This window comes from Narcine bancroftii, chromosome 1, assembly GCF_036971445.1.
Source record: "Narcine bancroftii isolate sNarBan1 chromosome 1, sNarBan1.hap1, whole genome shotgun sequence".
Taxonomy (NCBI): domain Eukaryota; kingdom Metazoa; phylum Chordata; class Chondrichthyes; order Torpediniformes; family Narcinidae; genus Narcine; species Narcine bancroftii.
The window spans coordinates 483,372,046-483,660,403 of NC_091469.1; the positions used below are offsets into that span (position 1 = coordinate 483,372,046).

The following is a 288,358-nucleotide window of genomic DNA, read 5'->3' on the forward strand; positions in this document are numbered from 1 at the left end:
TCCCTTGTTTGATAAAAATCTGATAGGTACCTTAATTGTGCGGCTCTATAATAATTTTTGAAGTTTGGCAATTGTAAGCCTCCTTGTTTATACCATTCTGTTAATTTGTCTAGTGCTATCCTCGGTTTCCCCCCCTCTCCATAAAAATCTCCTTATTATTTTCTTTAACTCTTTGAAGAATTTTTCTGTCAGTTGTATTGGCAATGCCTGAAATAAGTATAGTATCCTTGGAAAAATGTTCATTTTAATACAGTTTATCCTTCCTATCAGTGTTAGTGGTAGCTCTTTCCAATGCTCTAAATCGTCCTGTAATTTTTTCATTAGTGGATTGTAATTGAGTTTATATAATTGGCCTAGATTTTTGTTTATTTGCACACCTAGGTATCTTATTGCCTGCGTTTGCCATCTGAATGGGGATTCCTCCTTAAATTTTGAGAAATCCGCGTTATTCATAGGCATTGCTTCACTTTTATTTACGTTTATCTTGTATCCCGACACTTCTCCATATTCCTTCAATTTCTTATATAGTTCTTTTATTGATAGTTCTGGTTCTGTTAAGTACACTATCACATCATCCGCAAACAGACTGATTTTATATTCCCTGTCTTTTATTTTTATTCCTTTTATATTATTATCTCTTCTTATCGATTCTGCTAGTGGTTCTATAGCTAGCGCAAACAATAATGGTGATAGTGGGCATCCCTGCCGCGTTGACCTGCTTAAGTTAAATTGCTTTGATACATGTCCATTTACTGTCACTTTCGCTAACGGTCCCTTATATAATGCTTTAATCCAATTAATATACTTCTCCGGTAAACTGAATTTTTGCAATACTTTGAACAAGTAATTCCATTCTACTCTGTCGAAGGCCTTCTCTGCGTCTAAAGCAACTGCTACTGCTGGTGCTTTATTTCCTTCTACTGCATGAATTAAGTTAATAAATTTACAAATATTGTCTGTTGTGCGTCTTTTTTTGATAAATCCAGTTTGGTCTAAATTTACCATTTTCGGTACCTGTTCTGCTAATCTGTTCGCTAATAGTTTAGCTATTATCTTATAATCTGTGTTTAGCAGAGATATTGGTCTATATGACGCTGGTGAGAGTGGATCTTTCCCTTGTTTTAGTATCACTGTAATTATTGCTGTTTTACATGAATCTGGTAAGTTTTGTGTCTCATCAATCTGGTTGATTACATCCAGGAGGGGCGGTATTATTAGGTCTTTAAATGTTTTGTAGAATTCTATTGGGAGTCCATCCTCTCCTGGTGTCTTATTATTTGGTAAATTTTTTATTATCTCTTGTATTTCTACTGTTCCAAATGGTTCTGTTAATTTATTTTGTTCCTCTATTTGTAGTTTTGGTAGTTCAATTTTAGTCAAAAATTCATCTATTTTCCCTTCTTTCCCTTCGTTTTCGGTTCGGTATAATAGTTCATAGAATTCTCTGAAGTTTTCCTTAATTTCTTTTGGATTATATGTAATTTGTTTGTCTTTTTTCCTTGTTGCCAATACCATTTTCTTAGTTTGCTCTGTCTTAAGCTGCCATGCTAGGATTTTGTGTGTTTTTTCCCCTAGTTCATAATATTTCTGTTTTGTCTTCATTATATTCTTCTCCACCTTATATGTTTGTAATGTTTCATATTTTATTTTTTTATCCGCCAATTCTCTTCTTTTGGTTGTATCTTCCTTTATTGCTAATTTTTTTTCTATGTTTATTATTTCCCTTTCCAACTGCTCTGTTTCCTGATTATAGTCCTTCTTCATCTTGGTTGCATAACTTATTATTTGCCCTCTAATGAATGCTTTCATTGCGTCCCATAGTATAAACTTATCTTCCACTGATTCCGTATTTACTTCAAAGTACATTTTTAATTGTTTTTCAATAAATTCTCTAAAATCCTGTCTTTTAAGTAGCATGGGGTTTAATCTCCATCTATACATTCTTGGAGGGATGTCTTCTAGCTCTATTGCCAATAACAGGGGTGAGTGGTCCGATAATAGTCTAGCTTTATATTCCGTTTTCCTAACTCTCCCTTGTATGTGGGCTGATAACAGGAATAGGTCTATCCTTGAGTATGTTTTATGTCTAGTCGAGTAATATGAGTATTCCTTTTCTTTTGGGTTTTGTTTCCTCCATATGTTCACAAGTTTCATTTCTTGCATTGATTTAATTATAAATTTGGTTACTTTGTTCTTCCTGTTAATTTTTTTCCCCGTTTTATCCATATTTGGATCTAAATTCAGATTGAAATCCCCTCCTATTAGTATGTTCCCTTGCGTATTAGCTACCTTCAAAAAGATATCTTGCATAAACTTTTGATCTTCTTCGTTAGGTGAATATATATTAAGTAGATTCCAAAGCTCTGAATATATCTGACATTTTATCATAACATATCTCCCTGCTGGATCTATTATTTCCTCTTCTATTTTAAATGGCACATTTTTGCTAATTAATATAGCCACTCCTCTTGCTTTTGAATTATACGATGCTGCTGTTACATGTCCTACCCAATCTCTCTTTAATTTCTTGTGCTCCAATTCAGTTAAATGTGTTTCTTGGACAAATGCTATATCTATTTTTTCCTTTTTCAGTAAATTTAGTAGTTTCTTCCTTTTAATTTGGTTATGTATTCCATTAATATTTAGAGTCATATAGTTCAGCGTAGCCATTTTATATTTTGTTTATCTTCTCTTTCCGTTTTTCCATCATTACCTTTCCTCCTTTTCCATTTCTGTTTTCTTATTTTCAACTCTTTACCAGACAACATTCCTGCAACATCCAACATTTTCCTTATTCTCCTATTTCTATCTTCTTTATCCCCAATCTCCCCTTCCCCTCCTGAGTTGCCCTTTATCCCTTGTCGGACAACCACATCTCCCCTCTCCATTTGGATTTGCGAATCCACTCGCAAGCGTCAACTGATTTTGCAGTGACCGCTCTTTTCCCCCACCCAGCCCCCCCCAGAAAAGATTTCGTTTTTTATATGTCACAAAGGTCACTCTTTTAGTTCCCTCCTTATTCTCTCTATTCCATTACCTTCCCTTATTAATTCTTGTCTATACTCTCTATGTTTTCCTCTAATTACAGATACTTTCACATATGCCCATTGTCTCTATTCACTCTTATACCTCTTTACCCGCATACATATCAATCGTGGTCATTTTTACCCTCCTTACCCGTCTTCATCCCTCAGTCTATTTTTGTCTTTACCCACATACATATCAATCGTGATAATTTTTGCTCTCATTACCCGTCTTCATCCCTCAGTCTATTTTTGTAATTGTTCTGCAAATTTTCGTGCTTCTTCTGGATCCGAGAATAGTCTGTTTTGTTGTCCTGGAATAAATATTTTCAATACCGCAGGATGCTTCAGTGTAAATTTATATCCTTTCTTCCATAAAATCGCTTTTGCTGCATTGAACTCTTTTCTCTTCTTTAGGAGTTCAAAGCTTATATCTGGATAAATGAAGATTTTTTGCCCTTTATACTCCAGTGGTTTGTTGCCCTCTCTTACTTTTTCCATTGTCTTCTCCAGTACCTTTTCTCTTGTAGTATATCTTAGGAATTTTACTACAATAGATCTTGGTTTTTGTTGTGGTTGTGGTTTAGGGGCCAATGTTCTATGTGCCCTTTCTATTTCCATTTCTTGCTGTAGTTCTGGACATCCTAGGGCCTTAGGGATCCATTCTTTTATAAACTCCCTCATATTCTTGCCTTCTTCATCTTCCTTAAGGCCCACTATCTTTATGTTATTTCTTCTGTTATAATTTTCCATTATATCTATTTTTTGGGCTAGTAATTCTTGTGTCTCTTTAGTTTTTTTATTAGATTCCTCCAATTTCTTTTTTAAGTCTTCTACCTCCATTTCTGCTGCTACTGCCCGTTCTTCCATCTTGTCCATTTTTTTCCCCATTTCTGTTAAGGTTATATCCATTTTATTTATTTTCTTTTCTGTGTTGTTTATTCTTCTTCTTAAATCATTGAATTCCTGTGTTTGCCATTCTTTAAATGACTCCATGTATCCTCTAACAAGAGCAAGTACCTCCTTTACCTTGCCTTTCTTTTCTTCTTCTATTTCCCTGTACTCTTCCTCTTCCTCTTCTTCTTCCTCTGGGTTGGCCATCTGTTGTTTCTTTGTTGCCCTTTCCTCCTCTTCTTTCTTGTTTCCATTGTCTTCTGTGGTCTCTTCTTGCTGCAGGTGTTCTGCAGCTGTCGTTGCCGGCTGTGGAGATTGACTCCCCAGCTGGTCCCCCCTCCCGTCGGTGTGTTTTTTTTCATGCGCATCGCGCATGCGCGACTCCTCGCGCATGCGCGGTTGCGCACTTTTACTCGGCTCTGTGAGCCATTGTTGTAGTTCTCTTTCTACCGACCTGAGGTAGTGGGGTCTTCTCTCCACAGCGGGCCTCTTCGGACAGGTAAGGCCTTCACCATTTTCCTCCGTTGTCTTCTCTTCCTCTCTTCTTTCCGTTGATTTTGATTTTTCTCCTTTTGTCTCCATCTTCTTTCCACCTTTATACTCACTTTTCTTTAACTTGTATTTCTGTGCCTTTGTATTTTCTCTTGTTTTTCCCGACTTTTCTGGAGAGGGCTGGAGTTCACCGTCCGGCCACTACTCCATCACGTGACTCCTCCGGGATGTTACCATGCTTTATGTTGAAAACGTGACCCTCTATGCCCGAAAGTCTGCAGACGCTGTGATTGTAGTAAAAATACTACATCCATAGGATATATCCCCAATATTTCAGGGCTGTACCCTTCTTCAAGGTATAAGCAAAAAATAAGAAGGTGTCTGAATAAAGACTGACGAGCTGGGAGCGGGAAGAACCCAGACCAACAGCGAAAAGGTATGAACTAGATATGAGAAGAGGAGACGTGAGAATTAATGTAGGCTCCGTGACAGGAGACAGAAGGAAAAGGGGAAAAAGAAAGAGAGAGATGGGGAAAGGTGAGAGGGGGAGAAATATGGGGCGGGTGGGGGGGGGGGGAAGGATTTAGCAGACACCAGAGAAGTCCGTGTTAATGCCATCTGGTTGGAGGGTGACCGGAGGGAAAATGAGGTGTTGTTCCTCCAAATGTTGTTCCATGGAAATGGGCGGGGAATTGAAAATGGGCTGCCATTGGGAAACGCATGCTATTGCGCCGGACAGAGCCGAGATATCTTCCCATCTGGGCCAGTCTCTCAGATGTGGAGGAGACCACAATGGGAGCACTAGATGCAGGAGATGACCCTTGCAGATTTGCAAGTGAAATGTGTCCATCTAGAAGCCTCTTAAACTCTATTATTGTGTTTGCTTCCACCATTAACCCAGCAGCCCATTCCAGGAACCCACCCCATTCTCTTTGGCAAGAACAATGGCCCATACATCTTCTTTAAACTCCCCACAACCCCCCCCCCCCCCCCCGACTTTAGCACGTGTCCTCTACTATTTGATATTTTTACCTTGGGGAGAAAAGATTCTGAGTGTCCTTCCAATCAGTGCCTCTCATTTTATTAACCTCTATTGGGTCTCCCCTCAGCATCCGACTCTTAGAGAAGGTAGGGAAGTGGAATGGCCTGTGGATGGGGGAAGCAGCCTCTGCTCAGGTGGAGTGGCCTGTGGTCAGGTAAAGTGGCCTATGGACAGGTGGAGTGGGCTTTTGGTGAGTGGAGTGGGCTGTGTGCAGGTGGAGTGGCCTGTGGTTAGGTGGAGTGGGCTGTGGTCAGGTGGAATGACCTGTGGTCAGGTGGAGTGGCCTGTGGACAGGTGGAGTGGGCTGTGGACAGGTGAAGTGGGCTGGGGACAGGTGGAGTGGCCTGTGGACAGGTGGAGTGGGCTGTGGTCAGGTGGAGCAGCCTGTGGACAAGTGGGAGTGTCCTGTGGATAGGTGGAGTGGGTGTGGACAGGTGGAGCAGCCTGTGGACAGTGGAGTGGGCTGTGGACTGGTGTAGTGTCCTGTGGACTGGTGAAGTGTCCTGTGGATGGGGGAAGCAGCCTCTGCTCAGGTGGAGTGGCCTGTGGTCAGGTAAAGTGGCTTATGGACAGGTGGAGTAGGCTGTCGGTGGGTGGAGTGGGCTGTCTGCAAGTGGAGTGGCCTGTGGTCAGGTGGAATGACCTGTGGTCAGGTGGAGCGGCCTGTGGACAGGTGGTGTGGGCTCTGGAAAGGTAGAGTGTGCTGTGGACAGGTGGAGTGTGCTGTGGGCAGGTGCAGTGGGCTGCGGACAGGTGGAGTAGGTGTTGGACAGGTGGAGTAGGCTGTCGGTGGGTGGAGTGGGCTGTCTGCAAGTGGAGTGGCCTGTGGTCAGGTGGAATGACCTGTGGTCAGGTGGAGCGGCCTGTGGACAGGTGGAGTGGGCTCTGGAAAGGTAGAGTGTGCTGTGGACAGGTGGAGTGGGTTGTGGACAGGTGGAGTAGCCTGTGGACAGGTGGAGTGGGCTGTGGACTGGTGTAGTGTCCTGTGGACTGGTGAAGTGTTCTGTGGATAGGTGGAGCATCGAGTCTCCTGGCTGGGTAGGGGGCACCGAGAAGGGGGGGCGAGGTTTGCAGTGCATGGAATAGGAAATATGTGATTATGGGTGACGATAGCAGGGGATACGGGAATGGCGTTTACACACTCATGCACACAGACTAACCCGGAGAGAGTGAGTTTCCTTTCTTCATAGGATGATTGACCCGTGGATGATGGAGGCAGTGTGGTGGCATGAACACTACTGAAGGACCTACCGCAAACACTGATCCCTGCCGACACTGAAAACAGAGACTATGGGGAACTATCCAGCTCCATGGGGTTTGACATTCCTGTGTTGGGAAGGTTAGGATCGCCAACCAACTTCACCCCACCCCAGTAACAGCACACATCCAACTTCCCAATGCGGTGACTGGCCCGGGGTGGGGGGTGGGGTGGGGGGGTTGGGGAGAGCAGGTCCTTGCTGTGCACAATCTGGCCAATACAATGTCCTGACTCTCAGAGTGAGTCCATGAACTGTTAGCAGCTAGTGGGAATGTTTGTGCAGACGGTAAAGCCAACGCTGCTCTGAGTAATCACAGGGTGGGGGGGGGAACGTGCGAGCAGGAACAGTATCCATGCACGAGAGGGTCCGCAGCTCACAGCCCAGTGAAGGTGGATGCTCGCTGGGGGCTCAACAGTGCGTCCTGGATGCACGGCTGTCAGGTCGCCCCCCGGGATGGTACTGCGACTGCTATCTGGAACGTGAACCACCATAGGCCTCGTATATCTGAAGGAGCTCCCGGACGATGACCACCATGGTGGAGACGCTGTGGGTGGTGGGTGCTGAACAAGTTAAACCCTCGTTTCTGGGTATTCTGTGCCTGTGGGTGGTGGGTGCTGAACAAGTTAAACCCTCGTTTCTGGGTATACCGTGCCTGTGGGTGGTGGGTGCTGAACAAGTTAAACCCTCGTTTCTGGGTATACCGTGCCTGTGGGTGGTGGGTGCTGAACAAGTTAAACCCTCGTTTCTGGGTATACCGTGCCTGCGGGTGGTGAGTGCTGAACAAGTTAAACCCTCGTTTCTGGGTATACCGTGCCTGTGGGTGGTGGGTACTGTACAAGTTAAACCCTCGTTTCTGGGTATTCTGTGCCTGTGGGTGGTGGGTGCTGAACAAGTTAAACCCTCGTTTCTGGGTATTCTGTGCCTGTGGGTGGTGGGTGCTGAACAAGTTAAACCCTCGTTTCTGGGTATACCGTGCTTGCGGGTGGTGGGTGCTGAACAAGTTAAACCCTCGTTTCTGGGTATACCGTGCCTGTGGGTGGTGGGTGCTGAACAAGTTAAACCCTCGTTTCTGGGTATACCGTGCCTGTGGGTGGTGGGTGCTGAACAAGTTAAACCCTCGTTTCTGGGTATACCGTGCCTGTGGGTGGTGGGTGCTGAACAAGTTAAACCCTCGTTTCTGGGTATACCGTGCCTGTGGGTGGTGGGTGCTGAACAAGTTAAACCCTCGTTTCTGGGTATACCGTGCCTGTGGGTGGTGGGTGCTGAACAAGTTAAACCCTCGTTTCTGGGTATACCGTGCCTGTGGGTGGTGGGTGCTGAACAAGTTAAACCCTCGTTTCTGGGTATACCGTGCCTGTGGGTGGTGGGTGCTGAACAAGTTAAACCCTCGTTTCTGGGTATACCGTGCCTGTGGGTGGTGGGTGCTGAACAAGTTAAACCCTCGTTTCTGGGTATACCGTGCCTGTGGGTGGTGGGTGCTGAACAAGTTAAACCCTCGTTTCTGGGTATACCGTGCCTGCGGGTGGTGGGTGCTGAACAAGTTAAACCCTCGTTTCTGGGTATACCGTGCCTGTGGGTGGTGGGTGCTGAACAAGTTAAACCCTTGTTAAGGGAGGTCAGGGAGGAAATAACGGAGGCTCTGAAGGTGATTTTTCAATGGTCACTGGAGGAAGGTGAGTTGCCTTGGGATTGTCGGGTTGCAGTGTGGTTCTGTGAATTAAAAAGGGCGCAAGGTGTAAGCCAAGCAATTATTGACCAGTAAGTTTGACATCAGTGATGGGGAAACTAATGGAAGGAATTCTTAGGGATAATATGTATAAATATCTGGAAAGGCAGGGATTGATCAGTGACACCCAATATAGGTTTGTGAGGGGAAAGTTGTGTTTGACGAATCTTGTTGAATTTTGTGAAGAGGTGATCAGAAAGGTTGATGAAGGTAGAGCAGATGATGTGGTCTATTTGGATTTTAGTAAGGCTTTCGACAAGGTTCCACATGGAAGATTAGTGAAGAATTTCAATCTCTAGGGATTGGTTCAGAGGTGGCTGGAAGATAGGCACCAGAGAGTCATGGTGGACAACTGTCTGTCAGGATGGAGGCCAGTGACGAGCGGTGTGCCTCATGGATCGGTGTTGGGTTCTTTGTTGTTCGTCATTTATATTAATGATTTGGATGATGGGGTGGTAATTTGGGTGAGTAAATATGCGGACGATACACGATAGTGAAGAGGGTTTCCATGGACTACAGAAGGATTTGGACTGTTTGGAAAAGTGGGCTGAAAAGTATCAGCTGGAGTTTAATGTAGATGAGTGGAAGGAATAACCAAAATAGGATGTATGCAGTGAAGGGGAGGGCATTGAGGAATGCAAAGGAACAGAGGGATCTTGGAATAATGGTTCAGCATTCCTTGAAGATAGATTCCCATGTAGTGAAGAAGGCTTTTGATATGCTGGCCTTTATAAATCATAGCATAGAATATAGGAGCTGGGAGGTGATGTTGAGACTGTTTAAGGCATTGGTGAGGCCAAGTTTGGAGTATTGTGTGAAGTTCTGGTCTCCAAATTATAGGAAGGATATAGATAAGGTAGAGAAGGCGCAGAGAAGATTTAAAAAAATGTTGCCTGGATTGCAGTATCTTGAATAGATTGAGTAGACTGGGACTTTATTCATTGGAGTGTAGAAGATTGAGAGGGGATTTGATTGAGGTAATTAAAATTATGAAGGGAATAGATAGAGTAGATGTGAATAGGCTCTTTCCCCTGAGGGTAGGGGAGATTGGAACAAGGGGTCATAAGTTAAAGGTTAGGGGGAAAAACTTTAGGAGTAACATAAGGGGAAGCTTCTTCACTCAGGGTGGTGGCTGAGTGGAATGATCTTCCGGAAGAGGTAGTTGTGCCAGGATCAGTTCTGTCATTTGAGAGGAGGTTAGATGAGTACATGGATGTGAGGGGGGTTGGAGGGTTATGGGCAAGGGAGTGGGCAGATGGAACTAGTGGGGTTTCACGTAAACAGTGCAGACTAGAAGGTCCGATATGGCCTGTTTGAGGAATGCAGAGGAATAGAGGATCTTAGAATAATGGTTCAGCGTTCCTTGAAGGTGGATTCCCATGTAGTGAAGAAGGCTTTTGGTGTGCTGGCCTTTATAAATCATAACATAGAATATAGGAGCTGGGGGGTGATGTTGAGACTGTTTAAGGCATTGTTATAAATTGTTATATGGTTATATTGATATACTTTATCTGTGGGTTGGTAGGTGTTGAACAAGTTAACCATTGTTTATGGGTATACATTGCCTGTGGATGGTGGGTGCTGAACAAGTTAAACCCTTGTTTTGTGTATACCATGCTTGTGGGTGTTGTATAGCCTGTGTGAGTGTGTGCTCTTTTGTGAACTCCTCTGTGCATAAATAAAGCCCACTGTTTGTTGATAACATATCCAGTCTTGATTCTCTTTGAACCCATTGAACCTATTCTTGAAAATAACAGATAGGTAGATAGGTAGGTAGATAAATAGATAGATGCATTTTAAAAAACAAGCAAGACATCTCCCACATCACTTGGAGGGAGTGCCTATGGTACCCATGAATAATCTTGTTGTCAACCCCCAGGAGTTCCTGGCAGTTGCTTATTGTCACTGCCCACCCTCCCTGACAAGGATGGAGCAGTCTGCCCTCACCCTCCTGATCAGGGACTCCCCGAATGGGAAGAGAGGATCTTCAGGCCCCGGAGAACAATCAGAGCCCACACCTGGAGTCCGCCCTTCCTCTGGCGGACGCCCTGACTCGGTGCCAGGGAGCTTCGAGCGGACAGAATGCTGCAGGTGTCGGTGGCCTTGAGACCAGACCTGTTGCCTCAGACCCCTCACTCGCTCTCTCTGAACAGATTCTTCAAGTGGCCTTTTGACAATATAAACACAGTAAGATGTAGTCACTGTCACGGAGCACGTGATAGACCGTCCTTTCACACCACATTCCGTCTGCAACCCCCCCCACCCCCCCCACCGACCCTTTCGCTTGCCACTTGCAGTGAGTTCACAAATCACACAAGGACAATTAGGTGGCTGCTTGGACTAGATTCACTCCGAGCTTTCAGGAAAACATGGATTTCCCCTCTGAGCATTTTTTCCAGCATTCAGGCACAGTCAGGCAGCTGAGCTGGTTCAGCGTTGAACTTCCTGTCCCAGGACCAGACTAAGTGTGTGGGGTGTGAGGTGGGGGGAAGGGGGGGTCAACAGCAGACTGAGCTAGAAGCACCTCTGGCTGCTCTTCAGACATACAATAACTCTCTGATAAATTTATCTTTTAAATATAGGAACACAGCATGGTCATAGGCCATTTTGGCCCACGAGTCCGTGCCGCCGAGTTTACACCCAATTACCCTGCACCCCCGGTCAGGACTGGTGCCAGACTCTTTTGCGCCCTAGGCTGGGATGTGCGCAGGGGTGAGGGTGTTGACCAGACTGAGCGGAGGGTGATGTTCGTGTGCGCCATACCGCTTCCTCCCCCACCTTACCAGACTAATGCGTGTGCTTGTAGCACGACGCAGACAAGCCGGAGCTGTTGGAATCTTACTTCGATGGCGCCCCTCTGAGGTCTGCAACCTGATGGTTGCCTAGTAGGCAGTGGGGTGGGGGGGATGGCTGTCAGACAGCGGGATGGGGAGGGCTCTCAGCCAGCGGGGAATTGGGTCGCGGGCTGATGGAGTCATTATCCCGCCCCCCAGGCAGCTACTTGCAGTGGCTGCACATTCAGGTGTGTTGGGGCAGCCTGTCGCTCTTCTGATTATCCCTCCTGGAGGAGGGTTGGTGTCACCGCCTCGGTGGCACTTCTGCCGCATTCAAGTAGATATGTCTCAGCTGCAAGGGGGGAGATTATACGGTTTCACACTGGGGTGTTCAGGCCACCTGAAAGGGCCTTGTGTGGCTGAGGAGGCCGCGGGAGCGTTGGAGGCACATCTACGGGCACTCAGTGGCTCTGGGGGAACTCTTTTTTACTTTTCTTTTTCCGCTTGTAAGAAGTGCTTACAGATGCCAAATCTGTCTGCCCTACCGCAGGCAAAAGAATTTTTTTTTAAACATGAAAAATAAATAGAATCTTGAGATTTCATTAGTATGTTGCCCAGATTGGGAAAATATGAGGCAAGTTTAGCAAAGCTGGGGCTTTTCTCTTTGGAATAAAGAAAGACGAGAGGTAACTGTCACATTTGTGGCCCGAAATGTGAAGTTAATAAAACATTAAACACAACTTTTATCAGGTAAACTTCTCAGTGGCTTTATTTTCCCGTTTCCTTTGTTCTCCTGCTTGTGCTCTTATCTCTCTCTCATACCACGTGACTTCCGGTACATCTCATACATATTCATTATCATGACATCCCTCCTTTAATCAGAAATAAACTTTACCTTCAATTATCAATATCCCTCGGAAACTTACAGACATCGTAACTAATGGTAATACTATAACTCAACTACATAAAGTTTACTTCCTACAGCACTCATACATGCACTTTATGATATAAGATTAAATACTGTCCCAAAGTTCTTATTAAAACTATGGCACAAAGTCTTCGTATCGTTTGGGCACTTTCCGGTTTCGTTTCGGCCTGCCTGCGATATTGTCGTCGCTTCTCGGTTGTTCACTCTCGGCGTCGGACATACTGCTCGCCACGGCTTCGGGTGTTTCTGGCGGTCTAGTCACTTCATCGGGAGTGCTGGTAACTGCCTCTGGAACATCATCAGGTCTCTCAGTTTCAGCATCTCGTATTGGCCTTTCAACCTCTTCGCTCGATGTATCTCTGGACTGGTACCTTTTTACACCTGATACATTTCTCTTATACAGGACTCCAGTCGGAGACTTGACTGTCACCATACTGCCACTTCTGGATACGACAGTATAGGGTTGATGGTAATAAGGTGTGTCTAGCTTACCACCAGTTTCATGCCTCACTAGAACATTATCTCCTGGCATGATGTCTGAGTACTTGGCTCCACGTTTCGAATCTGTGTACAGCTTTGCTGCACCTTTCTTTTCAGCATCGTGGTCCCTCATCTCCTGGTCGTCTCGGATTTCCTTTATTTCTGGCATTTTCGTGCGGATTTTTCTCCCAAAAAATGCTTCTGCAGGACTTTTTCCAGTGGTTGCATGAGGCGTTGCTCGATAGACAGCCACATAAGATAGCAATGCTTCTCGCCAATTTTGTCCTTCTGCGTGTGCAATCCTCAATCGTTTTTCAATAGATTGATTTTGTCTCTCTACTTCTCCGTTGGCTTGCGGCCATTTCAGAGTTACTTTATGATGATGGATACCTGTGGTCCTCATGTATTCCGCAAATGTCTCTGAAATGAATTGTGGACCATTGTCAGAGTATAATGTAACAGGTAATCCATATCTTGCGAATATCTCTGCTAATGCTTGTATTGTTTTTTCAGTGGTTGTGGACTTCAACACCATGTACTCATAGTATCTGCTGTAGTAATCTATCACTACCATAATTGATTCACCCGTCGGTAAAGGTCCAAGAAAATCAACAGCTACGTCGATCCATGGTCCTGTCGGGAGTTGCGTACTCCGGATCGGTTCTGGCGGATTACTCCTACTTGTGATTTGACATCCGTGACAAGTTTTAACAAATTTCTCTGCGTCTTTATCACAACTTGGCCACCATACCTTGGTCCTGAGGTTTTGCTTGGTACCAACAATACCTAGGTGTCCTTCATGCGCTAAGGATACGATCTTCGGTCTCAATCTTTGCGGTATCACCAATCTGCAACCTCTTAATACACACTGTCCGATGCAACAAAGTTCGTCTCTAATGGGAATGTAAGCCTTGTGAGTACACTTGTCCCATTGTCCACTCTGTATGCATTCTCTTACTTCCATGAGTTCTGGATCACGTTCGGATTCTCTCTCGACTTCCTTCGTAGTCACAGCTTTCGGTGTCGCCTGAATAGCTACGAAGCGTACAAAGCTCTCTGTTTCTATTCCTAATTCTGACTTGGATTGTGGACCACCAACTTTCACCAATCTAGACAGCGGATCAGCAATGTTTGCTTTCCCTGCAATGTGGATTACTTTATATTTGTAGGGTTGTAGTCTGAGTACCCATCTCTCTATTCTGGCACATGGTTTGGATCTAGGTGCATAGATCACCTCTAATGGCTTATGATCTGTGATGAGTTCAAATTCAATGCCGTATAAGTATGCATGGAACCTCTCACAGGCCCATACAAGTCCGAGTGCTTCTTTCTCTGTCTGAGAGTATCTTCTTTCCACATCTGATAATGATCTGCTGGCATAGGCAATGATTCTTGGTCCTCCACAATGCATCTGGACCAACACGGCTCCTAAACCAACTGGGCTGGCATCCGCTATGACTTTGGTTGATGCCGCCGGATCGTAATATCCAAGAGTTTTTGCATCTGTCAGGCTTTGCTTCAGCGCTGTAAACGCTTTCTTCTGCTCAGATCCAAAATGAAAAGGTACACCTTTCCTGGTTAGTTTCCTTAGTGGTTCTGCCACTGTAGCGAAATTAGGAATGAACTTTGCACAAAAATTGACCAATCCCAGGAAACTCCTCACCTCTGTTGCGTTCTGAGGTGCACGTGCCTCTTCAATAGCTTTCACCTTGGCCTCTGCAGGGTTTGGTCCTTTCCGTGTAAGTCTGTGTCCCATGAAGTCCATTTCTGACACACCGAACTGGCACTTGTTTCCATTCACGGTAAGGCCTGCCTCCTGTAGTCTAGATAGTACACGCCTCAACCGTTTGTCATGCTCTTCCTTCGTTGGTGCATGGACTATGACGTCGTCAGAAATGTTGGCAACTCCAGGAATACCTTGAATCACTCGATGGATTTCATACTGGTATATCTCCGAAGCTGCATTAATTCCAAATGATAGTCTCTTGTAACGATACAATCCACAGTGAGTCACAAATGTTGTTACAACTCGGGAACCTGGATCCAGCTCTAATTGATGATAGCCCCATTTCAGATCAATTTTTGAGAATACCTTGCTGGTAGTTAGTTCTTGAAATATTTCTTCCACTGTTGGTATAGGGTGTCGTTCTCTAATTATAGCTTCATTGGCCATTCTCATGTCAACACATAGTCTTATGTCACCCTTTGGTTTGGGCACAATTACTACGGGCCTGACCCATTGTGACGAATGTTCCACCGGTTCAATAATGTCTTGTTCGATCAATTCTTTAATTTTGGCTTTGACTTTCCCACGAAGTCCAAACGGAGTTCGGCGCATTGGTTGTGCCTTGGGTTTGACCGTTTCATCTACCGCTAGCTTCAATTGTCGACCTTTCAGCTTTCCTACTCCTTGGAAGACTGCGGGGAATTCTTGCTGCATATCCTCGTATGACTGAATTGAATTGACACAAGCTCCAATATGAAGTATTGCCAGGTCTTGCGCTTTTCTACTCAACAATGGTTCTCCCCTCTCTTCTATGACCATAAACTCTGCTTCAGTGTACTTATCTCCAGCTTCAACAGTTGCAGTAAAACATCCAATGGTCTGCAATGGCTTGGTTGCTGTGTATGGATACAGTTTCTTGGAACACTTCTTTGAGGTACAGATGATCTTTTTCCTTTTCAACTTCTCCCATAAATGTCGATCAATCACATTACTGTCACTGCCTGAGTCTACAATGACCTGAACTGTCACTCCACTAATGATCACTGGGACCTTCTCATGATGTACTTCATTCAATGTAAATTGGTAACAACTCTGTTCCTCCTGGGTATCATCATCGTCACCGTCTATCTGGCGAATGGTATCTTTCTTTCCAGGATACTTTCCTTTCCCCCAGGCTTTGCCTTTGGAAGTTGTACTCTTCCTCTTCTGGTCTGCATTGGACTTGCTTTTGCACTTCTTTGCAAAGTGGTCCTTACCTCCACACTTTCTGCAAACTTTGCCTTTGGCCGGGCAATATGGGTCTTTTCCAAAGTGACCTCGGTTTCCACATCGATAACACTCCACGTCCTGTGTCGACGTATATCTTGGCTGGTTATGGCAATGTGAGAGCCTCTTAATTTGCTGGCTTGAGTTGTCTTTCAGGGTCATGGTATGAAATTGCCCTTCAACAGCCTCTAATGCAGCAGCAATAGCTAAAGCATTGGTGAGTTCCAACTCACTCCCTCTTTCCAGTAGACGTCTTCTGAGTTTATCTGATCTACAGTGCTGTACGACTTGATCCAATAATTGGTTGTCCAAATCAGCTGGCATGTAATTGCATCCAACAGTCACTCGGGCAAAGGGGAAGTTGATGATAAGGCGATTTGAGGTCAATGGTCAAAAAGACTCTGTATTGTGTGACCTTGTTGACCAAGTCGACAATCAGGGGTAGCGGGTACATGTCCAACTGGGTGAAATGGTTGATAGTTTGACTGTAGTCAACCACCATCCAGGACTTGCCTGCCCCTCTGACCATGCGGACCTGTGCCCTCCAGGGGCTGGAGCTAGGGGGCTATGATCCCCTAGAGTCACTAAACCTTGGCCTGAATGAACGCCATATCCTCACTGCTGTAGCTCCTACTCTTGGTGGCGATCGGTTTACAGTCTGGGGTGAGTTCTGCAAATAGTGATGGAGGGGCCACCCACAGGGTGGTGAGCCTCCAGGTCAGTGCCGGAAGCTGGGTGCTCAGTTGGGGGGAGGGGGGTCCATGAGCTGCGGGTTGTAAAAGGTGAGTGGAGTTTGGGGTCCCCTGAACGCCATCATCACTCTTGAACTGACTCTGGAAGTTGAGTCCCAGGAGGATTGCTGCATGACCAAGAACAAAAAGTCATTTTAACATTCCCCCCCCACCATCGGAGACGCTACACAGTACCCCTGGATACAAGTCTGCTAGTCTTTCGCCACCATCGACATGGACTCGGTCATCGGCAAAATGGGTATCGAGAGTCTATGGGCCGCCTTGGGGTGGATAAAACTTTTGGTACTCCCACTCTTGAAGAGGCAATTTGATTTGTCCCCATTCACCTTGATCTGCATCATGGAGTTCATGATCGGGTAAGGGCTGGCTTGGTTCAAGGTGATCGGTACCAGGATGGGTACGTCGTCTTCGTTGGTAGTGGGGAGGCCCAATGTCCATGATAGCGGCCTCCATGTTGACCACGCTGCCAACGTCGATGAAGAAGGCGGAAGTGGCATCATTGGGGGCGGAAGTGACGTTGTTGGTGTGAACTGCCGCTGCGTAGAAGATGGGGGCGGCAGCGAGTAAGATGGACCCCCTTACCACGCACGCAGCCGGCACCAGAATCTTCTCGGCCATACAAGCCGCGCTGCTTTGGGATGAGGTTCTGGTCCTACAGACCCGTTGATAATGGCCCTTCTTCCTGCAGCCTGAGCAGGTAGCTCCTTTCACGGAGCAGAGATGTCGTAGGTGTCTTGCCTGCCCACAGAAGTGGCATCCCATAGATCCCGGCGCCACTGTAGCCGCGGTCAGATCATCCATCCCCGATGCTGACTCCCAGGATGGCAGCCCTTGCAGCGGCGTGCACTGGGTAGACCTGCTTCTGCCCGCGATCGACTCCGTGTGGCACTGGGCTGAGTCTAAATTCCTGGCCAGTTGGATTGCCCATTTCAGCGGTAGTTGATCTTCCTTGAGAAGACGTTGTCAGATATAGTCTGACCTCAACCCTGACACGCAAATGTCCTGGACCAGGTCTTCCACGCACTGGGCCCCTGGCACAGGGACCGTGGGGTTCCCCAAACAGACTTTTCCCAGTGTGATCAGGGCTCGGACGAACTCCTCTACTGACTCACCAGGCTGTTGATTTCGAGACACCAGGAATTAGCGGGAGTAGACCTCATTGACCTTGGGCTTATATGGCGCCTGTAGTTCAGCCATCGCCTCGGTGTAGGTCGCGCAGCTTCTGATGGCCTGGAAAGCCCTCTGGCCGACTCTTGCCTCTAAAACCTTCAGCCTCTTCTCTTCCAAGTCGACCTCTCCAGCAGCGGCCTCCAGGAAGATGTTAAAACAGCTGATCCACTGTTTGAAGAGTTCCGATGGGAGTTCTGGGACTTGGGGATCCACCTCTAGCTGATCGGGGCAGAGCAACTTCTCCATTACTGGAGACGTTAAAATTTTCTGTACAATAAATTGTTGGGCACAATCAGTTGCCCCAATAATTACAAGGACAAGGATTGAGGGGAACGATAGGCTTTATTGTACAGACGACTTGAGCTGGCCCGGATCCAAGCTAGGGAAGTGCCGGGAAGGGAGAGGTGGCCCGACCTTTATGGCCTAGGCCACAGGGGAGGAGTCCAGGGGAGAGTGTCATCAGGGGGTGGGCCAGCCCAAGCCTTTACCGACCAATGACTATATACAATCCATATCATTGGAGCAGGAAAATTATTTTCACTGGTAGGTGAGACCAGATCTAGAGGACGCAGCGTCAAGATTCAGGGGAATAGATTTAAGACAAAGGTGAGGAAAAACTGTTTTTCCCAGAGAATCGTGAATCTGTGGGATACTCTGCCCAGGGAAGTAGTTGAGGTGACTTCATTAAACATATTTAAAGTTCAATTAGATAGATTTTTACATAAGAAAGGAATTAAGGGATATGGGGAAAAGGCAGGTAAGTGGAGTTGAGTCAATAATCAGATCAGCCATGATCTTATTGAATGTAGGAGCAGGCTCGATGGGCCGAATGGCTGACTCCTGCTCTTACTTCTTACGTTCTTATGTAATGATCGGCGGACAGGAGAGGAAAGGTGAGAATTGATCAGGGGAGGGGGTGGCTCTGTGAGCTGGAGGAAAGGGGACGGAGGGGAACAGAAAGAGAGAGAGATGGAGAGAGCAGGGAGACAGACAGAGGAAAGAAAAAATAGAGATGGGGAAAGGGGATGAGGGGGCGCTACCGGAAATCTGAGGTCAATGTTACTGCCATCCAATTGGAGGGCACCCAGATGAAAGGTGTTGTTCATCCAATTTGTGGGTGGTCTCAGTCTGGCCGTGCTTGAGATCATAGACGTACATGTCAGCAAGACAATGGGGTGGGGAATTGAAATGAGCAGCAGTAGGAGATTCCTGCTATTGTGGCAGAGGGAGCCAAGGTACTCAACGAAGTGATCTCCCAGTCTGCGTCCAGTCTCTCCCACGTAGAAGAGACCACAATGTGTGGGTCATGGGGGTTATGTGGGTAAGGGCCGAGTTGATGGTGGTGGAGGGGAAGCCATATTTTTTTTGAAGAAGGAGGACATCTCCGATGATTTGACAGGGAAGACCTCATCCGAGGAGCAGTTGTGACGGAGATGGAGGAAGTGAGAGAATGGATGGAGTCCTTACAGGGGACAGGGTGGGAAGAGGTGTAGTCGAGGTAGCTGTGGGAGATGGGCTTATAGAAGATGCCTGTCGAGAGTTTGTCTCCCGAGATGGAGACAGAGAGATGGAGGAAAGGGAGAATCTTGCTCAAGGTGGAACAAGTAAATTTGAGGTCGGGGTGGAAGTTGGCAGGAACGTGGATGAAGTCGGCGAGCTCATCATGGGTACATGAGGTAGCACCAAAGCAGACATTGACGTAGCAGAGAAAGAGTTGAGGGGTCTTTCCTGTATTGGCTTGGAGGAGGGATTGCTCCATGTAGCCAACAAAAGGGCAAGTGTGACTGGGGCCCCGTGGGTATCCCTTTAACCCAGAGAGAGTGAGATGAATCAAAGGAGGTTACTGAGGGTGAGGATAAGTTTTGCCAGCTGGAGGAGGGTGCTGGTGGAGGGGAACTGATTGGATCTATTGTCGAGAAAGAAACAAAAGAGCTTTGAGGCCTTCGGTATCAAAGGTTATGGAGAGAAGGCCGGGCAGTGGCAATGGATCAGCTCATGAATAAATGGCAGGGCAGATTTAATGGGCTGAATAGCCTACTTCTGCCCCTCTGTCTTATGGTCTGTGATTACAGAGGAACAATGGAATTGAAAACAGAGAGGTTGAACGGGGCGAATGAACTAACCGCCTCCAGCAGCTATGAGGAGCTCTGCTAAGGAAGATATTGGCAATTTGTGAGCCTGGAGAAATACTCTTTTCATCCAGAGAAGATGTGCGCTGACCACCTAATATTCCATCCGACTCTCTAACGGCATTAAAATGGTCTTCTCCAGTTTCTGTTAACACCCTCCTCCCATCTCTTTCTTCCCGGTCCCTCTCTCCTCTCCTCCAGCTTCCCTCCCCTTTCCCTTCCCTATCTGAGAGTGGCTTCCTGTTCCCTCCTACCTGTATCCACCTATGACCTCTTTCCTGGCAGCCTGTACTCCTCCTCCTCTCCCCTCCCCCTACCCCCACCACATTGTTATTCAGATGCCTTCCTGGTTTTTGCTTCTACCTGATGATAGAGTTGGCGCCAGAACAAGTCTAATTGGGGTGGGGGGTGGACATTAGGGGTGGGGGCACAAACTAACATTGGAAAACTCACCGGGGAGGGGGATGGTGGGAGCGGGCACCTTAACTGCCATAAACCTCCTCCGTGCTCCGCCATCACACTTTCCCTTCCCTCCGACGTTACAAACGTGCATGTTTAGAGCGTGTAGAGAGGAATCTATGTGATGCTCGTGCTGCGGGTGGGTGGGGGGGTGGCAGAATAACTCAGAAGGCGGGTATGGTCTGTGGGATGCCGAGCCTGTCTGTCTGATGGAAGGGCCCGGATCTAAAGCGTTGGTAACCCTTTCCTTCATGCTGACTAGATCCTGTATGACCCGCAGAGACCCTCCAGCATGTTTGTGTGTGGCCATTGCCACTCTTTGGCTTCAAGGATGGGGCATAACTACCATCATAGATCCCAGCAAACCTAGGAACTGGTGAAAGGAGACTAGTCCAGTCCTCTACCCATTCAAGGAGGCTTTGGAAGGGGTACAGAATAGAAACACCAACCCTATCATCCCTATTTCTGCGTGCTTCTAGCCCACCGACCGTGATACGTTGTAGTGTGCGCACTACACAAAGTGTGGAGTAAGAATGACGCAGTCGAGTCGAGGGCGGGGACTGATTTATTGCTCTACCAGCTCTGTTTATATTCACTCCCTGCCTCTGACGATAGAAGTGACGTTATCTCAGCGCCGGCCCACAACTGGCCGGCGTTCCCACTGTTTCCTGCCATGCAGGAGGTCATGTGGGGTGATGGCTATTGGTCCCCGGTGGGGCCCTCGCGATCGCTGACCATTTTGTGAGCTGGATCGTGACCCGATTCGTGGGCCGCTACAACTTCACCTGCCCTCCATCCCTTCAACAGCTTCTAGTTCCCTGAACTTGATTGCTTCATCTTCACCATGGACATCCAATCACTATACACCATGCCATGGCGAATCAAGAACCTATCAATCTCTGCTTTAAATGCTCCCGATGATCCGGCCTCTACAACTGCCCGCAGCAACAAAATTCACAGATTCACCACCCTCTGGCTGAAGACATTCCTCCGCATCTCTGTTCTAAGCGGACGCCCTTCAATCCTAACATTGTGCCCTCTTGTCCTGGACTCTCTCATTCAGCCTCTCCATGGTTTTAATTCCATTGTTCCTCTGTTAAAGTTTCAGTTTGCTATACAGGTAAACCCTGCTATACATGACTCCAATCAACACGAAATGTGGTTACTGCGATTTGGAAAACAGCGACCGTTTCCTAAATTATAATTATTCAGTGACAACAAGATCTGAAGAAGACTTTTCACAACAGGATGGAGGAGGACCATCATTCCGAAAAGACCCTTCCTGGTTTTCTGCAAACTCCTCCAAGGCTTCTTGTCTACTGGGTTGTCTAACTGCTCGCTGGCCTTGGGAAATAACTGAGAGCAGCATTCACTGAGCCTTGCATGTAAATGGGGCCACAGCCTATTGATCACTGGCTCTATTCCTCTCTCTGTCTCTCTCTCTCTGTCTCTGTCTCTCTCTGGATGTGACTCGCTCTCTCTCTTTCTATCTGGCCGTGACATTCTCTCTCTCTCTCTCTCTCTCTCTCTCTCTCTCTCTCCCTCTCTTTCTCTCTCTCTCTCTCTCTCTCTCTCTCTCTCTCTCTCTCTCTCTCTCTCTCTCTCTCTCCTCTCTTTATCTCTCTCTCTCTCTCTCTCTCTCTCTCTCTCTCTCTCTCTCTCTCTCTCTCCCTCTCTTTATCTCTCTCTCTATCTCTCTCTCTCTCACACACACACCTTCTTCCTTGTAATTTGAATAATCTCAAGATGTCTCCACTCCCTCTGGAAAGAACCCAATTGTCTGTCAAAGATGGCGATGATTAATCGCAATGCGTTATTGACAATCATAATGAAATACTGACATGCAGACTTGCGCCTCTCCTACCACGCTGATTCCCATAATTTTGCAAGTCGGTAGTTGTGAAAAAAATGTATATGCCTCGCTGATGTATCTGTCCCCATGTCATGACGCAAGCAAGCTAACCCCCAGGTTCTCAAGTCGGATGAGGAAGGGGTGGCAATAGTTTCGCAAAATCGTTGAGTACCGTACCATCATTGTTTGGATTAACTGCATGTTGGTCAGTCAGCAAGGTAAATCGTTTGATGGTGGGATAATGTCTCCAGCGCCGTACTGCCTCGGAAATGGCCTGGGCCTCCTTCTTGGCTGAGGCCCTGAAGGGTGAAGGAGGAAAGGGGTATGGGTCTGCTTGCCTGGTTAAGGGTGGCGGCCATGGTGAAGTCAGATGCATCGTTCTCCACCTGGATCATGGCCTTGACAACATCTGTCTTGATGTGGCCCGTACGGGCCTCTGACATCAGGGGAAAAGAGGTGGATTTGATGAGGGGGCTGGTCTTGTCCGCATAATTTGGGACCCCCTGGGCATAGAAGAAAAAGCCCAGGAACTTTTCCAGAGCCTTGAAGGGGGAGTTCCAAACGAGGGCACATCTGATTGGGATCAGGGCCAATTACTCCGTTTTCTACGATGCAGCCAAGTATAGTGAGGCGAGTTGTGTGAAACACACACCAATCCTTATTGTATGTGAGGTTAAGGAGTTTGGTGGTCTGGAGAAATTTTTGGAGATTGGTATCATGATCCTGCAGGTCATGGCCGCAAATGATGACGTTGTCCAGATACAGGAATGTGGCTTGCAGTTCGTACTGGTCTACCATGCGGTCCATCTTCGCTGGAAGACCGAGACTCTGTTGGTGAATTCAAAGGGAGCCCTCAGGTTATGGTAGAGGTGGCAATTTGCCTCAAAGGCAGTGTATTACTGGTCCTCTGGGTGGATAGGGAGCTGGTGGCATGCCGACTTTAATCAATAGTGTTGAATACCTGATATTGAGTGATCTGATTTGTCATGTCAGATATGGGGGGAAGAGGGTACATGTCCAGCTGTGTATATCTAATAATCTTCTTCTTCTTTCTTTCTTTGGCTTGGCTTCGTGGATAATGGTCTGACTGTAGTTGACCATTCTGTGTTTCACTGCTGGGTTTAGACGGTGACTCAGATTTACATAATGTCCTTTCTTCCCATAGTTGGCGCAAACTGCATCTTTCGTCCGGCAGTATTTACTCGGGTGCTTGTGCAGGCTACAGAAGTAGAACTTTGGGTGCACATGGAGTACAGCGGCCGTGGTCAGGTCGCTGGTAGGACATGGCAGTTTTCTGCAAGCTTGCGGCCCTCCCACTCTCAAAATGGTGGCACCCGTGGTAACCACGAGATGGCCGCATTGTTGGCTGAGTATGCGTCCATGTTTTGGAGGGCCATCTCTAGCGTGTCTGCTAGCTCAACTGCCTTATGCCCACAACATAGGTGCTTCTGATCAGATGCTCCATGTTCACTGTGGCAGTCACAGCCTTGCAGTCGCAGGCCCGACCGAGACCTCACAGGGCCCGAAGAACTTGATGCTCGATTCCTCGGGTTGCTGTTTTTGGGTACCCAGGAGGCGCCTCGTTTACCTTCCTCCGGTACTGGGTTTTCAATATGCCCATTGCTACTGGGTATGACGTGGTGTCCCTGATCATCAAGTCCACCAGGGGGCCGACCTGGAAATAAAGAACCTATATCTTGTCGTCCTCTGATTGGAGGAGGCCGGCAGGAACGCTCCAAGCAATGCAGCCAGAGTTTGGCCAGTTGGATGTGCTCCATTATCAAAAAAAACTGTAGTGAATAAAATTGATGCACTATCAATAACTTCAAAGACTAGACGTTGTAGAGAAACTGATAGGCTTTTATTCACAACAGAATGGAGGTTCATCCATGCTGGTTGTCTGAGGACGGCACTGTGACACAGTCACCTTTATTCAGGGGTCAGTGAGAGGAGCCTCAGGCACAGTCAGCCAGGGGCATGTTCTCATACATCCCAACATAGATACAGTGGTTTACCACACTCCTGTACTCAATACTTTGATTTATGAAAGCCAATATGCCAAAAGCTCTCTTTACAACCCCCATCCACCTTTGATGCCACTTTCAGGGAATTATGTATCTGTATTCCTAGGTCCCTCTGCCCTACTGCACTCCTCAGTGCCCGACGTGTATGTCCATTCTTGGTCTGTCCTTCAAAAATGCAACTTGTCAGCATTAAATTCCATCTGCCATCTTTCAGCCCATTTTTCGAGCAGGTCCAGATCCCTCTGCAAGCTTTGAAAATCCTCCTCGCTGTCCACAACGCCTCCAATCTTTGTGTCATCTGCAAACTTGCTGATCCAATTTACCTTGAATACGCCTGAGATTCTCTGATCTTGGAAGCTAAGCAGGTTCAGGCCTGGTCAGTACTTGGAGGGGAGACGGCCCAGGAACACCAGGTGAGGAGGGCTGAACAAAGTGAAGACTTTCTGTCTGCCTTACGGTAGACAAGGTTAAAGAATTTCAGGTACATTACATTCTAAGTGTAGTATTATGTGACAATAATGGAACTTTTACCTTTACCACATTATCATCCAGATCATTGATGCAGATGATAAGCAACAAAGGGCCCAGCATCGATCCCTGAGGCAACATCACTCATCACAGGCCTCCAGTCAGAGAAGCAATCACTCACCACTACTCTCTGGCTTCTCCCATCAAGCCATTGTCGAATTCAGTTACTACTTCGCCCTGAATACCTAGCGCCTAAATCTTCCTGACTAACCTCCCATGTGGGACCTTGTCAAAGGCCTGACTAAAGCTCACATAGGCAACATCCATGGCCTTTCCTTTAATCATGAGCTGATTCATTTTGCCGTTGAGACCCTCGTCTTTCTGCTGCCTGGAATGGCTTTGTCCTTCCTTACCTTCTTCCCAGCTGTTATTCTATTGGCACCTGTGTGAAATAATTGACAGGTGAAGCACTTGTCCGTAACTGAGAACGCTGCGGGTGCAAGTCCCAGTGGAATCAAGGGTGCTCACTGTGGGAAGAATGAACCACATGATCATTATTTACTTCTCAAACCTACGTTACTGTCAACGAATGGAGTAATAAATCAAAAGTGGGAGACCATTCGGCCTGTTGTCTGTGCTGGGTCTTTGGAAATGTAATCCAATGTATCCTTATCATCTTCCAGTTCTCCCCCTTTATGGTAATTTGAATAATTACAGCACAGAACAGGCCTTTCAGCCCATGATGTTGTGCTAACATCTAACCCTTCCCTTCCTCGCTCCCATAACCCCCTATTTTACTTCTATCCATGTGCCTGTCTAAGAATATTTTAAATGCCCCTATGGTACCAACCTCCACCACCACCCCCAGCAATGCATCTCAGGCACCCATCATTCTCTCTAAAAAAAAATTACCTCTGCTGGGCTGCCCACCCTATCTAAGCCACTCATAATCTTGTAGACCTCCATTAAGTCACCTCTCATCCTTCTTCACTCCAATGAGAAAAGCCCTTGCTTCATCTGACATGTTCTCCAATCCAGGCAACATTCTGGTAAATCTCCTCTGCGCCCTCATCCACATCCTTCCTGTAATGACGAGACCAGAACTGAACACGCCCTTTACTAAATGTGCTCTGACAGGGTTTCTTGGAGCTACAACACCATTCCCTCCGCGACCCCCTCATCCACTCCTCCCTCCCCACCAATTGCCCCCTTGGGACCTACAGCTGTGACCACAGGAGATGCTCCACTTGCACCCAAACCTCCTCCCTCACCACCATTCAGGGCCCCAAACTGTCCTGTCAGGTGAAGCAGTGTTTCACTTGTGAATCTGCAGGGGTTGTCTGCTGCATTCAGTGCTTCCGCTGTGATCTCTACATTGGAGAGACTGGGAGATCGCTTCATTGAGCACCTCGACTCTGTCCGCCGCAGTAGTGCCGATCTCCCAGTGGCCGCCCATTTCAATTCCTGGCCCCTTTCCCTTGCTGACATGTCCGTCCATGGTCTCATGCACTGTCAGACTGAGACCACCCGCAAAATGGAGGATCAACACCTCATCTTCTGACTGGGCACCTTCCAACTGGGTGGTATTAACAACAGTTTTTGTTAACATCTACACCCCCCCCCCAGTATTTTCCCCATCACCTTCCCCCAGCTCTGTCTCCCCCCACACAGATTGAATTAATTCTCACCTCTCCGCTTATTACAGTGGTTCTCAACCGCTCATATCCCACCTTAAGTAATCCCAATGCCATCGGTGCTCTGTAATTAGTAAGGAATTGCTTACAGTGGGATGTGAGTGGGACGGGAAGGTCGAGAATCACTACTCTAGACCAAATTGGTATTGAAATATTTTGCTCGAGTAAAATTGTCATTGGCCCATTTCCTTTGGAGTTCTGAAACCGTGCACATAACGAGTCAATTAGGTACGATTAAAACAGTGGTTCTCAAAAAATTTTTCCACCCACATCCCACCTTAAGCAATCCCTTACTAATCACAGAGCACCACCGGCATAGGGATTACTTAAAGTGGGAGGTGAATGGGAATGAAAAGGTTGAGAACCATTGCTTTATCATACCAATCTTTTGTTGGTCTGGACTCCTCTCCCAGCCAACACTATCTCTCTTCTGAGATTTCCTGTTTCTTGCTTATTCTTTGTCTATTCCTTGTAGAAGGGCTCAGGCCTGAAGCATCAGCAATATATCTCCTATGGACACTGCAAGGCCAACCGAGTTCCTCCAGCATTTCTGTGTTTTTACTTTCGTGTTTCACTCAGCACATCACACACCTTCTTAACCATTTTATTAACTCATGCCACTACCTTGAGGGATTTCTGGCCCTGAACCCCTAGGCCTCTCTGTTCCTCCACACTATTAAGAGTCACAGATTTTAACCACACCGTATACAGGCCCTTCAGCCCAACTAGTCCATGCTGAACAAGCTGCCTACCTAACGTATCTTTAACTCAACCGTATCAATGTCTCTATCGGGTGATCCCTCAGTGTCTTATGCTTAACCAATATACTGGAGAAACTCAGCAGGTCACACCACATCAAACAGAAGCAAAAGGGAACTGATGGTTTGGGCTTGAGACCTTCGACAGGAAGCAGGTAAAACAGGTCGATGCCTGAATAAAAAGATGGGGGGGGGTGAGGAGAGGAGGGAGGGAGGAGAGGAGGGAGGAAGGGGCATGGGGAGGAGCACAGGCTAACAGGTTAAGGGTAATTCAGGTGCCTGTTTTTCCTGAGTCCTGACAAAGGGCTCTGGTCCATCATGTTGGTTACCTTGGATGTGGTGTGACCTGCTGAGTTTCTCCAGTATATTAGTTAAGCATAAGACACTGAGGGATCACCCGATAGAGACATTGATACGGTTGAGTTAAAGTCTTTTTTCTGGATGGAATTTCAAATATCTGAAGGTATTAAGGTGCAAGAGTGGATGTCTAAAGGAGTTTTAAGAGGTTTTTTTTCTTACAGAGTGTGGTGAGTGCCCAGAATGGCCTGCCAGGGGTGGATGCAGATACCATATTAGTGTTTCAGAAGCATTTAGACAGGCACATGAATAGGGAGGGGACATAGAGCAAATGCAGGCAGATTGATTAAAATTGCTATCATGGTCAGCACAGACTTTGTGGGCCAAAGGGCCTGTTCTTGCTGTGCACTCTTCCACATTCTGCTTAGCATGACCTCTCATTATTTGGCATTTTGGACATCATAGAGAGGGGGCAGAGTGGAAAGGGGGGAAGTGGCTAGTCAGGGAAAATATCACAGGTGTGTTCAGACAGGACAGACTAGAGCAGGGGTGGGCAACCTTTTTTTAAAAACTCACATCCCACCTTAAGTAATCCCTATGCCATCAGTGCTCTGTAAGGGATTGCTCAAGGTGGGATGTGAGTGGGGAGGGAAGGTTGAGAATCTCGGCTCTGGACCCAATTGTTACTGAAATATTTTGCTTGAGAAAAATTGCCATTGGCCCATTTCCTTTGGAGTTCTGAAACTGTGCACATAACGAGTCAATGAAGGACGATTAAAACAGGGGTTCTCAAACTTTTTCTTTCCACCCACATCCCACCTTACTAATTACAGAGCACTGTTGGCATAGGGTTTGCTTAAGGTGGAATGTGAGATTAAAAAAAAAACGTTGCCCATTTCTGGACCAGAGGGCTCATCCACTGAGGCTATATGGGTGGATCTGAGGAACAGGAAAGGTCTGACCACATTAACGAGGTTGTGTTATAGACCTTCCACTAGTCAATGAGAATTGGAGGAGAAAATCTGTAGAGAGAGAGCAGACAGCTGCAGGAAACCCAAGGTTGTGATAGTAGGAGATTTTAATATTCCACATATTGACTGGGACTCCCATACTGTAAAAGGGCTGGATGGGTTGGAATTTGTCATACGTGTTCAGGAAAGTTTTCTAAATCAATATATAGAGGTACCAACTAGAGGGAGTGTAATACTGGATCTCCTATTAGGGAGCGAGACAGGACAGATGATAGAGGTATGTGTAAGGGAACGTTTTGGTTCCAGTGATCATAATAGCGTTAGTTTCAAGTTTATTATGGAGAAGGATAGGTCTGGGCCTTGCGTTGAGATTCTAAATTGGAGAAAGGCCAATTCTGATGGTACCAGGAAGGCTCTGGTACGTGTGGACTGGGACTGGTTATTTTCGGGAAAAGTTGTGCCTGGTCAGTGGGAGGTCTTCAAAAATGAAATTTTGAGAGAACAGCGTTTGCACATTCCCGTCAGAATTAAAGGTGAGACTGACAGGTATAAGTAACTTTGGTTTTTGGGAAAATCTGAAAAACCCCAGAATTAAAAGGTGGGGAGGAGAGAAGAGAAGGGAGGAAGGAAAGGGACGAGGGAGGGGGAGGTCAAAGGTAAGGCAACAGGCTGACAGTTGGATACAGTTGGGGGGGGGTGGGTAGAAGAAAAAGAATTTGAGAAGTGATGGGAGAGTGCAGAGGGCTCTGATAGGAGAAGGAAGAGAAGGCCATGGGGAGCTGGAGACAGGGACTGTGAAAGGGTGCCTGGGGGAGAGGGCTATTGGAAATCAGAGAAGTCGGTGCTAAGGTCATCTGGTTGGAGAGGACGCGGGCAGAATATAAGGTGGTTTCCCTCCAATTTACATGTGTCTTTGGTTTGGCAGTGCCTGAGACCATGGACCGACACGCCGGTGTCTGGCATTGAAGTGACTGGCTACTGGGAGGCTCTTGTTGCAGAGGGCAGTATGAAGGTGCTCGGTGAAATCATCTCCCAGTTCTGTTTGCCACATACATTTCAAGTCAAGTCTATTGTCATTGAATACACAAGTATAACCCGACAAAACAACACTCTCTGGTCCTCGGTGCAAAACACGCAGACACACAACCAGACATAACACACACACAGGTAAACAATACACATGCAGAATTCATATATACAGATAAGTAAATAAATATTGTTTTGTGAATATGAGAGTCTCAGAGGGTCAGGGTGAGCAGTTCCTTTGGTCGTTCAGCATTCTCACTGCCTGTGGGAAGAAGCTGCTCCTCAGCCTGGTGGTGCTGGCTCTGATCCTCCTGTGTCTCTTCTCCCGTTGGGAGTAGCTGTAAGATGCTGTGTGCGGGGTGGAAAGGGCTCTCAATGATTTTGCGCGCCCTCTTCAGGCAACGATCCCAGTTTCTCCAGATGTGGCCTCCTCTCCAGATCATGCGGAGCTCCCAACCTTTGAGGAATCTGCCCCAGGAGCTCAATGGGTCAGGCAGCATCAGGAGAACAGGAACTCTCTGTTGTCTGGATGAAGGGATCTGGCCTGAAATGTCATCTGTTCTCCCTTCCCCCACTATCCCCCCCGGCCCCCCAACAGATGCTGGTCGACGTGCTGCGTTGCCTTTCGCTCTGGATTCCATCATCTAAAGTCCCTTTGCATCCCGTCAAACCTTCACATCCAACCCCCGACTTGATTCACCCCCGAAGGTCCCTGCTCACTTTCTGAATGAGCTTTGTTCTTGTGTCAGACCTTTCCCACAACCCCACCGACTTCTCGCTCCTCTCCCCTGGCAGCCTGCAAGCTGGGCCAGTGACACTGAGCTGTCAGTGGAGCAGTCAGTGAAGTCTCACCAGCGTGATCCTCTCCAGATGCCGTCAGGCAGGGATTCTTCTGGAATGTTTTATGAGGACAGCTTTATTATTTATCCAGATCAATTCCTCTTGAATTCACTCGACCGACACACTGAACAAGTTGCACCCATTCTGGGATAATCAGGGCACAGGAAACAGAAACAGGGGCAGGCCATTTGGCCCATCCTTCCTGTGCCATGCTTCAATAAGGTCACAGCTGATCTCCAATAAATTAATCAAGTTTACTGCCATTTGTTCGTCAGTTTACTGAGAATTCAGAATCAGAATTTATTGTCCTCAACATGGAATTTGTAGTTTTACAGCAGATTTGTGCATGCAAGTATTGCTATAAATTACATTAAAAAAATAAGAAGATAAAGCGAGTGAGTGTCTGTGGTTCATTGTCCATTCAGGGATCTGATGGCAGAGGGGAAGAAACTGTTCTGGTGCCACTGGGTTTTTGACTTCAGGCCTTTCCAATGGTAGCAGGGAAAAGAGGGCATGGCCTGGGTGGTAGGGGTCCTCGAGGATAGAGGCTGCTTTCTTAAGACAACACTTCTTTTAGATGTCCTTGACGGAGTGAGGACTGGTACCCGTGGTGGTGCTGGCCGAGTTAACGACCCTCTGTGGTCTTTTCCTGTCCTGTGCATTGGCACCTCCATACCAGACAGTGATGCAAGCAGTCAGAGTGCTCTCTCCGTGGTGCACCTGTAGAAATTTACAAGAGTCTTTGGTGACGTACCGAATCACAAATTCTTCAATGGTGAGCCTTCTTTGTGATTGTATTGGCTTCAGGACAGATCTTCAGAGATGTTGACACCCAGGAATTTGACGTTCTTAACCCTCTCCACCACTGACACCCCCGCCCCCCACAGAATGGTTGGTGTTCTCCTGAGTTCCCCCTCCTGAAGTCCACAATCATCTGCTTCATTTGGCTGACGTTGACTGCAAGGTTGTAATGGTAACATTGCTTAATATGCTGTTCTGCCTCCCTCCCATACGCTTCCTCATTGCTAACAACTGTGGTGTCATGGGCAAACTGGTAGACGGCACTGGAATTGTGTCGAGCTGCACAGCCACGGGTGTAGAGAAAGAGTAGAGCAGTGGGCTAAGCGTGCATCCTTGAAGTGCCCCTGTGTTGATTTTCAGTGAGTAGGAGACGTTCCCAATTCGTGCTGTCCCTGGTCTTCCGATGAGGAAGTCAAGGATCCAATGGCAGAGGGGAGTGCAGAGGAGATGATGGGGTTGAGGCCTGAGCTGTGGCTGATGAAAATAAGGTGTTGCTGTTGTCCAGGTGATCCAGGGCTGTGTAGAGGGCCAGTGAGATTGCATCCACTGTGCAGTAATTGTGCCAGTAGACGAATTGCAGTGGGTCCAGATCTTAACGTGTTAAATTCTAGCCAGACCAACCTCTCAAAGCATTTCATATAAACCATATAACAATTACAGTACGGAAACAGGCCATCTTGGCCCCTCTAGTCCGCACCGATTTAAGTGAACTCCACTCGTTCCACCTACCTGCTCCCTACCCATAATCCTCCAATCCCTTCACATCCATGCACTCATCCAACCTTCTCTTCAATGACAAAATTGACCCTGCTGCAACCACCTCTTTCAGAAGGTCATTCCACTCAGCCACCACTCTCTGAGTGAAGAAGCTCCCTCTCATGTTACTTCTAAACTTTTGCCCCCTAACCCTTAACCTATGACCCCCTCATTCCAATCTCACCTACCCTCAAGGGGAAGAGCCTATCTATCCCCCTCATAATTTTAAATACCTCTATCAAATCCCCCCTCAACCTTCTACGCTCCAATGAATAAAGACCAAGTCTACTCAATCTTTCTCTGTATTCTAGATACTGCAATCCAGGCAACATTTTAGTAAATCTTCTCTGCACCCTCTCTACCTTATTGATATTCCCTATAATTTGGCGACCAGAACTGCACACAATATTCCAAATTTGGCCTCATCAATGCCTTGAACAGTCTCAACATCACCTCCCGACTCCTATATTCTATGCTATGATTTATAAAGGCCAGCAAACCAAAAGCCTTCTTCACCACCCTATCTACATGAGAATCCACTTTCAAAGAACGATGAACCATTATTCCAAGATCTCTGTTCCTCTGGATTCCTCAACACCCTCCCCTTCACTGCATATGTCCTGTTTTGATTCTTCTTCCCAAAATGATGCACTTCACACTTATCGGGATTAAATTCCATTTGCCACCTTCCCACCCACTCTTCTAAGCAGTTCAAATCCTTCTGCAGTCTCCAAAAACCATTTTCTCTATCCACAACTCCCCCTATTTTTGTATTGTCCACAAACTTACTAACCCAATTTACCAATCCATCATCGAAATCATTAATGTAAATGACAAACAAGGGACCCAACACCAATCCCTGAGGCACACCTCTAATCTCTGGCCTCCATCCTGACAGACAGTTGTCCACCATGACTCTCTGGTGCCAATCTTCCAGCCACCATTGAACCCATTTGACTACCTCAACATTAATCCCTAGTGCCTGAACCCTCCTCACCAACCTTCCATGTGGTACCTTATTGAAGGCCTTACTGAAATCCACATAGACTACATCTACCCTCATCAACCTTCCTAGTCTCCTCCTCAAAAAATTCTACAAGATGTGTCAAACATGACCTTCCCCGCACAAACCCATCTTGGGTGTCCCTGATTAGTCCCAGCCTCTCTACATACTGATACATATGTCTAAGAATGCTCTCCATTAGTTTACAAACCACCGGCGTCGAACTTGTTGGCCAATAATTGCTGGGCCTGCACCTGGAGCCCCTTTCAAACAGAGAAACCACGTTTGCAACACGCCAATCCCATGGCACCACGCCCTCCTCCAGTGACTGTTGAAAAAATGTTGATGTGAGTGCCTCCAGATGATTGAAGCAGCTCCCCCTGCTCTTCTTGGTTCCGGTATGATCGATGTCCTTTTGAAGAAGGGTGGGGGGTGGAGGTGGAGTCTTCTGACTCCGGAAATGAAAAATTGAAAATGTCTGTGAATATTCCAGCTAGTTGGTTGGCAGAGATTTTGAGTAGATATGCCACTGGGGACTGACACCTTGCGAGGGTTCACTCCCTTGAAGGAGGATATGACACCAGATTCAGAGACAGATATCCCAGGGTTGTCAGCTTCTGGAGGGATTTTTATTTCCACGGTTGAATTCACCTTTATGATGCAAGGGGAAGGACAATGTTCAGGAAGAACAAAATTGCTTTATTGCCATATAATAAAAACAGGGCAATTTTAAATGGAGTTTACTTTTGTTGGCCGGCGGACAGATTTGCCAACAGCAGAAATTGCCTGGAGCCCCACTTACAGTCAGAGAACGAGAAGCAAAAGAGAGTCCCCCCAGACAGTCCGTGGATTGGCCACCAGCCCCCGCAGCAACACGGAGTCCAGACCAAAAAGTCAGCAGCCAGATCCAAACCTCCAACACAATCAGGAAATTTCCAGCACCATCACCACCCTCTCACACCTGGTTTCAATACCTGGTACTCACCAAGCCAGCCTTGAGCCAGTGTCCAGCAGTCCGCGGCCTGGTGTCCTGGAATCAGTGTCCAGCTGTCCGCAGCCTGGTGTCCTGAAGCTGGTTTCCAGCAGTCCGCAGCCTGGTGTCCTGGAGCTAGTGTCCAGCTGTCTGTGGCCTGGTGTCCTGGAATCAGTGTCCAGCTGTCCATGGCCTGGTGTCCTGGAGCCAGTGTCCAGCAGCTCATGGCCTGGAGTCCTGGAGCCAGTCTCCAGCTGTCCACGGCCTGGTGTCCTGAAGCCGGTCTCCAGCAGTCTGCGGCCTGGTGTGTACAATGCACAGGTGCTAGTAAAGTTTATTTATCACATTATACTGCACATAGTAAGAAGGGTTGTTCTCCAAGTAGACAATCAGGTTACCTCCAACATTCATACAGCTGTGTAAAGAGCAGTTTACGGAGTGTGGGGTTACAGTGAAAAGCAAGGTCCATTAGCCCAAGGTGCACACCCGAGATGGTCGCCACTGGAATATGGACAAATGCAATCTAAAGGAGGAAGTCCATGGGTCAAGCAACATCCCACTGAAGCTGCTTTACCCGCAGATCATGTCTAGCATTGATTAACATCAAGCAAGGGCAGCATGGCAATGTGGGGCTCATTCAGGAGCCTGATGGCTGTGGGCAAGAAACTGTTGGCACATGCTTTCAGACTCTTAAGCCTTTCTCCTTGATGGGAGGAGGGAGAAGAGAATGTGCCCAGGGTGTGATGAGTCCTTCAGTGCGCTGCGCAGTGGGATGTGTCGATGGAGTCAGTGGAGGGGAGGGAAGTCTATGTGATGCTCTGAGCTGCAGTCACCACCTTCTGCAGCCTCTTCCGATCTTGAGCAGAGCAGCTCCCGGCCCCATGCAGTGATGCAACCAGCAAGTCTGCTCTCGAAGGGGCCTTTGGGGAAAGTCATTGAGGGATGGGGGGATGGTGGGATGGTGGGATGTGCCAAATCTTCTTAGTCTTCTGTTGAGGTGTTAATGCTTGCCTGATTATTGAATCAATGTCGGGTCATTGGAGATGCTCATTCTTAAGAATGTGGATATATCTACATTCTCCATTTCAGTGCTATTGATGTGGGCAGGTGCATGGACTCTGCTCCATTTTAGTCATCACCTCCTTCACCTTACTGACATTAAGAGAGAGGTGCCATTCCACTAGACGTTCAACCCCTTTCCCGTACTTCACATCGTCGTAATCTGACTCCCGGCCGTGCCGTGGTTGAATTTGAAGATAGGGTTGGAACGCTAAATAGCTGAGAGACACATGAGATCTGCAGATGCTGTAATTGTAGTCAAAACACACCAAAATGCCCAGCTGGTCTCGCAGCGTCCATAGGAGACAAAGGTCCATTGCCGATGTTTTGGGCCTGAGCCCTTCTTTGAGGGATAAGCATGAATTAGTTAAAAACAGGAAATGTCCAAACAGAGAGTGCTGGCCGGGGGAGGAATCCAGACCCACACACAGTCTAAATTAGATATGATAAGGAAGAGGTGAGAATTGATTATGTCTGTTTGAAAGGAGGCAGGGAACAGAGAGAGCGTCAGAGCTGGGGGAAGGTGACAGGGAGGGGTGGGGGGGGAAGTTGTTTATGAAACCCAGAGAAGACGATGTTAATCCTATCTGGTTGGAGGGTGCCCAATCAGAAGAGGAGGTGCTATTCCTCCAATTTGTGGGTGGTCTCAGTCTGGCAGTGCATGAGACCATGGACAGACATTTTGGCAAGGGATTGGGAGGGGGAATTGAAATGGCTGGCTACTGGGAGGTTCACGCTATTGTGACAGACGGAGTCGAGGAGCTCGGCAAAGTGATCTCCCAGTCTGCACCCAGTCTCTCCGATGTTGAGGAGACCACAGCGGGAGAACCAGATGCAGTAGATGATCCCTGCAGATTCACAAGTGAAATCTTGTTTCACTTGGATGAACCGTTTGGGGCCTTGAATGGTGGTGAGAGAGAAGGTGTGGCTGCAAGTGGAGCATCTTTGGCAGTCAAAGGGGTAGGTACCAAGGGGATGATTGGTTGGGAAGGAAGAATGGACAATGGAGTCATGGAGGGAGTGGCCCCTGCAGAAGGTGGAGAAGGGAGACAATAGGTGTCCCGTGGTGGGATCACGTAGTAGGTGGTGGAAGTGGCAGAGGCTGGTGGGGTGGTAGGTGAGGACGAGGAATCCTGTCCTTGTTGCATGCGGGGGTAGAGGGGGGCCAGAACTGATGTGTGGGTAATGGAGGATATGGGGGTGAAGGCCGAGTTGAAGGTGGTAGAGGGAAAGCCACATTGTATGAAGAAGGAGGACACCTCTGATGAACTGGCATGGAAGTTCCCATCCTGGGTGCAGATGGGACGGAGACAGAGGAAGTGAGAGAATGGAATGGAATCGTTAGAGGGGACAGGGTGGGGAGAGATGGAGTCGAGGTAGCTGTGGGAGTTGGCGGTTTTATAGAAGATGCCTGTCTCCCAGAGAGAGATCGAGGAAAGGTAGAGTGTTGCTTGAGATGAACCAAGTGAATTTGAAGTCAGGGTGGAAGATGACAGCAAATGAAGTTGACCAATTCATCGCATGTACATGAGGCAGCACCAAAGTAGTCATCGATGTAGCGGAGGAAGAGTTGAGGGGCCTTGCCTGTGTAGATCAGTAGGTAGCCAACAAAGAGGAAGTCATGGCTGGGGCCCATGTGGGTGCCCATGGCTACCCTTTTAACCCAGAGAGAGTGGGATGCGTCAAAGAAAAGATTATTGAGGGTGAGGACATGTACTGCCAGCTGGATGAGGGCAGTGGTGGAGGGGGACTGGTTGAATCTATTGCACTAAAAGAAATGAAGGGCTTTGAGGCCTTCGATATGAGGATGGGGGCATACAGCGACGGCCATAGAGGGGCTCTAGTAGGGGACTGAGTTCACACTCTCGAGAGTAGCCTTCCTTGCTGCAGCTTCCAATAAAACACACCAACAATTTTATTAACACATAAGGATCCAAAAAGACAAGAAAAGATAAAAAAGGAACCCAAAATAAGTAAACAAAATGTGAACATTTATTTGTCACATGATACAGTGAGATCTTCAGGAGTAATCTAAACCGGTGGGGACCTTGAACTCTTTGGGTCTCCTGGTCCCCTTGTGAGGGAGGAGAGGCGGGCTGGGTCTCCAGCTCAACAGTGGAGGGGGGGTTGCACCGAGGCCCTGACTGGGGGTGACGAGAATGAACTCTGTGGCTCACAGGGCACATGAGGCAACGGACCCTCTGTTCTGGCGGGTCCCAGGTCCCTGATGGAGACGTATCCTCCCTGCCATCCATGTACTCCACACAGGCCTACATGGGATTGGCGTGGAGCAGTTTCACCCTTTCCACCAGGGCTTCTCCTCACGTGCTTCCTGAGAAGGACTGGACCAGGAGTGGTGAGCCAGGATGTGACTGAGCGCTGATCAGTGAGGACCGTAAATTTCCTACCAGCCAGGTAGTGTCTCCAGTGTCTCATGGCTTCTACAATGGTTTGAGCCTCTTTTTCCACCAATTTGTTCTGGAGCTTGTGGCCTTGTAATGTCCATGGAAAAAAATGCAAACGGCCTGCTCGCTGGATGAGGGTAGTGGCCAGGGCTACGTCCAAAGTGTCGCTTTCCCCTTGGAAAGGTACATTCTCGTCCACTACGTGCATGGCGACTTTCTCAATGTGGTTCCGGAGGTAGTTAAAAGCCATTTGGGCTTCAACCGAAGGGGGGAAAGTAGTGGCTTTTAAGAGAGGGTGAACCTTATCAGCGTATTGAGGGATCCACTGGGTGTAATATGAGAAAAACTGCAGGCATCTCTTCAAAGCCTTTGTGGTCCTGGGAACGGGGAGCTCTAACATGGGGTGCACCCTATCAGGATCAGGCCAATTATGTCATTCTCCACCACGTAGCCCAGGATAGCCAGACATTTAGTCCTGAACATGCACTGTTAGAATTATAAGTGAGGTTCAGGACTTTCGCCGCGTGGAGAAAACTCTGGAGGTTGGTGTCATGATCTTCCAGTAGGGGAAGGTAGCCTTCAATTCATACTCATTCACCATTGTGTCTTGTTGCCTCCGGAAGATAGAAACCCTGTTAGTGATACTGAAAGGGACCCTCCGGAATTTATAGAGATGACCATTAGCCTCAAATGCCATATATGGACAGTCCTCAGAATGGATTGGCAGCTGGTGATAAGCAGCTTTCAGGTTGATGGTGGATTAGACCTGATGCTGTGCAATATCATTCACCATGCCCAAAACTTGAGGGAGGGGGCATGCATCCAGGAGTGTGCACTGATTAATAGTTTGGCTATAGTCAATTACTAGACTGGACTTGTTTTCCCCTTTTACCACTACCATTTGTGCTCTCTACGGGCCAGGGTTAGGTTTGATGATACCTTCGTCAAGCAGACATTGTGTCTTAGACTTTATAAAATGTCGGTCTGCTGTGCTGTACCTCCTGCTCTTCGTAGCAATGGGTTTGCAGTCCAGGGACAGATTTGGGAAGAATGGGTGGGGGTGGGGGTGGGGGGGGGGTCAGTATTCAGTGTGGAGAGGGTGCATAGGGGTTCTGATTGTAGGGGCTCTCCATTCCAAACCATTACAGGGGGAGGGAACCAGAATACTCCAAGGTCACACTTTTAAGGTGACTCAGGAAGTCCAGATCCAACAACACCAGAGCGCACAATTCATCAAGCACGTACAGGTAAATCTTACAGAAATCCCCCCTTCAAACAACAGATGTACTATACAATATTGTGTAGAATGCGAATGAGATGCAAGCAATATGCGGTAACTGGAAGGATAAATCTTTAAGTTGTATTCTTGCACAGTTCGTGAGTCTATGAAGCTTTCAGTAGAGCCTGTTTCGATTAGGCATTTACCGTCACAGTCGCTATGGAGTTGCTGAACCGGTGAGGTCTGTCCTGATCTTGGATCCCAGAGACTCCATACTCCTCACTTGAGTGGCCCCCACTGACCCGGGTTGCCCTGCGTGGGTAAGATGGCGTTGACCTGTTGGTGTGACAAGATGGCCGCCCTCTCCTTCCTCCTCCGATGATGATGGTATTGAGTTTGAATTTGGGTTGTGGCAAGATGGCCGTCGAACCTTTTTTGCGCCATTTCCTCACTGCAACCTCTGTCAGTGTGAACCGTAGCAAGTAGGTTCATGTGAATTCGGAGTGGATGACTTGGAGCTGGAATCGGATTCGAGAGCGGTGCAGGCTATGGGCTTCCCCGGGCTTCCCCTCGTGCGGCAAAGCCTTGCCCAATGCCCTTTCTTGCACACCTGGAACACACTGAATCTTTAGCTGGGCAACATGATCAGGGATGCTGGCTGGTTTCTGCTGCAGAAAAAAGCTCCCCCTAGTGCCGGAGCGCTCCCTAGCATGGGAAGCAACAGCCGTTAGGGGCTGGGGTAGCAGGACCCCTTTGGAGGGGGTCACCTGGGTGAGTGAGCTCACTAGCTTCGAAGTTGTCGTTCTTGAGCTTGGCCTGTTCCAGCGATTTGGCCAGCTGGTCATGGCTAGTCAGGTCCTTCTCACCCGGCTCGAGCAGTTACTGCCTCGTACCTCGAGCGGACCCCCGCCACTAGAGTGTCCCGGATCTGTTCTTCCTCATGAACACGGCCTGTGGCCGCTTCACACCTGCACTTCTTGGCTAGCGTCCACAGATCCAGCAGGTAGTCATTGATGGTCCCTCCTGGCTGTTGGTGACAGAGCAAGTTGGTGCCTTGCTAGGACCTCGTTTTGCGACTTCAGGTAACCAGCCTTCAACGCCTCGATGGCAGTTGTAGTGGAGTCCCTGATGACTGTGTACCCTTTCGTTCCTACCCTCGAAACAAGTGCAGACCTCCTGAGTTCATCGGTGTGGAAGACGTCTCTGGTCGCATTCAGGTAGGCCTGGAAGCAGTCTAGCCAGTACGTGAACTCCTCAGCCGCGTCGTGGGACAGAGGGTCCTTCAGCAGCATGCCTGGCTTGAGTAGCGCTTTCATCTTCTAGGGAATAAGCCAATAAAATTGTAGCGCAAATAAAAGCTCTCACGACTGGAACATATGCTTTTATTAGCTTATAACTAAGGGTTGGGCTTCACTGTAGAAGGGTTCTGGGTTGAGGCGGGAAACCAGGGTTATATGTGAGCAGATGGGGGCAGAGCCAGCCATCAACACAACACCCTACCAGTGAATCCCAGCTCACTGCACTCAACGACCAACTCATACTGATACACTATCAATAATACCAAACGGCTGGAATTGCTGGAAGACAGGCTTTTAATGCCATGAGACTTGGACCATGCTCCTGTCCTGGCCTGATCCCAGGACTCGTACTGAGGGAGGGATCTGGTCTAACTGCCTTTATTAAGGGATTCCCAGGAGGTGGAGTCACCGAGGGAAGGCGGGCCAGCCATGCATATGGACCATACACAGTGCCAGTAACCAAGTAACAGTGTACAGTGGTGTATCACTACACATCCAGCTGTATAAAATAGAAAGGTGAGAGTGCACAGTGACAGAGGAAAGAGTTACAATGAGAAAAGAGTCGATTCTGGCATCGGGAAAATCTCCAGATCCGTGGAAGAATTTAAGAGAGGAATCCCAGTGGTAATAACAAGAGCAGAGATGTATGATTTTGTTTCCTGGAGAGAGAGGACCTGTTGGGAGCAGGCCTTCCAGAATTTGCTACACTTCACCAGGGACATATTTAGTTCATAAATAAAACCATAAATACATAGTCAATTGGCCATCGACTACAGCTTGCTGTTTAACACCTTCATAGCATCAAAAGTTAAACTCAGGGACTCCGTTAACCTCTCCACATCTGGATCCTCATCAGAAGACCCTACTCAGTGTAGATTAGCAACACCACTGGGCAAGTAGCTTGGAGTGCAGGTCCACGATTCCCACCAGGTGACAGGATGGTAGTGCTGCCCTTAGGCAGGGGATTGAGTTCAGGAGCATGATGTAATGTTGCAGCCCTATAAAACTCTTGGAATGCTGTGGTCAGTTCTGGTCACCTCATTGCAGGAAGGATGTACTGCTGTTCGTCCATCATTGCTGAGGAAGACCTCGACACCATGATATCGAGACTAGGGTTTGATTTGGATTGAGGTGAGGAGAGTGGCGGACCCTCCCTCTCTCTTCCCAATTCCCATCTGGATCCAGTGGTAGGACAAAAGTCGCCATGGGACTAGGCTCAGTGGATGGCCAGGACCTCTTCTCAACAGCCTTCTCGTGCTCTTCGCGTTCTGTGACCATTGGACCCTTCATTGGTCTCGTTCACTCAGTCCGCCGGAGTCGGTCTTCACACGTTAGGATAGACAGGTTAAAAGTTTTTGTTTGCAAATTAAATCGTTTTTAGAACAGATATTAAAAGTAAATTTACCTTTTGATCCAGTGTTGTTTTTATTTGGAGATATTAAGTCAACAGCTTTAAGATCGAGATTGACCAGGTACCAAATTGAATTCTTGCGTTTGTCTCTAGGCTGTTTCTAAAAAGTGTTTAGCTATTACGTGGAAATTTGACTTGGTTTTAGGTATGAAAAGATGGCATAATGAAATCAGAGCTTGCCTTCCTTTAGAAAAAATCAAATATAATTTAAGAGATAAATAATTTTTGTTTACTGAAGTTTGGAGCCCTTATTTGAAAACTATCAGTCCGCTCCGATAGGTGCCACCATTCCTGCAGCCAAAAAGTTTAAATGTGATTGTAGTAGATGATGATCTCCATTTTCTTTCTTTGTCGGTGGGAGAGGGAGGAGGGAGGGTATTAGTGGGGTGGTTGGGGTTTGTTTTATATATATATATATATATATATATATGACTAATCACATTATGTCTGTATTAATATGGAGTACTAATGTTATGTGATTTTAAATAATATTAAAAAAAACAATGTGTGAGAAAACAAAGCTCTGATATCTCTTCCCCTCACCTTAAACAGATGTCCTCTGTTATTTGCTACTGTCACCCCAGGGAAAACAACCTTGCTTCATCTGACACGTTCTCCAATCCATGTCACATCCTGGTAAATCTCCCCTCCAAAGCATCTACCTCCTTCCTGTAATGACCCAATCAGGACTGAACGCGGCTCTCCAAGAGTAGGTGAAGAAGAGTTTTATAGGGAGGCACAGAGAGAGGGGCACGGGCTTTTTCCCTAGAGTAGGGGATTCTAAAACTAGAGAGCATTGATTTAGGATGAAAGGTGGCAGGTTCAGAAGGGACCTCAGGGATGTGTTCTTCACATGGGTCTGTGGAATGAGCTGCTGGAGGAAATGGTAGAAGCGGGACAAATCATAGAATACTACAGCACAGAAACAGGCCCATTCGGCCCTTCTAGCCTGTGCTGAATCATTGTTTTGGCCTAGTCCCACTGTCCTGCACCCAGTCCATATCCTTCCATGCTCTCCCATTCATGGACCTGTCTAAATTCTTCTTAATTGTTAAAATTGAGCCCGCATTCACCACCTCAGCTGGCAGCTCATTCCACACCCCCACCACTCTCTATGTGAAGAGGTTCCCCCTAAACTTTTCCCCTTTTACCCTTAACGCATGTCCTCTGGTTTGTATCTCACCCACCCTCAGTGGAAAAAGCTCACCTACATTTACTCTGTCTGTCCCCTCATAATTTTAGATACCCTTCCCAAATCTCCCCTCATTCTTCTATGCTCCAGAGAATAAAATCCTAACCTGTTTAACCTTTCCCTGTAACTCAGTTCCTGAAGTCCAGTCAACATCCTAGTAAATCTTCTCTGCACTCTTTCCATCTTATTGATATCTTTCCTGTACTTAAGTGACCAAAACTGCACACAATTAGTCCAAATTTAGCCTCACCAATGTCTTACACAACTTTACCATACCTTCCGAACTCCTGTACTCAATACTTTGATTGTCAAAGGCTCTCTTTACAACCCTATCTGCCACTTTCAAGGAATTATGTATCTGTATTCCCAGATCTCTCTGTTCTACCGCACTCCTCAGTGCCCTCCCATTCACTGTGTACGTCCAGTCTTGGTTTGTCCTTCCAAAATGTAACTCCTCACTCTTATCTGTATTAAATTCCATCTGCCATTTTTTCCAGCTGGTCCAGATCCCTCTGCAAGGTTTTTAAACCTTCTTTGCTGTCCACAACGCCTCCAATCTTAGTGTCATCTGGAAACCTGCTGATCCAATTTGTCACATTATCATCCAGATCATTGATATCGATGACAGACAACAATGGTCCCAGCACCGATCCCTGAAGAACACCACTAGTCACAGGCCTCCAGTCTGAGAAGCAATCATCCTCTGGCTTTTCCCATCCAGTAATTGTCGAATCAAATTCACTACCTCTCCATGAATACCTAGCATCAGAACATATTTAAGATTCAAGATTCAATTTATTGCCATATAATAAAAAAGTGTCCAATTAAACAAAATAGCTTTTGTCTGCTGTAAGGCAGGCAGATTCACCATCTAGGGGGTATTGCAGAGACACTGGGTGGATGGGTTTAGAGCACATACTGGGGGTGTGGGTTAATTGGGCGGCACGGACTCATGAGCCAAAATGGCCCTGTAACAGTGCTTTAAGTCTAAATTAAAAATTAAAAGGTTGGTCACTCCTGCCTGGGCCTAATGTAGGCAAACGAGTTCGTCCAAAGGGCCTGTTTCCCTGCCGTAGACCTCCATAACGATGGCTCCACGTCTGGGCTTCTCTGTGCTTTCAGACAGATGTATGATGTCTCCAACCCACTCTCTCTCTCTGGGGCACCCAGCTGAACAAACACAGGAGATTAGAGCAACAATGTCGTGGTGTTGACTCTCGCTTACTTCAGTAACCCAGGATGTATCTAATCCGGAAAGATTTTTTTTCTTGCCTTCACTCTCACTCCCATATGAACAAGTGCACTTATCCAGAGGCGTTTCAATGCCTGTTTGGAGAGAGATCGACATAAGATGGCAATAGAAGCCGATGACAAGACTTCTTCCTCCCTCTCTGAATTTTGAGGCTTTATCTGAAGTTTCCCTTGCTTCTCCATATCTGGAGATTAGACATAAGCACCAAGGTGGATGGCAGACTGCACTGATCAGAGCAGGAGAGATAATTGGTCTAGTGATAACACAGAGTAGCAGTGTGGGTATTGATAAGGTGCGTGTTAAAGGAAGCAGAAAGCATTGCAAAAGTTAGGGAACACAAACCAGGAAAAAACTCTCCCCACCATACAGAAAATCGACAAGAAGCACTGCCGTCGGTACTGCCTGTTTCGAATTTTTGCTGTATTCTGTGAAGGTCATAGTCTATGGTGCAGTTTTGAGCATTTGAGGTGAGCAGTGGGGGAGGAGGTGGGTCAGTTTATCGCTGTGGATCAAGCAGGAAGTCTTGTTTCATGGTCGTGAGAAAATGCAGAAGTGTGGTGAAAAGTGTGCTATCCGACTGCATCACCGACTGGTATGGGGACACCAATACCCTTGAGTGTTAAGCCCTCTAAAAGGTAGTGGACACAGCCCAGGACATCACAGGCAAAACCCTCCCCACCATCGAGAATATCTACAGGGAACACTGCCGTCGGAGAGCAGCAGCGATTATCAAGGATCCACACCACCCAGCACACGCTCTGTTCTCGCTGCTGCCATCAGGAAAGAGGTATCGGTGTCACGAGACTCGCACCACCAGGTTTAGGAACAGCTGCTACCCCTCCATCATCAGACTCCTCAACGACAAACTCAATCAGGGACTCATTTTAAGACACTTACTTGCACATTATTTATTAACGAATATGCTTTCACCCCCCCCCCCACTCCGGTATTACACCACTAGTTTTTATTTCAAAATTCCAAGATTCAAGATCAAGATTCCTTCATTATCATGTAATAGTACAGAATGAGTAATATTACAGGAAATTTCCTTCTGCTTGCCATTAGGCAGACAAAGTTGTCTTTATTATCAACCAGTAGCCATTACAGAACGAGACCCGAGCTCTGGTCTGAGCCCCTGACATGATCAGGGAAGCCTCCAGCGCCCGAGGACCCTTGGGGAGCCCTTCTTGCCCTTAGCGCCCTCTCAAATCCCAGCTCCGATACCTGGTGCCTGTGAATTGAGCTCCAGCTGCCCGCAGCCTCCCCGACTGCGGGTCTGTGTGGGTCTGCAGCCATGGTCACCATCCTGAAATGTCTTCTCCTCTTCAACAGAGGGTTTCCTGTAGCCCTGGTCCCCCTGGAGTCGCCTCCTCCCCCACACGTAGCCACCGCCATCTTGGGCACAGACCTTCGCAGTTGTGGGGTGTTACTTACCAACACCGTGGCCTCCTTTATCAGGCTGGTTAGAGCTTTGGGGAGCTGCTGGGCATTACGACTGGGCGGTGGAGCCCTTCAAAGCAGCGCTTTGTCTCTGCTCTCCACTCTTCCTGTTATACACTAGAGGCAGCTCTGACATTATAGCAACTCCAGTAGCACGACAACCATTTTAAAAATTTTGGTTGCGTAAACTTCTAACTTGTGTATTTCTTGAGTCCAGTTTACCAAACTATTAGGTAGAAATTCTGCCTGGCTGGCAGGAAAATGAATCTCAGCGTTATAAGGGATACCATGTCCTCTGACGATAAATCTGATATTTGAGTTAAAGTGTGATGACAAGAGGTTATTGTCCATACCGGCTCTTTGTAAGAGCAGTCCTATCAGGGGCACACCCTTCCCTTTCAGAGACTCACCAGCTCCTGCCTGAAGTCAGATTTTGACCTGAAGCATTGGATGTCCATTTCCACCCTACGACAGGCCTTAGGACTCGACTTTGCCGCCACCTTGTCCCCCCGTGGTACCCAGATGGGGGAAGGAGGAGAGGAGAGGAGTTGGGGGGGAAGGGAAGGGGTGAGCACAGGTGGTTACAGATGGGAGGGTAGAAGAGAAAGTGATGGGGGGAGCAGGTAGCTCTCTGGTAGAAGACGGAAGTGGGTGGGGAGCTGAAGGAGACAGAGGGGTAGGAAAAGAGAGAAACTTGGGGGAAGGGGTTGACAGAAATTGATGAAGTCAATATTGATCCACGGGCCTCATGAACTGCCAGGCCAAGATGGAGGAACAACACTTAATATTCCCTCTAGGTACTATCCAACCAGGTGTCATCAGATTTCAGATTCATTCTCAGAGAACATACAGGACATCACATACAACCCTGAGATTCTTTTTCCTGTGGGCCAGGCAGAATTACCACTTATTGGTCATGCAAAAAATAAACTGTCCTCAATGTACGCATGTAAGCAAATAAAGAAATGTAATACAGAGAGGAAAAAAAATCAATGAAGTGCACAAATAAAAGTCCATGATTGAGTTTGTTGTTGAGGAGTCTGATGGTGGAGGGGGAGCAGCTGTTCCTGAACCTGATGGTGTGAGTCTTGTGGCACCTACATCTCTTTCCTGATGGCAGCAGCGAGAACAGAGCATGTGCTGGGTGGGACAGATCCTTGATGATTGCTGCTGCTCTCTGATGGCAGCGTTCCCCATAGATGGTCTCGGTTGTGGGGAAGGTTTTACCCGCAATGTCTTGGGCTGTGCCCACTACCTTCTGGAGGGCTTTCCGCTCAGGGGTATTGGTCACCCCCCCATACCAGGCTGTGTGGAGCTAGTCAGCATACTCTCCACCGCACCCCCTCGTAGAATTTTGCCAAGGCTTCCAATGCCATATCGAACCTCCGCAAACTCCTGAGCCTCTCCCTCTTCCTCTTTCCCCATCCTTCTGTCTCCTTTCCTTTCCTCCCCACTTCCCTCTCTATTCAGAGAGCTCTCCTCCTCCCCCTATCACTTGCCAGAATATTCTTTTTGTGCCCTCACACACACACACCTCTTGCCCATGGACCTGTGCTAATGCCCTTCCCTCGACCATTTTATACAGATGCCTGCCTCCTCTCGGCTCACACCTTGATGAAGGGCTCAGGCCTTTGCTACGTAAAGAATGCTGCACGACCGGCTGACTTTTGTCGATGTTTGCGCCGTCTAGCCGTAGACGGCCAAGGCGGAAGGTCAGTTGTTGCTCCTTCTCCCCTTTTAACTCTCCCAGTCTAAATGAAGGGCTGCGGCCTGAAGCGTTGATAACTACCGCCTGGCTGACCCACTGTGTTCCTCCGGCCCCTTCCCAACATCTGGCTTACTGCAGTCCTGCACCCACCCCCCCACCCCCCACTGGGTCCGATGCCAGCAAAAAATCCCTGCCAAGTAACCACTGGCTCACCATCTGGTACGTGTCGCCCTTTCTATGTGCTCACTCCCCCAACTGTAAAACCTTGCTGCCACGTTTCACTCGGCATTAAATTTCTACGTCAAGAAGTGAAGCTGCTTCTGCTCAATAAGTTGGCCAACCTGAAAGCAATCCGTCAGCGAAGGCAATCTCACAACAGTGTTTAGATGGCCTCTCAAATCAAGAGCGTGCCTTTGAAGAATTTATGACTCCTGGTTTTGCTAAGATGAGAGCTGTTAATATCTCATGTTTTATAAGCTAGTTTGAGAAAATGTTTTGATTGAAGTTTGACGCCAAACGCAGAGTCTCCTATCTTTAGAACAGCAGATTTGTTAACATAGTGAAGATAAATGCCTGCAGAGATCAGTGTGAACATGGCGCTGGAAACAAGAGAATCAAGCAAATTTACTCGATATTTATTGCCAGACATTAACCTGCTTTGGCAAATGTTCATGCCTCTAATAGATGGCCTCGAGCTGCTTGTCCAACCTGAGGAAGGGGGAAAATAGCACGACTTTATTTATGAAGAGTTCTGACCTGGACGTTCAACAATTCTCTTTTCTCCACCAATATCTGCGTTCCAGGTCAAATCTCTGGGGCAGCGCTCTTAGTGCAGCTATTGCAGCGCCAGTGGCTGGGATGCGAATCCGGCGCAGTCTGCAAGGAGTTTGCACGCTCTCTCTGCAACTGCATGAATTTCCTCTGGGTGGTCTGCCTTCCTCCCATCCTTCAAAACGTATCGGGGTTGTAAGTTAATGGGGCGGCAGGGGCTCGTGGGCTGAAGGGGCCCGTTACCGTGCTGCATGTCTACATTTAAAGGTGAAAGTTTTAGTCAAGCTTATTGCCATCTGATTGCAGAAGTACAGCCCAGAGTTCTCCAGTCCTCAGTGCAAAACATGCAGACACCCAACCAGACGTAACTCATGTCCAGATAAACAATAATACACAGGACGAGTATTCATATATAAAATAAGAAAATGTTTCATGAATATGAGAGTCTCAGAGGGTTAATGTGAGCAGTTCCTTTAGTCATTCAGTATTTTCACTGCCTGTGGGTAGAAGCTGTTCCTCAGCCTGGTGGTGCTGGCTCTGATCCTCCTGTACCCCTTCCCTGACGGGAGAAGCTGATAGATGGAAGGGGTCCTCAATGGTTTTGCACATCCTCTTCAGATAACAATCCTGGTAGATCATTTCAATGAGGGGGGGAAGGAACTGGTGATGGGGGGGGGGTGGTTGGGGTAGTGGGGAGATTCCTCCCTTGAGCAGATTGTGTTCTGGTTTTAATTTCTGGCTATCATGCCCCCAAAATGGAAGAAAACATTCAACGGGTCAGGCGGCATCTGGGTGAGAGGAACGATGTTTCTTTGCAGGCATGCAATTTCACAGGAGCAGAACTAAGAGTGCCCTGCCTAATGGGGCTTGGAATCTCTGATGTAAAGCCCGCAGGATGTTTAAACCTGCGCGGGGCCATCGGACGTGATGACTGGGCAGTAGGACCCCACAGAGGAATGCTTAAATGCGTGTCCCTGCTCCCCATCCCCAGCACCAGTGGCAGTGTTGCCGTTACCACGGCGGCAGCAGCGCCGTCATCTTCCTCTGTGTCATGTTGTTAGCCCTGTGAAGGCGTGCAGAGAGGTACCACTGCTACAGACTTTCCTGGATCCACAACACCTCCTCATTCGTCAGGAAGGGACAGCAACGTCTACACCTCCTGAGAAGGCCAAGGATGGAAAGGCTACCGGCCACCGACTGGACAACACTCTACAGGACCACCATTGAGACGGTCCTGTCCGGCTGCGTCATCGTGGCTGCAAAGCACTGGATCGGACGTCAGTATGGGGAATCATCTAAACGGCCGTGTAGATCTCTGGGGATTTCCTCTAATTGGTGACATTCGCCGGGAGTGTTGCTTAAATAGGACTGAAGGAATTATTGAGGGCCCTTTCCATCCAGCACCCAGGATTGTTGACCCGCTACCCTCAGGAAGGGGGTACAGGAGCATCAAAATCAGGGCCCCCAGGCTGGGGAATAGCTCCTTTCCACAGGCTGTGAGACTGATGAACTATGTTCTGTATCCATGGAATTCATAAATTATTCCAAAATATTTGTAGCTAATTATTTTATATCTTTATGCACTGAGAATTGTGTGTGTATGTGTGTGCACCGTGGTCTGGAGAAATACTCTTTTGTCAGGTTGCACGTGCACAGTCAGATGATAATAAAGTCGGCCTTGAACTTCTAGTCAAAGTGGACTCATTAGAATTGGGAACTGATAGAAAATCAATTTTTGTTTGTCTTTTGGGAGGCTCTGTGGAGGGGGAAGAACCTAGAGACAGCGATGGTCAGGGGTGCAGTGTTAATAATTTAAGTGCTGGAGTTGACCTAGAATATCTAGATAGAAACAAAGGAAATAGAGTGTGTGTGGGTGGGGGTCTGTGTGCGTGTGTGCGTGTGTGTGTGTGTGTGTGTGTGTGTGTGTGTGTGTGTGTGTGTGTGTGTGAGTGTGTGTGTGCAGGGGTGTGTATGCGGGTGTGTGGTTGGGAGTGTGTGTATGTGAGTTGGTGTGTGTGTGTATGGGATGTGTGTGTGTGCGTGGGTGTGGGTGTGTGTATGTGTGCAGTTGTGAGTGTGTGGGTGTGTGTGTGTACAGGTGTGTGCGCGTGTGTGTGTGTGTGTGTGTGTGTGTGTGTGTGTGAGTGCGCGTGTGTGTGCGCGGGGGTGTGTATGTGAGTGTGTGGTTGGGGGTGTGTGTTGGTGTGTGTGTATGCGTGTGTGTGTGTGTGTGTGTGTGTGTGTATGTGTGTGGGTGTGAGTGCATGCGTGTGTGTGAGTGTGGGTGTGTGGGTGTGTGTGCGTGTGTTTGTGTGTGTGTGTGTGTGTGTGTGTGTGTGTGTGTGTGTATGGGTGTGGGTGTGAGTGCGTGCGTGCATGCGTGCGTGCGTGTGTGCGGAATATGATGTAAATATGCCTCGTGTAGTTAGATACAAAGGATTTGTTCACACGTGCCAAAGTGCCCTTATTACCAAAGGATTAATTCAATTATTTTTAAAACTGTCCTTTAATCAACCATTTACATAAGCAACATGATGCAAAATGATTCAAAAGGCAAGAATGTCAAGCAAACATTGTTTTGAATGTATAGATGGCAAATAATGCACTAAATTACCTATAAATAAATGCAGTCGATGAATATATTGTGTATCTTGCTGTTTACAGTTTTGGGGAAAACTATTATCCATTGTAACACACGGAGAAATAATTAGTTTGGTAAAGATGAAATATGAAGCTTTCATAATTGATGTTTTTGGAAGTAGTGATTAGATCGTGCAATCATTGAGCTGTTTAAGTGACCTGTGCATATTTGGCAAGGTGATTACCTGTCTGAAGGTTCTGCAAAGTCGTGCTAAATTTGTGTCCCAACGCATCACTGCCATTGTCTGTACTTAAAACTCACATTTCCCTGTGTTTTCTCTTTACAGATTAAACCGTTCATCTTATTTAAACAAAGCTTCCTGTGGTTTTCATTGGTAACGCAGCTTAGCAACTAGAATTAAAAATATGAAACTTCTCGATATTGCAAAATGAATCCAGAATAATTTTCATTTCAAAAAAAATATAGATGAACTATATATCTATCAGATAGGAGCATTTTAAAACCATTATCAAGTTTTATCCTGGCCGAATTTCCTGGAAATGGTTGTGATGAAACAGAATCATCCCAAGTATGGAACGAGATTTTGTATCTTTGACATAAACGTGGCCAGAGAGTTACTTTTCTAATGTAAAAAGAATACATAAACTATATTAACATTTTGGAGATCAAAATTAAGATACACTTATTAGAACCCCAGCGTTTTGTTATTTACCTGTTGAGTACATAAATCCGGGATCTGCAAGGCCAGCCAGGCTCTGGGGAGGCTGAGTATTGCTCAACCAACACAACGTCCGCATCTCCACAAAGCTGCAAGTCTACAGAGCTGTGGTCGTCCCTTCTCTCCTATATGGATGTGTACCGACGTCACATCAAACAAATGGAGAAATTCCACATCTGAGCCCTCCGTTTCATCCTTGGCATCAGTTGGAAAGGCCGTGTCTCCAACCTGGCGGTCTTGGGTCACATGAAGTCCACCAGCATTGAGTCCCTGATCATCAGAGCCCAGCTGCGGTGGGTGGGACATGTCATCAGAATGGACGACCATCGTATGCCTCGCCAGCTGCTCTATAGTGAACTGAAGGCAGGAAGGCGACCTCAAGGTCGTCCACACAAGTGCTATAAAGGTGCAGTGAAGAAACATCTCCACTTCTGTGACATCCAGCCAAGAGAACTGGAAGCTACAGCTGCTGACGGGTCCCATTGGTGAGCCCTGTTCAATGAAGCCTTCATCAGTTTCGAAGACAGGCATTGGCAAAAATGGGTGGAAAGCCATGAACAAAGCAGCAGCCAAAGTTATTACAGCAAGAGACTTCCAGTGCCCCCATTGGGCTTCCAGACTGGGAATGCACAAAAAAGTATCTTCTTCAAACTGAAGGATGACCAATACATAAATCAAACATATTCAACAGGTATTAAGCAATGAAGAATTGAGAATACTTGCCAAAGTGTTTGTACAGAGTTGGGATCTTTAATTATTATAATCTTGCATTTGACATTTTTTTTAACTTACAATCGTTTTTATTAAGATGAAACTGCTTTTCATGGATTCTAAAAAATGCAGGAGAACAAACTTATTGGATATAGAACTGCCCGTTGCTGTAGAACCTCTGTGCCAGTGAATGTTCGTCCGTAAAGCAAAGTGTGAAAAGAGAAACAGGCTCTAAGTTCCTTTAAACCAAATGGTTCCTTTAAACCAATGGTTCTCAACTTTTTTCTCCCCATTCACATCCCACTTTAAGTCATTCCTTACTAATCACAGACCCCCAATGGCACAGGGATGACTTAAAGTGGGATGTGAGTGGGAAGAAAAAGGTTGAGAAATCCTGCTTTAAAGCAAATGAAATGCAAATGAATAAAGCAAGAAAGCCACTTGGAAATGTTGATTTTGTGTCCTTAAAAATGGAGAAGCAACAGCTTTAATGTTGTGCCTCCCGACAGATGGAATCTCGCTTGGTGTATGTGGATTGCCATAATATTTCTTAGATTTGTTTGAAATTTGTCTAAAGCTTTGTAGTTGATATCACTGATGTGGGTACATTTAGAACGCTTCCACCAGCGTTGTCTCCGCTCCATCCTCAACATCCATTGGAGCGCTCACACCCCTAACGTCGAGGTACTCGAGATGGCAGAGGTCGACAGCATCGAGTCCACGCTGCTGAAGATCCAGCTGCGCTGGATGGGTCACGTCTCCAGAATGGAGGACCATCGCCTTCCCAAGATCGTATTATATGGCGAGCTCTCCACTGGCCACCGTGACAGAGGTGCACCAAAGAAAAGGTACAAGGACTGCCTAAAGAAATCTCTTGGTGCCTGCCACATTGACCACCGCCAGTGGGCTGATAACGCCTCAAACCGTGCATCTTGGCGCCTCACAGTTTGGCGGGCAGCAGCCTCCTTTGAAGAAGACCGCAGAGCCCACCTCACTGACAAAAGGCAAAGGAGGAAAAACCCAACACCCAACCCCAACCAACCAATTTTCCCTTGCAACCGCTGCAATCGTGTCTGCCTGTCCCGCATCGGACTGGTCAGCCACAAACGAGCCTGCAGCTGACGTGGACTTTTTACCCCCTCCATAAATCTTCGTCCGCGAAGCCAAGCCAAAGAAAGAAAAACTTGTTAAATTCCACAAGTTACAGTCATGCTCAACTTAATTAGCTATTTGGGTTGGTGAAAGACAGCAGCCTACCCAGTGAAGTTACGCAGAAACTGGATTTGTTTACTTTGGACGAGGCAAGTAAACAGATTGAAACCAAATCTTTAGGAAAGAGCTTGGCTTTAAGGCAAGCAGGAGTTTCGGGTTGCGGCCGTGTACACCGGCCCATACTGAGTAAATGTAATGGACTACTTAATTGACACTAGAGAATGTGTGCTTTGAAATTAATACAAAAATAATTTGAGTGGAAGTACTGGTATTAAACAGATTAAAAGTCAGATTAATTATCAGACGAAAGCAAAGCATTTGAGGGCTTTGGAAGTCCAAGTGACCATCTGCGTCCATGCATTCATTCCTTAGTAACCTCCGTGGTATGCGCTCGGCAGGTCACTTGAAATGAAAATTAAATTAAATCGAATCGCGTTTTAGTAGCAAAGTGTTGTTTATTAAGGGCAGGACTGAAATCAAAAATAAAAACGGCTTCACGTCTTCTCTTTTGGAATTTTGCATAAAACCTGACTGACAGAAAAACTTTTGCACTTTATTGGGTATCTTGAAATGAGGTGATCTTAATTTCCACTCCCACGCTTATGCAATACAGCTGATGTTAAATTCTCCACTAGTTACAATTCCCTGCCTTTTTTTTTAAAACAGAGGGGCGGAGGTGGCGCTCCGGTGACGTCCAGCAGCACTGCACCCCTGGCGATAGTTAAATGTTTTCAAAGTGAGACTGTGGCCACTAGAGTTGCAGTGGATACGACAAAATAGCCCGACAAGGTGCTTCTGGAATGAATCAAACGGGTTTACTCTTCATCATCCACACAACCTTTGAAAAGCCCCTAATCACGTGCTCATCTCATCATGCACTGACATCAAATGGCTGGTTTGATGCCTCCTGGGAGTTGTAGTGCCACCATACCACTGCTATATGATTCCCCCCACCCCAGAACCAGATGAAAGGTTTGTCTGTCTTTTAGATGGTCAACCTCTGCGACGGACAGTTGGCTGCTGCAGTGGGGAAGACTTTGCCACATGAGCTGGTTTAAGCCTGGTTTAACCTTCCAATATCCAAAATACAGGTGTCCTAGTTTGTCTGAGTATCCTATGAGGTTCTTCATAGGGCACCTGTAAAGGTTGACCAAGTGTTCCCCTATGGACAAAGACATATTCGCAGTTTTTGAGGACTTCAGGCACAAAAGAAGTGTTCTCTATGTGACGATGTTGGTATAGAGTTCAATTTTCCTACGGTCTCCCTTAGCCTGCTCAACTGTTCCTTAGGGTCAATACTGGAGTTAGAACTCCCCGGGAACCAGCAACGGTGTGCTGTACATGAGCTACGCAGAAGAAGCTTGGAGGACCTCCTTTGGAGTTGTTCTAATGCCCAGTAATACCCAGGGAAGCTCATCAGCCCAGTTCAGGCCCTCTAACTGAGCCATCAAGTCTGACTTGAGATGTTGATGAAACCTTTCCATTGGCCTGGGGATGATAGGCATTCATATGATGAATTGTTGTACTGAGCAAGCGAGACAAGGCCATCCACAGCGAGGAAGTAAATGGTGGTCATCTATCTGAAGTAACATGCGCCGGTAAATCAAAATGAGACACCCAGGAACTGAGGAATGCCTGAGCATAAGTGTCTGTAGCATCTACCAGAGGCACGACCTTGGGCCACCGCGTAAACCTGTCTATTACTGTAAAAAGATAACGGTATCCTCTTTAAACAGGAAATGGACCAACAATGTCCACATGGACATGAACAAAACGTCGAGTAACTGCCGGGAAGGACTGCAGTGGTGCCTTAGTATGGCCACTGAACTTGTGGTTTTTAGCAGGGAATGCAGGAACTCACCATTTGTGTAATGTCTTTTTTAAGATCATGCCACTCAAACCTGTCAGAAACCATATGAACGGTCGATCTAATCGATGGATGTGAGAGACCAATACTCAATGTTTCCTTGATGCCAGAACTACGGGCGTGGGTGTCCCGTTGATATGTCACAAAGGAGTAGTTTGCCATTAACTCCAAACCAGACATCCTTTAATTGCAGGTCTGTGACTGCAGTCTGATAAGCATTCGTCTCATGTTCATGTTCCTGGGCCACAGCCAAAGCTGTGTAGTCAATACTTTGATCTACAGACGAAACCTCAAATGGAGTGCACCTCCTACGGCCATACTGGAAGCGACTGTAGAAAGGGCAGTGGCTGCATTTAAAACTGGGGAGCTGAGCCTAGTGGCAGGAGTCAGCAAACCTTCCATCTTCAAGAAGGCATTGTTTCCCTCGTCAGTCCAATGGCGTTTCCGGAAAGTAAATCGAAAAGAGGCTTCACGATCTGAGCTGGTCCCGAAAGAAAACAATGGTAAAAATGTACCATTCCCAAGAATTCCTGCAAGGCTTTAACTGTAGCAGTTCTTGAGTATTTGGTAACGGCCTCAACTTTGGATCGCAGCGGAGTCATGCCTTCCTGAGTAATCCTTTGTCTCAAGAAATCAATCATTTCTTGTCCAAAAACACATTTATCTGGATTCATGGTCAATCCAAACTTTTGAAGATTGAATAAAAAGTGCACAAAGAAGTCGCAAATGTTCTACCTTAGTCCCACTAGCCACTAAAATGCTGTTGAGGTAAATAAAGACACGGGTCATGTCACGTCCTAAAGCATCCATGACTCGTTTAACTCCAAACCAGACAGTATTCTTTAATCCGAATGACATTCGTAAAAATTCAAACCACCCAAACAGGGTCATTATTGCTGTTTTTGGAATGTCCTAGCTCTACCGGTACATGGTGGCGGCCACGTATCAAGTCTATTTTGGAGAAGATCTTCACTCTATGCAAATTAGCCGAGAAATCCTGAATATGAGATATTGGATAACAATCCGGGATGCTGGCGTCATTAAGCCGCCTGCAATCTGCATGTGGTCGCCAACCTCCATTGTGTTTCGGGACCATATGTAATGGAGATGCCCAGGGACTGTTGGACCTACGAATTATGTCTAGTTCCTCCATCTAGGCAAACTCTTCCTTAGCTAAACTCAGCTTCTATGGAGGCAAGCGGCGCGCTTTAGCATGGATAGGAGGGCCCTTAGTACAAGTGCGGTGAGTAATACTGGAGGCAGAAAATTGTAGAGTCGTTATCTCAGGGAAATCTTCCAACAGCTTGGAGAATTCATCCACTGGTTTACTCAATGTTTGGAGGTGCAGAGCAGAGGTACAGGCAACTGCCAGAGGAATGGTCTAAAAAGTAGTTCCATCTTGTTAGCCGATGCCCTTTTAAGTCAATGAGGAATGAATGAGCCCGAAGAAAATCTGCACCAAGCAAAGGTCGGGATCCTGCTGCTATAATAAATGGCCAAGTGTGGAGATAATTCTCGAACTTGACATTCATCTTCCTGGTGCCGAAGGTTGGAATGTTGGAACTGTTAACTGCTCATAGTTGCAGGTCTGGGGTAGGATGTTGTGTGTCAAAACCGGTGGGTGGAAATACACTAACTTCTGAACCCATGTCCATCAGAAATTTTCACTGGGACTGAGCATTTTCTGCAAACGGGCAGGGTGCAATACAGTTGTGGGCATTTACTCCCTAACGCCCGAGGTAATAACACCAAGACGAGGTGCCCAGAGGCTGCTTGTTTGTCTTGGGTGTTGCCTGCTTGTAGGGAATGATGTGCTAAGAGCACTATCTGAGTGTGACACGGGATCAATATCGGAGGGGTGGGTTGTGCAGACTTGTCTTTCCTTGCTGTGCTTTTTAGCCAGCCGTAGAATGTCTCCCTCTGCCACTACAGCCCTTGGATCTTCAAATGAAGACTTGGATGTCAAGCGCGTAATATCATCTGGCATTCGCTCTAAAAAGAGCTGCTCAAATAATATATTGGAGCCTTTCACCAGCTGCCAGGAACAGCATTTCATCCATTAGTTCTGAAGGGGCGCGTTCTCCCAACCCATCGAGATGTAATCGTTTGGCTGCCCTTTCCCTATGGGACAAACCATATACACGTAATAAAAGTGCTTTTAAAGCATCATATCTGACAATTTGACTTTGCAAAGGTGAAACTGTGCTTCTGCCTGTTGGAACCATAGTTCAGGCTCTGCTGTCCAGAAAGGTGGTGGCTTCACAGCAATGGCTGCAGAGTCCATGTTTGTCCAAAAATGCATTTTTGGACTTGACGGGGTCACCAATTGTCGCCACTGGAATTGCAGTGGACTCGACGAAATAACCTCACAAGGCATTTCTAGAGAGAATCAACCAGATTTACTCTTCATCACCCGCGCAACCTTTTAAAGCCCAGAATCAAATGCTCAACACGCTCTGACATCATCACGGACTGACATCACGTGGCTGGTTTGATGCCTCCTGGGAGTTGTAGCTACACGACCACACTTGGAGCATTGTGTTCAGTTCTAGTCACCTCATTATAGGAAGGACATGGAAGCTATGGAGAGGGTGCAGAGAAGATTTACCAGGATGTTACCTGGATTGGAAAACGTCTTATGAGGCAAGGTTAACAGAGCTGGGATTTTTCACTCTGGAGCGTAGAAAGATGAAAGGAGACTTGATAGTAACATAACATAACATAACATAACATAACAATTACAGCACGGAAACAGGCCATTAGGCCCTTCTAGTCCGCACCGAACCAAACACCCCTTTCTAGTCCCACCTCCCCGCACAATGCCCATAACCCTCCATTTTCTTCTCATCCATATACCTGTCCAACCTTTCCTTAAATAATACAATTGACTCCGCCGCCACTATTTCTCCCGGAAGATCATTCCACACGGCTACCACTCTCTGAGTAAAGAAGTTCCCCCTCATGTTACCTCTAAACCTCTGCCCCTTAATTCTTAACTCATGTCCTCTTGTTTTAATCTTTCCTCCTCTTAACGGAAATAGTCTATCCACATCCACTCTGTCTATCCCTTTCATAATCTTAAATACTTCTATCAAATCCCCTCTCAACCTTCTACGCTCCAAAGAATAAAGACCCAATCTGTCCAATCTCTCCCCATACTCCAGATGCTTAAACCCAGGCAACATTCTGGTAAACCTTCTCTGCACTCTCTCCACTCTGTTTATATCCTTCCTATAATTAGGCGACCAGAACTGCACACAGAACTCCAAATTAGGCCGCACCAACGTCTTATATAATCTCAACATCACCTCCCAACTCCTATATTCCATGCAATGATTGATAAAGGCCAGCATACTAAAAGCCTTCTTCACCACCCTATTCACATGAGTTTCTACCTTCAGGGAACGATGTACCGTTACTCCTAAATCTTTCTGCTCTTCTGTATTCCTCAATGCTCTCCCATTTACCACATATGTCCTATTCTGATTCTTCTTACCAAAATGAAGCACCTCACACTTATCAGCATTAAATTCCATCTGCCATTTTTCAGCCCACTTTTCTAAGCAGCCCAAATCCCTCTGCAATCCTTGAAAACCTTCTTCATTATCCACTATTCCACCTATCTTAGTATCGTCTGCATATTTACTAATCCAATTCACCACCCCATCATCTAGATCATTAATGATTAATGGTCATTAATGGTCTACAAGATTATGAGAGGCATAGATAAGGATGGACGGCCAGCACCTGTTTCCCAGGGCAGTGACAGCAAACACCAGAGGACGTGTTAGGGAAGTTTAGGGGAAATATCAGGGGTAAGTTTTTTACACAGAGAGTTGTGGGTGCCTGGAATATCTTGCTGGAGTTGGTGGTGGAGGCTGGAATATTAGGAGTATTTAAGAGATTCTTAGACAGGCACATGGATGGAAGAAAAATAGAGGGTTATGGGGTAGGGAGGGTTTAGTACTTTTTTAAGGAATATATGGGTCAGCGCCATATTGAGGGCCGAAGGGCCTGTACTGCGCTGTTGTGTTCTATGTTCGATGAATGTGTCTGAAAACAAAGTAAATTGCTTAAAGGTTTATATATTCATGCAAGTGAAGTTTTCTTAGTGTAATATTTTTGTCTTTTAAGTTGTTTATTCTTTTATGCAGGGGTATTAGTTAGGCATTGGAAGAGTGTCAAGCAACCAGAAAATTCACTGATCTGGCATCCTCCATCCCCGTAGGTGCTGGATACAAACTGTATATTGTAAGATGCATAGAAGGAGAAGGATGAGGTTTTCCTGATAGCACATCCATGGACGACTCAAACTCGAACCATAAACTACTCTGGGGCCATTACTGAAATATCAGTTCTTTCCTGCACTAATTGCAACTGTCAATATTGAGATCTATCCTCTTATATTTATTATTTCTACTAAACCTTCTCCACAACAATATAACCCTTCCCATCTTTACATAGCCCTTGTTACGAACTAACCGACCTCCCCATTAGTCCTAACACAGGGACAGCGATGGAAGATTTGTCAGACAGTGGTAAATTCCAAATAACAGTTTTTATTAAACTATTAACCACATAACAGTTCTCCCTTAACTTTAAGCTTAAACCCCACTATGCACGAATGTAATTGTATAAATCTGTGTGTGTGTTAAAGTCCAAACTACTTCAGTTTAATCTTGAGTCTGTAAAGTTAGTTATAAGGCCCAGTATTTTAAAGTCCAGTTGAACTTGAAGGTCTATTAAATTGTAGTTCAGAAATGATTACAAAACATCAAGTTCTTTTAAATTGTTGTGTTCAGTATGTTTGGTAACACTGACTTAGTCAAACTCACAAATCTTGTCGAGATTTCTTCTTTAACTCTCCTGGTGATCTTCATCTCCCTCTTAGCTTCTTAAGAGTTCTGGAGCTTCTTTCCATCTTGAGCCTGCCTTCTAATAACAGAGAGAGACAGTCAGAAGTGGCCGGGCTTAATTTAAAGCCGCTTGGAACAACACTTCCTCCTTCTCCAGAGAACACCATCAAATCTTCTTTCCCTTCTGGTTTCTGGGCTCAAGATGTTTCTGCCTTCAGATCTATATATCCTTAAACTCATATGTAATGACATCGCCAATGAGATCAGTCTTAATTTCTTTGAAATCATGTGGCCATTTACTGGCATCTTTAATAGCTGTTAGGAACAGTTTCTTGAAAGACATGTGATCTTCATACCTCTGGTTTGTAGACGTCATGGATCTGAAAGATGACATCCCTTCTGAATGTATTGTCTGGGAGTGTGTAACCCTGTTCCAAACCCACGACATTTTTAGTTACATTTATAAGAAATATAGCTTAACCTTATCCTCAACCTAGTATTAATATTAACACAGATCTATTACACCCTCTCCTTAGAGAGAGCTTTGGACTGGTGATCCCTCTTTGAATGTCTTTACTGATCAAAGACATAAATTTTGTGTATTTGAGCGTATGACAAATATAGGAATGTTGAACCTTGGAACTTTGAACCTCAGATCTCTCTCCAGTGGTTACATCCCTTCATCTCAAAAAGTGAACACAAGAAATAGGGGCAGGAGTCGGCAATCCGGCCCTTTGAGCCTGTCCCCCCATTCAATGGCTGTTTTGATGATCGGCTCATCTCCCCCTACCTGCCTTTTCCTCAGATCCCTTAATTCCCCTACTATGTAAAAATCTATCCAACCTTGTCTTAAATATACTTACTGAGGTCACCTCCACTGCTTCCATGGGCAGCAAATTCCACAGATTCACCACCCTCCGGGAATTGGTAAGAACATCTCTTCCACAATCTCCATCAGTACCGGAGCACCACAGGGCTGTGTTCATAGCCCCCTGCTCTACTCACTTTACACCTACGACTGTGAGCTCGGTACGACAATAACACCATCTACAAGTTTGCTGACAATACCACAGTAGTGGGTTGTATAATGAGAGGGGATGAGTCAGCGTACAGGAGGGAGATTGAAAACTTGGCTGAATGGTGCACCGACAACAACCTCGCACTCAATGTCACCAAAACTAAGGAGCTGAAGGTTGGCTTCAAGAAATGAAAACCAGCGCCTCTACTTTCTCCGGAGTTTGCAGACGTTTGGTCTGACACCGGAAACCCTGGCACATTTCTAGAGGTGTGGTGGAAAGTGTGCAGACTGGCTGCATCACGGTCTGGTATGGGGGACACCAAGGTCTCTAAATGCAAAGCCCTGCAAAAGGTAGTGGTAATGCAAAGAGTATTGTCAGTAAGGCAGATGAGCTTAGGATGTGGATTTGCATGTGGGATTATGACGCTTTTGCTATTAGTGAGAGTTGGCTGCAGCATGAGGGCAGGACTGGAACCTCAATGTTCCAGGGTTCCGATGTTTCAGACGTGATAGAGGGGGAGGGATGAAAGGGGGAGGAGCGGCATTGTTAGTTAGGGAAAATATCACACCTATGCTTAGAGAGGACAGCACTCTGGACTCGCCTTCAGAGGCCTTATGGGTGGAGCTAAGGAATGGGAAAGACGTATTATAGACTGCCCAATAGTCCAATAGTATTGGAGGTGCATATCTGTCGGGATATAGCAGATAATTGAAAGAAACAGAAAGTTGTGGTAGTTGGAGATTTCCACATATTGAATGGAACTCCCATACTGTAAAAAGACTGGATGGTTTGGAGTTTGTGAAATGTGCACAGGAAAGTTTTCGAAATCAATATGTAGAGGTACCAACGAGAGAGGATGCAATACTTGATCTCCTGTTAGGGAACTAGGCAGGTCAGGTGGCAGTAGGTGTGCATTTTGGGTCCAGTGACGATAATGTCATTAGTTTAAACTTACTTATGGATAAGGATAGGCCTGGTCCTCGAGTTGAGGTTCTAAATTGGAGAAAGGCCAATTTTGTGGAAATGAGAAAGGATCTCAGAAGAGTCGATTGGAATAAACTGTTTTCTGGCAAGGATGTGCCCGGCAAGTGGAAGGCATTCAAAGTCGAGATTTTGAAGGTGCAGAGAGAACCTTGGTTTTCAAGGGATCTTGGTGATATGATTAAGAAGAAGAGAGAGGTGTATAACCGGTATAGGCAGCAAGGAGCAAACAAGGTACTTGCAGAGTAGACAAGATGTGAGAGAATACTAGAGAAGGAAATCAGGAAGGCAAAAAGAAGGCATGAAGGTGCTTTGGCAGATAATGTGAAGGTAAATCCAAAGGGATTCTACAAGTATATTGAGAGTGAGAGGATAATAAGGGATAAAATTAGTCCCAAAGAGGATCAGAATGGTCAACTATTTGTGGGAGATGGGGGAGATCTTAAACAGTTTTTTGCATCAGTATTTACTCAGGAAACTGGCATAATGCATACGGATGGAAGGGAAAGTGTCGTGAAACATATGGAGATTAAGGAGGTGGAAGTGATTGCTGCCTTAGAGTGAATAAAGGTAGACAAATTCCCTGGACCAGAAATGATATTTCCTCGGACCTTGAGAGAGATAAGTGTTGAAATTGCAGGGGCCCCTGATGGATATATTCAAAATGTCCTTAGCCATGGGAGAGGTGCCGGAGGCCCTGACATTGTCCCGCTGTTTAAGAAAGGCTCCAAAAATAAACCAGATAAGTAGGCCAGTGAGTCTGACATCAGTAGTAGGTAAATTATTGGAAGGAATACTGAGAGATAGGATATTTAAGTTTTTGGACAGCCACGGGCTGATTGAGGACAGTCAGCATGGCTTTGTGCGTGGTAGGTTATGTTTAACAAATCTTGTAGAGTTTTTTGAGGGAGTTACCAAGAAGGTAGATGAAGGAAAGGCTGTGAATGTTGTCTATATTTTTTTAGGCTTTTGACAAGGTTCAGGAGTTTAAGACACTAGGTATCCATGGAGAGGTAGTAAACTGGATTCATAATTGACTGTGAGGGAGAAAACAGAGAGTGATAGTGGATGATTCCTTCCCAGACTGGAGACCTGTGACTAGTGGTGGGTCTCAGGGATCAGTGTTGTTTGTTTGAACATAGGAACATAGGAACATAGGAAGTAGGAACAGGAGTAGGCCAAAAATGGCCCATCGAGCCTGCTCCGCCATTCAATACGATCATGGCTGAGGATTATAACATAACATAACATAACAATTTACAGCACGGAAACAGGCCATTAGGCCCTTCTAGTCCGCACCGAACCAAACACCCCTCTCTAGTCCCACCTCCCTGCACAATGCCCATAACCCTCCATCTTCTTCTCATCATATACCTGTCCAACCTTTTCTTAAATAATACAATTGACTCCGCCGCCACTATTTCTCCCGGAAGCTCATTCCACACGGCTACCACTCTCTGAGTAAAGAAGTTCCCCCTCATGTTACCTCTAAACCTCTGCCCCTTAATTCTTAACTCATGTCCTCTTGTTTTAATCTTTCCTCCTCTTAACGGAAATAGTCTATCCACATCCATTCTGTCTATCCCTTTCATAATCTTAAATACTTCTATCAAATCCCCTCTCAACCTTCTACGCTCCAAAGAATAAAGACCCAATCTGTCCAATCTCTCCCCATACTCCAGATGCTTAAACCCAGGTAACATTCTGGTAAACCTTCTCTGCACTCTCTCCACTCTGTTTATATCCTTCCTATAATTAGGCGACCAGAACTGCACACAGAACTCCAAATTAGGCCGCACTAACGTCTTATACAATCTCAACATCACCTCCCAACTCCTATATTCCATGCAATGATTGATAAAGGCCAGCATACTAAAAGCCTTCTTCACCACCCTATTCACGTGAGTTTCTACCTTCAGGGAACAATGTACCGTTACTCCTAAATCTTTCTGCTCTTCTGTATTCCTCAATGGTAAATTGGAAAAGCAAGTTTGCTGATTATACAAAGATGGGAGGAGTAGTGGACAGGGAGGAAGATTTCCAAAGCTTGCAGAGGGATCTGGACCAACTGGAAGAATGGGCTAATAAATGGATGATGGAGTTGATTGCAGACAAGTGTGAGGGGATGCATTTAGGAAGAGCAAATCAAGGAAGGATGTACACTGTAAATGGTGGGGCACTGAGGAGTGCGGAGGAGCAAAGAGATCCGGGGATACAGGTACATTGTGCCCTGGAAGTGGTGTTGCAGGTAGACAGGGTTGTAAAGAAAGCTTTTGGCATCTTTATAAATTAAAGTATTGAGTATAGGAGTTGGAATGCTATGTTGAAGTTATATAAGACACTGGTGAGGCCAAATTTGGAATATTGTCAATGGAGACCGCCGGACAGATTGAACTTATAAGGTTGGCTGACCACCCCACACCTCCCCGGGACTTTACTTTAAAAAAGGGGGTGAAGGTGGTGAGACTACTATTGTACTTGCGTGTGTATATGCAAATGACATGACCTTTCCTGCTCTCTCTGGCCGGCTTGTGATTCCTCCACTTTCTCAAGGCCACAAGCCTGCTGCCAGTTCGAGTCTGGGTCAGTGTGAGCGACCAACACAGGGATGCTATCCATCTCAGTTCCGATGACTTCAGTCTTTGTGTAATTGATTGTGCATCACTTCCTCAATTTTAAAATCGAGGCCGCATTCACCACTTCTTCTGGCAGCTCGTTCCACACCCCCACCACCCTGTGTTTGAAGAAGTTCCCCCGAACCTTTACCCCTTTTCCACCCTTAACCCATGCCTTTGGTTTGTATCTCACCCTACCGCGGCGATGCAGGCACAACACTCGCCCCTCTCCCACTGGATGGGGCACCAGCAGAAGAGATTTAGTTTAATTTGGGCATTATTTCCGGTGCAGACCTCATTGGCCAACTGGCTTGTTCCTGTCCTGCAAGTTCTGTCACATATAAATAAAATGAACACAGTGTGTGATGAGAAAAAAAAAACCTAAAAAGATAAATATTCGCAGTTGGAAGAGTGCAAATTAAACAGCGCTATTTCAAGCTATATCCGTGCGGTACCGGATGTAAACAGCGTCTTCATTGTTGGGGTCTTTCATGGCTTGGTTCAGCATCATGCTGAAGAAGATTGAAAAGAGGGTTGGTGCGAGAACACAGCCTTGCTTCACGCCATTGTTAATGGAGAAGGGTTCAGAGAGCTCATTGCTGTATCTGACCCGACCTTGTTGGTTTTCGTGCAGTTGGATAATCATGTTGAGGAACTTAGGGGGACATCCGATGCGCTCTAGTATTTGCCAAAGCCCTTTCCTGCTCACGGTGTCGAAGGCTTTGGTGAGGTCAACAAAGGTGATGTAGAGTCCTTTGTTTTGTTCTCTGCACTTTTCTTGGAGCTATCTGAGGGCAAAGACTTTTTACCCCCTCCATAAATCTTCGTCCGCGAAGCCAAGCCAAAGAAAAGAAAATTTCAAAAGTGCAGACAGATCTCTGATGGTCTTGGCAGCGGTGACATCGTTAGGGTAGAATGGAGAGGTTCATCCACCTGACAGCACTTGGAAGTAGGGGAGGTTCCAGAGTCTGATCGCTGCTGCTCTGCATGGATACCCCCTCCCCTCCAACATCCCTATACATTTTCAAAACCTGTCCAGGGATTCATTCCAAAACATGTCAGTCACAGAATTACAGTGTGTTTGTGTGTGATTGGATATGTGCGTGGGGGTGTATGGGGGTTGGTATGATTGTGTGTGGGTGTGTGTGTAGGTGGCCGTGCATGGGGGACTGTGTGTGTAGGTAGATGTGTGTGTAGGTGGGGGCAGTGTGTGATTGTGCGTAGGTGGGGGTATGTGGGGAGCTGTGTGTGATTGTGTGTAGGTGGGGGTGTATGTAGGTGGGGGTATGTGGGGGGCTGTGTGTGATTGTGTGTAGGTGGGGGTATGTGGGGGGCTGTGTGTGTGTAGGTGAGCATGTATGGGGGACTGTGTGATTGTGTGTAGGTGGGCATGCATGGGGGACTGTGTGATTGTGAGTAGGTGGGTGTGTGTGTAGGTGGGGGTATGTGGGGGGCTGTGTGTGATTGTGTGTAGGTGGGGGTATGTGGTGGGCTGTGGATGTGTAGTTGGACGTGTATGGGGGAACTGTGTGATTCTGTGTAGGTAGGGATGTGTGTAGGTGGGGGTATGCGGGGGACTGTGTGTGATTGTGAGTGGGTGTGTGTTGGTGGGGGTGTGTGGGGGCTGTGTTTGATTGTGTGTAGGTGGGGGGGTGTGTAGGCTGTGTGTGTGTGTAGGTGGGGTGGGCTGTTTTTTGGTGGGCGTGTATGGGGGACTGTGTGATTGTGTGTAGGTAGGGGTGTGTGTAGGTAGGGGTGTGTGTAGGTGTGGGTATGTGGGGGGCTGTATGTGTGTGTGTAGGTAGGTGTGTGAGTAGGTGGGGGTGTGTGGGGGCGGTGTGTGATTGTGTCTGTGTAGGTGGGCATGTATGGGGGACTGTGTGTGATTGTGTGTAGGTAGATGTGTGTGTAGGTGGGGGTGTGTGGGGGCTGTGTGTGATTGTGTGTAGATGGGGGTGTGTGTAGGTGGGGGTGTGTGGGGGCTGTGTGTGATTGTGTGTAGATGGGGGTGTGTGTAGGTGGGGGTATGTGGGGGCGGTGTGTGATAGTGTGTAGGTGGGGTGGGCTGTTTTTTGGTGGGTGTGTAGGTGGGGTGGGCTGTTTTTTGGTGGGTGTGTATGAGGGACTGCGTGATTGTGTGTAGGTAGGGGTGTGTGTAGGTGGGGGTGTGTGGGGGCTGTGTGTGATTGTGTGTAGATGGGGGTGTGTGTAGGTGGGGGTATGTGGGGGCGGTGTGTGATTGTGTGTAGGTGGGGAGGGCTGTTTTTTGGTGGGTGTGTAGGTGGGGTGGGCTGTTTTTTGGTGGGTGTGTATGGGGGACTGTGTGATTGTGTGTAGGTAGGGGTGTGTGGGGGGCTGTGTGTGTGTAGGTGGGCGTGGATGGGGGGGACTGTGTGATTGTGTGTTGGTAGGGATGTGTGTAGGTGGGGTTATGTGGGGAGCTGTGTGTGATTGTGTGTGGGTGTGTGTTGGTGGGGGGGGTGTGGGGGCTGTGTGTGTGTAGGTGGGCGTGGATGGGGGGACTGTGTGATTGTGTGTAGATGGGGGTGTGTGTAGGTGGGGGTATGTGGGGGCGGTGTGTGATTGTGTGTAGGTGGGGAGGGCTGTTTTTTGGTGGGTGTGTAGGTGGGGTGGGCTGTTTTTTGGTGGGTGTGTATGGGGGACTGTGTGATTGTGTGTAGGTAGGGGTGTGTGGGGGGCTGTGTGTGTGTAGGTGGGCGTGGATGGGGGGGGACTGTGTGATTGTGTGTTGGTACGGATGTGTGTAGGTGGGGTTATGTGGGGAGCTGTGTGTGATTGTGTGTGGGTGTGTGTTGGTGGGGGTGTGTGGGGGCTGTGTGTGTGTAGGTGGGCGTGGATGGGGGGACTGTGTGATTGTGTGTAGATGGGGGTGTGTGTAGGTGGGGGTATGTGGGGGCGGTGTGTGATTGTGTGTAGGTGGGGAGGGCTGTTTTTTGGTGGGTGTGTAGGTGGGGTGGGCTGTTTTTTGGTGGGTGTGTATGGGGGACTGTGTGATTGTGTGTAGGTAGGGGTGTGTGGGGGGCTGTGTGTGTGTAGGTGGGCGTGGATGGGGGGACTGTGTGATTGTGTGTTGGTAGGGATGTGTGTAGGTGGGGGTATGTGGGGGCGGTGTGTGATAGTGTGTAGGTGGGGTGGGCTGTTTTTTGGTGGGTGTGTAGGTGGGGTGGGTTGTTTTTTGGTGGGTGTGTATGAGGGACTGCGTGATTGTGTGTAGGTAGGGGTGTGTGTAGGTGGGGGTGTGTGGGGGCTGTGTGTGATTGTGTGTAGATGGGGGTGTGTGTAGGTGGGGGTATGTGGGGGCGGTGTGTGATTGTGTGTAGGTGGGGAGGGCTGTTTTTTGGTGGGTGTGTAGGTGGGGTGGGCTGTTTTTTGGTGGGTGTGTATGGGGGACTGTGTGATTGTGTGTAGGTAGGGGTGTGTGGGGGACTGTGTGTGTGTAGGTGGGCGTGGATGGGGGGGGGACTGTGTGATTGTGTGTTGGTAGGGATGTGTGTAGGTGGGGTTATGTGGGGACTGTGTGTGATTGTGTGTGGGTGTGTGTGGGTGTGTGTTGGTGGGGGGGGGTGTGGGGGCTGTGTGTGTCTAGGTGGGCGTGGATGGGGGGACTGTGTGATTGTGTGTTGGTAGGGATGTGTGTAGGTGGGGTTATGTGGGGAGCTGTGTGTGATTGTGTGTGGGTGTGTGTGGGTGTGTGTTGGTGGGGGGGGGTGTGGGGGCTGTGTGTGTCTAGGTGGGCGTGGATGGGGGGACTGTGTGATTGTGTGTTGGTAGGGATGTGTGTAGGTGGGGTTATGTGGGGAGCTGTGTGTGATTGTGTGTGGGTGTGTGTGGGTGTGTGTTGGTGGGGGGGTGTGGGGGCTGTGTGTGTCTAGGTGGGCGTGGATGGGGGGACTGTGTGATTGTGTGTTGGTAGGGATGTGTGTAGGTGGGGTTATGTGGGGAGCTGTGTGTGATTGTGTGTGGGTGTCTGTTGGTGGTGGGGGGGGGTGTGGGGGCTGTGTGTGTGTGTGAGAGAGAGAGAGAGAAAGAGAGGGAGGGAGGGAGAGAGAAGGAAACGGGGGTGGGGGAGAGAGAGATGAGAGAGGGAGCGTCACGGCTGGGGGTGGAGTGCCCCTATAAGTTAGCCGTGCCCCCAGCCGAGGACCAGAGCGCTCCTTCCCGCCCCCTGGCTCGGAGCGGGGACCAGGCGTCTTCCCGAGGACGGGAGCGGCTGCGAAGCCCCGGACGATGGAATTTCCCCCCCTCGCCCTTCCCGAGGGCGGCCACTCGCAAGGTGTCCGGAGCGACGGGGACTCCTGCCCTTCTGGCCGCAGCGGAGCCGCTCTCTGCTCGCCCTCTGGGCGCTGCTCCTCCACCTGCCGGTACGTGTCTTCCAGGTGCCTCCGATACTCGTTTCTCCCCGTTGGAACCAGCCGGGGACCTGGGGGGTGGGGGGGTGGGTGGGGGGGGGGGGGGGGGGGGGGGGGGGGTGGGTGGGGGGGGGGGGTGGGTGGTGGGGGGGGGGGTGGGGTGGGGGGGGGATGTGTCCAAATCCCAAGGAGTGGAGACACCGGCTGCTCGAGCTGCGGCCCCTGGTTCGGATCAGCCGGTTGCCCCTTTCGCCCCGAACTTCAGCGGAGCCCGAACCCAAAAGCCACGATGTCCCCAACGAGCCCCCGGGAGGAAGGAGATGCAACTCGCCCCAGGTCCGGGCAAAGCGCAGTGAAGAGTGTTGGAGCAAGACTTGGAGGGGCTCCAGTCCGTCCGGTCTCATCATCTTTGCTACATTAGGTGGGGTTCGGGATGGGGGGGAGTGGGGGGGGGGTCCGCGGGCTTCCCTCTCCAGATTGGCAGCGCTCTCCCTTCCCTCGGCTTTCAGCTGTTCAAAAGTCAAACGACTCCCCCCCCCCCCCGCTCCCCCCCCCCACCACAGCCCCCCGCTCCCCCCACCACAGCCCCCCCGCTCCCCCCCCCACCACAGCCCCCCGCTCCCCCCACCACAGCCCCCCCGCTCCCCCCACCACAGCCCCCCCCGCTCCCCCCACCACAGCCCCCCCGCCTCCCCCCACCACAGCCCCCCCCCGCTCCCCCCACCACAGCCCCCCCCGCTCCCCCCACCACAGCCCCCCCGCTCCCCCCACCACAGCCCCCCCCCGCTCCCCCCACCACAGCCCCCCCGCTCCCCCCACCACAGCCCCCCCGCTCCCCCCACCACAGCCCCCCCGCTCCCCCCACCACAGCCCCCCCGCTCCCCCCCACCACAGCCCCCCCCGCTCCCCCCACCACAGCCCCCCCGCTCCCCCCACCACAGCCCCCCCGCTCCCCCCACCACAGCCCCCCCCGCTCCCCCCACCACAGCCCCCCCCGCTCCCCCCCACCACAGCCCCCCCCCGCTCCCCCCACCACAGCCCCCCCGCTCCCCCCCACCACAGCCCCCCCGCTCCCCCCACCACAAGCCCCCCGCTCCCCCCACCACAGCCCCCCCGCTCCCCCCACCACAGCAGCCCCCCCCGCTCCCCCCCACCACAGCCCCCCACACCCCTCCCCACCACCACACATCCCCCACCACCACATCCCCCACCACCACATCCCCACCACCACATCCCCCACCACCACATCCCCCACCACCACATCCCCACCACCACATCCCCCACCACCACATCCCCCACCACCACCCCCCGGGGTTTATAGGAGATGGGTGGAAGCTCAGTTCTTTCTCAGAAGTGTGGGGTAACGAATGCAAAGAGCACGTTGGCCGTCCTGTCTCCCGGGGGTTGAATCGCCCTTTTGGGGGGGGGGTGGGGGAGGTCACTGGCCACAGCCCAGAATTTGCAAGTCTACAACTTCCAAAATCAGGGGGTATCAGGGCCAGAGAGGGAATCATGGTTGTTTTTATAGAGGATGTTGATATGTGTCTAAAATTTGGAATGTAAGGTATAGATTGGTTCATTATCCATCAATTATACTTTACTCTGGAGAAATCAAAGAAGTTTAAATGTGTTGCTTTTGATTTATGTTTTAGATGTCATAAGGTAGTGGGAATTTTTTTTACATTCGGGTTGGTTATGTGAGTCTACTTGTGAATACTACATTGAGGACGGAATTCTTGAACTTCAGGCAGACAGAGAGTCTTCACTTTGTCCAGCGGCCCTGGAGGGAACCTCCAGCAGCTGGCGGTCCCCACTCCAAGGACTGACCAGTGCTGAGCCTGCTTCGCTTCCGAGATCAGGCAATCCCAGGCGTATACTGGCTCTTAGGGCTTCTCCTTCGCTTTCGCCACGTGGCAAACCACGTCGTTGCTCTGTTGCGTTGCACCGGGTAAGAGCACAGAGACGAGGTTGTGCAGAGGAGTGGACTGGAGGCGAGCTGCATTAAAGAGGGTGGTTGAAATGAGGGCAATGCTGGGAGCCCTCAGCAGGTCGGCTGGCCTCGGTGGGGAGAGGGCCGGAAGGAGTGCGCCAGGTCAGAGAAGGACTTCACTGCTGGTTCTTCCTTAGCCCATTAGGCAATTGCAGCGCGCCAGCTCCGTCTGTAAGGAGCTGGTAAGCTCTCCCCGTGTCTGTATGGGTTTCTCCCCCGGGGGGCTCCAGTTCCTCCCACCCTTAAATTAGTGGTTAATTGTATTTGGGTGGCAGTGGCTCGTCGACTGTACATCTAAAAAATATAAATTTCCACTTCATTCTGTATTTATTTTTTTTAGTGCAGGTCCTTTTAGCCCACAAGGATGAGCCAACCTATATATATCAACCCCACAAAAATCTAACCTTCCCCCACCTCACACCCAAAAACCCTTGATTTTTCTTACATCCATGTGCCTTTCAAATGTCTCTATTTTACCAGCTTCCACCATCACCTCCCCTTACATAATGCCCTCGGGTATTGCTAGAGTTATCCTGTTTTAATTTAATTCAAGGTTTACAGTACTATTTATTTCATGAAGTATTTGTTGGGTTGCAACAAGCAAGATTTTCAGTGCAAATAGACAATGCACATTGTACATGGCAATAAACTTATTATCATTAAAGATTTCACTCCACAGCTTCTCTCCTGCCCTTATCAGACTTGTGAAGGAGCTTCACAAGTAGTAAAATTATTCTCCCTTTGCTCCATACCAACTGAACTCTTGCTGTCTGTCCCGCTGTGGCTCTCACTCTCTCACTCTCCTCTCTCTCTCTGGCCATGACACTCTCTCTCTCTCTCCTCTCTCTCTCTCTCTCTCTCTCTCTCTCTCTCTTTCTCTCTCTCTCGCTCTCTCTCTCTGTATCTCTCTCTCTCTCTCTCTCTCTCTCTCTGGCCATGACACTCTCTCTCTCTCTTTCTGGCCATGACACACTCTCTCTCTCTTTGGCTGTGACACTCACTCTCTCTATCTCTCTCTCTCTCTCTGGCTGTGACTCTCTCTCTCTGGCCATGACACACTCTCTCTCTCTCTCTTTGGCCGTGACACTCACTCTCTCTATCTCCCTCTCTCTGGCCGTGACTCTCTCCTCTCTATCTCCCTCTCACTCTGGCCGTGACACTCTCTCTCTCTCTCTCTCTCTCTCTCTCTCTCTCTCTCTCTCTCTCTCTCTCTCTATCTTCCTCTCTATGGCCGTGACTCACTCTCTCTATCTCCTTCACTCTCTGGCCATGACTCACTCAGATTGCACAAATTGGGATTGTACTACCTGGAGTTTAGAAGATTGAGAGGGGATCTCATAGAGACCTATAAAATTCTGGCAGGACTGGACAGAATGGATGCAGATGGGATGCTTCCAAGGATGGGAAAAATCCAGAACCCGGGGCCATGGTTTGAGGATAATAGGCAAACCATTTAGGACCCTGATGAGGAGGAATTTCTTGACCCAGAGGGTGGTGAATTTGTGGAATTCATTGCACCGAGGGCAGTAGAGGCAGGTTCATTAAATATACGTAAGAGGGAATTAGATCTATTTCTTCAGTATAAGGGTATTAAAGGTTACGGAGAGAAGGCAGGGACGGGGTACTGAACTTTAAGATCAGCCATGATCTCATTGAATGGCGGAGCAGGCTCGAAGAGCCGAATGACCTACTCCTGTTCCTATCTTCTATGTTTCTATCTCCCTCTCTCTGGCCATGAGTCTCTCCCTCCTCTCTCTGGCTGTGACTCTCTCTCTCTCTCTCTCTCTCTCTCTCTCTCTCTCTCTCTTTCTCTCTCTGCCGTGACACTCACTCTCTCTCTCTCTGGCCGTGACACTCTCTCTCTCTCTCTGGCCGTGACACTCTCTCTCTCTCTCTGGCCGTGACACTCTCTCTCTCTCTCTGGCCGTGACACTCTCTCTCTCTCTCTGGGCGTGACACCCCCTCTCTCTGGCCGTGACACTCCCTCTCTCTCTGGCCGTGACACTCCCTCTCTCTCTGCCGTGACACTCCCTCTCTCTGGCCGTGACACTCCCTCTCTCTCGGCCGTGACACTCCCTCTCTCTCTGGCCGTGACACTCCCTCTCTCTCTGCCGTGACACTCCTCTCTCTCTGGCCGTGACACTCCCTCTCTCTCTGGCCGTGACACTCCCTCTCTCTCTGGCCGTGACACTCCCTCTCTCTCTGGCCGTGACACTCCCTCTCTCTCTGGCCGTGACACTCCCTCTCTCTCTGGCCGTGACACTCCCCTCTCTCTCTGGCCGTGACACTCCCTCTCTCTCTGGCCGTGACACTCCCTCTCTCTCTGGCCGTGACACTCCCTCTCTCTCTGGCCGTGACACTCCCTCTCTCTCTGGCCGTGACACTCCTCTCTCTCTGGCCGTGACACTCCCTCTCTCCTCTGGCCGTGACACTCCCTCTCTCTCTGACCGTGACACTCCCTCTCTCTCTGACCGTGACACTCCCTCTCTCTCTGGCCGTGACACTCCCTCTCTCTCTGGCCGTGACACTCCCTCTCTCTCTGGCCGTGACACTCCCTCTCTCTCTGGCCGTGACACTCCCTCTCTCTCTGGCCGTGACACTCCCTCTCTCTCTGGCCGTGACACTCCCTCTCTCTCTGGCCGTGACACTCCCTCTCTCTCCTGGCCGTGACACTTCCCTCTCTCTCTGGCCGTGACACTCCCTCTCTCTCTGTCCGTGACACTACCCTCTCTCTCTGGCCGTGACACTCCCTCTCTCTCTGGCCGTGACACTCCCTCTCTCTCTGGCCGTGACACTCCCTCTCTCTCTGGCCGTGACACTCCCTCTCTCTCTGGCCGTGACACTCCCTCTCTCTCTGGCCGTGACACTCCCTCTCTCTTCGGGCCGTGACACTCCCTCTCTCTCTGGCCGTGACACTCCCTCTCTCTCTGGCCGTGACACTCCCTCTCTCTCTGGCCGTGACACTCCCTCTCTCTCTGGCCGTGACACTCCTCTCTCTCTTCTCTGCCGTGACACTCCCTCTCTCTCTGGCCGTGACACTCCCTCTCTCTCTGGCCGTGACACTCCCTCTCTCTCTGTGGCCGTGACACTCCCTCTCTCTCTGGCCGTGACACTCCCTCTCTGGCCGTGACACTCCCTCTCTCTCTGGCCGTGACACTCCCTCTCTCTCTGGCCGTGACACTCCCTCTCTCTCTGGCCGTGACACTCCCTCTCTCTCTGGCCGTGACACTCCCTCTCTCTCTGGCCGTGACACTCCCTCTCTCTCTGGCCGTGACACTCCCTCTCTCTCTGGCCGTGACACTCCCTCTCTCTCTGGCCGTGACACTCCCTCTCTCTCTGCCGTGACACTCCCTCTCTCTCTGGCCGTGACACTCCCTCTCTCTCTGGCCGTGACACTCCCTCTCTCTCTGGCCGTGACACTCCCTCTCTCTCTGGCCGTGACACTCCCTCTCTCTCTGCCGTGACACTCCCTCTCTCTCTGGCCGTGACACTCCCTCTCTCTCTGGCCGTGACACTCCCTCTCTCTCTGGCCGTGACACTCCCTCTCTCTCTGGCCGTGACACTCCCTCTCTCTCTGGCCGTGACACTCCCTCTCTCTCTGGCCGTGACACTCCCTCTCTCTCTGGCCGTGACACTCCCTCTCTCTCTGGCCGTGACACTCCCTCTCTCTCTGGCCGTGACACTCCCTCTCTCTCTGGCCGTGACACTCCCTCTCTCTCTGGCCGTGACACTCCCTCTCTCTCTGGCCGTGACACTCCCTCTCTCTGGCCGTGACACTCCCTCTCTCTCTGGCCGTGACTCACTCTCTCTCTCTCTCTCTCTGGCCGTGACTCTCTCTCTCTCTCTCTCTCTCTGGCCGTGACTCACTCTCTCTCTCTCTCTCTCTCTGGCCGTGACTCACTCTCTCTCTCTCTCTCTCTCTCTCTCTCTGGCCGTGACTCACTCTCTCTCTCTCTCTCTCTCTCTCTGGCCGTGACTCACTCTCTCTCTCTCTCTCTCTCACTCTGGCCGTGACTCACTCTCTCTATCTCCCTCTCTCTGGCCGTGACTCACTCTCTCTATCTCTCTCTCTCTGGCCGTGACTCTCCCTCCATGACTCTCTCGCCGTGAATCTCTCTCTCTCTCTCCGTGAATCTCTCTCTCTCTCTCTCTCCGTGAATCTCTCTCTCTCTCTCTCCGTGAATCTCTCTCTCTCTCTCTCTCCGTGAATCTCTCTCTCTCTCTCACCGTGAATCTCTCTCTCTCTCTCTCCGTGAATCTCTCTCTCTCTCTCTCCGTGAATCTCTCTCTCTCTCTCTCCGTGAATCTCTCTCTCTCTCTCTCCGTGAATCTCTCTCTCTCTCTCTCCGTGAATCTCTCTCTCTCTCTCTCCGTGAATCTCTCTCTCTCTCTCTCCGTGAATCTCTCTCTCTCTCTCTCCGTGAATCTCTCTCTCTCTCTCTCCGTGAATCTCTCTCTCTCTCTCCGTGAATCTCTCTCTCTCTCTCTCCGTGAATCTCTCTCTCTCTCTCTCTCCGTGAATCTCTCTCTCTCTCTCTCCGTGAATCTCTCTCTCTCTCCGTGAATCTCTCTCTCTCTCTCCGTGAATCTCTCTCTCTCTCTCGTGAATCTCTCTCTCTCTCTCCGTGAATCTCTCTCTCTCTCTCCGTGAATCTCTCTCTCTCTCTCCGTGAATCTCTCTCTCTCTCTCCGTGAATCTCTCTCTCTCTCCGTGAATCTCTCTCTCTCGCCGTGACTCTTAGAATTTTTTTTATTTATAAACAACAATAAATCATACATTCAAAATACAGTCCAATATATTATTTTATCGCATAAATCTCCCCACCCCTCATCCCTAACCACCCCCCACCTCTAAACTACCCCAAAAGACAAAAAAAAAAGCAGGAAGAAAGAGGAGATCTACTGAAACAATACATTAAATGATATGTTATGGCCGGGACCCCACCACTAATGTATGGGGAAGGAAATATTAATTTAATCGCATCTGTTCATTGTACGGTTTCCAAGTTTTAATTAAAAAAAAAATCATTTCATAGATTATATGTATTTTTTGCTAAAGGAATACATGACCTCATCTCCATGTGCTGTCATTGGATATTCAACTTAGACTCATTTTTCCATGCAACAGCAAGACATTTCCTAGCTACTGCTAAAGCTAGCCTTAAAAAGGCAAATTGAAATTTATCGAATTTTAATTCCAAACTCAACATTTCAATATAACCCCATAAAAATATCATAGGGTCAATTGGAATTTTAAATTTAAACATAACTTCCAAAAATTCCTTAATTTTATTCCAAAAAGGTTTAACTGACTCACATAACCAAACCGAATGTAAAAAAAAGTTCCCCCACTTCCTTATGACATCTAAAACGTAAATCAGTAAAAACATATTTAAACTTCTTTAATTTCTCCAGAGTAAAGTATAATTGATGGATAAAGTTATAATGAACCAATCTATACCTTGCATTCAAAATTTTTGTTATACTGTCCTCACATATCAACATCCAATCATCCTGAGAAATAGATATGGACAAATCTTTTTTCCCACTTCACTCTAGATTTATAAACATCTGGTTTAAGCATTTTATTCTGCAATAGGTGTACATATCAGATATAAACCCTTTTTTACCACCATCAGTGAGTGAAATTTCAAATTTAGACCTTCTTGGAAGCCTCAAAGTATGTCCAAAATAATCTAACAATAATGCTTTAACTTGATTATAAGAAAAAAGAGTATTCGAAGATATCTCATATTTCTCTTTCATTCTTCCAAAAGCAATAAAATAACCTGCCTCATAACAATCTTCTACCAATTTAATTCCTTTTTGCTCCCACAACTTCAGAAGTTGATTACTAACTGTAAAGGAAAAAGCTTATTTTGGAACAAAGCCAAAGTTTTCCCCTGAGTACTTATAATTTCATTCTTGTTCGTCCATAATTCCATCAAGTGCTTCAGCGCTGGGAGATTATAATTACTTAGAATTGAGAATCACTGAGAATTCCTTCGATAAATGAATTGATGCGTTCTCTTTTATCGTTGGCATTTGAACTCCTTTTTGTGGAAAGATCCTGAATTTTGTAAAGTTATACGAGACCAAATTCAAAGTTTTTTGAAAATAAATGTAGGTTCAGTTGATAGTAAATTTGTTTTGTGGGACACTTTGAAGGCTTACTCGCGAGGACAGATTATTAGTTAAACGACAAATGGCTGAGGTTAGTAAATAGAGAAGGAGATAGCGACTTTGGGACAAAGATTTACAATGTGCTTCTACTGAAAATAAAAAAATACTATCAGTTAATTTGAAATTACAGTATAATTTATTACAGACGTATAAATTTGAGGGTATGAGAGTTTTGAATGAGGAATATAAGATTAATTTATTTGCAGATGATGTTTTATTATATTTGGTGGATCCTGATATTTCTTTACCAGCAATTCAAGAATCTTTAGAAAATTATGGTCAATTATCGGGTTATAAGGTAAACTGGGCTAAAAGTGAAAGATGATTATTCAATATATAAAAATATTATAAATTTGAAGTGGACTAAACAAATTAAATATTTAGGAATTAATGTTAATACAGAATATCAAGATTTATATTCAATTAATTATCTTCATTTAATAAAAAAGATTAAATTAGACTTGATTAGGTGGAAGGATTTACCTTTAGGTTTATTGGGGAGGATTAACACTATAAAAATGAATATTTTTCCTCGGATACAATATTTGTTTCAATCAATTCCTTATTTTTTTTAAAAAAAAAGTTTTTTTAAGGATTTATATAAAGCAGTTAGAGACTTCTTATGGAAGGGAAAATTTCCGAGGGTGGCAGTGAGAAAATTGATGTGGGATTTTCAATTTGGAGGTTTGAGGTTACTGAATTTTCAAATTATTATGAGGCAGCTCAATTTAAATTTCTTAGTGCATTAATGAATATGGATGATCCGCCCAGTTGGGCAAAGATAGAAATGTCGGTTATTTCAGAAAAATTTCCACATGAGTTTTTGTTTCAATGGAATAAAAATTTATTATGAACTTATGATGTACCAATATTGAAGCATTTATTGAATTTATGGATGAATAAACTTAATAAATTGGGGCTTAAAAATAAATAGTCTGGGCGATTCCCATTATATAATAATCAACTTGTTCCTTTTACAGTCTCCAATATTACTTTGAAACAATGGGAAAGGAAAGGAATAAAAAATTTATCAGATTGTTTTTTTGAAGGATGTTTTTGTTCTTTTGAGGAATTACAAAGGAAATTTGGTATTAGTGGAAATTCTGTATTTGTATATTATCAATTAAGATCATTTGTAAAACAGATATGTGGCCGACATATGATTTTATTGCCTGAAACTAGTTTTCATACCAAAAAAGGGGTATATATCTGATTTGTATTGTATTTTACAAGAAAATGAAAGCAAGACAGATTGGGATAAAGATAAGTTGAAATGGGAAAAAGATTTAGGTTCTATAATAGCTGAAGAAGCCTGGATGGAAATTTGTCAGAATAGTATTCGGAAATTGATCAATGCTAGATTAGTGATGATTAATTATAATTTTATACATCAATTATATTTAACACCAGAGAAATTTTTAAAAAATTGGTCTTAGTAAGTCAGATTGTTGTTTTCGTTGTGATCAGACGGCCAATACTTTTTTACATACTGTTTGGTTTTGTGATCGATTGCAACAGTTTTGGAAAGGTATTCAATCTATATTTAATAGTTTATATAATATCTATGTTATATTAGATACTGATATATTTTTATTAGGGAATATGCAATCATTAATTGACTTAGGCTTAAATGATTATCAGATTTCTTTTATCTATTTAGCCTTAGCGGTGGCCAAGAAATGTATAGCGTCTACTTGGAAAGACAGAAATATATTAACCTTAGATAGGTGGTATTTAGAGATGAAGTCTTGTTTAATTATGGAAAAGATATCTTTTTCAAGATAAGATGTATTTTTATAGCTGAAGTGGACTCCATTTGTTAAGTACATGCAATTATGTTTGACTTAAATGTGTTTTATGTGTGATATTTTAGATTTGATAACTTTTTTTATTAGTATTTTTACCTATTTTTTTTGTTTGTGAGTTTTTTTATATATAATATTATTAACTTTATTAATTCTTCACTCTTTATTTTGGGGGGGAAGGGTGTTTTTTTTAAATATATATAGATTTTTTTTAGTGGCCGTATATATGGGGGGGGGGGGGGTTAGACTGATTTAAGTTAGGTCATTAATGCTGTGTTGTAATAATTACTTTATTTTTATTTTTCTTTAAATGTAATTTTTTTTTGTTTTATTCATGTGATAAAATCTTTAAATAAAGTTTAAAAAAAAGACGTATAAATTTGAAAAGCTATTACAGAGGACTAGGCAGCGGTATTATGAGTTGGGGAAAGAGCTCAAAGTGTTAGCATGGCAGCTAAAAATGGAACAGGCGTCTAGAACAATAAATGCTATTAGGCATCATTCAATGATTACATATGAACCTCAACAGATTAATGATGAGTTCCGTATGTTTTATGAGAAATTTTATACTTCCGAGGTATCGCAAGACCAGGTTAATATTGAAAATTTTCTATCTGGCTTAACCTTACCTTCTTTGAACAATAAGGATGATAAGAATTGGATGCTTCTTTTACTGTTAAAGAAGTAATAGACACATTTCGGACTATGCCGCGTGGTAAATCTCCAGATGATGATGGGTTTACTTCTGAATTTTATAAGGAATTTCAAGATTTACTAGTTCCCTTGTTGATGGAGATTTTAGATCAAGCAGGGAAAATTGGCTCTTTTGCAGAATCTTTTTCTCAAGCAATTATTATCCTTAAGAAGGATAGAGATCCTTTGGAGGCGTGACTTATAGACCTATTTCTTTGCTCAATGTGGACTGTAAGATTGTAGCCTAAGTTCTGGCTAATAAATTGGCTAATATTTACATGATTTAGTTCATGTGGATCAGGCAGGTTTTATCAAGAACTATTATTCAGGGGGGCATGGCAAGATGGCATAGAGGACAGATGTGCGATCCCACCCTTCTTCAGCTAGCTTTTTAAGTAACCCGTTTTTAAAGTTTATAAAAGTGATTAAAAAATTATATTTTTATTTTTTGGAACATTAGTGGGTTATAATGGTTACTAATGTAAAAAAAAACGAAAACTCAATTGCAGAAAAAAACTACCTTTTAAGAGTGCTGAAGAATTGAGGCCCAGCTGCTTAACTGACGCTATGGAGTCGACTTTGGGAATTCCAAGGCACAGATGACCCCTGCCTGGCTAAGTATGACGCCAGCGATGATCCTGCCTCCACAAGATGGCACCGGCTTGACGACCGAGCTGGGTTGGTGCCGAACCGCATGCCCGTGATGCGGGCGCACGGGTGCCCCGGCCGAGAGAGGAGCCCGTGAGCCTGTGCTGCTGTTGGTGGGGGCCGGGGACACGCAGAGTGGTGTCGGAAGACACACCTGCACAGTCCCTGGCCTTACCGGGCTTGCGCTGTGCCTCCAGGATTCAGGAGCTGTTGGATCGAGTGTGGGCTATGGGGGGGGCCCCGAACAGTGGCATCCCGACCTTGTCGGGTGTTCAGACCCACAGCTGCACCGGAAAGGGACTGACGACATTTGAAGAGGAAGAAGACTTACCTCTCCTGGACAGTACGCAGGAAACAACTGAAGTGGAGACTAGAGAAGGTAGGCCTCAAAAAGAAGCACTGGAATCTGGAATGGAGTCTATGTGTTTTGTTTTGGAAGGGATTGCTTATCAAATGGATAATACGTTTAAACAAATGACTCAAGGATTTTGGAAGTGACAACTAAAATGAATACTATGTCTGAAGATATGACTGCAGTTAAGAGTGATGTTAATAAGTGTATCAAATCAGTGGATACAGTGCAAGAAAATTTAAAAAAAAAATTGGAAATAGCTTTTCTTGAATGTAAAAATCAAGTTGAATGTCATAGGGAAAAAGTGGAGAAAGTGGAAGATTCTTTTGTGGAATGGGGATTCAGAAGGAATATTGAAAAAAATCGATTCACTGGAAAATCAAAGTTGGAGAAATAATGTGAAGATTGTGGGTCTTCTAGAAGATAGTGAAGGTTCCAATCCAATAAAATTTTTTAAGAATTGGATTCCCCGAGATGTTGGACAAGGAGTTTTTTTTGGAAGGCCTAGAGTTGGACCAGGCACATAGAGCATTGCGGGAGGAAACTGCTTCTGGGACAAACCGCCACGCGCAGTCTTAATCTGTTGTCTGAAATATCAGGACAGAGAAATGATACCACGGTTGGCGGTGAAGAAGACACGACAAAGTCAAACTCCAATGATGATCTGAAATAACAGTATTTTTTACGCACATCTGAGTCAGGAAATTATTAGGCAATGTCGGGAATTCAATTCAGCTAAAGAAATGCTGTGGCGGAAGGGGTACAAATTTGCTTTTCATTACCCTGCAGTGTTAAAAGTTTATTATGCTCATTTTCAATCTCATTTTTTTGAAATGACCAGGATGCATTAATTTTTGCTAATTCACTACTACCAGAGTTGCAAGGAAATGGTTGATTTTCACCACCGTCGCCTAAAAGGAAGGCAAATGGACATGGAAATGGAAATGGAAGAATGGGAAGAATGGAAAGAAAGAGGTCAAAGTCTTATTGACATTGAAGACCCGGAACAATAATTGGGATTGGAGTCAATGGGTTGAATATTTTTACTATATTTGATTGTGTTGATGTGAACAATGTATTTCTGGCTGGGGAGGGTGGATGGTACTGAAAACTTTGATAGTCATCTGCCACTAGTGGGGTTTACCACACCCAGTTTTTTTTTAGGGCGTTACGACCTCTGGGTGGGTTTTTTTGAGGTTAATTTAAAAAAAATTAAATTTCTCTTTTTAAAAATATTTAGGGGAGGGATAGTGATTTAAAGATATTATAAGGGGAGCGATATTTTGTAGTGAATGATTATATTGTTAATTTGTAGGGATGTCTAATCTGAAATTTGCAACTTTTAATGTTCAGGGGTTAAATAACCCGATTAAGCAAAAACGGGTTCTGGCTATATTAAGAAAATGAAAATTGATATTGCTTTTTTGCAAGAAATACATTTGACCGAAAAAGAACATCTCACATTGAAGAGAGATTGGATTGGTCATGTGTTTTCTTCTTCATTAAATTCCAAGGCAAGAGGTGTAGCGATTTTAACTCATAAGAATTTGCCCTTTGAATTACAATCTGCAAGAGTTTTAAGGGTGAATTGTAAAATTTTTGCTGAATCTTGGACTTTGCTTAATGTTTATGCACCTAACGTAGATGATGAGTGTTTTATTTCTGATGCTTTTTTGTTGTTAAATCAGACTAATGAAAATATTTTAGTTGGGGGAGATTTAAATTGTGTTCTGGATCCTTTATTAGATAGATCTCCAAAAAGTATAAAGAAATCAAAGATGGGAATACAGTATAAAGAAATCAAAGATGGGAATACAAATTGGGGCCTTGATGAAAGACTTAAATTTGGTGCATATTTGGAGAAGGATTTTTCCTTTTATTCGTCTCGACGTGATTCATTTTCCAGAATAGATTTTTTTTAGTATCGGCACATTTACAAGGAAGAGTATTACAGGCGGAGTATAAAAGTAGGGATATATCGGGCGATTCTTTATTATTTTTCTCTTGTGTAAGTTCAGAAGTGGTACGTTCATCTTATAGATGAAGATTTAACACAATATTGTTGAAAAAAAACAGAGTTTGTTACCTTTATTAAAGAACAGATTACTTTGTTCTTAACTGAGAATGATAATTCTGTAGATAGTCGTTTTGTGTTGTGGGATGCACAAAAAAATTATTTAAGAGGGCAGATTATTAATTATGCTACTAAAGTTAAGAAATAGTATATGGCAGAGAGTTTAGAACTGGAGAAGCAAATTGCTGAATTGGAGAAGGAATTTCAGAAAGATGTGACAGTAGATTAAAAAAAAGTGGTTTTGGCTAATCTGAAACGATGTTATAACATATTGCAAACTTATCAATTTGAGCATGCTTAGATCGATTAATTAAGAGTTGGGTGAGAGAGCACATAAGGTACTTGCATGGCAGTTAAAGACGGAACAGGTTTCATGGATTATTAATGCTGTTAAAAAGAATTCAATAGTTACCTATAAACCTCAGGAAATTAACGACCAGTTTTATTCATTTTATCAAAAATTATATACTTCTGAGAGGAAACAGGATAGTGGTTCTATTGAATCTTATTTATCCAAATTAACATTACCAGCATTAAAGGAGGAAGATGTTATGGAATTGGAAGATCCATTTACAGAATTTGAGATTAAGGAAACTATACAAGAGATGCCAAATGGAAAGTCACTGGGGGACGACAGATTTTCTGTGGAATTTTATAAAATTTTTAATGAAGATTTATCCTCTGTGTTTGAGGATGTATTACAGCAAGTAACTGAAGACCATGAGTTACCGGAATCTTGCTCCAGTGCTTTAATTACTGTAATTCCAAAAAAAATCGAGACCCGTTGAAAGTGTCTTCATATAGATCTATTTCTCTACTGAATGTAGACTATAAAATTATAGCAAAAGTGTTAGCAAATCAACTTGCCAAATATTTAACTAAATTGATACATATTGATCAAACAGGTTTTATTAAGAATAGAAACACATCAGATAATATCCTTCAATTCATTACTTTAGTCAATGAATATCAACAGCAGCTCAACCATCCAATGGTGGTTGCGCTTGATGCAGAAGAAGCCTTTGATAGGGTTGAATGGGAATTTTTATTTAAGGTATTGGTGAAGTGTAAATTTGACCTTTTTTTTATTGGTTGGGTTAAAGCTTTATATACAAACCCGATTGCCAGGGTGGTGACAAATCGTCAAGTTTCATTACCGTTCAAATTGACGCGTTCGACTAGACAAGGGTGTCCATTGTCACCAGCCTTGTTTGCATTGGCTATTGAACCATTAGCTCAAACAATAAGACAGAATGAACAGTTATGAGGGATGAGAGTTATGGATGAAGAGTATAAGATTAACCTATTTGCAGCTGATGTTTTGATATATTTGACAGACCCAGAACAATCATTGCCGTATCTGCAAGAATGTTTCTTGCAATATGGAACATTATCTGGATATAAGGTTCATTGGGATAAGAGTGAAACTTTGCCAGTTGGAGAAAGAGAATTTTCAGAATATAAAGATATTATAAAATTGAAATGGTCTGATAAAATTAAATATTTAGGAATAATTGTAAATGCTGATTATCAATCTTAATATAAGTTAAATTATGTTCCTTTACTAAAAAAAGATTAAAGCAGATTTAATTAAATAGAAAGATCTCCTGTTAACTTTAATCGGTCAAGTTAATTGTATTAAGATGAATATTTTTCCTTGAATTCAACATTTATTTCAATCAATACCATGTTCTCTTTCAAAGGGATTTTTTTAGGATTTAAATAAAGCCGTGAGAGAATTTTTATGGAAAGGTAAATTATCGTGGGTAGCAATATATAAACTTGCTTGGAAGTATGCATTAGATGGGTTTCAATTACCTCATTTTCAAAATTATTATGAAGCAGCCAGTTGAAATTTATTAGTAGTTTGATGAATTTTGACCAACCCCAAAGTTGGGTGAAAGTTGAGATGGCTCACATTTCTGAAATTGAGGTGCATCAATTTATATATCAATGGAATATAAATTTGTTACAGGAATATAATATGCCGATATTAAAGCATCTATTAAAGGTATGGACTAAAAGAAATAAGATTTTAGGATCAAAAGGTAAATTGTCAATTTTAACCCCACTATATAATAATCAGCTTATTCCTTTTTCAATATTTAATAATTACTTAAAGAGTTGGGATTTTAAGGGTATAAAGACATTGCAGGATTGTTTTGTTGAAGGACAGTTTCTTTCCTTTAATCAAATGAGGGAACATTTTAATATTGCTGAAAATTCTTTGTTTGTTTATTATCAACTTTGAGCTTTGGTGAAAGATATGTAAGGTAGAGAGATGATTTTACCTGCATTGACAGAATTTGAATCTTTGATTTCTTCTATACCAAAAAAGGATTATATTTCTGTTATGTACCAAGTGTTACAAGACGATATGGATAAACCAGAATGGGAGAAGTCTAAGATTAAATGGGAAAATTATTTAGCTTTTGTTTTTCCTGAAGATTATTGGGCAAATATTTGTCATGATAGTGTTACTAAATTGACGAATGTGCGGGATGGAATAGTTAATTATAACTTTCTACATCAGTTGTATTTAACCCCAGAGAAATTGAAAAAATATGGTTTTAGTAACTCGGATTCCTGTTTTAGATGTGGTGTATGTACTGGAACTTTTTTTTACATGCTGTTTGGTCTTCTGTGCATGTAAAACCATTCTGGGATAAAATTAGGTTAGTTTTGAAAAAATTATATAACATTAAGTTACCATTAGATCCATCTATTTTTAAAATGGGTTACATGGTTCCTTTAAAGGGATTAGGGCTGGATAAATTTCAAATTGCATTTGTACGTTTAGTACTGTCTGTAGCTTGAAAATGTGTAGCAAGAACATGGAAAGATAACACAGTGACTTTAATATAACGCGATGGCAGAATGAATTGAAAGCTTGCATTGTTATTACATATGCAAATTACATATAATTTGCATGATAATTATTTTTTTATCAATAAGTGTTTATCGTATTTGGAATATATGCATTTAGATGTACTTTGATTGTATTATATATTTTTTTCCTTTTTTAAGCTCTCCTTAAGCTGGCTGATGGGGTAGGAGGGTGGGAGGGGTATTTTTTTTTGTTCTTTTTGTTTGTTTTTAATTTTCTTTTTTATATACAATTATATAAAATTACTTATATTGGATTGTATACTGCTTTTCTATTAACGATTTTTTAAATAAATAAAGTTTTCAAAAAACAAAAGAACTGTTGTTCAGCGGACAATGTGGTAAAGTTGATTTCTTTAATTACTATTTCTCGGCAGCAATCTGACCAACCAATGGTAATCTCTTTGGATGCAGAAAAGGCCTTTGATGAGTTGAATGAGTTTTATGTTTAAAGTCTTGGAAAAGTTTAATTTTGGGCCTCTTTTTACTGGTTGGATTAAGGCTTTGTCTAAAAATTCACTGTGAGAGTGGTGACAAATAGACAGGTGTCCTTACCTTTTGTGTTATCTAGATTGACCAGACAGGGCAGTCCTTTGTCATCAGCTTTGTTTGCTTTGGTCTTTGAACCTTGGATCAGAACTATTAATGCTATTAAGGGAATTCTGACGAATGCAAGATAAACTTGTTTTGATATACTTAACACACCCTTAACAGTATGGTGCATTATCGGGATATAAAGTAAATTGAAAAAAAGAGTGAAATGATGCCTTTAACTGATGGATTATTTGACGTGGACTTTTACCCCCTCCATAAATCTTCGTCCGCGAAGCCAAGCCAAAGAATTTGTCATGTAGACAAGTTGTGAAGTTTAAATGGTCTGATCGAATTAAATATTTTGGTATTATTATTAATAGTAAAAATAATCATTTATTTGCATTAAATTATTTACCCCTTATTGACTAGGATTACATGTGATTTGAATAGGTGGAAGGATTTTACATATAACGTTGATGGAATGGTGTGAATTGTATTAAAATGAATATCTTTCCCAGAATTCAATATTTGTTTCAATCTATCCATGTAAGATCCCTCATAAATTTTTTTTAAAGATTTGAATACTTTCTTGAGAAAACCTCTGTGGAAAGATGAAATGGCGGGGCATTCAATGCAGAAGTTAACTTGAAAATATGCATTAGGAAGTTTACAACTTCCTAATTTCCAAAATTATTATGAATCAGCTCAGTTAAAATTAATTAATAGGATGTTTCAAGTGGACAGCCCCCTGATATGGGCTAATATTGAATTATCTCTCTCTCTTCTCTCATCCCGGCTCTCTCGCTCTCTCGCTCACTGTGACTCTTTCTCTATCTCTCTCTCTCTCTCTCTCTCTCTCTCTCTCTCTCTCTCTCTCTCTCTCTCTCTCTCTCTCTCGCTTCTGTGTGGTGATACAGTCACTACACAGGCCACACTCCTACCTGCCTACTGCAGGGGGTAATCACTGTACCTGCAGGTAGGCAACCTGGGAGGCTGGCCCCACCTGTCGGCTGTCAGTCACAGGCCCCTATAATGACTCAAGCCGGCCCCTTCAGTGGACAGTCAGACACGTGTAGCCAGTAGTTTACTGAGACTGGTGTGTACAATTTTAAGCTAATTAAAGCCAATTGTACAGTCTGGACTTTACGTCAGAATTATTTGCGCAGCTGTGCATTACAATTTAATGAGCTTAAAAGTGAAGGATCATGAAGAATTTCTCACATCGAGAGGCTGGATGTTGACCCTCAACACCTGGACACTCCAGCAAACTGATTTCTGGAAGCCTGTGATCGAGGCGATTATCCACACACAGGCTGAGGTCATCAACACAAACCAAAAGAGATTCATGGTACTTCACACCAAGCTGGGCCCACGCTCTTTCAGGCAATCCGAGACTGCATGGATTTTGAACAGTGATGGTCATCCTGGAGGCATGTACCGGCCCCTGACGAATGAACTCTATGCCTGGTACCTGCCTCAGCATCAGGGTACAGCAGCCAGGTGAGACGGCAGACCGCTTACCTGGGGCACTGCAAGAACTAGCACGCCCGTGCACGATCGAAGCTGGGGTGACTGCTGTGAGTTGGAGCGACTCTTCCGAGATGCCTGCGTGTGAGGGCTGTGGTCGAGGGCCGACTCGACAGAGGCTGTTGGAGGAGAATAATACCTCCCTTACCAGGATCGTGGAGGTGGTTTGCTCCCTAGAGGCTTCTACTCACCATGTAGAGGCTTTCAATGCTTGCCTCTCCCAACCTCCAGCCTGGCCAACGCTGATGACAGCAGTCGCTGAGTGGCCCTATGTTGAAGAGACAATTGTGGCTGCCGACACAGTCCACTGCTGTAAGTACTGCGGGTCTAGTGTCGGTCACCAGGCACTCTCGAAAGGAACTGCCCCACAAGGAACTTCATTGCTCCCAATGTGGCAAGAAGGCTACTTGCCAAAGTGAACCTCTCCAAACCCACAGGAGCGCTGCAGCCCTCCGCGATTGACCGGAACCCCTTCCGACTCTCTGGACACCCCCATGTGCAGATGCTGAGCTGCGCCATTAATCTACCCGCCACTTTCACCAGCACTGATGACATCACTTCCAGCTCAGCCGTCCAACCACGCTGCCGCCATGTGCTCACCATGGATGCCACCATCTTTTATCGTCCAAATTCACCCACACTGACGCCACTTCTGGCTCAGCTGTCCAACCATTGTGCCACCATGTGCTCAGCACAGGCACCACCATCTTTCATCCAACCTCTGCTCACACTGGCAACGTCACTTCCGCCTGCACATCAATGTCACTTCCGGTCGAGTTGCTTGACCATGACAAGGGCATGTGCATCTCCTGGGCATCGCCATCATGGGCTAGCCGATTTTTTTTTTTTTTTTTTAATTTATTTCTATCTATTTATTTATTTATTTATTTTTGCCCCCACCATCCCAACTGTACCGACTCACCGACCAGATGACATAGTCAACATGCATGCATGCAAATCTGTGCATTGCCGCACCCCACACTCTGAAGACACCCACTCCACACAATCGTTGGGGAGCAGTGAGTCAGACCCTGATGCTGGTCCTAGCATCACCACGCTAACGGAGGACATTCCCTATGGACTCATGTGCTTGATTATGGACATCACTGTCAACGGGAAGGAAATAAGATGCCTGTTTGATAGCAGTAGTCCTGAGAGCTTCGTGCACCCATACATGGTCCGTACGCTGAAACTCGGCAAACTTCACTATCGCTTTCATGGCCCAGGACCACTCCATCATGGCACTAAGGTACTGCTTAGTGAACTTAACAATGGGGAGAGGGAATGTATCAAGGATTCAGGCTCCTGGTCCTCCCATAGCTCGGTGCCCTAGTGATCGTGGGATTAGACTTCCAGTGTCCCCTCCGCAGCCCTCACCCTTACCTTCGGTGGCCAACACCCCCCACTCACCATCCACAGCACAAAGTCAGCAACCGCCCCCAGTCCACCTGCGGGCTTTCTACCCTCTGGGTGCCCCCTCCATCCATCTTCAACTAGCTGACACCAGACTGAAAGCCCATAGCTGGCAAGAGCAGGCGCTATGTGTGGCTGACAGGACTTTTATCAAGACAGAGGTGAGGCGGAAGGTATCATAGAGACCAGCCCCTGAGATCCCAGGTCCTGGTTGTAAAAGGGGCAGCAAATCGATGATGGTCATCGACTACAGCCAGACCATCAGCTGATACACCCAGCTGGATGCCTATCCCCTACCCTGAATAGCCAACATGGTCAACGAGATAGCCCACTATAAGATCTCCACAATTAACCTGAAGTTGGCCTACCACCAGCTCCCCATCCCCATTCATGGGCTAAAGCTTTACTGCCTTTGAGGCAGATGGAGCTCTACCAGTTCTGCTGGGTTCCCTTTAGGGGTCACAAATGGAGTCTCCGTGTTCCAGTGGAAGATGGACCACATGGTAGACCGACACAATCTAGAGCAACTTCCTCTACTTGATAATGTCAAAATCTGCGATCATGACCAGCAAGACCACGGTTACCAACCTGAGAGATTTCTTTGGGCGGCTGAGAAGCTGAACCTCACTTACAACAAGGAAAAGTACGTGTTCCGTGCTATCCGCTTCGCCATCCTAGGGTACATCATGGAGCATGGAGTCATTGGTCTCGACCCCGAATGCATGCGCCCCCTAATGGAACTGCCCCTCCCTCACATGCTCAAAGCCTGCCGCAGGTGCCTAAGGCTCTTACTACTCCCAGTGGGTCCCTAGCTTCTCGGACAAGGTCTGCCTACTGGCCTAAGCCACTCTTTCCCCCTCCCACTGAGGCGTAAGTGGTGTTCACCAACATCAGACAAGACCGCCAGTAGCACGATGCATGCTGTGGATGATCTCTCTCTCGCTGCGACACACTTTTGTGATGTTGTCGTTGCTGTACTATGTATGGGATGTCTAATGGCCTGCTCACAGAAGAACTCTCACTGCATCTTGGAAAATTAAAGGTACATTCCTAGTGACATAAAAGCATATTTTGAGGCGAAGGGAATGGAAACTTGGCAAGAGTCTGTAAATAAGCAGATGAGTATGCTTTAATTCATAAGGTTAGATTTATACCTAATAAAACTTTCAAAAGGGAATATTGGAATATCCATGTATGGTAGAAAATTAATGGGGAAGTAATGTTAGAGGTAAAGAAAGGAGGCAAGAAAAGGAAAAACCTTCAGGTTTGCTGTACAATAATTGTAAGAAACCTGGTCACATCATAGCAAACTGTCCTATGTTAAAGAAAATGAAAGAAAAGGATGCTTGTATTCAAAGAGATGAAACACATGGAATTTACTTCCAATTAGGAAGGAATTTGAAACTTTAACATCAGAGGGTAAGGGTTTCTTAAAGGAGTGGTTCTCAACCTTTTTCTTTCACTCACATCCCACTTTAAGTATTCCCTATGCCATTGGTGCTCTGTGATTAGTAAACGATTGCTTAAGGTGGGATGTGAAGGTTGAGAATCACTGCTCTAGACTCAATTGTTACTGAAATATTTTGCTTGAGAAAAATTGTCATTGCCCCATTTCCTTTAGAGTTCTGAAACCGTGCACATAACAAATCAATTAGGTATGATAAAACAGTGATTTTCAACTTTTTCTTTCCATCCACACACCACCATAAGTAATCCCTTACTAATCACAGAGCACCTATGGCGAAGGGATTACTTAAAGTGGGATGTGAGTGGAAAGAAAAAAGTTGAGAACCGCTGCATTAAAGGAAGGGTCACCACAGTTGACAGAAAAAATCCTTCAAGATACTGGAGCCCAGACACTCATGTTCAACAGTAGGTGATGAGACTGCCACAGGTGAATGAATTTGATTCGAAGTTTGGGGCATGATTTGGTGTCGATACTGTAATGGGCCCAGAGGACCCCAAAACCAAGCAGCAATAGAAATTCACCAAGACAAATGGTTACTTAAACAAAAGTTGCTTTTGATTTTCTTTAAACATAAAAACAGGATTAAACTTTAACTTTTTACAATGAACTTTACCCTCTGCTAATTCTAAGTGTATGTGTGTATAAGTTCAAAGAGTTCTTTGATTCACAGTCCAATCTCACTTCATACTTATCCAAGTTTACCAGGGCCAGGCAATTCTTGTACTGTGCATAGAATTTACATTTTTGAATGTTCACCAAGCTCTGGTGTTTAAAATAATTGGTTATTGCTCAGGAAGGTTCTCGTTGTTTTCAGAGAGAGATTTGTTGACACACACAAACTGATATCCTCCAATCAGCCTCTTCAATGTCTTGTGAAGAATCTTGCCCCATCAGGGTTCTCCACATTATAACCTCTTTCTTTCAGGTCACCACAGAGTTCCTTTTGTTTCCCTTATTCAGGTGAAACACTCTAGCCAGCCATTTCATTTTGTATGGACCACACGGGCTGTTTCAACAGGCTGAACTCAAGAACTCACAACCGATCTTCAAAATGGCTGCCAACTTGCCATGACTGTAGAAACCAGTTCTCTCTCTCTCTCTCTCTCTCTCTCTCTCTCTCTCTCTCTCTCTCTCTCTCTCTCTCTCTCTCTCTCTCTCTCTCTCTCTCTCTCTCTCTCTCTCTCTCTCTCTCTCTCTCTCTCTCTCTCTCTCTCTCTCTCTCTCTCTCTCACACACACGGCGAACTGCAACCAGACTGCAGCATTGGACCCAAACTTTGAGCTCGTTCATCTGTTGCTTTGAGCAGAGCTCTTGTATTTTAAATGAGATCTGTTTTGTGAAGGGTTTGTGACCTACACTAAACCCCCACAATTTATCTCCCCCAAAAACTTATCTATATACAATATAAAATATATAATCCATTACAGTAAAAATCAGGGTGAACAAAGATGTGATATTGTTGGCTATAGAACCAGCTCTAAGCCACAGTGAACAAAACATTATATTGTCAATCACTGCAAAACAAAATGAAATCAACACTTTATTAATGCAGCAACAAGGACTCCATTCCATACCCGAGAAGGAGATTCAAGTTTTTACAGAAACCCACTTCAGTATTAATTGTTCATTAGATCTTTTGAACATATTATCGAAAGTAAGAATAAAAACTGCAGAGTTCGCCTTTATTACCTAAAGCTGGAGAACAGATAAAGGAACTGGTGGGGAGTTGCCTACATATGGACCCAGAAAGGGGTTTCTCTACGGCCAAGGCACTACTACAAGGTCATTTTGGCAATGAGTATAAAATTGCCAGGGCCTATATAGGTTCTTACATGGTCATCAATAAAATCGGAGGATGTAAAGGCTTTACAAGCATATGCCGTCTTTTTAAGAGGCTGCTATTATGTCAGGGAAGATATCGGCCGCATGAATGAGCTCAGCTTAGCCTCTAATATGTTAATCATTACCAGAAAATTACCTTTTAAATTGAAGGATTTGTGGAGAGCAGGAGTTTGCAAACTCCAGACAAAATATGGAAGGGAAGCTGCCCTGAATAGCACATGCGGATCCCAATTGTACCAGTATTTAGGAACATCAAGGAGGCTTCAACAGCGAGTGAAGATGTAAAGAATTTCAAGCCACACTCGAGTCAGAAATTGAGAAAGGGTACCTTTCCCACTGATGTGTCCGTTGTATGTAGGGAAAAGAGTGAAGTCATGGAAGACAATGAAGGGAAAAAATGCCTGGCTCTGTAAAGGTGAGCATGCTTTGGAAAAAGTGCGCAGAGTTAGAAATGAAGTCTTGTGATGAGAAAATCACTTTTCTAAAGGAAAACGGAATATGTTGTCGCTGCCAGTAAACACTGTAAGTTTCACGGCTGTGATAATATGCATATTCACCAAAGGAACAGGAATTGGAGATTGAGCCGCAAGCCACAGTTTTACAACCTCAGTTCAGACAAGTGGACTGACTGGGGCCAATAAGGACAACAGAAAACCCTCAGCAGTGCCCGTACAAGTCGAGGCCAAGAACGTAACATAAGCGATTCTTAATACTGCATCCTATTGCACGGTAGGACTGATGAACTTAATCTTCAAGGAAGAAACTCAAAGATTATGTTGAAAACCATGGGACCCGAAAAAGTTGTTGAAACCATCATTGTTTCAGGCTTCGAGGTTTGCTGGATTACATGAAAGGGAATTTTGTGATCTTCCAATTTTATACGCTCAGAAGAATATGGCTGTACACGAAGGGAACATCCCACATAATCTATCCGTTGTCTTTATCTGTGGAATGTTTCTCTACATGAAATTAATTCTGAGGTAGAGATGCCGATCGGTTCAAAAATTCCACTAGAAGTAATACGAGGTCGGGAAGGCGCTGTTAGAACTCGGCTTGGATGGACAGTTAATGCAGCTTTGGAATGAAATAATTATACGACTCAGGAATAGTTAGAGACAAGGGTCAACAGGATTTCAGCTGTGAAAGTTGATGAGTTATGGAAACAGCAGGAGACTGTAAATAAGGAATTACTACTGAAGAAAACGGATCAATTTTAAAATGTCAAAGGTAAACCAATACCGAAGGAATTATTTTCATTATCAATAGGTGAGAAGGAAGTATCGGAAGATGGCACAATTATTGCTGGCGATTGTTCCTGTGTAATTGAATCTGAGGCAGGACTAAAATAAATGACTGAAAGTGTGATGGATTATGTTATATTTTGGATATAGATATGTTTTAAAATGAGATAAATTGTAGCAGTTTTTTTTTAGTTTTGGTCACTGTTACAAGATCAAACCAGCAACCACAAAGAAGGCATATCACACAGGGGTAAAGATGAACAATTACTTTATTAACAAAAATTCACCTTCAAACTTTAATTCAAAAATCCCCCCCTTTTATAACAATGCCCACTGGTTACTATGTAAATTTCTATAACAGTGTAAAACTAATAAATTTCCCAGCCTAAATATAACGTATGTAATCAAAGTCTAAGTTATATTTCCAACCAGCCCACAGAAAAACTTAGACACAAGATTCACAAAACTTCAATCTCAACCGAAGCAAAGATCATAAACAAAATTCAGTTTGTTTGGTAAACTGAAGCCAAAAGATCTTTGAGAGAGAGCACAAAATTTGAAGTTGTCTTGTGTTGCTTGCAGAGAGAGGAACAAACTCGCTTGGTCCGGATCCTTCTGGCTGCCTTCGGAATGTTCATCCCTTTTAAAATGCCCAACATTCTAAACTGCCTCCCAGACCATGACTCCTTCCACTCCACAGAACCACCCAGTGGTGGTTTGTCGTCCAAGTCCAGAAAGTTTTTGATCATTTTCTGCACATGCCCAGTCCATCTCCCACTCTCTCAGCAGTCCACCTTCATCTTGGCTCTCAAAGGCAAACTGTCACTTTTTAACATAAAACCACACAACACATAGGTCAATACACAACACAGATCTCTGTAACAGTCACATGCAAACACTTCAAAACAGGTTTCATTTAAAATGTCAGAGCTCAGCTCAAGTCAGACAGTTCAGGCTCTGGGTGCCTTTGTAGAAACTTGTGAAGTCTCTATAGGGATTCTTCAAGGTAGGTGTTAATTGGACATGCTGTGGAGTAATGGATTATTGTCCTAGGAAGAAACAGATGAACAAACTTAGAAGATTGGGTCCGGTGCCACAGTTTGTTGTTCTAAGAGGGTCATGTGGTTCTGTGCGTGCGTGTGTGTGTGCATGTGTGTGAGAGAGAGAGAATTCAGTTTCAGTTCTACAGTTCAACAACAGCAGCTGGAACTGGAACAGGACGAGCTGGCAAACTTGTGGAAAAAAAAAACATTTTTAACACTGGTTGTGAGTTCTTAATTCAGCCTGGTCAAAGCCCTTGTGGTCCATACAAGAGGAGATGGCTGGCTGTATGATGTTTCACTTGAAATAAGTGAAAGAAAAAGAAACTCTGTGGTGACCTGAAAGAAAGCGGTTATCACCTGGAAAACCTTGATGGGGAAAGTTTCTTCAGTAAGACACTGAAGTGGCTGGTTACAAGGAATCAGTTGTGTGTGTCCAACGAGCAATAAATCTCTCTCTGAAAACCAACAAGAACCTTCCTGAGTGGTAACCATTTACCTTTCAAGCACCAAATCCTGGTGAACTTTATACATATTAAATTCTGTGCACAGTGTAAGAATTGCCTGCAACCAGTGAACTTGGAGGAATGAGAAGTGAGATTGGACTGTGAATCAAAGAACTTTTCTGAACGTACACACACGTGCACTTAGAATTAGAAGGGGGTTAAGTTAGTTTAAATTAAGTTAATAGTAACAAGTTAAAGTTTGATCCTGTTTTCATGTTTAAAGATAATTAAAAGTAACTTTTGTTTAAGTAACCATTTGTCTTAGTGAATTTCTATTGGTCCTGGGTTTTGAGGTTCTCTGGGCTCATTACATTAGCTTCTGTGGCCCAGAGGTTACAACGTAACATGCTGCAAAACTGGCGAATGCAGAAATTTGTGCTGTAAGGGAATAATAAAGGAACACGTAAAGGACAATGCGACGCAACTGTCTTTAGGACTTGGAAATTTTGGATAATCATGAGAACAGAGAACAGAAAGATTTTAACTTTGCACTTGAAAACAAAAGTTCAAGAGCCTTGTTCATCGAAATCGAGAGAACCAAACACATTTTCAAAATGTGGTTCTAAGAGTTTAAATTTTTCCTCTGAGAAACAGAATGTTGAAGAAAGCCAAATGACCCACTGAAAACATATCTCATATTAAATTTAAGTGGAAATCTGTGTCTATTGTGGCTGAGGAAGATCTGAAATTTGCTGGTCGATGTTTTGGCTGATAGAACTGTAATGAGCACAAACTGACTTTATTTTGTTGAATTTTGTACTTTGTCCATTACAGACTGTAGGGTGGTGGGGAAGATGAAGAAAGAAGATCTGTATAACCTTTGAATGCTATGTGTTTAATTATTTATTATGTATTTCTTTTTCTTTCAGATAGTAATTATAGGGGCTGGTATAAGAGCCATAAGCTTGTTACGTACCTGCTGATTTGGCTGCAGGTGGCAGTGGTGACCTGTGCATGCTCGGTTAGCTCGGCAGTGGTAGCCTCAGCCAGAGCCAACATGTCCACCAGTAAGCATGTGCTATGGCCTGTGTTGACGCAAGCACGTTGGGCTCAGGCCCGTCAGTGAATGGCTGCGATGCGGAGCATGCACGACCCTTCAGCAGTGTTTAGAAGCAGTTGAAACCTGAAGGAGGGTGTGTTAGGGGTCTATAATTTCTATTGACCATTTTTAGTATTGTTTAATTATCAGTTGAATATCATTTAGGCCTCGTTAAATGTGTTGTTAAGAATAAAGGATTTAAAATACAACTGAATTTGTGTTAGAAATGATTGGAAATGAGTCATGGATAAATGCATAATTAGCCTCCAAGCAACCGAGGAAGTCATTACACTTTCTATAATTGATTGATCTTGGCTAATCCTACTAGGTTCCTGAGTTGGAATGTGAAAGGCTTAAATCATCCAGTAAAATGGAGGAAAGTGGCTTCTCATTTAAAACAACTTAAAGCCGCAATTATATTTTTACAGGAGACACATATACGTGGCAATGATATTTCATGCCTGCTGTCATGGTGGAAAGGGCAGCAATATCATTCTTACTTTCAAGCTAAATCTAGAAGGGAATCAATTATTATTAATCAGAATATTCCCCTTAGTATACATAATGTTGTTTTGGATTCTAACGATCGATTTGTTATTGCTTTAGGGAAAGAACATGATAAAATGGTGGGTTTTGCAAATGTTTATGCTCCCAACATTGATGATCTGGGGTTTTTTGTAAACGTTTTTACTTGCTGGATTTAAGTTTACACTCCCTTATTCTAAGCGGGGATTTCAACTGCTGGTTGGATCCCATCCTATATCGTTCATCTTCTAACCCAGCTACATTAAACAAATCTGCCTTATTAATACATTCTTTTCTATCAGATTATGGATTTTCAGATGTTTGGTGTTTCTTTTATCCTACTAATGGAGATTATTCTTTTTTTAAGTTAATCACACTTACATGTTGATTATTTTTTATTAATAATCATTTCATTTCATCAACTCTTACTTGTGAAAACAACAGTATTGTAATATCTGATCACACCCCTGTTACAATCTAATTGAATTTTCTTAATTTTCCTTAAGATAAAAGACACTGGTGTTTTAATTCAGTCAATATCAGATAAGGACTTTGTTAAATTTATGAAGGAAAAGATAGATTTTGAAAATTTTATTTATTATTCAAAATAAATCATACAATCAAAATCAGAATATGATTAGATACATAATATTTACCCCTTACAACCCCCCAACCCCCCTCTAGACTACTCCCCAATAAAAGATAGAAGATAGACAGAAGAGGAGATCAACTCACATGCCAATCATCAACTATTGCCATGGTTTGGTGCAACCCCAAGACCCGTAGGGAAAGACAAAACTATTTCAAATTCAGTCCCTTATATTTCATATATGGGCTCCAAACCGTAACAAAAAAGTAATAATTATTATACATTATCTTTTCTAATGGAATACAAGACCTCATTTCCGAATGTCGCCATTGAATCAGTCTCATGTTTCCAAGTAATTGCCAAACTTTTTCTTGCCACAGCTAATGCCAGTCTCAAAAAAAAACAATTTGAAACTTATCCAATTTTAATTCCAAACTCAATTTTTAATATCACCCAATAAAAATACCATAAGGCCAAGCAAAATTTTAAATTTAAATAAACCTTCTAATCCAAAAAGGTTTCACTATCTCACATGACCAAGTAGAATGTAAAAAAGAACCAATTTGCTTATGACGTCTAAAACATAAATCAGAAAAAATAAACTTGTATTTCCTTAACTTCTCTGGAGTTAAATATAACTGATGTATAAAATTAGAATGAACCAATCTATATCTTACATTCACTAATTTAGTCATACAGTCCTCACATGTAGTCATCCAATCATCCTGACAAATCATATAACCATATAACAGTTTATTGCTTGGAAACAGGCCATCTCAGTCCTTCAAGTCCATGCCGTTTCTCTCAAACAACTTCGCTAGATCCCCCCACCTATTGTCCACCCATAACCCTCCAATGCCCTTCTATCCATGTATATATCCAGCTTCCTCTTAAATGAAAGAATTGATTCTGCCTCAACTATTTCCTCTGGAAGATTATTCCATTCAACCACCACTCTCTGAGTGAGGAAGCATCTTCTAATGTTTCTCCTAAAATGCTGCCCCCTTGCCCTCAACTTGTGTCCTCTTGTTTCAACCTCCCCTGCTCTCAGGAGGAAGAGTCTACTTGCATCTAGTCTATCTATTCCCTTCATAATTTTAAACACCTCTATCAAATCCCCTCTCAACCGTCTACATTCCAACGAGTAAGGTCCTAACCTCTTCAATCTTTCTCTGTACTCTAGGTATTTTAAGCCAGGCAACATCCTGGTAAATCTTCTCTGTACCCTCTCCACCTTATCTATATCCTTCCTATAATTTGGAGACCAGAACTGAACACAATACTCCAAACCTGGCCTCACCAATGCCTTAAATTGTCGTAGCATCACTTCCCAGCTCCTATACTCTATGCTATGATTTATGAAGGCTAACATACCAAATGCCTTCTTAACCACCCTGTCAACATGGGAATCCACCTTCAAAGAACACTGCACCATAACTCCAAGATCTCTTTGTTCTTGTGGATTCCCCAATGTCCTCCCCTTTACTACATATGTCCTATTTTGATTATTTTTTCCGAAATGAAGCACCTCACACTTCTCTACATTAAGTTCCATTTGCCATCTTTCAGCCCAATTTTCCAGACAAACCAAATTCCTCTGTAATCCCTGAAAACTTTCCTCGCTATCCACCACTCCCCCTATTTTCGTATCGTCTGTGTATTTACTTACCCAGTTAACCACCCCATCATCCAAATCATTAATATAAATTATGAACAGCAGGGGACCTAGCGCCAATCCTTGAGGTACTTGTCACATTTGTGGCCCGAAATGTGAAGTTATTTTACTGACCCTAGAAGCTCCAAAACCCTCTCTTTACTAATCCCTATCTTTTCCATAACTAAGCCATTTGCCTCACTTATCTCACATAGTCCAATGTCCTTTTCCTTTGTGAACACAGATGAGAAAAAATGGTTTAATATCTCTCCCATCTGATACGGTTCCTCGCACAGTTCACAGTCATTTTCCAGCAGTCCTATTCTATCCTTAACCCTCCTTTTACCATTCACATATCTGTAAAAACCCTTAGGATTCACTTTTACCTTATCAGCTATTGGCACCTCATACCTTCTTTTTGCCTTTCTAATTTCCATCTTAAGGCTTTTTTTGCAATCTATGTAATAATCATACATCTTATCCATTTTTTGCTTCTTAAATTTAGTATGTGCCCCCCTCTTATCCCGAACCAACTTCCTAATTTTTCCAGAAAACCATGGTTCCCTTGAACTTTTGACCTTGCCTTTCCATCTGACTGGCACGTAAAGATCTTATACTCTCAATATCTCTTCTTTAAATATCCTCCAAATCTCCTCTACATCCTTTCCAGAAAAAAGATCAGCCCATATAATTTTCTGCAATTCCCTTCTCATTTCTTCAAATCTGGCCTTTCCCCACTCAAAGACCTTCAATCTCGGACCTGACCTATCCCTTTCCATATTTAAGTTGAAGCTAATGGACCCATGATCACTGGATCCAAAGTTCTCACCAATGCACACTTCCGTCACCTGCCCTATTCCATTCCCTAACAATAGATCAAACACTGCCTCCCCTCTAGTAGGCACCTCAACATACTGCTGTAAAAAGCAATCCTGAACATGTTGTACAAAGTCTCAGCTATCCTGCCTTCTCACTGATTGTGTTTCCCAATCAATATTAGGAAAATTGAAATCCCCAACTATCACAACCCTATTTCTACTGCACATCTCAGCTCTTTCCCTGCACATTTTCACTTCCAGTTCCTTATCCTCTTTTGGTGGCCTATAATATACTCCTATATTTGTAGCCTCACCTTTCTTATTTTTTAGTTCAACCCACAGAGACTTGCGTGATGAGTCCTCCAGTCTATCTTGCCTCAGCACCACTGTAATATCTTCCCTGACAAGCAATGCCACACCTCCCCCTCTTACCCCACCAATTCTTCCACGTCTAAAGCAGTGAAATCCCAGAATATTTAGCTGCCAGTCACAACCTTCCTTCAACCATGTCTCACTAATTGCTATCACATCGTAACACCATGTGTCAATCCACACCATTAGTTCATTCATCTTGTTTACCACACTCCTTGCATTGAGATAAATGCATCTCAGAGATCTTCCACCTTTAACTTCCTGTCTATCACCTTCTCTACAATTGTTACTGTGGCCACTATTTATTACCTTCTTCTGTTCCACCTCCAGATTATGTGAAAAAGCCTTTTTTCTTTGCCTAAAGACTCTGTTCTTGCTCTCCTCCCTGACATGAACCCTTGTCCCCAACCTTACTAGTTTAAAGCCCTAGTAAATGCCCCTGCCAGGAGACTGGTACCTCTGGGATTTAGATGTAACCCATCCTTACAGTATAGCTCCTATCTCCCCCAGAAACGGTCCCAGTGGTCCAAGAACTTAAAACCCTGTCTTTTACTCCATCCCTTCAGCCACCCCTTCAATCTCCACCTGACTCTATTTTTGCCTTCACTATCGTGTGGCACAGGAAGTAGTCCTTCTTCTGAGCTCCCTGCCTAACTCCTTATGCTCATTTTGCAGGACCACTTCTTCCATCCTACCAATGACATTGGTACCGACATGAACCACAACTTCAGGATCTTTTCCTTCTCCCTATCAATATAAACAAATCTTTTTTCCATCTAACCCTAGATTTATAAATATCTGTCTTGGGCTTTTTATGTTGTAATAAAGCATTCATCTCAGATATAAATCCATTCTTACCCCCTTCAGTAAGTAAACTTTCAAATTTAGACCATCTTGGCAATCGTAATGTACGCCCATAGTTATCTAAAGTAAGGCTCTAACCTGATAATAAGTAAACAGGGTATTTGAAGATAATTGTCTTTTTTGATACTAATCACTCTTCAGAGACCTCTAATTTAGCCATACAGGATACCTTGAAGGCTTTCCTTAAGGGAAAAATCATTTCATATGCTGTAATTAAATAAAAGGAAGACTAATAAAGAAAGATCTGAGTTAATTAAACAAATTAAACAGTTAGATCAACAGTAGTCTCAAACTAAAATAAAAACTCAGCTGTATACAAAAAACAGATTGAACTGAAAAGTGGATTATTTCATTGGATGCTGAAAAAGCTTTTGATTGAATAGAATCCTTGAAATTTTATAACCCTTGAAATTTTAAATTTTGGTTATGATTTTATTACATGCATTGAATTATTGTACTCACAGCCATCTTCCACCATTCTTCCTAATTTATCACAATTTCAGTCTTTCAATTAGCAATGTGGCACTCATCAAGGATGCCCGTTAAGCCCTTTATTATTTGATCTGGTGATTGAACCATTGGATTGCAGGGACATCTTGGGGATATGGAGGATAGGGATTGAACATAAGGTCTTTTCTTTGTGCAGACGATCTCTTACCTTAGATTTTAATCCAGTCTCCCGCCTATGATGCCATTGCTATCACAATTTAGTCAGTTCTCAGGATCTAAACTGAATGTGCATAAAAGTGAATTTCATCCTTTGAATTTTTCTGCAGTGTGGGTGGTGGTTGTCCTTTTAAGGATATTGAAAACCAGTTTACCTATCTTCGTATTACAATTACAAAGAATCATAAACATCTTTCTAAGGAGAAATATGTTGCTATGCTTAAACAAGTGAAACATTCCCTGACTCAATGAACACCTTTGTCTACAACTCTAGATGGCTGTATAAATTCTATTTAAGTGAACATTTTGCCTAATTTTTTATATCTTTTCCAATCTGTTCCAATTTTTGTTCCTAAATCATTTTTTTTGTCTTACTCCATGTCATATGGAGGGGCAAGTATCCTCACCTTAATAAAGTTCTTCTACAGAGATCTAAGAGAGATGATGGAATGGCTAACTTTAGATTTTACTCTTGGGCAATCAATATATGAAGTCTTATGTTTTTTAATATTTTATTTACAAATTTTAAACCACAATATAATTACATTACATTCAAGTGTAAACCATTTAAAAAAATAAATTACATGGATAATATATTCCCATTCCCCCTCAACTCATCCTGCCTAAAAAAGAAAAAGAAAAACTGGAGAATGCCAAGAAAATAAAATTTTAAGCCATAAAGTCTATTGGAGGTTACCAAGAAGTGCAAACCAACTTTTTGTAAATATGGGCTCTATATTTTACAAAAATCATATTTATCTCTCAGATTATAAGTAATTTTCTCTAGTGGTATGCAACTACGAAGTTCTGGATGTCGTCTTTCCACACCTAAATATATTTATTTTTTAAAAAATTATTTATTTAAAAGATCATTAAGAAAAAAACAGTATACAATCCAATAAGAACAATTTTGTATGTATATATATATATAAAAAAGAAAACACAAAAAAACAACAAAAAAACCCACCCTCCCACCCCATCAGCCACCTCTCTTAAGAAGAGCTAAAAATATAAACAAAAAAAACTAAAAGTATTTAATAAATCAAAGTACTCCAAATGCATATATTCCAAATAAGGTAGCCACTTATTAACAAAAAAAGAATAATTGTCATGCAGATTAGATGTATTTTTTTCCATAATTATAGAAGGTTTCCATTCATTCTGCCAACGTATTATACTAATCGCTATATTATCTTTCCATGTACTAGCTACACATTTTCGTGCTACAGACAACACTAATCGTACAAATGCAATTTGAAACTTATCCAACCCTAATCCCCTTAAAGGAACCATGTAGCCCATTAGAAAAATAGATGGGTCTAATGGTAACTTAATATTGTATATTTTTTTCCAAAACTAACCTAATTTCTTCCCAAAATGATTGTATTTTAACACAGGACCAAACAGCGTGTAAAAAAAGTTCCAGTACATAAACCACATCTAAAACAAGAATCTGAATTATTAAAACCATATTTTTTTCAATTTCTCCGGAGTTAAATATAATTGATGTAAAAAATTATAATTAACCATTCCATATCGTACATTCATCAATTTCATTACACTATCATAGCCCAATTATCATCTGGAAACATAAAGGTTAAATCATTTTCCCATTTAAGCTTAGACTTCTCCCATTCCAGTTTATCCATACTATCTTGTAACACTTGATACATAACTGAAATATAACCCTTTTTTGTTATAGAGGAAATCAAAGATTCAAATTTTGTCAATACAGGTAGAATCATCTCTTTACCATAGATATCTTTTATCAAAGCTCTAAGTTGGTAATAAACAAACAAAGAATTTTCAGAGATATCAAATCGGTCCCTCAATTGATTAAAAGAAAGAAGTTGTCCTTCCTCAAAACAATCCTGCAATATCTTTATACCCTTAGAATCCCAACTCTTTAAATGATTATCAAACATTGAAAAAGGAATAAGCTGATATTATATAATGGGGTTAAAATTGATAATTTGCCTTTTGATCTTAGAACCTTATTTCTTCTAGTCCAGACCTTTAACAAATGTTTTAATACCAGCATGTTATATTCCTGCAACAAATTCATATTCCATCGAAATATAAATTGATGCACCTCAACTTCAGAAATACAAGCCATCTCCACTTTCACCCAACTTGGAGGTTGGTCCAAATCCATCAATCTACTAATAAATTTCAACTGAGCTGCTTCATAATAATTTTGAAAATGAGGTAACTGGTATCCACCTAATGCATATTTCCATGTGTTTATACAATGCTACCCGCGGTAATTTGGCTTTCTATAAGAATTCCCTCACAACTTTATTTAAATCCTGAAAAAACCCTTTGAAAGGGAATATGGTATCGATTGAAATAAATATTGATTCGAGGAAAAATGTTCATTTTAATACAATTTACTCGACCAAATAGAGATAACGGAAGGTCTTTCCATTTAATTAAATTTACTTTAATCTATATAATGATTGATAATCAGCATTTACAGTTATTCCTAAATATTTAATTTTATCAGCCCATTTCAATTTTATAATATTTTTATACTCTGAATAATCACCCTCTCCAACTGGCAAAATTTCACTCTTATCCCAATTAACTTTATATCCAGATAAGTGCAAATGTAACAATGACTGTATTGGTTCTGTCAAGTATATCAAAACATCATCTGCAAATAGATTAATCTTATATTCCTCATTCATAACTCTCATCCCTCATCTTTTCATTCTGTCTTGTTGTCTGAGCTAATAGTTCAATAGCCAATGCAAGCAGGGCTGGTGACAATGGACGCCCTTGCCGGGTCAAATGTGTCAATTTAAATAGTAAGGAAACTTGACCATTTGTCACCACCCTAGCAATTGGGTTTGTAGATAAAGCTTTAACCCAACCAATAAAAAAAGGGCCAAATTTAAACTTCTCTAACACCTTAAATAAAAAAATCCCATTCAACCCTATCAAAGGGTTTTTCAGCATCTAGCGCAACTACCTATTGGGTGTTTGGGCTGGTTTCGATATGCATTGATTAAAGTTATCAATCAAAGAATATTATCTGACACATTCCCATTCTTAATAAAACCTGTTTGATTAATATGTATCAACTTAGGTATGTACTTGGCAAGCTGGTTTGCTAACACTTTTGCTATAATTTTATAATCTACATTCAATAAAAAAAAATAGGTCTATACGAAGACACTTTCAACGGATCTCTATTTTTTTTTGGAAATGCAGTAATTAATGCACTCGAACAAAATTCTGGTAGCACCTGTTCTTCAGTTATTTGTTGTCTTCTTTCTTTGGCTTGGCTTCGCGGACGAAGATTTATGGAGGGGTAACGTCAGCTGCAGGCTCGTCTTCATAAAATTTTTTTATAAAATTCCACAGAGAATCAATCATCCCCTGGTGACTTTGCACTTGGCATCTCCTGTATAGCCTCCTTAATCTCAAAATCTGTAAACAGAGATTCCAATTGCATAACATCTTCCTCCCCTAATATCGGTAATATTAATTTAGATAAATTGGATTCAATAGAACCATGATCCTGTTTCCCCTCAGAAGTATATAATTTTTGATAAAATGAATAAAACTGGTCATTAATTTCCTGAGGTTTATAGGTAACTATTGAATTCTTTTTAACAGCATTAATAGTCCATGAAACCTGTTCCGTTTTTAATTGTCATGCATTATGTGCCCTCTCACCCAATTCATAATAATGCTGCTTAGAGCGATTAATTAAACGCTCAAATTGATAAGTTTGCAATGTATTATAACGTAATTTCAAGTTTGCCAGAGCCGCTTTTTTAAAATCTTCTGTCACATCTTTTTGAAATTCCTTCTCTAACTCAGCAATTTGTTTCTCCAACTTTAAACTCTCTGCCATTTATTGTTTCTGGACTCTCGTAGTATAACTAATGATCTGCTCTCTTAAATAAGCTTTCAGTGCATCCCATAATACAAAACGACTATCTACAGAATGAACATTCTCAGCCAAAAACAAAGGGATCTGTTCTTTAACAAAAGTAACAAACTCCGGTTTTTTTTTTCAATAACATTGTATTAAACCTCTATGTGCAGGATGAACGTACCACTTCTGTCTGAAGTGACACAAGAAAAAAAACAATAAAGAATGATCCGATATAACCCTACTTTTATATACTCAGCTTGTAATTCTCTACCCTGTAAATGTGCCGATACCAAAAAAAATCTATTCTGGAAAATGAATCATGTCGAGACGAATAAAAAGAGAAATCTTTCTCCGTAGGACTAAGTCTTCTCCAAATATCCACCAAATTTAAATCTTTAATCAAAGCCCCAATTTGTATTGCCATCTTTGATTTCCTTATACTGTTCGGAGATCTATCCAATAAAGGGTCCAAAACACAGTTAAAGTCTCCCCCAACAAAGATATTTTCATTAGCCTGATTTAACAACATAAAAGCTTCTGAAATAAACCATTCATCATCTATATTAGGTGCATAAACATTAAGTAAAGTCTAAGCTTCAGCAAAAATTTTACAATTCACCCTCAAAACTCCAAACTAATTTCCCTCCAAAGATTGTAATTCAAAAGGCAAACTCCTATGAATTAAAATCGCTACGCCTCTCGCCTTAGAATTAAAAGAAGAAGAAAAACATGACCAACCCAATCTCTCTTCAATTTGAGATGTTAATTTTCAGTCAAATGTGTTTCTTGTAAAAAAACAATATCAACTTTCATTTTCTTAATATAGGCCAAAACTCATTTCCGCTTAATTGATTTATTCAACCCCTGAACATTAAAAGTTGCAAATTTCAAATTAGACATTTCTACATCCTAATAACATATTCACACACTACAAAATATCGCTCCCCTTATAAATCCTTAAAATCACAATCCCTGCCCCTATAAAACATTAAGAAAAAAAAAATAACCCCTAAAAAAAACACCCAGAGCTCCAGAGGTAGTAATGCCCTAAAACTTTGGGTGTGATAAACCCCACCTGCAGCAGATTACTGTCAAAGATTTCAGTTCCATCCACCTCCCCCCCCCTCCCCAGCCAGACATTATTCAATTAAACATAATCAAATACAATAAATATATTCAACCCAGTGATTCCAGTCCCAATGATTGTTCCGGGTCTTCAATATCATGAAGACTTTGTGTCAGCTCTTTTTTCTTTCCACTCTTTCCACTTTTTCCATTATTTCCATTCTTCCCATTCTTCCCGTTCCCATGCCCATTTCCATTTGCCCTTCTTTTAGGTGACAACAATGGAGATCGGCCATTTCCTCGCAAATCTGGCAACGAATTGGCAAAAATTAATGCATCATGGCCATTTTCAAAAAACTGAGATTGAAAATTATCATAAAAAACTTTTAACTTTAAAATGATCTTGTTCTGATTTTATACATCTATTAACATCACTTTAAACTACAGACATATCTTGCTTCATATTTGTCATGTCTTCACACATAGTGCTCATGTTAGTTTTTACTTCCAGGAATCCTCGAGACATCTGTTTAAACATATCGTCCATTTGGTAGGCAATCCCTTCCAAAACAGCACACATAAATTCCATCACCTCCCTTTGAGGCCTACCTTCCCTGGTCTCCACCTCCATTTGTCCTTGTGTGCTGCCCAGTGAAGGTAAATTTTATTTTTCTTCAGACACTGCTGGGGCTCTTCTGTGTGCTGCCCAGTGAAGGTAAGTTTTATTTTTCTTCAGGGACTGCTGGCCCTCTTCTGATGCGGCTGCAGATCTGAGCACCCGACGACGGCACCCCGACCTCATTGGGGCGCCGCTGCTCGGGCCCCCCCCCCCCCCACAGCCCACACCCGTTCTAATAAATCCTGAACTTTTGAAGCACCGCGCATGCCCGGTAGGACCAGCGACTGCGCAAGTGCGTCCCCAGCCCACCTGACAACATCGCGGGCTCAAGGGCCCCTCTCTTGGCTGGACTGCGTGCGCCAGCCGAGCTTGTCGTCAAGCCGGCGCCATCTTTCAGAGGTAGGATCGGTGCCGGCGTCATACCTAACCGGGAAGGATTCCTCTGAGCCTTGGGGACTTCCACCAAACGACTCCATGGTTTCAACTGAACAGGTAGGCCTCAATTCTTCGGCACTCTTGTAAGGTAGTTTCTTCTGTAATTGAGCTTTCGTTTTGTTTTACATTAGTAGCCATTGTAGTCCTCTAGTATTCCAATAATTGTAAATACTACTTTTAATCACTTTTATACATTTTAAAAATGGATACTTAAAAGACTAGCTGGTGAAGGGTGAAATTGCATGTCATCTTGCCACACCCCCCCCAAATCTATTTTTGACTGCCTTGATACTGCAAAACATTTCCTAGAAACTGCTAAAGCAATTAGCACAAATTCAACCTGATAAATATTTACATTTAATTTTGACCTTATAACCCTAATATTACTCAGTAACAATAATATCAGGTCCTGTGGGAGTTTGACACCAGAAATTTGTCCCAAAAAAGTTACCTACCCTAACCAAAATTGTCTAACTTTAGGACATTGCCAAATTGAATGAACAAAAAAGGTTCAAACCTCAGATCTACTTCTAAAACATAAATCTGATATGGCAGGATTTAATCTATTTAATTTTTGCAGAGTCAAATATAAATGATGTAAAAAGTTATATTGAACTAACCTATATCCTAGCCATTTTAACCATTTATTCTTGCACAAATCTATCCAATTTGAGTATTTAAATCTAATTCCCATCTTAATCTAGATCTATGCCCCCCAATTTTACAAGTACATTGTACATTATCATTCAGACCGCCCATTATGGGTATGAATAGAGCTGAATTCTCCCCCAAATTTTTCTAATGTAGTGCTTCTGGGCTCTTCACTTCATTCTCAGCACAGTTAATAGATAATCAAACTGTTAAATATTCTATGGAAATCTGGGCACAGTTTAGAAAATATTTTGCATTTTATAATTTTTCTCTCCCAACCCCTTCCTTACATAGAAACATAGAAGATAGGAGCAGGAGTAGGTCATTCGACCCTTCGAGCCTGCTCCTCCATTCAACGAGATCATGGCTGATCTTAAAGTTCAGTACCCCGTCCCCGCCTTCTCTCTGTAACCTTTAATACCCTTATACTGAAGAAATAGATCTAATTCCCTCTTAAATATATTGAATGAACCTGGCTCTACTGCCCTCTGTGGCAATGAATTCCACAGATTCACCACCCTCTGGGTCAAGAAATTCCTCCTCATCTCGGTCCTAAATGGTTTGCCTATTATCCTCAAACCATGGCCCCGGGTTCTGGATTTTCCCATCCTTGGAAACATCCCATCTGCATCCATTCTGTCCAGTCCTGCCAGAATTTTATAGGTCTCTATGAGATCCCCTCTCAATCTTCTAAACTCCAGGTAGTACAATCCCAATTTGCGCAATCTTTCCTCATCAGTCATTCCTGCCATTCCAGGTCTCAGCCTGGTGAATCGCCTCTGCACTCCCTCCATTGCAAGAACATCCTTCCTTAGATAAGGTGACCAAAACTTATCTTCTAAATGCGATAAATGTAAAACTGAGGATGGTTCATTGTGCCATATGTTTTGGATACGTCTTCAATTATTCGGAAGGTGTATTTCACACTGAATCTTTGCTTCTTGATGTTGATTTGGCTCCATCTCCTTTTAGTGCCTTGTTTGGAATATGTGGGGCCCAATGATCTGATATCACCATCCCATGTAGTAGCTTTTGCCTCCCTGATTGCTGTAATAATGAGATGGAAGGATGCTGTCCCTCCCACTCACACTAAGTGCTCCATGACTGTAATAACCATATAACAATTACAGTATGGAAACAGGCCATCTCGGCCCCTCTAGTCCGCACCGATTTAAGAGAACTCCACTAGTTCCACCTACCCGCTCCCTGTCCATAACCCTTGAACGCACTCACATCCATGTACTCATCCAACCTCCTCTTAAATGACAAAATTGACCTCTTCCGTAAAGTCATTCCACTCAGCCACAACTCTCTGAGTGAAGAAGCTCCCTCTCATTTTACTTCTAAACTTTTGCCCCCTAACCCTTAACTTATGACCCCTCATTCCAATCCCATCTGGCCTCAAGGGAAGAGCCTATTCACATCTACTCTATCTATTCCTCTCATAATTTTATATACCTCTATCAAATCCCCCCTCAACTTTCTACGCTCCAATGAATAAAGACCCAGTCTACTCAATCTTTCTCTGTATTCTAGATACTGCAATCCAGGCAACATTTTAGTAAATCTCCTCTCCACCCTCTCCACCTTATTGATATCCTTCCTATAATTTGGCAACCAGAACTGCACACAATATTCCAAATTTGGCCTCACCAATGCCTTGAACAGTCTCAACGTCACTTCCCAGCTCCTATATTCTATGCTTTGATTTATAAAGGCCAGCCAACCAAAAGCTTTCTTTATCACCCAATCTACATAAGATTCCACCTTCAAAGAACGATGAATGCAAACTTTATTTCTTTATGGGTTTCTTAATTATTTCTCAAATTTGTAATCTTAACTAACTTTTGATTCTTGACCTCATTGTTTATTTTTCTTTTCATTATCAGTTGGTGGACCATGTATTTTGCCAACTGGCTCTGTCAGTAGGGTGTCGAATATATGGAATAGAATAACTAGTTTCTTTTCTTTTTGCATGTATTTTTTTAAAATGTAACCTAGGTTTTATCATTCCGACTATTAGTATCATATAATTTTGATTATCGTTTGTGATAGTACAGATCTATCACCAATGTATATAGTGTATATAGTTACAGTATCTAGACTGTACTTACAGCGATTGGCTGAGAGCTTAGCCACGCCTACTGTCTGGGCCTTAAAGGGTTGTGTCCCTAGCCAGGTCGGATCATTCCGGACTGGTCGGCCACCTGTGAAGAGCTCCTGCTTTTTGCTAATAAAAGCCTTGGTTTGGATCAACAAGTCTTTGGTTCTTTCGACGAGCTCTACATTGTTCTATTCATGTTTGTTCATCTATGAACATTTGCTAAATTATATATTGAAAACGGATCTGTTCATTGATGGATATTTTGCATCATTTGGAAACAATATTGTAAAGGTGAAGGGCACTAAATTGAGTGGGAAAGCAAGTCTCCAAGGGGAGATATAGATAGGTTAAGTGAGTGGGCAAGGGTCTGGCGGATGGACGACAATGTTTGGAAGGAATAATGGAAGATCAGAATATTATTTAAATGACAAGTGATTGCAGCATGTTGCCACATGGAAGGACTTGGCAGTGCTTGTGCATGAATCGCAAAAGGTTGATTTGCAGGTTCATCAGGCTCTCAAGAAGGCAAATGGAAGGTTGGCCTTCAATGCTGGAGGGATTGAATTTGGGAGCAATTGTACAAGGTACTGGTGAGGGCCCATCCAGAGCACTGCGTGCAGTTCTGGTCTCCTGACTTGAAGAAGGATGTACTGGCTTTGGAGGCGGTGCAGAGGAGATTCACTCCAGAGATGAGGGGGTTCGCCTCTGAGGAGACATTGAGTTGTACTCACTAGAAAGATGAGAGGGGATGAAATAGAAAATATAAAATTATGAAAGGCAGGGAAAAATGGAGGTAGGCGAGTTGTTTCCATTGGTGGGGGGGAGATTAGAAATCCAGATTCAGGGTAGTAGATCTCATTGAATGATGAAGCAGGCACGATGGGCTGGATGGCCCACTCCTGTTCCTATTTCTTATGTTCTTGATCAGGGGTAGAATTTTTGTCATGGAAGGAAGGTTTTTGCAGCTGACTTTATAAAGAGGCTTAATATCTGAAATGTGTGATTAATTCACAGCTCATACTTTGGTGACCTAAAGGCAATTATTTTTTTGGTGGGGGGGGCGAAATTGTGTTAATAAAGTTTTTAAAGAAAAGGCCCACAGGACGTAGTACGAGGCAGGATGAAGAGTAACGGAATGTACATATGAAAAAGACAGTAAGGGTGTGCACAGACTTGCAATGTTTGTATACATTTTTATCGTTAAATAGCAGGATACCCGGCGTCGCCCGGGAAGTACAAACACTCAGTTGATGACTGAGTGCCTATCCCTTGCCTGTCTGGAGGCCTGAGCACTGAGACGGGCGTATCACTGCTGTTCTGTTTCCGGCTGCCTATTCCTTGCTTATCTGGAAGCACAAACAGGGAGGTGAGACTAATGTTCCTCTGCCGTCCTTTGTCTAACTCTACGGGCTTGTGAAGAGCTTCTGCCAATGTTGTTTTGCTTTTTTGGGCCCAGATTGAACTGGATTTGGCCACTTGATTTATTCTGAATGTGCGTTGATGCAACTAATTGAGGTGTCCCATGGGCAAGCTTAAATTTTTATCTTGAACTTCATATGAGCTTAAAGGTTAAATTCAATGTGGTCATGACATTCAGCATCAAATGTTACCCCTACTGAGCCTCCTTAGACATTTCTAGAGTGCTCCATATTGATTTGCATGGAAAATAGGCAAAGAAACAGGCATAAATGCACAAATGTATATTTGATAAAGTTCACTTGTCAAAAGGAAAACGGTTCTGGTAGAAGACATGCATGCTAGTAAGATCCATGAAGATAGGTACGTGTTAATGGATATCTAAAAGAGGTCACAGAATTAGGTTTAGAAGGATGTGGGCAAATGAAGGCCGTCGGGACTGATCCAGGATGCCTTCTTGTTTAGAAGGGGCAAGTTTGGCCGAATGGCCTGCTCCATGATTCTCTGAATGTATTGCAGGAGAGACTCTTGAGCGGGTGAGTAATCCTATCCGTTCTCCTTTTTCTCCAATTATTGATCCAAAGAGGGCATGGTTGGGAGACAACAGTGGAGGGAGGGAACTCCAGAGTAATGAGGCAAGGCAAAATGTGTTGATTCTGTGATATAACTTACTGAAGGTGCGATGACCAAGACTTTAGGACTTAACGTGACATCAGTAATTGCAGCTTTATCAATAGTTCTCCGTCATTCCTGAGGCGGTGTGTTCAGAGAGCACTGAACCAAAGAGGAACAGGCCATTCATCCCACATATGATGCCAAAATTAGACCTGAATTCTACTGATTTCAAAGGATCCAGATCCCTCCCTCCATCCTCTATCTGGAGCCTCTTACAAACTACTGCTCAAGTCAAATCAAGTTTATTGTCATCTGATTGCATAATTACAAACCAATGAAACAGTGTTCTCCAGTCCCCGGCGCTAAACATGCAGACACACAACCAGACATAACACACAGACAGAGAAGCAATACACATACCCAACAAGTATCTAATTTATACAAATAAATAAATAAATATTGCTTTGTGACTATGAGAGTCTCAGAGGGTCAATGTGAGCAGTTCCTTTGGTCGTTCAGCATTCTCACTGCCTGTGGGAAGAAGCCGCTCCTCAGCCTGGTGGCGCTGGCTCTGATCTTCCTGTGTCTCTTGCCCCCAATGGGAGCAACTGAAAGATGCTGTGCGCGGGGGTGGGTGGAAGGGGTCCTCGGTGATTTTGCGCGCCCTCTTCAGACGACGATCCTGGTGGATCATGCCAATGTGGAGAGGGGAGGCTCCAGTGATCCCCTCTGCCACTCTTATGGTCCTGTGGAATGACCTCCAATTAATTTCTCTGCAGCCGGCCAGGATGCTCTCGATAGAGGGTTGACATGATGGTGGCCGGTAGTCCTTGGACGCTTCAGGCTTATCAAGAAGAACAATCATGTGATGCTGAACATCCATGATATATTCTGTGAAATAGGACGTGTGAAAACTAATATCTATCTGTATTATAACCAAAACAAATATTTATCACGTTTAATATAAATATGGTTTAATATGATTATAAGCCTGCATCATGTTAAGATAGTCTTGGCATAAATAGTTCTAGGCCATAATGTTTGTTTAAGCTCAGTCTTGTGTGGTGTGGAGCGAGTAAATGCTCATTGCAAAGTCTGAGCGAGTCATTTTACAGTGTATAATGTCTTTCTTGCACTTCGGATTCTGTTCTCCCTCAGCTACCATCCCCTCACACAAATCCCAAGCTGTGATTTAAATGTGACCTGCTGGTCCTCACACCCGCTACGTCCTGTTGTCCAATCGGGACGGGGACCACGGGTGTATATGTGTTCGGACGCTGGCCGAGCAGGCGTTATGCGGAGCCTGACTGTATAGTCACTGTTGTTCCTTCTTGACAAGTGAGGAGATGTTTTGGGTCCAGGGTAGGTTAGTGGACTCCAGGAACTTTGCTCTCTACTCTCCCCTCTCCAGAGTTATTGAGGTGTTCCTGGCCCTCTTGAAGTCCACGATCGTCTCCTTTGTCAATTGTATCAGCTTCCATTACTACCCCTGGATACCCCTTCCAGGCATCCCCCACTCCCTGTGGAAATTCAAAATTGTCCTATACAAGTTCTTTAAACCATCCCCCCACCCCATCAAACATTAAATTCATGTCCCCTTGAGTGCAAGGAAGTCTGCAGATGCTGAGGTCGAGTGCCGAGCATAAAGGTGCTGGAGAAACTCGGCAGGCCACGCAGCATCTGAATATAGGAAAGGGTAACCAACACTTTGGGCCTGCACAAATGTGTCCCATGTCCACCTGTCAGCCCCTTTCCTCTCCTCCTCCCCTCCCCAGCTCCCCACCTTTTTTATTCATGGGTTTGAAGTTTAAAAATAGCCTAAAGTCTGCGATGCTGCGATTGTGGTAAAAACAGAAATGCTGGAGGAACTCAGCTGGTCTCGCAGTGTCCATAGGAGGTAAAGATATATTACTGATGTTTCGGGCCCGAGACCTTCCTCGAGGTTTAAAGGAAAGAAAACACAAATGTTTTCAGGGGCTGTGATTGTAGTAAAAACACAGAAATGCTGGAGGAACTTAGCAGGCACTTGAGGAAGTGCTCGGGCCCGAAAAGTAAAACACCAAAGTCTGCAGACCCCATGATTGAAGTAAAAACACAATGTTGGAGAAACCCAGCAGATCAAACTGTGTCCTTTGTATAGAAAATCTTCAGGGCTCAAGACTGAAACGTCAGTTATGTATTTTTAACTTTGCCCTTTAAAGAGCTCTGTGTGTGGAAGACAGTGGCCACACTCGACTGTACAGGCTGGCCCGTCTCCAACCCTGTAACTCCTCCCCGTAAGATTCCCAATAAAGGCTGATCATCCTAGTCTTCTTCCTCCATACCAGCCGTGGATCCGGGCCAGCAGCAAGTAGAGACGCATGCAGTGAACGGAGATTCACTTGTGGTGTGTTATACTGATGGCCAGCTCTGTCCCCATCTACCCACATGCAACCCTGGTTTCCCGCCTAAACCCTGAGCCCTTCTGAAGACCACCGTAAGACCCTACCCTCAGTTATAAGCGAGTAAAGGCATATGTTCTCCCTCCAGTCGTGAGAGCTTTTATTCGTGCTACAATGTGCCTGATGTTTCTGGACATTAATGCCTTTAATCAGTCACCTCGAGTCTGCTTGTGGTTATTGATGGCGCTACAGACACTGTTTGACCTGCTGAGTTTCTAGAGTATTGTGCATTTTTTTTAACTTCAGTCAGTGATCTATCTTTACCTCCTATGGACGCTGCGAGACCGGCTGAGTTCCTCCAGCATTTTTGTGTTTTTTTTTTACTTTGTTCAGGTCTTTTTTTCCCCACACTCCTGACGAAGGGCCCAGGCCTGAAACATTGGTGATCTTTTCCCTTCCTCTGGATGCTGCGTGACCATTCACCCTCTCTATGCCGTTCCTGATTTAACGAACCTCTGTGAGGTCTTCCCATGCTCCGGGGAGAAATGTCCCAGCCTATCCAGCCTCTCCCTTATAATTCAGGCCTCCCAGTTCCAACACAATCTTGGGAGGGCATGTGGAATGCATTGTGGGGGATGGTGGCGGAAACTTGTGCAATGTTCCCTTCTGGTTGCACGAAGGAGAGAAGGTTTAGATCAGTGGTTTTCAAACATATTTTTCCCCACTCACATCCCACCTTAAGCAACCCCTTACTAATCACAGAGCACCGATGGCATAGGGATTACTTAAAGTGGTGGGTGAGTGGAAAAGGTTGAGAAGCACTGCCTTAGATTGTTGTGGAGAAGGTTTACATAGGTCAGCACCGCCTTGTGGGCTGAAGGGCCTGCGCTGTGCTGAAATGTTCTACCTTCTGTGAGACCCAGGTAGGGGAAAGAGAAAGAATGCTTTATTACTGAAGGGGCACGAGGACGCTGTTCCAGTTTGCGAGCACAGTCGGGTCGAGTGGCCTGCTTCTGTCTGACGCCAGACTCGGGATTCCACATCTTCAGAGATCACGCAGCCTTTATGCTTGTAGGTGGGAGGGAAAGGCATTATCAGTCTCCCAGCCTGAATGAACTAGCAATAATTATGGACGTAGATAGCATGCAGACAGGGAGTCAGCTCTGCTTTGGGCGGGAGAAAGATAAAGTATCAGAGAAACGGCAAGTGGTGAAAGATAGGACAGGGCAATGTTAGAGACACTCTGTCAAATCCGCTGTGACAGTAAGGAGTGCTACAGAAGAGACTGGCAGCAAGGCCATGGCACTTTGATGTCATCCCCCAGTCTCTATAGGCCTGCTAATACCCTCATAAGGTCTGTTGAGCTCACTATTAAAATTACTGTTGATTCAAAACTGATCACTTTCTGGAACAATGAATTCGGAAACTCCGCAGCTTCTGTGTATTTCCCTCGGCTGAGATCAGGCAAGACTCGTTTTTTGCCAAGTGTCTGTAACATATTCCAGGATCTCCTTTCATTGTATATTCACAGCATCACTTTGGATCTCTGCAATTTGATTCTCTCTCTCTCTCTCTCTCTCTCTCTCTTTCTCTCTCTCTCTCCCCTCCCTCTCTCTCTCTCTCCCCCTCCCTCTCTCCTCCTCCCTCTCTCCCCTCCCTCTCTCCTCCTTCCTTCCCCTCCCTCCCTTCCCTCTCTCCTCCTTCCTTCCCCTCCCTCCCCTCCCTCCCTCTTCCCCTTCCCTCTCTTCCCCCTCCATCCCTCCCCTCCCTCTCCCCCTTCCCTCTCTTCCCCCTCCCTCTGTTCCCCACCCTCTCTCCTTCTCCCACTCCCTCTCTCCTCCCCTCCCTCTCTCCTCCCCTTCCTCTCTCTTCCTCTACCTTCCCTCTCTTCCCTCTCTCTCTCCCCCCTCTCACCCCCTCTCTCTCCCCATCCCCTCTCTCCCCTTGTTCATCTTACCCCCTCCCTTTCTCTCCTCTACAACCTCTTTTTTCTCTCTCTCCTTTTCCCTTCATTTCACTCTTTTCTTTCATGAGTCGGACAATTAAAATGCCAGGTGACTTGTAGCCCAGCCAGTAAGTTCTCACACACCGTGGCTGTACACTAAGAGGTCTTGTCTCTTTCCAAACAAACCTGGAAGGCTAGACTGCAGCTCTGGACTGCTTTATGTACAAGGTCACCGAGATGACCCCTGGTGACCAAGTGGTGTAATTACATATCACCACATTCACCCCCCCCCTTAAAAAATTATCTCCTCCCCCCCACCCCCCCGTCCTCCTTCCCTTGTTTAGAAGTTCATGTCCAAAATTTTTTGTGGCTTCTGTGTCCTTCTGGACCTTCTCAGTACTGGTATAGGGGTAGGGAATGCGGTCTGCCTTTCGGCCTTTCTTGGTGGAAGTGTGGGAATGGGAAGTACTGGTTGGTGATGTGGCCGTGTGGGCTGGTGATCCTTTTGTATGGGATCAGGTCCTGCCATCAAGTCTAGGGTGATGATATTTTGTGGAGTCACCCAAGATCCTGATTTCCGGGGTGGGTGGTATAGTCCTTTGGGGTGACTGTTCTAGTGGCTGCTACTGTGCTCCTTGTTGATCTGTAGATCCCTGGTAGCCACCGAGTCTTCTCTTCCATCTGGGAATGTGACGAAGGCGTACTGAGGGTTCACATGCCTCAACTCCACTTGATCCACCAGCGGGTCCACTTTGTGGGGTCTGCAGTGTTTCCGGAGGAGAACAGGTCCCGGTGTCATCATCCATTTAGGCAGTACTGTGCCCGTCGTGGTTTTCCTTGTGAAAGAAAAAATACGGTCATGTGGGGTCATGTTAGTGGCAGTACACAACAAAGAACATATAGAGTGTAGGGCTTCTGGCAATACTTCTTGCCATTTAGTAACAGGCAGGTGTTTTGATTTTAAGGTCAAGAGGACAGTTTTCCAGATAGTGGCATTTTCCCTTTCAACTTGTCCATTCCCCCTGGGATTGTAACTTGTAGTGCAGCTGGTAGCAATCCCTCTCTCGTGAAGGTACTGCTGTACTTCTGCACTCATGAATGCAGCACCCCTATCTGTGTGTATGTAGTTCGGGTATGCTGAAGATGGGTTGGAGGCATTTTATAACAGTGGCTGTTGATACATCAAAACACGGGATTGCGAAGGGAAAATGAGAATATTCATCTATTACATTTAGGAAATAGACATTTCAATTATTGGATGGGAGCGGCCTTTAAAATCAAGGCTGAGGCGCTCAGAAGGTATGGTAGCTTTTATCAGGGTGGCTTTGTCTGGCTGGTAAAATTGCGGCACAGATGGGGCAGCTCTTGCTCACTGACCTCACTTCTTCTACTGAAAATGGGAGGTTTTGGGTTTTAATGAAGTGAAACAGTCTCGCGACCTCCAGGTGGCCCAGCTCAATGTGCAAGCTCTGCAACTGGGACGTGTGGTTAGGGATGGCACAAGTACATCTGGACAGCGCGTCCGGGGGCTCGTTGAGTCTCCCGGGGCGGTATAGAATGTTGTAGTTAAATGTAGATAATTCTATCCGCCAGCGCAGGATTTTGTTGTTTTTAATTCTCCCCCTGTTCTGGTTATCGAACATAAAAGCCACAGACCGTTGGTCCGTGACGAGAGTGAAGTATTTGCACGCCAGATAGTGTCGCCAGTGCCTTACTGCTTCCACAATGGCTAGGGCCTCCTTCTCTACTGCTGAGTGTCTTACTTCTGACCCCTGTAGGGTTTGCGAGAAAAAGGCCACCGGTTGTCCGTCTTGGTTTAGAGTGGCTGCCAGAGCCATGCCGGATGCATCCGTTTCTACTTGAAACGGGATCGACTCATCTATGGACCGCATGGTAGCTTTATCGATATGGTCCCTAATGTCCCTGAATGCTCTGGTGGCTGCTGGGTACAGTGGGAACACTGAGGCTTTTATAAGTGGGCGGGGCCTGTTGGCGTAGTTGGGGACCCATTGGGCGTAGTAAGCGAACAGCCCCAAACACCTTTTTAGTGCTTTCTAAAGCTTCTGCAATAGTCTCTGCCTCATCTAGCCCCACCATTCCTTTCTCCAGCAATTGATGTCTCGTCTCAGTGGACCATATGCCCGCAACAATTCTGTCCCTAATAAGGTCCTCCGCATACTCCTGAGCTGATACTGCTTTAAAGTTGCAGCCTCTCGCCAGGTCTTTCAGAGAGAGTATAAAGTCTCTGGCAGACTCCCCTACTTGTTGTGACCTGGTCATGAGTCTGTACCGAGAGTGGAGTTCGCTATCCTCCTTACTGTAATGCCTCTGTAAAGTGCTCATTGCCTCTTGGTAGGACCTGGCATCCTGTATAAGGGAGTAAGGGTGGTCTCCAAGCTGGGCTAACGGCAGCATTAATAACTCTTTATCTGATGCCTCAGCACCCTCCACGTAATTCAGAAATCATCTCTGCCAGCACATTGAGCTGGGCCAGGATTTCTGGGGTCAAGCTCCAGCCTGCCTGGTCGCAGCACATGGCTAAGCCGCAGTCTCTGGTCCCTTAGGTGTAGCAAGGATGGACCCTGGGGTACTGGGAGCTGCTGGTAGAGCCTCTGTGGGGCTTGTGTCTGCTGGAGGAGTAACCTGGGTGCTTGGGGCTGTTGGCTGAGTCTCTGGCTTTGGGACATTTGCAGCGGGCTCAGGGGGTATCCCAGTGGTAGCGTCAGGTCTCCGTGGTACTGGGAAACTGCTGCTGGGGGAATGACGGTAGCGGTGTCTGCTTTCCCTGGCTCTGGAGTGGTTGGGAATTCTGCACATACTTGGCGATCAGGAGCACGGCTTGTGGAGATCCTTCCACCAGACTTGTAGTGGCCCCTTTCTGATTGGACTGGGGTTTAGGGTCAGCGGCGCCTGTACTGGCGAACACATGGGCAGGAAGGGCTCTTGGCCGTTTCTTAGGTGTCCTATCGTACTTCTGTGGTCTTCCCTGCATTTCACTACGATTCCAGTACAGCGGTTCCTTGCCGTCTCTGTCCTCGGAAGCACATGTGTGCTAGTCGTCCCCGGATTCCATTCCTCAGGAAGAGTCTCCAGGTGGTCGGGAATGCGCGTTGGAGCAGAAGCAGCTTCCATCCTAGTAGCTATCATATTAGTTTATTAAATTGTACTGACAATAACCACAACAGCAGTACGAGTATAAGACAGCTTTAATAAACTAATATGGACACTAAGAGGTCTTGTCTCTCTGCAAGACAAACCTGGAAGGCTAGACTGTAGCTCTGGACTGCTTTATAGACAAGGTCACCGGGATGACCCCTGGTGACCTAATGGTGTAATTGCATATCACCACAGTGACCTTGCCATGGGATGTGCCACACATTTCCCGGCGAGACAGGTACACAGGGAGGAGAAGCTCCTGGCACACCTGCCTCCATAGGTCACTCATTAAGTACAGGAGCAGAGACATTACGTGACTCGATGTTGGTGAGCTGCCGTCAGGGTACACAGAAGTAAAACACAAAAATCGGAAGACCCTGTGAGTGAAATTGAACCTCCCGAAGCTGGAGAAACCTTTGGTCAGCCAGCTGATGGAAATATATCGTTAAGCCAGAAAGGGGACAGAAAAGATCTGCGAATATGTTGCTGGGACTTGCTGATTTGAATTCTAAGTTGGACTTCTCCCTGGAGCGTCAGAGGCTGAGGGGAAGCTCATGGGCGGCAGAGTTAAATAGTCACCATCTTTTTCCCAGTTTAGGGAATCTCCCACTAGAGGGTATAGATTTAAAGTGAGACGGGAAAGATTTAAAAGAGACGAGAGGTACCTTCTTCACACGAGAACCATAGAATATCACAGCAGAGAACCAGCCCATCCAGTCAATGCCTGGTCCCACTGAGCAGCACCCAGTCCATATCCCTCCATACCCCCTCCCATCCATGAACCTGACCAAATTTTTCTTCATCGAGCTCACATTCACCACTTCAGTGGGCAGCTCGTTCCACACCCCCGCCCACTCTCTACATGAAGAAGATTCGCCCCCCTAAACGTCCCAGCTTTAAACCATAACCCATGTCCTCTGACTTGTCTCCTACCCACCTATCCTTAGTGGAAAGACCCTACCTATATTTATTCTACCTCCTATCAAATCTCCCCTCGTTCTCCAATGTTCCAGGGAATAAAATTATTGATGAAGGGCTCAGACCCAAAACGTTGGTTGTGTGTCTTCATCTTTGCTATATAAAGTAACGCTGGTTGGCCTGCTGAGCTTCTCCAGCTTTGTTTTTACTTCCGTCACGCTGTCTGCAGACTTCCAAGCTGCACTTCTGTTCAATCTTTCTCTGATTCTCAGCTCCTGAGGTCTTTATAAATCTCTCCACTCTTTTAATCATTCCACTTCTATTTACAACATGGCAGAAGCCGATTCAGGCCTTTGAAACCCTTGCTGCCCAGTCACATCCCATTAACCTACAACCCCGGTACATTTTGAATGGTGGGAGGAAACCGGAGCCCCTGGGGGAAGCCAACGCCAGTCACGGGGAGAACGTACAAACTCCTTATAGACAGGGGAAGGATCGGACCCGGGTCACTGGCGCTGTGTTTGGTATCTTTCCTGCAGTTAGGTGACCAAAACTGCAGACGGAGGTGTACTGACAATAACCACACCAACAGTGTGAGTATAAGACAGCTTTAATAAACTAATATGGACACTAAGAGGTCTTGTCTCTCTGCAAGACAAACCTGGAAGGCTAGACTGTAGCTCTGGACTGCTTTATAGACAAGGTCACCGGGATGACCCCGGTGACCTAGTGGTATCATTACATATCACCACAGGAGGGTGGGGTGTGTGGATCGAGCTGCCAGAGGAAGTGGTGGTGGCGGGGACAATGGATAAAAGGCATTCGGACAGGGAGAGGAGAGGGATATGGGTCGAATACAGGCCAGCAGTGGTTTGATGGGCCTGTTTCCTTGCTGCAGAGCTCTCCAACTCTGTTACTCTGGTCTTGCACTATTGTAATGGTTTGACTGTGAACAGACATTTTAACCGATATTACTTTTTTCTTCCAGGCAACCTCAACAATGTTCTCGTGCTCAGATATTGAAGACCTCCATGTTGCTAGGGTCAAATGTGTCGAGAATAACCTCACCAAGATGGAAGATTCCAATAGCACACATGTGGAGTCACTTGGTACATGCATTTACTTCCTGTCTGTTCAAATCCATGACTTGCGGCACACCAACCTGTGCCTGCCTTATCACCTCTGCACCCATAGAATTCTACAGCACAGAAATAGAGCAACACCCATATTGACCCATTTGCCTGTGTTTGACCCATGTCCTTCTCATCAGTTTCCTGTCTCAACCCCCTTTTCCACTGGGCATGCCAGTGTAGTGTCCCAGGATAGGAAGCCCTTTGTGGCGTTTCCACTGGGCCACCCTTAACTGGGACACTAATCGCTTTTCCCACTGAAAACACTCATCCCGGGGATTGGAGTGTTCTACCTTCAACTGGAAACAGGTGACTCTCCGCTGTCCCTTAACCACTGGTTTTATCAGCATGTCGGTGCCAGCTGATGCCGGGGATAGGAGTAGGGGTCAAGGCGGTTAATCCTCGGCGTGAATTGACGCTACTTGATGCCGGCGTTTGGACCAGTAAATTCCCAGTTAATTCCTGGGGCAGGGTGCCAGTGGAAAAGGGGCTCAAATGCTACAATGGTCCTCACCTTTACTATCTCCTCTGGCCACTTGTTTCATATACTCAAGTAAACCGTTCCAATATATTTCTTTTAAATTATATTTTTACGCATAGTAAAACATCTGTTATCTGGAATTCCAGCAGCCTCAAGCAACCGGCAAAAAAAATTGCAGAAGATTAAATAGGTAAAAATTATGGAAGTTTAAAATTGGCACGCCTTACCGTTAGTTCACTAATCGTGCAACACGCAATCTCAAGCAACCAGAAAATTCACTTATCTGGCATCTACCAGGGGTTTTGCTGTTCATATGTGATTATAATGTGCTGTGCATTTGTGTATGTGTGTCCGCACATGTGTGGACCGTGGTCTGGAGAGTATTTCTTCTGCTTGTATGTGTAGTCAGATGATAATAAACTTGAACGTCAACCCACCACTCTCTGTGTGAAGGAAGGACCCCTCAGTGCCCTTTTAAATCTTTCCCCTCACCATAAAATCATTAAGTTTTAGACTCCCCTACCCTGCGGATTAACTTGTGACCAGGGTGATGGGAGACCCTTTATGATGTCCGCTGCCTTCTTGACGTGGAGCCTCACATCGATGTGTGCAATGGATGTGTGGTCGGAGCCTATGAAAGACCCAGCTGTGTATGCTACCTTCTGGATGCTTCTGCATTCTTGGAATTCCCAAACCAGGCCTTGATGCTGTTGTGGACTTGTGTGCCGGGAGCCTGAGGCCACCCATAACGTGGAATTGGAATAAACAACACCTTGTATTGGCAGTGTCAAACCATAGGGCTCGTTGCAGTCATGAACTTACCTGCATTGGGAGAGGTGCATCACAGTCCAGTACAATTGCCGCAGAGAAAAGGATCAGAGGTCAATTCACGGGACCAGAAGAGTGGCAGAGAGGATCACTGAGGTCTCTCCTCTCCCCATCGACGTGATCTTCCGGGATCGTTGTCTGGAGAAGGCGCGCAAAATCATCAAGGACCCCTTCCACCTTGCGCACAGCATCTTTCAGCTGCCCCCGTTGGGGAAGAGATATAGGAGGATCAGAGCCAGAACCACCAGGCTGAGGAACAGTTTCTTCCCACGGGCAGTGAGAATGCTGAACAACCAAAGGAACTGCTCACACTAACCCTCCGAGACTCTCATATTCATGAAACAATATTTATTTATTTGTACAGATAAATACTTGCCCTGCACATGTATTGTTTGTCTGCATGTGTGTTATGTCTGGTTGTGTGTCTGCGTGTTTTGCACCGAGGACCGGAGAATGCTGTTTCGTCGGGTTGTACTTGTACAATCAGATGACAATAAACTTGACTTGAGTTTAGAAAAATGAGGTGGATCACTGGAAACTACAGAATACTGAAGGACCTGGATAGAGTGGACATGGGGAGAATGTTTCCTGTGGTTGGGTGGGGGTGGGGGTTCTGGGACCAGAGGACACAGCCTCAGAATACAAAAATAGAAATGAGGGGGAATTTCTTTACCCAAAAGGGGGTTAATCTGTGAAATTTGTTGCTGTGGATGGCAAGTCATTAAGGTGGAGGTAGTGACATTCTTGATCAGGAAGGGAATCAAAGGTTACGAGGAAAAGACGAGAAAATGGGGTTGAAATGGAACAGTAACAGAAGTAAAATATGAAAATCTGCGGACACGGTGGTTGAAGTAAAAACACAAAACTGGAGAAATTCCTTTATATAGCAAAAGGTAAAAATACATTACCTTCGTCAAGGTTTGAAAAAATGTAAGTAGGAGTCTGAACAAAAGAGTAGGGGGTGAGGGGTAGAGAAGGGAGGGACAGGACAGCGGCGATCAAAGGTTGGAGGGATGGCTGTAGTGAAAGGAGGGGAAGAGGAGAACTGGAAAGGGGAAGGGAAGGGGAAAGAGGAGAGCAGGTTAGCAGATATCGGAAAAGTCAATGTTAAATGTCATCTGGCTGGAGAGTGCCCAGATGGAAAATCAGAATAGTTGACGAAGGAAAATCTGTGGATGTCTATGTGTGTCTCAGGGATCGGTGCTGGGACCATTGTTGTTTGTCATCTCTATCAATGATAATGTGGTAAATTGGATCAGCAAGTTTGCTAAGACTGGAGGTGTTGCGGACAGCGAAGTTTTTTAAAGCTTGCAGAGGGATCTGGTCCAGCTGGAAATATGGGCTGAAAAATGGCAGATGGAATTTAATGCAGACAGGTGCGAAGTGTTGCATTTTGGAAGGGCAAACCAAGAAATGGTTGGGCACTGGAGAGTATGGTAGACAGAGGGATCTGGGAATACAGATACATAATTCCCTAAAGGTGGTATCACAGGTGGATGGGGGTTGTAAAGAGAGCTTTTAGCATCTTGGCCTTCATAAATCAAGGTACTGAGTACAGGAGTTGGGATATTATGGTAAAGTTGTATAAGACATTGGTGAGGCCAAATATGGAGTATTGTGTGCAGTTTTGGTCACCTAACTACAGGAAAGATATCAATAAGATAGAAAGAGTGCAGAGAAGATTTACTAGGATGTTGCCGGGACTTCAGGAACTGAGTTACAGGGAAAGGTTAAACAGGTTAGGACTTTGTTCCCTGGAGAGTAGAAGAATGAGGGGAGATTTGATAGAGGTATTGACAATTATGAGGGGGACAGACAGAGTATATGCAGACAGGTTTTTTCCACTGAGGATGGGTGAAATACAAACCAGAGGACCTGGAATAATGGGTAATGTTTAGAGGGTATATGAGAGGGAACATCTTCACACAGAGAATGGTGGGAGTGTGGAACAAGCTTCCAGTTGAAGTGGTGAATGTGGGTTTAATTTTAGCATTTAAGAAGAATTTGGGCAGGGATATGAATGGGAGGGGTATGGAGGGCTATGGCCTGGGTGTATGTCCATAGGACAAGGCATAAAATATGGTTTGACACAGACTACAAGAGCCCAATGGGCCAGTTTCTGTGCTGTAATGTTCTATGGTTCTAACTCAGCCATAATAGAATGGTGGGGCTGACTCGATGGGTTGAATGGCCATCGAGCATCGTCTGATGGTCATCACAGTTGCCTCAATGTCCTATCTTCAGGAGAGGCCTTCTGATATATGGATTCCCAGGAACCTGAAGGTTCTGACCCTCTCCACATCCGTCCCATAAATGCAGATAGGTATGTGGCCCCTTTGGCCTCTCCTTTCTTAAAATCAATGACCAGCTCCTTGGTCAAACATCAATTCTGTCTGAAACTTGGATGAAGATGTCAGACCCGAAACGATGGTTCTGAATCTTTATCTTTGCTGAATGAAGTGCACTGTTTGACCTGCTGAGTTTCTCCAGCGTTGTGTTTTTAATTGAGAGCAAGATTGTAGTTCCTGCATCACTCAGCCATATTTTCGAACGCCATCCAGATTTCTGAATCATCGTTTCCAGTTATTGGCCAACAACAGGGGTGAGGTCATCAAATTTGTAGGTAAGGTTGGGGCCATGCTTGCTGCGGAGTTGAGAGCGTGCAGCGACTGAGCACGAGCCCTCGGGTGCCCCTGTGTCGGTCAGTGTGGGGGAGGGGAACCTCCTTCCTATAGAGCCCTGTCCAGAGTCCTGAGTCACCCAGCAAACCCATGCTCTCCATGAGGAAGTGGCACTACCTGCTGTGTCACTGCCCATATCATACTTAGTTTTTGGTGATGATGAGTTTATTGTCATACACATGGTCCAGGAAACATTCCAGCACAGTTCAATTTATATAAATGATTTAAATCATTATCAATTCTAATACCTAAATATTTAATACCTATGTCTGGCCACCTACATTGTGTAACTATTTTGCAATCTGTATAATCACCCATAGCTAAGGGCATAATATCACTTTTTTCCCAATTAACTTTATTACCAGAGACTTCACCATATTAATTTAATCTAATCTGTAACCATATATAAGGAGTTTGCATGTTAACCATATAACCATATAACAATTACAGCACGGAAATAGGCCAATTTGGCCCTTCTAATCCACACTGATCCAAGTACCCTCCTCTAATCCCACTTACCAACACTCTGCCCATATCCCTCCATCCCCCTCCCATCCACATACTTATCCAACTCTTTCTTAAATGACAAAATTGACCCTGCCTCCACCACCTTTCCTGGAAACCCATTCTACACAGTAACCCCTCTCTGAGTAAAGAAGTTCCCCCTCATGTTACTCCTAAACCTTTGCCCGTCAACTCTCAACCCATGACCTCTTGTATCCATCTCTCCGACTCTCAATGGGAAAAGTCTTTCCACCTCAACTCTATCTATCCCTCTCATTATCTTAAACACCTCTATCAAATCCCCTCTCAGCCTTCTATGTTCCAAGGAATAAAGACCTTCTTTGCTCAATCTCTCCTTGTATTCCAGATGCTGAGACCCAGGCAACATTTTTGTAAATCTTCTCTGCACTCTCTCTATCTTGTTAATATCCTTCCTATAAATAAGCGACCAGAACTGCACACAGTACTCTAAATTTGGCCTCACCAATACCTTGTACAGTTTCATCATTATTTCCTAACTCCTATATTCTATGCACTTTTTTTTATAGGCAAGCATATTAAAGGCCTTCTTCACCACCCTGTCCACATGTGCTCCTACCTTCAGGGAACAATGCACCATTATTCCTAGATCTTTCTGCTCCACTGCATCCTTCAATGCCTTCCCATTTACCACATATGTCTTGCTTTGATCATTCTTTCCAAAATGAAGCACCTCACACTTATCAGCATTAAACTCCATCTGCCATCTTTCTGCCCACTCCTTTAAGCAGTTTAAATCCCTCTGCAATCTTTGAAACCCCCCCTTCATCATCCACAATTCCCCCTATTTTAGTATCATCTGCATATTTACTAATCCGATTTACTGCCCCATCCTCCAGATCATTAATATACATGACAAAGACCAACGGTCCCAATACTGAACGCTGAGGTACACCGCTTGTCACTGACCTCCATCCTGACAAACAATGATCTACTACTACTCTCTGGGACCTTCCTTCCAGCCACTGTTGAATCCATTTAATTATCTCCAAATTAATACCCAGGGACTTAGCCTTCCTAACTAATCTCCCATGCGGAAACTTATCGAAGGCCTTACTGAAGTCCATATAGACAATATTCACTGTTCTACCCTCATCAACATTTCTAGTCACCTCTTCAAAAAATTTAACAAGATTGGTCAAACATGATCTTCCACACACAAATCCGTGTTGAGTGTCCCTGATCAGACCCTGTTCCTCCATATACCTATATATACTATCTCTAAGAACGCTTTCCATCAATTTACCTACCACAGAAGTCAAACGTACAGGCCGATAATTGCTAGGCTTGCTCCTCGAACCCTTTTTAAACAAAGGAACCACATGCGCAACACGCCAATCCTCCGGCACGATACCCATCTCTAATGACATTTGAAAAATCACTGCCAGAGCCTCCACTATTTCCTCACTAACTTCTCTCAAGGTCCTGGGGAAAATCTGTCAGGAACTAGAGACTTATCCACCTTTATATGTTTCAAAAGCTCCAGTACTACCTCTTTCTTAATCATTATCATCTCGATATATACCCCCTTTGCTTCCTTTACCTTTCACAGTTCAATACCCTTCTCCTCAGTAAATACTGAGGAAAATAAATTGTTCAAGACCTCCCCCATCGCTTTTGGCTCCACACACATTTGTCCTTTCTGATTCTCTATTGGACCAATTTTATCTCTCACTTTCCTTTTGCTATTTACATATTTGTAGAAACCCTTTGAATTTATTTTCACCCTGCTTGCTATAGCCATCTCATAATTTATTTTAGCATTTCTAATTTCTTTCTTAAGATTCTTTTTACATTCAATGTAGTACCCAAACATCTCCTTTTTTCCCTGTTTCTTATATTTATTGCAGTTCTCCCTCTTTTTTCGAACCAAGTTTCCAATATCCCTTGAGAACCATGGCTCTCTCAAACTTTTGACCTTACCTTTCAACCTAACGGGTATATGAAGATTTGTACTCTTTAAAATCTCTCCTTTAAAAGATCTCCATTACATCCTTCCCAGAAATCAAATTGACCCAATCCACCCCTTGTAAATCCTTTCGCATCTCCTCCAACCTAGCTTTTCCCCACTCAAAAACCTCTACTCTGGGCCCAGACCTATCCTTTTCCATAATTACCTTGAACCTAATGGCACGATGATCACTGGACCCGAAGTGCTCCCCCACACATATCTGTCACCTGACCCATCTCATTCCCCAACAGTAAATCCAACACAGCTCCCTCCCTAGTTGGTACCTCCAAGTATTGATGTAAAAAGCTATCCTGCACACATTTTACAAACTCCATCCCATCCAGGCCTTTCATGGAATGGGTTTCCCAATCAATATTCAGAAAATTACTACCCTGTGCTTATTACAAATATCTGCTATCTCCCAACTAATTTGTTCCTCTAATTCGCATTCCCCATTCGGTGGTCTATAGGGGTGGTCTACACCCCTATAATTGTAACTTCCCCTTTCCCATTCCTCAATTCCACCCAAATAGCCTCCCTGGACGAGCCTTCTATTCTATCGCACCTAAGCACCACTGTAATATTTTCTCTAACAAGTAGTGCAACCCCTTCCCTTCTTGCCCCCTCCACCCCCTGGTTCTATCACACCTAAAGCAACTAAATCCAGGAATATTTAGCTGCCAGTCACATCCCTCCTGTAACCATGTTTCACTAATCGCTACCACGTCATACTTCCAAGTGTCAATCCATACCTTCAGCTCATCCACCTTCCTTACAATGCTCCTAGCATTAAAATAAATGCATTTTAGAGATTTCCCACTTTTTACTTCCTGTTTGCCCCTATCTTTACCAACAGCTCTCATGATTTTTTGCCATCAACTTCTGTCCATCTTCATATAGAGCATCCCCCTTTTCTATCACCTGCCTTTCCCCCCCCCCCCCCAAACACTGTCTACAAGCTTTCTCTGATTGCACTCTAACCTTCTCCTTGCTGTTCTCCTTCATTTGGTTCCCTCCCCCCCAGCCATTCTAGTTTAAAGTCTCCTGAATAACCCTAGCAAACATCCCCGTCAGAATCCTAGTCTCCCTGGGGTTCAAGTGCAACATGTCCTTTTTGTACAGGTCACACCGACCCCAATAATGGTCTCAGTGATCCACAAACTTGAATCCCTGCCCTTTGCTCCACCCCTTCATCCTCCATCTCATTCTATTCCTGCTCTCACTGTCGCATGGCACAGGCAGTAATCCTGAGGTTACTCCCTTTGTGGTCCTTTTTAACTCTCTACCTAACTCCCTGTACTCACTTTTCAGGACCTCTTCTCTATTCCTCCCTTTGTCGTTGGTACCTACATGTACCACGACTTATGTCTCATCACTCTCCCCCTTTAGGATGTCCTGGACTCGAGCAGCATCCGGTTCTCCTCGCTTTGTCCACAGAATCCTCTATCTGTACTCCTGACTATCGAGTCCCCTATGACTATTGCCCTCCTTTTCCTTTCCCTGCACTTCTGAGCCTCAAAGGCCAACCCAGTGCCAAAGGCACAGCCACTGATGCTTTCCCCAGCTGGGCTGTTACCCCCAATAGTACCCAAAGAGGAGTACCTGTTGTTGAGGGCCACAGCCATAGGGGTCCTCTCTACCACCTTACTATTCCTCTTCCCTCTGCAAACTGTGACCCACCTGTCCTCCTCCCGTGGCCCTGGCGTGACTACCTGGCTGTAACTCCTATCTATGATGACCTCACTCTCCCTGACCAGAGCGAGGTCTTCAAGCTGCAGCTCTAGTTCCCTAACACGGTTCCTGAGGAGCTGCAGCTCAGTACACCTGGTACAGATATGGATGTCAGGGAGGCTAGAAGACTCCATGACTTCTCGCATCTGATACAGAGAACAGCAAACTGCTCTCACACTCATCCCTTCTCTCCCTTCCTTGCTCAAATAAGTAGAAATTACTAAAGAATACAAAAGCAATTAAACAGTCTTACCTTAACAAGCTCAACCTCAGTCTCTGCTTGGCAAAGCCTCTTGAGCCAAAGCCTGAATTCCCCACTCCTTTCCTCTCCACTCACTCCCTGGCCGCTCCTTGCTGGCCGCTCTTTTACCTTACCTTTTTATTTGCCCTCTACCAGTTAACCCTGTCAGTCTCTCCTCACCCCTCCTCCCCTGGACACCTCTGAGCCCGACTCCAATGGCTCACTGCTTGACCCGCTAGGCCCGATACCTGGTAAGCACTTTAATTACTGTACTTACCTCTCCTCTTGCCGACCTCCTGCTTCTCCGACTCCTCGACACACAAGGCCCGACCATCGGTAAGGACAAGGTTATGTACTTACCTCTCTGTCGGTCACTCCTCGGCCTGCCTCCCCTGGATGCCTCTGAGCCCAACTCTAATGGCTCCCTGCTCGACCCGCTAGGCCTGAGCCCTGGTGAGTACTTTAATTAGGACATATTTTTTAGGATGTGTTAAATAAACCAAAACATCGTCAGCAAATAAATTCATATATATTTATCCCGATTCACTTTAATTCCCTTAATCTTAGAATCTTGTCTAATAAATTCAGCTAAAAGTTCAATTGCTAAAATAAGTAAAGCCAGGGACAAAGGATAATCTAGTTCACTTGGCCTAGTTAATGGTAAAGAGGCATATATTTGTCCATTAGTAATAACTTTTACTGAAGTATTTTTATATAAAGCTTTAACCCAATTTATAAACATAGAACCAAAATGCCAAACCTCTCCAGTACTTTAAATAAAGTATTCCATTCTAATCTATAAAAAGCTTTTTCTGCATCCAAAGTTACTGCTACACTATGATCCCCTCTTTTTTGAATTAAATTAATTAATCTTGCAATATTGTCTGCAGAATACCTTTTTCTAATAAATCCTGTTTGATCCACATGAAATATTTAGATAATCTATTTGTTAACAATTTTGCAACAATTTTGTAATCTACATTCAATAAAGGTATATAACCATATAACTATTTATGGAGTGGAAGCAGGCCATGTCGGCCTTTCGAGTCCACACCAGTTCACTAAAATAACTCCACTAGCTCAACCCTCCCGCTCTCTGCCAATAACCCTCCAGCCCTCTCACCTCCATGTACACATCCAACCTTCTCTTAAATGACAGAAGGGACCCTGCCGCAACTATCTCATTAGGAAGTTCATTCCGTTCTGCCACGACTCGCTGAGTGAAAAAGCATCCTCTAATATTTCCCCTAAAGTGTTGTCCCCTTGCCCTTAACTCATGGCCTCTTGTTCCAATCTCTCCTGCCCTCAGGGGAAAGAGTCTGTTTATATCTAGTCTATCCCTTTCATAATTTTAAATACCTCTAAGTCCCCTCTCAGTCGTCTACATTCCAATGAATAAAGTCCCAGTTTCATTAATCTCTCCCTGTAATCCAGATGCTGTAAGATAGGCAACATCCTTGTAAACCTTCTCTGCACCCTCTCCAACTTATCTATATCCTTTCTATAATTTGGAGATCAGAACTGAGCACATTACTCCAAACCAGGCCTCATCAATGCCTTAAGCAGCTGCAGCATCACCTCCCAGCTCCTATACTCTATACTATGATTTATGAAGGCCAGCATACCATATGCCTTCTTAACCACCCTGTCTACATGGGAATCCATCTTCAGTGAACTCTGTACCATAAACCCCAGGTCCCTCTGCTCCTCTGCGAGCCTCAATGCCCTCCCCTTAACTGAATATGCCCTATACAGGTTATTTTACCGAAATACAGCACCTCACACTTGTCTACATTGAATTCCATCTGCCATCTTTCAGCCCACTCTTCCAAACAAACCAAATCCTTCTGTAATCCAAGAAAATCTATCTCACTATCTACCACTCCCCCTATTTTAGTATCATTTGCATATTTGCTTACCCAGTTAACCACACTCTCCTCTAAATCATTAACATAAATGATAAACAACAAGAGACGCACCACTGATTCCTGAGGTACACCACTTGTCACAGGCTTCCACCATGACTCTCTGCTGTCTATCTCCCAGCCACCTCTGAACCCATGTCACAATCTGTCTACTAATTCCTAATGACTGAACCTTCCTTTTTAACCTTCCATTTGGAACCTTATCTAAAGCCTTACTAAAGTCCAAATAGATCACATCAACCGCTCTACCTTCATCCACTTTTTTTGTCACTTCCTCAAAAATCTCATCAAGGTTCGTCAAACATGACTTTCCTTTTACAAACCCATGCTGGGTTTGTAATCAATCCCTGCCCATCCAGATATGCGTATATACTATCTCGAAGAATACCCTCCATAACCTTCCCCACCACTGAAATCAAACTTACTGGCCGATAATTATTTGGCCTACATCTAATGCCTTTTTTGAACAATGGAACAACATTTGCAGCCCTCCAATCCTGTGGTACCACCCCCTCCTCCAGTGATCTTTGAAAAATGACTGTCAGTGCCCCCGCTATTTGTTCCCCGACCTCCCTTAAAGTCCTGGGAAAGATCCCATCAGGACCAGGAGACTTATCCATCTTAATTGACCCTAGAAGCTCCAAAACTCTCACTTTACTAATCTCTATCCTTTCCATAACTAAGCCCCTTGCCTCTCTTATCTCGTATAGCCCAATGTCCCTTTCCCTCGTGAATACGGACGAGAAAAATATTGTTCAATATTTCTCCCATCTCATATGGTTCCTGACATAGTTCACCGGTCCCATCATCCAGTTGACCTATTCTATCCTTAATCCTCCTTTTACTCTTCACATATCTGTAAAAACCCGAAGGATTCACCTTCGCCTTATTAGCTATGGACTCCTCATATCTTCTTTTTGCCTTTCTAATTTCCCTCTTAAGGTTCTTCCTGCAATCTAAGTAATGACCATACATCTCCTCAATCCCTTGTTTTTTATATTTGGTATAGGCCTCCCTCTTGCCCGAACCAACTTCTTAATTTCACCAGAAAACCATAGCTCCCTCAAACCTTTACTCTTCCCTTTCAGCCTGACTGGAACATAAAAATCCTGTACTCTCAAAATCTCAATGCCTCCCAAATTTCCTCTACATCCTTTCTGGCAAAAAGATCAGCCCACACAACTCTGCAAATCCCTTCTCATTTCTCCAAATCTGGCCTTCCCCCACTCGAAGATCTTCAACCTCGGACCCGACCTATCCCTTTCCATCATTAAGCTAAAGCTAATGGACCTGTGATCACTGGATCCGAAATTCTCTCCAAAGCTTACCTCCATCACCAATAGATCTAACACCACTCCGTCTCTAGTGGGCATCTCTAATTATTGCTGCAAAAAGCAATCCTGAACACAATGCATAAATACTAAGCCTTTTACTGACTGCGTTTCCCAATCTATGTTTGGAAAATTGAAATCCCCAACCAACACCACCCTATTTCTACTGCACATCCCCTATTTCCTTGCACATTTGCTCTTCTAGTTCCCTTTCCCCATTTGGAGGCCTATAATATACCCTCATAATGGTAACCTCACCCTTCTTATTTTTCAGCTCTACCCACACTGCCTCCCTCGACCAGCCCTCCCGTCTATCTTGCCTCAGCTCTGCTGTAATATCCTCCCTGACAAGTAGTGCCACACCTCCCCCTTTTAATCCACCATCTCTGTCACATTTAAAGCAGTGAAATCCTGGAACATTCAACTGTCAGTCACAACCTTCCTTCAACCACGTCTCGCTAATGGCCACAACATCATCCACACCTTTAGCTCATCCAGCTTCCTTACTACGCTCCTCGCATTAAAATAAATACATCACAGGGATCTCCTACATCCTACCTTCTGCCTATCTTCCTATCTACCATTCTCACAATTTTCACTACAACATCTTTTTACTACTTCTTGCTTTTCCTCCCTCAAATTATTCAAACTTGTTTCTTTCCTTAGCCTACTAACCCTCACCCTGTTGTCCTGCCTAACTTGAAACCCTGTCACCAACCATACTAGTTTAACCCCCCCCCCCACCACAGCCCTAGAAAATGCCCCCACCAGGAGATTGGTCCCTCTGGGATTAAGATGTAACCCAACATTACGGTATAGGTCCCATCTTCAAGGTCCCAGTGGTCCAAGAACTCGAAACCCTGTCTCTTACTCCACCCCTTTAGCCACGTGTTTAACCTCCACCTAATTCTATTTCTGCCCTCACTGTCACGTGGCACAGGAAGCAATCCAGAGATTACCCCCCCTTAGTGGTCCTCCTTTTAAGCTCCCTACCCAACTCCCTATACTCATTCTGCAGGACCACTTCCTCCTTCCTTCCAACATCATTGGTAACAACATGTACCATAACCTCAGGTTCCTCACCCTCCCCTTTTAGGATGTTCTGAACGCGCATAGTCACATCCCGGACCCTGGCACCAGGGAGGCAAAACACCATCTGGTTTTCCTTATCGTGTCCACAAAAACCTCTGTCTGTCCTCCTAACCATTGAATCCTAACTATCACCCTTTTCCTTTTATCCCTACCTTTCTGGGTCACAGAGGTTGACCCCACACCTCTGCCCACCATAATCTGACTTTCCCCACCTCAGTACTCAAGGTGGAGTATCGATTTCTGAGGATTTCAGACTCGGGTGCTTGCATGTGAACCTGACCCCTCCCTTTCCTCCTCCTAAGGGTAACCCACTGCCCCTCCTCCCATGACCCCTGTGTGACCACCTGCCTATAGCTCTTGTCTATGATGGCCTCACTCTCCCTAACCAGAGAGAGGTCATTGAGCTGCAGCTCAAGTTCCCTGACTCGGTCCCTTAGACGCTGCAGCTCAGCCCACGTTGTGCACACGTGGATGTCCGGGAGATGTGAAGACTCCATGACTTCCCACATGTGACAATGAGAGCAGAAAACTGCCCTCACACTCACCCTGCCTCCTTTTCCTCACACCTTATTAAATTATCTGTGAATGTCTAACCTTTCATCCAGCACGCTTATCCTCAGCCTCTGCTTGCCTAAGCTCCTCGAGCCAAAGCCTCAAGGACCCACTCCTTCACTGGGCTGCTCCCCTATACTTACTTGCCCCTTGGCCAATTAACCCCGTCACTATCTCCAAGCTCCTCCTCCTCCAGATAATTGCCCGAACTCCAGTCGCCGCCTTCTCCGACTCACAGCCCGAACCAAGAAGGCCCATGCCCCGATAAGCCCTGGAATTTAACGGCTTACCTGCCCATCACTCTCTCCAAGTTCCTCCTTCTCATTGGATGATAAAATGTAGGGTTTAACAAATCTTTATCTTTCTTTGGTATAACTGTAATTATCGTGGTTGAAAAAGAATCTGGTAAGGAGAAATCAATTTTGAATGATTTGGCAACGTCATAATATTAAGAAGATTGAGGATTGTTTTGAAGCAGGGAAAGTTTAAGGTATCAGAGAACACTAGACTTTGTTATTATCATGTTACGGGCCCAGAGGACCCCAAAACCCAGCAGCAATAGAAATTCACCAAGACAAATGATTACTTAAAGAAAATTTACTTTTCATTTTCTTTGAACATAAAAACAGGATCAAACTTTAACTTATTAATTAACTTAAACTAACTTAGCCCCCTTCTAATTCTAAGTGCACGTGTATGTAATGTGTTCTTTGATTCACAGTCTAATCTCACTTCTCACTCCTCTAATTTCCTTGGTATCAGACAATTTTTATACTGTGCACAGACTTTAACATTTATGAATCTTTACCAAGCTCTTGTCTTTTCTTTGGCTTGGCTTCGCGGACGAAGATTTATGGAGGGGGTAAAAGTCCACGTCAGCTGCAGGCTCGTTTGTGGCTGACAAGTCCGATGCGGGACAGGCAGACACGGTTGCAGCGGCTGCAGGGGAAAATTGGTTGGTTGGGGTTGGGTGTTGGGTTTTTCCTCCTTTGCCTTTTGTCAGTGAGGTGGGCTCTGCGGTCTTCTTCAAAGGAGGTTGCTGCCCGCCAAACTGTGAGGCGCCAAGATGCACGGTTTGAGGTGATATCAGCCCACTGGCGGTGGTCAATGCGGCAGGCACCAAGAGATTTCTTTAGGCAGTCCTTGTACCTTTTCTTTGGTGCACCTCTGTCACGGTGGCCAGTGGAGAGCTCGCCATATAATACGATCTTGGGAAGGCGATGGTCCTCCATTCTGGAGACGTGACCCATCCAGCGCAGCTGGATCTTCAGCAGCGTGGACTCGATGCTGTCGACCTCTGCCATCTCGAGTACTTCGACGTTAGGGATGAAAGCGCTCCAATGGATGTTGAGGATGGAGCGGAGACAACGCTGGTGGAAGCGTTCTAGGAGCCGTAGGTGATGCCGGTAGAGGACCCATGATTTGCAGCCGAACAGGAGTGTGGGTATGACAACGGCTCTGTATACGCTTATCTTTGTGAGGTTTTTCAGTTGGTTGTTTTTCCAGACTCTTTTGTGTAGTCTTCCAAAGGCGCTATTTGCCTTGGCGAGTCTGTTGTCTATCTCATTGTCGATCCTTGCATCTGATGAAATTTCATCTCTTGTACTAGAAAGGTAAATGGTTACCGCTCAGTAAGGTTCTTGTCGGTTTTCAGAGAAAGATTTGTTGCTCATTGGACATACAAAAACTGATTCCTTCCAATCAGCCACTTCAGTGTCTGGCTGAAGAAACATCCCCCATCAGGATTTTCCAAATGATAACCTCTTTCTTTCAGGTTACCACAGAGTTCCTTTTGGTTTCCCTTATCTCAGGCAAAACATTATACAGCCAGTCCTCTCCTCTTGTAAGGACCACAGAGGCGTTGACCAGGCTGAACTCAGAACTCACAACCCGTCTTCAAATTGGGGTTTTCTAACAAGCTTCCAAAAACCACTTCAGAAAACCATCAGTGTCCCTCTCTCTCCCTCAGAGAAAAAACCTGTTTGACTCTCTCTGCTTGCAAAACCACATGTCCTTTTCGCCACACCCCTCCCCCCCACCATTTTGTTCGGGGCGCCTACCCACATTTTGTTCGGGGCGCCTACCCACATTTTGTTCGGGGCGCCTACCCACATTTTGTTCACACCTTGTTGAAGGGCTCAAGCCCAAAATGTCAATTATTTATCTTGATCTTCGATATATAAATTCCACTGACCTGTTAAGTTTCTCCAGCGTTGTATTTTTACTAGAACCCTATGAAGCTCTGATTTAAATCTACCTAGTGACATGGCTTCCACAGCTGCCTGTGGCCACGAATCCCACAGATTCACTGCCCTCCAGCCGAAGAAACTCCTCCTCATCTCTGTTTTGAAGGGACATTCTTTTATTCTGAGGCTGCGCCCACTGGTCCCAGACTCTGCCACTCCTGGAAACGTCTTCTCCATGTCCACACTCTCCAGCCCTTTCATTGTTCGGGACTGTGCTGATCCCTGCAGGGAGGGAGTGTTGGAGAGTGCAGAGGTGTGCTCCCTGTCTCCTGATGGGCCCTGGTCTTTGTCTCCTTGTTCCACAGGTTGCCCAGATTGGTGGGACAACATGACCTGCTGGCCACGGAGTGAGTACGGAGCGGTGATCAACAGGACGTGTCCCAGTTACCTGCATCATCTATTCGTGCATCAAACAGGTGAACCATTATTTCCTTTCATTCCCAATACCTTGCATTCCATCTGGGCACTCTCCAACCAGGAGCCATTAACGTCGACTTCTCCAGTTTCCGTTAACCACCTCCTTCCCTGGTCACTCTCTTGCCCTATCCCTCTGCTTCCTTTCCAAGGCTTCCCATCTGTTACGTGAGATTTGTCAAGTTCCATGCATTCACAGAGATAAAAAGCTAACAAGGAATAATCTTTATTGTACATATGGAAAAATTGTAAATGGGAAGACACAAGACAACACGATACTAAAACTACATGCCTTTCACACCAGATATAGTAATCACTGATACCAGTGGCTGCCTACTCTCCCCCTCTCTTAGTTACACACAATATTCAGTAACTTGCTCCCTCTTACAACTCAGGGACTTCACCATACACTCCCAGTTCCCTGTACCAACAGGGTGTGGCTCAAGTGCTAAGAATCCCCACATCATACTACGGTCCTGCTCTAAGTGTAGTGTACCAACGACTCCTCCAGCGATGGCCACAGTTCAGGACCTGGTGTAGAGCAGCATTTGTAGTCAGGACCAAGGAACAAAGAGGATGGGCTGCTACAGGTAGTAGACTTTATAGTGCAGTGAGCTGCGGAGTCCGGCCCAGGTAATCACTGAGAGATTTAAAGGTGCCAATGGTCAGGTGTTCACTAATGAGTGGATAGAGCTCCACCTTGATTGGCAGGTGATGTGACTTTCGACTGGGTTCCAGACGGAGAGGTCATGTGACCCTCCACAATCCACATTCCCACCAAGTTCCAGACAGAGAGGCCACATGACTCTCCATAATCCACACTACATCATCCGCATCCCTTCCTTCTCCTATATGTGACCCCCCCATCACTTATCAGCTTTTTCCCCTTCTCCCCTCTCCCCTGTTTCCACTGATCCATTCCCACCAATATCCCATTTTGCAGCTTTCCCTGTGGCTGCAGGACATGCCACAGTTGTGCCCACATTTCCTCTATTTGAGGTCTGGGTCTCAGCCTTTTTCTTTCCACTCACATTCCACTTTAAGTTATTTCTATGCCATAGGTGCTCTGTGATTAGTAAGGGTAGGGAAGGTTGAGAATCACTGCTCTAGACCCAATTGTTACTGAAATATTTTGCTTGAGAAAAATTGTCATTGGAAAAAATTCCTTTTGAGTTATGAAACTGTGCACATAACGAGTCAATTAGGGACAATTGAAACAGTGGTTTTCAAATTTTTTCTTTCCACCCACATCCCACCTTAAGTAATCGCTCACTAATCACAGAGCACCAATGGCATAGGGATTACTTAAAGTGGAATGTGAGTGGAAAGAAAAAGGTTGAGAACTTCTGTCCTAAACAGTCCTTCCAAGTGAAACTACACTTCACTGTGTATTCATGGAGTCATCTTGTATCCGGTGCTCTCCACTTTGGAGAGACTGGACACAGTCCGGGAGATCGCTTTGCAGCTTTGCAGTGCACCTTCATTCTGCCCGCATCAGTGATGGACCCCCCAGTGGAAAACCATTTCAATTCTGTGTGCCCCCCACTCCCGCACTGATATGTCTGATCATGGCCTTGTGCACTGTCAAACCAAGACCTCTCGTAAATTGGAGGGATGACACCTGCTTTTCCATCTCTGTACTCTCCGGCTGGATGGCATTATGTTCAACCTCTCTGGTTTCTGCTCGCCTTCTCTCATCTCCATCCGCCTGTCTTCTTTCCTGCAGCTCTCCACCTCATTCACAGAGTCATTCCCCCCACCACCCCCTTGTTTGCTGGTGCTCCCTCTCTCCCTTATCCACCTATTACCTCCCTGCCTGTTTCACTTTGCTGCTCCCACTGTCCCTCCACCACCATTTTGTTTGGGCGCCTGCCGACGTTTTGTCCGTACTTCGATGAAGGGACCAGGCAGGAAACATTGGTTACCGTTTAGCCTTCTGGAAGCTGAGCTTCTCCCACACCTTTGTGCACTGCATTCTGATCTTTTCATCACTGGTTCCATTTAAAACATAGAACATGGAACAGGACAGCACAAGAAGAGGCCCTTCGGCCCACAATGTCTGTGCTCAGCACAATTCCCAAATTAAACTAAAGCTCTGCTGCTTGCACGATGATCTATACCCCTCCATCTCATCCATATTCATGAGTCTATCTAGAAGCCTCTAGAACACCATTATTGTTCCTGTTGTGGTCTTGTCTACATTGGAGAGACTGGACACATACTGGGAGGTTGCTTCTTTGAGCCCCTCGGCTCTGTCTGCTGTAATAGCGTGGACCACCCATTTCTATTCCCCATCCCATTCCCTTGCCGACATGTCTGTCCATGGACTCATGCACTGCTAGATTGAGACTACCTGCAAAAGGGAGGAGCAACACCTTACCTTCCGACCAGATGGCATTAATATCGACTACTCTTGTTTTCGTTAAAACTCCACCCCCCTCACTTCTTTCTTCTCGTTGCCTTCCCCCAGCTCTGTCTCTCCCATCTCCTTTTACATAGACATGATAAATTATCACCTCTCTCCTTATCATATATCCAATATCCATTTAACACCTTTTGTTGGTCTGGACTCCTCCCCCTCCACCCCCACCCCCCCCCCAGCAGCACTCTGAATTCGGAGACTTTCTGAGATTTCCTGCTTCTGGCTCATTCTGCTTATTCTTTGAAGAAGGGCTCAGGCCCGAAATTATTATCTTTGTCTCCTATAACCATATAACCATTTACGGCACTGAAACAGGGCATGTCGGCCCTTCGAGTCTGCACAAGTTCACTAGAACAACTCCAATAGCTCAAACATCCCGCTCTCTGCCCATAACCCTCCAACCCCCTCACCTCCATGTGCACATCCAACCTTCTCTTAAATGACAGAAGGGACCCTGATGCAACTATCTCATTCGGAAGATCATTCCATTCTGCCATCATTCGCTGAGTGAAAAATATTTCTCCTAAAGTTTTGCCCCCTTACCCTTAACTCATGGCATGCTGTAAGCTAGGCAACATCCTTTTAAACTTTCTCTGCCCCCTCTCCACCTATATCCTTTCTATAATTTGGAGACCAGAACTGAGCACAGTACTCCAAACCAGGCCTCACCAATGCCTTAAACAGCTGCAGCATCACCTCCCAGCTCCTATACTCCATATAATGATTTATGAAGGCCAGCATACCATATGCCTTCTTAACCACCCTGTCAACATGGGAATCCACCTTCAGTGAACTCTGTACCATAACCCCCAGGGCCCTCTGCTCTTCTGCATGTCTCAATGCCCTCCCATTAACTGTATCTCTCCTATTTTGGTTATTTTTACCAAACTCCAACACCTCACACTTGTCTACATCGAATTCCATCTGCCATCTTTAAGTCCACTCTTCCAAACAAACCAAATCCTTCTGTAATCCAAGAAAATCCACCTCACTATCCACCACTCCCCCTATTTTCGTATCATCCACATATTTGCTTACCCAGACAACCACACCCTCCTCTAAATTATTAATATAAATGATAAACAAGGGACCCAGCACCGATCCCTGAGGCACCCCGCTTGTCACAAGCTTGCAACCTGACAGACAGTTGTCCACCATGACTCTCTGTTGTCTATCTTCCAGCCACCTCTGAACCCATCTCACAATCTCTCTACTAATTCATAGTGACTGAACCTTCCTTATTAACCTTCCATGTGGAACCTTATCAAAAGCCTTACTAAAATCCAAATAGATCACATCAACCGCTCTACCTTCATCCACTTTTTTTGTCACTTCCTCAAAAATCTCATCAAGGTTTGTCAAACATGACTTTCCTTTTACAAACCCATGCTGGGTGCCCCTAATCAATCCCTGCCCATCCAGATATGCGTATATACTATCTCGAAGAATACCCTCCATAACCTTCCCCACCACCGAAGTCAAACTTACTGGCCGATAATTATTTGGCCTACATCTAATGCCTTTTTTGAACAATGGAACAACATTTGCAGCCCTCCAATCCTGTGGTAACACCCCCTCCTCCAGTGATCTTTAAAAAATGACTGCCAGTGCCCCCGCTATTTGTTCCCTGACCTCCCTTAAAGTCCTGGGAAAGATCCCATCAGGACCAGGAGACTTATCCACCTTAATTGACCCTAGAAGCCCCAAAACTCTCACTTTACTAATTCCTATCCTTTCCATAACTAAGCCCCTTGCCTCTCTTATCTCGCATAGCCCAATGCCCCTTTCCCTCGTGAATATGGACGAGAAAAATATTGTTCAATATTTCTCCCATCTCATACGGTTCCTGACATAGTTCACCGGTCCCATCATCCAGTGGATCTATTCTATCCTTAACCCTCTTTTACTGTTCACATATCTGTAAAATCCCTTAGGATTCACCTTCGCCTTATTAACAATGGATACCTCATACCTTCTTTTTGCCTTTCTAATTTCCCTCTTAAGGTACTTCCTGCAATCTAAGTAACGACCGTACATCTCCTCCTTCCCTTGTTTTTTATATTTGGTATAGGCCTCCCACTTGTCCCGAACCAACTTCTTAATTTCACCAGAAAACCACGGCGCCCTCAAACCTTTACTCTTCCCTTTCGGCCTGACTGGAACATAAAGATCCTGTACTCTCACAATCTCACCCCTAAATGCCTCCCAAATTTCCTCTACATCCTTTCTGGCAAAAAGATCAGCCCACACAACTCTCTGCAAATCCCTTCTCATTTCTCCAAATCTGGCCTTCCCCCATTCGAAGACCTTCAACCTCGGACCTGACCTATCCCTTTCCATCATTAAGCTAAAGCTAATGGACCTGTGATCACTGGATCCGAAATTCTCTCCAAAGCTTACCTCCATCACCAATAGATCTAACACCACTCCGTCTCTAGTGGGCATCTCAAATTATTGCTGCAAAAAGCAATCCTGAACACAATGCATAAATACTAATCCATCCTGCCCTTTTAACGACTGCGTTTCCCAATCTATGTTTAGAAAATTGAAATCCCCAACCAATACACCCTATTTCTACTGCACATCCCCTATTTCCTTGCACATTTGCTCTTCTAGTTCCCTTTCCCCATTTGGAGGCCTATAATATACCCCCATAATAGTAAAATCACCCTTCTTATTTTTCAGCTCTACCCACACTGCCTCCCTTAACGAGCCCTCCAGTCTATCTTGCCTCAGCACTGCTGTAATATACTCCCTGACAAGTAATGCCACACCGCCCCCTCTTAATCCACCAACTCTGTCACATCTAAAGCAGTGAAATCCTGGAACATTCAACTGCCAGTCACAACTTTCCTTCAACCATGTCTCACTAATGGCCACAACATCATAATGCCGCATGTCAATCCATATCTTTAGCTCATCCAGCTTCCTTACTATGCTCCTCGCATTAAAATAAATACATCTCAGGGATCTCCTACATTCTACCTTCTGCATATCCTCCTCTCTTCCATTCTCACAATTGTCACTACAACATCCATGAACGCTGAAAAGAGCAGCTGAGTTCCTCCAGCTTTTTGGCGTGTATTTACTTCTCCTGCCTCTGTTTTCACAACTACTCCTGGCCGTCTACCATCTGCTCTCCTTTAAATTTTTAAAGATTGAATTAAAAAAAATTTAGAGATTCAGTACGATAACAGGGCCTTTTGGCCCACGAGCCCATGCCGCCCAATTATACCCAATTGGCCTACAAGCCCCCGGTATGATTTGAATGTGGGAGGAAGCCCACACAGACACGGGGAGACACATACAAACTCTTTATGGACAATGGTGGACTCGAACGGGCTCGTGGGCCACAAGGGCCTGATTCCACGCGGTGTGTCTAAATTTAAAAATAAATTTAAATGGGGGAAAGATAAGATCATGGCTGATCTGACTGTGGACTCAGCTCCATCTACCTACCTGTTCCCCGTACCCCGTAATTTGAGGCAGCCTCTACTGGTTGCTCGGACAGGGGATTCCGCAGATTGGAGGAGTGAGAAGTGAGATGGGACTGTGAATCAAAGAACTTTTCTGAACTTCCACATGCATTACATACACCTACACTTAGAATTAGAAGGGGGTTGTTAGGTTAGGTAAGTTAATAGTAATAAGTTAAAGTTTGACCCTCTTTTCATGTTTAAAGATAATTAAAAGTAACTTTTGTTTAAGTAACCATTTGTCTTGGAGTATCTGTTGCTGCTGGGTTTTGGGGTCCTCTAGGCTCGTAACAAACCCTGCATGTTTCCTGATTTTGAGGGCATGGGGAAAAGTTGGACAAACTTGGGCTTTAAGCCGATAGGTGCGATGGGAGTTGACAAAATGTTGGTCGGGCTATTGGGGAAAGTTTCACCAGTTTGAGTGGGGTGGGAACCTCTTCCTTGTTCAATGATGCACGGGTTCTGGCCTGTGGGGGTTGGCTCCAAGATCAGTAGGTTGTAATCCAATCCTCATTCGTCTGACCCACACCATTTTCCCTCAACGTTTCTCCTGAGCGACTGATCGTTTCGGTATCGATATCCCATGATAGAGCATAGCAGCACAGTACCACACGGTACGGTTAGCACAACTGGGGTTCAAATCCGGCACTGTCTGTAAGGAGTTCAGAATCAGAATCTATTGTTATGAATAAGCCAAACCACATCATCAAATTCGCTGACCGTGGTGGGCCTGATCAGTAAGAAGGAGGAGTCAGCGTACAGAGATGAGATGCAGTCGTTAACGGACTGGCGCAGAACCAACAACCTGTATCTGAATGTTAATAAAACCTCAGGAGGGCCCGGGGGAGATCACATTCCCCTGACCATTGACGGCTCCACTGTTGAGGTCATCAAGAGTATCAAGTTCGTTGGTGTTGCACTTGGCGGAGAATCTCTCCTGGTCCCTTAACACCAGCTCCATAGCTCCTCTACTTCCGACGAAGGCTGGGGAAAGTTCATCTCCCACCCTCCATCCTCACTACATTCTACAGAGGACGTATTGAGAGCATCCTGTTCAACTGCATCACTACCTGGTTTGGAAGCTGTACCACCTCAGACCATAAGGCCCTGCAAAGAGTACTGAAGTCAGCGGAAAAGATCATTGGGGGGGCTCTCTTTCTTCCGTGCGGATGTCTACAACACTCGATGCAGGCAAAATACAACGAACATTGTGAAGGACTCCACACACCCCTCATGTAAACTGTTCTCCCTTCTGCCATCTGGTAGGAGGTACCGAAACACTCGGCCATTACCTCCAGATTGGACAACAGTCTTTTCCCCCAAGCCATCAAACTCATGAATTCCCAGAACATTTGTGAACTGTCTACCATGGACTTTTACTGTACACGTCTTAATAATTTAATTTCTATTTATGTAAATATGCTTCGTGGAGAAGTGCTATCTCGTCTTTACCATGCGAGCACGGTATGAACAATAAATAAAGTGATTTGACTTGGTATCTGTCTTTTTTTTAAGATCCACAGCACAGTAGGCAGGACATTGCGACCTAGGAGTCTGTGCCACCCAATTTACACCCAATTAACCTACTCCCCTGGTACGTTTCAAATGGTGGGAGGAAACCAGAGCACCCAGAGAAATGCTATGCAGACACAGGGAGACCGTACAGACTCCTTACAGACAAGTGAAGGATTTGAGGCCCAGCCCAGATCGCTGGTGATGTAACGACATTACACTAACCGCTATGCCTTGTCTCTAGCTTCCTCTGGAATTGCCACTTTGCTCCAGAGATAGCCTTCTGCAGGTCGTACCTGTGTAGATCCGGATCCCTAGCCTTAAACGCCTTTGATCTCGCCCTCAGCAGGTCGCGAATCCTTTGATCCATCCAAAGCTTCTTGTTGGGGAACATCCGGTATGTGCTTGTGGACTCACACTCATCTGCGCAGGTCATCAGGAATTTAGTGACACATTCTCCCATGTCTGGATGGGCTTTCACTGGGTGCTCCTGTTTCCTTTCACCCTTCAAAACGCATGGGGGATGTAGGTTCATTGCAGGTATTTGGGCAGTGCAGGCATGTGGGCTGGAAGGGCTTGTTACTGGACTGTACGTCCAAATTTAAATTTTTATGTCTGCGCTGAACATAAAGTCCAAGCCTCTCCTCCTTACACAGATCCCTCTGCTCCCTGCATTCTTGTATGGCTGTCTAGAAGCATCTTAACCATGACTATGTATCTGCTTCCATCACCACACCCTTTTAATTCGATTACATTTTTAAAATGAGATATCGGGGAACAGAAAAAGGTGCACAATTTTTGGTCACAGCTATGTTCTGATTGCACACGTCTGCCCGAGGAACATCATACAGAAGGAGAGGAGGGCTCCGCTTATTCCACTCTCACCCACTTGGACCGTTCTGCTCTCTGCACCATTCCTAACCTCGCTATCAATCCTGCAGGCGAGGCGGGTGGTGTTGTGGTCTGGTGCATTGACCTCTATCTGGCCAAAGCCAGATGAACAGCCCCCAGTCACCCCAGCAAAACCCATCTGACCACCATCTACAACTCCCCCACATTTATTCCCATTCCCTGAGATATCTCACCTGACTCTGCCCTTGGCCCTTGTGTCTCTAGTGATAGATTGCTTAACCATATCTGTGAAGCTTCGATTTAATTGTGTTACATAGAACTTTACAGCACAGTACAGGCGCTTCAGCCCTCGATGTTGTGCCATCCGATATATTCCTACCAAAAAAAATCTCAACCCTTCCTACCTTTAACCTTCTATTTTTCTTTCATTCATGTGCCTGCCTAAGGGTCTCTTAAATGCCCCTCATGTTTCAGCTTCCACCACCATTCTTTCAAGGCCTTCCAGGCACCCACAACTCTCAGTGTGAAAAGAAACTGTACCCCTGATGTCTTCCCTAAACTTCACTTTGTACATGTGTCCTTTGGTGTTTGCTGTTTCTGCCTTGGGAAAAAGGCGCTGGCTGTTCATCCTATCTATGCCTCTCAGAATCTTGTCGACCTCTATCAAGTCTCCTCTCATGCTTAGCTCCAAAGAGAAAAATCCCAGCTCTGCTAACCTTGCCTCATAAGGCTTGTTCTCTAATTCAGGCAATGTCCTGGTGAATCTCCTCTGCATCTTCTCCATAGCTTCCACATCCTTCCTATAATGAGGTAACCAGAATTGAGCATGATACTATAAGAGTGGTCTCACTAGAGATTTGTAGAGTTGCAACATGGCTTCTCGATGAAGATTGAACTCAATCTCCCTATTAATGAAGCCCATAGACCTTCATAACTATTGTATCAACCTGTGCAGTGACCTTGAGGGATGTATGGATTGGACCCCAAGGTCCCTCTGTTGCTCCAACCTGTTAAGTAACCAACCATTAACCCTGTACTCAGGCTTCTGCTTTGTCCTTCCAAAATGCATCACCTCACACTTATCCAGATCGAACTCCATCTGCCACTTTTCCGCCCAACTCTGCATCCTGTCTATATCCTCTTATAACCTTCGACAACCTTCAGCTCTATCCACAGCTCCTCCAACCTTCGTATCATCTGCAAACCTTCTAACCCATCCTTCCGCTTCTTCATCCAGGTCATTTATAAAAATCACAAAGAGCAGGGGGTCCCAGAGCAGATCCCTGCGGCCCCTTCACTAGTCACCAAACTCCAGGCTACTACCGCTCTCTGCTTTCTACAGGCGAGCCAACCACACAGCCCATGTTCCATGGATCCCATAACTTTCTGCACGAGTCTCTCATGGGGGACCTTACAAATGCCTCACTAAAGTCCAAAATAGACTACATTTACCACCCTACTTTCATAAATTTTTTTTGTTACCTCCTCAAAAAACACTCAGTTAGGCTCGTGAGGCACGACCTTCCCTTCACAAGGCTTCGGTGACTATCCTTGTACATCCTATCCTCAAGAATCCACTCTAGTAATTCCACTGATGTAAGACTCATCGGCCTGTAATTCCCAGGATTCTCCCTCTTACCTTTTTTTAAAAGGTAACCTGTTCTTTGTTGTGTTGACATGCTGCCTGTGGCTTGGCACATCTTGAGCTCAATCTCTTTGTATGCTATCAATTTACAAACATTCAGAATGAGGGTGAGGGTATAGGTTAGCCACAGAGTGATCAAAGTTCAAATTTATTGTCAGAGAACATCACATACAACCCTAAAATTCTTTTGTTCATCTCTGATGCAGGCCATTGATGACAGACTGACCAATTCACAACAATCCATTTTTCATTCTCCCCACAATCCCATCAACTCCTTCTCGAACCCCTGACACACTGGGGGCATTTTACTGTGGCCAGTTGACCTCTCAATCCCCGTGAACATTTCTTCCTCTTCCATGTACCCCAACATCTCTCTCCCCTCTCTCTAACCACCTCCCTCTCTCCTTCCCTTCGCCCTCCTCCTCCCTCTCTTTCTCCCTTTTTTCCTTTCTCCCCTCTCCCTCTCTCTTTCCTTTCCTCTCTCCCATCTCTCTTCCCCTCCCCTTTCTCTCTTTCCCTGCCTCTCTCCCAGTCTCTGCCTTCCCTTTTCCCTCTCTCCCTCTCTTTCTCCCTCTCCCCTTCACCCTTGCCCTTTCCGCCCTCTCCCCTTCCTCCCGTCTCTCCTTTCCCCCAGCTCTGAATTCACAGCCAAGTCAATTCTCATATTCCCTCTCTTATGGGTCTTATCCATATCCGATTAACACCTTTTGCCAGATTAACCAGAAGGCATTAACATCGACTTCTCTCGTTTCTGCTAGTCTACTCTCTGTTCTCTCTCCCTTCTCTTTCCCTCTGTCTCCTTTCCTCCAGCTCTCCACACCGTTCCCACTCCATTCACAGAGCCAATCCTCCTCCACCTACTTGATGCTGTTCCCTTCCTCCCTTATCCACCTATAACCTCCTGCCTTTGGACCCACGGTCCTCCCCCTGCACCCCCCACCACCCCTCCCCCCAGCCCCTGACCACTTTGTTTGGAAACCTGCTGACATTTCCTTTCTCTCTTTGTTCCTCCCTCTCTTTCTCTCTCTCTCTCCCCTTTTGTTTTCAATGGTGGCTGTGATGGACTTGGCTTGGCTCGGTTTGCTATATTCTGTCGCTCACTGTGTTCCTGGACGCCCGAGATTCCAAACCAGGCGGTGATGCAACCAGCCAGTGTACTTTCCACACTGCACCTGTAGAGGTTTGACAGAGTATCTGACAACATGCCAAATCTCCTCAGAGGTCAACAGGTTGCATGTGGTGGAAATGTTCTCAGGTGCTTCTATTGCAATACATGGAGTATTGTAGGAAAGGCAAATGAGCTTAGAGCATGGATTGTAACATGGAATTATGATATTGTGGCCATTAGTGAAACTTGGTTGCAGGAGGGGCAGGACTGACAGCTCAATGTTCCTTTACTACAGACACAATAGAATGGGGGGGGGGGTATGAAAGGGGGAGGAGAGGCATTGCTCAACAGGGAAAATATCACAGCTGTGCTCAGACAAGACACACTACAGGGCTCGTCCATTGAGGCTATATGGGTGTAGCTGAGGAATGGGAAAGATATATCCACACTCCTGGGGTTGTATTATAGACCATCCAATGGTCATTGAGAAATGAAGGAAAAAAATCTGTGGAGAGATAGCAGACAGCTGCAGGAAACACAAGGTTGTAATAGTTGGGGATTTTAACTTTCCACATATTGACTGGGAGTCCCATACTGTAAAAGGCCTGGATGGCTTGGAGTTTGTCAAATGTGTTCTAGAAAGTTTTATAAACAAATATATAGAGGGACCAACTAGAGAGAGTGCGGTACTAGATCTCCTATTAGGGAACGAGACAGGATAGGTGACTGGGGCCACTGTTTTTAATGCCATTATTTTCAAGTTAATTATGGAGAAGGATAAGTCTGGGCCTTGGGTTGAGATTCTAAATTAGAGAAAGGCCAAATTTGAGGAAATGAGAAAGGATCTAGAATCCGTGGATTGGGATAAGTTGTTTTCAGGTCAGGATGTGCAAGGCAAATGGAGGACCTGCAAAAGTAAAATTTTGAGAGTACAGTTTGCACATTCCTGTCAGGATTAAAGGCAAGGTTCGCAGGCACAGGAAACCTTGGATTTTGAGGGATATTGGAGATCTGGTTCGGAAGAAGAGAAAGATGTATAACAGGTATAGGCAATAAGGAGCAAATAAGGTACTTGAGGAATATAAAAAAACACAAGAAAAACCACAAGGAAGAAATCAGGAAGGCTAGAAGAAGACATGAGATTACTTTGGCAGACAATGTGAAGGAAAATCCTAAGAGTTTTACAGGTATATGAAGAGCAAAAGGACAGTAAGGGATAAAACTGGTTCCCTTGAAGATCAGAGTGGCTAGCTTTGTATGGAGCCAAAAGAGATGGGGGAAGATCCTAAATGTTTTTTATTCATCGGTATTCATTCAGGAAACATGCACAGTCATGGGAAGTAAGGAAAATGAGCAGTGAGGTCATGGAACATACATAGATTAAAGAGGAGGAAGTGCTTGCTGTCTTAAAGCAAATAAGGATGGACAAATCTCCAGGGCCTGACAAGATAGTCCCTCGGGCCTTGAGGGAGGCTGGTGCAGAAATTTCAGGGGCTCTGGCAGAAATATTTAAAATGTCCTTAGCCATGGGTGTGAAGCCGGAGAATTGGAGGGTAGCTTAAGGTGAATAACTGTCTGATCACCAAGGACCAGGAGAAAGCAGACGCTCTTGCAAACCAATCCCAGAATGTCTTTACCTGGGAAAATATGGATCCTTCAGCTTTTCCTGATCCACCACCCAATCTGTATATAGTCATGCTTCCTATCACAATTGAGGTTGAGGGTGTCAAAAAGTTACTGCTTAACATCAATACAACAAAAGCTATTGGGCCAGACCAGATTCAGAATCAATCCCTCAAGATCGCAGCTGAAGAACTAGCTCCAGTTCTGCAGTGTATCTTCCAGCAGTCGCTCGATTCGGGTGACCTTCCCCTGGATTGGAGAAAGGCAAATATCACTCCTCTCTTCAAGAAGGTGCTACGAGCCCAAAGGACCCCAAAACCCAGCAGCAATAGATATTTACCAAGACAAAGGTTACTTAAACAAAAGTTGATTTTAATTATCTTTAAACATAAACATAAACGGAAACTGCCAATATGTTTGGCCTGGAAGTCAGCCTGAAGAAAACTGAGGTCCTCCATCAGCCAGCTCCCCACCATGACTACCAGCCCCCCCACATCTCCATCGGGCACACAGAACTCAAAACAGTCAAGCAGTTTACCTACCTCGGCTGCACCATTTCATCTGATGGAAGGATCGACAAAGAGATAGACAACAGACTCGCCAAGGCAAATAGCGCCTTTGGAAGACTACACAAAAGAGTCTGGAAAAACAACCACCTGAAGAAACACACAAAGATCAGCGTGTACAGAGCCGTTGTCACACCCACGCTCCTGTTTGGCTCCGAATCATGGGTCCTCTACCGGCATCACCTACGGCTCCTAGAACGCTTCCATCAGCGCTGTCTCCACTCCATCCTCAACATTCATTGGAATGACTTCATCACCAACATCGAAGTACTCGAGCTGGCAGAGTCCGCAAGCATCGAATCCATGCTACTGAAGACCCAACTGCGCTGGGTGGGTCACGTCTCCAGAATGGAGGATCATCGCCTTCCCAAGATCATGTTTTATGGTGAACTCTCCACTGGCCACTGAGACAGAGGTGCACCAAAGAAGAGGTACAAGGACTGCTTAAAGAAATCTCTTGGTGCCTGCCACATTGACCACCGCCAGTGGGCTGATATCGCCTCAAACCGTGCATCTTGGCGCCTCACAATTTGGTGGGCAGCAATCTCCTTTGAAGAAGACTGCAGAGCCCACCTCACTGACAAAAGACAAAGGAGGAAAAACCCAGCACCCAACCCCAACCAACCAATTTTCCATTGCAACCGCTGCAACCGTGTCTGCCTGTCCCCCATCGGACTTGTCAGTCACCAACGAGCCTGCAGCAGACGTGGACATACCCCTCCATAAATCTTCGTCCGCAAAGCCAAGCCAAAGAAAAAAACATAAAAATAGAATCAAAATTTAACTTAAGTATTGACTTACTTAACCTAACTTAACCCCCTCCTAATTCTAAGCGCACGTGTATGTAATGTGTGTTTAAGTTCAGAAAAGTTCTTTGATTCACAGTCCAATCTCACTTCTCATTCCTCCAAGTTCACTGGTTGCAGGCAATTCTTATACTGTGCACAGAATTTAATATGTATAAAGTTCACCAGGCTTTGGTGCTCGAAAGGTAAATGGTCACCACTCAGGAAGGTTCTTGTCGGTTTTCAGAGAGAGATTGGTTGTTCCAGGACACCCACAACTGATTCATTTTTAATCAGCCACTTCAGTGTCTTGTCGAAGAAACTTGCCCCCTCAGGGTTCTCCAGATGATAACCTCTTTCTTTCAGGTCACCACAGAGTTCCTTTTTGTTTCTCTTATTCCAAGTGAAACATTAGAAAGCCAAATCTTCTCCTCTTGCATGAACCACAAGGGCTTTGACCAGGCCATCTTACAAATGGGCTTTCCATAAGCTTGCCACTTTGTCCTGTTCTAATCCCAGATGCTTCTGCTTGCTGTAACCTCTTTCTCTCTTTCTCTCTCTGAGAGAAAGCCTGTTTGACTCTCTCTGCTTGCAAAACCACATGACCCTCTCAGAACAGCAAGCTGACTTCCAGGCAATATGCGGCTCCAACAAGCTGTTTCACCTGTTGCCTTTTGTAAATAACAATCCATTGGTGAAGTCTCTTGGGCACTCTCCAAAGCTCTTGCAAAAGCTCTGGAGCCGATATGTCTAGCATGGGCAGAACTCCAGTATTTCAAATAAGATCTGTTTTAAAGTGTTTGTATGTGACCTACTCTAACAAACATTTCCCAAGTTATCTCCCAAAAACATATCTATATACTCTATATACTCTGTCACAAAGTGCTCAACCACCATCCCAGCAAATTATCATCCTGCTTCATTTACAAGCACCCACTGCAAACTCCTGGAGCACATAATAGCAACCTGATGAGGCATCTTAGTACTCACAATATTCTTGCTAATAATCAGCAAGCATTTAGGAAGTATAGATCATGTGAGTCCCAGCTTATCCTGACAAAAAATGACTTGGTCAAAATCTTCGATAACAAAGTCACCACTGATTTAACGGTGCTTGACTTCTCCAAAGCATTCAATGTAATTCCCCACCAAAGATTACTCAAGAACCTCGACAACTTTGGAATTCACTCCAACACTAAAAGATGGATTCCTTGTTTCTTGACAAAAGGTCTCCAGCGGGTGTGAATGAATGGAAGAAGCTCTGAATGGCATCCAGTGCTGAGGGGTACACCCCAGGGCACAGAGTTAGTCCCAATTTGTATTTACTCTACATCAACAACATTCACAGAAAAGTCACAAGCACCACGGGATATTTGCGGACGGCTGTTTGGTTTACCGTCCAATTAAGCCAGCTGATAACGAGGATGCTCTCCAAAAAGGTCTCATTAGCGTGGTAGAGCAGTCACAAAAATGGAGCCTGAAGTTCAATCCTTCCAAATGCGAAACCGTGCATGTCACCAGGAAGAGAAAACCAGGCAAAACATCATACAAAATCCTGGGTGCCACCCTTGAGGAAACAAAATCCAGAACGACCTGCGTTGGAACAATGAGACGTATCATACAGTATCAGGCAACAGGAGTCCTAAATTTTCCGAGACGCAACTTCCATCATTGTTCAGCTTCTGTCAAGGAAAAGTTGAACCTCACCTTCATCAGGACCACATTTGGAATACACAGTAGCTGCATGGGACCCATACACTACTCCCCTCGAATGAGTCCAGAGACGGACAGCCCGATTTGTCACCCATACAGATGGAAGAGATGCGAGTGGGATGAAGCCCTTGGATTCATTAAAGTGGAGCGCTCTCCAAGACAGACGTGAAGCAGAACATCTGTCCTGCTTTTACAAAATGCTAATCTGCCTGCTTGATATGGACGACCAATCCTACACCGAACTCAAGCCTGTTAGAAGCAGACTCAACCCAATTTGTAGCGTCGTCTTCCAAGACAGACGTGTACAGCAATTCATTCTTCCCCCGTACAATTAAAGCATGGAATAATCTTCACCTGACCATACTCACACAATCCGATCCAATTACATCTTTGTCAAAAACCACCTCCTTAAGCACACCCTCCCCCACCTCCAGTTTAAATTCTATCCAGAATATTTTGAAGGAACAAGAACTAAAAACTACAGGAAAGATAACAATAAGTTTGAGAGAGTGAAGAGAGGATTTACTAAGATGTTGCCCGGACTTCAGGAACTGAGATTCAGGAAAAAGTCAAACAGGTTTGGATTTTATTCCAAGAGCGTAGAAAAATGAGGGGAGATTAGAGAGGGATATTTAAAATTATGAGGGGGACAGAGAGTAAATGTAGGGAGGCTTTTTCCACTGAGGGGTAGGTGAGATACAAATCAGAGGGTTAAGGGTGAAAGGGGGAAATGTTTAGGGGGATCTTTGTCACCAAGAGAGCGGTGGGGAGTGTGGAACGAGCTGCCAGCTGAGGTGGTGAATGCGGGCTCAATTTTAACATTTAAGAAGAGTTTGAAAGGTACATGGATGGGAGGGGTAGGGAGGGCTATGGACTGCATGCAGGTCAGTGGGACTACGTGTAAAAATGGTTCAGCACAGACGAGAAGGGCCGAAGAGGCCTGTTTCTGTACTGCAATGTTCAGAAAAAAATTTCAGAAAAATCTTAGACATAGTTCGCTTTTAATTTATATGTTTATTTTTTAATATTTGTATTTTATTTTGTTATAAAATGTAAAAGTTTAATTGTTAATTAATTAATTAAAACACATTTAAGAAAAGCTTTGGGGTGCCCTCTTCACGGTTGCCTTAATGTGCCAGGAGAGATCCTCTGAAATGCGAATGCTGGGGAACTTCTGACCCTCTCCACCTTTGTCCCATCCATGCGGACCGGAGCCTGGTGCCTTGGCCGATCCTTCCTCAAATCAGCCTTGGTATTGGTGTCGATGAGAGCAAGATGGTTGTTCTGTCATCACCCAACCAGGACCCCCATCTCCATCCTGAACTCTGACCCATCACTTCCAGTTTCTTGGCCTTCAGCACATCTTCTTTTCCCTGCGAGTTACAATGGGTAAAAGACCAAGCTTCTTGCCTCTTTCCTTACTAGTTCATTCTTGTTCCCAACTTCTTCATTGCACATCCAAGTAGAACCCAGAACATTGCAGCACAGTATAGGCCATTTAGCCCATGCCGTTTTGTGACCTATATAACCCTACTCAGTAAATAAAGCCCTTCTCTACCTTACACCCATAGCCTTCTATTTTCCCCACATCCATGTACCATGTCGAAGAGTCTTTTGAAATACCCCTATTGCACCAGCCTCCACCACCACCCCTGGCAATGCATTCCCACCACTCTCTGTGTTAAAAACCTTCTTCTGATGCCATCCCTTACTCCACTCATCTTAAGCAGATTCCCTCTGTTATTTGCTATTGTCGCCCCAGAAAAAAAAGGTGCTGGCCGTTCACCCTCTCTATGCCCTGATAAGATTTGTTCTCCAATCCAGGCGACAACCTCTGCGCCCTTTCCATAGCTTCCACATCCTTCCAGTAATGAGGCGACCACAATGGAACACAATATTCTAAGGGGGGGGGGGGTCTAATCAGAGTTTTATAGAGCTGCAACATTACCTCATGAATCTTGAACTCACGAAGGCCAGCATACAACAAACCTTTTTAATCATCCTATCAACCTGAGATCTATCGATTTGGATCTTGCCAGTATTCTGGCTTCAGGTTTGACCTACCAAAATACATCACCTCACTTTATTCAGATTGAACTCCATCTGCCACTTCTGCACCAAACTCTGCATCCTTTAAAATTTAAATTTAGACATACAGCGCGGTAAACAGGCCCTTTTGCCCCACAGCCCATGCTGCACAATTAACCTACAATCTCCCAGAACATAGGAACATAGGACGTAGGAACAGGAGTAGGCCAAAAATGGCCCATCGAGCCTGCTCCGCCATTCAATACGATCATGGCTGATCTAATTTATGACCTAACTCCACCTACCTGCCTTCTCCCCATATCCCCTAATTCCTCTGACCTGCTTTTACAAAATGCTAATCTGCCTGCTTGATATGGACGACCAATCCTACACTGAACTCAAACTCTGGAAGGTTTTTTATTTTGAACGGGGTGGGGGAAAGAAATTGGAGGCCTCCTGGAGGAAACCCACGCAGACACGGGGCAAACGTACAAACTCCTTACAGACAGCGCAGGATTCGACCCAAGTCCCTATCACTGACGCTGTAAAGGCATTAAGCTAGCCACTGCCCCAACCGAGCCACCCCAGTTTTTTGTAACCCACCGCAGCCTTCAACGCTATCCACAGCACCTCCAACCTTTGTGGCGTCTGCATACTTACTGAGCCACCCTTCCCCTTCTTCACCCAGGCCACTTGTAGAAATCACAAGGAGCAGGGGTCCCAGAGCAGATCCCCGTGGAGCTCCCACCAGTCATTTATCTCCAGGTGTAAGTTCTTCCCCTTTTTCTTGTCTTTCAGGTGTCATGTACCGAACCTGCACAAAGGACGGATGGAGCAAGTTAACACCCCCCTTCACAGAAGCTTGTGAATTCAAAAACTTTTCTTCGCATTTTGATGAGGTGCCTGGTGTGTTTGTTTTAAAGTGCCCTGGGTGATACACAACTATGGTTGGTTGAATCCGATGCAGTCACAGCTGTTGAATGAGGGGTATAAAATTTAAGGGTGATAGAAACAGGCCCTTCTCTGAACCCTCTCCAATGTCAACACATCTTTTCCTAAACGAGGAGATCAAAACTGCTTACAATACTCCACGTGAGGTCCCACCAGTTCCTTATGAAGGCCTCAGCATCACATCCCTGTTCTCATATTCTGTTGAAATGAACGGCAGCAGCGCATCCCAACTGATTTCACACGCTCCACTGAGTACCAGTCAAGGCTTCCTCTCTGCCGTTTTGTTTCTTACACATCCTCCACTCACCCCTCTCTCTAGAGAGATCAAGGATAGAGAACTGTGGTCCATAACTTTCATCACTGGCCTCCTGCCTCCAGTGTATATATCGCCATTCCTCTCAGCTACAAGGGGATCTCACCACCAGTTCCGTGGTACCCTCTCTACAGGGACCTAGTCTCTCCACAGCTCCCTGGCTTGTTCATCGCTCCCCAGAGATTGATCAGTTCCTGATGAGGCAGGGTGTCAAAGGGCATGGGGAGAAAACTGGGCAGTGGGGGGCTGAGCGGGAAAATGGATCTGGTCATGAATGGCACGGTTGGCATTGCGGTTAGTGCAACGCCTTTACAGCACCAGAAATTGGGACCTGGGTTCAAATCCCATGCTGTCTGTGAGAAGGTTTTATGTTTTCCATGTGTCTGCATGAGGTTTCTCCTGGGGCCTCCGGTTTCCTCCCTCCATTCAAAACATACCATGGGCGTAGGTTAATTGGGTGTAAATTGGATGGCCAGACACATGGCCTGTTACAGTGCTGTATGTTTAAAATATTTTTTAATTAAAATAATTGAATGGTGGGACAGACTTGATGGGCTGAATGGTGTATTCCTACTTTAAAAAAAACACTGAAGTGCTGGAGGAACAAAGCTGGTCTTTCAGTATTGTTACAAGCCCAGACGACCCCCAAAACCCAGCAGCAATGATATTCAGCAAGACAAATGGTTACTTAAACAAAAGTTGCTTTTAATTATCTTGAAACATGAAAAGAGAATCAAACTTTAACTTATCACTATTGACTTACTTAACCCCCTTCTACATCTAAACGCATGTGTTTGTAATGTGTGTGTGTAAGTTCAGAAAAGTTCTTTGATTCACAGTTCCATCTCACTTCTCACTCCTCCAAGTTCACTGGTTGCAGGCAATTCTTATACTGTGCACAGAATTTAACATTTAAGAAGTTCACAGACTTTGGTATTCAAAAGGAAAATGGTTACCGCTCAAGAAGGTTCTTGTCAGTTTTCAGAGAGAGATTTGTTGTTCGCTGGATTCCTTTTTAAACGACCACTTCAGTGTCTTGCCCCATCAGGGTTCTCCAGATGATAACTTCTTTCTTTCAGGTCACCACAGAGTTCCTTTTTGTTTCCCTTATTTCAAGTTAAATATTAGACAGCCAGTCCTCTCCTCTTGCATGAACCACAAGGGGATTGATTAGGCTGAACTAAGCACTCACAACCTATCTTCCAAATGGGGTTTTCCACAAGCTTGCCAGATTGTCCTGTTCCAGTCCCAGCTGCTGCTGCTGAACTGTAAAACTCCAGAAGTGAATCCTCTCTCTCTCTCTCTCTCTCTCTCTCTCTCTCTCTCTCTCTCTCTCTGAGAAAAAGCCTGTTTGACTCTCTCTGCTTGCAAAACCACATGATCCTACCAGAGCAGCAAGTTCCACTCCAGACAGTCTGTGGCTCTGACAAGTTCTTTCATCTGTTGCCTTTTTGCAAACAACAATTCATTAGTGAAGTCTCTTGGACACTCTCCAAAGCTTCTGCAAAGGCTCTGGGACCGACATGTCTTGCATTAGCAGAGCTCCAGTATTTTAAATAAGATTTGTTTTGAAGTGTTTGTATGTGACCTACACTAAAAAATGTGCCCCAATTTATCTCCCAAAAACATACCTATATACAAAACAAATACAACATAATCTGTCACAGCATCCATAGGAGACAAAGATCTATCACTGACGTTTCATGCATGAGCTCTTCTTCAAGGAAAACTCCATTAAGCCTTTGGTCAAGCATAAGTTGGGTGAACTTGGTCTTTTCTCCTTGGGAAAACAGTGGTTGACCTTACGATGAGAGGCATTGATCAAGTGGATGGCCAGAGGCTTTTTCCCGGGCATGAAATGGGGGGGGGGGGGGGGAATAGTTTTAAGATACTAAGGAGAAAGTACAGGGGTGGATGTACTTCACACAGAGAGTGGTGGGTGCATGGAATGTGCTGCTAGCCCAGGGGGTTAAGGGAGGGACAATAGGATCTTTTAAGAGACCATTAAATGGGCACATGGAACTGAGAAATATCCAGGCTTATGTAGTAGAGAAATTCGAGGCAGTTGATTGAGTAGGCTATTAGGTTGGCACAACATTGTGGGCTGAATGACCTTTATTGAACTGTAGATTTCCATGTTCTAACAGAGGACAAGGAAACACCACTGATCTTCTCGGCCAATTGATCCTCTGTATAGACTTCCGATCCAATGCTACTGTCCCACACAATGATGCAGCCAGGCAGGACATTTGGGCTCCTGTAGAATGCCTAGATGGGGCTCAATAACCTTGCCCTCCTCAACCTCCTCAGGAAGTGTAAGGATGTCCATGTCCAGGATAGGTCATCCATTAGATGCAAGCCAAGGATCTTTGTCCTCTCCCTGATGGAGCCATTGATGCATAATGGAGAATGGTTGACCTTTGTCCTCCTGAAGTCCACAATCACCTCCCTTTTCTTGGCCCAGCCTCTTCCCTTAACTGAAGCCCACTAGTCCCGACAACATCCTGGTGAATCTTCAATTTGAGATCAAGGCCATCCATCCTGTCAGGTCGACCCAAATACAAACAACATTTCTCGCCAATGTCTTGTCGAGTTATAATGTGACATCACATGGAGTGTTTGAGACTCCATGCCCTGACCAATCAAGATGAGCGTGACAAACCCCTTCACCACCTTGTCTATCTGTGTCACCACTTTCATTTTCTGTTTATTTACTCCTGCTCCCCACAGGATTTAAACTTCGAGACTTAATCCTGTTATGAGTCCAGAGGACCTCAAAACACAGCAGCAATAGATATGCACCATGACAAAGGGTTCCTTGAACAAAAGTTGCTTTTAATTATCTTTGAACATGAAAAAAGAATCAAACTTTAACTTATCTCTATTGACTCATTTAACCTACTTAACCCCTTTTAATTCTAAGTGCAGCTTTGTGTAATGTGTGTGTAAGTTCAGCAAAGTTCTTTGGTTCACAGTCCAATCTCACTGTACTATGCACAGAATTTAATATTAATAAAGTTCACCAGGCTTTAGTGCTTAAAAGGTAAATGGTTACCACTCAGAAGGGTTCTTGTTGGTTTTCAGAGAGAGATCTTTTCTTGTTCCAGGACATCCACAACTGATTCCTTTTTAATCAACCACTCCAGTGTCTTGCTGACAAAACTTGACCCTTTCAGGGTTCTCCAGATGATAACCTCTTTCATTCAGGTCATCACAGAGTTCCTTTCTGTTTCTCCTATTCCAAGGGAAACACTGGACAGCCAGTCCTCCCCTTTAACTAGGCCGTCCTCCAAAACTTGCCAGCTTGTCCCTCTGGAACCAATATCTGTGTCTCTCCTCTCTCTCACTCCCTCCTCTCTGAGAGCAAAGCCTGGTTTTTTCCTGTTCTCTGCCTGCAAAGATCACATGACCTTCCAGACAGTAAATGCTCTTTTCCAGACAAAGCTGCTACTGCCTGTTGTTATCTTTGTTGCCTTTTGCAAATGACAGTTCATCATGTATCTGAGCCCTCTTGCAAAAGCTCCTGCAAAAATTCTTTTTTAAAGTGTTTGTGTGTGACCTGCTCTAACAAACCTTTCCCAATTTACCTCCCAAACTCTGTTACAATCCTGACCTTTGTGCTTCAGTTCAAGGTGGGTGTAGTGGTTCGCCCAACGCCTTTAGAGCGCGCAAGCGATCAGGACCGAGGTTCGAATCTCTCACTGTCTGTAAAGAGTTGGCATGTTCTCCCAGTGTCTGTGTGGGTTTTCCTCGGGGTCTCCGGTTTCCTCCCACCATTCGAAACATACTGGGGCTGTAAATGAATTGGGTGTAAATTGGGCAGCAAGGAGTCATGGGCCAAATGGCCTGTTGCTGTACTGTACGTCTAAATTAATTTACTGAATTTGTTAGATTCCATCAGTGTTCATGGGATGACTAACTGGGCAAGTGGCCATGGGATGACTAACTGGGCAAGTGGCCATGGGATGACTTCTGGTATTAAATTTACATGGGTGGTTCAGTTTGAGGTGAGTTACAGCTGCAGAAGAACACCAGAGATGGCAGATACTACAATCTGGAGTCAAGCACTACCCTCTGGAGGAAGTCAATGGGTTGAACAGGATCCTCCTGATGAAGGGTCATGTCCCAAAACCCTGACCATTCCTTTTTCTCCCGCAGACGTTACTCGGCCCTCTGAGTTCCTCTGGCCCACTGTGACTTACAGTTCCTTCCTATCAAGGCCATCCCCCTCTCAGGGATGTCAAGTGTTTCCAGTGTGATTCAACACCCACTAAATCAAAGTCAATGACTTTGCTCTAATAACAACTTCATGAATCACAAGGACCACAAATAGCTCAAACGGACATTCCGTGCATTCAAGTACAGCTCATTAACTCTAATAACACAACTGTTGGACCACACTGGGACGATTGCAGTGGTTTGCAACCTTTTTCTTTCCGCTCTCATCCCACTTGAAGTAATCCCCGTGCCATCGGTGCTCTGTGATTAGTAAGGGATTGCTTAAGGTGGGTTGTGGGTGGGAAGGGAAGGTTGAATCACTGCTCTAGACCCAATGGTTACTGAAATAATTTGCTTGATAAAAATTGTCCTTGGCCCATTTCCTTTGGAGCTATGAAACCGTGCACATAATGAGTCAATTAGGTACGATTAAACAATCCCTTACTAAACACAGAGCACCGATGGCATCGGAATTACTTAAGGTGGTGGGTGAATGGAAAGAAAACCACTGGTCTGTTGTGTTCAGTTCTGGTCGTCTCATTGAAGGAAGGATAATGAAAGCTCTGCAGAGGGTGCAGGGGAGATTTACCAGGATGGTGCCTGGATGGGATACTGTGCCTCATGAGGCAAGGATAACAGACCTGGGGGTTTTCTGAGGGTGACTTAATAGAGGTTTATGAGAGGCATGGATAGGGTGGACAGCCAGCACCTTTTTCCTGGTGTGAGAGTAGAGGACGTCTGTAGAAGGTGAGGGGAGGCAAGTTTAGGGGGAGATGTCAGAGAGTAGAGGGTGCCTGGAATGCATTGCCAGGGGTGGCAGTGGAGGCTGGTACAACAGGGGCATTTAGATAGACACATGGATTCAAGAAAAATAGAGGGATAAACTTGGTGGCAATTGTTTCCCAATTATCTGGTTTTAAAAAATTCTTAAATATTCCTAGAAGGGTTTCAGTTTAGTGCATGAGCAGGTGGAATCTAAAAAGGTCCCTGTTTTATCTCTACACCTAACAATATCGATGTATTGGAATTTAATTTATGCAACTTCTGTGGGGTGAGGTGCAGTTGATGCAAAAAACTTTATATTGCGCCAGATTATATCGTTCATTAATTGTGCTCAATCCTGCACCCCTGACGTAAATCGGACCAGTTCATAACACCAATATTAATATTCAAATCTGATCCCATCTTTGATTTGATTTATACAACTCTGGTTTAGGAGTCCCCGATTGAAGTAGAGAATACATCGCTGATGAGAATTTCCTTTCAAAGCAGAATCTCCATCTCACTGCACTATGGTAACATCATGGTTGGTCCGAATGCGGAGACAGGCCATCTTGGCCCCTCTCGTCCGCACCGATTTAAGTGAGCTCCACTAGTTCCACCTACCTGCTCCCTGTCCATAACCCTCACATCCATGCACTCATCCAACCTTCTCTTAAATGACAACATTGACCCTGCTGCCACCATCTCTTTAGGAAGGTCATTCCACTCAGCCACCCCTCTCTGAGTGAAGAAGCTTCCCCTTATATTACTTCTAAAGTTCTTCCCCTAACCCTTAACTTATGACCCATCATTCCAATCTCTCCTACCCTCAAGGGGAAGAGCCTATTCACATCCATTCTATCTATCCCCCTCATAACTTTATATACCTCAATCAAATCCCCCCTCAACCCTCTACGCTCCAATGAGAAAAAGCTCTTAATTGAAAGTAGCAGAAGATCGTGTTATTATGAATATTGTATTTATTTTTTATCTGTTCGAATGACATTAATTCCCCTTGAACATAACAATCTTCTGCATTTCTGATCCCTTTACATGACCACGCATGCAGAATTTTATTATTCATTGTTAAAGGAATTTATCTATTTTGAATCAAGGATGTTTTTGGAGTTAGTTTTTGTAAAATCCGATTAGTTTATGCCAAATACTCAAAATATGCTTTGTTAATGGTGCTTCTGCTCCACCAGAAATAGATTTAGTGTCCCACTTATATATGAAATCTTCTGCTGCTCTCTCTCCGACTTTGTGCAGTTCAATTTCCATTCATGAAACATAGAAACATAGAAAATAGGTGCAGGAGTAGGCCATTTGGCCCTTCAAGCCTACACTGCCATTCAATATGATCATGGCTGAGCAGTACCAGTTCCTGCCTTCTCCCCATACCCTCTGATCCCCTTCCCCACAAGGGCCAAATCTAACCTACTTTTAAATATTGACAAGGAACTGGCCTCAACTACTTCCTGTGGCAAAGAATTCCATAGATCCACCACCCTCTGAAAGAAGAAATTTTTCCTCATCTCAGTCCTAAAAAACTTCCCCTTTATCCTTAAACTGTGACCCCTGGTTCTGGTTTCTCCCAGCATTGGAAACAACTTACCTGCTTCTAGTCTGTCTAAATCCTTAAGAATTTTATATAGTTCTATAAGATCCCCCCTCAATCTTCTAAATTTCAGAGAATACAAGCCTAGTCTATCCAACCTTTTTTCATATCCAAGTCCTTCCATCCCTGGTGTCAGTCTAGTGAATCTACTCTGCACCCCCTCCATGGCGAGAATGTCCTTCCTCAGATAAGGAGCCCAAAACTGCACGCAGTACTCCAGATGTGGCCTCACCAAGGCCCTACAGCAGGATTCCTGTATCAAATCCTCTTGCTATGAACGCCAACATACCACTTGCCCTCCTCACCACCTGCTGTACCTGCACGCTCATTTTCAACGACTGATGCATAGCAACACCCAAGTCTCTCTGCATCTCCCCTTTTCCTAAACAGATATCATTTAGGTAATAGTCCTCTTTCCTGTACTTACCTCCAAAGTGGATAACTTTGCATTTATCCACATTATATTGCGTTTGCCACGTCTTGGCCCACTTGCCTAACTTGTCCAAATCACTTTGCACCCTTCTAACATCCTCAACACAGCCAACCGTGCTACCTAACTTTGTGTCTGCAAATTTTGACATATTGCTATCTATTCCCACATCTAAGTCATTGATATATATCGTAAACAACTGTGGTCCTAGCACAGAGCCCTGCGGTCCCCCATTAGTCATTGGCTGCCATTCCGAAAAGAACCCATTTATACCTATTCTTTGCTTCCTGTCCCTCCACCAATTCTCTATCCACCTTAATGCCATACCTCCTATACTGTGCTCTTTAAGTTTATATGCTAGGCTTCTGTGCGGAACCTTATCAAATGCCTTACTAAAGTCCAGATATATCACATCCACTGATTCCCCCCTATCCACTCTACTGGTTACATCCTCAAAAAACTCTATTAGATTCGTCAGACATGATTTTGCCTTCACAAAACCATGCTGACTCCGTCCGATGATACCACTACTCTCCAAATGTACTGTGATTGCACCTTTAATAACTGATTCTTTTCTTTCTTTGGCTTGGCTTCACGGACGAAGATTTATGGAGGGGTATGTCCACGTCTGTTGCAGGCTCGTTGGTGACTGATAAGTCCGATGCGGGACAGGCAGGCACGGTTGCAGCGTTTGCAAGGGAAAATTGATTGGTTGGGGTTGGATGTTGGATTTTTCCTCCTTTGTCTTTTGTCAGTGAGGTGGGCTCTGCGGTCTTCTTCAAAGGAGGTTGCTGCCCGCCGAACTGTGAGGCGCCAAGATGCACGGTTTGAGGCGTTATCAGCCCACTGGCGGTGGTCAATGTGGCAGGCACCAAGAGATTTCTTTAGGCAGTCCTTGTACCTTTTCTTTGGTGCACCTCTGTCACGGTGGCCAGTGGAGAGCTCGCCATATAACACGATCTTGGGAAGGCGATGGTCCTCCATTCTGGAGATGTGACCCATCCAGCGCAGCTGGATCTTCAGCAGCGTGGACTCGATGCTGTCGACCTCTGCCATCTCGAGTACTTCGACGTTAGGGATGTAAGCGCTCCAATGGATGTTGAGGATGGAGCGGAGACAACGCTGGTGGAAGCGTTCTAGGAGCCGTAGGTGGTGCCGGTAGAGGACCCATGATTCGGAGCCGATCAGGAGTGTGGGTATGACAACGGCTCTGTATACGCTTATCTTTGTGAGGTTTTTCAGTTGGTTGTTTTTCCAGACTCTTTTGTGTAGTCTTCCAAAGGCGCTATTTGCCTTGGCGAGTCTGTTGTCTATCTCATTGTCGATCCTTGCATCTGATGAAATGGTGCAGCCGAGATAGGTAAACTGGTTGACCGTTTTGAGTTTTGTGTGCCCGATGGAGATGTGGGGGGGCTGGTAATCATGGTGGGGAGCTGGCTGATGGAAGACCTCAGTTTTCTTCAGGCTGACTTCCAGGCCAAACATTTTGGCAGTTTCCGCAAAGCAGGACGTCAAGCGCTGAAGAGCTGGCTCTGAATGGGCAACTAAAGCGGCATCGTCTGCAAAGAGTAGTTCACGGACAAGTTTCTCTTGTGTCTTGGTGTGAGCTTGCAGGCGCCTCAGATTGAAGAGACTGCCATCCGTGCGGTACCAGATGTAAACAGCGTCTTCATTGTTGGGGTCTTTCATGGCTTGGTTCAGCATCATGCTGAAGAAGATTGAAAAGAGGGTTGGTGCGAGAACACAGCCTTGCTTCACTCCATTGTTAATGGAGAAGGGTTCAGAGAGCTCATTGCTGTATCTGACCCGACCTTGTTGGTTTTCGTGCAGTTGGATAATCATGTTGAGGAACTTTGGGGGACATCCTATGCGCTCTAGTATTTGCCAAAGCCCTTTCCTGCTCACTGTGTCGAAGGCTTTGGTGAGGTCAACAAAGGTGATGTAGAGTCCTTTGTTTTGTTCTCTGCATTTTTCTTGGAGCTGTCTGAGGGCAAAGACCATGTCAGTAGTTCCTCTGTTTGCGCGAAAGCCGCACTGTGATTCTGGGAGAATATTCTCGGCGACACTAGGTATTATTCTATTTAGTAGAATCCTAGCGAAGATTTTGCCTGCAATGGAGAGCAACGTGATTCCCCTGTAGTTTGAGCAGTCTGATTTCTCGCCTTTGTTTTTGTACAGGGTGATGATGGTGGCATCACGAAGATCCTGAGGCAGTTTACCTTGGTCCCAACAAAGCTTGAAAAACTCATGCAGTTTGGCATGCAGAGTTTTGCCGCCAGCCTTCCAGACTTCTGGGGGGATTCCATCCATACCTGCTGCTTTGCCACTTTTCAGTTGTTCGATTGCCTTATATGTCTCATCCAACTTATATATAACCCTATAACAATTACAGCACAGAAACAGGCCATCTCGGGCCTTCTAATCCGCACCAAACCAAGTCCTCTCCTCTAGTCCCACCTGCCTGCACCTTGTCCATAACCCTCCATTCCCCTCCCATCCATATACCCATCCAATTTTTCCTTAAATGGCAAAATGGACCCTGCCACCACTACTTCTCCGGAAACTCATTCCACACAGCCACCATTCTCTGAGTGAAGAAGTTCCCCCTCATGTTACTTCTAAACTTTTGCCCCTCAACTCTTAACTCATGACCTCTTGTTTCAAACTCTCCCATTCTCAATGGAAAAAAGCCAAGCATGTGTGATGGAGAGGGGGAATATGCGATGGTGTCGATGGAGGGGAGGGGTGTGTGTGTGATGGAGGGGATGTGTGTGCATGCTATGGAGGGAGTGGTGTGCGATAGTGTGGATGGAGGGAATGTGTGTCCATGCGATGGAGGGGGGTGCAATGGTATGGATGGAGGAGATGTGTGTGCATGTGTGATGGAGGGGAGAGGTGTATGTGTGTGATGGAGGAGAGGTGTGTGCAATGGACACATTCACAACCCTCAGCAGTTTGTTGCGGTCTTGGACAGAACAGTTCCCATCCCACGTGGAGACCCACCCTGCCAGGGTGCTCCCAACGGCGCACCTGGAGAAGTTGTTAGGGATGCAGGTGAGACGCTGGATTCCCTCAGGCACCTGAGGAAGTTGAGGCCTTGGTGCACTTCCTTGACCATTGCGGGTGGGACCAGCACAGGTCACTGGTGATATTTACCTCCAATTGGAGCAATGGAAAAATCCCGGAAGTTGGCACTAGAGATCAAGGTTGAACATGGATCACTGTGAAACAACCTCTGTGTGTCCTCTGGAAGAGCAGAGCTCAGCAACTTGATCACCACCCATCATCGTCAAACTCTGGTCCTTGTATCTCAGATCCCAAAGCAACTAACAGTCCACAGCTTCAAGCGTTTCAACTGAAAATCACGCCTAACATTTCTCTGTCTGAGCCTGGTGGATTCAAGATGATCTTATTGTCATGTAACAGGTGTAATATTACAAGATATTGCCTTTAGTCTGCCATAAGGAAGACAAAGATTCGCTATTGGCAGAAATTGCCTGGCGCCTCTTACAGTCGGAAAAAGAGAAGCAAACGTAAGTCCCTCCCAGAATCACGGAGGGTCCGTGGATTCGCCTCCCTCACTTCCGCAACCTCCGTCTTCAGTCGAAACCCTCGGCAACCCCGAGTTCCAGATCCAGACTTCTGGCATGATCAGGATGCCCTCAGCCCCCCTTGGCACCCTCTCGCGTCCCGGTCCTGATTCCTGGCACCCCTTCAATCAGTCTCGAGCAGGTCTCCAGAAGTCTGCAGTCTGCTGTGTGTGTTTTGACCGCAAGTCGCCCGGAGCCTGCATGTGGGTTCCTCGCCTCAAGTAACCGGCCAGCCTGTTTCTTCTTAGCCACAGAGCCCCTCACCGGTCCACTGACGTAGTTTCTGGCCCTCAGGGTCATCTCCTCTGCTTCTCCTTTCCCTAACAGTGGGTATTCTCCCCGTTTTCTGGGGCTCTGCACCAGTCTTCTGCTTTCCCAGAGTCTGTAATCCCTCAAGGGGGCTGCTGAACACAGGCACTGCCATCTCGGGTTTAAAAAAAATTTGAGGAATTGGTCTCTGGAATGAGCTGCCAGAGGAGGTGGTGATGGCGGGAACAATGACAACACTTGGAGACATCGGGCGGATACTTGCATGAACGAGGGCATAGACTTTGTAAGGAGTCCGAGCACATCAGTGAAAACTCTATTCAACTGTGGGAGGCCTGCTCGCCTGGTTTGGAAATTCAAGTGCCCAGGAGACATCAGGCGGGTACTTGCATGAAGGAGGGCATAGACTTTATAAGGAGTCCGAGCATATCAGTGAAAACTCTATTCAACTGTGGGAGGCCTGCTGGCCTGGTTTGGAAATTCAAGTGCCCAGGAGACATCGGGCGGGTACTTGCATGATCGAGGGCATAGACTTTGTAAGGAGTCCGAGCACATCAGTGAAAACTTTATTCAACTGCGGGAGGCCTGCTGGCCTGGTTTGGAAATTCAAGTGCCCAGGAAAGCAGGTGGCCGTAGACGGTAGCAAACGCAATAAGGTCATCGCAGGCCCATCCACTGAAGATGCCTATGTGAGGCACCAAGGATCCCGGTCACAGCCTCTTCTCACTACTGCCTTCGGGCAGAAGGTACAGAAGCCTGAAGACCAGCCCCTCCAGGTTCTATCAGGCTCTTGAACCTTCCTGTACTGCACTAGACCTGACCATCAGCAGGCCTCAGGACCACCAAAATATCTGTCTGGAGCAGCGTGTTACTTCGCTCCATCTTGCATCTGTGAACTTTCATTTATCTGTCCTTTTATATTTATGATCTATTTTCCTTCTAACACCTTCCTGAACCTCCCCGATGACATTAATCATAAATTTCTCTGATTCCACGAAAGCGTGGTCTTGCGCAGTTTTAACATTTTTTTTCTGCTTTATGACAATGGTGAATGTTTATTATGTCTGCCTTCTGCATTCACGATCTCTTTGTCATTTAATCAATAACATCCTGGGTTTTTTATTTTGATGAGGTACCTGTCAGTGCGGCAAAGTGTATGATGTGGATGGCAATAAACGCCTCATCAGAATCAGGATTTATTTTCGTGAACAAGTCATGGGATCCGATGCTCTGTGGCAGCATTACAGTGTAAACATTCACCATCTTACAACATTACTATAAAAAAATAACAATAATGTATGAAAAGTAAGGCCGTGGTTCATTGATCTTTCAGGAATCCGATGACAGAGGGAAGAAGCTGTCCTTATGCCACTGGGTGTTCATCTTCAGGCTCCTGTACCTTTTCCCCGATGGCAACAGAGTGAAGATGGCGTGGCCTGGGTGGTGGGGGTTTTTCTTAAGACACAAACCTCTTGCAGATGCCCTCGATGGAGTGAAGTCTGGCGCCTGTGATGTCGCAGGCCGAGTTAACAACCCTCTGGAGTTTATACTTCTCCTGACAATTGGTGCCTCCACACCAGGCAGTGATGGAAGCAGCCAGAAGGCTCTCCACCTGTAGACATTTATGAGAGATCATTATCATAAGGAGTTAATCCAGACAAGTGGGGTTCATGCAGATAGGTATGAAGGTCTGCAGAGCTAACGATGGGCCGAAGGGCCTGCTTCCATGCTGTATGTTGAAGATAAGGTTTCTGCACGGGAGCACAGGGCGCTGGCAGTTATATCATGGCATGGATGTCACTACCATTCCAGGCACACAACTGAAGCCCCCACATCCTTCCTGCGATCGGGTGACCAGATTTTCATAGAACACTGCACCACAGTACAGGCCCTTCGGCCCTCAATATTGTGGCGACTAATATCTACCTAAAAAAAATGAAACCCTCTCCCCTACCTCATAACCCCTTCTTTCATCCATGTGCTTGTCTAACAGCTTCTTAAAGCCCGCTGTTGTTCCAGCCTCCAAAACCACTCCTGGCAATGCATTCCAAGCAACCACCACTCTTTGTGTAATAACTTACCTCTGATGTCTCCCCTAAACTTCCCTCCCTTCACTTTATATGCTAGTTCTCTGGTGTTTGCTACTCCCGCCCTAGGAAAGAGGTGCTGGCTGCCTACCTTATCCATGCCTCTTAGAATCTTGTAAACCACTATTAAGTCACTTCTTAAGAGAAAAGCCAGCCTTGCCTCATGAGACTTATTTCCCAATCCAGGTAACATCCTGGTGAATCTCCTCTACCCCCTCTCCATAGCTTCCACATCCTTCCTGTAATGAGGTGACCAGAACTGAACACAAGTATCCAGCCATTAACCCTGTACTCAGCTTTCAAGTTTGACCTTCCAAAATGCATCACCTCACAATTCTCTGGATTGAACTCCATCTGCCACTTTCCCGCCCGACTCTGCATCCAGTCTATATCCCGCTGTAACCCATGACAATCTTCAACCCTACCCCACATCTCCTCCAACCTTTGTACCATCCACAAAATTTACTGATCCACCCCGCTACATCTTCGTCCGGGTGATTTATAAAGCATCACAAAAAGCAAGGGGCCCAGAACCGATTCCTGCCAAACTCCAGTAGTCGCCGGCCATCTGGTGGAACACGTTCCATCCACCGTTACCGTCTGCTTTCTGCAGGCAAGCCGATTCTGAATCCACACAGCCAGGCTTCCATGAATCCCGAGCCTACTGACTTTCTGAATGAGTCACCTTTGGGGTGGGGGGAGGGCCCTCACTAAAATCCACAGAGACCACATCTACCACCCTCCCTTCATCAATTTCTTTTGTGAACTCAAGTACATACTGTCGCATGCAGTTCTTGAAGTGTGGCTCAACCAAGCTTTTATATTGCTGAATCGTGACTTCCTCTCTCTCACACTCAATGACACTTCCCATGAGTTTATTGGACTTTTTTTATTATTAAACCAGAAGTTCTCCCTCATCGCTCTGAGGCCTGTGTACACAGCCGGATATGCAACCTCCCTCATCGCTCTGGTGATTGCAGTCATGATCTTTGCAGCCTTCAGGTAAGAGTCTTGCTGTATTGGCAGCATCTGCTCCTCCAGTGCACTGTATCTGTGACTAGTCATGCCTCCCTCTCTGTCCAGGAAGTTTCACTGCACCCGGAACTACATCCACATGAACCTCTTCATCTCCTTCATCCTTCGATCGGTGTCGGTCTTCATCAAGGACGAGGTTCTGCTGCCCGGCCACAAAATCGATTACTGCTCCCAGTCGACGGTAGGTTGCTTTGGGCAGATGAGATATTGAGCATAGGCCACTGAGGACGTTTGATCAGTTCTCACCAGGAAGGCTATTGTGGTTCATCAGCTGATGCTTGAAGTATTATATATGCTCGTGTAATAGTCAACACCCCTTATTTTGGCCCCCAAATCGTGTATTTTCTGTATGACCCATGTAAAAGTCAATGCCCCAATTTTTTGGCCCCGACTACCTGCCCATCCAAGCTCCACAACCACAACCGTGAACCCTCGCCTCAATTTCCCATCCATTCGAGCTCCCGATGCCCTGACTGACTTCAAGAGCTCCTGACACCCCAAAACGGATCCTCACCCTGGCCACCCATCCACCAGAGAGCTCCTGGCGCCCCAACCATGGATCTTGCCCTGGCCACCCATCCACCAGTACTCCTGATACCCTGGCCACAGACTCTCTCCTCGGTACCGGCAGCCCGCCCGTTCAAGCTCTCGACGCCCTGGCCAGGGATCCTCGCCCCCGGCCGCCCACCCACCAGAGCTCCCGATGCCACAGACTTTCTCCTTGGTCCTGGCCACCCGCCCATCCGAGCTCCTGATGCCCTGAACATGGACTTTCCATCCGGTCCCAGCCATCCAAGTTTCTGATGCCTTGAACGACTATATAACCATATAGCAATTACAGCACAAAAACAGGCCATCACGGCCATTCTAGTCCTTGCCGAAACACTTACACTCTCCTAGTCCCACTGACCTGCACCCCCCATTCCTTCTCCATCCATACACCTATCCAAATTCTTCTTAAAAGATAATATTGTACCTGCCTCCACCAGAAGCTTGTTCCACACAGACCCCCCTCTCTGAGTGAAGAAGCTTCTCCTGTGTTGCACCTAAACTTTTGCCCCCAACTCTCAGCTCATGTCCTCTAGTTTGAATCTCCCCTCTCCTCAATGGAAAAAAGGCTATTCACATCTACTCTATCCCCCTCAAAATTTTTAAAGCCTCTATCAAACCTCCCCCCTCCCCCACTTTCTACACTCCAAGAAATAAAGACCTAACTTGTTTAACCTTTCTCTATAATTTGGGTGTTGAAACCCAGGCCTCATTCTGGTGAATCTTCTCCATTCTCTCTATATTTGTTCACATCCTTCCTATAATTTGGTGACCAGAACTGAACACAATATTCCAAATTTGGCCTCACCAATGCCTTGAACAATTTTAACATTACCTCCTAACTATGCTCTGATTTATAAAGGCCAGCGTTCCAAAGGCCGCCTTCACTACCCTCTCCACCTGAGATTCCACCTTAAGGGAACTGTGGACCACTATTCCTAGATCTCTCTGTTCAATTGCATTCTTTAACGCCCCATCATTCACCATGGATATGCTATTTTGATTGGTCCTACCAAAATGTAGTACCTCACACTTGTCAGCATTAAACTCCATTTGCCAACTTTCAGCCCACTCTTCTAACTTACCCAAACCTCTCTGCAAGATTTGAAAACCTACCTCATTCTCCACAATGCCACCTATCTTAGTATCATCTGCATACTTACTAATCCAATTTACCACCCCATCGCCTAGATCCTTAATGTATATAACAAACAACAATGGAGCCAGTCCAGATCCTTGAGGCCCACCACTAGTCACAGGCCTCCCACTCGACAAACAATTAGTCACCACCACTCTCTGACATCTCCCATCCAGCCACTGTTGAATCCATTTTACTACTTCCATATGCACGTACTTACCACAATCAAATGTATAAAAGTAGACATCCCCCAAATTTGACCAGAAAATTGGTCCAAAAAACTTGACTATTACACAATTATATACGGTAGATAAGCTGCTTGTCCCCACTTGTCGTGTACACCCCTACACCAAATCTCTCTGGTCCCTCTTCCTTTCTCTCCTTCCCTCCAGCCCGCCACACCCTTCACTTCCCTCTCCATTCAGAGAGCTACTCCTCTCCCCCATCACTTCTCAACTGTTTTCTCTTCTACCCGTTCTTGTTTATTCCCCCATTGACCAGCCTTGGTACCATGGATTTGGACACCAAGGTCTCCAAGTTCATCAGCATTCCTTAGTGCCCATTTACTGCCCCTGCACTTTCCAAGATGCATCACCTTGCTCTTGTTGGGTTAAGTTGCATCTGCCCTGGGCGGCATGGTTAGCACAATGCAGTAACAGTGCGGCAATTGGGACTGGAGTTCGAATCCCGCACTGTCTGTAAAGAATTTATATGTTCTCTCTGAGTCTGCATGGATTTTCCTCGGGGGGGGGGTTCCACTTTTCTCCCACCATTCAAAACATATGGGGGTTGAAGGTTAATTGGGTGTAATTGGGCTCATGGGCTGGAAGGGCCTGTTACCGCGCTGTACATCTGAATTAAAAAATATAAATTGCTCCACCCAATTTTCCAACTGATCTAAGGTCATGGATAGCCTTCTTCGCTGTCCAGGACACCACCAGTTTTCCTGTCCTGCACAGAACCTTCCTATCGTGACCACTGCAGAGGTTAGAGAGTGAGGAGTGGGATGGTCCTGTGTGACGTGAAACACAAAAGTCCACAAATGCTGTGATTGTAGCAAAAACAGAAACGCTGGAGGAACTCGGCCGGTCTCGCAATGTCCGCAGGGGGCAAAGATATAATGTACAGTGTAACTGATGTTTTGGGCCTGAGCCCTTCTTCAAGGTGGAGAAAGAGCAGGCAGGTAGCTGAGTAAAGTGGCGGGGGGGGGGGGGGGGACGGCGGAGAGGGAAGGTGAGTATTGATGGGGGAGGGGTAGGTTTGGCTCTGTGCATGCACAGGAGGGAGGGGAAAGGGAAGAGAGGGACAGCTACCGGAAAGGACATGGGTGGTGGGGAGGGGGGGGGGTGGTGGGTGAATGGAAACCGAAGAAATCCTTGTTCACAAGATACAAGAGCAGAAGGAGGCCAGTCGGCCCGTCGGGTCTGCTCTGCCATTTAATCATGAGCTGATCCTCATCACTCAGCCCACTCCCCAGCCTTCTCCCTGTAACCCTCGATGACCTGACTAATCAAATGCCTGTCATAAATACACCCAACGACCTCGCTTCCACAGCCACCCGTGTCAACACGTTTCACAGACATGACTCTCTGGCTAAAGATATTTCTCTGTATTTCTGTTTTAAATTGACTCCCTTTTATCTTGAAGTTGTGCTCCCTTGACCTAGAATCCTCGACCATGGGAAACAACCTTGCCACATCTACTCTGTCCAGGCCTTTCAGCGTGCGAAATGTCCCCCCTCATCCTTCTGTACTCCAACAAGTCCAGTCCAAGAGCCGACCAATCTTCCTCACGTGCTAATGTTTCATATCGTTCTAGTAAATCTCTGAGCCCCCCTTCCCCTCCAACGCCAGCACATCCTTTCACAAATAAGGCACCCAAATCAGTTCACACTACTCCAAGTGAGGTCTCACCAGCGCCCTTTGCAGGCCTGGAGGTGGGGGGGGGGGGGGGGGGGGTCACTACCCCCCCAAACGAGGTATCGTGACTCCCGCCCCCACCCACATCACTTGAGTCACTAATCTCCAGCATGTTTGTCTGTAACGTCGGAGGGAGGGGGAAGAGTGATGGAGATGGCGCCAAGGTAGGTAGGCAGGCACCACCACCTCTCTCCCCCACCCCGCCGAGCGAGTTTTCAAACGTCAGATTGTACCCCCCCCATCATTTATCGTAATGCCCCCCCCACCCCCAATTAGACTTGTTCTCACATGGACCCTGGCCCTATGGAGTCTCAACATTACATCCCTAATGCATCCAGTTGGTGGGTGCCCCGACAGAATATAAATGGTTAATAGAAACACACAGCGGTGGTGGAGGAACTCAGCTAGTCTCGCAGCGTCCATAGGAGGTAAAGCTATGTTACCAACGTTTCGGGCCTAAGCCCTTCTTCAAGGTATAAGCAAAGAAGAGGAAGGCATCTGAAAAAAGACTGAAGACTTGTTAGCAGCAGTGAGGGCAAATGGGAAGGCAGTGAGAGAGTCTCTCACAGAAGATCACGGTGAGATCGACTGAGTTCCTCCAGCATTTCTGTGTGTTTGTAGAGCGGCCGCAGTGTCTTCAGACTTTCATGTAGGAAAGGCTGGCACAGAACAGTGCAGGCCCTTCAACTCACAATGTGGTGTTGACTCCACATAAATCCACTTTACAACAATTTAAACCTTCCCTCCCTGACATCAAGAACCCTTTATTTCTCTTACATCCAGGTGCATGTCTAAGAGTCTTTTCAATGTCCTCATTGTACCAGCCTCCACCACTGTCCACCCGGCAACGCTTTCCAGACACCCACCACTCTCTGTACCCTCTGGTATTTGCTATTCTCTTAACATCTCTAACACGCACGCACACACACGTGTACACGTATTCACTATCACACGGACACGTACACACTATCACACACACATATGGACTAGCGTGCCTGCGCGCGCACACGCACAAACACACACACATACGTGCATTAAAGCACACACACCAACACACAACACACATGCACTGGGAGCACCATCCATCCTTTTTATAAATTACCTTAGAGCATTACAGCACAGTGCAGGCTCTTCAGCCCATGATGTTGTGCTGTCCCGTGTAAAGCTACTCCACATCATTTAAACTCATCCCTCCCTCACACTTTTAACCCTCTAATTTCATTAAAGCCATGTGCCTATCTAAGAGTCTTCTGAATGTCCCTGTTCTACCAGCCTCCACCACCACTCTCTGTGTAAAAAATGCTTCCCTCTGATGTCTCCCCTGTCCTCACCTTAAACAGATGCCCTCTGGTATTTGCTGCCGCCGCCCTTGGCCGAGCTCCTCCAGCACCTCTCTGTGTTTTACTACAATCACAGCATCTGCAGACTTTCGAGTTTCACTCAGAATGTGAGATGTTGACCTGTGTGCCGGTGTGGGCACGTATGCCGGAGACCGAGCTCCCATGTGGGGGAGCGTCCTGCTTCTGACCCAGGCTGACTTGCGGTACCTCTTCTGCTTCTCCAGGTGATGTGTAAATGTGCCACTGCCTTCTTCCATTACTGCATCCTGGCGAACGTCTCGTGGCTCCTGGTCGAAGGGCTGTTCCTGCAAGCACTTCTCAGCCTCACCTTCGTGTCCCACGCCAAGTACTTTCTATGCTACTGCCTGATTGGTTGGGGTTAGTATTGCTCATCTTTTCTCCTCCATCGAGGGTCTCAAAGGGTTCACGGGGAGGTGGCGGTCGCTCCTTGGTGAAAGATGGGAGATTGGTCAGCTGGGGACGGATGTGATTCCTTTGTTATGGATAATGATGAGTTCATTGTGGAGCATATTGTACAACGTACATGCGCCCTGAGATTCCTACTTGCCACAGCCGAACAGGTACAGGTGAACCTCTTTAATCTGGCAATGCTGGGACCTGGCCCTTGGCCAAATGCAGAAAATTCTGGAAAATAGAAAGAGCACAGAAAATAGCTGTCAAAGATTCCTCGATCAGACCCATTTTCTGAGCTAAAAAGGATCAATTACATCACAAATCAAATCCCGGTTGGTGTAGCGGTTAGTGCAACATCTTTACAGCACCAGGGATCGGGAATGGAGTTCGACTCATGCGCTGGCTGTAAGGGGTTTGTACTAGCGGTGGCAGATTCAAGATGTGCTGGACCACAGAGTGCTGGTTAATTGAGGTTCAACCTCAAGATTCAAATTATTGTCGTAGTAATGAGATGGCATCATATGACATGAAATTCCTTTTGGCTGCTGCAAGGCAGACCGATTCACCTCCGGCAGGAATTGCCAGACTACCTCTTAGAGTCAAACTTACAGTCAGAGAGAGAAGCAAAAGAGAGTCGTGGGATTTCAACTAAAACCACCATCGGCTCCCTCAATGGGCTGTTCTACACCTGGCTGGAGCTGGCGGGGAGGCCGGACCCCCGCGGGAGTGCGGCATCTCCGTTCGCCTACTCCCCGCGGGGCTGCCCCAGCGGCAGCGCTGCCAGTACACCGGCTCCATCAGTGATGCCATCTTTTCACTCTCAGAAGTACCTGTACGTGTAAAGATAAAGTACCCCGGTAAACTAATCGGATTAAATTAAAGGGAATATAAATGCAGGAGTGGAGATCAGCCTTGCTTTGGCGATGGCCCCTCTCAGGACTCTGCTCAAAGTTGATGGGCCCCCTTTCCCTGTGACACTGTCAAGTTTAGTTGTGTTTTACAGTACTTCTCTCCTACCAACTACATACAAAACAAAAAATATCTTCAGTGTATATTATGAGAGGTGTAAAGAAAATGAGGCTTTTACTTAAATGTTCTGTGGCCCCCAAGGGGGTAGATGGGGGCGGTGGGGTGCTTGAGAATGGGTGAGTAAGATCATGAATAGCCACAGTAATCAAGTTCAGGTTTATCATCACCTAATGGATTTATATCACCAGGTGAAAGAATGTTTCTCCAGTCCACACACGCACACACACACACACACACACACACACACACACACACACACACACACACACACACACACACACACACACACACACACACACACACACACACACACACACACACACACACACACACACACTCTCCACATTTTTTACACACCATATTAAGATCACATAAAAATATAATATAAAATAACCTTGTATACATTTTTTGGAATAATTTACTTGTTGGGTTATAAGAGACCGGAGGTTACAGGATACCCTTCATCAATTTCACAGCCTGCGGGAAGAAGCTATTCCCCAGCCTGGCAGTCCTGATTTTGAAGCTCCCCTACCTCCTTCCTGATGGCAGTGGGTCTCAATGATACTAGGTACTGGATGGAAAGGGTCCTCGATAATTCTTTCAACTCTATTTAAGCAACACTTCTGGTAAATGTCATTAATGGAGGACAGGGAGACCCCAGCGATCTTCTTGGCTGTTTTGATGAATCTCTGTATTGACTCCCAGTCTGGTGCTTTGCAGCCACCATCCCGCACAAAGATACAGCCAGATTGGACCCTCTCAATTGTACTCCTGTGAAATGTTGTCAAGGTGGAGGCCAGGAGCCTTGCCCTCTTCAATTCAGGTATCTGACTGAGGTTATCCTAGATACTCACCAGCTCTTAAATGTTTTCTCCCATGGTTCTGTCCTGTTCCACTTTCTGCTCAGGCAGTACAGATGGAAAATACTGTAACACTGATAAAACAGCCAAAGAGTGTAGACTTATGGGAAGCTGGGAAGGAAGCAGTTTTTCAAGTGCCATGTGGTTCTGACCTTGAATGCGTGCACTGAAAGCTGATTCAGAGGGTGCTGAGTACATGGGAATGGTAGACATGAGGGACATTCCAGGACAGTACAGGCCCTTCAGTCCACAATGTTGTGCTGACCTATGGAAACCTACTCAACCACAATCTCACCCTTCCCTCCTTCACACCCATTACTCTCTATTTTTTCTTACATTGTCCCAGACTCCAGCATCCCTCTCACCAGCCGCTCTCTGTGTAAAAGAAAACCTACCCCTGATGTCTCCCCTAAACTGAAACAGATCTCTTCTGGTATTTGCTGATGTCACTTTGGGAAGAAGGTGCTGGCTGTCCACCCTACCTACACCCCTCATAATCTTGTAGACCTCTATTAAATCACCTCTCATCCTTCATCGGTCCAAAGGGAAAAGCCCCACCTCTGGCAGCCTTGCTTATCTTCTTTATTCCAAGTAATGTCCTGGTAAATCTCCTCTTCCACATCCTTCCTATAAAAAGGTGATAAGAATTAAATGCATTACTCCAAGCGTAGTCTTACCCAAGTTTTATACAGCTGGAATGTTACCTCACACCTCCCGAATTCCAAGGAAAGCATCCGGCCTGGATGGAGAAGCTGGCTGAGTATTAAAGGTCTGTGCTGACCAACTTACCAAGGTATTCACAGGTATTTTCACTATCTCACTCCATCAGGGTGGGATACCCTCCTTTTTTAAATAGATGCCAATCATACCGGTGCCTAAGAAGAGGGCAGTAAACTGCCTTAGTGACTATCGACCAGTTGCACTTACATCAACAGTGATGAGGTGTCTGAAAGGCTGGTGTTGAAGCAGATCAGCTCCTGTCTGAGCGGTGACATGGATACATTTCAGTTCACCTATCATAGAGACATATCTATGGCAGATTCTATCTCACTGGGTCTACACAAAGCCCTGGAACACCTGGACAGCAAAAGTGCAGACATCAGGATACACTTTATTGACTACTGTTTGCCATCATCCCCTCAAAACTGATCAGAAAACTCCAAGACCTGGGAGTTAACACCCCACTGTGTAATTGGATCCTGGACTTCCTCACCTCCAGACCACAATCAATGGGGATTGGTAAGAACCTCCTCCACAATCTCCATCAGTACCGGAGCACCACAGGGCTGTGCTCTTAGCCCCCTGCTCTACTCACTTTACACCCATGACTGTGTAGCTTAGAATGACAATAACACCATCTACAAATTTGCTGACGATACCATGGTGGTGGGTTGTATGAAAGGAAGGGGATGAGTCAGCGTACAGGAGGGAGATTGAAAACTTGGCTGAATGGTGCACCAACAACAACCTCACACTCAATGTCACCAAAACTAAGGAGCTGATTGTTGACTCCAGGAAAGGAAAGCCAGAGGTTTACAATCCAGTGATCATTGGGAGATCAGAGGTGGAGAGGGTGAGCAGATTTAAATTCTTGGGAGACACTATCTCGTAGGATCGGAAGAGAGCCTGAGAATACAGCAATGGTACACGGAAATGAATAAATGTTTTCCATTGGAAAAAAAAATAACATATAATTTAAAAAATAAAGTCACATTATTTGAACAAATTTGGGAGCCGTACAACAGAGAGGGCTTGCCTCGGACCCCCACCCCCTAAAATGATAGAATGAGAAGAAGACGAAATGATCTGACCCAGTGTGTAACAGTAGATGAGACAATTTTCTTGTTTATTTTCATTGTGTGATGACATTGTTTAATGGGTTTAATGTATTGTATATGTTGAACGTTTAGTGGGTTTGGAGGGGGATGGGAAGGAGGGAGGGAAGGGAGGGGGAAAAAGAGGGAGAAAATGCCACTGCATATATTTAAGAGGGAAATGTTTGTATGTATTTTGATTGATATGGTTTACAGTGTGTGTATATGTACATATGTACAGATTGTAGTGTAGGATGACTGTGACTGGTTGAGAGTGTAGCCACACTTACTGGCAGGTCTTAAAGGATTGCTCCTAGCCAGACCAGGTCATTCTGGACTCGTTGACCTACTTGTGATATGCTCTAGTCTTTTAGTTAATAAAAGCCTTGGTTTGGATCAACAAGTCTTTGGTTCTTTCGATGCACTCTACAATTTTATTAACTAAACAATTTTGGAGAGATGGAGCGTATGTAACGGCTGAAATGCCTCGACATCGACCCACAGTCAGCTACAGCCTCGAATGAGTGAGATGCTTCGAAACATACTTATAGCTCTCTGACCCAGCCGTGATAGAGGACAGCCATTGACTACTAATATTGATGACTATGGTGTCCCCGAGAGTCTACCAGAGTGTCCAGGATGCGACCACTTATGCTGCAGCCATGAAGGTGTTGAAAGGGCTCTACGAGCGACTGGTGAACAGGGTCTATGCTCAGTACAAACTTGCTAAAACAGCCCGGTGAGCCCTGTAGAGCTTATATTCAGGCACTAAGGGCAATGGGCAGGGACTGTGCCTGCATAGACATAACTGCTGCGGAGACCACAGACAATCTGATTTGGGATGCCTATGTGGCCGGGGTTCGATCGAATGAGGTGAGGCAGCGCCTGCTAGAGCATGGGGGAGAAAACCTAAAGGATGTGATCCAGATCGCAGAGACGATGGAGGCTGCAGTCTTAAGTATGGACATGTACTCTCGGGGCTGGACCCCACTCTCTGATGTGAGTAGGATGCCCTCCCTCTACCCTACTACTGCCGCAATGCTGCCCGATGTAACCCCAAAGTGTTATTTCTGCGGGAGGAGCAAGCACAGCAGGTCCCAGTGCCCAGCGAGAAAAACCAGGTGCCAGAAGTGCCTTAAAAACGGCCACTTGCAGTAGTCTGTCACTCCAAAATGGCCACCATCAAACACAGAGTGAAGCCCAATCACCACTCTCCATTTCAAACACTTCTTCCTCAGAGCTTTCGTCCAATGAGAGCGAGGACTCCACTGCACGGCAGCGCTTGATGTCACAGGGTAGACGCCGAGTGCGGAAGGTAAGACCCACCCTCGCCACAATGACGTTCACCCTACCTCACGAAGCAAGGTCCGACCAGGCCCCAGCCCCGACCTCAATGGCCACCGCTGCTACTGACCAGGGACCTACTGCTGCCGCCGACCAGGGACCCACCGCCGCCGCCACTGACCAGGGACCCGCTGCTGCCACTGACCAAGGACCTGCCACCGCTGCCGATTGGGGACCTGCCACCACCAAGGCAGCTGATCAGGTGCCCGCAACTGCAACTGACTCTACCGACCCGGTACCCACCGACGCTGCCGACCGGGGACCTGATGCTACCAACCAGGGACCCGCCCCTGCTGACCGCCCCACAGCCAACGGCAAACAGCGACCCCCAACACTTACTGTTGGCTGGCCGACGCCCCCAGCAGGCTGCAGGCAGTAACACCAACTTCTCGACGGTGTCTCTTCAGGCCAAACCGTTTGCGTGACGTCATCATACAGGTCTCCACTATCCCCATTACAAATCTCTGCATCAATAACCCTTGACCAGGTCTTCCCCCAACCCCTCACAAAAGCAATGGAACTGATTAAAGTGCATGGACATTATACCAATTGCTTATTTGACTCAGGGTGAACTGACAGTTTTATCCGCCCGGACCTGGCCCGCCGTTGCGGACTGGCTATTCTCCCCACTGCACAGAGAATTTCATTGGTGTCCAGATCGCACTCGACTGGGGTAAAGGGGTACTACGTGGCGACCCTGAAAGTCCAAGGTATCATGTTCACAGACTTCAAACTATTAGTCCTTCCCCAATTGTGCGCCCCTGCATTGCTGGGACTGGATTTTCAGTGCCAGTTTCAAACCGTTTCTCTGCACTCTCTGTCTGTAACCACTTCACCCCGGAAGCTTCCTGCCAGCGGCAGTCAAGCCACCCGCCCCCGCACCCCGGGGCCTCACCTGTAGTCTCTCCACCCTCCGAATTACTCCGCCAGCGCTTTTCGCAACCCTCACCCCTGGCTTTAAGCCTGTGGTCACCAAAAGCCAGCAATATAGTTATGAACTCAGGAAATTTATCACAAGCGAGGTGCACAGATTGGTGGATGAGGGCATTATTGAACCTAGCTCGAGTCCATGGAGGGCCCAGGTGGTGGTTGCTAAAAACGGGGAGAAGCCGCGGATGGTGGTTGACTACAGCCAGACAATCAATCGCTTCACGCTTCTGGGTGTGTACCCCCTTCCATGGATCATGGATGTGGTGAATCAGATCGCCCAATACTATGTATTTTCCACCCTATCATCAGCTCCCGATCTGCCGAGAAGACCGACCTTTCACGGCCTTCGAAGCGAATGGACGGCTGTATCAATTCCTCAGGGTACCCTTTGGGGTCACAAATGGCGTCGCAGTCTTCCAGTGGGAAATAGACCGGATGGTGGACCAGAAGGGGCTGACTGCTACTTTCCTGTATCTGGACAACGTCACTGTCTGCGGCCATGACACGGAGGATCATGATGCCAACCTTGAGAAATTTTTTCAGACTGCAATTCGGCTGAACTTGACCTACAATTTCGACAAGTGTGTCTTCCGGACCACTCGGCTCGCAATTCTGGGTTGTGTGGTGGAGAACGGGGTGGTCATGCCAGACCCTGACCGCATGCATCCCCTCATGGACTCATCCACCCCCCACACCCAGAAGGCACTCAGACATTGCCTGGGTTCCACACTATGTCGACAAGGCATGGCCACTCATCAAGAATGAAGCCAGAGCATCCTTCGACCGCATCAAATCAGACATTGCCGCTGCAACGCTGCACGTCATCGACGAGTCTATTCCATTCCAAGTCGAGAACGATGCGTCCGACTTTGCACTGGCAGCCACTTTGAACCAGGCCAGCCGGCCGGTAGCCTTCTTCTCCAGAACCCTCCAGCGTCCTGAGAGCCGACATTCCTCTGTCGAGAAGGAGGCCCAGGCCACAGTCGAAGTACGTCATTGGAGACACTACCTCACTGGCAGGCACCTTACGCTGCTGACCGACCAGCGTGCGGTCTCCTTCATGATTAGCATTACCCAGTGAGGTAAGATCAAGAATGACAAAATCGCCAGATGGAGAATCGAGCTCTCCACCTTTAATTATGACATACTTTATCGGCCTGGTAAACTCAACAACCCGCCAGATGCACTCTCCAGGGGGACTTGCGCCAACATACAACTGGACAGGCTGCAGAGACTCCACGAGGAGCTCTGTCATCCAGGGGTCATTAGGTTCGCACACTTTGCCAAAGCTTGCAACCTGCCCTACACGGACGAGGAGATTTGCTCCATGACCTGAGCCTGCCCGGTGTGCACTGAGTGCAAGCCCCACTTCTTCCATCTGGAGAACATCCACGTTATCAAAGCCACCCACCCCTTTGAGCGTCTCAGCGTAGACTTCAAGGGGCCTCTACTGTCGACCAACCATAACACCGACATCCTTACGGCCATCAACGAGTACTCCCACTTCCTGTTTGCTGGGCCCTGCTTGGACATGACTGCCTCCTCAGTTATAGAGGCCCTGCACAGCATTTTTGCCATCTTCGTGTACCCCAGTTACATCCAGTGACAGGGGGTCCTCGTTTATGAGCGCAGAGCTGCGGCAGTACCTTCTGGAGTGTGGTATTGCTTCAAGCAGGACCAACGGCTATAACCCACACGGTAATGGGCAAGTCAAATGAGAGAATGCCACCGTCTGGAAAGCAGTTACGCTTGCCCTCCGGTCCAAAGGTCTCCCCACCTCTTGCTGGCAGGACGTGCTCACTAGTGCCCTACACTACATCCGCTCTGTCCTATGCACCACGACCAATGCCACCCCCCACGAAAGGATGTTCTCTTTCCCGAGGAAATCCGAGTCGGGTATGACCATACCGGCATGGCTCACGGTTCCCGGTCCAGTCCTCTTACGACGCCATGTCCAGTACTCAAAGAACGACCCCTTGGTTGACAGAGTGACTCTGCTCCATGCGAACCCACATTATGCCTACGTTGAGTACCCGGACAGACGGGAGGACACAGTCTCGGTAAGGGACCTAGCCCAAGCCGGATCAGGCACAGCAGTGCCTTTAACCCAACCTCCCCCTATTCCTTCTCCCCCAGGTCATGTGCTTGAACAGAGGGATCAGCACCACCCCACCAGCTCACGCCAGACTGTCAACAACGCCGTTGGGGAATTGAGCAAAGCAGTGGCCGCATCCTATGGGCCTGCCCACGACACGACTCTGGCGACCCCAATCCCGGCACCATGGTGGTCACGCTGGATGGTCAAACCCCCTGACCAGTACAGCCCCTAACCTCCATCCACCCTGGGGTTGGTTCTCAAAGAAGGGGTGAATGTGATAGTACAGAATCTATCACCAATGTGTCTATGTATAGATGGTAGTGTAGGATGACTGTGATTGGCTGAGAGCGAAGCCATACCTACTGGCAGGTCTTAAAGGATTGCTCCTCGCCAGACCAGGTCATTCTGGACTGGTCGACCTACTTGTGAGATGCTCCAGTCTTTTAGTTAATAAAAGCCTTGGTTTAGATCAACATATTTTTGGTTCTTTTGACATGCTCTACACAATGTGAAAAATTTTTTTAAAAATTTTTAAAAAGAAATTAAAAAAGCTAAAGGGTATGAGGTGGCTATAGCAAGCAGGGTGAAAATAAATCCAAAGAGTTTCTACAAATATGTAAATAGCAAAAGGAAAGTGAGAGATAAAATTGGTCCAATAGAGAATCAGAAAAGACAAATGTGTGTGGAGCCAAAAGAGATGGGGGAGGCCTTGAACAATTTCTTTTCCTCAGTATTTACTGAGGAGAAGGGTATTGAACTGTGAAGGGTAAAGGAAGCAAAGGGGGTATATATCGAGATGATAATGATTAAGAAAGAGGTAGTACTGGAGCTTTTGAAACATATAAAGGTGGATAAGTCTCCAGGTCCTGAAAGGATTTTCCCCAGGACCTTGAGAGAAGTTAGTGAGGAAATAGCAGAGGCTCTGGCAGTAATTTTTCAAATGTCATTGGAGACGGGTATAGTGCCGGAGGATTGGCATGTTGCGCATGTGGTTCCTTTGTTTAAAAAGGGTTCGAGGAGCAAGCCTAGCAATTATCGGCCTGTAAGTTTGACGTCTGTGGTAGGTAAATTGATGGAAAACATTCTTAGAGATAGTATATATAGGTATATGGAGGGACAGGGTCTGATCAGGGACACTCAACACGGATTTGTGCGTGGAAGGTCATGTTTGACCAATCTTGTTGAATTTTTTGAAGAGGTGTCTAGGAATGTTGATGAGGGTAGAGCAGTGGATGTTATCTATATGGACTTCAGTAAGGCCTGCGATAAGGTTCCGCATGGGAGGTTAGTTAGGTAGGCTAAGTCCTTGGGTATTAATTTGGAGATAGTTAAATGGATTCAACAGTGGCTGGAAGGAAGGTGCCAGAGAGTAGTATTAGATAATTGTTTGTCAGGATGGAGGCCGGTGATAAGCGGTGTACCTCAGGGTTCAGTATTGGGACCGTTGCTCTTTGTCATATATATTAATGATCTGGAGGATGGGGCAGTAAATCGGATTAGTAAATATGCAGATAATACTAAAATAGGGGGAATTGTGGATAATGAAGAGGGTTTTCAAAGATTGCAGAGGGATTTAAACTGCTTAGAGAAGTGGACAGAAAGATGGCAGATGGAGTTTAATGCTGATAAGTGTGAGGTGCTTCATTTTGGAAAGAATAATGAAAGCAGGACATATGTGGTAAATGGGAGGGCATTGAAGAATGCAGTGGAGCAGAAAGATCTAGGAATAACGGTGCATTGTTCCCTGAAGGTAGGAGCGCATGTGGACAGGGTGGTGAAGAAGGCCTTTAATATGCTTGTCTATATAAATCAGTGCATAGAATATAGGAGTTGGGAAGTAATGATGAAACTGTACATGGCATTGGTGAGGCCAAATTTAGAGTACTGTGTGCAGTTCTGGTCACCGATTTATAGGAGGATATTAACAAGATAGAGAGAGTGCAGAGAAGATTTACAAAAATGTTGCCTGGGTTTCAGCATCTGGAATACAAGGAGAGATTGAGCAAAGTAGGTCTTTATTCCTTGGAATGTAGAAGGCTGAGAGGGGATTTGATAGAGGTGTTTAAGATAATGAGAGGGATAGATAGAGTTGAGGTGGAAAGACTTTTCCCATTGAGAGTCGGAGAGATGGATACAAGAGGTCATGGGTTGAGAGTTGACGGGCAAAGGTTTAGGAGTAACATGAGGGGGAACTTCTTTACTCAGAGAGGAGTTACTGTGTGGAATGGGCTTCCGGAAAAGGTGGTGGAGGCAGGGTCAATTTTGTCATTTAAGAAAGAGTTGGATAAGTATATGGATGGAGGGGGGGGATGGAGGGATATGGGCAGAGTTTTTCGAGGGGGTTACAAAAGAGGTTGATGAAGGGAAAGCTGTGGATATTGTCTATTTAGACTTTAGTAAAGCTTTTGACAAAGTTCCCCACAGGAGGTTAGGAAAAAAGGTGGAGGCATTAGGTATAAATAAGGAGGTAGTGAAATGGATTCAGCAATGGTTGGATGGGAGGTGTCAGAGAGTAGTGGTAGAAAATTATTTGTCCAATTGGAGGCCGGTGACAAGTGGAGTTCCTCAGGGATCGGTCCTGGGTCCACTATTGTTTGTTATATATATTAACGATCTGGAAGTAGGGGTGGAGAATTGGATAAGCAAGTTTGCGGATGATACAAAGATTCGTGGTGTTGTGGACAGTGAGGAAGATTACCGTAGATTAAAAGGTGATTTAGGAAGGCTGGAGGTGTGGTCTGAGAAATGGCTGATGGAATTTAATACAGATAAGTGTGAGGTGTTACATTTTGGAAAGGCAAATCTAAATAGGTCATATGCATTAAATGGTAGGCTATTGAGATGTGCAGAGCACCAAAGGGATTTAGGAGTTGTGGTAAATAGTACCCTCAAGGCTGATACTCGGGTAGATAGAGTGGTGAAGAAGGCATTTGGAATGTTGGCCTTCATAAATCGGAGTATTGAATTCAAGAGTAGGGATGTTATGATGAAATTGTACAAGGCATTGGTGAGGCCAAATTTGGAATATTGTGTGCAGTTTTGGTCACCAAATTATAGGAAAGATATAAACAAAATAGAGAGAGTACAGAGAAGGTTCACGAGGATGTTGACAGGATTTCAAGGTTTGAGTTACTGGGAAAGGTTGTGCAGAATGGGGCTTTTTTTCTCTGGAGCGTAGAAGATTGAGAGGGGACTTGATAGAGGTGTTTAAGATTTTAAAAGGGACAGACAGAGTAAATGTGGATAGGCTTTTTCAATTAAGAGTGGGGGAGATTCAAACTAGAGGGCATGGTTTAAGATTGAAGGGGGAAAATTATAAGGGGAACATGAGGGGAAATTTCTTTATGCAAAGGGTGGTGGGGATGTGGAATGAGCTTCCGACAGACGTGGTCGAGGTGGGATCATTGGTTACATTTAAGGAAAGACTGGATAGTTACATGGATAGGAGGGGACTAGAGCGGTATGGATCGGGTGCTGGTCAGTGGGACTAGGAGGGTGGGGATTTGTTACGGCATGGACTAGTAGGGCTGAACTGGCCTGTTCTGTGCTGTATGGTTATATGGTTATATGATTATAGGAGTGCTGGTAAGATGGATTAGAGGAGGGTACTTGGATAAGTGTGGACTAGAAGGGCCAAATTGGCCTGTTTCCATCCAGTAATTGTTATATGGTTATACGGTTATAATTGACTCGTTATGTGCACGGTTTCAGAACTCCAAAGGAAATGGGCCATGACAATTTTTCTCAAGCCAAATATTTCAGTAACCATTGGGTCTAGAGCAGGGATTCTCAACTTTCCCTTCCCACCCACATCCCACGTTAAGCAAACCCTTACTGATCACAGAGCATCGATGGCAGAGGGATGATTTAAGGTGGGATGTGAGTGGAAAGAAAAAGGTTGAAAACAGCTGCCCTAGATCTCTCATTTACTCCTGAGAGAGGTCCGTAACCAGTTAGAACCAAGGATTGTTGGTGAACAGTTCGGCCTCTGGTGATGCTACAAAATGTAAAGATAACCCGGCTGATTCACAGTGGGGTGCGGTTGCTGTCAAACATTGGATCGGAGGTCAATGCACAGGACGACTGAGTGGCAGAGAGTGGATAACTGAGATCTCCCTCCTCGCCACCCATTTTGAGGTGATCTACCAAGATCATTGTCTGAAGAGAGCTCACTAAATCATTGAGGACCTCTTCCACCCCGTGCACAGCTGCTCCCGTCGGGGAAGAGATACAGGAGGATCAGAGCCATCACCACCAGGCTGAGGAGCAGCTTCTTCCCACGGGCAGTGAGGATGTTGAACGACCAAAGGAGCGGCTCACACTGACCCTCATATTTATGAAACAATATTTATTTTTATATACGTATTGCATGCGTTTCATTTGTCTGGATGTGTGTTGTGTCGGGTTGTGTGTCTGCGCGTTTTGCACCGAGGACCGGAGAATGCTGTTTTGCCGGGTTGTTCTTATACAATCAGATGATGATAAACTTTGAACTTGATGTGGAGTGGCAGATTCCTGACCAGTTTTGCCTTTCACTCTCTCAACAGGTCTGCCAGGCCTTGAATTAACAATCTGGATCATTATGAAGCAGTTCGTTGATAATAAGGGGTAGGTAAGAATTATTCCTTAAATCCTGGAATTATGTATCGCAGCTTCCATTTGAAGGTTTTTATACTTTCAGCTATATTAAAAACAGAATTTGAAGCAGCTTTTATCAAAAAAAAGTTACTTTTTTGCGGGGGTGTAGCTAGATTTACCCAAGATTACACTGACTCCTTCCTCACCACCTCACATCTCAGAATGGCGTAGGAAGCAGGAGGTGAGATGACTGAGGCCCTGACAGAGATATCTACAACTTCATCAGGCACAGGTGAGGTGCCAGAAGACAGGAGGATGGCTCGCATCACTCCTTTAACTTGCCAAGGGACCAACCACGTAACCTCTGGCTGCCGGTGATGGGGGAGTTATAATTACTGCAGGAAATCCTCCGGGGCAGGATGTCGGCTCATTTCATCCCAGGTGAGCCAGCCTGCGTGGGGGTTCGACCTCAGGAATTTGGTTGAGTTTCTTGAGGAGAGAACCCAGGAGAGCAGGAAATGTTGACCCTGATCTTGACCTTGAATGGGGCATTGGACAAGGGTCTTCAGGGGTAGCCAACCTTTTAGTTTTTAATGTAGACATACAGGAAAGGTAACAGGCCATTTCAGCCCAGGAGTCAGTGCTGCCTCATTAGCCTACAGCCCCAGTACATACTCGTGGAGCTAAATGGCCTGTTACCATGCTGCATGTCTACATTAAAAGCTAAAAGGTTGGCCACCCCTGTGATAATGAGTTTATTGCCATACACACTGTAGACTGTACATATGCACTAACATTTCACCTGCTGCAGCTAAGCAGCATCTAAAAAACGACTTACAAAAATATTAAATTGAATTAAAAAGACAATAAAAACACAAACCAAGATTCAAATAAATATTCAAGTAGATAATAAATAGATGTTCGATCTCGCTGCTACCATCCGGAAAGAGGTTTGGGTGCCACAAGACTCGCACCACCAGGTTCAGGAACAGCTGCTACCCCTCCACCATCAGACTCCTCAATGACAAATTCAATCAGGGACTCATTTGAGGACTCAGACTTGTGCACTTTATTGAGTTATTAAATTTTTTCTGTAGTGCACAGTCAGTTTGTTTAAATTCATTATCTGTTTACGGTTTTTTGTTTGTCTGCATGTTTGCGCTGTGTACAGTTTATTTTTTGTACTACAATAAGTGATCATTCTGCCTGGCCCACAAGAAAAAGGAATCTCTGGGCTCTATGTGATGTCACGTATGTACTCTGAGAATAAATCTGAAATCTGAAACCTGAAACCTGAAACTCAGCAGGTCAAACAATGTCCTTTATGTTCCGAAGATAAGGACATATAACCAACATTTTGGGCTTGAGCCCATCTTCAGGATCTGAGCAAAATATCGGCAGGCACCTGAACAAAATGGTGGAGGGAGAGGCAGGGGGAGGAGCATGGTCCCACTGGCAGGAGGTAATAGGTGGCTAAGGGAGAGAGGGCACAGCAACAAACGGAGGGGGGGGGAAATGATTCTGTGAATGGAAAGGGAAGGGGTGGAGAGCTGGAGGAAGGAAGACACAGAAAGGGAAAGGGGAGAGAACAGAGAACTGGAGAAGTTGATGTTAAAGCCATCCGGTTGGAAAGTGCCCAGATGGAATATTAGATGTAATTTTTAATAAAAGATTTAGACATACAGCACAGGCAACAGGTCATTTCAGCTCACGAGTCTATGACACCCAATTACAGCAGCTTCCACGACATCTGCAACATAGGACAGGGCCTAAAGGAGCCAAAACCTCTTCACAAAATACCGCACAGTAACAGGCCATTTCGGCCCGCAAGTCGATGCCACCCAATTTACACCCAGTACATTTTGAACGGTAGGAGGAAACCGGAGCCCCCAGGGGAAACCCACACAGGCACGGGGAGAACATGCAACTCCAGCGCAGGATTAAAACCCCTGTCCCGATCACTGGTGCTGAAAAGGCGTTGCACCAAACTCTGCGCCAAAAGTGCCGACATATGTTTTTACCAGCGGCCCAAAGCAGTGGCTGTCTGTTTAAGGTAAGAGGAGGAAAGTTGAGGGAAGATGTCAGGACGACGTTTTTTTTTAAACACAGAGTGGTGGGTGCCTGGCACTCATTGTTGGAGGTGGTGTTAGAGGTTGGTACAATCAGGACACGCAGAAAAGCTCTTAGACAGTCGCACGGAAGTAAGAAAAATGGAGGGTTGTGGGTGTGAGGTCGGGAAGGGTTAGGATCAGAATCAAGTTTATTGTCCTGAACTTGTGATTTTGAGGCAGCAGAATTGTGTGTTGCAGGTGCAAAATTAATATAAATTATAATTCCTAACTTAAAGATTTTTTAAAAATATAATTAGTGTGGGGAAAAAAAGAGAAAAGTGAGGGCTCGTCCATAGTTCGTTGTGGGGTAGTTTTATCTGAGTCGGCGGAACTTTGCGGGCTGGGGTGAAACACAAAAGTTTGAAAGACGCTGTGACTTAGTCAAAACACAGAAACACTGGAGGAAGTCAGCTGGTTTCACAGCATCCAAAGGAGGTGAAGGTATCCAGCTGACATTTTGGGCCTGAGCCCTTCTTCAAGGTGTAAGTAAAAGCAGGCGGCCACTGATTAAAGGCAAAATGGCAGGGGAAGGGGGTTCAGGGCAACAAGCAACAGGTTTTCATTGGATATGGAGAAGAGACGAAGAGAAAGGAAACAAGAATTGATGGGGGTTGGGGTGGGGGTGTTGACTGTGAATAGAGTAGATTAGGTGGTTTTTTAATATATATATAATATTTTTCGTGTCTTTTCTGTCTTCATCCAGTGCAGAGGAGTTTATATATCAATGACTTAGATGTGGGAATAGATAGCAATATCTCAAAATTTGCAGACAACACGAAGTTGAGTAGCATGGTTTGCTGTGTTGAGGACGCTAGGAGGGTGCAGAGTGATTTGGACAAATTAGCCAAATGGGCTAAGACATGGCAGATGCTTATATAATGTGGATAAATGTGAGGTTATCCACTTTGGAGGTAAGAACAGGAAAATCTAAATGGTATCTGTTTAGGAAAAGGGGAGATGCAGAGAGACTTGGGTGTTGCAGTGCATCAGTCATTGAAAGTGGGCGTGCAGGTACAGCAGGCAGTGAGGAAGGTGAATGCTATGTTGGCGTTCATGGCAAGAGGATTTGAGTACAGGAGTACAGAGATCCTGCTCCAGCTGTACAGGGCCTTGGTGAGGCCACATCTGGAGTACTGCATGCAATTTTGGTCTCCTTATCTGAGGAAGGACATACTCACCATGGAGGGGGGCAGAGAATATTCACTAGACTGATACCAGGGACGGAAGGACTTGGATATGGTTAGATAGACTAGGCTTGTATTCTCTGGAATTTAGAAGATTGAGGGGGGATCTTATAGAACTATATAAAATTCTTAAGGGATTAGACAGACTAGACGCAGGTAGGTGGTTTCCAATGCTGGGGTAAAACCAGAACAAGGGGTCACAGTTTAAGAATAAGGGTGAAGTTTTTTAGGACTGAGATGAGGAAAAATTTCTTCTCTCAGAGAGTGATGGATCTGGGGAATTCTTTGCCACAGGAAGTAGTTGAGGCTGGTTCCTTGTCAATATTTAAGAGTAGGTTAGAATTGGCCCTTGTGGCGAAGGGGATCGGGGGGTATGGGAAGAAGGCAGGTTAACTGGGTACTGATCAGCCATGGTCATATTGAATGGCGGTGTAGGCTTGAAGGGCCAAATGGCCTGCTCCGGCACCTATTTTTCTATGTTTCTATGGAGTTTTGTCTTGATATATATATATATATATATATATATATATATATATATATATATATATTACATATGTGATATTATATTTTCAGTTTTGTTCCATTTTCTTCATTGCACTGTATTTATTATAAACAAACAATAAAAAGATTGTAAAAAAAACTGTGAATGCAGAGCTGAGGTAAAGGAGACAGGGGGATGAAGATGGGGAAGGGGCTATCTGAAACCGGAGAAGTCGATGTTAATGCAATCCAGATGGAACGTGTTGTTCCTCCAATTTGCAGGTGCCCTCAGTCTGGCAGGGCATGAGACCATGGACAGACGTGTCAGCAAATGAATGGGGTTGGGGGATTGAAGTGGGTGGCCACTGGGAGATCCGCGCTATTGCAGCGGACAGAGCCGAGGGGCTCAATGAAGCGACCTCTAGTCTGTGCTTATTGGGTTTGGAAAGTATCAGGTTCGGTGGGTTCACAGAGAGACAAGTGTTACAAATCAAAAGTTAACTTTATTGAACATATGGGAGACAAACAGGGGATGCAAATTATACTTAATCACTCTCCTACTAAATAACTATATAGACATTCATATCAGATCCAGGTTGGGCTCTGATTCCAGTGGCTTCTTATCTTTTTCTATAATGGTGCGATCAGGCACATTGGGCACAAGGGACTTCGATACTGGTGGCTCTTACCCCACCGCACTCTCCCGCACGTATACACACTTCACAAACAGGGACTTTCAAACACACCCCCGATTCCCTGTACCAATGGAGGTGCAGCTCTCTGCCAGCACTGATCAATGTGATCAAATGTCATTAGAGACGGGTATCGTGCCGGAGGATTGGCGTGTTGCACATGTGGTTCCGTTGTTTCAAAAGGGTTCGAGGAGCAAGCCTAGCAATTATCGGCCTGTAACTTTGACGTCTGTGGTAGGTAAATTGATGGAAAGCGTTCTTAGAGATAATATATATAAGTATATGGAGGGATAGGGTCTGATTAGGGACTCTCAACATGGATTTGTGCGTGGAAGGTCGTGTTTGACCAATCTTGTTGAATTTTTTGAAGAGGTGACTAGGAATGTTGATGAGGGTAGACCAGTGGATGTTGTCTATATGGACTTCAGTAAGGCCTTCAATAAGGTTCTGCATGGGAGGTTAATTAGGAAGTTCAAGCGCTAGGTATTAACTTTGATATAGTCAAATGGATTCAACAGTGGCTGGAAGGAAGGTGCCAGAGAGTAGTAGTAGATAATTGTTTGTCAAGATGGAGGCCGGTGACAAGCGGTGTACCTCAGGGTTCAGTATTGGGACCGTTGCTCATTGTCATATATATTAATGATCTGGAGGATGGGGCAGTAAATCGGATTAGTAAATATGCAGATGATACTAAAATAGGGGAAATTGTGGATCATGAAGAGGGTTTTCAAAGATTGCAGAGGGATTTAAACTGCTTAGAGGAGTGGGCAGAAAGATGGCAGATGGAGTTTAATGCTGATAAGTGTGAGGTGATTCATTTTGGAAAGAATAATGAAAGCAGGACATATGTGGTAAATGGGAGGGCATTGAAGAATGCAGTGGAGCAGAAAGATCTAGGAATAACGGTGCATTGTTCCCTGAAGGTAGGAGCGCATGTGGACAGAGTGGTGAAGAAGGCCTTTAATATGCTTGCCTATATAAATCAGTGCATAGAATATAGGAGTTGGGAAGTAATGATGAAACTGTACATGGCATTGGTGAGGCCAAATTTAGAGTACTGTGTGCAGTTCTGGTCACCGATTTATAGGAGGATATTAACAAGATAGAGAGAGTGCAGAGAAGATTTACAAAAATGTTGCCTGGGTTTCAGCATCTGGAATACAAGGAGAGATTGAGCAAAGTAGGTCTTTATTCCTTGGAATGTAGAAGGCTGAGAGGGGATTTGATAGAGGTGTTTAAGATAATGAGAGGGATAGATAGAGTTGAGGTGGAAAGACTTTTCCCATTGAGAGTCGGAGAGATGGATATAAGAGGTCATGGGTTGAGAGTTGACGGGCAAAGGTTTAGGAGTAACATGAGGGGGAACTTCTTTATTCAGAGAGGGGTTACTGTGTAGAATGGGCTTCCGGGAAAGGTGGTGGAGGCAGGGTCAATTTTGTCATTTAAGAAAGAGTTGGATCAGTATATGGATGGGAGGGGGATGGAGGGAGATGGGCAGAGTGTTGGTAAGTGGGATTAGAGGAGGGTACTTGGATAAGTGTGGACTAGAAGGGCCAAATTGGCCTGTTTCCGTGGTGTAATTGTTATATGGTTATTGCAGTACTATTGCTCAACTCAGTGTAGTGCACATGTTACCTGTGACTCCTCCAGGGATGTCCACAGTAGCGACCTGGCATGGACCGATGACTGGGGTTTGGACCAAGAGGCAGAGAGACAGAGATACAATGAGCATCAAAGTCTTATACTGTTCTGAGCTGGGTGTCTAGCACCAAGTCATTTAAATGAGCCGATGGTAAGGTGTACACTAATGGGTGGTTGGAGTCCAACCTTGATTGGCAGGTGATGTGACTCATGAGCAGGTTTTAGACAGGGAGGTCACATGACCCTCCACAATCTGCAGCATTCCACCGAGGGAGGTCATGTGTTCCTCTGCAATCCACAGATAATAGCACCCAGTTTCTCTGATGTAGAGGAGACCACAGTGGGCTGAAGGGTCTGTACTGTGCTCAACATTTGTAATATCCCTCTAGACCTGCACAATTCCACTTGGAAATAGCCACCGCATTCGAGAGTTCGTCACAGTTAAGAATTCTTAAAGGTGTTCATTTCCAATTTTGCAGGTGAAAACTGGTGCAGAATTAGGAAGTCTTCTCATGAAACAAAATAACAATTGTGGTGTCTGGGGATTTGAGGTCACAGATATAAGGGCACCTGAAAAAAAGAAATGTGGAACATCAGGAGGATTTTTTTCACAGTTCAAAGGGAAACAGCTTCCTTCCTTCACTGAAACATTCAAAAGGAATCTTGAGACAGGAACTACAGAATAGCTCCAATGATCTGAAATCGGATTATCCGGAATCCTCATTTATCCAAAAAATTCTTTGGACCAGGAAGTGAATTCTGTTCGTCTCTGAAAAATTTTGGATAAATGAAGATATCTGAAAAAAATCAGAAATCCTCATTTATCCAAAATTTTTTCAGAGCCGAACTGACCTCACAGGTTGGAAAAAAAATTCACTCGACTAGAACGATGATTGTCTTCGTTTCAGGTAACTCCCTCCCCTCTCTCTTTCCATTTCTTCTTTACCTTCTCCTATTGACTTCTCTCCATCTCTCCCTGTCAAACTGCGAGCCGTAAGAGTCCCTTGTCCTGGCATCATCAAGAGATTGGCCTCCCGGGCAAGAGCGGGGACCTCAGGCTCCCGGGCATGAGTGGGGACCTCTGTGGGGAGGTGCTGGTGATCATCCGCGGCGGTTGGGAGGGGGAATGTGTGCAGGCGATGTCTGGGTTGGGCTCCAATGTCGAGAACCAGGCCACAAGGCTGGAACAGCCCCCGCCGGAACGAGCCCACAGGGAGACGGGAGCCAGCCAACTCACCAGTGAATGTTCCGTCGGCCTAGGAAGCTTCCTCAGGGATCGACAGCAGTGGTGCGGACGTGTTGAGGAAAATGGCAGGGGCGGTTGGGAGGTCTTGGTGATTGGCGGCTGCAATGGGGACGCGTCAGGGATCGACGGGGATTTGGTGAGAATCAAACATTATTTTAATGCTTGAAAAACCTTCCCTTGTTGTTCGTTGTTGTTTAAATATCGATACAGGTGATTTGCTATTCAGCTGTTTTTAAAAAGTGACCAGTTCTCCGAATAAACCATTTATCCGAAATAGCCCTGGTCCTGACCATTTTGGATAATGGGAGTTGTACACTATGTGGGTTGTGGGGAAACAGCGGGGTGGGAGAGATAGCAGTATGTGTGCATAACAACATTGGAAATAGGAGCAGGAGCCCTCCATCCGGCCCATCCAGCCTGCCCCTCCACTCAATACGATCAAGGCTGATCTGGCCGTGCACTCAGCTCCACCTACCCATCTGTTCCCCATCACCCTTAATCCTTCTGCTATGTAAAATAAAATGATCTAACTCTGTCTTAGATATATTTAACGAGGCAACCTCTATCGCTTCCTTGGGCAGCGAATTCCACAGATTCACTACTCTGAGGGAGAAGCAGTTCCTCCTCATCTCTATCCTAAATCTACACTCCCCACCCCCCAAACCTCGAGGATGTGGTTAATAGGGTAAAGGTGAGGTGGGGGGGGGGGGGGAGACAAGAGAGAGAGATAGAGGATTTACAGGAACTGAGGGTTAACCTTGTTTTGCACACAGAGGGTGGGAGGTGAACATTGCGGGCTGCCGCAGGAGGGGTTTGAGGCAGGGACTATTGCAACGTTCGAGTAGAATTGGGCGGCTGCAAGGAGATGATGGGCTTGGAGGGACAGAGAGGGATTACTCATTACATTTATAAGACAGCCAAGGTTATAGGATTCCAAAGAACAAGGAGAAATTCAACAGGTCACACAATGTCCAGTCCACAGTCTGCAGGAAGAAGCTATTTCCTAGCCTGGCAGTCTTGATTTTGATGTTTCTGCACCTCCTTCCAGATTTCAGATTTATTGTCCGAGAACATACATGACATCACTGAGATTCTTTATCCCGGGGGCCAGGCAGAACTATCACTTATTGGTAGTTCAAAAAAAATATGCTCAACATGCACAAGTAAACAAATGAACAAATGACTGTGCAATCGAGAGAGGGGAAAAAATTAATGAAGTGCACAAGTAAAAATCCTTAAATGAGTCCCTGATTGAGTTTGTCGTCGAGGAGTCTGATGGTGGAGGGGGAGCAACTGTTCCTGAACCTGGTGGGGTGAGTCTTGTGGCCCCGATACCTCTTTCCTGATGGCAGCAGCGAGAACAGAGTATGCTGAGTGGTGTGAATCCTTGATGATTGCTGCTGCTCTCCAACGGCAATGTTCCAAGTAGATGTCCTCGACGGTGGGGGAAGGTTTTCCCTGTGATGTCCTGAGCTGTGTCCGCTACCTTTTGCAGGGCTTTCCCATGCCAATATCATATCTGATGGTATAACCATATAACAGTTACAGCACAGAAGCAGGCCAGTTCAGCCCTTCTAGTCCATGCTAAAGATCTAGTCCCATTGACACCCACCTGGCCCATAACCCTCCACACCTCTCTCATCCATAAACTTATCCAACTTTTAAAAAAATATTAAATATGTCCCTACATCTACCACATCGGCCTGAAGCTCCTTCCACACTCCCACCACCCTCTGAGTGAAGAAATTCCCCCTCATGTTTCCCCTAAACTTTTCCCCCTTCAATCTCAGTCCATGCCCTCTTGTTTGAATCTACCCTCCCCCCACTCTCTATGGGAAAACCTTGTCCCCATTGACCCTATCTATCATGGGTCAAAGGTACTGTGTGATGGATGGAAAGGGCCCTGTGAATAGAATAAGGGGAGACCCCAGTGTTTGAACCAATGGGCCTGATTCATGCCATGTGGTTCTATGGCCAATACACAATAATAACTAAGAGTGTTATTTTAAGGTATGGAATGATATGTCACGATCGTATGGCAAGTAATTCCATATTAGCAAAAGTATGGGAGGGTATGAAACCTTCTCAGCGAGAGAATGTTGGAAGAATGGACTGATCACTCTTCTTCAGAGGTGTTCTGGTTTATTTTTTAGATGCTGGGATAAAAACCAGAACAAATATACCTGGTGGATTATACGAGGCGCCATATTGGTATCAGTTTTAGTAAGTGAAAATATTTTTGTCTTCGGATTAACTGAATGGTTGTTAAATGGGGTCAGTTATTGAGCGGGAGTCAAGAATGAATGAGAAGGAGTGAGGAACGATTAAATTGTGATCCCCCCTCATTGCAACCCACTCTCGATAAAGGGAACTTGGCTCCTCATTCTTTCTCTCCCACGGATATTGCTCGGCTCGCAGAGTTTCTCCGGTACATGGTCACATGCACTGAGGCAAAGTGGGTGAGTTTGGGGTGCCAGTCATCCCATGCATAGTACAGCAAGACAACCCTGGTAGTGTGCAGAGTTACGGAGAGAGAGATCAGATTCTCACCAAAAAGTCACATGATTGTGGGGAGGGGTTGAAACACAAAAGTCTGAAGAAGCGGTGACCGTAGGGAAAGAAAGCACGAAAACGCTGGAGGAAGTCAGCAGGTCTCGCAGGGTCCACAGAGGTAAAAGGATTTGGTTCAGCAAGTTGGCAGTTGTCAGAAAGCTTGGAGATGCAGTGGACGCAGAGGAAAGCTTTCAAGGATTGCAGGGGGATCTGGACTTGTTGGGAAAGTGGGCAGCAAAATGGCAGATGGAATTTAGTGCAGACAAGTGTGAAGTGTTGCATTTTGGAATGAAAAACCAAGGTAGGACACACAAGGCAAATGGTAGGGCACTGAGAAATGCAGTAGAACAGAAGGTACACGCAGTAATTCCCTGCAAATGGCATCGCATGTATATAAGGGTCATAAAGAGAGCTTTTGGCACGTTGCCTTCATAAATCAAAATATTGAATACAGGAGTTGCAATATTACAATAAAATTGTATAAGACATTGGTGAGGCCAAATTTGGAGAATTGTGTGCAGTTCTGGTTACCTAACTACAGGAAAGATCAATAAGATAGAAAGAGTGCAGAGAAGATTTACTAGGATGTTGCCAGGACTTTAGGAACTGAGTTACATGGAAAGGTTAAACAGGTTAGGATGTTATTCCCTGGAGTGTAGAAGAATGAGGGGAGATTTGATCCAGGTATTTAAAATTATAAGGGGGACAGAGAGTAGATGTAGGTCATCTTTTTGCACTGAGGATGGATGAGATACAAACTAGAGGACAATAGTTAAGGTTGGGAGGGGAAGAGTTTAGGGGGAACTTCTTCACACAGAGAGTGGTGGAAGTGTGGATTGAGCTGCCAGCTGAGGTGGTGAATGCGGGGAGAATTTTACTATTTAAGATTTTGGACAGGTACGTGGATGAGAGGGGTACTGAGGGATGTGAAAATAAGTAACGGCAGTGCCACCGCTGGTATGGACCCACTGAGAGTGAGGAGAGGAGAGACAGCGCTTCTCCGCAGGGTCCAACTGTCCAGCCCGACAGCCATCAGCTCCATTCAGGCTTTAAACGGCCTGTAAATGGAGCTGACGGCAGTTTTATTTAAAAATCCCATGTCCGTGGGGGGTCTGCACCCAAGATACTTCCCCATGATCGGCAGCAGCCACGAGGGTTGCCAGAGGACTGGCACAGGATACCAGAACTAGGGGAGACCACCCCCTCCCCATTTGCGAACCAGAAGCAGGGAACGACTTACTGGATGGTGACCACTGCGGCAGATCAGTGAGGGACCCTGAGGCTCGAGGCGAGGTCAGAAGAAGCTGTTGAAGGTGTTGAACGCAGCTCAGACCATCACAGTTCACAGACTCCATCTGCATCTCCCGCTGCCTGGTAAAGTCAGTCAATATTCAGCTCCGTCGTGGCTACTCCCTCGAGGTTTTTGTTCCATTGACCCTCCGAGTGAAGACACCTGTGCGTGTGTTTGTTTAATGTGGACTTCATGTTGCTCTCCAAGAAGTGCATGATACTTCACAGATCCAACAATGGAAACCACGGCGATCAGAGCTGATGGATTTGTTGCAGCCTTCGCCCGCCTTTACAGCTGTTGAGTTTGGAGTAACTCAATCCGCCTGTTCCACTGTTGAGGATTTGGTTGGATATACAGATACTCCTCGACTTATAATGGGGCTGCATTCTAATAAACCCATCGTAAGTGGAAAAATCCCAAGTAGCCTAGCCTCGCCTACCTTAAATGTGCTCGGAACACTCACCATAGCTTACAGCTGGGCAAATTGATCAACACCACCGCGCGGTGAATCGCGAAACTACAGAACCAAGGGACTATGTACAGGTATTTTCATATCGCTGTCATGCCAACGTAACTTTGAAAAATCATAAGCTGAACCATTGTAAGTGGAGAAGCATCTGCACTGAAGGACCCATCACACCCTGGACACACTCTCTTCTCCCTCCTCCCATTGGAGAGACCGTTTCTTCACCACAGCCATCAGGCTCCTGAATGAACCCCACCACAGTGCTTGGTTGGCGTTAACTGATCGTCCTTTTAATTGAAATTTAATTCTGAAAATTGTGCTCTTTACACGGCTTGTATGAATGTTAGGGATGACCTGTCAGCCTGCTCACAGAAGAACCTTACTCACTGTGTAGGGAATTTTGTGACCACTGGACTTAAACATAGACACAAGGTACAATCGTCTATAAAAAAATTACTTTAAAAAATGGTATCAGAAATAAGGCAGAAAAGATTTTGCAAGGAAGTTACTGCCTGAATTGCAGTATCTAGAATATGGAGAAAGATTGAGTAGACTGGGTCTTTATTCATTGGAGCGTAGAAGGTTGAGGGGGGATTTGATAGAGGTATAGTGGTGGGGAAAGTTATGGAGGATATTCTTAGAGATAGTATGTACAAATATCTGGATAGGCAGGGATTGATCAAGGCCACCCAGCATGGGTTTGTGAAGGGAAAGTCATGTTTGACAAATCTTGCTGAGTTTTTTGAAGAGGTGACAAGGAAAGTGGATGAAGTTAGGGCAGTTGACGTGATCTATCTGGATTTTAGTAAAGCTTTTGATAAGGTTCCACATGTAAGGTTAGTGAGGAAGGTTCAGTCACTAGGGATTAATAGAGAGATAGTGAGATGGGTTCAGAGGTGGCTGGAAGATAGACAGCAGAGAGTCATGGTGGACAACTGTCTGCCAGGAGAGAAGCCTGTGACGAGTGGTGTGCCTCAGGGATTGGTACTGGATCCCCTGTTGTTTATCATTTAGATTAATGATTTGGAGGAGGGGTGGTTAACTGGGTAAGCAAATATGCAGATGATAGGAAAAAAGGGAGAGTGGTGGATAGTGAGGAAGGTTTTCTTGGATTACAGAAGGATTTGGTTTGTTTGGAAAAGTGGGCTGAAAAGATGGCAGATGGAATTCAATGTAGACAAGTGTGAGGTGTTGGATTTTGAAAAATTAACCAAAATAGGACATATACAGTTAGGGTGATGGCATTGAGGAACGCAGAGGAGCAGGGGGATCTTGGAATTACGGTACAGAGTTCCTTGAAGGTGGATTCCCATGTAGACAGGGTAATTAAGAAGACATATGGTATGCTGGCCTTCATAAATCATACTGTAGAGTTCAGAGCTGGAAAGTGATACTGCAGCTGTTTAAGGCATTGGTGAGGCCAGGTTTGGAGTATTGTGTTCAGTTCTGGTCTCCACATTATAGGAAGGATATAGGTAAGGTGGAGAGGGTGCAGAGAAGGTTTACAAGGATGTTGCCTGGCTTACAACATCTAGAGTACAGAGAAAGTTTAAAGAGACTGGAACGTAGACGGCCGAGAGGGGATTTGATAGAGGTATTTGATAGAGATAGACTAGATGTGAGTAGACTCTTTCCCCCGAGGGCAGGAGAGGTTGGAACAAGAGAGCATAAGTTAAGGGTAAGGAGAAAAAACTTTAGGAGAAATGCTAGAGGATGCTTCTTCACTCAGAGAGTGGTGGCAGAATGGAATGATCTTCCAGAGGAGATAGTTGTAGCAGGGTCCTTTCTGTCATTTAAGAGAAGGTTGGATGTGTACATGGATATGAGTGGGGTTGGAAGGTTATGGGTGGAGAGTGGGAGGGGGGAATTAGTCGAGTTGTTCAAGTGATCCGGTGTGGACTTGTAGGGCCGATATGGCCTGTTTCTGAGCTGTAAACGTTTATATAAAATTATGAGGGGAATAGATAGAGTAGATCTGAATAGGCTTTTCCCCTTGAGGGTGGGAAAGATTGGAATGAGGGGTCATAAGTTTAGGGTTGGGGGAGAAACTTTAGAAGTAACATAAGAGGAAGCTTCTTCACTCAGAGAGGGGTGGCTGAGTGGAACGACCTTCTGGAAGACGTGGTTGCAGCAAGGTCAATTATCTCCTTAAGAGGAGGTTGGATGAGTACAGGAATGTGAGGGGGTTGGAGGGTTATGGGCTGGGAGCAGGTAGGTGGAACTAATGGAGTTCACTTAAATCGATGCCGACTAGAGGGGCCGAGATGGCCTGTTTCCATACTGTAATTGTTATATGGTTATATATTATGCAACTTTCTTGAATTATTTGGAAGAGAAGGCTGGGTAATGTAACGAATGTATAATGTATGCCACAGTCTGAAATTGACACCAGTAGGCTCCTGTTTTCTTGTACAACGGTTAGATTTAGAGAGTCTCAACTTTTCAGTAATGGGAATCTACACTGTAATCTATAATCGCTCCATGATGAAGAAGTCAAATTAATGGGGCTATCTCTTTTTTTGTCTTTGTTGTCAAGGTGAACTTCGTGATCTTTCTGAACATCATTCGCATCCTGATTCAGAAACTAGGATCAACAAATGCAGGAAGGATCTCGCACAACCCTTTCTCGTGAGTCACTGTTGAAGGAAGGGTCAGTAGATTGATGCCCAATGCAAGATACAATCATGGACCAGAACATCGTAAACAGGAACAGGAGTCGACTATTTGATCTATCGAGCCTGCACCACCATTTATGGCTGATCTGGTTGCAGTCTCTGCTCCTGGTTTTTCCTCGCCACCCCACCCCACCCCCCCACCCCAGTTCCCTGACTTTGCAAAAACCTATATGCGCTTTTAATGTATTTAAAGAGGTAGCCTCCACTCCTTCCTTGGGAGGACGTCCACGGAATTACTCCTCTCTGGGAGAAGCAGTTCCTCCTAATCTCTGTCCTAAATCTACTCCCCTGCCCCGAATTTTGCGGCTGTATTCCTGAGTTTTGGTCTCACCTGCTGGTGGGTCTTGTCTGTCCTTTCATAATTCTATGCATTTTTATGCAATCCCCTCTCATTCTTCTGAATTCCAGCAAGTATATTTGTCTCCATTAAAGCCATTTCTGACAGCAATGCAATTGTTCCGCAAGTTCACACATCTCCAAGTGAAGAGGTTTCTGAGTCCAAAATAGGTCCCCCCCCCCCTTATCCCTCGACCGTGACGCCTTGTTTGGGGCTTCCCCAACATCGGCCACATTCTTCCCGTTCATTTCTGTCAGAATTTTATGTCTCAATAAGATCCCCTCTCATCCTTCTAAATTCCAGTGAGTTTACCCATAGACTATCCAAACTTTCTTCATTCCTCAGTCCTGCCAAGGATCAATCTGCTGAACTTTTCTCACCTCCTCAATCGTACGAAAGCCCTGCCTCTCATTAGGGGGCCTGATTTGTTGCCCATTCCAGAGTAATCTTTGCCGGGTGGGGATGATTGGGAATGAAATCCAGAAGGTTAAAACTCGGAGGTTGTTTCCACTGGCAGGTGAGTCTAGAATAAGGAGACCTCGCCTCATTGCTTGGGGGAGTAGATTTAGGGCAGAGCTGAGGAGGAACTGCGTCTCCAGGGAGTAGTAACTCTGTGGAATTCGCTGCCCAAAGAAGCAGCAGAGTTTGCCTCGTTCAATATACAGTCATGCGCCGTATAACGTCCATTCGGGCAATGTCCATCCGCAGATACGACCGTGGTCCCATCAAGTTAGTTCAGAAATCCCGATCAGATGTAGTGGCTTTCCACACACAACACTTGTATCTCATGTTTCTTGTCTACAAAGTATTGCGCTGACAGGTACAGTACAGATAAAACCTAGAATACATATGTCTTGACAGTAATAATAAACGCCAATGTTGCTGCAGTATGGGTTCACACAACGTCCAAATTAATGCCCGTTACCATGCCGTCTCTCTAATTCAGTAGTTTTCTTTTTTTTTCCCCTATGCCATAGGTGCTCTGTGGTTAGTAAGGAGGGAGGTGAGTGGGAAAAATGTTTGAGAACCATAGAACACAGAAAACAAGCCATCCGGCCCTTCTAGTCTGTGCCAAAATTTTACTCCGCTAGTCCGATTGACCTGCCCCCATTCCATAACCTTTCAGATCTCCCCTGTGCATGTATCTGTCCAAATTATTCTTGAAACTTAACAGTGAGCCGGCATTTACCATGTCAGCTGGCAGCCCCACTCCTCACCGAGTGAAGTTCTCCCTCATGTTCCCCCTAAACCTTTCATGTTTTCACCCGTTTTTAAAATATTTTTTATTTGAGTTTAACAAAAACCCTTAACATGAGGTAAACTAATAATAATGTAAATCAAAGCATATCATATACATATCAATTGTCTTTTCTTCTTCTTTGGCTTGGCTTCGCGGACGAAGATTTATGGAGGGGGTAAAAAGTCCACGTCAGCTGCAGGCTCGTTTGTGGCTGACCAGTCCGATGCGGGACAGGCAGACACGATTGCAGCGGTTGCAAGGGAAAATTGGTTGGTTGGGGTTGGGTGTTGGGTTTTTCCTCCTTTGCCTTTTGTCAGTGAGGTGGGCTCTGCGGTCTTCTTCAAAGGAGGCTGCTGCCCGCCAAACTGTGAGGCGCCAAGATGCACGGTTTGAGGCGTTATCAGCCCACTGGCGGTGGTCAATGTGGCAGGCACCAAGAGATTTCTTTAGGCAGTCCTTGTACCTTTTCTTTGGTGCACCTCTGTCACGGTGGCCAGTGGAGAGCTCGCCATATAATACGATCTTGGGAAGGCGATGGTCCTCCATTCTGGAGACGTGACCTATCCAGCGCAGCTGGATCTTCAGCAGCGTGGACTCGATGCTGTCGACCTCTGCCATCTCGAGTACCTCGACGTTAGGGGTGTAAGCGCTCCAATGGATGTTGAGGATGGAGCGGAGACAACGCTGGTGGAAGCGTTCTAGGAGCCGTAGGTGGTGCCGGTAGAGGACCCATGATTCGGAGCCGAACAGGAGTGTGGGTATGACAACGGCTCTGTATACGCTTATCTTTGTGAGGTTTTTCAGTTGGTTGTTTTTCCAGACTCTTTTGTGTAGTCTTCCAAAGGCGCTATTTGCCTTGGCGAGTCTGTTGTCTATCTCATTGTCGATCCTTGCATCTGATGAAATGGTGCAGCCGAGATAGGTAAACTGGTTGACCGTTTTGAGTTTTGTGTGCCCGATGGAGATATGGGGGGGCTGGTAGTCATGGTGGGGAGCTGGCTGATGGAGGACCTCAGTTTTCTTCAGGCTGACTTCCAGGCCAAACATTTTGGCAGTTTCCGCAAAGCAGGACGTCAAGCGCTGAAGAGCTGGCTCTGAATGGGCAACTAAAGCGGCATCCCTTCTCCATTAACAATGGCGTGAAGCAAGGCTGTGTTCTCGCACCAACCCTCTTTTCAATCTTCTTCAGCATGATGCTGAACCAAGCCATGAAAGACCCCAACAATGAAGACGCTGTTTACATCCGGTACCGCACGGATGGCAGTCTCTTCAATCTGAGGCGCCTGCAAGCTCACACCAAGACACAAGAGAAACTTGTCCGTGAACTACTCTTTGCAGATGATGCCGCTTTAGTTGCCCATTCATATCAATTGTACATTAGAAGCATTCACATAACTTATTTCATTCAGGGCATCAAATTCCATAATTATAATCATTAAACAATTAAATCATGAATCATAAAATAATATTGAAAACAAATAATACATGTAAAATTCCCTTATGTAAGATATTTTATCCTTCTCTGATGTGATCATGTGTTCTGTGATATGACCCGTGATCTGTCGTTAATAAAAAGGAAAAGAAAAGATATTTTTGATCCCTACTAATCTACCCCCTCCCTCTATTATCTGTATATATTATAAATATGAATTTACAATATGCTAGATCCCCAGGGGATCCACACCACTTCACTCCTCAGATTATGATAATAATCCATGAACGGGCCCCACATTGTATCAAATTCAGACTTTGCATCTTTAATATTAGATCTAATTTTTCCAAACAAATATGATATCCTGTAATTATTGAATGTGAGCGGGAGAAACATTATGTTTCCACTTTGAGGTAAACCACTGTAATGTATAATTTTTCTGGTCAAACATTCCTATTGGCCGGTTGTACCTGTGTGGCCCCACCCCACAGGCTCCTGTATAAAGATGACTCTTCCATAGTCCCCTGCAACTCAGTGCAGGACGGCTGAACAGTAGGGACATGCCATGTTCTCAAGTGAATTAACGCCTATTGGAATCTCCTGAGTGATTGATGGTGCATCAAACTTCATCAAAATTGCTTGTCTCGCTATCAACAAAGCAAAAGCTAGGATTCTCTTCTGGGTTGAGGACAGAGGACAGAGATCAAAGGGCTATCAAAGGGCATGATTCTAATTTAGTCAATAATCATTGTTAAAGTTTGGAAAATATCCGTCGAAAAATGTTCTAAGTTCGGACTCTCCCAATACATATGAAGCTCAAATATTTTACACTTATCACATAATTAATCCATATCAGGATAAAAACGAGATCATTTAACTTTAGACATATGTATTCTGTGCACCAAATCAAATTGCAACAAAATATGTCATCCACAAAATGAAGACTCATTGATCAAATTCGGAGTTGTGTCCCAATCCTTGTCCGTGAATACTCTGTTCAAAACACGTTCCGAAACATTCTTAATCCCAGACATTGAGGCCATTCTTAAATCCATTAAATTATAATAACTATTTGATATTAATCCTCCATGGGAAAATTGCAAATCAAAAAATAACATTAAGAATATTCATTTCAGAAATTTGAGGAAAATCAAGAGGGTTTGAACTGAACAAAATGCTTAATTTGTAAATATCTAAAAAAGTGTCTCATGAGAAAGATTAAATTTTGCTGTTAGTTGTTCAAAGAAGCAAAATTTTCTTGAATAAAAAAGATTTTTAAAACTTTTAATGCCTAATCTATTCCACTGCTTAAAACCTGTATCTAACAAAGAGGGTTGGAAAAAAATGATCAATTATAATAGGAATGGCAAGAGAAAAACTATGATGACCAAATAAATCATAAATTGTGCCCATATCTTCATTCTTGCGTTTTTAGTCAATTTAGAGCAATGGTTTTCAAACTACCCCCATACCACTAAGTAATCCCTATGCTATAGGTGCTCTGTGATTAGTAAAGGATTGCTTAAGATGGGATGTAGGTGGAAAGAAAAGGTTTGGACACCACTGTTGTAATCGTCCCTCATTGACTTGTTATGTGCATGGTTTCATAACTCCATAGGAAATGGGCTAATGACAATTTTTCTCAAGCAAAGTATTTCAGTAATAATTGGGTCCAGAGCAGTGGTTCTCATCCTTCCCTTCCCACCCACATCCCACCTTCAGCAATCCCTTACTAATCTCAGAGTACAAATGGGATGTGAGTTTAGGGGGCAGTTTGAAAACCGCTGGTTTAGAGAAACAAAAATATGCAAGTGAACCTAAAATGGCCACCATAGATGTCTTTTTAGATCCCTTTCACCCTAAAGCCATGTCCTCTCATAATTATCTCTCCTAATCTAAGAGGAAAAAGTCTATTCACAATCACTGCTCTAAATTAAAATTGAAATAAATAAATGAAAAAAATATTTCTTTTCCAGACGATTGACAAAATCGACTCTCCTGCTTATTCCCCTCCTGGGCATCCATTATATTGTTTGTGTCTTTCTTCCTGACCACGTCGCGGAGGACCTAAGGTTCTACATCGAGCTTGGACTAGGATCCTTCCAGGTACGCTGTCCGCCCCTCCTGCCCTCTCTGACACAGTGGCTCAGCAGCGGGGTAGAGCTGCCGCCTTGTGGCGGTGGAGACATGGGTTAAATCCCCCAAGTAATGAGGCGAGGTCTCCTTGTTCTAGGCCCTTCTGCCCACGGTGTTGTGCTGAGCTATGTAAACCCACCCAGCCATCTTACCCTTCCTCATCTCACACCCATTACCTTCTACTTTTCTGGCATCCATGTGCACGTTGAAGAGTCTTTTAAATGCCCCTGTTGTACCAGCCTCCATCATCACCCCAGCAATGCGTTCCGGACACCCACCACTCTCTGTGTAAAATAACGGCTCCCCTGAACTCTCCTCCAATCACCTTAAACAAATATCCTCTGGTTTTTGCTGTTGCCCTGGAAAAAAAAACACATTGGCTTTTTTTTGGAATATTTTATTTTGAGAATTTTCAGTCCACATGTAGACAGAATGAAGAATAATCAAAACGTCAATATCCATAATATCAACAAAACAATGCAAATATTGATCTACAGGTCGATATTAAAGAAAGTGAGAAAAAAAGTCAACACGTGATTCAATTATTATAAAGAAAGGAAAACTGCAATAATACTACAAAAATGCAAATTCAATGTTCATGTTGAACCAAAAGGGAGAAAAAGAGAATAGAGAGATAATAGAGAGAAAGAAGAAAAAAAAGGGAAAGAATAAGAAAAATAAAAGATTGGCTTCACCTCGGATAAACCCCACTCCCATCAAGGGGAAAATAACTTGACTTATCTCGGGTTCTCCGTGCTGCGAGCACTGGGGGGAGGAGGGGAGAAGAGACAGGAGAAGGGAAAGTTAAAGGTTTACCCCGATGTACCTTAGGTATGAATTCCATATTCTTGAAGATACATCCCCCCTGTTTCTGAGGTTATAGGTGACCAGGGGAACACAATGATGGATTTCTATCTTCCAGCCGGCTAAATCTAGTTGGGAATCAGATTTCCAAGTCACTGCTGTGCATTTCCTGGCCATTCCTGAAGCGAGTTTAACAAACTTTAATTGATATTTTGACAGCCTCATTTTGGGTCTTACATCCTCTAAATTCCCCAATAAAAATAATTCAAGGTACCTGACGGTATCAAATTCCATTTTTTTTCCCCCAGGAGATTACCCAAATCTTCCCAGAAAGGCTTCATTTTAGGGCATGACCAGGATGAATGCAAGAAAGTCCCTATTCCTTGACCACATCGAAACCATTGGTGTAATAATTCCAATTTGAATTTATATAATTTTTGTGGAGTAAGGTAGAGCTGATGCAAGAAGTTATATTGGACCAGCCAATACCTTACATTAACCATGTTAATCAGGTCCTGACAGAAGTTGGACCAGCAAATTGCATCAATTTCTATACCAAAATCTGATGCCCACCTTTATCTTCATTTATCAAGCCCTTGTTTAGGGGTTCCCGCCTGAAGTAAGGATACATTTTAGAAATACATTTTTTATGCTCCCCTTTCGAACCAGTCTCTCTGCCTCGCTACCCTGTGCTAAGGTTAATGCTAGACCTAACGTCCCTTAAATAAGATCTTAACTGAAGATAGCAGAAAAAAAAGATATATTTAAAACTCCATATTTATTCCTAATTTGCTCAAATGTCATAAATTCTCCCTGCTCATAATAATCCTCAATACACTGGACCCCTCTCTGGGACCAAGTGTCCAGGATTTTATTATCAATCATTAATGGAAATAACATATTTTGAGCCAGGGGTGTTTTAAGTGAAAGATTCCCGCACCCCCTTCAATTTTACCATTAATTTCATTCCATATTTTAATTATATGCTTTAATAGGGGGGCTTCTTTAGGGCCAGATAATAATTTAGAATCCCATTTATACACAAGGTTTTCTGCTATCTTCTCACCTACCTTATGCAATTCCAATTTGACCCATGAAGGTCTGTCTCCACAATCATTGGGTTGCTCAAAAATATTTTTTGAAATCCAGGATCATTAATCCTCTCAATTCATAATTCTAAATTAATTTATCAATAGAGGCTCTGGAAGACTTACCTTTCCACAGAAACGTCCTTGAAAGAATTGAAAGAATCTCGGAGGTATAGGAACAGGCAAACTTTGAAAAAAACTTGTATTCTTGGCAGCACATTCATTTTAGTACAGTTGACCCTTCCAACCAAAGTTATTGGGAGGCTCACACATTTATTAAGATCATCCTCAACTTTCTGAAGCAAGGCCAGATAATTTGATTTATGTAAATTCTGCAGGTTATCTACCTTAACACATAAATATTTAATCCCATTGAATGGCCACTTAAATTGAGAATTTCTCTTAATTTGTTATAACTTCACTCTTGTCACAATTCACTTTATAACCCGATATAATCCCAAAATCTTCCAATTTAAACTTAAATTTTTGTAATGAATTAACTGGTTCTGTCAGATATATCAGAACATTATCAGCAAATAAAATGATTTTATGTTTTTCCTGATTGATCCTGAAACTCTGTCTGGATCTAGACAGATGAATTCCACTAACGGTTCAATAGCCAGGAGGAAAAGAGCTGGAGATAATGGACAATCCTGTCTGCTTGATCTGGACCAGTGGGAAATGTTGATGAAATTTGACCATAAGTTATTACTTCAGCTTTAGGCTCAGAATATGGAGCTCTAACCCAATTAATAAATGTTTGTCTAGTCCAAATTTTTCCAGCACTTTGAAAAGAAAGTCCCACTCCAGTCTGTCAAAGGCTTTCTCCACATCTAGACCCTCGGCTACACTCAAGTCATCTCTTGTTTGCTCCAGATGTATAACACTATGCAATCTACATGCATTGTCCACTGATTGCTTCCCCTGCACAAAGTCAGTTTGATCAGTATTTATTAATTTAGTCAAATAAGTTGCCAATCTATTTGCCAAGGCTTTGGCATAATCTTATATTCCATATTCAAGAGTGATATGGGACTAGAAAACGATGGTTTCAATGGATCCCTATCTTATTTGGAAAAGTATTCTGGGAGAGTGTGGGTCACCACTGCCTGATCTAATACCTCCATAAACAGGTATTAATAAATCTTTAAATTCTTTATAAAATTCTAGTGGAAATCCATCCTCTCCTGGGGATTTATTAATTTGCAAGTTGGCCAATACTTCCCCTATCTGAATCTGAGTAAAGGGAGTGCTTAACTCCTCCCTTCCTTCTAAATTCAAATTTGGGAGATCCAATTGTGACAGGAAGCTCTCAATTTTATTCAAATCCCCCACCGATTGAGATCTATATAAATCAACATAAAATGGCTTGAAATCTTCATTTATATCCTTCGGTTTGTAAAGGATCCGCTCCGAGTCCAGCTTAATCACATTTATTGTTCCTGGAGACTTGTTCTGCTTTCTACTGCCAGGAGAGAACCTTAAGGGCTCTTTCCCCTAGCTCATAGAATTTCTGGATTTTCACCTTATCCGTGCTTTTCATAATCTTGTATACCTCTATAAAGTCACCTTTCATCTTTCTTTGCACCAAAGAGCAAAGCTCTCGCTCTCCTAACCTTGCCTCACGAGACACATTCTCCAATCCAGGCAACATCCTGGTAAATCTCTGCATCCTCTCCATAGCTTCTACATCCTTCCTGCAATGAGGTGAACAGAGCTGAACACGGTATTCCAAATGCAGTCTAACCAGAGTTCCATAGAGCTGCAACATTAGCTCATGACTCTTGAACTTAATCCCCTGAGGAATGAAGGCCTGCAGACCTTAATTCTTCTCAACTACCATATGAACCTGGGTGGCAATCTTAAGAGATCTATGGACCTGGACCCACAAGGTCCCACTGTTCCTCCACGCACTTAAGAATCCTGACATAGAAACACATCAAACCTACAGCACATTACAGCCCCTTCGGCTCACAAAGTTGTGCCGAACGTGTCCCTACCTTAGAAATGACTAGGCTTTTCCACAGCCTTCTAATTTACTAAGATCCATGTATCTATCCAAAAGTCTCTTAAAAGACCCTATAGTATCCGCCTTCACAACCGTTGCCGGCAGCCCATTCCATGCACCCACCACACTCTGCTTAAAAATAAACGTACCCCTGACCTCTCCTCTCTACCGACTCCCCGGCACCTTGAACCCATATCCTCTTGAGGTGACCACTTCAGCCTCTGGCTATCCATATGATCAGTACTTCTCATCATTTTACGCACCCCAATCAGGTCACCTCTCCTCCTCCTCAGCCGCTCCAAGGAGAAAAGCAGAGTTCATTCCACCTGCTGTCACAAAGCCTGCTCCCTAATGCAGGCAACATCCTTGTAAATCTCCTCTGCACCCTGATTAATGACATCAACTCTGTACTCCTCCTTCAGGTTTGACCTTCCAAATTGCATTACTTTGCACTTATCCGGATCGAACTCCATCTGCCACTTTTTGGCCTGAATCTGCATCCTGTCTGTATCCTCTTGTAACCTACGACAACCTTCTACAAGTCCGTGGCACCTCCAGCCGGTGTTTTATCTGCAAACTTACTGACCCTTTCTTCTTTGTTCGGGTCATTTATGTATAAAAAAAATCACAAAGAGTAGGGTACCCAGAACAGATCTGCGAGAAACAATGGGACTGCAAACCTTCCCATTTGTCCCACGGACAGTGGATGTCTTTTTATTTGCACTACCAATAAGTGGTAATTCTGCCTCACCCGCAGGGAAAAGAGTCTCAGGGTTGTAAGTGATGTGGTCTTTGTACACTGACAATAAGTCTGAAGGTCCTCAACACACACCGTCTTTTTGGAGTGAGTGAGCCAAGTGTTTGCAGGACCTAGGCACAATGTCATCTTCAGCTTCTAATGTTGAATGACTTGCTCCTGTGTTTATATTGACAGGGGCTTGTGGTGGGGATGCTCTATTGTTTCCTAAATACAGAGGTAAGAAAATCAAAAAGGTTTGAGAGAGACAGGGTGGGGGGGGGGGGAGGGGCAGTGGAGGGTGGGGATTGCAAGATGGGGGGGTGTGGCAGAGGGTGACGAGGAGGAGGATGGGGAGGGATGTAGCAGAGGGTGGGTGCCCGGGGTTGTAGCAGGGGTGAGTTGGAGGGGGTGGGGAGAGATTGGGGGGAGGGTGATGGTGGAAGTGGGGAGGTGATGATGGGAGATCTGGGGAGGATAACGTGGGGAGCAGTGATGGTGGGAGAGGGATTGGGCTGGGGTGGTGGAAGGGCCATGGTGGGTGAGGGGCGATGGTGGGGGCGGAGCCGAGTTGACCCACAAAATGCTGGAGAAACTCAGCGAGACAGGCAGCATCCACAGAAGGCGATTGACAGCTGGGAGGTGCATTGTTGACAAAAAGATTCATTCCCTCCTGGCCCTTTCCCTTTGGGAAGCAGAATAACAATCGTACCATCATATCCCTTGATGGTTTCCTTCTCCCTGGCATCAGGCTCCTGAACGACATGTGCACCAGTATATTCATGCTGCCTTCGCTCTGCATGAACCGACTTCTCCCTGTATCTCTGCACTGTGGTCTGCCCTGCGGTGCTATGTGTGAGAGGACTCGAGAGATTGCTTGCAAAGCGAGTGTTCTCACTGGAGCTCAGTTTATGTGACAGTGAACTTGAAGTTCTTTGAACCATAGAACCATTACATTACAGAAAGCAGAACCTTTGTTCCTTCTAGTCTGTGCTGAACTCTTATCCTGCATAGTCCCACTGACCTGCACCCTGGCCATAGCCCATCCTGACCAAATTTTTCTTAAATGTTAAAATTCAGCCTGCTTTCACCACTTCAGCTGGCAGCTCGTACCACACCCCCACCACTCTGTGTGTGAAGAAGTTCCCCCTCACGTTCACCTTTCACTCTTAACCCATGTCCTCTGGTTTGTATCTCATCTACCCTCAGTGGAAATAGGCAAACTACATTTACTCCGTCCCCTTCATCATTTTAAATACCTCGATCAAATCTCCCCTCATTCTTCTACCCTCCAGGGAATAAAGTCCTAACCTGTTTAACATTTCCCTGTAACTGAAGTCCAGGCAACATCCTAATAAATCTCTGCCCTCTTTCTATCTTACTGATGTCTTCCCTGTAGTTAGGTGACCAAAACTGCACACAATTCTCCAAATTTGGCCTCACCAATGTCTTGTACAACTTTATTGTAACATCGCAACTCCTGTACTTAATATTTTGATTTATGAAGGCCAACGTGCCAAAAGCTCTCTTTATGACCCCTATATATGTGCAGTCCCATTTGCAGGGAATTACTGCGTGTATCTGCATGCCCAGATCCTTCTGTTCTACCACATTTCTCAGTGTTCTACCATTTTCCTTGTGTGTCCTACCTTGATTTTTCATTCCAAAATGCAACACTTCACACTTGTCTGCACTAAATTCCATCTGCCATTTTGCTGCCCACTTTCCCAACGAGTCCAGATCCCCCTGCAATCCTTGCAAGCCTTCCCTCAGTGCACGTGACCATGTACCGGAGAAACTCTGTGAGCCGAGCAGCGTCCGTGGGAGAGAAAGAATGAGGAGCCAAGTTCCCTTTATCGAGAGTGGGTTGCAATGAGGGGGGATCACAATTTAATCGTTCCTCACTCCTTCTCATTCAGTCTTGACTCCCGCTCAATAACTGACCCCATTTTACACTCATTCAGTTAATCCGAAGACAAAAATATTTTCACTTACTAAAACTGATACCAATATGGCGCCTCGTGTAATCCACCAGGTATATTTGTTCTGGTTTTTATCCCAGCATCGAAAAAATAAACCAGAACACCTCTGAAGAAGAGTGATCAGTCCATTCTTCCAACATTACCATCACATCCCAACTCCAAAACTGAAAACTTTGATTTATGAAGGCCAAGATACCAAAAGCTCCTCAGTCCCCTACTGTTTCCCTCTGATCTACCGCATTCCTCAGTGTCCTACCATTTACCATGTTTGTCTTCTTTTCATCAAGGTTTTGACAGAGTTGAAAAGACAGTTGAGGCTCTGCTGCCCAGCTCAAGTCCTGGAGTTCACGAAGAGACGCAAGCACAGCACGCTGGCGGAGGGAAGCCTCCACACCTGCAACACCCAGGTGACACTGCTGGAGAAACAGAGCCAAATGGGCAAATCGATCAAGTAGAATGGCAGATCCAAAAGCTGCTGAGGAGGTGCCTGGAGCTGCCTGTTGGTAAAGTTGCAGTTCACCAACGTTCTGGAGAAACTCAGCAGGTCACACAGAATTCACAGGACGTAAAGGGGAACCAGCATTTGGGTCTTGCCCTTCGTCAGGTATAACTACAGGAGAGGAAGGGGGTAGGGGGAGGAGCGCAGGCTACCAGGTAAGAGCTCAGGCGAAACTGTGGAAGCTGAGGTGATGAGAGAAGTTTGCTCTCTAAAAGAAGGGGTGAATTGCTGGAGGAATGGAGACGGGGGGGGGGGGGGGGGGGGGAGAGTGAGAGACATAGGGGAGGGGAATTTAATGGAAGTAGATGTTAATGCCACCAGGTTGTAAAGGGTCCAGACGGAATATCAGTCAAACAGATAAGAGTCAGTAGAGGACACAGATGGGAGGGTAGAAGAGAAAATAAATTGAGAAGTGATGGGGGAGAGGGGAGCTCTCTGACGGTGGGGGGGGGTGTGGAGAGCTGGACGAAAGGAAACAGAGGGAGAGGGGAAGAGAGCGACTCGGTGGAAGGGGTTAATGGAAATTGGAGCAGTTAACTGTCTGTCAGGATGGAGGCCGGTGTGCCCCAGGGACAGGTGTTGGGTCCCTTGTTGTTCGTCATTTACATTAATGATTTGGCTGACGGGGTGATAAATTGGGTGAGTAAATATGCAGAGGATACAAAAATAGGGGGAGTTGTGGATAGTGAAGATGGTTTTGATGGACTGCAGAAGGATTTGGACGGCTTAGAAGAGTGGGCTGAAAGATGGCAGATGGAGTTTAATGTAGATAAGTGTGGAGTGCTTTGTTTTGGGAAGAATAACCAAAACAGGACATATGCAGTGAAAGGGAGGGTGTTGAGGAACAGAGAGATCTTGGAATAACGGTTCATCGTTCTTTGAAAGTGGATTCTCATGTAGATAGGGTGGTGAAGAAGGCTTTTGGTTTGCTGGCCTTTATAAATCAAAGCATAGAATACAGGAGCTGGGAGGTGATGTTGAGACTGTTCAAGGCGTTGGTGAGGCTAAATTTTGAATATTGTGTGCAGTTCTAGTCCCCAAATTATAGGGAATATCAATAAGGTAGAGAAGGTGCAGAGAAGATTTACTAAAATGTTGCCTGGATTACAGTATCTAGAATACAGAGAAAGATTGAGTAGACTGGGACTTTATTCATTGGAGCGTAGAAGGTTGAGGGGAGATTTGACAGAGGTATTTAAAATTATGAGTTGATGTGAATAGGCTCTTCCCCTTGAGGGTAGGTGAGATTGGAACGAGGGGTCATAAGTGAAAGGTTAGGGGGCAAAAGTTTAGAAGGAACATGAGAGGGAGCTTCTTCACTCAGAGAGGGGTGGCTGAGTGGAATGACTTTCCAGAAGAGGTGGTTGCAACAGGGTCAATTATGTAATTTAAGAGAAGGTTGGATGTTAGGGGATTGGAGGATTATGGACAAGGAGCAGGTAAGTGGGACTAGTGGAGTTCACTTAAATCGGTGTGGACTAGAGGGGCTGAGATGACCTGTTTCCGTATTGTAACTATTATATGGTTAATGTCAGTGTTGGTTAGTTAGAGAGCCGAGCCATCAGGAATCAATGCTGGTTTCCCTTTACTTTCTCTTGACGCTGCCTGACCTGCTGAGTTTTTCCAACGCGTTTGGGTCCTGCACCCGACGCCAGTGTTTGCACACTTTCTTGTTTAACTCCGTGAAGGTGAGGCTGCCAGGTCTGTGGGCCGTTCCCCTTGTGATTTCCAACATCTGCTGAGGCAAGCGAGGAATGGAGATTCCTGTGAATGAGTGTGCAAAGCTCAAATCGTTCAGTTATACATCTTGTATTTTCCTTCCAGCAAGATCCGGGATTCAGTACCGTGCTCCCCCCCGCCCAGACCCCCTCCCCCCTACCACCCCATTGTTGTGTTTTGGGTTCAATTCCTGCTCCTGATATCAAGAGGTACAGCACAGAAACACGCCCTTTGGCCCTCCTTGCCTATACCAGCCAAGGTCCCCAGCCTACCATATCATGTTGATTTAAGCTCACCCACAGGCTTAGAATCATCGAACACAACAGCACATAAACAGGCTCTTCAGCCCATCTAGTCTGTGCCAAACTATTATTCTGCCTGGTCTCAATGGTCTGCGCCTGGACCATAGCATTCCACAACCTTCCATTTCATGAACCGGCCCAACTTCTTAGATGTTAAACTTAAGCCAACATTTTACTAGTTTGGCTGGCAGCTCATTCCACACGCAGACCTCTCTCTGCATGAAGTTCTCCCAAATATTTGCCCTAAACTTTTCTCATTTTACCCTTAACCCATGTCCCTCAGTTTCTGTTGCAAAGTTCAAATTGATTGTTAGATACATCGCCTGACCTCAGTATAAAAAAATTCTACTTGCATTTGGTCTGCTGTGTATACAAGACTCGTAATAGTCTTTTATTTTCAAATTTGTGAGCGGGGAGGGGGTTCAACTTCTGCACGAATGCTACTTTTGACCATGATAAGTACAAGGCGTCGGGAGCAAAGATGGGCGGGCGGCCAAGATGAGGCATCAGGAACTCGAACAGGCAGCAGCCGGGGTGAGGGCTCATGGCCAGGGCATCGGGAGCTTGGGCGGGAAGCAGGGTTGAGGGTTTATGGTTGGGGCATCAAGAGTTGGCATGGGCGGGCGGTCTGCACCAAAAATAGGTGTGGGAGTTGGGGGGGGGGTTGACTCTTACACAGGATATATGGAAAATATGCAAATCTTTGGGCCAAAAGAGTGGGTGGTCGATTTTTACAAGGGATCGACTATTACAAGTGTATATACGGTACTCCTCATACTTCTGTGTACCTCTTTCAGCTGAGTTGTTAACCCCTGCACCTTTACAACCTGGAGGTAAAGGCTTCCCTATAAACACAGCTCAGACCACCACACCTTTCCCCTCCAGCAACTCCGTCTCCACATCCTCCAGCTGCCTTGCAAAAGTCGCCACCACATTAAAAGATTCATACCACCCCGACCATGCTCTCTTCACAACTCCCCTCCCCATAAGGAAGAAGATTCATGATTATGAAATCACACACCAACAGGTTCAGGGACAGATTCTTTCCTGCTGTTGTCAGGCGCCTGCAAGAACCCCCCCCCCCCCCCCCACACACACACTAGAAAAATACAGTACCTTGTATTGTATTTTTACTGCTGTACCACAGAACATTACAGCACAGAAACAGGCCCTTTGGCCCTTCTAGTCCATGCTGAACAATTTTTCTGCCTCATTCCACTGACCTTCATCCAGTCCATAGCCCTCCATACCCCTGCCCCAAAATCCATGAACCTGCTCAAATTCTTCTTAAATGTTAAATTTGAGCCCACATTCACCACTTCAGCTGGCAACTCGTTTCACACTCCCACCACTGTCTGTGTGACGAAGTTCCCCCTGAACCTTTCCCCTTTCATCCTCAACCCATGTCCTCTGGTTTGTATCTTACCTACCCTCAGTGGAAAATGCTGAACTACATTTACTCTGTCTGTCTCCCTCATAATTTTAAATACCTCTATCAAATCTCCCCTCATTCTTCTACACTCCAGGGAATAAAGTCCTAACCTATTTAACCTTTCTCTGTAAATCAGTTCCTGAAGTCCGGGCAACATCCTAGTGAATCTTCTCTTCCCTCTTTCTATTTTATTGATATCTTTCCTGTAGTTAGGTGACCAAAACTGCACACAATACTCCAAAGTTGGCCTCGCCAATGTCCTAGACAATGCCATAAAATCCCAACTCCTGTACACTATTGTGATGTGGGGATTGACGAGCTAGACTGCCTGGAAAATGAACTTGCTCACCATACCTGGGTGCACGTGACACCCAACTTGAATTTGACTCAAGGTCCGCCCTCCTGAGTTACTGTGACAACAGTGAGCGCAGGACACGAAGCATCTCTTCCTACTGGCTTCATGGAGGGAGTCTGCAGGAAAGCGGTAAATGGAGTTCAATCCAGGGAACCATGGGGTAGGTTTGTTGCCAATCTTTCCCAGCACAAATCCAACTGCATGAGGGACTCCACAGGCCCGAGGAGGAGAAAAAGATTGGGGTGAGACACAAAAGCAGTTTGCTTTTTGCTCCAGATTCCAGTACCTGCAAGTCTCCCGTGTCTCCACTTGTCCCTTGGGGGCTGCAAGGTTGGCGTAGAATCCCGCGCTGTCTGTACATTCTCACCATGTCTGCGTGGGTTTTCTCCGGGGGCTCTGGTTTTCTCCCACGGTTCAAAACGTACCAGAGGTGTAGATTAATTGGGTGGTACAGGCTCATGCGCTGAAAGGTCCCTTTACTAAATTTAAAAATTTTAAAGAGCTGGGAGCAGGAGTCAACTATCCGGCCCATCGAGCCTTCTCTGCCATTCAATGAGATCTGATGGTGGCTCATCTCCACCAACCTGCATTTTTCCCATATCCCTTCACTCCCTTAATATAAAAATCTATCCAGCCTTATCTTAAACATATTTACTGAGGTCACCTGCACCTCTTCCACGGGCAGTAAATTCCACTGATTCACATCCCCCTGGTTAAAGCATCTCCTTCCTAAATCTACTACCCTGAATCTTGAGGCTTATGTCCCCTAATTCTGGTCTCCCCCACCAATGGAAACAACTTCCTTCCTCAATCTTATCTATACCTTTCATAATTTTATACATTTCCATAAGATCCCTTCTCATTTTTCTAAATTCCAGTGAGTACAGTCCCAGGCGACTCAATCTCTCGTCCTAGGCCAACCCCCTCATCTCTGAAATCAACCTAGTGAACCTCCTTTGCATTGCCTCCTTCCTCATGTAAGGAGACCAGAACCGCATGCAGTGCTCCCGATGGGGCCTCACCAGGACCTTGTACAGTTGCACCACCCTCTGGTGATGAAGGCCAACGTTCCATTGGCCTTCTTGATTCCATTGCTTTTGGTATCCTGGGGTGCACACACCAGCTGCCACGTCATCTGTGACATCAGTCAGGGTCAAAGTAGCCAAAATCCTTTCATGTTAAAATATAAATTTAAACATACAGTACGATGACAGGCCCTTTTGGCCCACGAGCCCATGCCGCCCAATTACACCCAATTAACTTACACTTCCGGTATGTTTTGAATGGTGGGAGGAAGACAGAACCTCCGGGGAAAACCCACACAGACACAGGGAGAACGTACAAATCCCTTACAGTCAGCGCAGGATTCGAATCCTGTTCGAACCCCGGTGGCTGGTGTTGTAACAGCGTCAGAGGTGCAGTGCTAATATTTTAGGTGCCGGAGCTCAACAAGAATGGTGACAAGGAGGTCTCGCGAGACCCAGCCTTGGTGGCCACCATGTTGTATTTGACGTTGTATAATTGAGAGCGAACGGTAGGATGAGGGGTTCCTTGTATGTCCAGAATAGCGTGCAGGGTAGGGGAGGGGGGTTGCCGGCTCTGCCCCCTCCTCCCCCCCCCCCCACCTGGAGTGATGAGGTGCCGGAGAGGTCTCATTGCAGCCCCACGAGGTGCCAGAGCGGTCTTCCGGTGAGCTAAGGCAGCATTGCTCCCCCGAACAGTATTCCGTTAACCGCGCCAGCCCATTGCAACTTGAACCCTTGCGTAAACTGTGCCTTCACCAGTGCAAGGGTGGAGAGAACGTGTCAGGAATCTGGATGTGGAGATGTGCACTCTGTTAACCGGGAATCATCCTCCAAAACCAGCCTCTGGCATTGAAAATGCTTTTGATACATGCAAATATGAACCTCCCGAGTTCATGTTTGTTTAACGCGCTTGTCAGTCTGTGCATAATTATGATTCATTCTGCAATTGCTATAAATATCTCAAGTTGATTCTTAATGACGCAATATCTAAGACCTAATCTATAATCTGTTAAATAAATATGCCTGTGGCAATGAACTTGTTTGTACTCTTGTCTTCTTGTATCTTAGTCCTGCTGCCCCATTGCACGGTGTGGCTTTTAGTAATTCTTCCAGGTGAGTTTGAATGATGGAGTCACCTGCTGCAATCGGCTGTGCTCTTGGGATGTTTCTCATGTGACCTCCTGCTTCCATAAGGAGATATAGGAGAAGAAGTAGGCCATTCAGCCCATCCCGCCTGCTCCTCCATTCCATCATGCGTTGTTCCATTCTCCCTCTCAGCCCCACTCCCCGGCCTTCTCCCCATAACCCTTGATACCCTAACTGTTCAGAAATATATCAGTTTCTGCCTTAATACGCACAACGTCTTGGTCTCCACGGATGCAAATTCCAAAGATTCTCCATTCTCTTACTGCAGAAATTTCTCTGCATCTGGGGCTGCATGGATGGCTTAGCGGTTAATGCAACGCTGTTACAACGACTGGGACCTAGTTTCGAATCCTGCACTGTCTGTCATAAGTTTGAATGCTTTCCCCATGTCTGCATGAGGTTCCTCCAGGTGCTCTGGCTTTCTCCCACCATTCAAAATGTACTGGGGGCCGTAGGTCAATTGGGTGTAAATTGAGCGGCATGGGCGTCGTGAGCCGAAGGGGCCTGTTACCGTGCTGTATGTGTAAATCTCTGTTTTAAATGTCACCTTTTGACCTTGAAGTTGTGCCCTCTTGTCCTTGACTCCCCTACCATGGAAAACAATGTTTCCACATTGTTCAGTTAGATAAATTTTTACATGATAGAGGAATTAGGGGATATGGGGAGAAGACAGGTAGGTGGAGTTAGGTCATAAATTAGATCAGCCATGATTGTATTGAATGGTGGAGCAAGCTCGATGGGCCATTTTTGGCCTACTCCTGTTCCTACTTCCTATCTGAACTCCAAGGAGTACAGTCCAAGAGCCATCAAAAACGCCTTCTTGTGAATCTCTGAACTCTCTCTAATGCCAGCGTATATTTTCTTAAATAAGGGGCCAGAACTGTACACCGTACTTCAAATGAGGCCTCAACAATTGGTAGTTGGCAGGAGAGTGGCACAGTGAGTAGAGATGCTGCCTAGCAGTTCCGGGGACCTGGGTTCGAAACCTGACCTCCAGCACCTGTCCATATGAGGTCCCTCTCCTTGTGAATGGGTGAGTTTCCTTGTGGTGCCCTGGTTAATTCTCCTCATGGAGCAAAGGGTTGTCGGTAGCTCAATCAGCCAGTGGAAGTTGGACCTACTGTATGGGTGAGCGGTAGAATGTGCAGAGAGTTGTGGGGAGCATGGGAGAATCCTGGTGGGGGAATGACCAACCAGGAACAAGCCACAGCAATCAGAACTCTGAATGAAGTCTGGTCCTGTGGCTAAGAAGGGAAGGGAGGAGAAGAGATGAGCTGCAGTGATCAAGGATTCCTTAGTTAGGGGGACACATAAGAGGTTCTGTGGAAGGGATCGAGTATCCTGGATGGTATACTGCCTCCCTGGTGCCAGGGTCCGAGATAACTCAGATCAAGTTCATGGCTTTCTCAGGAGGGAGAGTGAGCATCCAGAAGTCGTGGTCCATATAGGGACCAATGACGTGGGTAGGAAGGGTGAGGAGGTCCTGCAAGGAGATTTCGGAGAGCTAGGCGCTAGGATGAATGACAGGACCTCCAGGGTTGTGATCTCAGGATTGCTGCCTGTGCCATGTGCTAGTAAGGTAGAAATAGGAGGCTAATGCAGCGTAACACATGGCTAATGACAAGATGCAGGAGGGAGGGCTTCAGGTTCTTGGATTATAGGGCTCCCTTCCAGGAAAGGTGGGACCTGTGCGATTGGGGTGATTTGCATCTGAACTTTCCTTGTGGGAAGATTTGCTAGTGTTGCTCGATAGGTTTAAACTATATTTGCAGGAGGAGGGGAACCAGATGCCAGAGCAGATAGAGGAGTGGAGGAGGGAAAAGATAATAAGAAAATTACATTCACTGATAGCAGGTTGTATGTGGTGAATCTATTTTAATGCAAGGAGTATTGTAGGAAAGGAAGACGAGATTAGAGTGTGGATTGGCACGTGGAATTATGTCATTGTGGCCATTAGTGAAGCTTGGTTGTAGGAGGGGCAGGACTGGCAGCTCAGTATTCTGGGCTTCCATTGATTTAGATGTGATATAACGGCGGGGATGAAAGGGGGAGGAGTGGCATTGCTCATCAGGGAAAATATCAAAGCTGTGCTCAGGCAGGACAGACCAGAGACTTCATCTACTGAGGTTAAATGTGTGGAGCTGAGGAATGGGAAAGGTATGTCCACATTCATGGGATTGTATTTTAGACCATCCAATAGTCAATGAGAATGGAGGAGCAAATCTGTAGAGAGAGAGCAGACAGTTGCAGGAAATACAAAGTTGTGATAGTCGTGTATTTTAATTTTCCTCATTTTGACTGGGACGCCCAGATTTTAAAATGGCTGGATGGCTTAGAGCTTATCAAATATGTTCAGGAAAGTCAATATATAGAGGTACCAACTAGAGGGAATGTAATACTGGGTCTCCTTTTAGGGAACGAGATAGGACAGGTGACAGAAGTATGTGTAGGAGAACATTTTGGGTCCAGAGATCATAATGCCATTAGTTTCAAGTTAGTTATGGAGAAGGATGGGTCCTGGCCTCAGGTTGAGATTCTAAATTGGAAAAAGGGTAATTTTGAGGAAATGAGAAAGGATCTAGGATACGTGGAGTGGGATAAGTTGTTTCTGGCCAGGATGTGGGAGGTCAGTGGAGGACCTTCAAAGGTGAAATTTTGAGAGTACAGAGTTTGTATGTTCCTGGCAGGATTAAAGGCAAAGTTAGCAGGTACCGGGAACCTTGGTTTTCGAGGGATATTGGGGATCTGGTTTGGAAGAAGAGAGAGGTGTATAACAGCTATAGGCAACATGGAGCAAATGAGGTACTTGAGTATAAAAATGCAAGAAAAACCTCAAAAAATAAATCAGGAAGGCTAAAAGAAGAGACAAGGTTGCTTGTGAAGGAAAATCCTAAGGGTTTCTAAAGGTATCTTAGGAACATAAGGATAGTAAGGACAAAATCGGTGCCCATAAAGATGAAAGTACTTTGTATGGAGTCAAAAAAGATGGGGGAGATGTTTTTTTTCATCAGTGTTTAATCAGGAAACAGGTAGAGTAGTGGGAAGTAAGGAAAGCAAGCAGTGAGGAGGAGGAGGTTGGGGAGGTCCTAAATAAATACATTGCATCAGTATTCACAAGAGAAAAGGACCTTGATCAGGCTGAAGTTGGAATTGAATTGGCCTGTGTGCTGGACAATGTGGAGATTAAGGAAGTGGAAGTGTGGATTACAGCGAAGTATTCTATACTGAGCTACCACAGATGTTGGTGTACACATTGTGGAATTGCTGTACACGTTGTCGAGTTGATGTATATGCGGATAAGACGATGTACACACTGTGGAGTCTAATGCAAGACTGACACCTCCAGGTATGCATGCTGGGCTTATATACATCACTGCTTCTGTCACATGGACAGGAAGTGACATAATCAGTGCTGTCATCAGCCCAGATTTAAAAACCTGTGCTGGCTACAGGTCAATACTCTGCATTTTCCACAGCACATCCACCATTTCGGGAGTCAGTTCGTTTGCGGGTAAGTGGGTTGCCAAATGATCTTCTTAAAAACAGCAAGATTGAGGTCACCGAGGCCGAAAATTATATGCCCCAGGCTGCTGTGGGAAGCGAGGGAAGAGCTAGCTGGGGCAGTAGCTATGGTCTTTGAATCCTCTTTGGTCGCAAGTGAAGTGCCAGAGGATTGGAGAATGGCAAATGTAGTCCCCTTGTTTAAAAAAGGTAATAGGGAGAATCCTTGGAATAGGGAGAATTCTGGGAATTAAGTCAGTGGTGGGCAAACTAATGGAGAGGATTCTTAAGGATAGAATCTATGATCATTTTGGAGAAGTACAGGATAGCATGGCTTTGTGAAGGGACATACTTAAAAGAATAAAGTTTCTACTGGTTGAGCTTCTTATAGACCAATTATTAAATGTTGATTCAAATTTTTTTCTAAAATTTTACCTATTAGGTAAAATTAGGTAAAATTGGATAATTCTCTTCTCCATATTATTTCTAATGGTCAGAACAGGTTCATTAAAAATCATTATTCATATTCAAATATTCATAGATTAATGAATATAATGTATTCTCCCCCAAATGAGATTCCGGAATGTGTCATTTCATTGGATGCTAAGAACTGCACTGGGTAGGTCACGTCTCCAGAATGGAGGACCATCGCCTTCCCAAGATTGTGTTATATGGCCACCGTGACAGAGGTGCACCAAAGAAGAGGTACAAGGACTGCCTAAAGAAATCTCTTGGTGCCTGCCACATTGAGCACCGCCAGTGGGCTGATCTCGCCTCAAACCGTGCATCTTGGCGCTTCACAGTTCGGCGGGCAGCAACCTCCTTTGAAGAAGACCGCAGAGCCCACCTCACTGACAAAAGACAAAGAAGGAAAAACCCAACACCAAACCAATTTTCCCCTGCAACCGTGTCTGCCTGTCCTGCATCGGACTTGTCAGCCACAAACGAGCCTGCAGCTGACGTGGACATTTACCCCTCCATAAATCTTCATCCGCGAAGCCAAGCCAAAGAAAAAAAATGAAGGCGGCATTTGACAGGGTGGAATGTTCTTATGTGATTGAGGTTTTAGAGAAATTTAATTTTGGACCTGGTTTTATTTCTTGGATTAAACTGATCTATGTCACTCCTTCTGCATTTGTTGTTATTAACAATCAAAGCCCTTCCCTGTTTCGGCTCCAGCGCGGAATTAGACAGGGCTGTCTGTCCTCTTAGTCCTTTACTGTTTGATTTAACTTTGGAACCCTTAGCAATTGCGATTTGAACTTTTAATGAAATTAGGGGGATTGTGAGGGGATAGTGTTCATAAAGTGTCTTTATAAGCAGATGATTCGTTGTTACATGTTTCAGACCCAGAGAAATCTATTCCTTCTATGTTATCTTGGCTTTTGCAATTCAGTTTTTTATTCTGTCTATAAATTAAATCTTCACAGGAGTGAATTACTCCCTCTGAATATTCTGGTACCCATTTATGAGCATATACTATTAAGGATTATGTTAACTGTGGTGGTATTAAAATTCCTAAAAAATTTAAAAGAATGACATAAGCTGAATTTCTTTCCTTTGATTGACCAGGCGAAACAATCCTTCTCTGTATGGTCTCCACTATCATTATCAAGAGGAGCTCAAATTAATGCAATCAAGATAAAGACTTTATCTAATGTTTTTGTATTTATTATAAGCCATTCTAGTATTTATTCCAAAATCATATTTTGATATTATTGATTCCAAGATATCCTATATTTGGCAGAATAAAAATGTATGGTTAAATAAAACTTATTTACAGAAGTTGAGAAAGGACAGGGGCTTGGCTCTATCTACCTTCAAATTTTACTGTTGGACAATTAATATTCGACATATCATATTCAGGATTTTTTTTATTCCGATAAACTTGAACATCCGTCATGGGCAAATCTGGAATTGAAATCAGTTGAGAAATATTCGCTAGTTTCCTTATTGGGACCTGCCCTTCCTTTTGCACTTCCCAAAGTTAGTAAGTCGATGACCAATCCTATACCCAAGCGGACATTACGAATAGGGTCTTTGCTTGAAAATTTTTTTACTCCATCTGGTTTTATTCTCTCTACCGATAATTATTTTTATCAACCATCTGTGAATGACCGTGCTTTTTTCCTTTTAGAAAGCTAAAGGTATTCATTGTTTTCGGGATTTGTTTATGGAGCAACTTTCAAATAAGTATAGTCTGCCTAATTTGCTTCTGCTTCGATATTTTCAAATTAGAGAATGCTGCATTATCTAATTTTCCCCAGCTCCATCAGTCGGATACGGTGGGTGCTATTCTTTGTTTAAACCCCTCCCAGTAGGGTTTAATAGCAATTATATATGATATTTTATTAAAATAGTCTTGACTGATAAATTTAAAAGGCTGTGGGAGCAGGAGCTTCAACAATCTTTTCCTGCAGAGATGTGGAAAAGATTCTTAAATTAGTTGATAACCTCATCAATATGTGCTCGACACTCCCTTATGCAATTTAAGCGAGTACAGTAATGGATAAATATTTGGAGTAATTTGGTAAGATTAGAGTGGGCTACATACATTCACACATTTTAAAACAGATCTTATTTGAAATACTAAGAATTCATATTCAGCAACTCTAATGAAACTTTGGAGAATGATATGCACATTTCACAAGTAGGTGCTAAGTGAAATGGCATCATGAAATGATTTGACCATTGTCTTGGAGCATAGAAGCAGGCCAGTTCAGCCCTTCTAATCCATGCTGAACATCTTCTCCCACCTGGTCCCGTTGATCTGCACCCGGCCCATAACCCTCCACACCTCTCTCATTCATATACCTACCCAACTTTTCCTTAAATATTAAAATTAAACCCACACCTATCATTTCACCCAGAACCTCCTTCTACACTCCCACCACCTTCTGAGTGAAGAAATTCCCTCTCATGTTTCCCCTAAACTTTTCCCCCTTCAATCTCAATCCATGTCCTCTCGGTTGAATCTCACCCACTCTCAATGGAAAAAGCCTGTCCACATTGACTCTATCTGCCCCCCTCATAATTTTAAATACCTCTATCAAATCACCCCTCGATCTTCTGGGGAATAACATCCCAGCCTGCTCAACCTTTCCCTGTAACTCATACCCTGAAGCCCAGGCAACATTCTCATAAACCTCCTTTGCTCTCTCTCTATTCTGTTTATATCCTTTCTCTAATTTGGTGACCAAAACTGTACACAATATTCCAAATTTGGCCTCACCAAGGTCTTATACAACTTCAACATGACATCCCATCTCCTGTGCTCAATACTCTGATTGATGAAGGCCAACATACCAAATGGTTTCTTCACCACCCTATCTACAAGTGACTCAGCTTTCAGAGAATTATGTCCCAGAATTCCAAATTTGGCCTCACCAAGGCCCTATACAACGTCAACATAACATCCCAACTCCTGTACTCAATACTCTGATTGATGAAGACCAACCTACAAAATGGTTTCTTCACCACCCTATCTACAAGTGACTCAACTTTCAGGGAATTATGACTCAACTTTTGATTCTTCTATTAACTTTGAAGAAATTTCATCCCACATTTTTATATGACATAAACTCTACCATTTTTCTTTTTGTGTTGCTGTCCCTTCCTGATACTATCACATTTCTTTTGTGGGTGAGGACCAGGCTTCTTATGCCTGATGAACACTGTTCCAAGGCTTTCCAGTGTTTTTTTGTTGTTTTTCTTTATCATACTTTTTTTTATAGATTAGTACAAAGGGTTATAGTATAGTATGAATTTATTTTTTCTCTTTGACTGCACATAGGGAGATGAAGACGTTATTAATTTTCCATTGGTGGTTGTATGTTATCAAACCTGAGGGGGGGGGACTTTTTTTACTGAGAAGGGTGGGTGTGAGGACAAAATGGCTCGATATTAGTATTTAAGGAGAAGTTGGATACACGAGGTGTCTACCACTCTCTGCTTTCTTCTAGCAGGCCAATTTTGATACATACCTGGACAGGAAAGGGATGGAGGGCTACAGGTTAAGTGTAGGTCAGTTGGGGTTAGGTGGGAGAAAGTGTCCGGCACGGATGAGAAGGCTTGAGTTGGCCTGTTTCTGTGCTGTAATTGTTATATGGTTATTGTAATCTTGTCAATCATGCATCCTTCTTCTCTCTGTGCGTTGTCTACTGAATGTTTCATATTATATATTAAACTTCAATAAAAAGATAGAAAAAGAAAGGCCATATGATGGGAAGGTCGTGCCCCACAAGCCTAATTGAGTTTTTTGAGGAAGTAACAAAAGAAATTGATGAGGAGTAGATGTGGTCTACATGGATTTTGGTAGACATTTGACAAGGTCACCCACGATAAAATTCATCCAGAAAGTCTTGAGGCATAGGATCAGTGGAAGCTTGGCTGTGTGGATAAAAGAAATTGGCTTGTAGGAAGAAAGCAGAGAGTAGTCGTAGAAGGAAAGTATTCTGCCTGGACCTCAGTAGGGCACTGAGGAGTGGAGTCGAACAGAGGGACCTGGGAATTCCCTGCAAATGATGCCACAGGTGAATAGGGTTGTAAAGAGAGCTTTTGGCATATTGGTCTTCATAAATCAAAGTATTGAGTATCAGACTTGGGATGTTATGGTATTATATAAGACATTGGCGAAGCCAAATTTGGAGTATTGTGTGCAGATAAAAAAAAAATTGGCCTGCTGGAAGAAAGCAGAGAGTGGTAGACCACCTCGTGTATGCAAACATTTCTGACGCATATTGGGCGGAGCCCTGCCCCCACCTCAGATATTCAGACCACATCTCTGTAATGCTGATCCCAGCCTACAGACCGCTCATCAAAAGCTTCAGACCAGTTCTGAAGCAGGTTAAAACCCGGCTAGCGGGGGCCATTCATGCTCTTCAAGACTGCTTTGAGCGCACTGACTGGCACATGTTCAAGGAAGCAGCAACGGATGGCGACTTCATTAATCTGGAGGAATATACGGCATCAGTGACCAGCTACATTATTAAAGTGCACTAACAACATCACTGTACCCAAGGCCATAATTATGCACTCTAAACAAAAACCATGAATGACTGCAGAGGTGCAGGTGCTGCTCTGGAACCATGATGCTGCCTTCAGGTAGCCCGAGCTATTGCAAGAGTCAAGCTGTCTAAGGCCATCAGGGCAGCAAAGCATGCACATCTCCTAGACAACAAGGACACGCAACACATGTGGAAGGACATCCAAGATATCACCAACCAGAAGACTACACCATCTGCCTGTGCTGGTGATGCACTGAAGAACTTCTATGCGTGTTTTGAGGCAAAAAAAATGATGTGGTGGCGAAGAAGACCACCTTTCCACCAAATGATCAAGTGCTGTCTTGCAGTGGCCGATGTGAGGAGAGAGTTCGGCAAAGACAACCCACAGAAAGCTGCTGGACCAGATTACATTCCTGGCAGGGTGCTCAGGGGATGTGCGGCTCAGCTGGTAGATGTTCTCACCGACCTCTTTAACATCTCCCTGAGAAGCGCTGTGGTCCCAACGTGCTTCAAAGCCGCAACCATGCCGAAAAAGTCGTCTGTGTCCTGCCTCAATCTCTACTGTCATGAAGTGCTTCAAGAGGCTTGTCATGGGGCACATCAAACTCCTACTGCCCCAGTCACTAGACCCCCTGCAGTTCACTTATAGATCTAACCACTCTACGGATGATGCCATCTCCACCACCCTCCATCTAGCCCTCAACCACCTGGAAAACAAGGACACGTATGATCGAATGCTGTTTATTGACTTCAGCTCGGCATTCCACACAATCATACCTCAGATCTGAAAGGGAAGTTGAGCCCTCTGGGTCTAACCATCTCCCTCTGCAATTGGACTTTTGACTTCCTGTCGTAGAGACCGGATCGGAAACAGCACTTCCCAGACCATCAGACTGAGCAAGGGGGCCCCCACCCCAGGGCTGCGTGCTTAGCCCAGTGCTGTTCACTCTGTTGACCCACGACCGTGCAGCTGAACACAACTTGAACCACAGAATCAAGTTTGTTGATAACATGACCATTCTTATTAGTAAGAATGATGAGTCAGCGTACAGAGATGAAGTACAGTCACTAACGGACTGGTGCAGAGCCAAAAATCTGTGTCTGAACGTTAATAAAACACAGAAGATGGTTGTCCCCCGGAGGGCCCGGGGGACCATTCTCTGCTCACCAGTGGCAGCTCAACCATTGAGGTCGTCAAGAGTATCAAGTTCCTTGGTGTTGCACTTAGCAGAGAATCTCACCTGGTCCCTTAACACCAGCTCCATAACCAAGAGAGCCCAGCAGCGCCTCTATTTCCTGCAAAGGCTGAGGAAAGTCCATCTCCCACCCACCATCCTCACTACATTCTACAGAGGAAGTATTGAGAGCATCCTGTGCCACTGCATCACTGCCCATTTTGGAAGCTGTACCACCTTGGACCACAAGACCCGGCAGAGGATGGTGTCGTCAGCATAAAAGATCACTGGGAAGCCTCATCCTACCATGACAGACATCTACAACACTCAATGCAGGTGAAAGACAATAAATATTGTGAAGGACTCTACACACCACTCATGTAAATTGTTCGCCCTTCTGACTTTTGGTAGGAGATACCAAGACACTCGGGCCCTTACATCCAGATTGGGCAACAGTTTTTTCCCCCCAGGCCATCAAGGGTTCCTGAATTATCAGAACATTTGTAGATTGTCCGCCATGGACTTTTACTGTATATGTCTTAATATTTTAATATTTCAATGTGTTTAACTTCTATTCTAACTTATATGGTCCTGGAGAAACGTTATCTTGTCTTTACCATGCGAGCATGGTATGAACAATAAATAAAGGTGGCTTGACTTGACTTGACTTGAGTAGTAATGGAAGGAAAATATCCTTCCTGGAGGTCGGTGACTAGTTGAGTGCCCCAAGGATCTGTTCTGGGACCCCTGCTCTTTGTGATGTTTATAAATGACCTGGGTGAAGAGGTGTAAGTTTGAGGATGACGTGAAGGTTGGAGGAGTTGTGGATGGAGCTAAAGGTTGTCAAAGGTTACAAGAGGATATAGACAGGATGCAGAGTTGGGCGGAAAAATGGTAGATGGAGTTCAATCCGGATAAATGTGAGGTGATGCATTTTGGAAGGACAAACCAGAAGGCTGAGTACAGGGTTAATCGTCAGTTACTTGATTGTGGATGAACAGAGGGACCTTGGGGTCCACATCCATACATCCCTCAAAGTCACTGCACAAGTTGATAGAATAGTTAAGAAGGCCTATGGGATGTTGGGATTCATTAATGGGGGATTGAGTTCAGGAGTAGAGAGATCATGTTTAATCTTTACAAATCTCTGGTGAGATCATACTTCAAGTATTGCGCTCAGTTCTGGTCACCTCATTATAGGAATGATGTGGAAGCTGTGGAGAGGGTGCAGAGGAGATTTACCAGGATGTTGTCTGGATTGGAAAATAAATCTCATCAGGCAAAGTTAGCAGAGCTGGGATTTTTCACTTCAGAGCAAAGAAGGATGAGAGGAGACTTAATAGAGGTCTACAAGATTATGAGAGATATAGATAGGGTGGACAACCAGCACCTGTTTCCCAGGGCAGGATCAGCAAACACCAGAGGACGTACAAAGTGAAGGGAGGGAAGTTTAGGGGAGACATCAGGGGTAAGTTTTTTATACAGAGAGTTGTGGGTGTCTGGAATACCTTGCCAGGGATGGTGGTGGAGGTTGAAACATTAGGGGCATTTAAGAGATTCTTAGACAGGTGCATGGATGGAAAAAAAATAGAGGGTTACAGCAAAGGGAGGATTTAGTACATTTTTTTAAATAAAATATGGGTCGGCACCACATCGAGGACTGAAGGGCCTGTAATGTGCTGTAGTTTTATGTTCTATGTTTTGTCACCTGACTACAGGAAAGATATCAATAAGACTGAAAGAGTTCAGAGAAGATTTACTAGGATGTTGCCCGGACTTCAGGAACTGAGTTACAGGGAAAGGTTAAACAGGTTAGGACTTTATTCCCTGGAGTGTAGAAGAATGAGGGGAGATTTGATAGAGGTATTTAAAATGATGAGGGGGAAGACAGAGTAAATATGGGTGGGCCTTTTTCTACTGAGTGTAGGTGAGATACAAACCAAAGGGCATTCGTTGAGAATGAAAGGGGGAAAGTTTAGGGGGAACGTGAGGGGGAGCTTCTTCACAAAGAGTGTGGTCGGGGTGGGGGTGTGGAACAAGCTGCCAGCTGAGGTGGTGAATGCAGACTCAATTTTAACTTTTAAGAAGAATTTGGACAGGTATGGAGGGATAGGGACTGGCTGCGAGTCAGTGACTAGGCAAAAAAAATGGTTTGATACAGACTAGAAGGGCCGAAGGGCCATGTTTCTGCACTGTCGTGTTCTAATAAAATGGGATTGGAGTGAATAAGAAATGGATTCTGCTGGACTCAAGTACGGGTTAACTTGGCTGGTTAGCTCACCAAAGAAAGATTGATGTACCTAGCAATAAAGAATTCAAGTTCATTCATTATGTGAGTGCTGCATTCAAGGCCAGGTTTATACCCTTATCGAGTTGGCCCGATTTTGACGTTCGAAAGATATTTTGGCAGGTAAAGCCCATGTTACCTGAAATTCAAGCAAACCAACAACAATATCACAGAAAATAAAAAAATACATAAGTTTAAAATTGTTGCCCCTCTCAGTTAGTTCGCCAATCACACAATATGGAATCTCAAGCAACTGGAAAAACACACTTATCCGGTATCTACTGATCCCCATACATGCTGGATACCGGGGGTTTTTCTGTATATGGATAGAAGGACTTGGGTCCAAATAGAGGGAACCCAGAATGCCAACTTGGGCAGCATTGGGCACCAAAGGGCCTGTTCCATTATGCATTGCCTCACGATGGCCTGGTTGGCGTAGCGGTTAGCACAATGCCCTTGCAACACCAACGATCGGGACCAGGGTTCGAATCCCACGCTGTCTGTAAGTAGTTTGTACGTTCTCCCCATGTCTGTGTGGGTTTTCCCTGGAGGCTCCAGTTTCCTCCCACTGTTTGAAATGTACCAGAGGGTACAGATTAATTGGGTGTGAATTGGGCGGCACGGGCTCATGGGCCGAAATGGCCTGTTACCATGGTGTCTTTCTACATTTAAATTAAAGAATTTTAAAAGCACAATTCGCACATGAAGTGACGGTCTGCTTGAACCATGGGCTCTGTCTAAAGGCACACCCACAGTGCTGTTCATTGGATTGGAGTGACCACCTGAAAGTTGGTACTTGGAGCATGGAGTGAAGGGTTGGTGTGGGGAGGAATCTTTGGACTGCAGGGTGAGAAAATTTAAGTTGTTGGGAGTCACTACCTTGGAGGATCTTTCCGGGACCCAACACACTCATGGGATCGTGAAGAAAGCACGTCAGCACTTCTACTTCCTCAGGTGTTTGCGGAGGTTTGGTCTGACACTGGAAACCCTGGCAAATTTCTACAGAGTGGTGGAACGTGGGCTGACCGGCTGCATCATGGACTGGTCCGGGGACACCAATACCCCTGAGCGTAAAGCCATCTAGAAGGTAGTGTACACAGCCAGGACACCCCAGGTAAAACCCTCCCCACCATTGAGACCATCTATGGGGAACGCTGCCGTGGGAGAGCAGCAACAATCATCAAGGATCCACACCACCCAGCACATGCTCTGTTCTCGCTGCCGCCATCAGGAAAGAGGTATCGGTGCCACAAGACTCGCACCACCGGGTTCAGGAACACCTACTGCCCCTCCACCATCAGACTCCTCAAAATTTAAGAATTTAAACTTATATTTGAAAGAAAAACATAAGCAGCAAGTAGAGAGAGGAGGGACAAATGACAGAGACTCTGATGGAGTGAACCGCCAAAGTCTGCAGACGCTGTGATTGTTGTAAAAACACAGAAATGCTGGAGGAGCTCAGCCGGTCTCCCAGCAACTTTAGGAGGTAAAGGTATGTAACCAACATTTCGGTGCTGAGCCCTTCTTCAAGGTATGTGCAAAGCCCTCACAGGCGGCTGAATTAAAAGGCTGGGGGAGGAATGAAGAAAGGGACGGAGAGGAACACAGACCAATAGGTAAAAGGCCATTGGTGGACATGGAGAGGAGGAGAGGAAAGGTGAGAATTGATTGGAATGGGGGGTGGCTATGATAATGCAGGGCTGGAGGAAAGGAGACAGAGTGAAGGGGGAGGGAGAGAGAATTAGAGGAAAGAAGACAGGATAGGGTCCGGAAGAGACAAGGGGCTAATGGAAACTGGTTGTCCACATTAATGCCATCCTGTTGGAGGTTGCCAGATGGAATATAAGCTGTTCCATTTTACAGTACGGTAATGGGCCCTTACGGCCCATGAGCCCGTGCCACCCCTTTAGACTCAATTGAGCCCACAATCCCAGGTATGCTTTTGAACTGTTACAAGCCCAGAGGACCCCAAAACCCAGCAGCAATAGATATTCACCAAGACAAATGGTTACTTAAACAAAAGTTGCTTTTAATGATCTTTAAACATGAAAACAAAATCACACTTTAACTTATCACTATTGACTTAACTAACCCAACTTCACCTTTTTCTAATTCTAAGCGCGCGTGTATGTAATGCGTGTGTAAGTTCAGAAAAGTTCTTTGGTTCACAGTCCAATCTCACTTCTCATTCCTCCAAGTTCACTGGTTGCAGGCAATTCTTATACTGTGCACAGAATTTAACATTTATAAAGTTAATCAGACTTTGGTGCTTGAAAGGTAAATGGTTACCACTCAGAAAGGTTCTTGTTGGTTTTCAGAGAGAGATTTGTTGTTTGTTGTGTGACAGAGTTTTACCTCCATCAGCCACTTCAGTGTCTTGCTGACGAAACTTGCCCCTTCAGGGTTCTCCAGATGATAACCTTTCTTTCAGGTCACCACAGAGTGCCTTTTTGTTTCTCTTATTCCATGTGAAACATTAGACAGTCAGTCCTCTCCTCTTGCATGAACCACAAGGACTTTGACTAGGCTGACCTAAGAACTCACAATCCGTCTTCCAAATGGGGTTTTCCACAAGCTTGCCAGCTTGACCTGTTCCAGTCCCAGCCGCTCCAGCTAACTGTAAAACTATAGAACTGATCTCTCTCTCTCTCTCCTTTCTCTCAGAGAAAAAAAACCTGTTTGACTCTCTCTGCTTGCCAAACCACATGACCCTCTTAGAACAGCATTCACCTTTCAGACAGAAGGTGGCTCCAAGCTCTTTCATCTGTTGAATTTTTGTAAACAACGATCCGGCTGTGGGGCCCAGACATGTCTAGCATGGGGAAAAGCTCCAGAACTTCAAATAAGATCTGTTTTAAAGTGTTTGTATGTGACCTGCACTAACAAACCCTGCCCCAATTTATCTCCCAAAAACATATTTATATTCCGTCACAGAATGCTGGGAGGAAACTTGACCCATGCCCCCACCCCCCACCTGGGGAAAAAGCCATGCAGACACAGGGAGAACATAAAAACTGCTTACACACAGCGCCAGATTCATACCCCAGACACTGGTGCTGTGACATTGTTGCACTAACCTCTATGCTAACCAGGCCATCTGGCAATGCATGAGACATGGACAGACATGGCGGCATGGAAATCTGGGGACCTCCCAGTGCCAACCCATTTCAATTCTTCATCACATTCCCATGATCATACCTTGAAGAAGGGCTCAGGCCTGAAGCATCACCTATGGACAATGCGAGAGCTGCAGAGTTCCTCCAGCATTTCTGTTTTTCACAGAGGCCCTGATGCCAAGGAATGAAGAATTTTGGCAGATTCAGGATTTCTGTTTTCCTTTCCCTGAGGACTTGGTGGGCAATGAATGCACTTCCCGCGACAGAAGGCATTGAGAATACACCCTAGTTAAAATCGCCAGGGTAAGGCATAGATCGCCTCATCTGGCACCCCATCCCAGGAATTAACTGGGAATTTACTGGGATAGGGTCCAATGGAAAAGGGACACTGTCCAAATGCTGGTGGCAAATGATGTTGTTTCCCTCGACCCCTACTCATACCCCCTGGCGTTCGCTGTTGCCAGCGTGCTGATAGAACCAGTGGAAAAGGGACAGCAGAAAAAAGTTTCCAGTTGAAGGTGGAACACTCCGATCCCTGGGGATGAGTTGTGTTCAGTGGGAAAGTGATTAGTGTCCCAGTTCGGTGTGGGGGGGGGGGTGCCCAGTGGAAACAGCACAAAGGGCTGGGACACTGGATGGCCAGTTCATTGGGATGCCCAGTGGAAAAGGGGCTTAAGACAGACAACATCCAGAGTTTTAACACAGAGGGACGTTTATTGAAATCTGAACAGTAGTTTGAACACCATTTTGAAAAAAAGATCATCTCTATTTGTACATCTATCCACATTGATTATGTTCTACTTACAGCATACAATAAGTTCCCAATTAGAATATTATCACGACGCCAGATTTGAGGCCCTTCATCAGGGCCTCATAATAACACTTAATAATTGTATCAATCGACGCTGCTGTTCCAATTCTTTTGTAATTCAAATTAGCTGTTTATCAAAGTCTCTCCACCCTGCCCAGCTTTCGGGCATTTGAGTGGGGTACAGAGAGGCCCTTCGTTCCAACCTGAACATCTCCCCCCCACCCCAAAAACCAGGAAAAAATGTTCTCCCCCCCCCCCCTTTGGGCGGCACGCTGTTACAGCACCAGCGTTTCAATCCAGTGCTGCTTGCAAGGAATTTGCATGTTCTCCCCGTGACATGGGTGGGATCTTATTTCATTGTTGTTTCTGTTTAACCCCACGGAGAGGCTGATATATTTTGAAGGGTGGGAGGAAACTGGAGCACCTGGGCGGCACAGGTTTCATGAGCTGAAAGGGCCTCCCTCTGTGCTGTATCATTACAATGAAAACATTTGCTATCTCCCCAGATTTATTTTGGAGGTCGCGGTTGGATCCCCCTGCACTCTTCACTCTGAGAGTTTATTCTGGATCGTTGAAAAAGAAAATAAATGGTTTTGCTCATCTCAGCTTTTGGGCATGGTTCATTGGGTAGAAGAAAAATGATCGCACAATTCAAGAGGGGCTTCTGGAAACAGCCAGAGTCGCAAACGGCTGTTCCGCCAAATCCCTGGAAGTGGGTAGGATGCCTCACTGCAAGAACACAGGAGGCCATTCTGTTCCTCGAATTCACCCTGCCTTTGCTCCCCGTCCTTTCAATACACTCTTCCAGGGTGGCAAAACTACCCCTGACCATTTCAAATTAGTGTCTCCAGCCATGGGAGAACATATCTTGGGTTTTCTCCACCTTCTTCAATGGCCTGCTCTTACTTGTAAGATTTTCTCCTTCTCCCTTCTCTTTTGAAACCACCTTCTCAATGAGCTTTCTTCTTATTTCTTAGAGTGTCCCCAGTGCCCCTCAACACTTTCCACAGGCGATCCGCCGAGAGCAAACCTACTAGATGCATCACAGCGTGGGACGGGAGCTGCTCTGCTCAATATCTGCAGAAGCCGCAGACGGCGGAGAATGCAGCTCAGCGCAGCAGGCAAACCCCTCACCTCCACGGGCTCAGTCTATGCCTCTCACTGTCTGAGAAAAGCAGACGACATACTGAAGGACGCACCACACCCAGACACACTCTCTTCTCCCTCCCCACAATCAGGGAGAAGGCTGAAGAGTGTGAAAGTGCCATAGGCTTAAAGATAGTTTCTTCCCTGCAGCCATCAGGCTCCTGAATGAACCTCACAACAATGCTCCCACTGTAATCCTACACTTTGCAAATTGTGCTCGATACGTGCTGCATGAATGCTAGAGATAACCTGTTAGACTGGCCGCAGAAGAACCCTTCTCATTCCAAACACTTCAGTCCATTAGTGAGTAAGTCATCCATCTAACCTTTACCTACTCCAATCCTACAATAATCATATTTCCCCCCCCCTGTCCAATGAACTCCCCCACTCCCCCAGATTCTAACCCTTGCCCCCAGACTAGGGATAACTAACAGGGGCCGATAATCGTCCGGGCCCATACATCTTTGGGATGTGGGAGGAAACTGTAACATACATGGGGCAGGGGGGGGTACAGGGAGAATGTGCAAACTCCACACAGTCAGTGCCGCAGGTGGGGATCGAACCCGGGTGCTGCAAGGCAGTGGATCCATCCGCTGTGCCACCCATGTACTCGTCGTTGATCAGTCTACGAACTTCATCTACCTTTGGATTTTGTTGCAGCTTCCACACACCCCCAGTCAGTTCTCACCTTTCCTCCCTCCTGTGTCCCAGACACATCCAATGAATGTCTTTTGTTTCCTCCCCCTCCTCTTCCTTCCCCCACTATTTATTCAGGGACCCGCCTGCTTTTTACTCCACCTTGAAGAAGGACTCAGGCCTGAAACGTCAGTAGCATATCTTTACCTCCCATGGTCGCTGTACTGCTCTGTATCCAACGCCTTGGAATGGACCCAACTCAACCAGTTCGGTTTAAATGTCACTCAATAATTTCAAGTAGAATTCTGCAGCGTCTCAGATTGATAACAATTTGGATAATATCTAAAAATCAACACAGCTGATACATCTAGAATAATTAGGTCACCAGACATATACCCTCCCCCACCCACCCCTCCCCTCATACACACACACACACACACACACACACACACACACACACACACACCCATGCACATATGCACACACACATGCATATACACACACACCCACGCACACGTGCACACAGGCACATGTGCACACACACGCACACACCCACACATCCGCACACCCACACATCCACACACACACACATCCACACACACACCCAGACCCACACACACACATCCATACACACCCACATACACACCCCCCCCTAAAGAAATTTGTCTGATCACATTTATTTCTTTAAAGGGATTGAATACCACTTTGTACAACCACTGTATCACTCAGGGTTTTTTTTTGCGTTACAAACTTTAAGGTATAAAGAATATTTTAACAGCGTACAACGTGAAGAGCGGGGCTAAGGGAGAAGAGTTGGATGAAAGCAACGATTGGCCACAGTCACGCACACATCATGCAGTAAGAACTCGACCACTCCCCAATAAAATTCCCACAGGGAAGATTCCGCTGGAAACCCCGAAGTCTCCTTTTGGCAGGGTTTGAGTGGGAAGCCAAGGCTCAGAAATGAACCAATCGGGAAGCAGTCCTCAGCTCCCTGCGTGTCCCCACCACAGTGAGATCCTCCAGGGCAGAACTTCACCCTTCGGTCCAGTAAGACTGGAAAATTCAACTCTGCTTCTCTCCCCGCAGATGCTGATAGAGACCTGCTGAGTATTTTCAGCTTTATCCAGCCTCCATTCTCAGCAGAAATAATTTTTGGGGGGCTTTTCAATATCAGCAGGACCACCTTAATCAAAATGTGGTGAAGAGAATTTTGTTCATAGTCACAAAACAGGTTCATTTACTAATTACTGTGCGGCGTAGCGGACATTAACTGACAGTCAAACCCAGTGCTTTTCTTCTATGTCACTAGATAAACATCAGCGCATCACGTTTCCAAAAAAGAAAATTTAGACTCAAGCTTGGACCTTCTAACCTTTAAACATCCACTTCCCCGAAAAATAAAGGAACCACCCGCTGCTGCTAAGTGCAGATCAGTATCGGTCATATCCACCCTTCTTTGAGGCAGCTTTTACTGTCAGGAATGATGTTCATTCCCTCCAATCTTTGAACAGAGATCGCAGAAATACTGGGAGCAGTGAGAGACATGGTGGGGGGGGGGGGGGGGGCAGATTTTAAACTCGCATACCGGCGGAAGCAAAGAAAACCCCAGAGGAACTCAGCGGGGCAGGCAGCAGCCATGGAAAACCAGCAGATCGTGAGGAACCCAGCATCTTCATCTATCGAATTGGCTTCCACCGATGCTGCCTGACCCATTGAGCTCCTCTGGGATTTTGTGCACTGCTCCAGGGCTCATTTTGCAGGCTTCCCATTTTACCTCCTGCCCACGCAGCATCCATAGGCAGTGATGGGCAGCCAAGGTCTCGTCATGAAGGGCCCGGGGGGTGATTTGAATAGGTGGAAGGATTTACCTATAATGCTGATGGGATGGGTGAATTGTATTAAAATGAATATCTTTCCCCAAATTCAATATTTGTTCCAAATCCATTCCATGTAAGATTACGCTTAATTTTTTAAAAGATTTGAATACTTTGGTGAGAAAATTTTTGTGGAAAGACAAAATGGCAAGAGTTTCATTACAGAAACTAACTTGGAAATATGCATTGTCTACAAAATTATTATCAATCAGCTCAGTTAAAATTGATTATGAGTGGGCATCCCCCTGATACGAACTAATATTGAATTATCCCAGATTGGAGAAAAGAGCTTGGACCAATTTATTTACCGATGGAATTCTCATTTATTGCGTAGTTATAATTTACTGATGTTGAAACGCTTGATTGAGTTATGGACCAATAAAAATGAACTTGTAGGTAACTGAAGGTAAAATTTCGGCTAAAACATCTTTGTTTCAGAATAAGCTTTTTTCTTTTACGGTTAATAATCAACTTTTGAAGTTACGGAGTTTTGAAGTTTTGAACAAAAATTGGTAGACCATTGTTATGAGGGACTTTTTTTTAACTTCCTTTCAGAGAATGAGAGATATATGATATTCTTTTGAGAACTTTTTTTCTTATTATCAAGTTAAAGTTTTATTGTTAGATAATTTTGGACACACTTTGAAGCTTCCTAGAAGATCTAAATTTGAAAGTTTGCTTACTGATGGGGGTAAGAAAGGTTTCATATCAAATATATATATTTTATTGTAGAGTAAAATGCCCAAGCCAGATGTTGATAAACTAGAGTGAAATGGGAAAAAAAATTGTCCATATCTATTTCCCCAGACAATTGGATGTCGATATGTGAGGACAGTATGACTAAAATTGTAAATGTAAGATATAGATTGGTTCACTATAACTTTATTCACCAATTATACTTGACTCCAGAGAAATTAAAGAGATTTAAATATGTTACCTCAGATTTATGTTTTAGATGTCATAAGGAAGTGGGAACTTTTTTTACATTCGGTTTGGCTGTGTGAGATGGTTAAACCTCTTTGGAATAAAATTAAAGAGTTTTTGGAAGTTATGTTTAAATTTAAGATTTCATTTGATCCTTTGATATTTTTACTGGGTCATTGAGTTTAGAGTTAAAATTAGATAAATTCCAAATTGTTTTTTTAAGGTTGGCCTTAGCAGTAGCTGGGAAATTTCTTGCAATTACATGGAAAAATGAGACTAAATTGAATATTCAACGATGGCATGTGGAGATGGGGTCATGTATTCCTTTAGAGTAGATAACATATAATTCACAAAATCATTATTCTCTCTTTATTAAAACTTGGAGCCCGTACATGGACTGGATGTGGTTAAATTATTAAATTTCTTTTTTTCCAAAACTTTAGTGGTGTGGTCCCAAGTCATGACACATAATTGAATGTATGGATTTAGTTGTTTTCCTCCGCTCTTTCTTTCTCTTCTATTTGGGGTAGTTTAGAAGTGGGTTGGGAGGGTTAGGAATGGGGGTGGGGGTTACAGGATAAAATATGTATTGAATTGTATTTTGGATGGATGATTGATCATAAATAAAATTTTCAAAAATAAAAAATGAAGGGCCCAGGGCCCGAAACGTTGGTCGCCCTTCCCCCCACCCCACGGATTCTGCACGCGTGACCTGCTGATTTTCCCTAGCATGTTTGTGTAGTATGGCACTCGACCCCAGGGTCTGTAGGATTTCACATTGAAACCCCAGAGGGAAGCTGTTCCCAGATATTCCTCTTGTTTGTGTTATTTCTAAAACTGCCCGTCAGGTCGGGAAAGAAGGCCAGATGCCTTATGGCAAGGCATACCTCATTTCGGAAGAGAAGGGGAAAATAGACATCAGGTGATCCACACCAATTGCCCTTCAATCTATTAACTCAAACCTGCTTGATGTACATATTTCAACAGACATTCAGATTTCAAGAAGGATTACTGGAATTGAGTAAACAGTTTACAACATCACAACTTGTTTCTTTGCTCTGTCCAAATTGGAACAGGCTGATAAACCCAAGCAGCCAGTTCTAAATGTCCACAGCTTGCCAGCTTCGAGCAGTGTGATTGAACACTGCTGGCAGTGTGGAGGGTGCTCGCTAACCAAACGCGATCTTCTCCCAGACCCATTGCGCTCCATGCACGACAGCTTCTTCTCAGTTTCAAACGACAGAACCGAAGAACACCACAGTACAGAAACAGGCCTTTATCGTCACTGCCGAACAATTATTATGTCCAGCCCAGAGGTTTTCAACCTTTTTTTTTCTTGAAAACCACTGCTTTAATCGTCCCTCATGGACTCGTTATGTGCCCGGTTTCATAGCTCCAAAGGAAATGGGCCAATGACAATTTTTCTCAAGCCAAATATTTCAGTAACAATTGGATCTAGAGCAGTGATTCTCAACCTTCCCTTCCCACCCACATCCCACCTTAAGCAATCCCTTACTAATCACAGAGCACCAATGGCGTAGGGAATACTTAAAGTGGGATGTGAAAAAAAAAAGGTTGAGAACCACCGGTCCGGTCCCATCGACCTCCACCCAGTACGTATCCCTCCATACCTCTCCCATGCTGTTACAGGTAAATCCCCATTATCCGGAATTCAATCAACTGGAAACTCAAACAACCGGCAAAAAAAATCAGAGGAAATAAATAAATAAATAGATTCTGAATAAATAAGATGGGGCAGATGGACACTGCAGGGGGAGCGCTGAGTCTTTGTTGGACACCCGCAGGTTTGCCCCACTGAACTAACAAGGCCCCGCAATGCACGCACATTCTTTTCGCTGATGATACTGGCGTGGAGGTGATTCGGGTTGTGTCGAGGGTTTGACTGGGATACCAGGATTAAGGGACAGTTGGTGCCGTTCAACTGGGGCAACTTTCCCAGTGTCTCCCTTTCTTTGCCTGATTAGAGTCTTCGTTCGTATTAAGTATATCAATAAGGCTTTATCTGTAAACTCAGCGGATGATAGCACAGTTAGCATTTAAAGCGCCAGTGACTGGGGTTCGAATTTAAATTTAAATGTTGTAATTTATGGGATTACTTGATTAAAGTGAATTAAAGATTATAACACTGATTATTTTCAAATCACTTTACATTTTGCCCAATTTCAGAATGGAATCAAGGCAGCCAATGGTGGCTCATTACACACAACAGTGCAACACCGAACAGGTCCTCCAGCCCACAGGGTCTGTACCAAACACGAGGCCCAAATTAACCTGAATTTGGGCTCCTCATTTAAGGAAAGACGTGTTATTGTTAGAGAGGGTTCACAAGAATGGTTCTGGGAATGAAAGGGTCATCATACGAGAAACGTTTGACAGCTCTTGGCCTCTACTCATTGGGAGCATGAGGCGGCGGGGGTGGGGGGGGGGGTGCGGAATCTCTTAGAAACATTTTGAGTGTTGAAAGTTACGGACAGAATAGATGTGGAAAGGTTGTTTCCCCACGGTGGGAGAGTCTAGGACAAGACCGCACCATTTCAGGATTGGAGGGTGTCCGCTTAGAGCAGAGATGTGGAGTAATTTCTTCAGCTAGAGATTGTGGAATTTATTGCCACAGGTGGTTGTGGAGGGTGGGTCATTGGGTGTATTTAGGACAGAAATTGAAAGGTTACTGATTAGCCAGGGTATAGGGAGAAGGCCGGGCCGAGTGTGAAAATAGATCAGCTCATGATTAAATAGTGGTGCAGCCTCATTCTGCTCCTATGGTCTCTTCGGCCTTCACATGTTCCACATGGCTTCACACCCCCTCATATCAACGTGTCTGTCCTGAAACATTTTAAACACCGCTGCCCCCCGGCAGCCCTTTCCAAGCACCCACCCCACTCCGTGCAAACAAACGTGGCGGGCACATCTCCATGAAACTCCCTCCTCTGCCTTCAGCACCTCTAGTGTGTGACAATTTTACTGCGAGAAAGATACTAACTGTCTTGCCGATCTGTGCCTCTTGTTATTTTATAAAGGCATCTGATTTGGATGGTCACCAATATCTTCTGTTTATGTTCCCGAAATATATATTTTAAAAGACTTGAAATTTACATTTTATTTCACTGAGAGAGAAACAAATTTCCTTGCATCACAGGGTAATTTTACGTCATATAACAACAATTTCAGTTGGGAAACAGGCCCTCTCGGCCCCTCTAATCCGTACCAATTTAAGTGATCTCCTCTAGTTCCCACCTACCCGCTCCCTGTCCATAACCCTCCAATCCCCTCACATCCATGCACTCATCCAACCTCCTCTTAAACGAGAAAATTGACCCTGTTGCAACCACCTCTTCTGGAAGGTCATTCCACTCTCTGAGTGAAGAAGCTCCATCTCATGTTACTTCTAAACTTTTGCCCCCTAACCCTTAACCTATGACCCCTCATTCCAATCTCTCCTACCCTCAAGGGGAAGAGCCTATTCACATCTACTCTATCCATCCCCCTCATAATTTTAAACACCTCTATCAAATCCCCCCTCAACCTTCTACGCTCCAATGAATAAAGTCCCAGTTTACTCACTCTTTCTCCATATTCTAGACACTGCCTTACATCGGTCAGGAAGAGTTGCATCTTCCTGTTATTGTTCACAGTTGTTCGAAGAAATAGGAAGGGGGAATAACATCATCACGGATGACTAAGGGCTTAGTCCGTAGGAAGCTTTTGAATCATGAATTTCAGATTCCATGCCTGAAACTCAAGAAATTGTTTGATTGTTTGTGGGTGAGAGGTTAAATAGGGGTAAGGGGAGGGGATATTTCAGTCAGCAGTTACACCCTGGCCAACGTTGTTGGCTTACTGCGGTTCAGGAATAATCCATTCAGGCTGTTGCCCCTGCCAGCTCCTGTCGGTCCCATTCCCATTCCCCTTTCTCTTTGTATTCTTGAAACTACCTCTCCCTCGTGCATCTCCTTTCCCAGATCTTTTGCCACTCAAGGTGTAAGTTACGGAGACCATTTAACCCACCGGCATGGGCTTGGGATGCGGTGTTAAAACTGGAGCTCTCGGGGTGGGTGGGTGGGGGGGGGGGGGGGGAGCATAGAACACTGCAGCACAGCCCTTCAGCCATCGATGCTGACATATATGTTCCTACCAAATAAAACGGAACCCTCCCTACCCATTAACCCTTTATTTTTCTTCCATCCATGTACCCGTCTAAGAGTTTTTTAAATGCTCCCAATGTTTCAGCTTCCATCACTACCCCTGGCAAGGCATCCACAACTCTCTGCAAATAAAAGTCTACCCCTGATGTCTCCCCTAAACTCTCCTCCCTCCACATTGTACAGATGTCCTCTGGTGTTTGCTACTCCCGCCCTGGCCGTCTGTTTCTCAGAATGGGGAGAGCGGGGTGGAGGTAGGGGTTGAGTGGGAGAGGAACCCACATGGTCTCTGGAAGAATGGCGTGCAGTTCTGATCTCCTTACTGAGAAAGGATGTGCTGGCTTTGGAGGCGGTGCGGGGTGGGGGGTCACCAGGTGGATTCCGGAGATGAGGGGGTTGGCCTATGAGGAGAGATTGGGACTGTACTTGAGAGGGGATCTTATAGAAAAGCATAAAATTCTGAAAGGTATAGATAAGATTAAGGTAAATTGATTCCATTGGTGGGGGAGACCAGAACTAGGGGATGTGGTCTCAGGATTCGGGATGGATTTAGGACGGAGGTGAGGAGGAGCTGTTGTTCCCAGAGGGGGGTGAATCTGTGGAATTCACTGCCTATTGAAGCAGTGGAGACGACCTCAGTAAATATATTTAAGACAAGGATGGATAGATTTTACAAAGTAGGGGAATTAAGGGATATGGGGTAAAGGTCGGTGGGTGGAGATGAGCCATGATCTCACTGAATGGGGGAGCAGGCTCAATGGGCTTGATGGCCGGCTCCTGCTCCTATTTCTTAGTTTTTGTAAGAACACCCGAGGTCAGAACCGAACCCAGGCCCCATCGGAACCGTAAGACAGCACCACTAACAGCTGTACAACCAATCCATCAGATATTGGGCATTATCGCGACATTGTTTGTGGGATCTTTCTATGCACACACACAATTTTTTTACTTTTTAACACGCAGCAGTGAATTAAAGGAAAATGACTGTGAGATGTCTTGGGATATACTTGAAAGAAGATCAAAGGTGCCTCGCAAATACGTCTGACCTATTCTCTGAAGCAGGAGAATTCCTTCATCGTCAGCAGTGAAAACACTGTTCAGTATTAACCAAAATTCCAGTGCCTTTATGGCAGACGCATGGTCTGGGATACGTTGCTGGGGAATGGCTGGAGCAGACACGTCGGCACATCGAGATCGAGGTGGTAATGAGAGAAGGCAGAGGAAGGCCAGTTAGTGTTGAGGTTGTTATGTTGATGTTACGGCGCCAGCGACATAACATCGCTGTCTGTAAGGAGTTTGCAAGTTCTCCCTGTGTCGGTGTGGGCTTCCTCTGGGTGTTCTGGTGTCTTCCCAACCAAAATGTACAGGGGTTGTAGGTTAATTTGGGTGTAATTGATCTGAATGGGTTTAAATGGCCAAAAAACACTTCTACCGTGTGGTAATTTTTAAACAATGACTCTCTGTCCCTCAGCAACTTCTACAGCTGCCCCATGGAGAGCAGACTCGCTGGGTGCGTCAGGGTATAGGGGCTGGGAGCTGCTCTGCTCGAGGCCGGCGGGAGCTGCAGGAGGTGGCGACTGCAGCTCAGGACATCAGGAAGACTTCCTTCCCCCCATTCCCCCACCTCCCGCTGCCCGGGAAAGGCAGCTGGTGCACTGAAGGTCCCGTCGCACCCCGAACACACTCCCTTCCCCCTCCCATTGGGGAGAAGGCTCATTTGTGTGAAAGCACACACCGAAGGGCTTAAAGGCCTTTTCTCCTCTGCAGCCATCAGGCTCCGACCACTCTCCCTGCAACACTGACCTTGCTTGGTATTAATTAATTTGTTATTGTAATCCTACCCTCTGTCCATGGTGCTCTTTCCACGGCTGGATGAGGCAATGCTAGGCACAACATCGTGGGCTGAAGGGCTTGTACTGAGCTGCACTGCTAGACTGCTCACAGAAGAACCCTTCTCACTCTACCAGGCATTCTGTGACAAAAAAACTTAAACAAAAGCTTAGTCAAATTTTTTAATTTACATTTTTAAAATTTTTGAGACACAGTGCAGTATTTGAGACGTACAGCACAGTAACAGGCTCTTCTGGCCCACGGGACCATGCTGCCCCAATACCCTAATTCACATACACCATTACCCCCCCCCCAACACGTATATTTTTGAAGGGTGGGAGGAAACCCTCGCAGACACGGGGAGAACATTCAAACTCCTTACAGACAGCACCGGATTCGAACCCGGGTCCCTGGCGTCGTAGCTCTGTGTTGTTTTCAGATGGTGGGGGGAAGGGGGAAGCACCGAGCTGGGATTGGGGGAGGTGGGTGGGGGGAGCGGGGGACGCCAGGTCGAGGATTCAATGTTAGTGGGGGTGAGGGTAATGCTGATGTTATTTTCCAGACCGTCAGAGTCAATTGTCCACCCCCAGTGAGTTGGACCAATTCTCAGCAACAGTAATAATTCATAACACAGCCAAAACCTGGCCAGCAGGTGAAGCGGGTTTGAATCCGGCGCTGACTATATGTGTCTGCATGTGCTCGCCGTGACTTATGTGGGTTTCCCCCATGTGCTCCTGTATCCTCTCAACATGTTCCGGTTGGTCAGTTATTTTTGGGTCTTTGGCGCCACGGGTTTGCGGGCTGGAAGGGCCCCATGCCGTGCTTCTAAAACAGTTTTTTAATTAATTACCATTAATTATTTTCTCAATCGATTTTTTCAACAAATCAAGGTCCCGGTTTAGAGGACCAGAACTAAACATGGCCAAGGGTGTCACGTAGACTAATGAAGCAGAACGACCGTCTAAAATTCTAAGTCACGTTGCAGCTGTATAAAACTTTGGATAGGCCACACTTGGAATACTGTCACCCTCCCCATTCCAGGACGGATATGGAAGCTTAGGAGAGGGCATGGAGGAGATTTACTAAGATGTTGCCTGGTCTTAGAAGGTATGAATTATGGGGAGTAGTTGAGGTGGGATCCAATGGAAGTCTCTAAAATTATAACAAGCATCGATCGGTCGGCAGATAGTGTCATTTTTCCCAGGGTAAAAATGTCACTACACCTGTGAACGTGCATTTAAAGTGAGGGGGAGGGCGTAAGAAGGGGTGTGGGGCATGTATGCAGAGAGTGGCATGTAGTGGTGGAAGCAGGTGCAAGGGGAGCTTTTAAGAGTCTTCTTTTAACTAGAGCATTACGTCTGGCACTGTTGTGAGCTGAATGGCCTCTTCCTGCACTGTACGCTTCAATATTTGCTCTCCCCACAAGTCTCGTCCAAGCCTTCCAACTCCTTCCACAATTTTCTCCCTGTAAACCTTAATCACTCCCTGTGTCAGTGTGTTGCACACATTCAAAACTCTGTCCAGTAAACCCCACCCTGGTATCCGGCACCTATGGGGATTGGTCGATGCTGGATAAATGAATTTGCCAGTTGCTTTGATTGTGTGTTGCACTATAGGTGATTTAACTGCTCAGGGCGCCAATTTTAAACTTTCATATTTTTTTCTTAACCTATTTATTTTCTGCAATTTTTTTTTGCCAGTTGCTTGAGGCTGCCGGTTGCCTGAATTCCGGATAAGAAGGGCTTTACCGTGTTAAAACTTCTCCTGACTATCTGTCATTGGCCCATCTGGGCGAAATGCCACCGACCACTCTCCGTGGGCCTGGCCTCCACACCTCGTCATGAAAAGGTTTCTCTCCTGGCCCAGGGTGCTCAAACGTCTCAAAGACATGGCCTTGGACCTCAAAAATTGGTCTCCCACCTCTGAGCAACAAGCACCTTTGGACCATTGTGGAACATTTCACCACCACCCCCTCCCCCACACCAAAAGACTTATTTCCTTAAAACAGCGCACCTGAAGAACTCCAATCAATAAACACAGAAATTCTATAAAAAACGCTTTGCAAATACAAACACAGTTGGTACAGATCACATCTGAAGGCAATGTCAACCCATCCCTGAACCATTTCAGGCTGGATTCTCCCACTCCACGTGCCAAACGCAACGCTGCCCAATTTTTGCTTTCCACGCACGGTGAAAGCACCACACGCCGTGTCCCGCTTGCTCGAGGAGCCTTGCTCCGACGCAGAAGGGGCTCCAACCTCACCGCGCTGCTCGTGAGGGGCAGCCAACGTCTTCTTTTCACAAGGGAGATAGATTTGACGACACCATTTCTGGTAAAAACACTGGGGTCACTTCACAACAGCCAACACTGCTGCATTCGCGTCACATGTAGTAGCATAGCCTGACGATGGCAGTCGACTGTACAAAGTGGGGACCCTCGGCCAGCCTTTTTACGCACAGCTTCCATCATGAAACCCCTTAGGGAGCAGTGAGGAGGGGTTCAAATAACCTTTCCGGGCACTAGCGTGCGCTGCTGCAAGCCACGTCGGGCAGGTAGAGGAAAGCTTGATCCAGCGAACAATACTGGGGTGAAACATCTTCACTTCGGACCTAGTTTAAATCCATTCCTAAGTCTGACAAACTTTGAGGCCTCCAGATGAGGTCAGTGGAGGCAGAAGCTAATCCCCATTTTTTTTTCTCTCAATCCTGGTGTGAACTTGTGGAGCTGGCTCCCTTTTCCAGAGAGCTGGGTACATTTCTTCTCCCCACCACCCCCCTGGCCCATTTAATATGAGGTTTGACACCCATCTGGCCATTTTATGCCCAGACAGAGCAAGGAGAAGGATGCACATTGCTTCAAAGTGCATTTATACACATCTCCGTCTCTCCTTCATCGAACCACTTCTTCTCAACGGGGGGCTTAGCTCTGAAACAGTTTGCCTGTCGCAAAGAAGAAAGTTCCGGAGGCAGATGTGAAACCCTTTGCCTTATCAGGCAAAGCACTGGCTTCATTCAAAGAGAAAGGTTTGGCAGAAGATGGTAAAGTAAAATGCTGGGCAACATTTCTGCAGCAAAGCGCACCACAAACACCACACAGGATCAAGGACACAGAAGCTACAAGCATTCCCTGGCTCTTCCCCTCCTCTGCATCTGCTTCGGGAGAAGGCCACGTGTCATGAGAAAGGGCCACGTCTCAGCTCACACCGGGGAGGGTCAGCTGGCATAAAAGGCCATGTTGTCACCAACACGGGCATCGCGACATCATGAGGGTTCACGTGTCGCCAGGGTGGGCCGTGTGATGTCACATCTCATCAAGGAGGGGTCACATGTCAGCAGGGTAGGCCGTGCGATGCCACGTGTGGCCACGTGTGATCAGAAAGGGTCATATGTCAGCACCGTAGGCCGTGTGATGTCACATGTGGCCACATATCATCAAAGAGGGTCACATGTCAGCAGGGTAGGCCGTGTGATGTCACGATTGGCCACGTGTCATCAGAAATGGTCACATGTCAGCAGGGTAGGCCGTATGATGTCACGATTGGCCACGTGTCATCAGAAATGGTCACATGTCAGCAGGGTAGGCCGTATGATGTCACGATTGGCCACGTGTCATCAGAAATGGTCACAAGTCAGCAGGGTAGGCCGTGTGATGTCACGATTGGCCACGTGTCATCAGAAATGGTCACATGTCAGCAGGGTAGGCCGTGTGATGTCACGAATGGCCACGTGTCATCAGAAATGGTCACATGTCAGCAGGGTAGGCCGTGTGATGTCACGATTGGCCACGTGTCATCAGAAATGGTCACATGTCAGCAGGGTAGGCCGTGTGATGTCACGATTGGCCACGTGTCATCAGAAATGGTCACATGTCAGCAGGGTAGGCCGTGTGATGTCACGATTGGCCACGTGTCATCAGAAATGGTCACAAGTCAGCAGGGTAGGCCGTGTGATGTCACGATTGGCCACGTGTCATCAGAAATGGTCACAAGTCAGCAGGGTAGGCCGTGTGATGTCACGATTGGCCACGTGTCATCAGAAATGGTCACATGTCAGCAGGGTAGGCCGTGTGATGTCACGATTGGCCACGTGTCATCAGAAATGGTCACATGTCAGCAGGGTAGGCCGTGTGATGTCACGATTGGCCACGTGTCATCAGAAATGGTCACAAGTCAGCAGGGTAGGCCGTGTGATGTCACGATTGGCCACGTGTCATCAGAAATGGTCACAAGTCAGCAGGGTAGGCCGTGTGATGTCACGATTGGCCACGTGTCATCAGAAATGGTCACATGTCAGCAGGGTAGGCCGTGTGATGTCACGATTGGCCACGTGTCATCAGAAATGGTCACAAGTCAGCAGGGTAGGCCGTGTGATGTCACGATTGGCCACGTGTCATCAGAAATGGTCACATGTCAGCAGGGTAGGCCGTGTGATGTCACGATTGGCCACGTGTCATCAGAAATTGTCACATGTCAGCAGGGTAGGCCGTGTGATGTCACGATTGGCCACGTGTCATCAGAAATGGTCACATGTCAGCAGGGTAGGCCGTGTGATGTCACGTGAGGTCACGTTTTATTTGGGAGAGTCATGTCAGCAGGTTAAGCCACATGATGCCATGTGCGGCCATGTGTTATTAGAGAGGGTCACAAGTTAGCAGGGTAGGCCGTATGATGTCACGTGAGGCCACGTGTAATCATAAAGAGTGCGTGACACCAGGAAAGTCCATGCAGTATTGCATGAGGCCACATGACATCAGAAAGGATCACATGTCACCAGGGAAAGTTGTATGGGGTCGCATGTGGCTATGTGTCACCAGAAAGGGCCACTTCACCTCATCGCTGTCCCATGTCATGCCGGGAAAGTGGCCAAGGGTCCTGCTTCAGCCGGCACAGGCCAGGAGGGGAGCAGAAAGTGGGCAGAAGGATCTCACCTCTCCGACGGCTGACCTCTCCTGGGCAACCGGTTGAGGGGAGCGGCAGGCAGGAGGGCTTCCCATTGGCCAGCTCAGTGCGGCGGGATGCGGTGTCAAATCTGGTGACATCGAATACAGCCAACGCTAGTCGCTCAGGCCAGGTGGAAGACCTCCTGCCCCCAGGGCAAGCGAGCGCCACAAAGCGCCCCATCCCACGACATCCGGCCGGTAGGAAATGTTTCCCGTGAATGTCTGGTTTCATGGGTTAAAGATGACGGACGTGGGTGAGGGTGGAAAGGGGAAAGAGTAGCTGCAGGGCTACATCGTTGAACCAAAGGCCCAGAATCGGCCCTGACCTCGGCTTGGCAGAGCAAGGTGAAGCAGTCGAAATGATGGCCCCCCACCTCCCCCTCCCTCCCGCCAAAAAACAAAAAGCGGTGGGGGGGCATTTCTGATGGTGCAGGTGGGGGTGGATCAGAGGATGAGGATGGAGCAGGGTTCATGTGGGCAGGTTTTCGGCATTGATGCTGGACATGCGGATCTGGGAGCTGCTCTTGCTGAGGATGGAAATCTGCGTGCCGCCATTGGCCCCGCTGCTGGCCAGCGAGGGGTGACGATGCTTGAAGTCAACGGCAAAATACCGGTTTACCTTCCAGCTCCTCCACTTCCTCTTGATTTCGGACTGCACCTGTGGGGGGAAACTTGGAGGCGTCATTTGAATGAGCTCAGTGGCGTTGGAACCCGAGCGGCTCGCTCACATTAGCCGATTGGGGAACGCGTTGAACAGTGCAATGACGGGGGAGGGAGAGAGCAAGAGAGAGAAAGTGGTAGAGATAGGGGAGGAGAGGGGGAGGAAGAGAGCTCGAGAGAGAATGTGCTAAAGGGAAAATGTGCTAGCGAGAAAGAGGGGAGGGAGAAAGGGAAAAGAGAGAAGAAAGAGAGAAAGAGGGGAAGGGTGAAAGAGAGACAGAGAGAGAGGGAGTGAGCAGGGAAAGAGAAAGTGTGAAAGTGAGAAAGAGCATGAGGAGAAAGAGGGAGAGAAAGTGAAGGGAGAGATAGAAAGATCAAGAGAATGAGAAAGAGAGAGGAGAGGAAAGAGAGTGTGAAAAAGAGAGAGAAAGAGAGAGAGAGAGAGAGAGAGAGAGAGAGAGAGAGAGAGAGAGAGGAAGAATTCACCTTTGTTCTTATTTTGAGGAAGAAAAGAAAGAAAATTGAAAACAACTTACCTCTCCATTGAGGAAACAGTACAGAACTGCCACCACAAACCCCTGCAAGGAACAGACAAATGACATACAGTACATATACACACACAACATGCCATATAACCATGTATCCATTGACAGCACAGAAACAGGCCAGTTTGGCCCCATCTTCTCCCTCCTAGTTCCACTGACCCGCATTTGGCCCATAACCCTCGACACCTCTCCCGTCCATCTACCTATCCAAGCTTTCCTTGAATATTAACATCAATCTCGCTTTTACCACCACTGCCGGAAGTTCGTTCCACACTCTCACCACCCTCTGCATGAAGAAATTCCCCCTCATGTTTCCCTTAAACTTTTTCCCTTTTACTCTCAGTCCATGCCCCGGTCCCAATCGCTGGAGCTGTAACAGCATGGCACTGACTGCTTTGTTAATCATGCCACCATTTTGTCCTGGAGTTGTGCCTTGCAGGTGAAGATGCTCCGAGAGCAGAGGGGAGACCCAAAAGCAAAACCATAAACCTTCTGCTTTGGGGTTGAAAAAAAGCTGGTTTAATGGCGCAGTGGCAAGTGAGACTGAACATTGGTGAGACTGGATATACCCTGAGAGATCATATTGTCCAGCATCTTTGCTCTGCCCACTGTAATAATAGGGACCTCCCAGTGGCCAATCGCTTTAATTCAGTGGTTCTCAACCTTTTTCTTTCCACTCATGTCCCACTTTAACTATTCCCTATGCCATTGGGGCTCTGTGATTAGTCAGGGATTGCTTAAGGTGGGATGTGGGTGGGAAGGGAAGGTTGAAAACCACTGTTTGAATCGTCCCTCATTGACTCGTTATGTGCACGGTTTCAGAACTCCAAAGGAAATGGGCCAATGACAATTTTTCTCAAGCAAAATATTTCAGTAACAATTGGGCCTATAGCAGGGTTTCTCAACTTTCCCTTCCCACTCACATCCCACCTTAAGCAACCCCTTACTGATCACAGAGCCCCAATGGCACAGGGATGACTGAAAGTGGGATGTGAGTGGGAAGAAAAAGGTTGAGAAGCACTGGTGTAGAGGTTAGCTCAACATTGTTACAGCGACCAGCGACCAGGGTTCGACTCTGGTGCTTGACCATAAGGAGCTTGTACATTCTCCCCGAGTCTGCGTAAGTTTCTTCTGACCGTTCAAAATGTACTTAAGGTTGTAGGTCAATTGGGTGTAATTGGGAGGCACGGGTTTGTGGACCAAGAGGGCCTGTTGCCATGCTGTATGTCGAGATTAAATTAAGTTTGCCTTGAATGGTGAAGCTCTCTGAGGAGAACTCATCTTGCCAGGAAAGTCTATGTCCCCTCTCGACACAAAATGAAGTGATCAACAGCTTGGTCAAACAGTTACGCTCTTGAGGACTTTCTATGAGAAGAGTGAGAAGGAATTCAAATGCTTTTTTTTTAATGCCAGGAATGAGAATTTCGGGAGATGAAAGGCAGTGAATTCTAGGACAAGAGGGCACAACTTCAGGATAAAAGGGCGTCAATTTAAAAAATTTCTTTAGCCAGAGGGTTGTGAGTCAATTGAACTCGTTGCCTCAGGCAGCTATGGAGGCTAAGTCTTTGGCAGAGACTGACTGGTGTTTGATTAGTCAGGGCATCAAGGGTTACAGGGAGAAGGGCGGGGAGTGGGGCTGAGTAGCGGGGGGGGGGGAGGGGGTGGGATGGATCAGGACGTGATAGAATGGCGAAGCAAATTGAATGGGCTGATTGGCCTGTATCTCATGATCTTATGAATTCGGGCCTTGTGCAGTCCATGGACAGTGCTCCGACCAATTTACCTGGAAGGATCCCAATCCCAGCTCGAACACCAGCCGCTCTTGTGTGTTTACGTCTTCCGGGTAAAAGGCAAACACCGTGTAGTGAATCCCAAACAGTGGAATGAGGAGGAGTGTCGATCGGGCCAGCCTCCTGCGATCGGACAAAGGGGAGGGAGAGGGAGAGGAAGAGAAAGGGCACACTTTTAACACCAGCAAGTTCAAGACTGACATGCCAGATTCAAAAAGACTCCACTGATGGGTGCCACACAAACCGGAAGAAACTAATATTTCAATTCCTGTCAATGGTTCTTTTTTGAAGCTCATATTCCTGTAATAATCCAACCAAAATGCAATGTTGGGCACCATGTTTTTCCTGCAGTCATGGACAGACATTTTTACTCTGATGGGAGATACAGAATAAATTGGACTCTCGAGGCAAGTGGCGGCAGTTTTTGGTTTAATTTTAGAGATTGAGCAGGGTAACAGGCCCTTCCACCCCAAATTACCCCCAGGAGCCCAATTAACCTACTAGCCCCGCACGTCTTTGGAATGTGGGAAGGAGCCAGCGAACTCGGAATAAACTCACGGGGAGAACATGCAAACTCCTTACAGACAGTGGCAGATTCTAACCTGGGTCACCGCAATAGCATTTCGCTAATCGCGTCACCCTCAGTGGAACTTCCAGCATTCCCGCTCATAATTCCGGGGCGGGGGGAAAGGATGCCTGCAGGGGCACAGATGTGCAGAGGTCCTAACTTCATCAAGACTCACTGATGCGGGACTCGGCGAGAATGTTGCCAGGGTTCCAGGGTTTGAGTTACAGGGAGCGGTTGAACAGGCTGGGACTTTATTCACTGGAGAGTAGGGGTGATTTGATATAGGATTTTAAAATTATAAGGGGGACGGAGAGAGTCAATGTGGCTTTTTCCAATGAGAGTGGGGGAGAATCAAACAAGAGGACACGGACTGAGAGTAAAAGGGGAAAAGTTTTGGGAAAACATGAGGGGGAATTACTTCACGCAGAGGGTGGTGGGGGTGTGGAATGAACTTCCGGCAGTGGTAGTAGAAGCGAGATTGACGTCGATATTCAAGGATAGGTTGGGAAGGAAAATGAATGAGAGAGGTGTGGAGGGTTATGGGCCAAATGAGGATCAGTGGGACTAGGTGGAACACAGACTAGTAGGGCCAAACTGGCCTGTTTCTGTAGTGCAAATGGTTGTATGGGGGATCGGCCGCTTCTTGCAGCAATACTGGACAATGCTGCCCATTGAACCTGCAGCACCCTTGAACCAGTACAGGCTCAGCCAGAGGAGAGGAGACAAGAACTGGTGGGCAATGGGTTAAGGATGAAAGGATTGAAGAGAACTTCACACAGAGGGTGGTGAATGCGGGTTCGATTCTAACATTAAAGAAAAATGTGGATAGGTGTGTGGATGGGAGGGGTATGGAGGGATACAGAGGTGCAGGTCAGTGGGTCTCGGCAGAATAATAGGTTGGCAGAAATGGGCTGACGGGCCTGTTTCGGTTCCTGTGAGGGAGAGAGATAATCCGTTTTCAACCAATTGAGTCAATAATCTTTCTCACACTTTAAGTCTTCCTTTTAGTTATTTTTTAAAATGACTTTTAAAAGTGATTATTATTAAATAGATATTCGTGATCTCTCAATCGTTTGACAGCTGGTTCAGCTTTGGCTGATGTTTCTACAGTAGGCTGTCGCTCAGATTTAGATTCATAGAGTCACACAGTGTGGAAATAGGCCTTACGGCCCATCTGGCCCGTGCCGACCAAAATGCCCCGTCCACGCTCGTCCCACCTGCCTGCGTTTGACCCGTGCATAACTGGAAGAACCCAGGAGGCCCAGGGCCGCAGTTTGCAGCCTGGACTGGGCTCTGATGTTTGAAGCTCAGCATTAAGGTCACAGTGGGAGCAGCTAGAAAAATCTCTAGTCAATATTTAGCACATCAAAGAAACAGTTAAGTGTTGCTGTCGAAAGAGAAATGGGGTCCTCACACAGCCAGGGCAGAACCTAAGTGTCCATTTGCAGAACATCTGGAATGCCTTTAAATGAAGCAAGAGAACCTTTTGTACTTTAGCGAGACCACGCCTGCAGACAGATTAAGTCACTTTAACTGGGGAAGTCACACTTGCTTTGGAGACAGTGCCAAGAAAAGGGACAATGCATTGATTAAGAGTTTGAAATGGCTGTCCTACTGATGGGAATCAGTGATCTTGAAACTGGTCATGCAAATCAGTAAAAAATACATTTGTTAAAGGAAAAACACAAAGTTTTGCCTGCTTTCATGGCAAATCGACTCATATTTAAGTACAGCAGTGTGATAGTACAGATCTATCACCAATGTACATAGTGTATATAGTTACTGTATCTAGACTGTGCTTACAGCGATTGGCTGAGAGCTAAGCCACACCTATTGTTTGGGCCTTAAAGGGTTGTGTCCCTAGCCAGGTCGGATCATTCCGGACTGGTCGGCCACCTGTGAAGAGCTCCGGTCTTTTGCTAATAAAAGCCTTGGTTTGGATCAACAAGTCTTTGGTTCTTTCGACGAGCTCTACAAGCAGACAGTACAACAATAAAATATGTGCAGGGTGGGATGTTGCAGTGGGTCACAGAGTGCGGGGTACGGTGAGTTACAGAGTGTAGGGTAGGGAGTTGCCGTGAGAGTGAAACATGAAATCTGCTGATGCTGTGACTGTAGAATAAACTCAGAAATGTTCGAGGAGATGAGCAGGTTCACAGGAGGTAAAGATATATTCACCGATGATTCAGGTCTGAGCCCTTCCTCATGCTATATGTCTGTTAAAAGAGTGCGGAATAGGGAAGATGTGAGGGGGAGGAGTACAGACCACCAGGCAAAAGGTCTTATTAGAGGGCAGGGGTGTAGTAAGGTGAGAATTGTTTGGGTTGGGGGTTTGTGTTTGCCTCTGTGGAAGGAGATTAAGGGAAAAGTGTAAAGAGAGGGTGACAGGGCTGGAGGAAGGAGACATAGGGAACAATGGGGCAGGGTAGGGGATTCCAAAAACACTGGAGAAATCATTATTATTGCCATCCGGATGGAGGTAGCTGAGGGGTTGTTCTTCCTATTTGCAGGTGGTCTCAGTCTGGCAGAGAATGAGACCACAGACAGGCTTGTTGGCAAGGGCTGGTGAATTGAAATAGGTAGCCACTGGGTAGCTATTGGGGCGGACAGAGACGAGATGCTGAACGGAGTGAACTCCCAGTCTCCGGTACAGAAGTGACCACAAGGGGAGCACTGGATGCATTAGATCAGTGATTCTCGGCCTTTTCTTTCCACTCACATCCCACTTTAAGTAATTTCTATGCCATCAGTGCTCTGGTATTGTTTAAGGTGGGATGTGGGTGGAAAGAAAAAGTTTGAAAACCACCTCTTTAATCGTCTCTAATTGACTTGTTATGTGCTCAGTTTCAGAACTCCAAAGGAAATGGGTCAATGACAATTTTTCTCAATCCAAATATTTCAGTAACAATTGGGCCTAGAGCAGTGATTCTCGACCTTCCCTTCCCACTCACATCCCACCTTAAGCAATCCCTCACTCATCACAGAGCACCGATGGCAGAGGGATGTGAGTGAAAAGAAAAAGCTCGAGAACCACTGCATTAGATGGATTGTTCCAGTGTTGTCGTAGATACAGTGAGTCACTGTGTGCAGGGTGTGGTGTTGCAAAGACAGTGCGCAGGGTGGAGAGAAAAGTACATCTTTTACCAATGAGGGGTCCATTTCTGATAACAGCAGGAAAGAAACTGTCCTTGAATCTGGAGGGTCAAGTTTTCAAGCTCGTCTATCTTCTGCCTGATGGAAGGGGGGAGAAGAGAGTTTGACTAGGGAGGGAAGGGCCCTTTAACCTATTGATAGCTTTCCCGAGATAGTGGGGTGGGGGGGTGTGTACGGAGTCGATTGAGGGGAGGTGTGTGCACAGCTCCCTGCAGTTTCTCATGGTTTTGTGTGCAGTAGTTCCCGTCCCCCCTGCTCTGGCCCTCGAGTCTGATGCGCAATCAATTGCACAAAGACTGAAGTACTGGAACTGAAGGCTTTTATGAGCTCGAGATGGACAGCTTCCCTTGAGGAGCTGGCTCACACTGACCTGGACTCGAACTGGGGGCAGGGTTGTGGCATGACAGCCTTTATGGGAGAGAAAGGGGAAGTTTCACCACAAAGTCTAAGCTGGAGATCCAGTGAATCAATCTTATGCTAAAAGGCCAGACATTTAGAATTGCCAGGGGATGTTTGTTCACAAATTTTGGGGTGGGGAAGTGAGGGGAGATAAAGACTTCCAAGTGTTCACAATCCTTTGAGCAAAAATTGCGAATCTTTAAGAAGTCACCCCCCCCCCCCCCGTCAATTTAGTTCCTCCCATCCCTGACCTTAACGGTCAAGCCTGAAGCAGTTTCAAGTTCAATGCCATAGCTGCCAAACTTCCAATGAACTAACAATCTCTTATCGTAAACTTTCATTTAGATGGGACACTCCATCTTCATTCACTTCCTCAAATTCGCTGAGGATTTGATGTGTTACCATGTGCGAGATTGAACTTGGAGTGGCAATGATGTCATTAAACTGGAACAGGTCCAGATTTACCAGAAGCCATGACCCTCTATTTTATTTTGGATCCATGTGCCTAGCTCAGAGTCTACTGAATGTCCTTATGGTACCAGCCTTCACCATCACCCCCCGGCAATTCATTCCAGGCACCCACCACTCTCTGTGTAAAAAATAAACCTTACCCCTGAGGTCTCTTCTTACCTTAAGCCAATGTCCCTTGGTATTTGCTGTTGTCACCCCGGGAAAAAAAAAGAGGCTGTCTGTCTAAATATCTCATAATCATGTAGAATCCATTAAGATCCAGTTTATCAACTTTGCTTCATAAGACACATTCTCCAATCCAGGCAACATCCTGGTGAATCTCCTCTGCCCCCCTCTCCATAGCTTCCACATCTTTCCTATAATTAGGTGACCAGAACTGGACACAATTCCCAAAGTGTGCTCAAGTCAGAGTTTGAGAGAGCTACAACATTATTTCATAACTTTGACCTCAATCTCCAACTAATGGAAGACCAGCATCCCATAAGTCTTCTTAATAATCCTATCAACCTGTGCAGCAACCTTGAGGGACCTAAGATTTTGGGCTTCAAGGTCCCTTGTACTCTGCTTTCCCGTTTGACCTTCCAAAATGCATCCCCTCACACTTATTGGATTGAACTCCGCCTGCCACTTTTCCGCCCTCTTGTCTCTATCGAGTTGAAACCTGTGACAACCTTCAGCTCTATCCTATCTCCGTTACATCCGCAGACTTTCTGACCCATCCCTCTACAGCTTCATCCAGGTCATCTATGAAATTCACAAAGAGCAGGGGTCCCAGAACAGATCCCTGTGGAACCCCACTAGTCGCCGACCTCCAGGCAGAATACTTGCCATCCACTACTAGTCCCAGTTTTCTGCCGGCGAGCCAATTCACACAGCCAAAGATCCCACGAGTCTACCTTGTCAAATGCCTGCCAAACGTTTTCCATAACATCCAGATTTTTGAGTTCTATGGATCACTAGTTAACCTTTCCAACCAACTTCCCCACGGTTCTAATGCCTTTGAATTTGAACTATGTTGTCTCATAGAAATGGCTCACCTTTCTGGATGCCTTGGGCCTGTCCATTCCCACAACCTGCCTGAGTATGAGGGAATTCTTCTCACTGCACACGACATGTTTCAGTTTCATACATGGTCACAGAGCCATACAGCACAGAAACAGGCCCTTTGGTCCAACTCAGTCATGCTTAAGTAAGTTGGCGCTCTGGCCTAGTGCCAAATGCTTGGATGTGGCCCAGATCCTTCTCAACCTCTTATCCATAAATCTGACCAAGTGCTGAAAAGTGCTATAGCTTCCTCTGGCAGCTCGTTCCAGATATGGACCATCCTCCAAGTGAAAAAAAAATGTTCCCCAGGACCCTCTTAACTCTCTTTTCTTCAGTCTAGGCCCTCTAATTCTAAAATTACTTAAGTTTACTTGTCGCAAAATATCTAATACAGTGAGAAGGGTTCTCCTGTGACCAGTCCAACGTGCTATCTCTAACATCCATACAGCCACATAAAGCAGTGGTTCTCTGCCTTTTTCTTTCCACTCACATCCCATTTTAAGTAATCCCTGGGCCATCAGTGCTCTATGATTAGTAAGGGATTGCTTAAAGTGGGATGTGGATGGAATGATAAGGTTGAGAATCCCTGCTCTAGACCCAATTGTTATTGAAATATTTGACTTGTCATTGGCCCATTTCCTTTGGAGTTAGGAAACCGTGCACATAACGAGTCAATGAGGTACAATTAAAGCAGTGGTTTTCTTTCCACCCACATCCCACCTTAAGCAATCCCTTACTGATCACAGAGCCCCTATGGCATAGGGATTACTTAAAGTGGGATGTGAGTGGAAAAAGAAAGGACAAGAACCACTGGCGTAGAGGGCACAATTTACAGATGGTAGGATTACAATTAAAGGGAAGATCCATTAGCTGCTAGGGCAGGGTGGTAGAGGTTAATTCAAGAGATACTCTACGGGGAGCACAGTTAGGGTAGCAGTTAGCGCCAACGATTGGGACCGGGGTTCGAATCCCAAGCTATCTGTAAGGAGTTTATACATTCTCCCTGTGTTTGAGTCAGTTTTCCCCGGGGTCTCTGGTTTCCTCCCACAATTCGAAACATACCAGGGATTGTAGGTCAATTGGGCGGCACATGATCATGGGCCGAAATGGCCTATTACCATGCTGTGCGTCTAAATTAAAAAATTTAAAAGACTGATCATTGACTTTATTCACGCCCCTCAAAAGGGCACAACTTCAGGATTGAAGGGCGCCCATTCAGAACAGAGATGTGGAGGGTTTTCCTCAGCCAGAAAATGGGTAACCTCTGGAATTTGCTGCCACGGGTGGCTGTGGGGGCCAGGTTGTTAGGTGCTATTAAGGCAGAGATTGGCAGGTATCTGAATAGTCAGGGTAGCAAAGATCATGGGGTGAAGGTCGGGGAGAGGGGGTGAGGGAAAAAATGGAGGAACTCACGATGGAATGGCAGAATGAACTCGATGGGCTGAATGGCCTGCACCTGCTGATATTGCTTACGGTCTTATGATGCAGGACTACAAATGGAGTCTTGTGTCCAGCTTCGGTTACCCAGCTGAGAGCAAGATATTATTAAGCTGGCAATGGGGCAGAAAAGATTCACAACCAGGACTGGAGTTATATGTAAGGGCTGAATAGGCTGGGACCTTTCTCCCTGGAGTGTAGGAACTTTGGGGGGGGGGGGGGCGCTTTATAGAGATTTATAAAACCGTGAAGTGAACATATAAGGTAAATAGTCACCACTTTTTTCACAGGGCTTAGATTTAAGGTGGGAGGGGAAAAAATTCATAAGGGACCTGAGGGACCCAGAGGGTGGAGGGTATATGGAATGAGCTGCCAGATGAAGTGGTGGAAATATGGACAAATGTGGCATTCAGATACTCAATAGAGGGACATGGGTTGAACGCAGGCAATGGGATGAACTGGGTCAGCTGTGGACATTGGGTCCAAGGGTTTGTTTCTATGCGGAAGAACTTTATGACTGTATGAGAGGTTTATAGGCCACACCAGGATGACAGAAAGGTGTGGAGGTTGCAGCTTTACCAGCTCTCAAACTGTGAAGGACTCCTCAACTCCACTAGTCCAGTGACAGTCACGAATGGCTTCCTTTCTCCATGGAGTCACGTTCGAAACTTGTAATGAGGTTACACTCTGAATGTGTCCACACCTTCTGGACGAGAATGGCCCAACACCAGAACATAGAAACATAGAAACATAGAAGATAGGAGCAGGAGTAGGTCATTTGACCCTTCGAGGCTGCTCCGCCATTCAACGAGATCATGGCTGATCTTAAAGTTCAGTACCCCGTCCCCGCCTTCTCTCCGTAATCTTTAATACCCTTATACTGAAGAAATAGATCTAATTCCCTCTTAAATAGATTTAATGAACCTACCTCTACTGCCCTCTGTGGCAATGAATGCCACAGATTCACCACCCTCTGGGTAAAGAAATTCCTCCTATTCTCGGTTCAAAATGGTTTGCCTATTATCCTCAAATCATGGCCCCGGGTTCTGGATTTTCCCATCCTTGGAAACATCCCATCTGCATCCATTCTGTCCAATCCTGCCAGAGTTTTATAGGTCTCTATGAGATCCCCTCTCAATCTTCTAAACTCCAGCGAGTACAATCCCAATTTGCGCAATCTTTCCTCATCAGTCATTCCTGCCATTCCAGGTATCAGCCTGGTGAATCGCCTCTGCACTCCCTCCATTGCAAGAACATCCTTCCTTAGATAAGGTGACCAAAACTGCACACAATACTCCAGGTGGGGTCTCACCAAGGCCCTGTACAGCTGCAGTAAGGTATCCTTGTTCCTATACTCAAACCCTCTTGATATGAAGGCCAACATACCATTTGCCTTTTTAACCGCCTTCAGAGACTGATGTACAAGTACCCCTAGGTCTCTCTGCACTTCCCCATCTCTTAATCAATTGCCATTCAAATAGTAATCTGCCCTCTGGTTTGTATTACCAAAGTGCACACATTTATCCACATTGTAGTGCATTTGCCATGGATCTGCCCAGTCCCCCAATTTATCCAAATCACACTGGAGCTTCCTGACCCCCTCTTCCGTGCACACAACCCCTCCTAGCTTAGTGTCATCTGCAAATTTGGAGATATTCCACCCAATCCCCTCATCCAGATCATGAATGTAAATTGTGAACAGCTGGGGTCCCAGTACAGATCCCTGTGGCACCCCACTGGTCACCGCCTGCCACATAGAAGGATCAGGCCTTTCAGCCCCTGATGCTTATGCCGAACATATTGTCCAAATTCAACTAAATCTCTGCTGCTTTTAATGTGATAAGATGTACCTCCCAGCATAAACAAGGCCTCCTGTAAATTGGAGGAGCAACTCCAAATGTTCTGTCTGGGCACTCACCAACTGGATGGGATTAACATCGCCCTCTCTAGTTTCTGCTCCCCCATTCTCCCTCTCTCCCCCTCCCTCTGTCTCCTTTCCTCCAGCTCTCCTTGCCCTTCCCTCTCGATCCCCTCCACCTCCCCCCCCCCCCGTTTGCTGCCGTGACCTTCCTCCCATATCCACCTATTACCCTCCTGCCTGTGCTCCTCCCCTGTCCCTCCACTGCACCATTTTGTTCAGGTGCCTGTCTATATTTTGTTCCTACCTTGATGAAGGGCTCAAGCCCGAAACATTGGTTCTGGATCTTTCTCTTTGCTGCATAACGGACACTGTTTGACCTGCTGAGTTTCTCCAGTGTTGAGTTTTTTCTTCAACCATGGGTTCCGCAGATTTTCGTGTTTTACTCCTTTCAGTTAACACCACCCTCCCACCACCCCCCACCCATTTCCTCATGTGTCTATCTAGAACTCATACACCACTAGTGATCTGCTTCTACCACTACTCCTGCCACTTAACCACTCTCTGTGTGAAATTCTTGCTCAACACATCTCCTTTAACTCTCCCACCTTGCCGCCATGCATGTCCTCTCGAGTGTGTCACATTTACTCTGGGGAAATGATTTGGACCGTCATTTTATAAGGCCCTCTCTTCTATTCCCCTTGGACCTCTCCCGTCACCAGTCAGGCTGCAAGGTCCTTCGTTAAGTCTCCAGCAAACTTTTCACTTCCCTCTGTCAATGACCGGAGAAATGAAAGCACAAACTCAGCCGGTTAAACAGAGGACTTTGAACAGTCGAGATACATAACCAATGTTTCGGGCTTGAGCCCTTCGTCAAGGTAACCTGATTAAGTACGCTGTCTGATCCACTGAGTTTCTCCACTAACCACTACGTCTGCAGACTTACGTGTTTTACTTCAAATATCCCACCAGGCCAGGGGCCGTCAGAGAACATCACAGGCCCTATGTAAACCTATTCCACCATCTAGTCCTTCCCTCCCTCACACCCATAACCCTCTAATTCTCTTGCATCCATGTGCCTGTCTAAGAGTTTATTGCATGACCCTATTGTGCCAGCGTCCACCACCATCCCCGCCAATGCATTCCAGGCAACTGCCACTCCCTGTGTTAAAAAAAAACATACTCCTAAACTTCCCTAAACTTTCCTCCCCTCACCTTATACAGACGTCCTCTGTGAAAAACACGACACTGGAGAAACTCAGCAGGTCAAACGTGTACTTTATATGGCAAAGATAAAGATGGAATAACCAATGTTATGGGCTTGAGCCCTTCATCAACGTATGAAAGCAATGTCGCAAGGTGCCCGAACAAAATGGTGGGGGGGAGGTGGGAGGGGCAGTGGGGACGAGCGCAGTCCCACAGGCAGGAGTTAACAGGTGGATACGGGAGGGAGGGCACAACAGCAAGCAAAGGGGGAGGGGGATGGCTCTGTGAATGAAGAGGGAAGGGGGTGGAGGTCTGGAGGAAAGGGAGGGAGAACGGAGAACAAAGCAGTCGATCTTAATGCCACCCAGACAGGAAGTTAAGGGCTGCTCCTCCAATTTACGGGGAGTGGGGTGCAGATTTGAAACGGTTGTCTCTGTCACCGATGCGGGCAGAGTGAAGGTGCCCAGCAAAGAGATCTTCCAGTCTGCATCCAGTCTCTCCTCTCCCCCAAAATAAAAGGTGCTGGTTCCCCCCCCCCCCCCCCCCCCATTTGATGCCCCTCATCACCTTGCGGACGCTCATCTCAATTCTCCTCAAAAGGCCCAATATCACCTCTTCTTCATCTCAAAGTGCCCCAACACATGAGCATTCTCCACATTATTTACATTAAGCATGAAAGGATGACCACACAAGGACAAGGGGGGGAAGTTTAGGGGAGACGTTAGGGGCACATTAGGGTTAGGGTTAGGGTTAGGGTTAGGGTTAGTGGCAGGTGCCTGGAATGCAATGCATTGCCGGGGATGGTGGTGGAGGCTGGTACAATAGGGGCATTTAAAAGATACAGACAGGCACATGGATGCAAGAAGAGTAGAGGGTTATGGTACGAGGTGGGGAAGGTTTGTGGAGTAGGTTTCCATAACCACAACAAGAGGGACTGAAGGGCCTGTACTGTGCTAGAATGTTCCATGCTCTATCACACTCCCTGCCAATCTCGGTGTCATTCTCCTTGGTAAACATTAGCCTCTTTTAAACTGCAGCAATTGGGCACCCACCCCCCACCACACCAGGACCCGGGTACGATTACTGGGGCAAAGGTGCTAGAAGCACCTTTTAAACTGAAGGGGGATCGACCCATTAGATTGCCAACCCACCGACTTAAGGGGGAAATCCCGCCCCTGTCATGACACGTCACCAGATGTTCAGACGCTGGCTGCCCAGTGACGCACGCACACGAGGGCTGGCATCACCGGAGTAAGCGGGTCAGCCATTTTTGTTTTCAAGCTGCCGCTAGTCGCGACCTGGGTAAGTCTAACTGGGTAGGTCATGGACCCAGTTGGATTCCGACGGGGTTGACCTGGTCGGACCCTTTCTAACTGCCGCATCACTGGGTCATTAATTCCGATGCAAAGTACTCATTGAGTGCATCTACTTCTCCCTCTGACTCCAAGCAAAGGACATTTTGTCCTTGAGCTGTTCTGCCCTCTCCCTGACCCCCTCTTGTTTTTGATGGGGGTTTTCTTTAATCCTGCTCAGTGAGAACCTCTCATGGCCCCTCTGAGTGCCTTGCATGAGCTCTTTCTTTCAGTCTTCATCTTCCTCCAGTACCCTGACTGATTGGAAATTCATGAATCTTACATGCACCTCCTTTCTCTTCCTGACTCAGTTTTTGACCCCCTCCCTTCATCCAAGGGTCTCTTACCTTGCCACCCCTGTCTTCCTTCACACTGGAACATGGACCCGAAACAGTTGGTCCTTAAACACCTCCCTCATGCCAGTTGTGAGGCCGCCTGATAACAGCTGCTGCTTCCCCCCATCGCCTCCTGACAGAATTTGCCCTCTCCCAATTCAGTTCGTTGCCACAAGGCCCGAGCTTATCCTTGTCCATATCTATCTTGAAACTCAAGGTTCAGTTTTCCAAACAGAATTTCATTTGCCTCAGAATGAAGCTCAAGAAGTTTGCTGGCACTGTGATTGCAGTAAGAACACAGGAACTCAGCAGGTAATAAAGATATATTACCGATGTTTCAGGTTGATACCTTGTTCAAGGTACGAGACAGAGTGAAAACAGACAGCCTTGTGAAAAGGAAAGAATGGCAGGGGAGGTGTATAGACTGTCAGACAAAAGGTGTTGATTGGATAGGATAAGAGGAAAGGGAGGGGGTTTGGAAAGGAAAGGTGAGGATTGATTGGGGGCAGGGAGGGGTTTGTGTTAGGCTCTGTGAAAGGAGACTGAGGAAAAAGAGAAGGGGGGAGAGAGAGAGAGAGAGAGAGAGAGAGAGGTAAGGTGAGGCCAAATTTGGAGTACCATGTGCAGTTTTGGTCACCTGACTACAGGAAGGATATCAATAAGGTCAAAGGAGTGGAGAGATTTACAGGGATGCGGCTGGGAGTTGAGGAACTGAGTTACAGGGAAAGGTTAGACTTTATTCCCTGGAGCATAGAGGGGAGATTTGCTTAGAGGTATTTAAAATGATGAGGAGGGCAGACAGAGAAAATGCTGGGAAGCTTTTTCCCATGGAGGTGCAATACAAACCAGAGGACATGGGTTAAGGATGAGAAGGGAAAAGGTTTAAATTTTAAGTGTTTTTAAATTTAAATTTTAAAATCTTTTTACTTTTTAAATGTAGACATGCAGCAGGATAACAAATCATTTCCGCCCATGAGTCCGTGCCACCCAATGAACTTACACCCCCCTGGTATGTTTCGAACTGTGGGAGGATACCAAAGCCCACGGGGGAAACCCGTGCAGACACGCGGAGAACGTACGAGCTCCTCAAAGAACTCCAGCTCGGATCGTTGGCACAGTGAAGGCGTTGTGCTCACCACTATTCTAACGATGCTTCCCAGGGCGAAACATTAAGGGGAGCTCCTTCGCACAGAGAGTGGTGGGAGTGTGGGGCGAGCTGCCAGCTGAAATGGTGACTGCGAGTTCCATTTTCACGTTTAAGACAAATGTGGACAGGTACATGGATGGGAGGGGTATGGAGGGAATATGGACTGGGTGCAGGTCAGTGGCCCTAGGCAGAGTAATGGTCCAGCATAGACTAGAAGGGCTGGAAGGCCTGTTTTCTGTGCTGTAATTTTCTATGATTCTCAAGGAAACAGGGAAAGCTGGTTTGGGAGTGTGGGGGGGGGGGGGGGGGGGAGGGGGGGGCTCACAGAAACCAGAGAAGTTGATGTCAATGCCAACCGGTTGAGGGTGCCCAGACGGAATAGCAGGTGATGTTCCTCCAATTTGCGGGCACCCTGGGTCTGTCCATTCCCACGCGACCTGCCTGAGTCTGAGGGAACCCTCCTCACTGCACACTTCAGCTTCATACAGGGTCGCAGGGCCAAGCCGCACGGAACAGGCCCTTCGGCCCAACTTGTCCATGCTGACCATGTTGGCATTCTGAGCTGGTGAAAAATGCCTGGATGGGGTCCCTATCCTTTTTAAATTTTTATCCATAAGCCTATACTGTAATTGTAGACATACCCACTTCTACAGCTCCTTCCAGATAGGAATCACCCTCTGAGTGAAAAGTTGCCCCTCAACTCTCTCCCCCCATGCCTTCCAATTCTAGAATTATTTACATTTCTTTGTCACAAAATACCTCAAACAGCGAGAAGCTCAGCAGAAATTATACCCGAAATGAAGGGATGAGACTCGATAGAATGTTTGATATCTCTTGGACTGTACTCTCAGGAGGGGTGAGGGGAACGTTTCTAATTTTGAAAGGCCTGGACAGAGTAGATGGAGAAAGATTGCTTCCCATGGTAGGGGAGTTGAGGACAAGAGGGCACAACAGAGATGAAGAGCGCCTATCAAAAACAGAGATGCGGAGGGATTTCTTTGGCAGAGAGTGGTGAATCCTTGGAATTTGTCACCATGGGTGGTTGTAGAGGTCAGGTTATTGGGTATATTTAAGGCAGACATTGATGGGTATCTGAAAAGTCAGGTTAAAGTTATGGAGAGAAGGCTGGGGTGGAGGGGAACACCAAGTGGGAGAATGGACCAGCTTATGATGGAATGGCGGGGCAGAGTCGATGGGCCGAATGGGCTACTTCTAATGGTCTTGTAGTCTGAACAGTGCGAACTCTTCCCGATTACCATATGGGTTCAAGGTCTAAGTATGGCCCCCTTTCTGGCTGGGTTAGCTGCCTGTGTCTTCATGAAACTCCCCTGGACCACTTAACAAGGATTGTGGATGCCCCAGTCAATGGTGGGGGAACCAAATTTCCCACTACGACTCTCCCTGATATGCCCACAGGTCTTTTCCTCCATTTCCTGGTGGCCATTGGGAAGCCTACAGTGCAGAATCGAGGGCTTTGGACCCTCCAGTAAAGGGATTTAGTGCCTTTGTACATTCACCTGAAGGATGAGCAAAACATCAATCAAAACTGCAGGAACAAAGGGCAAATCACAGAATGCTAATGGATTAAAACCAGGTGCATCATGGGCCATGAACTGCCATGGCATCAGCAACCTTGGTTCCCTTAATCCACCCTCCTCTCTCTCTCTGTCTCCCTCTTTGTTCCTCAATATCTATCAGTTCTCATCCGACTTCTTGTATCCAAGTTTAGCTTTGGAGCCTTGTGAAGTGCAGTGCCAAAAACCGTTGGTGCAATCCTTTCGCTTTGATTACAGACCCAGGAGCAGAAGTAGGCCCCATTGAGTCTGCCCGCCATTCCCATCATGAGGTGATCCATCCTCCCACTCCTCAGCCTTCTCCCCAGTATACCTTGATGCCCTGTCTAATCAAATACTGGCCAATTTCTGCCTTAAGTGCACCTGACGGCCTTGCTTTCAGAGTCGCCCGTGGCAACAAGTCCCACAGATTCACCACTGTTTTAAATTGACGCCCTTTTGAGGTGAAGTTGTGGCCTCCTGGGATGAGAAGATTGTACCTTCTCTAAAGGGCGGAATCTACCTGGGATAAGTAAGGTACAAAGGCAGCAAAGGTGCATGGAGTCACTGCAGGAAAGGGATGATGAATGAGGTCAAAGGTCAGCTGGAGACAACACGAGGGGGGGTCGAATGGCCTACTGCTCCTTCTGGTGCTTAAAGGGCAAGATTCCTCTCTGCTGACCACTGGTGCAGAATAAGGCAGCACTGTTCACAGAGCATTTAGCGCAACGCTGTTACAACAGCAATCAGGATCAGGGCTTTCCCGAGGGGCTCCGGTTTCCTCCAATCGTTAAAAACAGGTCAATTGGACGGCACGGGTACGTAGGCCGAAAGGGCCTGTTACCGTGCTGTATGTCTAATTTTTATTTAAAAATTGGATCAGCTTGAGGGACAGCACGGTTAGTGCAGGGGGACAGCATGGTTAGCGTAGCGGTCCGCGCAATGCCATTATAGCGCCAACAGCCCGGGCTCGAATCCACCACCGTCTACGAGGAGTTTGCAAATTCTTCCCCATGACCTACAGAGTTTCCTCCATGTGCTCGGGCTTCCTCCCACGTTCCAAAGACGTACCAGGTCAGTAGGTTCATTGGTCACGTGGTTGTATTTGGGTGTAGGGGTGCAGTGCGGCAGGAGCCCACGGGAGTTCTGCTCCTGCACCTCTGTAAAAAAATGGCAAAAAAATAGCGGGGAGTCTAAACTACTATGGCAGGGGGTTGAAGAGCGGCTGCAGCGACCGGGTACAAAACACAGCAGAGATTTCAGGGAAGCAGGTGTTGGGGAGGGAGAGCGGGGGGGGGGGTGTTATGGGAGCATGCACAAGTCATATGCATGTGACATCAAATCTACCGAGTTCCGTTCTACGGAGAGATTGCCGCCATCTCCAGCTCCTCTGAAGAAAGCATGTGCTCGGCGGCGGGAAAAGGAAAAGGAAGAAACTGAAGAGAAATCAACCAAAAGGTGAGGAACAGATACTGTAAAAGTTAGAGAGAAGGTGAGAAGGGCCGGGGGATGGGAGGGAGTGTTGAGCCGGTGGGGCGGTGGGCGTACGGGACAGCGGTGGGAAAGGGGAGGAGGGGTGGGAGCCGGAGCCAGGACACCGATAGACATTCTTTTTTCATACTTGACTTGGCTCCAATTTAAGTGGCTAAAAGGCCAAAAAACTCATTGGCTTAGTTTCTGGTCAGTAGGTAATTAGCTTTAAATTAGTAAAATACATGATTGCCGTCTATTTCTTTATTTGTTATTAATTATATTTTATGATGATGGGTGAAAGTAACCCTGCCACACTTCATCATATTATTAAATTATACAAATGTTCTCAATTACACAGCGCCAAATCCAACATGGCGGCCACCAAGGGCGGGTCTCGCAAGACCTCCTTGTTGCCGTTTTTGCCCCGAAAAAAGTTAACACTGCACCCCTGTTTGAGTGGCACAACCTCGTGGGCTGGAAGGGCCTGTTACCAAGCTGCCTATGGAAAAACATTTTAAATGACTGATGTGGTAAGGAGGAATAATTTATATTTCAGACTTCAAGTCAAAAGGACCTTGATCTAATGTTTAAAGAATCTTGGGTTCATTAACTCTTGAGCTCTTTTGGCTGATTTATGGGGCAGAAAGGTCCAAAGTAAATACGAGTTGTCACCGCGGCCCCAAGAGTTCCCCCTCTTGCGAAGCAGATGGTTGTCTCGCACTTAATCACAACACTCTCAATGTTGAGCCAAATCGAGTATTCGCAATGTTTCTAAATAAGGACTCTTGCTACAAACTTGGAAAGTACAAGGAATAGATCCAGAATCAGGGTGATTTTACCAAGTCCTCTGGCAGAAGATACCAGCATCAGAGAATTATCCAGTGCCTCCACTCATCCCGTCCTTTGACCTACACCATTGGAAGACTGGTTGAAAAGATGGTGGGTTTCGATGCAAAATCAGATGGCCTGGAAGGTAACGGTGTCATCTTAGTCAACTCCTGATGTGTTGGAGTCATAAGAAAGACTTGAGGCGCTGCCTCAAGAAGGCAGCCAACATCTTGAAGGAACGTCCCCCCCCCCCACAATCACTCTGGTTGCAACCTCTTCCCCGGGCAGAAGGTACAGAAGCCCAGCATTTCCAGGCTCAAGGACCATTCCTTTCCAACAGTTATCAGGCTCTTGAACCTCCCCATGTTACCCTGATCTGCACTTTTAAGAAGTCACTTCTTTTTGCGCAAGGTAAACTTAATATTTATTATCTTTTTTAATTCGATCGGGTATTTTTGATGTGGTTATTATGTTTTTTTACGAAGGTCCTGTTAGGCTCCAGCTGATGTTCTCCGTATATAAATTTAACTTTTATTTACAACATGGCAGAAGCCAATGCCGGCCATTTAAACCCATGCTGCCCAAATTAATCTGCAATCCCCCTCATCCCATGTTTAGCAGGGTGGGAGCACTGGCAGAAACCCACGCAGACACGGGGAGAATGCACAGGTAGCGTGGGATTCGTACCCCAGTAATAATGCTGTAATAACGTTGTGCCGCCCACATGGACATTGTACATAGCCTCATTATCAATATCAAATCTTACTTGATCAAATCATTTAATCACTTTTTGGGACAGTGTGCTGGCAAGGGCAGAATCTATACTCCAACCCCGTCTGCTCAAGTCCAAGCAGTTCCCCCGGTACCCGCCCCCGTACACCCACATCTGCACGACCAAATACCACTCCAACTCCATCCAGAAATGGATCAGAGGTCAATTCACTGGACCATAAGAGTGGCAGAGAGGAGCACTGGGGTCTCCCTCATCAATCAGGATTGTTGGCTGAAGAGAGTGCACAAAATCATCGAGGGCCCCTTCCACCTTTCCTGTCGGGGAAGAGATACAGGAGGATCAGAGCCAGCACCACCAGGCTGAGGAGCAGTTTCTTCCCACGGGCAGAGAGAATGGGGAACCACCAAACTGCTCACACCTACCGAAACTCTTACATGTACAAAACAATATTTATTTATTTATTTGTGTCGATGAAATACTTGTCCTGCATATGTATTGTTTGTCTGTATGTGTGTTGTGTCTGGTTGTGTGCCTGCGTGTTTTGCACCGAGGACCGAAAAACACTGTTTTGTCAGGTTGTACTTGTACAATCAGGTGACATTAAACTTGTCGACACACATTCCCCCCCCACTGACTCCATCACACATCCCCCTCCCCTCCATCACATACACCCCCTCCCCTCCATTGACTCAATCCCACACATTCCCCTACATCGACTCCATTATACACACCCCCTACTCCTTCATCAACTCAATCACTCACACCCCCTCCCCTCCATCAACTCAATCACACTCCTCTCCCCTCCATCAACTCCATCATACACACCCCATCAATTCCATCACATATCTCCTCCATTGACTCTATCACATTCAGACCCTCTCCTCCACTGACTCCGTCACATACCCCTTACCCCCTTCATTGACTCACATCTCCTCCCCTCTATTGACTCCATCACACACACCCCCTCCATCGACTCTATCACATACTCCCCCTCCCCTCCATTAACTCCATATCTCACACCCCCTCCCCTCCATCGACTCCATCACACACCCCCTCCCTTCCATCAGCTCCATCACACATAACCCCTCCCCTCCATCACCTCCATCACACACACCCTCCCCTCCATCAACTATATCACAGACCCCATCCCCTCCATCACACACCCCCTCCCCTCAACGACTTCATCGCTCACCCACTCCCATCTTATCGACTCCATCACACACACACCCCTTCAACATCATTGCTCACCCCCTTCCCCTCCATCTCACACAGCCCACTCCTCTCCAACGACCATCACACACACCCCATCCCCTCCATCAACTCCGTCCACGCGTCCCGCTGCCTTGGGAAAACTGGCAACGCATTTAAAAGCCTGTCCCACCCCAGTCACCCTGTCTCCTTTCCCCTTCCTTCAGGCAAAATGGTAATGAGAACAGGTTTATTGTCATGCACCTTGTACAGTGTCCATATGCACCGAAATTCCAACTTGCTGCAGCTAAATAGGTTCTTTGTTAAAAAAAGAAACCTATTATAATAAACTAAATTGAAATAAAAAAACCCACTAAATATATAGAATTGGTACTGTATCTATTAACAGTAATCCTTGTACAAAAAATAGTGGTGTCAGAACAACCCCTGGTTAGTGTAACAAGGGGAAGTTCAAGAGCCTGATGGCTGTTGGAAAGAAACTGTTCTTGAATGTAGAGGGCTGGTCTTCAGGCTTCTGAATCTACTGCCCGAAGGTAGAAGGGGTCATGACCAAGGTGATGGGTGGATCCTTTATGAGGGTGGCTGCCTTCTTGAGGCCGCGCCTCTCGCATCGACGGCTTAAGTGGATGGGAGGGCGGAGCCTGAGATGGACCTGGCTGTGTTTGTGAAACCTTCTGCAGTTTCTGGGCGCTCGAATTTCCCAACCAGACTGTGATGCAGCCGGTCCTTCCACCGAGGTTGGATAGAGAATTTGACGACGTGCCAAGTTATTTCAGAAAATACAAGTGTTGATGTGCCTTTTGTAGGTCACGGGAGCTTGAAAACACGACCCTCCTGATTCAAGAGCCTGATCATCAGACTCTATGATGGATTTTGTGGTGGTAAAAGGTGATGCCCTTGCACTGTTTAACTGTTCTCGACCCTGCACTGTGTTTACGGAATTATACCCTGGACTCTTTAGCTTTCTGTGACACAACACCCAGTCCTTTTTGGTGTATAGGTTAACTTGACAGGATAGCGTGCAAAACAAAGCTTTACACTTGACCAATGTGGAAACAAAATCAATGAGGACAAGCTTTCTTTACCACCTGATCCACTTTCTGTTGCCACTTTCAGGGAATTATGGCCTTCCACCCCATCTAAACAGTGACGCTATTTACCACATATGTTAGACCACCAACATTTGGGTGGTTAGCGCTGTTACAGTGCCAGCGACCTGGGTTCGAATCCAGCATTTCTGTAAGGAGTTGCCCCATTCTCCCCATGTCTGCATGGGTTTCCTCCAGGGGCTCTGGTTTCCTCCCATCCTTCAAAATGTATGGGGGGGGGGTTTATGGGTCAATTTGGTGTAATTGGGCCGCACAGGCTCGTGGGGCGGAAGGGCCTGTTACTGTGCTGTATGCTTAAATTTAATTAATTTTAAAAATTTAATTTATAGCGAATCACCTCAGACTTGTCCGTATGAAACTCCATCTGCCATTACTCCGCCCTTATTTCCAGCTGACAACCCACAGCAAATGGATGATCGGGAGAGTTTGTGTGGGGGAGAGAGAGGGGAAAATGTGCGTGGGAGAGAGAGATTGGGGGGGCAGAGTGTGTGTGTGTGTGTGTGTGTGTGTGTGTGTGTGTGTGTGTGTGTGTGTGTGTGTGTGTGTGTGTGTGTGTGTGTGGTGTGTGTGTGTGTGTGTGTGTGTGTGTGTGAGAGAGAGAGAGAGCTGGTCTACACTCTTCCCCGCTCTATCAGTCTGGAAGGAGACACTGACCATGTGATGTGTTGCCGAAGCTTCCCCCATCTGCAGTCTCCCATGTAATACCACATTCCTTGGGTTCTTCTGTGAACACTGCAACAGATTTTCACCTTCTCCTCAGACCCAGTGAAGGGTTATAGATGAGGGCATGGATTGAATGACTTCCATGGGGAGTTTGGTCAAGGAATGTGTGGACACTGGACTGCAGTGGGTACAGGGTGAGATTCGAATTGGGAAGTTGGGAGAGTGGTAGGGACTCTAGGAAGGCAACTTCTCAGCAGGTGGTTCATGAAATACTTTACAATCAACAAATCCAGTACAAAATCTACCAGGTTGTAGGTCAATTAGGTATAATTGGGTGGCACAGGTTAAAGGGCTAAAAGAGCCTGTTACCATGCTGTAGATCTAAATTTAAAATTTACAAAGGTCAAGGCATGATGACCTTTGACTAGTCTATCCAGCAAAGGGTGATTTTCCGATGTTCATTTGAATTTGGAATTTACCCTTAGTATAGGAACATTACAACTCCAGAACAAAAGGTTGTCAGGAGATTGAACAACCAGAAAGTTCACCTGGTGCAGAAGTTTCAACATATTGAAAAATTCATCCCACCTTGGCCACATTCTCTTTGCCCCCCCCCCCCCAAACCCGTCCCATCGAGAAGAAGGTTCACGAGCTCATCCACCATCAGATTCAAGGATAATTTCACCACTAGAACCAATGACAGTTTCATTCCTGCTGTCATCAGACTCGTGAATGAACCTCACAACAGTAAAACTTTGCTCTGTCCCATCTAATCTCTCTCTGTGATCATTCTGTGCCTTGTACCATGTACAACTCCAAGCATTTTGGAGACAGTGACCTTTATTATCTCAATAGACAAGGTGGGAAGTGTTTAATTGTGGAGGGATAATTACAATGGGATGAGGCAGGAATTCTGGAGAGTAAATTGGGAACAGATGTTTTTGGGGAATTGCACAGCAGCAAAGTAGAAGATGTTTGGTGACCATGCACATGGGCTTCTGAATAGGAAGGGTAAAGAAACCATAGATGACAAGAGAGGCGGAAGAAGGATTAGGAAGGTTTAGGAAGCCAAAGACAGGAAAGACTCATGACAATTAATTGGTACTTTAAAAAATGACTTAGGAGAGCAAGAAGGAGGCAAGAGAAGGTCTTGGCAAGTAGGATTAAGGGAACCCCTAAGGCCTTCAACACATACAGATGAATGGCGAGAGTGAGGGTAGGAAAGATTAGGGATAAAGGGGGGAGGCAAGGAAGGTCTTACATGAAAACTTTGCCTCAGCACTCGCTAGGGAGAAGGTCCTTGGTGGATGCGAGTTTAGAATAGAGTAGGCTAATGTCGAGGCTAAGATAAAGTAAGTGCTGGATCTTCTTTAAAAATGTTTACATCAGTGGCTCTCAACCTTTTTCTTCCTTCTCACATCCCATTTTAAGTCATCCCTGTGCCATCGGGGAGCTGTGATTAGTCAGGGGTTGCTTAAGGTGGGATGTGGGTTGGAAGGGAAGGTTGAGAATCACTGCTCTGGACCCAATGGTTACCAAAATATTTTGCTTGAGAAAAATTGTTATTGGCCCATTTCCTTTGGAGTTCTGAAACCGTACACATAACGAGTCAATGAAGGACGATTAAAACAGAGGTTCTCAAACTTTTTCTTTCCACCCACATCCCACCTTAAGCAATCCCTGACTAATCACAGCGCCCCGACAGCACAGGGATGACTTAAAGTGGGATGTGAGTGGAAAGAAAAAGGTTGAGAAGCACTGATTTTGATTAATATGTCCCCAGGACCGGAAAATCCAAATTACTCGAGGAACTGAGGGGAGAGATTCCTGGGCAGGGTTGGCAATGTTCTGTGTGCTATCTCCACAGGGGAGATACCGAGAATTGGAGGATGGCAAATGTAATCCTCTGGTTGAAGAAAGGTTAGAGGGCATTATAGACCAGCGAGTCTAACGACCGTGGTGGGCAAACTTTTGGAGAGGATACTTTGGAACAGGATTTTCGAGCATTTAGAGAAGCAGTCTCCTCGGGGAAAGTCAGAATGGTTTTGTGAGGGGCTGCTCATGCCCTAATGGAATTGTTTTGAGGAGGTGACAAAAGAAATTGATGAAAGTAGGGCAGTGGACTGTATATGAATTTGACAAGATTCCCCACGGTATCCTTGTTCACAAAGTCATGAGGGATGGGAAAAATTGTTATTGGCCCATTTCCTTTGGAATTATGAAACCGTGCACATAACGAGTCCATTAGGGACGATTAAAACTAATGCAATGGTTTTCAACCTTTTTCTTTCCACCCACTTTGCACCTTAAGCAAACCCTTACTAATCACAGAGCACCGATGGCATAGGGATTACTTAAGGTGGTATGTGAGTGGAAAGATAAAGATTGAGAACCGCTGGTGTGAAGTGATGCACTTTAGAAGGTAAAAGTCAAAGGTGGAGAGCATGATTCATGCAAAGATTCAGGTCCATAGATTTCTCAAGGTCATTGGTTTAAGTTGAGGGGAGGGGAGATGTCAGGGGTAGATTTTTCACAGAGTGGTGGGCATCTGGAAAACATTGCCGGGTGGAAGATGGTACAACAGGGATGTTGGCGTAAGAGAAATAGAGGGTTATGGGTGCGAGGGAGATTGTCCTGGAGTAGGTTTATTTGTACAGGTCGGCACAACACTGTGGGCTGAAGGACCTGTACTGTGCTGTAATGTTCTATTACCATCCCATTACATGTCTAAATAGGTCATATGCATTAAATGGTCGGCTATTGAGATGTGCAGAGCAACAAAGGGATTTAGGAGTTGTGGTAAATAGTACCCTCAAGGCTGATACTCAGGTAGATGGTGTGGTGAAGAAGGCATTTGGAATGTTGGCCATCATAAATCGGAGTATTGAATTCAAGAGTAGGGAGGTTATGATGAAATTGTACAAGGCATTGGTGAGGCCAAATTTGGAGTACTGTGTACAGTTTTGGTCACCAAATTATAGGAAAGATATAAACAAAATAGAGAGAGAGCAGAGAAGGTTGACGAGAATGTTGACAGGATTTCAAGGTTTGAGTTACAGGGAAAGGTTGTGCAGACTAGGGCTTTTTTTCTCTGGAGCGTAGAAGATTGAGGGGGGACGATAGAGGTGTTTAAGATTTTAAAAGGGACAGACAGAGTAAATGTGGATAGGCTTTTTCAATTAAGAAAGGGGGAGATTCAAACTAGAGGGCATGGTTTAAGATTGAAGGGGGAAAATTATAATGGGAACATGGGGGGAAATTTCTTTACGCAAAGGGTGGTGGGGATGTGGAATGAGCTTCCGGCAGACGTGGTCGAGGCGGGATCATTGGTTACATTTAAGGAAAGACTGGATAGTTACATGGAGAGGACTGGAGGAGTATGGACTGGGTGCTGGTCAGTGGGACTAGGAGGGTGGGGATTTGCTACGGCGTGGACTAGTAGGGCCGAACTGGCCTGTTCTGTGCTGTAAGCGGTTAAATGGTTATATGTCCTTCTTCCTGGTGAACACTGACGTAAAGTGCCTCGCCCCCTTCCTTTGACTCCAAGCATAACTTCCCTTCTTTCTCCATGAGTCTCCCTCTCCTCTCTCTCATTATGCTCTCGGCTTTAATACAAGGCGGCACGGTTACTGCAGCGGTTAGTGCGATGCTCTTTCAGCACCGACGACCCGAGTTCGAATGTGATGCTATCTGTAAGGAGTTTGTAGTTTAACCAACCCTCCCCCCGACTGGCTGCTCCTGTTTCCTCCCGCACATCAAAATTGTACAGGTGGTCAGAGGTTAATTGGTGTATTTGGTGGGTGCGGACTCATGGGGTGGAAGGGCCTGTTACCGTGCTGCATCTCTGGAAAGAAAGAGCATCAAATGCCTTAGGATTCACTTTACCCTTGCTCACCAAGGACATTTCATGGCCCCTTTCGGCCTTCCTAATGTCCTGCACGAGCTCTTTCCTGAGATCTTTGTACAGTAAAATACCTGTTATCTGGAATTCACGCAACTGGTTAAAAAAAATGCGGAAAATAAATAGGCAAAAGTTACAAAAGTTTAAAATTGTTACAGACTCCAAAGGAAAAAAAAATGTGCGGATGTTACGAACTCAAACACTTGGAGCAGTGGTTCTCAACCTTTTTCTCCCCACTCACATCCCACTTTAAGTAATCCCTGTGCCGTCGGTGTTCTGCGATTAGTAAGGGATTGCTCAAGGTGGTTTGTGAGTGGAAAGGGAAGGTTGAGACACAATTGTTACTGAAATATTTTGTTTGAGAAAAATTGCCATTGGCCCATTTCCTTGTGGAGTTCTGAAACCGTGCACATTACGAGTCAATTAGGGACGATTAAAACAGTGGTTTTTAAACTTTTTCTTTCCACCTTCGAGTACATTACAAACACTTTAAAACAGACCTTATTTGAAATACTGGAGCTCTGCTAATGCTAGACATATCAGTCCCAGAACCTTTGCAAAAGTTTTGGAGACAGCTCAAGAGACTTAACTAACGGATTGTTGTTTACAAAAAAGCAACAGATTAATGACCTTGTCAGAGCCACATTCTGTCCGGAAGGAAACTTGCTGTTCTAAGAGAGTCGTGTGGTTTTGCAAGCAGAGAGAGTCAAAGAGGCTTTCTCTCTAAGAGAGAGAGAGAGTCAGACAGAGACAGAGATCAGTTCTACAGTCAGCAGCAGCAGCTGGGACTAGAACAGCACAAGCTGGCAAGCTTGTGGAAAGCCCCATTTGGAAGATGGGTTGTAAGTGCTTTGTTCAGCCTGGTCAAAGCCCTTGTGGTTCATGTAAGAGAAGAAGACTGGCTGTCTAATGTTTCACTTGGAATAAGGGAAACAAAAAGGAACTCTTGTGGTGACCTGAAAGAAAGAGGTTATCATCTGGAGAACCCTGATGGGGGCAGGTTTTGTCAGCAAGACACTGAAGTGGCTAATTAAAAAGGAATCAGTTGTGGATGTCCTGGAACAACTAATCTTTCTCTGAAAACCGACAAGAACCTTCCTGAGGGGTAACCATTTACCTTTCAAGCACCAAAGCCTGGTGAACTTTATAAATGTTAAATTCCGTGCACAGTATAAGAATTGCCTGCAACCAGTAAATTTGGAGGAGTGAGAAGTGAGATTGGACTGTGAACCAAAGAACCTTTCTGAACTTACACACACATTTCATACACATGCGCTTAGAATTAGAAGGGGGGGGGGGTTAAGTTAGGTTAGTTAAGTCAATAGTGATAAGTTAAAGTTTGATTCTATTTTCATGTTTAAAGATAATTAAAAGCAATTATTGTTTAAGTAACCATTTGTCTTGGTGAATATCTATTGCTGCTGGGTTTTGGGGTCCTCTGGGCTTGTAACACTTACTAATCACAGAGCACTGATAGTATAGGGAATACTTAAAGTTGTATGTGAGTGGAAAGAAAAGGTTGAAAACCATTGAGTGACAAAGGTTGATAGATGACTTAATAGAGATAGAGAGAGGGAGGACGGCCTGCACCTTTTTCCCAAGGTGTCAATAGCTAATACCAGAGGGTATCTGTTTAAGGGGAGTGGAGGAAAGTCTCGGGAAGACTTTAGAGGGATGTTTTTTACACAGAGACTGGTGGGTGCTTGGAATGCCTTGGTGGGGGTGGTGATGGAGGCTTGTACAATAGGGACATTTAAAAGACTCTTAGATGTAAGAGAATAGAGGGTTCTGGGTGTGAGATAAGGAAGGGTTAGATTGATGTTGAGTAAGTTCACATAGATCGGCACAAAATCATGGGCTGAAGGACCTGACCTGCACTGTAACGTTCGAGGTTCTATGTTCCACGGCAGCAAAGAAATTGTGAATCTTGATTTATTTTTATCTCTGCTTTGTATACAATAGCAGGACGTACGTTGACAGGCATTTATTCCCTCACATCCTCCTCATCATTTGGAGATTATCACACGGGCGTATCTAGGATGTTGGTATGTTGCCACATCCCCTCCTTTAGTAGAGCCACGGCATTTCAGTCATGACCCCCCCCCCCCCACCCCCCGCCACACCCCGGCCTCCTGAGACCTCCTGATGGCCTAAACACGAGCAAAGTCCTTGGAAACCTTTCAAAGGTTTCACAGGCCCTGCAGCAGAGTGGCTAACCCCGTGTGTGTGTGTGTGTGTGTGTGTGTGTGTGTGTGTCGGCACCCAGCATAAATCAGCCACTTGGACCATGGTGCAAAAGCATTTCCATGTAAACATCGCAAATCTCAACTGAGCAGCATCATCGCCTGATCTTCGAGCCCCGGACGGCCAGATGTAAGCGATGTTTGAAGACGGAGTGCAGGTTAGCACTTGCTTTCAGTATTGTTTGAACGGCTTCTCTCCCATCAGCCTGAATAAATGGCATTCCACACCGAGAGCTCCCTATTTATAATGTGCGAGAATTCAAAGCAGTACTGGATCAATTTGAAAAGCCAAAACCTTATCAGAGACGTTCAGTGAGGCAGAAGGTTGAGCATTACTTTCTTCCGGAAGCAAAGAGGGAAAGGGGTGAAATATTCCAGGCATGCTCTACACAACAGACATGGTTCAGGGGGCAGGGAGAGAGAGGAGGGTTTCACTTACAAGGTAATGGTGGACAGTTCTGACATCTTGCAGATATGCTTGTTAACTGTCTGAGGCTTACAGTAGCATTTCTGTACACAGCTGTCGAACATGACAAAGTTTGATTAAGTTTATTTCCGCAGAGTCGAGAAAGATACAACGGTTGGTGAAGAAAATAACTAGGACAGATGGAAGTGAGTGAACAACATAAAATAAATTGGTGTGTTTCCCCCTCCCCTCCCCCTTCCCCCCCAAAAATACTCGAGACATGGGTTTGATGTGTGCTTATTCCTGGCCCTGCGTTTGCTGAAGGCCACAGCACCCTTCATTTGAGTTGTGCCTCCGTCACCCCCCGCTTAACGTCACGGGTCCCATCATTCCCCCCTCCCCGTGGGCCCACCGCCTCAGTCTGCAAGCTGCGCTGTCTTCACATTTAGATATCTGCCCCCAGCTCCAAGACAATCTAACCCTCACAACCATGACTCTATTTATTTTCCATCCAGGTATCTGACTAAGACCCTTTTGAATGTGTACCAGCCTCCACTGCCACCCCTCGGCAATGCATTCCAGGCACCCACCACCCTCGGTATAAAAATGACGTGCCCTTGATGTCTCCCCTCAACTTTCCTCCCCTCACCTTGTACAAATATTTGCTATTGTTGCCTGGGAAAAAGGTACTGGCTGCCCACCTTATCTACATCCCCTCATCTCCTATCTACCTCCAATCCTCTATCGTTCCAAAGAGAAAAGCCCCAGCTCTGTCAACCTCACTTCATAAGGTATGCTCTCCAATCCAGGCTGCATCCTGGTAAATCTCCTCTGCACCCTCTTCAAAGCCTCCACATCCTGCCTGTAATGAGATGACCAGGACTGCACAGAATGCTCCAGGTATAGAATAAATTGATGAACATTGGTTAAAAATGAGCTCGGGCATTCCCTTACAACACAATACAGCACATTTAAACCCACCTCTTTGAGCAATCCCGCTCCCCAGCTCTCTGCCTTCCCCTTAAAAGGATCCTGAGGGGTAACTGTTTCACACAGAGGGTGGTGGGTGCATGGAGCGGGCCACCAGAGGAGGTGGTTAAGGTGGGTACTACTGTACATTTAAGAAAACAATGGACGAATCCATGGATAGGATGGGTTTGGAGGGATATGGGCCAAACGCAGAACAGGTGGGATGAGTGTGGGTGGGACCTTTTGGTTGGCACAGGCACGATGGGCCGAACGTCCTGCTTCCACACTTGCTGCCTCGATAGCTCTTTGATTCGACCACTAACCTACCCAGGAGAGCAGCAATTCTCAACCTTTTATTTGACTAACCTCGAAGGTTATTGGTCCTCTTCGTGGTTAAGCAGTCAAGTTTAATAGCTTTTGTCTCCTACTGACTATAAAAATAAACACTGAGGATTTCCATCCATGAACCCCCTTAAATGAGGGGGGGCATATGTCTCTGTTGAAAATGGGTGCCCTAGAGTGCAATCCACAGTGACCGATTAGCTTGCATCTTTAGGACTGGAGAGGAAACTGGAATAGTTAGGGGGGATGGGGAGAGGAGGGGAGAAACCCACACGGACACAAGGAGAACATGCGAACTCAGCACAGACAGCACTGAAAGTCAGGATCGATCCCAGGTGGAAGGGCTTGTGAAGCTGCAGTGTAATCGCTGGGCTCTACGCCAAGTTCAGTGCTGGCTTTCTATTTGCTTTTAGAGCATAAGCATGCATTCAATAAACACAAGGAGTGAATCGAGTGTTTGTTATTTCGACATTGATTATATTTGCTGTTTCAATTGTTACAGAGTTCTGTGTTGTGTATTAACCAATGTGTTGCGTGGTTTTATGTTAAAAAGTGACAGTTTGCCTTTAAGAGCTAAGGTGAAGGTGGACTCTGTGAGAGTGGGAGATGGACTGGGCATGTGCAGAAAATGATTGAAAAGTTTCTGGACTTGGACGATAAACCACTGTGCTGTGGAGTGGAAGAAGGCCCAGAGCATGAGTCATGGTCTGGAGGACAGTTTAGAATGTTGGGATTCCAAAAAGGATGAAGATTCCGAAGGCAGCCAGAGGAATTTGTTCCTCTCTCTGCAATCAACACAAGAAGATAATTATGAATTTTGTGCTCTCTCTCTCTCTCTCTCTCTCTCTCTCTCTCAAAGATCTTTTGGCTTCAGTTATCAAACAAACTGAATTTTGTTTATGATCTTTGCTTCAGTTGACATCGAAGTTTTGTGTGTCTTGTGTGTTTTGCGAGTAGGTTTTTCTGTGGACTGGTTGGAAATATAACTTAGACTTGAATTACATATGTTATATTTAGGCTGGGGAATTTATTAATTTTACACTGTTATAGAGATTTGCATAGTAACCAATGGGCATTGTTATAAAAGGAGGGATTTTTGATTTAAAGTTTGAAGGTGAATTTTATTTTTTATTAATAAAGTAATTGTTCATCTTTACCCCTGTGTGATCTGCCTTCTTTGTGATTGCTGGTTTGATCTTGTAACATAATTTGGGGACATCATCCGGGATCAAACCAATTTGGAAGCTTTAGGGGCGATTGACTTGTGCTTAGTTATCAGTCATCTGAGTTTGACTCAACCTCCAGCTTGAAATTAAAAATAAATGGTGAGTGTATAAATAAATCACCAGCAGGAAAAACAGCAACTATGAATATTGACCAGTTCATAGCAAACCCTTCAGTGGTTAATTTAAAAATGGCTACAAAGTCAGAACTGATGGTTATAGTTGGCAAGTTAAAACTTCTTACAGTAAGAACTGGGATGAAAAAAAAGGGCCAGAAAGATTGTTCAGCACTATGTAGGAAAGGGGGTATTTGAAGAAGCTGCATTAGAACAGTTTCCAAAGGAGAAAACTTCAGAGGAAGTAAAGTTGGCTTTGAGAAAACTAGAGTTAGAGGAAAAAAGAGAGGCAGAAAGGAAAGCCAAACGGGAAACAGTAAGGCAGGCAGAAATGGACGAGAGAGAGAAAGAATGGAAGCATGAGCTAGAACTAGCCAAATTAAAGCTGACCCTAATGCAAGGAGAGGGAGAAGCCCAAACCCCACATTCTGGTTAGGAGAGGCTTCTTGTCAGTAGAGAAGTGAGGTTAGTTCCTCCATTTGAGGAAGCTGAAATAGACCAGTATTTTCAGCATTTTGAGAAAGTAGCTGTAAATTTAAAATGGCCACTAGACCAGTGGTATCTCCTGCTACAAAGTATTCTTAAAGAGAGAGTCCAACAGGTGTACTCGGGTCTCACTGTACAACAAGCAGCTGATTATGAATTTGTAAACTAGGCTATTCTCCGATCTTATAGTCCCAGAGGCTTATAGACAAAAGTTCAGAAATTTAAAAAAAGCAGCAATACAATCTTACCTGGATTTTGCTTATAGGAAGGTTGTGTGTTTTGATCGGTGGTGTGCTGCAATGAAGGCAGAAAATAACTTTGACTTATTGAGGGAAATCATTCTGATAGAGGAGATTAAAAATTGTGTTCCTGATGATATTCGTGTACTTGGCAGAGAAAAACATAAAAAATTTGGCAAGAATTGGCTAAATTCGCAGAGGAATATGCTTTAACCCACAAGCCTAAGTGGACACCAGGGAAAACCTCTCAAAGGAATACTGCTGATAATCCAAGTAGAGTAGAAAGAAAATCTAGAAGTGAGGTTAAAGGAAGAGAGAAAGAGAAATGGGTGAAGAAAAAAAGTTTGAGTGTTATTTGCCACTATTGTAAGAAGGCAGGACACATAATAGCAATTTGTCCTGGACTGCAAAGGAAGAAAGAGAAAGGGGTGGTACCAACTGCCTGTGTTCAGAGTGAAAAAGTTAGGGATATTTTTAAACCATTCATGACTGAAGGTTTCATTTCAGTTAAAGAAGGATCCAATCAAGGGCCAGTTAAAATCCTGCAGGATACTGGAGCAGCCCAATTGCTTGTATTAGACAACGTTTTGAATTTTGGAGAGGAGACCGATACTGGAGATGTGAATTTAATTAAAGGAATTGGTAGTGAAGCAGAGCCTATACCTTTGCATAGAATAGTGAAGAAATCAGACTTAGTTAATGGCCCAGTTACGATAGAGATAAGATCAAGTCTGCAGGTGGATGGAGTTTCTCTTTTATTAGAAAATGATTTAGCAGAGGGTAAAGTCATACCTGCAGTGAAACTCACAAGTAAGCCATTGGTTTATGAGTCCGAAAAGGATTTGGAAATCTACCCTGCATGCCCCATGACTAGAGCCATGTCTAGTAAAAAAGGTAGAGGTAGACAAAGTCTGTGATGATCCTGTTGTGGAGGCAAGCATTGAGGACAAACCAATGGATCCAGCTTTGCTGTTGTTAAGAGAGGAATTAATAGTTAGACAAAAGCAGGATCCTGATCTTGCTGGGATAAGAGATAAGATTCTGTCTAACCAGGAAATTGAATCTGTGCCAGTAGGTTACTTTGTTCAAGATGGAATATTGATGAGAAAGTGGAGACCACAAGTGATACTTACCAGTGAAAACTGGACGGTAATAAGGCAAGTTGTAATTCCCAAAACTTACAGGAATGAAATATTAAAGTTGACTCATAGTACACCTTTAGGAGGTCATCTTGTAGTGAAGAAGACAGTAGAAAAGATAAGGAAACATTTTTATTGGCCAAAATTAAGAAAGGATGTTGTGAACTTTTGTAGAATCTGTCACACTTGTCAACTGGTGGACAAGCCTAATCAAAGACCATCAGTGGCACCTTTACAACCCATTCCCTGCTTTCGGGGAGCCCTTCTCAAAAGTGATAGTGGATTGTGTTGGCCCATTGCCTAAAACCAAAGCAGGAAATGAATATTTGTTAACACTCATATGCACGGCTTCAAGGTTTCCAGAGGCTTTTCCCCTGAGAAACATTAAAGTGAAGACGATTATGAAGACTATGCTAAAATTTTTCACACTGTTTGGCCTACCAAGGGAAATTCAATCGGACCAAGGGAGTAATTTTATGTCTGGAAGATTTCAACAGGTGGTGTATGAATTGGGATCCCATCAAATTATGTCATCTGCCTATCATCTTGAAAGTCAAGGGGCCTTGGAAAGGATCCATTTAACTGAAAAATATGATGAGGGCTTATTGCGGGGAAAGTAATAAGGATTGGGATGAAGGAATCCATTTGTTATTGTTTGCTGTAAGAGAGGCAACTCAGGACTCTCTTGGCTTTAGTCCATTTGAGTTGGTGTTTGGTCATGAAGTCAGGGGTCCATTATTATTGTTGAAGGAACAGTGGATACATAATGATATACAATCAAATCTGTTGGATTATGTTTTCAAATTTAAAAGCAGATAACATCAGGCTTGCAAGATGGCAAGGAAAAATTTAAAAACTGCTCAGGGAAAAATGAAAATTCGGTATGATCAAAAAGCAAAAATTAGTGACATTAAACCTGGCGACAAAGTATTGGTTTTGTTTCCAATACAGTCAAACCCTTTGAGAGCTCAGTTTTCAGGACCATATAAGGTGAAATCAAAAATTAACCAAGTCACCTATGTCATTGACGCCCCTGACCATCGAAGAGAGACACAGGTCTGTCAACGGAACATGCTTAAACCTTACTTGGAGAAAATGACTGAGGAGGAGACTAGAATTCCAACCAAGGTGCTAGTTATAGAGGAACGTAAGGAAGAGAAAGTTTTGTGGAAGGTCATGGAGCACAGAAAGTGATAAACCCCAAGCTGGAAAATTCTATAGTTTTGCAAAACTTAGACACCAAATTAATGCATTTGACTAAATCAGAAAGGGAAGAAATGAAGACATTACTTATGAAATTTTAAAGAATATATTCCCAGATGTTCCAAGAAGAACTACTATGGCTTGTCATGATGTGGAGGTCAGTGATGCTAAGCCGCATCCTTACCGAGTTAATCAG

The 288,358-nt window shown here is 45.6% G+C and overlaps 2 protein-coding genes across 2 annotated transcripts in view; one reads left to right on the plus strand and one right to left on the minus strand.

Moving 5' to 3' along the window:
- The first annotated feature begins 59,678 nt into the window (after positions 1 to 59,678).
- LOC138761602 (vasoactive intestinal polypeptide receptor 1-like) lies at positions 59,679 to 215,158 on the plus strand. The gene is made up of 18 exons (XM_069934035.1): positions 59,679 to 59,726; positions 61,398 to 61,538; positions 61,945 to 62,173; positions 63,224 to 63,552; positions 63,858 to 63,950; positions 68,077 to 68,301; positions 121,201 to 121,321; positions 137,250 to 137,360; positions 155,887 to 155,987; positions 170,229 to 170,326; positions 170,408 to 170,540; positions 175,530 to 175,683; positions 188,342 to 188,402; positions 197,880 to 197,949; positions 202,573 to 202,664; positions 207,697 to 207,826; positions 212,691 to 212,732; positions 214,762 to 215,158. Exons 1-18 carry the CDS (start codon positions 59,679 to 59,681, stop codon positions 214,927 to 214,929), a joined length of 2,346 nt encoding a protein of 781 aa, XP_069790136.1. The 3' UTR covers positions 214,930 to 215,158.
- A 37,621-nt stretch (positions 215,159 to 252,779) lies between these two features.
- Positions 252,780 to 288,358, minus strand: part of LOC138751930 (pituitary adenylate cyclase-activating polypeptide type I receptor-like) — an 88,519-nt gene continuing 52,940 nt past the window's right edge. The window contains exons 9-11 of the mRNA XM_069914920.1: positions 255,351 to 255,480; positions 253,559 to 253,600; positions 252,780 to 253,020 (exon numbers count right to left, since the gene is read on the minus strand). Of these exons, the coding sequence (XP_069771021.1) occupies positions 252,832 to 253,020; positions 253,559 to 253,600; positions 255,351 to 255,480 (361 nt within the window). The 3' untranslated portion in view covers positions 252,780 to 252,831. The remainder of the gene's footprint in view (positions 253,021 to 253,558; positions 253,601 to 255,350; positions 255,481 to 288,358) is intronic.

Excerpts from the sequence above, each read along its gene's own strand:
- LOC138761602 (XM_069934035.1), top strand. The coding sequence starts at position 59,679 with ATGGATCTGAAAGATGACATCCCTTCTGAATGTATTGTCTGGGAGTGT. Across the intron at positions 62,174-63,223 it reads TCAGCATGGCTTTGTGCGTG|GGAACAATGTACCGTTACTC; the intron begins GTAGGTTATGTT and ends TTCTACCTTCAG. Across the intron at positions 212,733-214,761 it reads ATTGTTTCCTAAATACAGAG|GTTTTGACAGAGTTGAAAAG; the intron begins GTAAGAAAATCA and ends CTTTTCATCAAG.